The sequence below is a fragment of the Triturus cristatus genome, chromosome 7 (assembly GCF_964204655.1).
Source record: "Triturus cristatus chromosome 7, aTriCri1.1, whole genome shotgun sequence".
Classification (NCBI taxonomy): Eukaryota; Metazoa; Chordata; class Amphibia; order Caudata; family Salamandridae; genus Triturus; species Triturus cristatus.
Genome location: NC_140590.1, coordinates 304,770,569 through 305,058,926, shown reverse-complemented (window position 1 = coordinate 305,058,926; position 288,358 = coordinate 304,770,569). Strand labels below are relative to the sequence as shown.

Here is a 288,358-nt window from a genome sequence, read left to right as displayed (position 1 = left end):
ATCAGCCGGATCAGGAAGCTGCAACCCTGCAAGGAAATTCCTAATTTTCGCTAAATGAAAAATAAATGACTGAAAAAGCCAACAAAAGAAATGTTGCATTCTATCATTCAACTATATAAAGAACATTCTACGGATCATTCTATTAATTCACTTAACATTCATGTGTATAGATATTTACTTATTACTGAATGGTGCATTGTGCAGGCACCTATATATAACCTGCAGGGCACCTTTTTGATTTCGAGCGGGTTCATCTCACGATTTCATCCTTCTGAGGCTGATAAAATAGATGTCATTTGGTTAACTAATAGGAACACTTGTTGCCTACAGTGGTACCAAATGCCAAATTATGCAGTAGCAGGTTCCACATAAAAACAAGTGATTATATATCTATTTTACGATAAAAAAAGGTTTCAAAAGATGGTAAAGTTACATTGGTAGCAGGCTACAACACATAGGGAACAGAATCTACAAATGACTGAAGCACATCAGTTGAGGTTCTTTTCAAAAGGAAAACACATTGGGACACTACAAAAACACCATCATTATTCTTAACCCATTCGCTGCTAGGCCTTTTCCCCCCTGTGCTAAGACTTTTTTGGGCTATTTGGGGTAGTTCGCGCTTAGGCCCCTGTGACCTTTTGACCACATAAGGTATCCACGCCAAATTTGCGTCCTTTTCTTCCAACATCATTGGGATTCTAAAGGTGCCCAGGGTTTGTGGAATCCCCTGGAGGGGACCCAGAAATTAGCCAAAATACAGCTACATTTTGTTTTTTTGGGAAAAATGGGAAAAAAGTGCTGCAAATAAAAGCATCTGTTTTTTTCCCTGCAAATGGTATCAAAAAAGGGTTTGTGGGGCTGAAATCACCATTTTCCCAGCTTTTAGGGAATGACAGACTTTTGTCGGAAATCCAACATTTTTTACACAGTTTTGGCATTTTTCTGGGACATATCCTATTTGTACTATTTTTTGTGCTTTCAACCTATTTCCAGTTAATGGTAGAAATGGGTATGAAAGCAATAATGGATCCTGGAAATCTATACATTTTAGAAAAGTAGACAACATTCTTAATTCAGCAAGGGGTCATTTGTGTAGATCCTTCAACTTTTCTTTATAGAAACTAACAGTTAAATATAGGAAAAATTGAAAATTAGTTGAAAAAAACAGGCATTTGTGTAAACGTTTTCACCTGTAACTTCTTCTAATTATGACAGATGTTTGAGAGCAATATACCGTTACATCCACTGGACCTTCCTGGTTGTGGGGATGTATAGGATTGTAGGTTCACCAAGAACCCGACGAACCCAGAGCCAAAAACTGAGCTGCGTCTTGCAATGGATTTTTATTATGTACCGGGTATATAGCAATTATTCTGGGAAAATTTATTCATGGAAAAATCGGTATGAAAGACACCTATGTATTTCTGAAATGGGAACAAAATGTAGAGTTTAAAAACAGTAGATATTTGCACATTTCCGAAATTGGGAATACCCATACTAGCATGAGAATTATAGGTCCTTTTTCAAAATGACTTATTTTTTACACATTGTCCTTCATTTGGAAGGCAGAAATGCATCGAACGTCAGTAGGTAATAACAGTTGCTCTACAAATCTGTGGTACCCTAAGCCTCCCGATAAAAATGGTACCTCACTTGTGTGGGTAGGCCTAGTGCCCATGACAGAAAATGGCTCAAAACGCAACGTGAACACACCACATTTTCACAATGAAAAATTACCCTTTTTTTGCAAAGTGCCTAGCTGTAGTTTTTTAACCCTAGCTCTGCCGGCACCTAGGGAAAGCTAGCAAACCTATACATTTTTGAAAACTAGACACCCAGGGGAACCAGGGATGGAGTGACTAGACTGACTCTCACCAGGCTTTGTTACCCAGAATCCCTTGCAAACCTAAAAAATTGTCCAAAAAACCCACATTTTCCTCACATTTCTGTGGTGGAAAGCTCTGGAATCTGCATGGATCCACAAAATTCCACCCACCCCACTTTCCCCAAAGTCTTCCGAGAAAAATGGTACCTCACTTGTATGGGTAGGCCTAGTGCCCGCGACAGGAAACAGTGCAAAACGCAATGTGGACACACCACATTTTCACAGTGAAAAATGACTCTGTTTTTGCAAAGTGCCTAGCTGTAGTTTTTGAACGCTAGCTCTGCCAGCACCTAGGGAAACCTAGCAAACCCACACATTTTTGAAAACTAGACACCCAGGGGAATCCAGGATGGGGTGACTTGACTGGCTCTCACCAGGTTCTGCTACCCAGAATCCCTTGCAAACCTAAACAATTGTCCCCAAAAAACACATATTCATCACATTTCTGTGGTGGAAAGTTCTGGAAACTGCGTGGATCCACAAATTTCTACCCACCCCGTGTTCCCCAAAGTCTTCCGAAAAAAATGGTACCTCACTTGTGTGGGTAGGCCTAGTGACCGCGGCAGGAAACGGAGCAAAACACAACATGGACACACCACAATTTCACAGTGAAAAATGACCCTTTTTTTGCAAAGTGCCTAGCTGTAGTTTTTTAATCCTAGCTCTGCCGGAACCTAGGGAAACCTAGCAAACCTATATATTTTTTAAAACTAGACACCCAGGGAAATCCAGGATGGGGTGACTTGACTGGCTCTCACCAGGTTCTGTTACCCAGAATCCTTTGCAAACCTAAATAATTGTCAAAACTTTCACATTTTCCTCACATTTCTGTGGTGGAAAGTTCTGGAATCTGCGTGGATCCACAAAATTCCACCCAACCCACATTCCCCAAAGTCTTCCGAGAAAAATGGTACCTCACTTGTGTGGGTAGGCCTAGTGCCTGCGACAGGAAACGGCGCAAAACGCAACGTGGACACACCACATTTTCACAATGAAAAATGACCCTTTTTTTGCAAAGTGCCTAGCTGTAGTTTTTTAACCCTAGCTCTGCCGGCACTTAGGGAAACCTAGCAAACCTATACATTTTTGAAAACTAGACACCCAGGGGAATCAAGCATGGGGTGACTTGACTGGCTCTCACCAGGTTCTGTTACCCAGAATCCCTTGCAAACCTAAACAATTGTCTAATAAAACACATTTTCCTCACATTTCTGTGGTGGAAAGTTCTGGAATCTGCGTGGATTCACAAAATTCCACCCACCTTGCGTTCCCCAAAGTCTTCAGAGAAAAATGGTACCTCACTTGTGTGGGTAGGCCTAGTGCCTGCGACAGGAAACGGCGCAAAACGCAACGTGGACACACCACATTTTCACAATGAAAAATGACCCTTTTTTTGCAAAGTGCCTAGCTGTAGTTTTTGAACCCTAGCTCTGCCAGCACCTAGGGAAACCTACCATACCTATACATTTTTTAAAACTAGACACCCATGGGAATCCAGGATGGCATGTCTTGACTGGCTCCCACCAGGTTCTGTTACTCAGAATCTCTTGCAAACCTAAAAAAATGTCCAAAAAAACACATTTTCATCACATTTCTGTGGTGGAAAGTTCTGGAATCTGAGTGGATCCACAAATTTCCACCTACCCCGCATTCCCCAAAGTCTTCCGAGAAAAATGGTACCTCACTTGCGGGGGTGGGTGAAGTCCCTGTGGCAGGCAAGGGCCCAAAACCTATTGAGGCAACATCAAAATTACCTATCACAAACCAACCTGGTTTTGCAAGGGGGGTCCCAGGAGTTTTTGGCCCAGGGCTCAGCGGCCATCTAGGGAAACCTATCAAACCCACACATTTCTGGAAACTAGACACCCGGGGGAGTCCATCGAGGTATGGCTTGCATGGGTCCCCCAACATTCTCCTATCCAAAATCCCCTGCAAATCTCAAATTTCGCTGAAAAAAATAATTTTTTTCTCAAATTTCTGTGTGGGAAAGTTCTGGAATCTGCGTGGATCCACATATTTCCTCCCACCCAGCGCTCCCCCAGGTCTCCTGATAAAAATGGTACCTCACTCGCATGGGTGGTTCAAGGACCCACGACAGGCAAGGGCCAAAAACCTATTGAGGCGACATCAAAATTACCTATCACAAACCAACCTGGTTTTGCAAGGGGGGTCCCATGAGTTTTTGGCCCGTGGCTTGGCGGCCATCTAGGGAAACCTACCAAACCCACACATTTCTGGAAACTAGACACCCGGGGGAGTTCAGTGAGGTATGGCTTGCGTGGGTCCCCCAACATTCTCCTACCCAGAACCCCCTGCAAATCTCAAATTTCGCTGAAAAAATCACTTTATTCTCAAATTTCTGTGCGGGAAGGTTCTGGAATCTGCGTGGATACACAAATTTCCACCCTCCCAGCGTTTCCTCAGGTCTCCCGATAAAAATGGTACCTCATTTGTGTGGGTAGGCATAGTGGCTGCAATTGGAAATTGCCCAAATTTTACTGTAGAGACTTCAAAATGACCTATAACAAAACTACCTGGTTTTGGGGGGGGCACATCAGATTTTGGCCCCGGGCTGGGCGGCCACCTTGGGAAAGTACCAAACCCAAACATATCTGAAAACTAGACTCCCGGGAGAGTTCAATGAGGTATGGCTTGCGTGAATCCCCCAACGTTTTCCTACCCAGAATGCCATGCAAACCTCAAATTTAGCTAAAAAACCCCACATTTTCCACATATTTTTGAGTGGAATCGCCATGCCGGCACAAATGTCCTACCCCACAGCGTTTTCCCGAGTCTCCCGAGTAAAATGACACCTCACTTGTGTGGGTGGGGCAAGAGCCTGTGACCGGGATGAGCCCAAAACATAGGGAATAAGGGTATAGCACCGAGAATTCTAAGCGCTACATTTAAAAAAAAATACATTTATTGCCAATTCTGCATTGGACACCCACACAAGTGAGGTATCCTTTTACTTGGGAGACTCAGGGGAATGCTGTGGGGTAGGACATTTGTGCGGGCACGGTGATTCCACACACAAATATGTGGACAAAATTTTTATTTCAGCAAAATTTGAGGTTACTGACGGCAGAAAAACTTACATTTCTCTGGTAGGGTGGGGGCATTGCTGTGCCCATTTCGGGCAGCCCCACCCCTACGTCAATAAAAACTAACAATAAAAATCCTGGTTCCTAGAGGGCTTTCTGCCACACGGGTGGCAGATTAGGGGCTACTGCCCCCATCTGCCCCACAGGGGGGTAGAAAGACATACATTTCTCTGGGGGGGCTTTGCCAAGCTCTTTTTGGGCAGCCCCCACCCCAACGTCAATAAAAAAAAGTATCCCTGGTTTCTAATGAGCTTTCCGCCCCCCAGGGGGAGGGGGGGCAGAAAGACTTACATTTCTCTGGGGGGGTGGGGGCGTTGCCATGCCCTTTTTGGGCAGCACCCACCCCAACGTCAATAAAAAAAATAATCCCTGGTTTCTAGTAGGCTTTCCACCCCCCTGGGGGGCAAAAAGACTGACATTTCTCCGGGGGGGGGCATTGCTATGCCCTTTTTGGCCAGCCCCCACCCCAATATCCATAAAAGAAAATAATCCCTGGTGTCTAGTGGGCTTTCCGCCCCCTCGGGGAGGCAGATTGGGACCTACTGCCCCATCTACCCCCCCGGGCAGGCAGAAAGTCTGTAGCGGCCAAACAAATATGGGGGAAGCAAAGGCCCTTGCCCAAGGTACTTCTGCCACCATCTGCCCCCCAGGGGGGGCAGAAAGACTGACATTTCTCTAGGGGGGTGGGTGCATTGCCATGCCCTTTTTGGGCAGCCCCCACCCCAATGTCAATATAAAAAAAAACAATCTCTGGTTCCTAGTGGGCTTTCTTCCCCCCCCTGTAGGGGGGTGCAGAAAGACTTACATTTCTCTGGGAGGGTGGGGGCATTGCCATGCCCTTTTTGGGCAGCCCCCACCCCAACGTCAATTATAATAAATAATCCCTGGGGGGGCAGAAAGTCTATAGCGGCCAAACAAATTTATGGGGAGCAAAGGCCCTTGCCCAAGGGGCTGCTCCCTCTCCCTGGCGCTAGTGGGTGGATACCTGCTTGGGGATCACCCTCCTGGGGTGATCCCCAAACAGGGATCCACTAGGGAAGTGCCTGCGACAGGAAACGGCGCAAAACGAAACGTGGACACACCACATTTTCACAATGAAAAATGACCCTTTTTTTGCAAAGTGCCTAGCTGTAGTTTTTGAACCCTAGCTCTGCCGGCACTTAGGGAAACCTAGCAAACCTATACATTTTTGAAAACTAGACACCCAGGGGAATCAAGCATGGGGTGACTTGACTGGCTCTCACCAGGTTCTGTTACCCAGAATCCCTTGCAAACCTAAACAATTGTCTAATAAAACACATTTTCCTCACATTTCTGTGGTGGAAAGTTCTGGAATCTGCGTGGATTCACAAAATTCCACCCACCTCGCGTTCCCCAAAGTCTTCAGAGAAAAATGGTACCTCACTTGTGTGGGTAGGCCTAGTGCTCGCGACAGGAAATGGCGCAAAACGCAACCTGGACACAACACTATTTTACAGTGAAAAATGACCCTTTTTTTGTAAAGTGCCTAGCTGTAGTTTTTGAACCCTAGCTCTGCCAGCACCTAGGGAAACCTACCATACCTATACATTTTTTTAAACTAGACACCCATGGGAATCCAGGATGGCATGTCTTGACTGGCTCCCACCAGGTTCTGTTACTCAGTATCTCTTGCAAACCTAAAAAAATGTCCAAAAAAACACATTTTCATCACATTTCTGTGGTGGAAAGTTCTGGAATCTGTGTGGATCCACAAATTTCCACCTACCCCGCATTCCCCAAAGTCTTCCGAGAAAAATGGTACCTCACTTGCGGGGGTGGGTCAAGTCCCTGTGACAGGCAAGGGCCCAAAACCTATTGAGGCAACATCAAAATTACCTATCACAAACCATCCGGGTTTTGCAAGGGGGGTCCCAGGAGTTTTTGGCCCAGGGCTCAGCGGCCATCTAGGGAAACCTATCAAACCCACACATTTCTGGAAACTAGACACCCGGGGGAGTCCATCGAGGTATGGCTTGCGTGAGTCCCCCAACATTCTCCTATCCAAAATCCCCTGCAAATCTCAAATTTCGCTGAAAAAAATAAATTTTTTCTCAAATTTCTGTGTGGGAAAGTTCTGGAATCTGCGTGGATCCACAAATTTCCTCCCACCCAGCGCTCCCCCAGGTCTCCCGATAAAAATGGTACCTCACTCGCATGGGTGGTTCAAGGACCCACGACAGGCAAGGGCCCAAAACCTATTGAGGCGACATCAAAATTACCTTTCACAAACCAACCTGGTTTTGCAAGGGGGGTCCCATGAGTTTTTGGCCCGTGGCTTGGCGGCCATCCAGGGAAACCTACCAAACCCACACATTTCTGGAAACTAGACACCCGGGGGAGTTCAGTGAGGTATGGCTTGCGTGGGTCCCCCAACATTCTCCTACCCAGAACCCCCTGCAAATCTCAAATTTTGCTGAAAAAATCACTTTATTCTCAAATTTCTGTGTGGGAAAGTTCTGGAATCTGCGTGGATACACAAATTTCCACCCTCCCAGCGTTTCCCCAGGTCTCCCGATAAAAAAGGTACCTCATTTGTGTGGGTAGGCATAGTGGCTGCAAGAGGAAATGGCCCAAATTTTACTGTAGAGACTTCAAAATGACCTATAACAAAACTACCTGGTTTTGGGGGGGGGGGGGCCACATCAGATTTTGGCCCCGGGCTGGGCGGCCACCTTGGGAAAGTACCAAACCCAAACATATCTGAAAACTAGACTCCCGGGAGAGTTCAATGAGGTATGGCTTGCGTGAATCCCCCAACGTTTTCCTACCCAGAATGCCATGCAAACCTCAAATTTAGCTAAAAAAACCCACATTTTCCACATATTTTTGAGTGGAATCGCCATGCCGGCACAAATGTCCTACCCCACAGCGTTTTCCCGAGTCTCCCGAGTAAAATGACACCTCACTTGTGTGGGTGGGGCAAGAGCCTGTGACCGGGATGAGCCCAAAACATAGGGAATAAGGGTATAGCACCGAGAATTCTAAGCGCTACATTTAAAAAAAAATACATTTATTGCCAATTCTGCATTGGACACCCACACAAGTGAGGTATCCTTTTACTTGGGAGACTCAGGGGAATGCTGTGGGGTAGGACATTTGTGCGGGCACGGTGATTCCACACACAAATATGTTGACAAAATTTTTATTTCAGCAAAATTTGAGGTTACTGACGGCAGAAAAACTTACATTTCTCTGGTGGGGTGGGGGCATTGCTGTGCCCATTTTGGGCAGCCCCACCCCTACGTCAATAAAAAATAACAATAAAAATCCTGGTTCCTAGAGAGCTTTCTGCCACACGGGTGGCAGATTAGGGGCTACTGCCCCCATCTGCCCCACAGGGGGGTAGAAAGACATACATTTCTCTGGGGGGGCATTGCCAAGCTCTTTTTGGGCAGCCCCCACCCCAACGTCAATAAAAAAAAAGTATCCCTGGCTTCTAATGAGCTTTCCGCCCCCCAGGGGGAGGGGGGGCAGAAAGACTTACATTTCTCTCGGGGGGTGGGGGCGTTGCCATGCCCTTTTTGGACAGCCCCCACCCCAACGTCAATAAAAAAAATAATCCCTGGTTTCTAGTAGGCTTTCCACCCCCCTGGGGGGCAAAAAGACTGACATTTCTCCGGGGGGGCATTGCCATGCCCTTTTTGGGCAGCCCCCACCCCAATATCAATAAAAGAAAATAATCCCTGGTGTCTAGTGGGCTTTCCGCCCCCTCGGGGAGGCAGATTGGGACCTACTGCCCCATCTGCCCCCCCGGGCAGGCAGAAAGTCTGTAGCGGCCAAACAAATATAGGGGGAGCAAAGGCCCTTGCCCAAGGGGCTTCTGCCACCATCTGCCCCCCAGGGGGGGCAGAAAGACTGACATTTCTCTAGGGGGGTGGGTGCATTGCCATGCCCTTTTTGGGCAGCCCCCACCCCAATGTCAATATAAAAAAAAACAATCTCTGGTTCCTAGTGGGCTTTCTTCCCCCCCCCTGTAGGGGGGTGCAGAAAAACTTACATTTCTCTGGGAGGGTGGGGGCATTGCCATGCCCTTTTTGGGCAGCCCCCACCCCAACGTCAATTATAATAAATAATCCCTGGGGGGGCAGAAAGTCTATAGCGGCCAAACAAATTTGAGGGGAGCAAAGGCCCTTGCCCAAGGGGCTGCTCCCTCTCCCTGGCGCTAGTGGGTGGATACCTGCTTGGGGATCGCCCTCCTGGGGTGATCCCCAAACAGGGATCCACTAGGGAAGGGTACCATTGGAAAGGGGGGATTCTCCCCTTTCCAACGAAGCCTCTCCCATCTTTTTCAGTGCACGGGGGGCTGAGATAGCCCCAAAAGCACCGAAAGTTTCAGTTTTGATTTCGTTGCAATGACGATCACGCGCCATGCGCGCGATCGTCATTTCAAAGAAATTCACAAATAGGCCTGGGGAGGTTGGGGGAGCTCTGCCCCACCTCCGCAGGCAAAAAAAAAAAAAGGGAAATCCTCTGCTGTCTGCAGCAGAGGGATTTCCTGAGCATGTGCTCATGACGGAATGGTTCCGTCATGAGCACACTAGAACTTGTGCTCATGACGGAACCATTCCGTCATGAGCATGGAAAGGGTTAAATTATGCATGAAGGTGTATCCTGTCATTGTGATGATCAATTACAATCAGATAAGCATTTTGTAAAGGGGAATTATGTTTTCTTTTAATTAAGTTAAGATATATGTCTTACAGCTCATAGTGTGCACCTTGTCCTACTGGCTGGAGAGAGAGACGAGAGGCGGACTGCGCAGCTGCAGCTGCAGGAACCGCCGAAGCTGCCGCCGGAGCTAAAGGAAGCCGCGGGAATACCACCGGAGCTGAAGGAGCCACAGGAAACCATCGGAGCTGAAGGAGCCTCGGGAAACTGCCGGAGCATCGCCAGAGCAGCGCAGAGGAGAAAAAGAGACTGTGTAGAGACTGTGCAGCCGCGGGGGCCGCCAGTGTGAAGCGCTAGACACAAATCAGCGAGCACGGGAGCAGGAGAGCCATGCAGCTGTGCAGCAGAGGCAGGAAGTGGAGGTGAGTCACCACTAACCTGCAAAACCAGTCAACCTTCTAAAACTCTCCCCGCTGGCCCCGCTACTTCCCGCAAGCCCTCTCAAAATTCTACAGTAAAAGTAAAAAGTATGTAAGAGCCCGATGATGCCTGGTAAATGCCAGAGCCGCTGAATTTGTGCTAGATCCCCAATAGGAGATAAGGTGCCTGGAAGAAAGGGGGCATATACACAAAAAGCCCTGCAACCCTGTGGCCTCTCTCTTGATTTGCATCCCTCGCGCCCCCTGTCTGCAGCATTCATGGGGGGGCAGCTGCCTACAGAAAAACCTACAGCAAACCCCCAGCAGCGCCCTGACCCCCCAAACTGAGCTCACTCGGGCACTCAACAACAACAGCGTCGTCAAGTGAGTGGCATCAGCGGAGGGGGGGCAAGCTGGTGGGGGCTAGAGGAGGAGAAGGAGGGGACAGAAAGCCCCAGGGAGCAGGACTACGGCCAGGAGCAGGACAACAGCAGGACAACGGCCAGAAGCATAAGGCATAAAGACAAAAGATAAAAGGCACCCTGAGCAGGCTCAGAGCAACCATAGAGCAAATATAAAACCACAGAACTAGTACAGCAACATCGTTAACTGTCCCACCCCCAGCGGAGAAGGGAAGAACATTCGGAACTCGACAGGAACTGGACAGGAGCTTGAAGGGAGCTCGAAAATCCAACTGGAAGCAACAATAAATAAAATCGCAAGGTAAATACTCTACGTAACTGAAGCTCAAACGAAATTGCCAACCAAATCACTAACCAAAAGGGGACGGAAATCGAATAGCAATTGGTCAACTCGGCACTTGCTTTCGATATCAGCTACCTGCCCACCTGGTCAGTCATGAGGTCGGGCAGAATAAGAAGGTTGTCCAATACAAAGCCAATACCAAAACGGAATAAAAGGGAGGCTGTATTAAAAGACAGCGGTAACACAGTAACCACAAACAATGATACCATTGAAACAACCAACATCTAGGACAACAAGGATGTCAAAAACACTAACAAAAGCAACTGCAAAGACATCAGCTCCTGTCTGACCATGGCATAGAAGCTCGCAAAGACAGCAGCCTAGCAGTCACAAAAGGACCAAAAAACACAAACCAACCAAACAACATACTTAAGAGGGACAAAAGAGAAAGAATATAAGAGCTTATAAACATAGAGGGAGAGCCCTTTAGAAAAATCTCAAACTCCTACCAGCCAAAAATTTACACCAAATTTGCATTTTTAAAAGACCATAAAAAAGCAATCTACACAAAAAATGAGGACATTGAGGACTTACAAACCCCATTGCAGCCCGGGAGAATAGAATATCCATTATTCCAAACATTGAACACACCAAGAACACTAAAGGTCACAGTTGCGGACATACACATGGATTACAGTCACACGGCGTTCACCACAAGCAGGCCAAAAAGCCCAGTGGGGGATGGAGTTGTAAGAGGAATAACAGCTAAAGGGTTGTGGGGGCCAGCAGCCCAAAAGACAACCCATTAAAAAGCCAACAAGACCAGGAAACATCACCCAGGGGGTTATAAGGGTGAGGGCTAAAGAACGTGCAAGCACTCCAGAACATCAGGGATCTAACGATTGGGGGGACCAGACAATGCCCCCCCCCCAGAACAGAAATCACAAAATGGACAGGATTGAAGGACTATCACACCCCAGCCAAAAAACAGCCCTTCACTGATGCACAAGCTGGCACTTTGACAGCTTTAAACCAGCAGAGGGAATCCGACCAATCCAATTCCTCCTCGCATTTCATACAGGAGGACTCGCGCACCACAGATAGCGATAAGACCTTTCTCACGTCACAAGAACAAGAGGATTTAGTGGCTTCATACAACTTAAAACCCACCAAAAATCTTCATGCAGAGGAAGTTACCAGCGTGAACGGAGAAGGGAGCAAAGGCTTGTTAGATACATTTTGGGCAACTTTATTAAATACTATTCAACTATCCGCAACAGCACATCAATATCAATCCAATAAACTAGATATGCAGTTAACAGTCCTTCACACACAAACGGAAGTCACCTCTGGGATAGAGAGGAAACTTGGAGATCTAAATGGCCTCATCAAAAGGGGACAAGAAGCAGCACAATTCACCGGAATTGCAAGAACCGACTGCATCTGTGCCCCAATAATAGACAAGTTATCAACGTTACCAACAATGTTAGGGACCCTTCTGGCTGAATGGAAACTAAATACAACACCACACCCAACAATTAAAGTCAACGTGGGAAGCATTGCCCTGAGCGAATGAGTAAAAGAAACCGATAACGCGCAGACCAGGCTTTAAAAAAAAGAAGATAACTTATTCCTTAACCCTAGACAAACCCCTGAAAACTCCATCTTCATCAACTCAAACGAAGAAAGAGCCAGTGCAGAGGCATTTATGAATGCACAAGCCCGCTAAAAACCAAAAAGAAAGGGCAGGAATAGGAAAATAATTGCAGCGAGTAACATTGAAGAGAATCAGCCAGCGGTAACCCTGGGAAAAAAAGAGCAAACAAAGAAAACTTCAACTTCTACCCAGGTCAAGCAAACTCCCGCCCTGGATAAGAAACTGAAAACCATAAGGGATTCAAATATACTGGAAATCCCAACACCAACTGAATTACTTGAGACAACAAGTGAACAGCCTGGGCTGAAGGGGAGTAGTATGGCAACACGCATGCAACAACGGGAAAGAACTGAGTCAGAAAGTAACACACCGAGCAGAGCAAGGAGACGGACAGATAGGCTGTCAAGGCAAAAAATACAAAGCAGGAATAAGCTGGATGTAGTGCAGGCACTGGAGGAATCCACCGGAGCCAGAATTGCTATACTAAATAGTATAAATAACAACCAACTCTCTGACAGGGTCAAACATTATGAGGCACCCTCACTCCAGGAAACCCGGGTCACCATTTCAAAGGAGACAGACATTATTCCATTTGTACCAGAATATAAATCCAGAGGAAGAGTGGACACTCTTAACAGAGGAAATATATTGAGACTCGTACACTCAATTAAGGACTGGAAGACATCAACGCAACAGATTTGCTTGCAATCGAATTTCAATCTATATTTGACGAACAAAGCCCAGAAGCGACAAAGACAACATGGAAATCAAATGAGTTGGCTGACCGAATCCTGGGGGAAATTAACAAATTCTCTCAGTGGGGGATAAAGCTGGAACCAGGAAAAAGGCTAGCCTATCCTACTCCCTTTCTAGAAGAATGTAAAAAAGACCACTCGCATACAGTACCATCAATTCTAAAAGGAGCGCTTAGCCACTCTCCAGGGCCTCACGGGAACCTCTTATGCACAAAAACCTTAACAACACAACCATCTGTCCCTACCCGGGCAAACATACGGCGAACAATAACAATCGGGGCGGGCAGTGACAAGGGGTACCCGCCCTGACTTCATCACACACCATTCCAACTAACACTAGAATATGTATCTGGAATATCAATGGTCTGACGAATAAGTTGGAGGATCCGGAAATATTAAATTACTTAAGGTCATTTGACCTGATATTACTTCAAGAAACCTGGGAAGAGCACGAGATAGATCTACATGGATACAAGTCACAAATCGTCCCAGACACTAGAGGCTCAACCTTTGGTCATCGTTCAGGCGGTCTGATGACATTTGCCTCAATACTTCCAATAGGAACAACAGAAGAGATCAAGGTTAAAATTACAACCCCAAGCGTCATACAGGCAATAGCCAGAACAATCAAAATTAAAAAGGTGGACCAGCCACTTATTATAATTAATTCATATATACATCCAAAGCACAGACTTAAAGGGGCAAAGGAACTGGTCAAAGAAATGGCAAGAATCATAGAAGAGAGGGATGTGGAGAATTTGATCCTGGCAGGGGACTTCAATCTTTTCCTCTTCGGAACTGCATCAGAAGACGAACTAGCACAGCAACTCAACATAGCTTGGGGAATACCAAACCAAGCCCAAGCACTTCCAAACAAACAAACAAGGTGCTCAATTCAATTACTGAAGGATCTAGAACAGCTAAACCTGAGGGTGTTGAACGGCCGATTCAAAGAGGACACCCCGCCAGCATCAACTTATCACTCCACAACCATCTCTTCCTACCTAGATTTCATTCTGGCAACTCTTCCTTTGTTTGACATCATCGAATCGTTTAGATTGGGCGAAAATGGTCAAAGTGCCCACCTACCACAAGAAGTGACGCTAAGCATAACCAGAGGGAGCCCCATGGAAACAAGGATAAGCACTGGCACCGAGTACACCTTGGATATTTTACGGATAAGGTGTAAGCCGGACAAGAACGAAGAGCTATCCACAAGTGCGAAGAAACATATTCATCAAGATAACAACCTGATTATAAACCCAATTGAGGCTTGGGAGGAATTCACAATGGCCCTCGGGACAAGGTATGCCACAAAGCCAAAGATTTTTAAAGGGAATTCACTGGGTCCCTTATTAGGAAAGGCAAACTTACCCGAGAGAAAAAGTCTTAAACGGAAAATAAATCAAACTTTAAGACAGCTTCGTAAACAACCACAAAACGAAGCCCTGCAAAGGGGGCTACGGAACCTAGAGGCAAAGTTAAAAAAGGTGATCTGGGAAAAGAAAAGACAAGTGAAGGAAGAATTCTGGGCAAAGATAATGTACGACTCGAAATTGAAAAACAGCGCCAAGTTTTGGCAGACAATCCATAGTCTCCAACGTCCAGGTCACCACGGAATAAGCTCACATATAGCAGAGGCAGATTGGGCAAATCATCTGTAGAATCACTTTAATGACAAAAATCAAGAGGGGAATTCAAATGAAGAAAAATCATGGATCACTAAGAGGAATAAGAATGACATCAACACAGGAAAGACTAAACAAGGGACTAGTGAGGACACCAAACAGGATGAGAAACGGCATAAACAAAAGGACGATGAGGGGGTAGGAAAAACGAGCCCAAAATTACCACCAAGCAGCAAACAAAATAGTATAAATATAACAGCAGCTCGGATAAAATCACTAATATTAAAAGGCAAGTCGGAAGGAGCCCCAGGTCCAAATGGAATACCCCCAATAATGTATAAGCATTATATTGAATTCTGGAGTAACACACAGGTACCAGTTTTCAAGGGCATTCAGGAGTCAGAAACCAGCCCGGCATCTTGGAAAGGCTCGATAATAAGTCCAATTCATAAGCAGGGTGACAGGAGCAACCCTTGCAATTATCGGCTTGTCGCCCTAATTGATATAGAGGTAAAGTATTATGCGGGCCAAGTCCTGGAGGAATTAGAATCTTGGGCATCGTCAAAATGTATAATACCCGCAAATCAAACAGGGTTCTGCAGAGGACAGGGTACTACAACGAACATCATGGCGCTAACTCTGCTGACAGACGCGGCAAAAGTAGCAAAAAGCTCGCTACTTTTATGTTTTATATATTATAGCGCAGTGTTTCACCATGTGGATCAGGCCAAACTATGGCAGAAGTTGGAAAAGTAGGGGATACCAAGACCTCTTCTGAAACAGCTGATCCTATTACATACCAACACCTGGGTCAAGATCAAGCTGGGAGCTGGGACGCATCTCTCAAGGAAGATTAACACCTCCAAAGGCCTAAAACAAGGCATTCTAGCCCCCATGCTGTTCAATCTCTTCTTAGCAGACCCTCAAGGGGAGTTGTACAATACTACATCACATGCCCCACGATTGGGAAAAATCTTGCTGTCCAATCTCCTATATGCAGATGACGTGGTCTTAATAAGCCGGTCTCCAATTGGCCTCCAACACCTTCTGGACACCACTATCAAATTCTCTCAACGTAACGGATTAAGCATTAATTTAAATAAAACAAAAATGATGACAGTGAACTACAACAAGTCCAGGAAAAATACTTGGCATTTGGAAGGGTGGGACCTGGACCAGGTAGCTATAAGTACCTCGGGGTACTATTAGACAGCAGAGGCTCGTTTATACCTCAACTAGAGACCCTGCGTCGAAAGGATACCATGAGTTATCTCGCAATTAAGCCCCTGAAGAAAGTTCTACCAGACTGTACACTTAACCCTCTCCTACAAGTGATCAGAGCACGACTGCAGCCAGTGCTCACATATGGGAGCAAACCAACGCATGGAAAAGATGCGTTGGTCCTAGATAAAATAATTAGCAGCACATACAGAGCAATATTTCAGCTAGCCTTTTATCTATCACCTGCCCAAATAGGCCTCGAATTTGGCCTTCAGAAGCAAACAGTGGAAAGAAGGGGTGCTTATATAAAATGTTGGCATAAGATCAGAGGTGCAGAGCAAGGATCTCTAAATGCCCACCTCTGGACTGAGTTGTCACAACGAGAGAAATCACCTGCCAGGGAATACCTGTTAGAATCATTAGAAAGCCTCGAACTGACCGACCTTTGGGAATCATCAACAGATCATAGGAGCTTCAAAAAGGTTGTAACCAAAGTAACAAAAATGATAACCTTAACTGAAGATGAAGAAACTCTGGCCAAGAGAGCTCACGGATGGATAGTGTTGAATGACTATAAAGCACTTACACCACAAGCTTATTTGAAAAAGGGAATTAAACAGAAGATAAAAGAAAACATTTTAAAGTTGCATTTTGGCATTTTACCAATTCTCCCTCACCTGGCACCTTGGAAAAGGAGACAAGAAGAACAGACCTGTTGTCTCTGTAGAACAGGAAACAAGGATCTAATACACATTATTTGTATTTGCCCAAGTTTGGTGGACATAATGTTATATGGGTTGGCCACTCCCTATTTATAACGCTAAGTTAGCATAACCGAGTCAACTGTTAGAAAGCCAGCTTGCCGTTTCTGCTGCTTTGCACGCGACACTGTTGTTATATGTTATTCATTTTAGAAATGCTTACTCGACTTTGCCTTGCAGGATAACAGTTTATTATTTAACATTCTTAACAGTGTGCTGCGACCTTCGTCTGTACATCATGTAAAGAACAAGGCTAGAACACTAGACGGTGCAGAGTGTTGTGTTCAGATTGATCGTACCACTTTTTAGACATATCATACATGCAGCTGCCAATATCTGAAGGACAAGTGCCTTTAATATTACAGTACAGAATGTTTTAGAATTCATTCGAACAGAAGAGCTGATGCATGAGAGAGCTGATCCTTTGATGTGATTCTACTAAGCTGATCTATACGGTATGGGGTCCCCCCTGTTAGCCTATGAGACCTTCTATTAGTCTAATAATAATTTATTAGTTGCTAGAGAAAGGAGTGTGGCTGTATACCACTGTCATTATTATTATGATTGCTCCTTTTATTCTGTATGGTATTGTAACAATGCTGATGGTTTTGATCATAACCATTTGTCTGCTAGTGTTAGCAAAAGTACTGCATCTTAGGACGCGAGGTTTATAAAATAAACTCTTTAAACTTTACTGTGTCTGTATTATTCTGTTGTGGACTGATAAATAAGTACAAACTGGTATTTCGGATGCACACCACTCCTGAGAAATATCTAAGTCGCATGTTCTGGTTTGTCTATACATTGGGACCGCCTAGCTAGATCTAGGATAACGAATGGGACACTAAGCTAGTCGGATATGGGGTTCTTGGTTCTGAGGGGAGTTTCTGGTACACCACAATTCTCTGAGGTCCTGGTTTCCTGCGCATAGTTCTGTGCAAACACAGAATCCCTGCAACATGGCGCCCAACGTGGTTAAGTTCTGATACGCCTTAGTAGTACTTTTATTAGTCCACAACGCCCTCACTCTGGTTTCCGGATAACGGGAGTAACGGCTTAATCTACCTGAGTTTCGACTAGAGGTTCGTTCAAGCTTGACAATTAAAAAGATTAGTTTTTACTGAACCCAAGTGCTACTGTGAGACTTGTCGTTATTCTTTAGTGTGTCCTAATGGCGGTCAATATAGCCGCACATAGTAGGGTTCCTCTACGTCAGCACTTGCGGACGTATGGGGTGCCTGATGATGGGCTAGCTGTGGTCTTTGTGGTAGCTGCTGACGCAGCGCACCCTTATGAGTTGTTTTACTCTTGGGTGACTTTTCCAGAAGTGGATGAAGATGATACATTCCACAACTATACTGCCACACAAGTACCTGCAGCTTATGCTCCGTATAGGACACTAGAAATACCTATTTCTGCCTGGCAGCATACTATTTGGTTTAACGGCGCCCTTCCCCATACGGTAGCACCACCAAGACTTGGCCCTTTGTCAATTGCAGGGGCTGATTGGCCGGTGCTGGCCGGTTTTACACCCCATCCAAACTACATGACGGTTGGGGTGGCAGACTTACGGGTACTGCACACTGCCCTGATTACGGTCCATAGGGCTTTAGTGCAGTACGTGTCTCGCAACGTACAGGTGAGGGCACCTACTGTTGCGGGTCACACGACTGACCACCGAGCTGTGGTCATTAGTCCCGTGATGGTTAATGCGGTTGTGGGCAAGCGCCCCCAAAATAAGGATGAATTTCCTTACTGGCTTGCTGAAACGTTTGATCAACTGGAAGCCGTGTTTCCAAACACTTCTCCTGTGGATAAACACAGGATACTCACCATTCTACTTTACCGAAGGATCTGGTACCTGATATTGTTGATTGTAACAATTGGGGCACGGTCTTTGCTGCGACCTATTCGAAGTGCTATGGCACTCCGTCTATGTCTGTACTACCCTCTGTCATCAAGAAAGTTCAGGAAAATCATGGTGCAGAGGCGGCCATTGAATTGGGAATGAGGCTTGTCGACAGCTTCGATGTGGTTTCTTCCATGGTGATGGGGAACCTAAAAGGAGATGCTCTGCAGTTCCAAGTAGGCAATATGCTGGAACTTGTGGCTCCTGCCGACAAGCCCAGGGAATTTGCAAAAATTATTGCAAAAGTGTACAGAATGGTGGGACGTAGCGCTTTAGGCGTGAAACCCACTGTTAAGATTCCTGATGTAGTACAGCAGACTAAGGTGAGTTCGTCTACAAAAGACGAAAAGCCCAAGTTTCTGAAGGAAAGTTGGCGTAACAAAAAACAGGGAAAGCAGCAGCAGAAGCGTAGGTCACGTTCTGCCTCGCCAGTTCAGTCGACTACTGAACGCAAATATGATTTGCGCGATCGTTCTAATATTAAGTCACCTGACAGATTTCAGGTTTCTGAACGCTCTCCTCGTTCTTCACAGGAAACATCGGCTTCACAATCCGGTGGCGGAGATCGTGGAAGAGGAAGGGGTGCTCAAGGTCGTGAGCAGCCCCGTCAGACTGACGTAAAGGGCAAGCAGGACGACGCCGCGCGTCAAAGACCTCCATTTCAGAAAAAGAAGGTTGCTGCTTTAACTGCGAGATATGCCTCAGATGGTACGGACACTGCTTCAGAACCAGACATGGGCTCTAACGGTGTTAGACAGCGCGGCGGTAGTTACAGTAGTGCGGCAAGCACTGCGTCCGTATCTGGAGGTGACAGCAACTGATACATATGTGAGTGTTGAAACTGCTGATACTCGCGAAAAAACCCCTGAAAGGATGTTTGACATAATCCTTAAAATAGAGGGTGACATACATCGTAGAATTAGAGTAGTTTTTTGGGATAATTTGTCCTCCTCTTATGACATTCTGTTAGCGGAAGAGCATTGGCCTCCGGCTTTCATTTTAGATGCTCCTAGAGGAGAGGTGGTGATCCTCCCCTCCTTTGGGCACACAGTGCCTATGGAACATACTAACAGGTTGGCCGGGGAGTGGGCGCAGGTGCAAGCGCCTGCGTTGTATCGCAATCAAGTGGGCTGGGATAAAATATCTCCCGACCATACGATTCCGTTGCGGTCCGATCCCCAGCCTCAACCCCAATATCCCATGCGTCGCGAGGCTAGATCTCACGTCGCGACTATCCTTGAACAATTGGAATATCAGGGAGTAATTGAAACTTGTGTGTCACCTATGAATAACCCTTTATTCACTGTGACGAAGCCTGATGGGTCGTACCGCCTAGTTTTGGATTACCGGCACTTAAACTCTCACTGCCGGACGTGCGCGGTACAGAATACTCACAGTTTGGCTCTCGTCGATAGTCTTGTGAGAAAACGGTTTAAAACCACACTTGACATTTCCAATGGCTTTTACAGCCATAATCTGGCCCCTCAGAGTAGTGAGTGGGCGGCTTTTACCTCGGGCGGTAAACAAAGAAAGTTCAAAAGGCTACATATGGGCTATAAGAACAGCCCTGGGGTCTTTGCTGCTCGAGTGGTCTCGCTCCTAGAGTATATAGACCCGGATGCATACTCGTATGTCGATGACATCTATTTAACAGACGACGAGTTGCTCCCACACCTTGCTCGCGTGAATGGCATAATTACTGCGTTTGCAGACTTCGGATACAAATTCAATTTTGCGAAGTGCCACATTGCCGAGCTCACAGTGTTGTTCTTGGGGTACGAACTCAACAGTGAGGGTCGCGGCTTGGCTCCGCAATTCCTTGAGAAGTGCGCACGCCTTTGTACTCCTACAATGCTGAAAAAATTACAATCATTGCTGGGTTTTCTGAATTTCGGTCGTACCTACATTCCTGATTATGCCCAGCGTATCAAGACGCTTTATGCCTTGGTACAACCTACTTTTACAAAATCATGCTGGCTGCCAGAGCATACAGCTGCATTACAAACTTTGCAGTCTGATCTTCTTGCTTCTAAATACTTACAAACTCGTGATAACCGCACTAACATGGTCATTAGAATTGTACCAGGCGCGGTGGGTTTCACGTACTTAACGTTCAATGAGGGCGACACCGTTCCCATTGCTTACAAATCTCATCTGTACACATCAGCTGAGCTACGCTTTTCCGCTGTCGAAAAAGTACTGACAGCTGTTCAGATGGCGATCTTGAAAGAACGAGCGCTATCACAGGTAAAGCACATGCTGGTGGTAACACCGTACCCTGCCCTCGAGGCAGTCACTAAAGCTAGTGTACCAAATTCTAAGGCTTTGCATCCAAGGTGGATACAATGGGCAACTTCCTTAGCTTCACATATATCTTTGACGCGGCATTGCAGTCTCAGGAGTTCTTGGATTATGAATTAGTTCATCCGACTCCTGCGACATTGCGCCCACTTGAGGAGTACCGTTGTGTCATTTACACTGATGGGTCTGCGCAACCCGCTACTGGATCAAAGCACGCCTATTCAGCTGCCTGCGCAATTGTTGTGGGTACCTTCGTGAATGGAGAGTTCCAATCTGAAGCTGTGCATACACAGACATTGGGTGATTGTACCGCGCAGTTGGCTGAAGTACGTGCTCTGGTGCTTGCGCTGGAGTACGCTGATCTTCGAATCCCCACTCTAGTGGTGTGTGATTCGTTCTATTGTGTTCAATCTTACAATGACAATCTACATTTTTGGATTCAGAATGATTTTCATGATTCCAAAGGTAGCACAATAAAGCATAAAACGCTTTGGGTTCGAGTGGCAGCACTTAAAGAACTGCTACCACTCGTGAATGTAATTCACACTCTTGGTCACCAACGAGTTGGTGTCAATGCTGTCGGTAACAGTTTGGCTGACGAGGCAGCAAAAACAGCAGTGGCAACATATCTAGTAGCAGCAGTTATAAGATCCAAAAGTAAGATCGATGATGACATCTTGGCAGCTATTGCTGCTTCCGAAAAAGGGACGACTTTTCCGAAAGGCTTCCCTTCACGATACCATTATCGCTTAAGTCCTGATAACGTCCCGTTAGTGAGGATTAACGACGTTGGTGACAGGGTGATTCCCAACGCGGACCGTAGATGGGCTTTGATATCAGCAGCTCACGAAGGTGTTGCGTCTGCGCATGCCGGAGTGTCGGCTACTGTATCTTTGTTGCAACAACGTTACTGGTGGTACCGTTTATACAAACAAGCGTGGGCATATGTTCTTACTTGTGACATTTGCCAGAAGATTAAACCTTCCTCTGCAGCGCGTCCACCACAAACACAGTTGCATATATCTAATCAACCACTAGCGTGCATTTATTTAGATCACTGCGGTCCTTTTACCTCTGATAATGCGTACAAATACATCTTGGTTGCAGTTGATTCGTGCACACGTTTTCTGTAGGTATGGCCACAAAGGAGTGCTGATTCCAGAACTGTCATCAAGGTTTTGCGTGTCTTTGTAGGGAGTTTTGCATGTGGTACCCTTCATTCTGATCAGGGTCCTGCGTTCGCCTCAAGGGCGTACAAGGAGGCCATGAGAGATCTGGGGGTGCAAGTCAAATTTTCGTCTCCATACCGGCCTGAGGGCAACAGTGTTGTGGAGCGGATGAACCGTGACCTAAAGCAATCTTTGACAGCGAGGGTATTAGGTACAGGCCGGAACTGGCTCTCCCACTTGTATGACGTACAACGTGCACTTAATAATCTCCCTAGAAGGTCTCTGGGTGGGAGGACCCCGTACATGATGCTCTTTGGAGTAAGAATGTTTGTTCCGGACCTTGATGGTCTAGACATGGCGGCAGCAGCCGCCCCTTTTGACCTAGATGACCACTGTGCTGTATTGCAGAATCTACAAGAAGCCAGAGACACTCTAGCGAAAGGACACGTACCCTCTACATCAGAAGCTGTGCTCCAGATTCCGGTAGTCGGCTGGCTACCTCGAGTTGGTGACCTGGTCCGTGAGAAGGTGGAGAACAAGAAGGAGTTCGGCCCCTCTTATCGTGCACCGGTCCCGGTGCTTGGAGTCCTGGGTACGCGTACAGTTGTTTTACCTCCACTTCCTGGTCGCAAGGATAACAGGTACATCTCGATTGACAATGTCAAGCTACAGCGGGTGGCCGATTCTCCATAGTATGACACCTTCAGTTTCTTGCCCTTCAATGCTGAGAAACTCTGTTGTGGTGCCACCCTCTAACATCTTGCCTGAAGTTTCCATTGAGCTTGCAGATGCTGGTCCTTCTGTGCCATCAAATGCTGGTGGTCTACCTGATGATCCTGAGTATGCTTATCCAACAGAAGTACCTTTGCCTCTATCACATTCAACAACAATTGCCCAGTCACATTCTTCCTTTGAAACTGAATCATTGACTTCCACTGCCCCTTCCAAAATTTCTAAATTTTTTGCCTGGTTCAAGAGACATTTTTTGGTTGCACCTTGGACTTACATCTGGCTGGTGCTATTAAGTATTTTTTTGTTCATGTCCATTGGCTTTGTGGTAGTGTTTTTTAAATTAATAAATGGACACTACCTGAATGAACGATCTACAATTCGCTTAATTGATGGAACTTTAGCCCCCCATTATTCATCACACATCATGAAAAGGGACCAGACTTTTGTGAGCATCACCGCCTGGCCTGTACGTGATGGAATTGCGTGGGATGCTGTGAACTTTCAAATTCATGGTCCCACCGAAGTGATCAATGTGCCTACTGTTTTTCGTGTTTCTATGGGTGATGTAGTTAAACAGAACATCCGATCAGATGATTGGGATGTGCAAGCGATAGAAACACTGTTTTCTGATTTGAAATATTATGCTGCATTTGATGCTGAGGATTTGTATTTAAATACTGCAAATTACGATGAACAATTTCGCTATCAACATTATGGCACACATTTCCTACACAGGGCAAATACCTTTCGGAATTTTGTTCATTTCACTCAGTGGGAACATTGTCCTGTCCCTATGAGTGGCAGTTCTGCCACTTTAGTGAAAAAATTCACTTACTTTTCAGATTTTAGTGTGTCTGACCCTAATTCTTTTTATTTCAAAGTAGCGGTAGAAACAGCTTCTAAGGTTAGACTGACACACACCAAATTATTATATTCCAAATCCTTTATGGATGAATTGGCTATTGGAGGTTATGACCTCTGGAAAGCTACTATCGATCTTAAATCGGTTTGGGGAACTAAACCGTGGCAGGTACAGGGAACAGAAGCTTTGCATCGTGCCTGTCTTATCCCAAATCATATGTTATTCTTGAATTCAACTATTTTTCAGACCACCTGTTTTGGCTTGGCTACATCTAAAAAATTGAATTCCCCCACAATCCCGGATCTGGGTGCTTATCCTAATTGGGCGAATCACACAGATCTGTCCCTTACTATGTTGCAGTACCTCGTCTCCAACACTACCTTCAATATTTCAGCAATTAATCCTGAGGGATGGTTGGTGTGGCAGACGGGTTCAGATTCCTGTCAACGTCGGTTTCTGAATTTGACGCCAGGGTATACACAATTAAGAGTAGACCCTCGTTTTCAATCAACACACACGGTAACTACCTACTCGGTAGGTACGTTATGCCAGTCATGGTTGCAACATTCCACATTAGCTTCAGTTAAGCTTCATTTATCACGATTAAATGACAAAATAGATTTGAATGATTTTGTTAAGGGTCCTGCGAGTGGCAGGTCCAAGAGATGGGTTTATGCTATTTACAATGAAGTTTGGAAATTGTCGCAAATTGAAGCTGCTTCAAGGTTACGTGCTATTGACCAGGCCAATATGGAGAAAGTATTGGCTGTTATTGATAATAGTATTAACACCTTGTCTTCTAGAATTTATACATTAGATAATATTGTTTCATCTGTCGTAGACATTGTGCCAGATGAAGTATCTGTGTTGTATCATGGTCAAAATCAGTTGCGTTCAATTATGCAGTTTGCATGGACTTTGCAAACGTTAAAAGCAGGGAAAGTTCCCTGGGATTACATGAATACGTCATCGTTATTCCTTCCTTTTAATTTGACCGATAAACAGAAGTTTATGTCCATGAAAGACGCAACTTACGCATTGTTGCACATTGAAAAACTAGAACCATTACCTTTTTCTGTTGCTGAGTTGAATTCAGCTGTGTGGCTCGTACACGGTTTGATCACGTTGCCTTTCAGTAGGTTTAAGTTCGGTTCGTGCATGAAGCATTATGCCATAGGCAGATATGAACAGCTTGGTAATGCCTTCCTGCACGAAGTTTGGTCACTTCCTTTCACATATAGATGCGTGAGAGATGGCAAGGAAGTGTACTTGAAAGGTGAAGAATGTACTTCAGCTCCTGATCATTCTGTGGTTTGTAGACATATACAATTACATGGCGCTTGCAATATATACGCTCCTAATTTAGCTTGCGTACTAAAAGGCATTCCGGTGCCAGTTATAACGTCTTCTTTTAAGCTGCTTGCAAATGGTAGTTATTTGCTTTTAAATAGTGAAGCTTGCTGTGGGATGCTCGTGGGTATTCTGTACATAGTCACTGTTTCACAAAGGGTGGTTTGCTGTAATAACGTCCTTTTCCCACCCCCGCATGGCAGGCTCGATATATCCATCTGGCCGGCGATTCCAACCTTGAACGCAGAGTTCAACAGGATGAGTAGAATAAGAGCTCTTTTGTCTCAAAGAGAAGTTTCTTTGACTTCGTCCCATGAAACATTTCTCCTTCACATAGCAAACACACGCACTGAAGTACAAGCTCTTTTAAATACTGACCTCCCCCTACATTTTGGAACATTGATACAGACTATCTTTAATGCTTCGTCTACGACTGGCCTTGTTCATTTTTTTAAAATTGTCGGCTCAGGCCTCGTGACTTCTTTCCAAACTATTTTTGGTGTGATCCCCGCGTTTTTACATTCTATTTTTTCCAGTCTCTTCGGAGGGTTTCCCTTGCTACTGGCTCTTGGGGCCGGGATCCTCTTGTTGATCTGCGCTTTTCGTTATGGCTGCACGCATGGGGTTACAAGACAAAATGCTCCGCCTGCTACATCTTCGTAGCCAGATGCTTGATTACTATGGCACTTTACCGCTGGCGACCTTAAGCGTCAAGTATGGATTGTCATTCCGGTTTGCTTATTTTACCTGTGTACAGCCTGTTTTTCATTGCCTAGATTGTCCCTTCCAATGGGCTCTGGACTTGTGTCTGTCAAACTTGGTGTCACCTGACCCGGATTTTGATGAACTGATGTGTCTGTTACTGGATCATGAGTTTGCTTGTTCTGGAATTGGGTTCATGGCTTTGGGTGCTACACAAGGAGTCCTTGGTAACTGGAATATCGGAGAGGCGGCTATTGAATTCCTTGAACGAAGTTTTCTCGAGGAGACTGACAGTTGTCCTGTTATGGTGCTGGATGCTCCGATAATTGAGGAACACGTGTGTTCTTTCCCACTATTAAATTGGGGATGGCAGATACTTTTGCGGAACGCTCCAATGATTTCCTCTTGGAAGCTGTTGCAACTTATGGTGCATATACCTTGATGAATTGACTGTTTCATATAAGTCACGACAGGATGCATCCATTGATGTCAATTTTTTTTGTTATCGAAAAAAAAAAATGATGGTTTTTTCTATAGTACATCGTTTCTATTTTTAAACACGTTTTTTCTTTTTTTTCTCGAACTTTACACTTACCTTATATGGACTTATAGTTCATGCTCTTGGTTCTGCTCTATATCACTTGAACTCTGCGTTCTTGCTAAGTGCGCCCCTAGTGGTTAGTGATTCGATCAAGGGGGGGGTGTTATATGGGTTGGCCACTCCCTATTTACAACGCTAAGTTAGCATAACCGAGTCAACTGTTAGAAAGCCAGCTTGCCGTTTCTGCTGCTTTGCACGCGACACTGTTGTTATATGTTATTCATTTTAGAAATGCTTACTCGACTTTGCCTTGCAAGATAACAGTTTATTATTTAACATTCTTAACAGTGTGCTGCGACCTTCGTCTGTACATCATGTAAAGAACAAGGCTAGGACACTAGACGATGCAGAGTGTTGTGTTCAGATTGATCGTACCACTTTTTAGACATATCATACATGCAGCTGCCAATATCTGAAGGACAAGTGCCTTTAATATTACAGTACAGAATGTTTTAGAATTCATTCGAACAGAAGAGCTGATGCATGAGAGAGCTGATCCTTTGATGTGATTCTACTAAGCTGATCTATACGGTATGGGGTCCCCCCTGTTAGCCTATGAGACCTTCTATTAGTCTAATAATAATTTATTAGTTGCTAGAGAAAGGAGTGTGGCTGTATACCACTGTCATTATTATTCTGATTGCTCCTTTTATTCTGTATGGTATTGTAACAATGCTGATGGTTTTGATCATTACCATTTGTCTGCTAGTGTTAGCAAAAGTACTGCATCTTAGGACGCGAGGTTTATAAAATAAACTCTTTAAACTTTACCGTGTCTGTATTATTCTGTTGTGGACTGATAAATAAGTACAAACTGGTATTTCAGATGCACACCACTCCTGAGAAATATCTAAGTCGCATGTTCTGGTTTGTCTATACATTGGGACCGCCTAGCTAGATCTAGGATAACGAATGGGACACTAAGCTAGTCGGATATGGGGTTCTTGGTTCTGAGGGGAGTTTCTGGTACACCACAATTCTCTGAGGTCCTGGTTTCCTACGCATAGTTCTGTGCAAACACAGAATCCCTGCAACAATAAGGCGCGCCTTACTTTGAGTAAAATGGAACCAGAAGGGCATCAGGACCTGCAGGCAGGCTGTAAAACTGTGTTTTAACCCAGAAGAGATCCAGCTAAGCTGCCGTCTTACTAAGTACTTTGATTTAGTGGCTGGAAGATTAAAGCACCAGCAAGACGCGGAAGCAGAATAGCATGCAGCTAGCATACCTTAAAGAGCACGCCAACAGCCAACCCAAAGCAGGACTGTTTTACCCAAGTTTTGCACCTTGAAACACAAGCACTTTATTATGTCTTTTCTGTTGTTCATTTTAAAGTGACCTGAATAGGCAACCCAAAGCATAATGTGCTTCGTCCATGACTTATATGTTTGGAAGGACAGTATAGATAATGGAGCTGGAACTCTTGTCCATAGTACAACATCAACAAGCTAACCTGGAAGAGCGAATCTTAATCACTAATGTATAAAGAGAGACAAGGCTGATTTATGTATTTTAATGTTCGAATGTTTTAAATTGTGAGTTTTAATTAACTGTGCAATAAAAATTACCAGTTGTTATAAGTCCCTGGTAAAGTGACCTATACATACATAGTGTGCACCCATTATAGCCTTAACTATTGTTGAAATATATATATTAAAAAAGCGACTATGCAGAGATAAGTAGTGCACAGTACGGTGTTGTCTAGTCTGAGCATGTACGTTTCCATGTTTGTTTAGTACAGACCATAACAATATTGGCTTCCTCAATGAATAAAGCTTCTTTTATTCTGAGTTCAGTTTGTACATTTTAGGACCATTTAACCAACTGCAAACCAACTTCAGGTTAGAAAACACCCAGTATTCAAAATACTAGCACACTGTTATATCTTGGATTAAAGGGCTGATAGGAACGCAAGAAGTGTACCCACTAGAGGTTAGGCTACTAGAGGCTAGAATAGCCAAAATAACAATATTGCTGACATTTACCACCTTAATTGTCCACACACATAAAGAAACGGACAACCTCAAAGCTAGATGGAGAAAACCATAGGTCCACCAGAAAATGGATTGCGGTAGGAAGTATTTGCATACACACAAGAGTTATCAACAAGATATAGTTTTCAGCTGGGTCTAATTGAAAATTCTCCATAGAGTGTATGAGACATATTTCAGGAACTCTTATACCGAAATGTGTTTAGGCGGTTGGGGCCAAGAGGGTACATTGATCCACACATTGTGGAGTTGCTGGGTTATGGAGAATCACTTGCTTAAATGAACATAACAACATTACACAAATATATATAGGGACATTATCCCTGCGGCAGCTGTGTTGTCTGTGCACAGACGCGACACACCACTGAGATCAACATCGGTCTATCGAAACCATGGAAACAGTTTCGACATACTAACTGTAACAGTGAAAAGGTCATATACCTCATTACATGTCCGTGCCAGAAACAATATGTTGGCATGACCACAGGAAAAGTTAAACAACGCATCATGGAACATAAGAGCACCATTCGATGCAGGAAGTTATCAACGAGACTGACCAACCAATATCTGGATTGTAATCACTCTCCTGAACAAGTCTTGTGGACTATACTTGAACAACCCTTCATTCCTTCGCACGTTTCAGATGTGTCCAAATTTCTTTTTAACAAAGAGCAACGCTGGGTGTTTAAGTTACGCAGTGACCATATTGGTCTCAATGATGCCATACCTTGGACTATATTACAATAATTATTGAGCTTTTTGCTTGATTTAATAATTGTTGATGTTGAGAGACACCTGATGATTCCAACTTTGTATAGTTACACATTCCGACCTCACAAGTGCATCATTAATTAGCTCCTCTTGTTTGATGCATATATTAGGAAGTAGTGTTTTGGGACATCACACATTTGTCTGTTACCACGCACCACTCTCTTTGTCACATGTTCACTGTCCTATTTTGAACATCAAGACTAGTACAGTTGATACGAGGCAGTGTGGTATATCTTTGGGTGTTAAGTTTATCTGTTTCCTTATTATACGGTTTAGTGGTGCATTTTATGGGAGAGTAGTATTTTTGGGGTTTTTATGTACTGGTCTAATGTCCCCGGGCCAGTGTACTACATTTCCCATCTCTCCACTATTCTGAGCCACGTCACTATCCGTGGCCTCCGCTACCTTTGATGCGTTACGTCATCACGCACAGCTACGCGCTCCGGTGCTCTAGTTGTACTTAATCCCGACTTTTCTGGTCCTCCGGTTGCCGCTGTGAGCAACCAGGAAGGAAGCTCGGGGTAACGACGGAGAGGTAATGAGCTCCGTTATATATTTCTTCATATTATATTGCCATTTGAGATTCTTTGGCTTTCAACGATTGTTAGTATAATACGATCGTCTTTCGTGCTGCCATGTGTCATGGAGCCTGTCTTCCATATGATACTCAGAGATGTGCCCTACATTCAGTCGCTCTAAGTATTATTTTTGTCGAAAATCTTGTTGTTTTTAAACAGTGACAACCTCCTCCTGGATCCCTCCACGTATTGAATTATCCAACACTCTGTCTGTTATGTACATTTCTCGAGTAGCAGTAGTTCCTAGCTTGTGGGATGCTACTTACGTTTACAACATGACAAGAGCTATTCAGTGATGTCCCTTTTTTAAGGGTTGTGCCATTAGCAACAGACAGTGTCAGCACATCCGTTGTGTTGTGCATCTTCACTATGTTCATTTTCCACTATACTATATCATTTTATTTCTTTTTTCACAGAGCGTTGCCTCACGCCCTGAGTTGTTACCAGGAGCGGCAGGCGCAGTCCCGATTAAATACGGGTAAGATCTGCTAATAGTTGTTCGGCATTGACTGGACATGTGGGTTATAGACCTGTGTGATGTACACTGCCTGGTTGAGAATTGTTCTCATTTGTGTTTTGTTTCTGTCACTTTATACAGGTACTTACCTTCTTGACCGGTAGGATTCTACATTCTAGAATCTACATTGAGGTACAAGGTTGGTTGTATCGTTCTAATTGAGTTATTTATGACACTATCACACTTTAGTGATTTAGGCACTAGGTTTTAGATGCAGTAGTTTTCTGTATGGTCCTGAAGAAAGCCATGATCACTATCCTTTGATCTTCATTGGCTGAAACATGTAGACCTTTGTTTGGTTTATTATAAGCGCGCTTGCAAATTTGCTCAGACCGCGCGATTACTCTGCTTTTAATATTGACACTCGGAAATTTTCATTAAAAAGCCTCTTTTTTCACCAGTAGTCAATTTTATATCACTTTGTTATACTCTGCACTTTATGGTCTCACCTAACTTAGGCTACCTTCATCGATCTTTAGGAGATCTATTTCCTTTAGCGTAGATTAAAACATCCGCGAGCTCCTCCCTTAGAATCATCCAGGGAGTTGTAGCTCCTTAACCACACCAGGTGTGGTTAAGAGGAGATCCCATATGATGAAGCATGCCACCACGGTGGGTGATGGGATTACGTCCTCTTTATGAGGACTTTATTGTCCAGTTAGTAGTCTAACTATCATCCAGGTACTATATTCTCCACTGTATTGTTCTTTTTTCTTTGTTTTTTCTTACCCCTGGACTTCTTTGTTTATACATAATTAGTAGGGGGACTTGTTCAGGTGGGTCGTGTGTTTCCCTCGGACCCCATCGCTTACTTGTTTTTTATAAAATGAGGGCACAAGTCACCAGAGCCAACATTCTAACTCAGGCTCTCACCGAACATTTTAAAGGGAGAGACTAAGAGGGACAGAGAGGCGAGGGGGAGGAGAAGAACTAAGTGGAGAGAATCACAACACATCTCCCTCTGGGGAGGGAAGGGAACAGGAAAAGGGAAACGGCAGAGATAGAGAGAAAGAGAGGAAAGGGACCCAGAGAGAAAAACATGCAAAACTAAATACAGTATGCAGAATGCAAAATGCCTAAAGATAAATATGCATGATATAAAAACTACAATACTATGACATGAAAAATTCTATACATTCCGTAATCTTTGTGCCATGAAGGAGGATGAGCGAGTCTCACGCTCCCACAACTGAAATCTGAATCCCCACGAGTAATTGTGCACAACAGGGAACCAACTTTGTGGGACAATTGGTAATTCTTTCCATGCTCCACATTTTTCCATTTTCAAGTATGACCACATTTTCCTTGACCTCTTTGATTTTCTCAAGAGCATAGAATTTATCACATCTACTGCCTGCCCCAAAATGTTTCCTGACAAGAACCCACTGTCCCTCTTTCCAGAGCTTGTTTTTAGCTCCCCATAAAGGTCTTTGTACACCTGTTGATATCTCCTTACTTTAGCTCCCGTCTCAGCGTGGTCAATAGAAATCTCCTTGTTCTGGAAAAGCCAACTAGGAGACAATTTAGAATCAGCTTTTCTCCCTCTCAGCACTTCAAACGGGGCGAGACCTGTGGTGATATTGGGTGTGGTATGGTACGACCATAACATATCCCTTACTGAAATTTCTAGGAGTCTCCCTGAGGCCACAGCTAATTGAATAGACTCCTTAAGCATTCTATTCGCTGTTTCGACTTTGCTATTAGATTTGGGACTGCACAATGGCGTGCGAACGTGAGAGATGGACATGTCTGCTAGAAAGTTCTTCATCTCATCAGAAACAAACTGGACACCGTTATCGGTAATGATGGTCTCTGTGATACCTTCCTTTGAAAATACCTCACTTAAGAAGCTCGTGAGAGTTTTGGTGTTGACCATGTTAACGAACTTGTGGGTAATCCAATTAGAATAATAATCGATGAGGACAATAAGGTATTTTTCCTGTGGACCAATTGATCAAATGGGACCCGCAATATCAAACCCAGAACAGTGGGTACTTCCACCGGGATGAGTGGAGAACGTCTTAGACCTTTAGGGCCATATGTATCAAAAAAGAGTTTTGCGATTCTCAAATTGCGATTTTTAGCGAATCGCAATTAGAGAATCGCAAAATGCAATGTATGTAGGACTTGCAAAAAATTTTGCGAATCCTACATGTTCCTTATTTGCGAATCGCAAATTGAGATTAGCAAATAAGGAATACCTTCCTATTCATTCCTATGGACTAGGAGGCCAATAGGAATGAATGGGAAGACATTCTCAATTTGCGATTACCAATTAGAGAATCGCAAATTGAGAATGCAATTTCAAGGTTGCAAGGGTGCCAAAAGGACACCCTGTTGCACCCCTGAAATAGGCATGTGTGTACATTATGCGCACATAAATGCCCTAAGGGCATGTATGTGCAATAAATGGCACTTTGGAAAAAACAAAAAAGTGCTTTTTTTCTAGAGAATCGCAAATTACCACCAACTTGAAGTTGGTGGTAATTTGCGATTCCTTAAGGCCAAATAGCAAATTTCTGGTGCTTCCAGAATTGCATTTAATGAAATCGCAATTTGCAATTCCTTAATTGCAATCGCAAAATAGAAAATCACAAATTTTGTGATTCTCTATTTTGCGATGGCCTTTTGGGATGATACATCCCAAAAGGCTTATTCCCATTCGCAAACGGGCATATTCTGAGAATCGGCCCGTTTGTGAATGGAAAAAGGCTTGATACATATAACCCTTAGTCATGTCACTAACACTACATGCATGACAATCACGGACCTTCTCCTCCATGAGCTGATTCATGCAAGGGAACCAGTAATCTGCTCGTAACTTTGCTTTACTGATCCCTCCACCCAAATGTCCTTCCTGTGCAAGGTCTAAAATGTGGTCATGTAAGCCCTTGGGAGGAACTACTCTTCCTGCTTTAAGTAAAGGATCTCCCTCCACAGACAACTCCATCCTTACATTCCAAAATGGCTGCACCTCCTCAGGTAGGTTCTTACATTTGTCAGGCCAACCATTGATTATGTACTCCTTAACCTTTTTGAGGTCTTGATCTTGTTCCATGTAGATTCCCCATTGATCTTGCACCACGGCAGGAATACTGACTACCAAAATATCATCCTTGGGATCTGCATTACCTCCCACATTTTCAACAGTAACCCTGGATAGGAAATCTGCAGCACAGTTCTTGGACCCAGGTACATATACCATTTTGTAATTGAAGCCTTGTAAACCCACCACCCATTTGGCAATACGAGGTGTGGTATTCTCCATCTCTTTTTTTGTGAATAAAGAAAGCAAAGGCTTGTGATCAGTGCACAGAGAAAATGGTAGACCCCACACAAACTTTTTTTTATGCTTAATGGCCCAGAACGCAGCCAGTGCCTCCTTAAATAACTGGCCTCTGCCCCTGTGAGAGTTCTGGGGGCAAATGCCACAATGTTCTCCTTGTCATTTACTCTCTGTGAGAGTGTGGCTCCAATATCTAAAACAGCGAAAATTATCAGGTTTAGTGCGTAGTAAACATCCTTATTTTTTCCATTAATTTTACACACAACTTCTTCATTGACCAGTGATTTGCCTTATCCCTTCTCTTTGTTAACCCCTGAAACACTTTTCATTTCTTTTACGCATAGCGCCGTGTGTTCAATCCCTTTAGCTATGTTTACAGCTTCCGCTAAATCTGGGTTTCTGGTGAGAAGCTCCTCTTGTATCTTCTGATCATTAGTACACCTACTAACTGGTCTCTAATGAGTAAATCTGTAAGGGTGCCAAATTCACATTTTGCGGATATGCCTCTTAACACTGCAACATAGGTTGAAACACTCTCCTCCTTTTTCTGACTCTCTTATAAAATGTGTGTCTTTCTAGAACTACATTAATTTTATCTCTGAAGTGTGCCTCCAATTTCCTGAGGGTGAATTCATACACATCTACCCCAGCCTCCTCTTCATTAACCTCCTCATTACCTTCTCTACAAGTAATGTTTTCATAAACTTTCCTGTCTTGTATGCCCACGTTATGTAGTAAAATGTGCTGTTTCCTAACATTCGAAAAATTACCACCCACTATGGCTATGAGATACGACTCAAAGATGGCCACCCACCTACTCCAAGGTATATCTGGTTCACCTAAATCATTTAGAAACGGTGGGTGTTGACTCATACCAGCCGCTGCCATAGTTAAGAGGAGATAACAAAAATTGAACAAGCGCAGAGATTCCACAAATTGCCCTATGAATGTTGAAAGTGAATAATACAGTGTAGTAAAACACAGGAAAAGGGAAATAAACAGTAGAACTAACCCGTAGGTACCTGTGGAGAAAAAGATTATTTCAACCATTGATTATCTATATAAGCAGAATTACACATGAGAGCAGCATAAATATGAAACAGTGTGAGAAAACTGCACAAATAAAGTGAAAAAATAGAATAAAGAAAAATAAAACAAATAAAAAAATCAGTCAGTCAATGTATATGTTCAACAGGTACAACAGTCCTGTTTCTAATAAACTGCTACCAATCTTGGAAACGCCCTACAGGGAGAATTCCCCTTCAGAAGTAGGAGGTTCTGTGGAGACTGCTGATGCGCTGAATCCGTGAAGAGCAAACGAGGAAGGCAGGGGAGAGCAGACCAGCTCACGGCGGCATACGGAGTCCACGAATCACCACTTGTGCCCCAAAACTTCATGAAGGGAACATGAGGCAAAGAGGCTCCGATGTCCGCCGAGATCGAGAATCTGAATCTGGCCTCTCTGACCCAAGGAATTCCTTACTTGCTGACTGAGAACTGGCGGGAGATTCCGACGAAGAACTCCACTCCTTGTGAGCAGAGTGTAACTCGCCTGTCACGCTGACTGGAGAAACGGAGAGGTACAAGCAGGCACATAGCGGGTGAACACAGCAGTCCCCTGGGATGATCCTCTACAAACGGGCAACGCCACAACCACAAGCGCGCTCCGTAGGGAAACAGGAACTTGACAAGCTCTCTGAGAAAGAAGCGCCCACACAACCTAGCAGAAAACCAACTGCACGTGAGGGGGCCCTCACAAGGACATCACCTGTAAATGTAAGAAACTGGCTCTATATATACTGCACAAAAGTGAGGTACAGTGTGTAAAGAGTCCAAGAGTCTCCTGAGGTTTGGCAGAGGTTAAAGTTAGATAGAACCTTACTCTCCAAAGTGGTAGCTTGGTCGAGCAGTAAGGCAGTATCAGAGGACAGTGTAAAGCATTTGATGTACACACTCAGTCAGCAAATGGTCTCACACACTCAAGAACTGAACTCTAGGCCAATTGTTTTGTATCAAAAAATATACTGTTGTTTTATTTCTAGAACCAAGCAAGCCTGGTACAGGTAAGCATATACATACTTTGAAGTAATTGACTTGTTTGAACACAGTTCAGAATTGCAGTATAACTGGTGCTGGTTTTGATTACAGGTTTAAGAAAGCAGTTTGCAACACATTGCAGGTATAGTACATTCAATAGAATGGGCTTTTTAAGTAAAATGCAGTACATTACTTTTCAGGTTACTTTTCTAACCACAGGACTGGAACCTAGATTCAGCCCGGGACATTTCCTGAAAACAGGTGACTACATGCGTTTTGGTTAAAGGTATGATTTTTAAGGAATACTATTGTATTTCAAAAGTTGACACAGAAACTTTTTTACATAGAATCACCAATGTTATCCTATGGGAGGAAATTCACTTAGCAGGTAAGTTAGGTTATCGTTACTTTTTCTTACTCAGTGCTGGATCCTGGATTCAGCACTGGGACATTTCCTGAAAACAGTTGAGAAAATGCGTTTTGGTTAATCGGCTAATTTTTATGGAAAATTTGCAGTTTTCAAAAGTCGACAGAAGCTTTTTGAGAGAAAAAGTGTCAATGTTATCCTATGAGGAAAAATTAGTTATCAGTTTCAAGGTAAGTAATCGGTCTTTTGAGTTAGGTTTCTGGGGTTAGACTCAGGGGTCTCCCAGGGTCAGTGTTGCACTGTTGTTGGACCTTCAGCGGCACTTGGCAGCCGGGTGCAGAGTGTTGAGGCCCAATGTTATCCTATGGGGGATAGGGGGACTCCGGTTGGTGGCTGCTGGCAAGTAGGCCACAGGGTTGTGGGAGCAAAGCTCCTAGGGTTAAGCTCAGGGCACGTTGGGGACCAGGTTGGCACCAAAGGGGCACCCTCAGCGGCGCTAGGGCAGCCGGGTGCAGGGTGCAGTTTTGAGGTCGGGTGCCCTGTTGAATTTAATGGAGTTTCTCCGGGACAAAGAAACAATGCAGGCTCGGGGACGAAGATCTTCCAGAAGTGACCACCACTTCGAGGGGTTAGTTGGGATGTAGAGGGAGGGTTAGGCAGCACTGGGTTGGGCACACAAGGCCGTGGGGCGACGGGTGCAGGGGTGCCTTTGGATTTTCTTACCCGCTCTGGTTGCGGTAGGGGGTGTCTCCTGGATTGAGGCTGCAGGCGTCGTCTGGAGGCTTGAAACAGGTCAGGGGTCACCAGATCTCGGGTCAGGATCACCGGGGGGACCTCCTCGTGGTGTTTGTTCACTCAAACACAGGCCGGGTTCGGAAGGGTGCAGAGTGTGCTGGATTCGCGGTTTCTGGCTGGCACCAGAAGCTGCAGTTCAAACACGTCCGGTGTTCACGGGAGAAGCAGCTTGGAAAGTGAATGCAGGCAGGTCCTCCGGGGTTTTTGAGGTTGCTGGCCGCTGGACACACCGGGGATTCGCAGGAATAGGTTCGAGGGGAGACAGGCCTGTAGGGCTGGGGCCAAGTCAGTGGGCGTCATCCTCTTGTTAGCTCTGCACGGCTTCTCTTCCTTCTTTTTTTCTTGTGGTTGCTGGATCTGAGGAAAGAAGGTTCAGGGTGCCCCTAAATACTAACTTTAGGGGCATTACAGATAGATAAAGGGCAGGAACCAATGGGTCCCTTCCCTGGGGTGGGTACACGCCCTATTCTGCCACTCTCCAGTGGGACGGGGACAGGAGCCTGATCCTGGTTGGCTAGGTCCCCCCATCCTCAAGATGGCGGACTCGAGGTTGTGCTTCACCTTGCCTCCCCCACCTTAGGGGTGGAGTTGGCAGAGGTGGGCACACCTCTCTTCCTCACTTTGTTTTTCCCGCCGGGTCTCCCGCCCAAAGGGGGGGCAAAACCAGTGGGGACCAGTTGCTGAGTAAAGCAAGGGGTCTGGAGAGGCTCACAAAGGCCTTTGAAGCTTCTCCTTCATGAACCCTGCCCATCCTGGGGGAGGAGGCTTGGCACCTCGTCCCAGAGTGTGCGTTGTTTCAGGCCCCCGAGAGCAGCAAGCTCTTGACCCAGGGGTCCAGAAACATGTCTGGTGGTGGCAGTCTGCACAGCCACTCAGTCAGGTCATTGGTAGTTGATCCTTTTTCAGAGGGCATCTCTAAGATGCCCTCTGTAGTGCATTTTACATGAAATCCCACACTGGCATCAGTGTGGGTTTGATGTGCTGAGAAGTTTGATACTAAACTTCTCAGTCTTCAGTGCAGCCATTATGGTGCTGTGGAGTTTGTAATGACAACTTCCCAGCACCATATACTCTTAATGGCTGCACTGCACTTACAGGGCCCAGGAATTGACCTGGGTACTGTAGGGGTACAGGGCTCATGCACCTGTACCCTCACCACTGGCATAGGGCACCCAGCTAGAGGGGTGACTGATGTATGCCAGGGTAGTGATTTGTGGGCATGGCACACAGGGATGTGTGCCATGTCGTCTCTTTGTTTTGTTCTGCACCCAGACACTCAGCCTGCAAAGGCAGTGTGTGTGTGTCAGGGTATAGGGCCTATAAGGGTGGCACAATAGGTGCTGCAGTCCTTAGGGGCCTTCTCTGATCACAGTGCCCTGGGTCCCTATGGTACCATTTACCAGGGGCTTACATGTGGCCAGAGATGCCAATTGGGTTTAGACTTCAATGCAGTTTTAGGGAAGGAACACAGGCCCTGGGAACCTGATTGGCAGGAGCCCATGGCACACTCAGTCAAAGCACATCAGCAATTCAACAAAAAGTGGGGGCATACCATGCAAGAAAGAGGGCACTTTCTCACACTGTAACTTCCCAAAAGAGCAGGGAAGGATGCCACTTCAATCATATGTCCTTCGAAACAAACAACCCTCCTGGTGCACACCTTCACTTGAGCTTGAACACTGTTAGCAAACTCACCACAAAGATGAATATAGCCCAGAAGCAGTCCGTTACAGGCGCACAGCAAGTGCACAGCGAACACCTGGAATGAAGGCAATCAGGAGGCGAAGCAACTGGCAAGAGGCAGAACAACGGGGTGAAGGTGTGAAGCTGTCCCTGTCACAGCATCCCCATAGCTGCCAAGGTTTCAGATTGATATGTGTGACATTATTATAATTTCGGTGAAATTATGAGTGTTCATGGTCAAGTTTTGTTTATTGTTTAATTAATAAAAATCATTACAATCTTCAGACAGCTTTAAAATTACGAATTTTAGAACAATAAAAGAATAAATATTCTATTTTAACTAAAAAGACAACACTGATCATATTTCATCCAATATAGTATCTTATTAAGTTCATTTGCATGGTTTTAGTAATGTCCTTTCTGCCACAGCAGACTTCCTGCCTTGATCCGTTCCTTGTGCTAGACCTTAGGAGCCGTTTGTCAGTTAAATTTCTTGTAGCAGTTTTGTTACCTTGGTCATAAATTTAATTCCCCGGCATGCCAAGATGGAGGAAGTGCCTCCTAGCCAGCTTATTACTGCTTGCCGGCAAGTGCGGATCTTTAATGTGATAAAGATAGTCCGTAGATATCGTCTTCTTAAAGCTAATAAAGCTGGACATGCACATAACACATGCATCAAAGTTTCCTTCTGGTATCCACACAGTCTACAGTGGGAGCTTTCGATTTGATTTTTCCAAGAAGGCCTTAAATCCTTTGAATAGTGCATGCTCATTCGGTAAGCTACAAAAACTTTCTTTAAATGTTGACTATAATGTTAAACACTACTTTGTAGATTTTGTTTTGTAAGTTATTTAACATTTTTGCCTCCCCTCCTAGCCACATGGTTAACCCGTATGACAAAGTAGGTAAGATTTGTGAAGCCATTACTTTTAATAGGTGAGTATAATTCGGGCAGGCAATTTTTAGTTGCAATTGCATGCACGCGTAGATTAATGATTGGGCCTTCCCTTTTAGTACCAGAGAGTGCTTTTTTTTTTAATTACCTTGCCCAAAGGTCATCCCCAGATACTTGTATGAGTCCTGTTCTTCTAGGGCTGAGTCGTTGATTGACCATTTAAATTTCAGTTTCTTCCCCTCCACTAGCCAGAGCACTTTTGTTTTTTCTTTGTTCAGCTCCAAATTTTCTTATGCTAAATAAGATGATAACAAATTTATTAAGCGTTGCAGACCTAATGGAGTTTTACTTAGTAGTACTATATCATCTGCGTACTGCAGAATTGGGACTGAAACATTGCCAAGTTTCGGCGCATGACTCTCGATTTTTTCTAGGTTGCATCCAATGTCTGCTAAATATAAATTGAAAAGACTAGGGGCTAGGACACAGCCTTATTTTAGACCGTCCTGGGTTTCATTTTTTTTTGTTAGGCTGGTCCCATTCCCTTGTTTTACCTTTGCCCATGTGTTGCTATATAGACCGATTATTGCGTTTAGTAATTTATCCGGCAGCCCCCATTTTCTTAACTTTTCCCATAGTCTTGTTCTACTTACGTGGTCAAAGGCTGCTTTTATATCGACGAAACACCCGTATAGACGATGATTCTGTTTTTTGGCATTCTCCATTAGCAGTCCCAAGATGGTCAGGTTTGTGGTGGTCCCCATCCCTTGTCTAAATCCAATTTAGAAACTAGGGATTATGTTATTGGATTTTGCCCATTCTTGCAGCTCTTCCAAGAGACATGAAGCATAGAGCTTGGCTTCAACGTCTATTAAGATAAATCAATTCCCTGGGTGTTTTCGATCCCCTTTTTTGTGAATTGGGTGAATGATGTTTCCTTTCCACGAAGCGGGTATGTTTCCCTTTGTAAAAATGTGATTAAATAACACTGTTAAGTGTTCGGCCCAGAACTCCTCGTTTTGAATACTGCAGTTGGTAGGCCGTTTGGTTCAGGAGCCCCCTCTGCTTTGAGTTTTTGAATTTGCTTTTTTAAATGGGTGCGGGTAGTCAGAGTGTCTTGGTGGGAAACGTCTTTTTCGAGGTTCGCGTTTTCGTGCGTTCTTTCGGTAGCGCATATGACTTTTAAGTTGTCGTGTTCGATATTAATTAATGGACCTCGATAATTTTCGTTTCTATGTGGTTCCTTTTTTAGGTAAAGGTTCTTCACATAATCTCCCCAGGTCCTGTCCCCGATTCCAGGGTCCTGTTGCAGTACAGCGCCTGAGTTTAGTTCATTAATGATTCCCCAAAAATCTCGGGAGTTTGATTTTTTGCTTGTAAATAGCAGTTTTTCCCAGATCGATTCTTTATATAGTGCCTTCGCCATCCATAGCTTTTTTTGGTATTTTGTTCTCATGCTTCTAATGTTGTTGTTGTTTTTGTTTAATTTATTTCCCTGTGCGGCCATTCTTTGTTGGATCTTTAATGCCCTGGTTATTTTTCTCTTTTCAAGTCTTAATTCAGAGTTAAACCATGGTGCTGACTTTACATTTCCATCTCTTTTCGCCCCTGGCAGAACCGAGTGCTTTTCCTTCAGGTCCTCTAGTAAGTTTTCCCAGTTGTTTACGGGGTCGCCCGAGTTTAGTCACAAAGTTACTTGCTGTGGTCTGGATGTTCTTTGTTTCACCTCCCCTCCACTTTATTTTCCGGAGATTAAATTTTTGGGGATGTTGCAGTAGCGAGCATAATTTTTCAGCACTGGGAACTGCGATGATCATCCGTATGATTTGGGGAAAATTGTCACTTTCTATGCGCTGAACTATTGAGTATTCCTCTATAGAGTTTATTATACTGGCACTTACAATTGTAAAATCTATAGTAGATTTAACCTTTCCACTCATGTAGGTGGGTACCGGCAAAGAGTGACCTTTTTTTTTACTGTTTAGGATTGTTAGGCCCAATGATTTTAGGTTACACAGTGGAGCTTGTTTGGACCCGTTTCCTACTTTTTTCTCCCTATTGAGTCTTCCCTTGTCGGCACTCAATAGGTTACAATTGAAGTCTCCCAATATTATCAATGAGCTTAGTTTGTTGTTTTTTTGCAGGATTTTGATGAGTTTCGTTAGCATTCCCATTTTTTCGTTTTTTGCTTTTCGATCTGGGTGGATATAGATGTGTAATAATAGAAGCTGGTGCTGGGGCTTTATTGTGATTTTTGTGACATGACCCCATTTTAGCCCAACGTCCAGTTCCTCTAATTCCAAGTTAAATTTTTGCGACTCAAAAGTTGATAGGCCACCTCGTGGGTGCCCGTATTTAGACTGCCTCTCTGCTAGTATGTGATAGTCAATGAAGCCTGGAATTCTGGGGTGGGTCGAATTCCAGGTCTCTTGTAGGAGAATTATGTCATGTTCACAAAAAAATGTTTGGGTTTCGTGATCCTGCTCCGTGCTACTGAACCCGTGCACATTCCATGAGCATATTTTAATAATTGCCTGGTTTATTTCTTCCATATGTAGGTCTTGTATTTGTTCTCTAGCTGAGGCCTTTGCGACATTTCTAGGAACTCTTTTTGCTTAACACCGATGGGATCCATGCCCAGTCCTAGTTGCTATAATGGGGCCCGCTTTTGAATGTCTGGTTTTTAAAATTGCTATGAGGTCCTGGTGTTTTTCCTGGGACGATGCCCGTGCTGCGCGTAGGCACGTTTTTAACTTGGGGCTTTGTAGTAACTCCTCCTTTAGATGGACTGAGCTATTAAAGAGGGGGTAGGGATATCTAGGGCGCTTATGTTGCTTCAAGGTTATTCCCCAGCTCTCGAATGTTGCTTTATAGGCAAAGATTTTAACTGCAAGCTCCTTTGATATCCAAGTAATGACCGAATTTTCAATGTCTGGTTTGACTTTATTTTGTTGGAACTCTACTGCTTCAATATCTTGTGAGGCTATTCCATTTAATTCCGGGATTTCCTTGACTAATTTGATAACGTTTCCTCTATTTAGGATGTCCTGTCTACCCTTTGTTGCGTATTGTGGAATAAAGGTCAGTACTGGTTCGATCTCGTCCAGATCTTTTTTTTGGTTTCCTTCCTGGTCCATTTCGAGATCTTTTGTTCTAATGGTCCGAGTGTTTGTGGTTGTAAGTTTTGCCTGACCTTTGGTTGCCACGTTGCTCTTTTCCGTTAGCTTCACGTTTCCCTGTTCTGTATATTGAGTAATTTGCTTGTGTTCATGAGTAACACTCTTTAAGGTAACGCTCCTACCCCTTCCGTTTGTGGTGATCTTGAGTGACATCTGGTCTATTCCTAGATGTACGGGTTTAGGTTCCCTATTTTGCTTGCTTATTTTGTTGACCAAGGGCCCGTTGTCCATTTTTCGTGCTCTCTCTTTTATTTTCTCATGTAATAGGGCCGGGCTGACCTCTATGTTGGAAATTGTGTCTTGGAGAGCTGGTTCATTTACAAGTTCCTTGTTTCGAGAATTTTCCGCCAGTAATCTTGAAAACACTGTTTGTTTTACTGTCCTCTTGGGACTATGAGAGCCTACAGGTTGTTGTTTGCTCAGCTTCGACCCCACGAAAATTATTAATTCTAATTCATGAGAAGATTCTACCGTTATCGAATTCTCGAACGAGAAGCTCACCCTTTCCGAGTATAATGGGTCCGGTCTACTGGCGGAGACATTCGGCATGACATTATACATTTCGAGCCCTTGACTTACGTTCTTTGTGAAAATAGGGAAGAGGTGTTCAGAGGCTACGGTTTGTTTGTTTTTTTGTTTGGGCCGTGCCTTTATAGCTCTCTTCCTTTGTCTTTTTGTTAATTTGTCTTGGTGCTCCAATTGAGGGCTGGGCGGTTGTTCTTTTGTTTGTACCTCATGGCTTTCTATTACTCCTTCTTCAGACTCTTTATTTGTAGGGGGGTTGACTTTTCGGACCCCTTCGTTACTGGTACTCTGTTTTGTTCGGTGAAATGGGGCTTTTTGTGTTGCTTTGTTAGGGTTTTTGTCTGGGCTTTCCCAATTTCCCTTTGGCTCACATGAAGACTTTACTACTCCTAGGATATCTTTTAAAATATCTGTGAGGGACGTGAGTTTTTCAATTATACTCCCACATTCACAGTTGTTTTGTTTGACTTTGTTTGGGATTTGATTTGTATTTCCTATAATGTGTTTGTCTGTGTTTGTGATTTTGTCCGTGTTTCCCTTATTAACCAGTAAAGACATTATTGTGTCTGCCTTAGAGCTTATGTTTGCTATATGCGCTGAAATGATGTTTATTAGGTCTATTTGAACCTCCATTTTGTTGGATTGGTAGTTAAGTGCTCTTATTGCCTGGTCCAGTGAGCTAATTAGGGCGTTCCCCCAATGTGTTTTTAGGGTTGTGAGCTCCCTCCGTTCCCTAGAGGATCGTCCGGGTGTTCAATCCTACTTGCTGATGAGATTGAAATGGGTTCCGACTGATGGTCATTGTTTGCGTTACTACCGTCACTACTGGAATCATCAATCAAGATTCTGTGAACGCTGCTGCAGACCTCTAAATTACGCGGTGTTGATGCCACTGGCCCCGGCCTATGCTTCTTTGAAGTTGGGAGTGATGTTATGGTTTGCCCTAATTGAAGAGCCCTCTTTGTTTTTGTTTTTGTGTTAGTTGTTTCAATCGGTTTTAAGACGCTTAATTCTAGAAGGGAGTTTGCCCTGGCGTCCTCCCCTTCTTGTCTCTGAGTTGTCGGGCCGCCTTGTGCTCCAACTTCATTACTTAACTTGCCTTGATCTTTGTTACTTTTGTTGTTTATGGATCCTGATTCGACCAAAAATTTTTTAAGCGACTTCTGTCCCAATAATGTCAATAAGTGTGGTGAGGTTTTATATGTGCCCTTTGTGTCTTGTGTACTTAATGGGTTTGGGGTTTTGTTGACCGTACCCATTGTGAGTTCAGAGTTAAGTGGCCCAATTGATTTATGGACTTGGACCTGTACAATCTCCGTATTTTTTCCTTGAGGGTTGGTTTTCTCTATGTGGGCACTTGAAACGGTTGGTATGATTGTACTTTCGTGATGAAATAAGTCCTTAGGCTGGTTTTCCTGAAAAGATGTCTCTGACAGGGCTGTTGGTTTTATCTTGTCAGGCTGAATTGGGCTCGGAAGATTTAAGGCCTCCTTTGTTGGTGCAAAAATTGCAGAAACAGGTTCTTTTAAAAAAAATAATTTATTAATTTTTTGCTGCTGTTTTCCAGGGGTTGGGCCAGAATTGTCAGTTATTGGGACCAAACCTCCCAAGTCTATCCTCTCTCTTGTTCCCTGTGCCACATTCTCGCCTTTAGATAATAAAAAAGAGACCTCTTTGGGGGACCATACAGTTTTTGTGTTGTTTTTTTTCTGTTTTTTGCTTGGGACAGTTTGTCAATTCGTTCCAGATCTCATTCTGTTGTTGTTGTTGTATCTTTTTTTTTTTTTTCTAGTACCGGAACCTGTGGGCTCCTGTGGGCTCCTATAGGCTCCTATAAACGCCTATTTCTCTGTAGATGGTCTCTATAAATGGCCCTTTGTCTATAATGTGTTATGTTTCCAAGCCTTGCACTTGCACTAGCCACAGATTATTTTATTTTATTTTCCTTTCCGTGCCAAGTGCCGTCTCTTGGGTTCACCCGTTTAACGGAGACAAAAAATCGAAGTAGGCAACTTGGATAGATCTCTTCCCTTCCTTCGCCTGAGCCCTAGGTTCTGGGACGCCCAGCCGACTTGACCACCCACTGCCTGTGTGGTCCTGGCTGAAACGCTCCTCGGCCCCTGGAACACCCAAAACACCCGAGCCAAGCGAAACCCGGCTAAAGCTGCCAAAACGGGCTGCGGGCTCAGGTGATGGTGATCCCGGCACGGCCTCAAACCCCAGACCGCGAGTGTGCGGCGGTGGTGGTAACAGCGGTGGCTGGAGTACGCTGTAACCTGATAATGCAGTGCATCATGCTGGACTCCAGGCCGCTTCGTGTCCCATGTGGGACGACACTCCCAGGATGTAAGAGGCCCCAACATGGATCTGTTGTCAGCTGTCTAATATTATTATAGTCAACAGTCTCGCCATGTGCCCTTCTCCCTTTCAGGCAGGCAGCACCAGGCATCGAGCAGCCTCAGGAGAGTGAGGCTTGGGCCAACATTTAGGTCACAGCCAGGCTGTATTATTTCAAAAAGACAATAGTTTAGCAGGCTCAATCCTAATAATTAACAAGCAGCACCAGATCACACCAGCCAGCAGACTTAATGACGCTTTGGCTCGGTGATGAAAGTTAAGTAGTTGGACTCGACCAGCGGGCACCACAGTAGCTCACCCCGACTCAAATTAAACATAAGTTAAAAACAGTGAGCAGACAGTGTGTCAGCTCAGAAAAGGAATCATGTTCATGACGGCGCGGCGTGCAAATAAAAACAAGCATTTGCAATGCAATAGGTCTCGCATTCGGAAAGTTTGAGCTATTGGTATTGTAATTTTGTATTTATGGGTTGGTTTTGAAAATAGCTAAATTAATAGCTTTGTCATTTACAATTCCAATAGTTGTAACTTTCGTAAATGTGACACCTATAGCATTTGTAAGGCAATATGTGTTGTATTTACGTGACTTAGATGTATTGATATTACAAATAACAATGGCTTTTAATTTTTTAAATAATTAATACTTAAATAAAAGTTATTGTAATTTATAATGGCAATAGCTTAAACTTTTGTAAATAACGTTTGTGAAGATTATGTTTAGTGTATTTTAGTGTGACGAAAATCCAAGAACAGAAGTGAAATATTAAATTCTTTTTGTGACATTTGTAATAAAGCTTGAAACATTGAGAGAACATATTTGAACCAGTTGTTGTTGAATGGTTGCACAGATTGATGCTGTGGTGGCGCTGAGTGATGTTGTGGTGGCGACGAGTGATGCTGTGGCGTTCAGTGATGCTGTGGTAGCGCGTAGTGATGTTGTTGTGCCCCTGAGTGATGCTGTGGTGCTGCTGAGTGATGCTGTGGTGATGCGATAGATAGAGTGAGTGCGATAGATAGAGGGAGGGCGATAGATAGATAGATAGAGTGAGGGCGATAGATAGATAGAGGGCGATAGATAGCTAGACGGCGATAGATAGATAGATAGAGTGAGTGCGATAGATAGATAGATCAATAGATATATAGATAGGTAGAGTGAGGTTGATATCTAGATAGAGAGATAGAGTGAGTGTGATAGATAGATAGAGTGATGGCGATAGATAGATAGATAGATAGATAGATAGATAGATAGATAGATAGATAGATAGATAGATAGATAGATAGATAGATAGATAGATAGATAGATAGATAGATAGATAGATAGATAGATAGATAGATAGATAGATAGATAGATAGATAGATAGATAGAGTGATAGATAGATAGCTAGAGTGAGGGCAATAGATAGATAGATCGAGTGAGTGCGATAGATAGATAGTGTGAGGGCGATAGATAGATAGATTTTGTGTGATAGATAAGTATTTAGAGTGATGGTGATAGATAGATAGCTAGAGGACGATCGATAGATAGAGTGCAATAGATAGATAGCTAGAGGGCGATAGATAGATAGAGTGTTGGCGATAGATAGAGTGTGGGCGATAGATAGATAGTTAGATAGCTAGATAGATAGATAGATGTGTGGTCTGTGTGAGAGAGGGCAGTGTTTGTGGTCTGTGTGAGAGGGGGGCAGTGTGAACTTTGTTCATTTGTTATCTAAAGTTATACAATAATTCTAATTTAAGCACAAAACACCTAGCACCAATAGACATTAACCAACGAAAAAAAACCAAAATCTACTGATGCGTTTTAGAAAGTGTCTGTGGTCTGTGTGCGAGGGGCCAGTGTATGTGAAGGACCAGTTGCAGGCGACTTGCGAGGGCAGACCTCAAGACACAGAGAGGCGCAACAGAATAAAAGTGCTGTTAGTGGAGAGAGTGATCTTCATCAGAATGTAAGCAGGAAAGCAAAGAATGAAAGTCATACAAAAGCATACGTGTTTGGGTGCGTAAAGTAAAATAATGAAACACACATTCAAAAGTAAATAAATATAAGAGATGAATGCAAAGCACAGAGGCAGGAGGTCAAGTAGTAAGTCACACAGAGCCGAGATCTCGGAAAAGTTGCGAGAAAGAGAAGGCGGGGCGGAACTACACGGAAGGGGAGAGATGCGTGGGCGGAGAGGAGCCTGTGAGAATGCGCTGCGGAGATCAAAGAAAAGGTTTGCGACCATATGGAGAGTGAGGGGGTGTGCAGCCTGGTGAGCTGAATGTGTGTGGCAAAAGAGGGAGATCGCGGCGCGCGCGTGCTACAACATTTTCAGACCGCAACGTCCATGTGAACTTGGTTCATTTGTTAAATAAAGTTAAACAATAATTCTAATTTAAGCACAAAACACCTAGCACCAACAGACATTAACCGACGAAAGAAAACAAAAATCTACTGATGCAGTTTAGAAACGCTTTGATCCTGTAACGTTTTTGTTTTTGTTTTTGTTAAAATTTTGAAAAGGCACCTACTGACATCGTACGATCTAGGGGGCAGTATGTGAGGGGGAATTGTATGAGGGCACAGTGTGAGTGTGTAAGGGTGCGGGCTGTGTGTGTGTACAGGGTGTAAGGGTGCAGTGTGTGTGACCTAAAGTACTGTGAGTGGGTAATGTGTGAGAGCAGTGTATGTGGGGGCAGTGTGTCAAGGGGTCAGTGTGAGGAGGGGTCAGTGTGTGTGGTTTGTGTGAGAGGGGGCAGTGAGTGTAGTCTGTGTGAGAGGCGGGCAGTGTGTGTAGTCTGGGTCAGGGGGCAGTGTGTGTGGTCTGTGTGAGGGGGCAGTGTGTGTGGTCTGTGTGAGGGGGCACTGTGTGTAGTCTGTGTGAGGGGGCAGTGTGTGTGGTCTGTGTGGAGGGGTAAGTGTGAGTGGTCTGTGTGGAGGGGTAAGTGTGAGTGGTATGTGTGAGGGGCAGTGTTTGTGGTCTGTGTGAGAGGGGGGCAGTGTGAAGTTTGCTCATTTGTTAAATAAAGTTAAACAATAATTCTAATTTAAGCACAAAACACCTAGCAGCAATAGACATTAAGAGGGGGCAGTGAGTGTAGTCTGTGTGAGAGGCGGGCAGTGCGTGTAGTCTGTGTGAGGGGGCAGTGTATGTGGTCTGTGTGAGGGGGCAGTGTGTGTAGTCCGTGTGAGGGGGGCAGTGTGTGTGGTCTGTGTGGAGGGGTAAGTGTGAGTGGTCTGTGTGGAGGGGTAAGTGTGAGTGGTATGTGTGTGGGGGCAGTGTGTGTGGTCTGTGTGAGGGGGCATTGTGTGTGGTCTGTGTGAGAGGGGGGCAGTGTTGGTTAATGACTTGTCAGTAAACTGTATTTCTATTTTCTTTAAAGGCTGTATTAGTATTGAAAAAAATACACAATCTGACAGTAGCTCACGTAAATGACTGCAGTGCCTTGGAAGTAAACTGTATTCTTATTTATTTGAGGGTGAGGGGGTGTAGAGTGTGAGGGGGCTAATGTGTGTAGGGCAGTGTGTGAGTTGGCATTTTGTGGGGTCTAATGTGTGTAGGGTAGTGTGTAAGGTGGCAGTTTGGGGGGTCTAATGTGTGTAGGGCAGTGTGTGAGGTGGCATATTGTGTGGTCTAATGTGTGTAGGGCATTGTGTGAGGCAAAACAGAATAAAAGGATAAAAGTGCTGTTTGTAGAGAGAGTGATCTTTTGTTTGTTTTGCATGAGAATGTAAGCAGGAAACTCAGACAAAAGCATACGTGTTTGGATGCGTAAAGCAGAACACAGAGGCTGGAAACTATTGAAGACGAGGGCAGACAGCAAAACACAGAGAGGCGAGACAGGATAAAAGTGCTGTTTGTCTGTTTGCATCTGCCATCTTGACAGTCTAGCGCTCTTAATGAATCGCTACATTCCCTGTCGCCGAGACTCACGTAAACAGAACAGTTGTGGAGGGGTAAGTGTGAGTGGTATGTGTGAGGGGGGCAGTGTTTGTGGTCTGTGAGAGAGGGGGGCAGTGTGAACTTTGTACATTTGTTAAATAAAGTTAAACAATAATTCTAATTTAAGCACAAAACCCCTAGCACCCATAGACATTAACCGACGAAAAAAACCTAAATTCTACTGATGCAGTTTAGAAACGCTTTGATCCTGTAACGTTTTTAGGTCTCGCTGAGACAGCGAAAGCTGTCTCTTTGAGACATTTTGTAAGTGGGCTTTCAAAAGTGCTACCCACATGGTTTTGCTGGCCTAGGGCTTGAGTGCACGATGGCGTGCACGTGCACAGCTGCTCCTTGCATTCCCCCCTCCCTTCTCACCCAGCCCTTTGATGCTCTGCTCGATTACTTTCACTTTAGCCGCTTTGACCCTTGCATTCCCCTCTCCCTTCTCACCCAGCCCTTTGATGGTCTGCTCCATTACTTTCACTTTCGCGGCTTTGATGTTTGGATAAAATAAGGATTAAGCTACTTTGCAGGCACTGATGTTAAGCACAACGCTATGTTACACTGCGGTTACTTCACGGATTGGATACAACTTTATGTAATGGGCTAATGCTTTCGGTGAGAATATTAAGGAAGAGTGACCACGGAACTGTTCATTGCCTACATCAGATTTGGGTGCATCTGACTAAAGCAGGTGAGGTTACTTTAATATGGGGGCTGGGTTATGTTACATTTGCAAGCCACTTAAGAGTCCACTCTCTGACCCAGACAGTTCCTCTCGCCATCCTTCTGTAGTATTCTGTGCTGAAAGATAACATTTCACAAGTCTGAAAATGCACATTTGAAGCAAGATTTTAACAGGTATCTCCTATGATATAATCAATATTCATCAATCATTTACAAAGCTCAATACACAGCTACTAAACAAGCTGTAACTACTTGTTAGGATTTGATTCGTGCGGAACAGACTACAAAAAAAATACGTATTATTCTTTTGGGAAAGAAATAGAGCCATTTGGATTATACGGCCATAAACCAAATTGTCTGTCCATGCTGAAATCAAATAAGCCTTAATTATCCAACTCAAAGATGTCCTTTTATCAACTTCATTTGGGTTGACAGTCAGCATTTAAACTTACAAACTACAGGTTATACACAGATCTCCGCCATTGATGTTCAGCTCACTGAGCCCGCTATTTTAACAACTTCTTGTTCAAAGCAGAAACACTATGAATAACATTCATTGGTTGCATCTGGTGAGAAACAAACAATCCTCTGCAACAGTGCAGGGTGAGAAAATAAAGTTGAGCTCACAAAGTATGCATTACCTTCACATACCTTGAAAAAAAACACTAATAAGCGCCGACAAACTTTACATAAATGGCAACTTAATTTCCTTTTTTCATTAAAACAAATTCCACAACTAAAAAACTAGCATCAGCTACCTAGCAACACCTTCTTAAAGCTTGAAGAGGTAGGTTGTTTATATCATCGAGGGTGAGGGGGGTCCACATATATGAAAAGATATTACCTGTTGTCACATGCAAACCTATTAAGCTGCAGCAATCTGAAAACTGTGGCAGCAATTTTACTAATTTAGATCCACCGATTGAGAGGCCTCCATACCCAGAGTGAATGACAAAAGGTGACTATCGCAAGGATACATTACTCTTGCATAAAAGCTGTAACCGTATAAAATACACTAAAAGTATATGGGATAACTTATTCCTAAGAATGACTATGAAACGATCAGAGAAGCGACTAAAAACCCCTCTGCAACTCTTCAAACACTTAAATAACTTAAGCCCAGAGCTGCCGTCACAGTACCACAAGCACCAAAAACATTTCAAGGACAAGGTAAGCAAAAAACAGTCTTTGCACAAAAAATAAGCACTCCAACAATGCCTTGACACTGTGCGAAAGGTCTACTTACCTTGAATTCTAGTCAGATCACTATGTATTTTCAGATGCTGTTCCTTTAGCTATATCAAAATACACCTGCAGCAAGAACAGCTCCAGCATACTCTGTTTATGAGCACACTGAACCCGTATTTTGTAAACAGTTCTTGGACGCCCTCAAACCATTGCACAGAAAAATATCAGCACAACAGCGGGAGGGGAAAAGGAGCCTCCATAGTATCAGCCTGCTGAAAAAACAGAGTGAGAGAAAGGAGTCACCACAAGCCAGCTAAGAGAGAGACTACGCTTAATAGCCTGAACTGATCAATGTTGATCTTGGTCAAAAGGCATTGGCTGCCTGGGAAATGGAGGAAAATCCAAACAACTTATAGTCAAAATACCTAATTTACCTAGGAGGAACAGAGATAAAGAGATGAGAATACATCCTAATGGGCTCTGCAACAGGATACAAAAGGACGACCGTGGTGAGGAAAATCACACTATTGGCACCCAGTCCATTTACACCTTGCTCCAGAGAGCAACAAATCAAGATGACACCTGCAGGCAACTGCCAAAAGAAACCATCCACAGCAAGGATGCAAAATAAATCAGCATTTTGGTGAACTATAAGCTATGATAGCTATCAAAAGGGCATAATGCTCAGGAAATTTTAGTAAACAGTTGAGGTGGCCAGTCAACAGTAGCAAAATGAGCTCTACCCAATTGGAAATGCAAAGATGCCAAATGCGGGTCAAAGGTTCTTGGCCTGGCTTCACCACCTGATTACATTGTTGATAACACAGGCAAATCATTACAGCTTCCAGTGATCAAGTGGCTGGAGCTTATGAAGGTGGGAAATAAAATGCCTAATTTATTTGGTCATAATTGCCTTCCTGCTGTGAAGCCCATGACCTATCTGCTTTATTTCTTCCCACTTGACACTCTAAAGCACCATGCTAATGACACACAGTGTCAAGAAGAAATAATAACCAAATAACTACCAGAAATGGAAGCCTTCAGAAATGGGATAAATGTTTTCATTGTGCACCACAGAATACAACTGCAGTGTGCCTTCTCCATGGGCTTGGGCAACTTTGCCTGCAAATTCTAAAGCAAATGTAGCCAAAATGACAAAACAATGACCAGTTAAAACAAATCTACTGGATCAGCCGATACAAAAACACATGGCATTGAAGGAACACGCAATTAATCTGGATTAAAATTACAATGAAAACATGTCTGTAAATAGTGAACCGTAAATGATTTAATTGATTCTAAGGACAAACATTTTTGTGATAAAACACTTCAGCCAGTGTTCTTTAAAATTGTTCGGAAGCATGTCTGTTCCTCCGGCATGGAAGAAAGTGCTTGTGCCGATGGGATAAAAGAGCTGGGTCTAGTAAGATGAACTCAACGAGTCTGCATGGTAAGATACAGTTCATCTATTGTTCTTACAAGACAGCGGCACAGAGGAACCACCAAGACATTTTATAACTGCCGCTCTGCAAGTCCTTGTTTGCTCTTTTCTCATCATTGGCCGTAGAAGTGTCTTCCTCGTGTTTGGTAGAGCCGGACAGATACATAATAGGTGCAATAGCGACTCTTCTCCACTGCCACACAGGCACAGTCCGTAGTCGGCCAGGTACGTTGCCATTGTGGAATAACATCTTTCGTCAGGAAGGACCCCAGTCTCAATAGGCTCAGGTTCCGCTTATAATAGTGAACTGATCTTGCAAGTATGGTTGCGGTGTCAGCTGTTTGTAAGATGGCATCACCATCCATGTGTGTCTTTTATGGGCCAAAGAGGCTTCGTCAATTTGCAGCGATTGTTGTTTAATGGCTTCATTTGTTTAAATGTAGAATATGGCAACGACGTGTGACAGGCATCCTCTAGCTTTAGTACTGAAAGAGCTTGTTTTAAAATTTTAAATATTGACTCTCTCTGCCTGGATTGTTTTTCGACCTCATGCCAGCAGTTGATGGGCCAACGTGTTTTCTTCAGCTGCCCTCATTCTCCAGTAATATTTGGCCAGTGCTCCTTGTCTTGCCGGTATCTGGTCTTTTAAACCGTATTACAGTGGTATTTGGGCTTGAGAAATGTGACATGGAATAAGGAACAGTTTCTTAAATAGACTGGATTGGGCTGTATTTAGAGTTGTTGAGTCCTTGGTATTTGACATTTCCGAGCCGTATGAGATAAATGGCAGGAATTTAGCTGCTACAACCTTTAATAAATAATTGTTTGAACGGCTGCTTAGTTTTTTTCTGCAGAATTATTTATTTATTTTTTTTTTTTTCAAGCCTTGAACTTTATTTAGGAATTGTTAACATTTTTTTTTTTTTATTTCAAAAGTTTTTTATTGGTTGTTACAGCATAGACATATATAAAGCAAGTCCAGTAGTGTAATATGAGTCATAAATTTACGAATCAAACTTACTGTACGCTACAGTACATCATAGTAAATGACAGTACAAAAGTACAACAGTAGAGTACGTATAACATACTCACAACAATTCAGTAACAGACATTGTATTTCAACAGCATTTTACTCATTCATTAAGGACAAGTATTTACGGTGGCTAGGAGTGCAATGAAGGCAGTCGGGCAGCATGTGTTGGTGAGTCGTGGGCGGTGTGTGGGCCCATCTAAGGTGGCTTACGTGTCGTGAAGTAGTTATCAAGAGTCGACCATAGTTTTCTCGTGGCAGGTCGCCACGGTGTCTGAAGGAGTGTAATATTGTCTGCTCCACGTAAGCTAATTATCCAATTTAACCACCCTGCGTAGTTAGCCTTGCTGGTATCTTTCCAGTTGCTGAGGACTGTCTTAACTGCAGCCGAGAGGAGGAGGTCAAGTAATGCCCTATCATCTGCATCAAGGGATGGGTTCTGGGTGAAACCGAAAACTAGGTAAGGGAGCTCTTTCACCGGTGAGATGTGGAATAGCTTTGAGATCAAGTCGAATATATTCTCCCAGAAGTGCGCCACGCAGTCGCAGTCTAGGATGATGTGTGATAAGTCACCCTCCGCGCGTTTGCAATTCCAGCAAAAGGCATCTTGGGAGAGGTTGTGTGCAAATAATCGTGCAGGGGTCCAGAAGGCTTTGTGCAAGAGCCAGTATTTTGTCTGTGATAGTGTAGGGCTGATTTTGTGTCTCGTGCAGGATATCCATGCATTGGTCCAATCTGAGTCTGTGATTGGCCTAGATGAAAGGTTATTCCAGAATTGTGTGATTGGGGCAGTAAGGCCAGATTGTTGGGGACGGCTGAGTTTATAGAGAAAGGAAACCTGGTGTCCTAGTCTGTTTAGTCTGGCAAGGTATGGTGGGAGTGAGGGCGGTGTCGGGGAGAGTTTGAGTTTGGACAAAGCCGTTTTTACATTGAGGAAGTTATATAATTCAATTGGTGCAAGATCGTATTTGATTTGTAGGTCTCTGAAGGGAATAGGGTATTCCCCCGCGTACAGCTGGTGTGGGAACAGTATGCCTTTTTTGATCCATGCCTCGTTGTGCATGGGCTTACCCTTGTACAAAATGTTACGGTTGTCCCAGAGGGATTCCCAACGTGAGCCCCTGATGTTGAATTCTAGGATTCTATCAAACTTTAGGAGAGCAGATTTTGTGTTATGAAATATCGATTTAGAATGGGTCAGTTGATTCAGGTTGGATGAGAGGGCCGCGCTAGGGGAGATACCGTTAAGAATTTCCTCCTCAATTTCGAGCCATACTGGGGTGTAGTCAGGTGAGGGAGCGAGCCAGTGGGCTCCTTGTTTGGCTAGGAAAGCGGTCTCATATCTCTTAAAGTCTGGTAAATTAACCCCTCCCGCGGATTTGTCTAAGCGAAGCTTTTTTATGCTGATTCTTGCTCTTTTCCCTTTCCATAGGAAATTAGAGATGGCCATGTCTAATTTGTGATAGAAGTCTGGTGTGAGGGTTAGTGGGAGCATAGATATGAGGTAATTAACCAGAGGTGAAATCATCATCTTGATGGTTTCCACCCTACCCCACCAAGTGATGAAACGGGGGGACCACCCCTCTAGTTGCGTCTTGATTTTATTTAAAGTGATTTTTTCATTTCGATGGAGGGTCTCCATGAGGGAGTCACCAAACTCGATACCTAGGTACTTCACAAACTCTGGTTGCCAGCATAGCCCTGAGACTCCCAGCACCTCTTTGGTGGTTAAAATATTGAGTGGTTTGACCTCAGATTTATCCCGGTTAAGTTTGTATCCTGAATGGGAAGAGTAACTGTCTATGGTGGACATTAGTGCAGAGATTGAAGATTCTGGTGATTCCGTTACAATCAGGATATCGTCCGCATAGGCGGCGAGTTTGACGCACTTATCCCCGAATTCCACCCCTTTGATGTTATCATTTTTTTTTATATGTGCAATTAGGGGCTCCATTGCCAAGAGGAAAAGTGAAGGGGAGAGGGGGCATCCCTGTCTAGTCCCTTGTTCTAAGGAAAAGGCGTCCGACAATGAACCATTTATAGCAATGCGTGCGGAAGGTGACCGGTATAGGGCCATAACCAAATCCGTGAAAGTTTCTCCCAGATTAAAGGCGGACATGCAGCTCTTGAGAAAAGACCAGGAGACTCTGTCAAACGCCTTCTCTGCGTCGAGGGTAATGGCTACGGCCGGGGCTGCGAGCATTTTGGCTTTTTCAATGACGTGACAGAGGATCCTCGTATTATCGTTAGACATGCGCTGTTTCATGAAGCCTACTTGTGATGTGCTGATTAGCTTTGGAAGTTGTAGATTTAGACGTGTGGCGAGGATTTTAGCATAAATTTTGCAATCTAAGTTAATTAGGGAGATTGGCCTGTAATTTTTGGTTAGCAGAGGGTCTTTACCATCTTTAGGTATGACTATGATGGTAGCTTCACTCATGGAATTGGTAATACTTTTTGTTACACTAAAGGATTGGAATAGTTTTAGGAGAGTGGGGCTCAGGGAGTTTGTGAGTTCTTTATAGAAGCTGGCTGAGAACCCATCAGGACCCGGTGCTTTCTTACTTTTAAGCGTCTTAATGGACGCTGATATTTCCTGAAGGGTAATCGGAGAGTTCAGTGTGTCCTTATCAGTACCGTTTAGTTTAGGAAGACCCAGTGAGGTTAGGTACCTGTCACATTTTTCCGAGTCAAAGTCTAGGTTGTTTTTGTACAAGTCTTGGTAGAATGATTTGAACGTATTAAGAATGAGATTCTGCTTTGTTTGGATGACATTGTCGCTATCTTTAACTGAGGCAATGTTGAATTGCTTATTTTTATGTTTTAGATATGATGCTAAGATCTTCCCAGCTTTGTTGCCCTCACATGTTCTTAGAGCCTTAAACTTATTGATCCAGACCCCTGCCCTTCTGCTGAGTATCGAGTTGTATTCATATTTGAGTTTGGTGAGGTCGTTTAAAATATTCGAGTTTTGGAGATCTGCTATATGGGCGGATTCCAGCTTTTTGATGTTGTCTTCCAGAGTGGATAGGTCTTTGTTTAGTTTTTTGTTAGTGTGAGCTCGGATGCCTATTATTACTCCTCTCAAAGTGGCTTTGAGTGCCTCCCAAACACTCGCTATGTCTGAGTCGGGGGTGTCATTATGTTTGAGGTAATCAAGGATGACCTCCTCGATTTTTCGTTTGTTTTCTGGCTCGGAGAATATTTCGTCATTGATTCTCCATCTTTTAGGGGGGAGAATGGAACTGGAACCCACTAGTTTGGTCTGAATGCTGGAGTGGTCGGAAATCAATTTAGGGGCAATACTGGTTTCTTCGATGAGGTGGGTGAAGGGGCTATTAATGAGGATATAATCTATCCTCGAGTAGGAATTATGAGGATGCGAGTAGAAAGTGTAATCACGGCCATCAGGGTGTTGGAGTCTCCATGAGTCGTGTAAGTTGAATCTGGAACATAGGCGTTGTAAACTAGTATGTGAGCGTGTGGGGTGGTAGGCGCAATTCGAATGTCGATCGGTGATTGGGTCAAGTGGCAGGTTGAAATCGCCCCCCACAATTAGTAGTTCTCCCTGGGGAATACAATCTAGGGTCGGGGCTAGTGAATCCCAAAACTCTGGATCGTCAGTATTGGGGCCATATATATTTAAGACATGGATCTGATCTTCGTTTCTCTGAAGGTGTGTCATGATGAAACGGCCGTTATCATCGTGAGTGTGTGAAACTACGGAGATGTTGGATTTCTTAGCTATAAGTGTGAGAACCCCCCTTTTTTTGCCAACTGCTGGGGAGCAAAGGTTGTGAGATATCCAATGTTGGTTTATAAAGACAGCGTCATCCTTTGATAGTTTAGTCTCCTGCAGGAGTAGAATGTCGCCCTTGGATTTTGCCAGATAATCTAGAACTTTTCTCCTCTTGACCGGATGGTTGAGACCTTTGACATTGAGGGAAACAATGTTAAGGCCCTCCGAGATGGATGTATTACGAGTCATTGGTTACTATGGTGTCGCTCTAGTTCTGGTGTATTGTTGTTGAAGAGTACGTTAAAGGGTGGTAGGTGTGTGATGAGTATGAATGAGTAAGCTGCGTAATTGGATCTGTTCTGTCTCGCGTGTAGCGCTGTTACAATGGTGACGTTAGAGCAGACGCATTTCGGGTTTGTAGTGAACATGGTACTGGAAGCTATTGCTGTGGATAGGCTAGTAGCACAAGAGATTAGGTCACTGCATGTGTGCTGCGAGGGCCCCCATGACATATCGGAAAGCAGTCCTTTTGCTGACATATAGTTGAGAAAGAGCATTAACCTCAAATAGAAAAAGCATGCTGAAACAAACCAGATTTTTCCTCCCCCTTCCCCCCCCTTCCCCCCTCCCCCCTCCCTCCTCCCTCCCTCCCTCTGCTACCCTCCCCCCTCCCCCCTCCCTTCTCAACAGAACTTGGGAACTGCGACGGCATTGCCATCCATCTGCAGCGCAGGAAGGAGTTAGACTGATGGATGTAATGGGGAACAGGTAATTAACCATATTCGATAGCTGTAAGTAGTAAGCAGTATATAGTAGTGTTTGATACACTGATAGTTTTTGTAAACATAAAACTTAACCAACCAGTGAAGTTTAAGAACATATTCAAAAAGAGTAATGACCGTTTAGCCCCGCACACCGTGTGCATACATGCGTGTAAGACATGCGTAAACAAAAGGTATGCACAAATAGAAGACAAGATGACATGAGGGGATTTTCTGCAGATACATATATAGAAAGTCCCTGAGGAACAGCTGAGTCCCCGGTATGATCATGGTGTAGAGAGTGAAGGAACAGAGCATATGCTCCGATTTCGGATTAGAGAGCATCAAGCAAGATCCATTCTAAAACACTTGTTAAGGATATTAATAGAAGTACAGGTGACCACGGTATGAATACTGGGCGGTCTTACCTGACGGAGTCGATTCAAATCAAAGCATCAACAGAAACTGAAAACAGAAGAGACAGCAGAAAGTTCGGCTGCTCCGGGGTGAAGATTATTTCAACTAACTATTTATCATAGGAGATACTGAACAATGAGAACATTATGCACTTCAAATTAGAGGTTTGAAATTGTTCCGTTAGAGTCACCCATGACCAGAGCCCGAGTTTATATTTTCTTGCGAGTTGGTCTTCCGTTTGTTTGAAGAGCCATTGGACAAGTCCATGTTCTGCGGTGGAGAGTCACCGATGAATTGCGCCAGTGCATTGGGGTCCGTGAAGAATTTCGGTTTGCCCTGTATGGTGATCCTGAATTTCGCCGGGCCAACAAAGGAGTATTGAATGCCTTTTGATCTAAGTTTTTCTCTCAGGGCCAGGAATCCTTTCCGGACTTCGAGTGTGTCCTTTGAGTAGTCCTGGGTGAAAGTTATATTATGGCCTTCCCAGGAAATTTTGTGATTGCGTCTTGCGAATTGAAGTATAGCTTCCGTATGTTGGTACCTCAGTGGTTTGCATATCAGTGGACGCGGGCCTCTATATCCATGAGGGATGTAGCTAGGAACTCTGTGGGCTCTGTCGAGTTCAAACTCATGGTGGAAGGAAATCCCTGTTATCTTCGGAATCCAAGCTTCTAGAAAGTCCACGCAGGAATTCGCGTCTTTCTCCGCATTCTCTGGGATTCCAAAAATGCGCACGTTGCCCCTTCTGTTCCTGTCCTCTAATTCCGCCACCTGGCGTCTAAGGTGGACCGTTGATCCCTGGAGTTGCTGTATGGAAGTGGATGCAATATTGGATTTGTCTTCTAAGTCACTAATTCTCTGTTCCGCTTCATCTATGCTTTTGTGTACAGAGCTCATGTCGGCTCTAATTGCAGTAAGTTCCAGCTGCATAGAGTCTGTGTTGGATTTGGTTGATTTTGCTAGGTCGTGTACCTCTGCCAGTTTTTTCAGGATTACCTCTAGGGTACTGTTGACGTCCGCCCTCGATTTAATAGGAGAGTCTGATAATGAGGGTTCCGGTTTTACCTTTTTGTTGTTCTTCTTCTCATCCCTGTCCGACATTTTGCAGGCGGGTCGTGTGTGGAGGACGCTATTGCGACGGCCCTCCAGTTTGCGAGAAAGGACAGGGTGGTCTGAAGGATGTCAAAGCGCTGGTCGAGTTAGGTCGTCCAACAGAGATCTCAATATTGTGATCTTAAGGTTCAGAGATCTAGCAGATGGTGTCGGTGCTGGCTAGTGTTCATGTGTCACGCTCTGCTTGTGGCTGTACCACCATTTGTGGCTGCAACTCCAAAAGATAATATGACATTAGATTATGCCACCTTGGGTCTGCAGGACTGATTGAGCAAACTTCCCATTTGTTAAAAGTGCACAGAGCACTATTATTGCATCTCTTTCCCGTTTTTCGCGCCGAAAAAAGGTGGAAGATTGATCAGAGTCGCCATCTTGGGGTCAGGCACCAGTGAAGGAAGGTTCTCACTATTTTCGGCTGTATCGCCACTGAAATTGCGCTCTCGCTACCAAGGGCACCCCTCAGGAAGGCGTAGGGCAGAGGCACCGTGTCATTTGAGCATTCCGCAGGGCTTTAGCAACTGTATTAGCGCTGTTGTTGCTTGTAAGGTAGCTGGCGGGCGGCCATCTTAGGGACAGGCAGGCGGACACACGGAGTTACTGGCAAGCTTGAACCACGCCGATAAGCTCACCAATTTTAAAAACTGTGAGCATACATTGTCCGGCGCCTCCCTCAAGGCTCACCTTCTCTCCGTGTGCGCGTCTCCTAGGTCCGCCGCTTCCCGCCAGGAGACGTGCAGGCTGACCGCGCTCCGCTCCGCTCTGTGATCAGCGTCGTGGCAGCATGTCGACAAAAAGGTGCGTCCGGCCGATATCAAGAGCCGAGCTTCGCACCGAGTGTTCCTTAGAGGTTCTAAAGTCCAGCTCCGCGGTGCATTCGGGTGAAGAGGTGTTTTTCTGCCCCCGAAAATCAATGGGATCGCTCTCCTGCACGGCAGAGAACAGGCTAGGCGGCCATCACCAACGCCGTCCAAGCCACGCCCCCTTTTTCTGCAGAATTTTAAAAGCAAATAGCAGTCGTTTTGATTTTGCTTGCCCGACGTCTTGGTGTTCTGCTTGTAGTTAAGTTGGCGATCTAAATGAACCCCCCAAATATTTATATACGTCCACCTGCAATATGATGCTGGTATTTAGCCTCCAGAGAAATTTAGGGCATTTTTTGGTGGGTGCTGGAGAAGCACAGGACATTCAACTTTTTAGGTCTCGCTGAGACAGCGAAAGCTGTCTCTTTGAGACATTTTGTAAGTGGGCTTTCAAAAGTGCTACCCACATGGTTTTGCTGGCCTAGGGCTTGAGTGCACGATGGCGTGCACGTGCACAGCTGCTCCTTGCATTCCCCCCTCCCTTCTCACCCAGCCCTTTGATGCTCTACTCGATTACTTTCACTTTAGCCGCTTTGACCCTTGCATTCCCCCCTCCCTTCTCACCCAGCCCTTTGATGCTCTGCTCGATTACTTTTACTTTCGCCGCTTTGATGTTTGATCGCAAACGCGATCACTTCCGCTTGGCATAGCCTGTACTTGTTCTTGTTGTCCTCACATATGCTCTTCCCTCTATGTTTTTTTCTCTCTGGTCTCACATGTGCTATTCCCTCTGTATTTTCACTCTGCCCTCACATGTGCTTTTCCCTCTCTATTTTTCTCTCTTTCCTCACACATGCTATTCCCTCTGTATTTGTCTCTCTTCCCTCACATGTACTCTTCCCTCTGCATTTTTTTCTCTATGCTCTCACATGTGCTCTTCGCTCTGTATTTTTTTCTCTGCCCTCGCATGTGTTCTTCTCTCTATATTTTTCTCTCTGCTCTCACATGCTCTCTTCCCTCTATGTTTTTATCTCCAGTCTAACATGCGCCCTACCCTCTGTATTTTTCGCTTTGCTCTCACATGAGCTCTTCCCTCTCTATTTTTCTCTCCTCCCTCACATGGACTCTTCCCTCTGTATTTTTCTCTCTGCCCTCACGTGCTTTTCCCTCTGTATTTTTCTCTCTGCCCTCACATACTCTTCCCTGTATGTTTTCATCTCTGCCCTCAAGTGCACTCTTCCCTCTGATCACATGCATACACAACTATGCACACATACAAACACACACATGCATTTACACACACATATGAACATATACAAACACACACAGACATGCATAAACATATGCATATACATGCACACCAACACACCAACCCCACATACACATATAAACAAGCACGCACACCAACATACTCAAACACATATATATATACACACAAACATGCATACACAGACATAGGTATACACACAAACATATGTGTACACATCCATGAAGACAAATGAACACAATGACACACCCATACTTGCACACCAACACACACATGCATACACAAACATATACACATACAAACACACACACATGCATACACACACAGATATATACATATAGACACACACACTATGCACACACACAATCATCTCCCGTACTGTCTCAGGGGAAGAGTCGGTGTCAGCTGTCTCCTAGAGGGAGATCTTGCATGAGACAGTAAGACTCAGAGACATGTGGCGGTGGGGAGAGACAGACATGCCTCCCTTTAATTGTGTTGTTGCAATATGGTGACTATCTTCTGCCACTGGTGCATTCAGATAAGCGGCAGGAAGTTCGTCGGACACATGCACTGGTTTCAATTTCGGGAAAGTGGGGTGAACGTTTCACAGATCGGGAGTGTGTGTAAACACGTGTTTCTCCTTCACGGCAAGGCCAATCAGTACGTTTTGTTTAACCGTGTGGTTATGAATCCTTTAATTGCATAATTGAGCGGGTATGGATGTAAACAAAAATGTAACACTAATACCACATTTTATGTCACTCTTGTGAACAGGTTTGCTGTGAATGTATGAATGAGAATGGCGTTTTAGAATACGTTGCATGGAAAAGGGTCAACATGGTGTATACATGTGTTTTTTTTTTTTATTTTTTTTTTTTTTATTGCATGGTTAACGTCATGATATACCGGATTCGGATGCTTCATTGCAGATCAGTTGTTTGACCCGTGGTTATTTACGAGTTTGGAAAAGACTTTTGTATTGTTTCGATTCTTTTTGTCTCTGCCCTATCTCTTGGCTGCGTCCTTACTCTCTCCCATCTTCTCTCTCCACCTCTTTGCTACATGTTCTCTCGTAATGTTTTCATTTTCCCCAACTCTCCTCTTTACTCTCTCTAATTCTTTTTTTGCTCCTTTTCTGTCTCTGTCCCTTCTCTCCTCTTTCTCTCCCCACCTGTCCCTTCTCTAACCCCACTCCTCTTCCTCTGCCCGCCCCCCCATCCCTCTCTCTCGCAGTACTGCAGCATAGGCAGCACGAGGTCTCTGATGCCTTCTCAGTGTTGGCCCTGGGGGTGGAGGTGGTAAGTCAGCCCCCTAAGTGAATCCCATTATCAACAGATAGTGAACCTCTATTTACCAACAAGTACGGAGCGGTCTCGGGTGACGGCTGATGCGAACAGTGATCTGCTCTCGGCCCTGGCAGGGCCTGTGGGGTGGGGGCGTTACCTTACACTAGGAGATGAAGTAAAAGTGATATCCTCCGCTCCCCCCCACTCCACCACTGTCTCTCCTCACCCTCCACCTCTCTCTCTCCTCCACTTCTGATTCCCTTCCAACTCGGTCTCTCCTTACCCTCCACCTCGGTCTCTCCTTACCCTCCACCTCGGTCTCTCCTTACCCTCCACCTCGGTCTCTCCTCACCCTCCACCTCGGTCTCTCCTCACTCTCCACCTCGGTCTCTCCTCACCCTCCACCTCGGTCTCTCCTCACCCTCCACCTCCGTCTCTCCTCACCCTCCACCTCGGTCTCTCCTCACCCTCCACCTCCGTCTCTCCTCACCCTCCACCTCCGTCTCTCCTCACCCTCCACCTCCGTCTCTCCTCACCCTCCACCTCTGTCTCTCCTCACCCTCCAACTCTGTTTCTCCTCACCCTCCATGTGTCTCTCCTCACCCTCCACCTCACCCTCCTCACCCTCCACGTGTCTCTCCTCACCCTCCACGTCTCTCCTCACCCTCCACGTGTCTCTCCTCACCCTCCACACGTGTCTTTCCTCACCCTCCATGTGTCTCTCCTCACCCTCCACACGTCTCTCCTCACCCTCCACACGTCTCTCCTCACCCTCCACACGTGTCTCTCCTCACCCTCCACACGTCTCTCCTCACCCTCCACACGTGTCTCTCCTCACCCTCCACACGTGTCTCTCCTCACCCTCCACACGTGTCTCTGCTCACCCTCCACACGTGTCTCTGCTCACCCTCCACATGTGTCTCTGCTCACCCTCCACGTGTCTCTCCTCACCCTCCACACGTCTCTCCTCACCCTCCACATGTCTCTCCTCACCCTCCACACGTCTCTCCTCACCCTCCACACGTCTCTCTCCTCACCCTCCACCTCACCCTCCACACGTGTCTCTCCTCACCCTCCACGTGTCTCTCCTCACCCTCCACGTGTCTCTCCTCACCCTCCACGTGTCTCTCCTCACCCTCCACGTGTCTCTCCTCACCCTCCATGTCTCTCCTCACCCTCCACGTGTCTCTCCTCACGCTCCACGTGTCTCTCCTCACCCTCCACGTGTCTCTCCTCACCCTCCACACGTGTCTCAACTCACCCTCCACACGTGTCTCTCCTCACCCTCCACATGTGTCTCTCCTCACCCTTCACACGTGTCTCTCCTCACCCTCCACACGTGTCTCCTCACGTGTCTCCTCCTCACCCTCCACATGTGTCTCCTCCTCACCCTCCACAGGTGTCTCCTCCTCATGCTCCACATGTGTCTCTTCTCACCCTCCACACGTGTCTCTCCTCACCCTCCACACGTGTCTCTCCTCACCCTCCACACGTGTCTCTCCTCACCCTCCACGTGTCTCTCCTCACCCTGCATGTCTCTCCTCACCCTCCACGTGTCTCTCCTCACCCTCCACGTGTCTCTCCTCACCCTCCACACGTCTCTCCTCACCCTCCACACGTCTCTCCTCACCCTCCACGTCTCTCCTCACCCTCCACACGTGTCTCTCCTCACCCTCCACACATGTCTCTCCTCACCCGCCACACGTGTCTCCTCACGTGTCTCCTCCTCACCCTCCACATGTGTCTCCTCCTCACCCTCCACAGGTGTCTCCTCCTCATGCTCCACATGTGTCTCTCCTCACCCTCCACACGTCTCTCCTCACCCTCCACACGTGTCTCTCCTCACCCTCCACACGTGTCTCTCCTCACCCTACACGTGTCTCTCCTCACCCTACACGTGTCTCTCCTCACCCTCCACGTGTCTCTCCTCACCCTCCACGTGTCTCTGCTGCACGCCTCACACTGCTGCACGCCACACACTGCTGCACGCCTCACACTGCTGCACGCCTCACACTGCTGCACATCTCACACTGCTGCACGCCACACACTGCTGCATGCCGCTGCACACCACACACTGCTGCACGCCTCACACTGCTGCACGCCACACACTGCCACACACTGCTGCACACCGCACACTGCTGCACGCCGCACACTGCTGCACGCCACACACTGCTACACGAAACATTGCTGCACGCCACACACTGCTGCACGGCACACACTGATGCAACCGGCACACTGCTGCACACCACACACTGCTGCACACTGCTGCATTACTCACTGCTGCATGCTGCATGACAATGCTGCACGCAGCACACTGCTGCACGCCGCACACTGCTGCACGTCGCTGCACACCACAGTGCTGCATGCCTCACACTGCTACACGAAACACTGCTACACGAAACACTGCTGCACGCCGCACACTGCTGCACGCAGCACATTGCTGCATGCCGCACACTGCTGCACGCTGCTGCACGTCACAGTGCTGCATGCCTCACACTGCTACACGAAACACTGCTGCACGCCGCACACTGCTGCACGCCGCACACTGCTACATGCCGCACACTGCTGCACGCCGCACACTGCTGCACGCCGCACACTGCTGCACTCCACACACTGCTTTTATGCGAGTTTATGCTACTGACATTGTAAATGACAATGCCTTTTATTTGTTTTAAAACCAAAACATAAATAAAAGGCATTGTAATTTTACAATGCCAATAGCTCAAACTCTTATAAATGCGAGACCTATTGCATTGCAAATGCTTTTTTTTGTTGCGAAAAGTGGCTCTTTTATAGATTTAAATATACTCTAAAATACAGTAAATAAAAATAAAAAAGTTTCCAACTGCTTAGTTCCCAAATAACCCATTTACACATTAAACAATCCAATGTAAAACCCACTCAGCCTTTAAGATACCAGCAAGACATTTGTATAAATTGGACCACATAAATAAAACTGATGGCTGCCTTTGATCTCACACAAAGACATATAATCAATTCAATGAAAAATAACCTTTTTGGTGGGTTTATATTGCACTAGAAGCAGGTTGGCACATTGTTTTTAACATTACATTCAAGTATGTTTGAATGTAACAATGTTTTCGTTCACTGTCGTGGTTGTGCGTTAAAAAAATGTAATGGTCAATGCAAACATTAGGTTGTTTATGTGCTTTGAGGCATTTTTAGGTTTCGCCTGCTCAGCACTTGCCCTGTGCTTGTGAAATCTACTGTATTCAATATAAATCTTAAAAAGGGCTTACATCCCGCTCCCTTGCTTTTCATTGGTTCCTGTGATTGACACTTAGTATGCTACAGCCAATAGAAAGAGAGGAAAACTATTTCCTGTTCTTCCTCCTGTGTTTGCTCTTATCAGTGTCCCAAGGCCCAAGTACTGTTTTCATCTGCTTTTTTAATGCTTAGCCTGCACATCGCTTGTGCTGTGCTTGTTGAACTAAGACGCTAATCTGACCACAGTAATCCGTGTACAGCAGTAGTTGTGTGCCTGAGCTCCACCTCTTTCTCGATGAGTTGTAAGCTTGTATGCCGAGTTGTATAATTCATGCGACTCTGAGATGAGTGCCGGGTCTTCCTGTGTGCATGCCTTTCACACAGTTCCTTTTATTCATGCCACTTCGTTGCTTTCACTTTAGATCCATCTGGACTATTCCCCAAAATGAAATTTGCAATATTTCACTCAGAAACATTAGCCATGGCAGCACATCATGTAATAAACGGTTTACTGCCTCCTGAGAGCAGTGCTACCTGGTTATTCGTGGAGCACCACCGTGAATAAAGCTGACAGAGTGGGAGGCGCAATATAGTGAGAGAGCATTGGAGGCTCTGCTGCTGCAGCTTCACTGTAATTACTAATCTCAAGTGACTCGCTTCCTGAGTAAACTACGAAGATTTTAACTTCTGTGGCGGCTGCAGTAGTAATGCGGCATCGCTCTCACCATCACTAGCACCAGTGCAGATCTCTGCTGCTGGCCCTTCTAGCCACCCCACTGCCCACCATCTTCCTCACTGCCTCCAAGCCACTAAAGCCCTGCGTAGCCAGCCTTCGGTTAGCTAGCGATGAAGATGCTCACTTTCCTGTGCCTCATGGCTCTCCCTGGGCTTGGATCGGAATTCCCCTTCTCTTCTTTAACCAGCCTCTTTGAGTACTTTTACAATGATTTGCTTCTGAAATGTAAATGGTCATGTAGTTGCGCTCGATAGTAGTGGTAAACGGGGAATGGGCAAATGGATCTAAAAGTAAAATTGCCCAACTGGTGTAACGCCCATGTAACATGATCTATAGCGCTCGGTCTTGGCACGTCCTAAGGTTCTGTGTTCATAACATGACGTACCGCCGTTCACCCATGCCAACTGTACAACTGACACAACCTATGGCCAAGTGGGCAACATTAAACACTATATCTCGATGGGCTGAAGCGAGCGCTGCTGAGCTGTGTATACTCACTCTGGCAGGGCCCACTCAATATTTCATCTTTCCAAGTTTATTTCCTCATCTAAGGGCAGGCGTGTAGTGAAAGTATTAGTGATTGTGCTAGTGGGCTTGCTTATGACTACATTTCGAGACTGCATCTTACGGACACCCTTCTTTGTTGAGTGCCTGCCGTATGTCTAGCTGACACTGGACAATCACTGTGCACTCAACTACCGAAACATACCAAAAAAACAGATTTGTAGATAAAAGTTCCCCTTAACTATTTACTGATGTGTTCACAGTACCTGTTGGTCTCAAAAGCAAAGTGGCATGAAGAAGACCGTGATCATATGAGAAATCGCACATATATTTATTAAAGATTACTACCCACTTCCGCTTAAATTAATCCCATAGTCTCATACAATGAAGGCACTTGTTTATTTTTCCGTGCCTTACTAATGGCCGCCATCCTTGTGATTTCGGTGGAGGTCGTCAATAGGTTCTAGTGATTCTGACTCCGATCACATGACTTTTCATGTGAAAGGTAACATTCTTAAATAATAGGAGTTTGGAGTTTACAGACCCCCAAAAAAACGTCACACCGGTACGTTTGGTTAGCTTTGTGGTAATTATGCATCATGTTATAACAGCACCCCCTATGCCGTTTCGCGTATTTTCTGTGCAGCATTTAGTGATAGCGCGTTACACGTAGCCCAAATCTTTGTACTCTAATCCACTTCATTTTCGTGTACATAACTAGCCGTCTTTGAACTGTTGATATCACTGCTATTTACCTACGGTGCACCTAGCAAGATATGACTAAAGCGTACTTTAGTTGCATGACCAGCACCTTTTTTCTGCCAGCATTCATTTATTGCCTGTGACACTTCTGTCCTTGTAACCTTATTCTTTTTAGGTCGAGCCTAGCGCAGCGTGCATGCGTTGCTCTAGGATAGGGCCTCTTGGAAAATCTCCAGACTTTCTTAAAGCTCGTGCGTGTGGTTGTCACATTATATTGGCCTTCGCATGAGGCTTTCAAAAATGAAAGCACGCAAATGGCCAAAGGCGGGTGCATGTCCTGCTTTTTCTCTAAACGTTCACTCCCGTGGCGTTTGGGTCTCTGGAGCCAGCTACATTCCTGGATCATGTTACTCATAAACCCAGCGCAGCCGCTTTCACTTTCGCGACCGCACTTGTTTAGCCTGCCTAACAGGCAGCGCACAACTCGTGTAAATATGAAGGGAATGTGCTTTAAAGGACACAACCTCTGGTTCCAGTCGCACCCCTATGCTTAATTTGTAACGTTACAACTGCCGGGGCTTTTACTAGGCAGCACTTTCAGACAACATACTTTTTTTTTACCCTGCCTAACAGGCAGCACACAACTTGTATTAATGAGAAGTGAATGTGCTTTCAAGGACAAAACTTCTAACTGTACGAGCTCGGAAACCAGGTTACATTCTCAAAAGCTGCTCAATAGGGTGTGATTTTAGACAAAGACTTTAATTTCCATACACGCAGTAAAAATACAGGTGTCCTGGACTGCAGATAATAAAGTATTTCTGTTGAAGTTCCCAAATGCAAAACCTATTGGCTATGCCAATGCTTGTTGTGTATTGTGTGCCTAATTAGTAAGCTTTAGTGTCTCATGACTGTTAGTGAACCGTGTCTCTTATTAAACCTGTAAATTTCGCCATTTTTCCTCAGCACTTTTTAAGCACATTATTTAAAGTACTGCCCGCTATGCATATTAGCACATTGTAACAATGCCGTTGTCTTTATTTAGAGTTTCTACTGCGCTCCTCAGACTATGTTGAGCTTCTATCGTTTGTGTAGTCACTCTGTCCGATATGTGTATTAGTCTTACTACCTATGATGACCAATTATCTCGATGCTAGCCATGTGTTATAATTTTGCTTTTTATATTACCACCTTTTACTACACAATATATTGCCTTTCTCAATAAACAAGTATAACACTTTTACGGAGTTTCTTTATCTTGCACAACTGTTCACAAAGACAGAACATACAACAACAAAATATATTATTAATCACATAGGCGATACCTACTGCATTTGCCACTGCTTGTTGTTTATGTATGTATGTTGGAAAGTGGATTATTGGTAGGGGCAAATGTAGGTCTGCCACTGGCAATAAGGCCCCTAACACAGTATAGGACTCAGAATAGGTCTTAGAAAATTATTCCCATGCTCAACCCTTGGTAGCTTGGCTGCAAGCAGGCAGGCTTAACTTCAAAGATAGGTATGTAAAGCATTTAAAAACACCAATTCAGTAAATAATTAAGACGCAACACCTAATAAAAAGCATTGGCATAGCCAATAGGTCTCGCCTTTCGGACCTTATAAGTATTTAGCCATGCAACAGTTGATGCTGTTGCACCAAGGATATTGTGCTCGATAACTAAACACTTATAAGGTCCCAAAGGCGCGACCTATTGGCTATGCCAATGCTTGTTAATGTCTGGGGGGCAGGGGTTTCCAGGGAGCAGATATATTCTTGGTGGGCCAAGTGAGTTTTTATTGGAATGACCCAATCTAGTGAGTGACTTATCCAGTGGATGAACGTTTCGTGCAGGATTTGTAGGTCTGTACCTAGGTCAGGTCTGGAACCCCCTGAGAGTACGCTTCCATTTTTCAATGTTAGCGTGTGACCTGCTAAGGCCTCACCTAGTGATGGGTAGGGGGAGTGGCTGCTGTTCTGAGTGGTCACGAGGAAGGGTATCCAGAAATGGTCTTACCACATAAGTGAGAGTGTTCAGTCGGAAATCATTGGGAAAAAATTGAGTCAAGCAGGTGGGTTTTCTCATGTGTTGGACTGGGGACTTTTGGGGAAATTTGTAAGGCTGATGGATCGTTCAGAAGCCCAGGGGTTTGTGAGCATGCTGGGTCTTCCTGCACTGTGAAATTTGGTTTATTGATCAACTGGCAAATAAATCCAGAAGGACTTGGGCAAAATGGCTTCATGAACCAGGGGGCCTGTAGAGTAGTATGCCAGAGAAGGTATAGGTAGGGGCTAAGGAGCTGGCAAATGCCATACTTTCGCAGTCTGGGATGGGTATAGGTTTGTATAAAGATTTGAATGCATCTTTGAAAACAATGGCATCTCCCCTCCCCCCGATCCCCCCCCCCTTCTGTCTATATTTTGCCGGCATATGCGGTAGCACAAAGACAGGGCTTGAGTGGCATCTGTTCCTGATTTTGCATGGAGCCAAGTTTCCGCCAGGAAGACTGAATCATGTTTTTTTTCCCTGCAAGAAGAGTTTCAGTTTGTTATCGGGGAGGGATCTACAATTTATCATGTACATGGGCTAATTAATCATGTTCTCTCTACTAGCGGATTTTGGTAGTGGGATGTGAAGGAGTGAGATAAAGCAACTTAAACTCTTGTTCCAGTTTATTCTGAGTATCCCAGGTAACATCCATGGGACTGGGCATTCTAGACCTTGGGCAAAGAAGTCTCTAATAAGCCGGCTTCCATAGATGTTACCTGGTGATTATGCTTTGCAAGTCTTTGACAGTCAAGCTTTTTCTTCCTTTTTATTAGGTTTCGCGTGCATGCAAAACCCACAGTATTTTTTGCATTTTTTTAATGCACCTACATTTTTTCATTTTGGTTGGGTCAGACGACACCTCATATCTAGGTGGGAAACTGTTTCACACTATTTTGCATACATCTCATGATGGCTTGTTTTATAGATGGACGTTACATTGTATTTCCCTAGGTGGCTGCTTTTTTCTTTTCATGCTATTCCATATAGAGTACACGCTACCATCGAGGAAGTCAGCATAGCTGCACTTTTGGCCATTAACATACAATTCCTGTGATAAACGGACTAGTGGATTAACGCAGCACCACGTGGGTTTGCTTTATAACATTGAGCGATGGTAGACCGAGAGGACGCAGAGAATACTTCATGCGAGGGGAGCTGTAAGTTTCTTAAAAGAAACTTTAACAGTTGACCGTGAGCTCTTTCAAGAACCAAACATAAGTAACATGACACTTTTACGCTTTTTAGGTCTCGCCTGACCCAGCGCATGCGCTGGACTGGCGAGACATTTAGTAGGTGGGTTTCGAAAGTGCTACCCACATTTTTGTGCTGGTTACAAGCGTCCGTGCACGATGGCGTGCACGTGCACAGCTGCTCCCCGCATTCCCCCTCCCTTCTCGCCCAGCCATCTGCCTTTCCTGCGCCAGCCTTCAGCCCCATACCCCTCCCCCCGCTGCTGCACGCGCATCCCTAGCATGCGTCATCGCGATCACTTTCGCTTTTAGAGTGATCGCGATGAGGGATTGATAGCTCCTTCACACTGAGGCCCACTGTGTCAACCGAAGGCTAACGCTCCACTCTCCTCTGGAAAAGCACTCTTCCCCCTAACCCTCGAGTTTGCATCAGAGACATTCAATGTCCGCACTTTACAGAAGTCTCAACTCGGGATATACTACCTGTTTTTTACCATTCACTATGTATCGAGCCCTGACCCCTCCCTCTTGGAAGATCTCTTCTGACATGAGGGACCACCTAATGGATTATAGCCAGCCTCACCCTGTTCTCTGTATCTGAAACGTTCCTTCATTTGGCCAGCCACATCCCCCCCCCATTAACCATGTAACCAGACCTGTTGCTTCCTCTTCCTTAGCTGCATAAATTAGTGACCGCCGCTCCCCCAGCGCGCTTTTGTCTACATCTAACCCTAATCAGAATCCTAAATCGGTCCGCTCCCTTATCTATACTTCTATTTAACTCAATATATACATGCATTCGATATTTTTAAATGTGTTCCTTTACAAGTAACATATTCAACACTATCAGCTGTGTTCGTATTCTAAAAACCAACAAGCATTCTCTATACTTTGCTTCTTCTCAAAGATTTCCTTTTACGTTCAGGTGTTCTCTCCAGATAACTGTTATAAGGCACACCCAGTGGCTTTGCAGTGCCAGATATCTATATGCCTCTGAGAGTGTTGGCAATTCTCCGCAAGTCACATGCCACCCAAACTGCAAAGTCTCACACAAGTCTCAGAAACCATATCCCGCTCATACTCAGAATGCACTACTTCTCCCGGAGGTCTCTGTAAGTTGTCATAAACGAGAGACAAGGCAAGCACTGGAACATATTGCCGCCCGTACACCAACCCAACCCCCCTCACTCGCCTTCAGCTCTCCCCAGACAACGCCCGACCCTGCCATGTCTCCCAAGCGCCCGTAGGAATTGCCACCAATCCAGCCGGCCTCATAAGGATGAAAGGCTGAGATAAATGGAAGTCAAATCACTGGTGTGTGTGCTTCACTCTTAACACATCAGCCCAAGCTTTGCATCCCCTGGCTCCAATCCAGGACGGCGCTTTGCTGCAGTAAAATGAAGCGTCACGAACTGCACAAGGAGCACATCTGCCGGCCAGACCCCGGACACAGGCCCGCCGTCAGCCACCCCCTTTTCTGCTCAGCTGACTGCCTCCGTCCCTGTCGCTCTCCTCCTCTGCTGGTCTCTTTCCTCGGCCCTCACCACTGCCTGCCATGTCTGCCCCCACTCCCCCCCCCCAGTGGGTGCCTGCTGCTCCTTCCTTTTTTTTTGTTGCATCTTTTATATAGCGCAAACTCTACCCGAAGGTATTGGAGCGCTGTACTTGAGCACCGTATTTACATTACGTTGGTCTCTGCCCTGTGTTTCAGCCAACCCGTGGAGAGCCCAATGATTCCAACCTGGCCTGAGGAGGACCCCCAGGCAATGCACCTCTACAGATGTTCACTTGCGCCATTACCGAGGTGCTGCATTTCATCATATTCTTCGCGCCCTAGTAAATATGAGCCAATACTCTAATGCGAGATTAGCCCCCGCCTCCAAAGAAACAACATTCTCACCCAGTGTTGCTGACTGCAAAGTACATGAATATCCTTAACTAACGTGATATATTTCGAAGTCGCTCGTAGAATTTTGTCTCACTTCATGTTACGTCATTACTTCAAAGCGTTTATTGCTACGTTGATGCAGCAAAGCGATTCATATTACGACACTGCCTCAAAGTATTTCATTAAGTTCCACTCTTGCAACGCACTTCACATCATTCACTCGCTACTAAGTGCTTAATGGTACTCTGCAGCAGAGTGCTTTTTCTTAACCCTCAGTAGCACAGCACTTTGTTACTCAATTTAAAAGGGGTCAAGTCTGTGGGTATTGTACAGTGTTGGCTGTTAAGGCTCAAGTAAACGCAGGTAATAATGATAATCTCCCCACAGTCAAATCGCACTTTGAACTCAGCACTCCGTGTACAAGTTAAATCTTGTTTGTGTAGCATGCAGGATAAGTTGGTCACAGTGAGACGGTGAAGGTGATAGCATATTCTCACCTTTAATCTGTAAGTGTGCACAGTGGCCCAGCTGCACTGACATACATCAGGCAAGTGTCTTGACAGTGAGTGTAGTTTCAATCTACCCCTCACAGATGTCAACAAATTCATTACTTCTTTCATTTCCTGTGGTCAAATCCAGTGGTGATCGGCATCTACGGGGGCAAGTAAATGTGAAGTCTGCAAGCTCTTACAAGCACAACAGACCTCTCCGCTCCAGCCTCAATCCCAGGAAACCCGACGCCCAATTCTTCTGCCTGACAGGAACTGCAATGTAACACATCTCGCATTTACGCGAGTTTGTGCAATTGGCAATGTAAATGACGATGCCTTTCATTTATGTTTTGGTTTTTGAAACCTAAATAAAAGGCAATGTCATTTACAATGCCGATAATTTAAACTTCCGTAAATGCGAGACCTATTGTATTGTAAATGCTTGTTGTTTTTGTTAAAATTTTGAAAAGGCACCTACTGACATCGTACGATCTAGGGGGCAGTATGTGAGGGGGAATTGTATGAGGGCACAGTGCGAGTGTGTAAGGGTGCGGGCTGTGTGTGTGCGAGGTGTAAGGGTGCAGTGTGTGTGACCAAAAGTACAGTGAGTGGGTAATGTGTGAGAGCAGTGTATGTGGGGGCAGTGTGTCAAGGGGTCAGTGTGTGAGGAGGGGTCAGTGTGTGTAGTTTGTGTGAGAGGGGGCAGTTTGTGTAGTCTGTGTGAGAGGGGGACAGTGTGTGTCGTCTGTGTGAGGGGGGGCAGTGTGTGTGGACTGTGTGAGGGGGCAGTGTGTGTAGTCTGTGTGAGGGGGCAGTGTGTGTGGTCTGTGTGGAGGGGTAAGTGTGAGTGGTCTGTGTGGAGGGGTAAGTGTGAGTGGTATGTGTGAGGGGGGCAGTGTTTGTGGTCTGTGTGAGAGGGGGGCAGTGTGAACTTTGTTCATTTGTTAAATAAAGTTAAACAATCATTCTAATTTAAGCACAAAACCCCTAGCACCAATAGACATTAACCGACGAAAAAAAACAAAAATCTACTGATGCGTTTTAGAAACGCTTTGATCCTGTAAAGTTTGGGTTTTTGTTAAAATTTAGAAAAGGCACCTACTGGCATTGTACGAACTAGGGGGCAGTGTGTAAGAGGGCAGTGTGTGAGGGGGAATTGTATGAGGGCACAGTGTGAGTGTGTAAGGGTGCAGTGTGTGTGACCTAAAGTACTGTGAGTGGGTAATGTGTGAGAGCAGTGTATGTGGGAGCAGTGTGTCAAGGGGTCAGTGTGTGAGGAGGGGTCAGTGTGTGTGGTTTGTGTGAGAGGGGGCAGTGAGTGTAGTCTGTGTGAGAGGGGGGCAGTGTGTGTAGTCTGTGTGTGGTCTGTGTGAGGGGGCAGTGTGTGTGGTCTGTGTGAGGGGGCAGTGTGTGTAGTCTGTGTGAGGGGGCAGTGTGTGTGGTCTGTGTGGAGGGGTAAGTGTGAGTGGTCTGTGTGGAGGGGTAAGTGTGAGTGGTATGTGTGAGGGGGCAGTGTTTGTGGTCTGTGTGAGAGGGGGGCAGTGTGAAGTTTGTTCATTTGTTAAATAAAGTTAAACAGTAATTCTAATTTAAGCACAAAACACCTAGCAGCAATAGACATTAACCGACGAAAAAAAACAAAAATCTACTGATGCGTTTTAGAAACGCTTTGATCCTATAATGTTTGTGTTTTTGTTAAAATTTAGACAAGGCACCTACTGAAATCGTACAAAGTAGGGGGCAGTGTGTAAGAGGGCAGTGTGTGAGGGGGAATTGTATGAGGGCACAGTGTGAGTGTGTAAGGGTGCGGGCTGTGTGTGTGTGCAGGGTGTAAGAGTGCAGTGTGTGTGACCTAAAGTACTGTGAGTGGGTAATGTGTGAGAGCAGTGTATGGGGGGCAGCGTGTCAAGGGGTCAGTATGTGAGGAGGGGTCAGTGTGTGTGGTTTGTGTGAGAGGGGGCAGTGTGTGGAGTCTGTGTGAGAGGGGGGCAGTGCATGTAGTCTGTGTGAGGGGGACAGTGTGTGTGGTCTGTGTGAGGGGGCAGTGTGTGTGGTCTGTGTGGAGGGGTAAGTGTGAGTGGTCTGTGTGGAGGGATAAGTGTGAGTGGTATGTGTGAGGGGGCAGTGTTTGTGGTCTGTGTGAGGGGGCAGTGTGTGTGGTCTGTGTGAGGGGGCATCGTGTGTGGTCTGTGTGAGAGGGGGCAGTGTTGGTTAATGACTTGTCAGTAAACTGTATTTCTATTTTCTTTGAAGGCTGTATTAGTATTGAAAAAAAATACACAATCTGACAGTAGCTCACGTAAATGACTGCAGTGCCTTGGAAGTAAACTGTATTCTTATTTATTTGAGGGTGAGGGGGTGCAGAGTGTGAGGGGGCTAATGTGTGTAGGGCAGTGTGTGAGTTGGCATTTTGTGGGGTCTAATGTGTGTAGGGTAGTGTGTAAGGTGGCAGTTTGGGGGGTCTAATGTGTGTAGGGCAGTGTGTGAGGTGGCATTTTGTGTGGTCTAATGTGTGTAGGGCATTGTGTGAGGCAAAACAGAATAAAAGGATAAAAGTGCTGTTTGTAGAGAGAGTGATTTTTTGTTTGTTTTGCATGAGAATGTAAGCAGGAAACTCAGACAAAAGCATACGTGTTTGGATGCGTAAAGCAGAACACAGAGGCTGGAAACTATTGAAGACGAGGGCAGACAGCAAAACACAGAGAGGCGAGACAGGATAAAAGTGCTGTTTGTCTGTTTGTGGAGTGATTTTTTTTTCGCATAAGAATGTAAGAAGGAAAGGAAACAATGAACGTGTCTGGGTGCGTAAAGTTAAATTAAAAAAAAAATTCAAAGTAAATAAATATAATAGACGCATGCAAAACTCATAGGCACGAGGTCAAGTAGTGAGTCGCGCAAAGCCGAAAATCAGAAAAAGATGCGAGAAAGAAAAGGCGGAGGGGAACTACATGGAAGAGGAGAGACGCGTGGGCGGTTAAAAAAAAAAACATTCAAAGTAAATAAATATAATAGACGCATGCAAAACTCATAGGCACGAGGTCAAGTAGTCAGCCACACAAAGCCCAAAAAAAAAAAATGCGAGAAAGAGAAGGCGGGGCAGAACTACACAGAAGGGGAGAGACGCGTGGGCTGAGAGGAGCCTGTGAGAACGCACGGCGGAGATCAAAGAAAAGGTGTGCGACCATATGGAGAGTGAGGGGGTGTGCAGCCTGGTGAGCTGAATACGTGTGGCAACAGAGGGAGAGCGTGGCGCGCGCACGAAGTGTCTGGTAGAAAATGGAAGCTGTAAAGAATGCACGTGGTTGTGGCAGTTGTTGACAATGCGCGTGATTGTGTTCACATGAAGTGTACGCGATCCGCAGTTAGGTAGACTTTTCAGACTGCTTACTATAATCTCGCCTATCCATCCCTGCGGGATAGAATAGGCGAGACCTAAAAAAAGAAATTTTTTATTAGGAAGTATTTCAAACATATGACTTCTTTGCAGCGAGGGCAATTTGGTACGGGCCTGTTCGATGGCCGCCGCAACGCTTGAGGCTCAGCTGCATACTGGACTGGTGTGCTCACTGGCTCTTTGCAGCAATTATTCTGTTATCAGCCGACTCGTGGATGAAACAACTCCTGCTGCGAATGCGCTGCGACCTTTCGTCTAGCAACGGCCTACGCACTCTTCTCAGTCAGACACTGCGACCTCTCAGCGGTAACTGGAGCACAGTAGTGTGCTGTGCTCCACTGTGCCGGCTAGCCGCTGTCTGTGCTGGGGCCGTCCGAGTCCGTTAATCGCAGTGCGGCGGGGCTCAGCTTCACATTAATTTCAAAAATATTACTCCCTGTTAAAAGCATTACTGCGTGCAGCCCTGCCCTCCCTCCAACAAAATTGCAACCACCCGTTCGCACCACCGAAGCAGGACATCCGACCACGCCGATTAGTTTCTGCGCGGCCAGTGGCAGGAATTGTTACAATGTAGCTACAGCTGCTCAGCTAACCCCAATCAGCCGCTTGCTGGGAGCCGCGCGCACGCGATGGCTCGCTGCCTCTCAACCAGCGTTGAGGCGGTTTCAGTCTGTGAGTCATTAATAGCAGTCCTGCCGTTAAGATAGCCGAGTGGCAGGCCAGGCGCTATCCCTATAATGCATGACTTCGCATTTCAGTGCAGTCATGCGGACCACCACACTGAAAAGCGTTAGGCTCATGCCTGATGCGTGATACTTGGCAGGGATGCGTCCCTCGATCGTCGCCAAAATAAAGTGATGGAAGAGGCAATCAGGTAAGTCCAGTAAATACTTTATTCAAGAGTTAAAGAAATAACACATTCAGCTTGCCATGGTGAAGGCACAAGTCACCAGAGCCAACATTCTAACTCAGGCTCGCACCGAACATTCTAAAGGGAAAGACTAAGAGGGACAGAGAGGCGCTGCCGCCTCTGGCCAGTGTTCGAGCCTCGAGGTCGCGTCCACATCCTGTGATTCTTGGCAAATCACTTAATCTCCCCGTGCCTGAATGTGTAATGTGAAGCGCTCCAATACCTTCTGGTCGAGTTCGCGCTATATAAATATGCAACAAAAAAAGTGGAGACAATCACAACACCTAAGAAAACCGTTGTCAACAAACTGGGTAGTAAAAGCGCAGAAAATCTAAATACCGACTAGCCCTTCCTTGTATTTTGCATGGAGAGATCTCCCGCTATCGAGTAAGGGAGAGTAAATGATACAATCAGAGGGAGAACTTGTAGCTTAACCAGAAGTAATTGCATCTGCCATCTTGACAGTCTAGCGCTCTTAATGAATCGCTACATCCCCTGTCGCCGAGACTCACGTTACGTAAACAGAATAGTTGTGTCCTATGTCTATGTCTATAGCCAATGTCAGAGGGTGGGGCACGTCACATTGACGTGTTGCTTTCAGAGCCACAGAGAACCGTCCTCCATCTTATGCTGAGTGTTATACAGAAGTCTCTATACTTGGCAGTTCCAAGAACAATAGGAGGTTCCAGAGTTTTGTGCGCGGCCGCTCGCTGTTGTCAGGAGAGACCAGAACAGCGCGTGCCCCCGCGCGGGCGAGGAGAGGAGCCGTCCTCGGGCCTCGAGGGGAAATAACAGCAAGGGGCCGCCGCCATCTTAGACAGCACTGGGCCGGGAGAAGGGGCAGATACCAGACCTGACATGGCGACCAACTTGGGGGATCCGCGGGGCGCAGAATGGTGAGAGGGTGGTCTTTTGTGAGGGTGCGTTGTCTGTTTGCTTCTTGGTCTGTTCATTCGCACCCGTGCTGCTGGGGATCTACCACTCAGCCCGGAAGTACACGGGATGCGCAGCCTGGAAATTGGCCCATAGTATATCATGTAGATTTAATTCATGTAAATATCATTCATTTTCTGAAGTACGGTGAATTTACTATGTTCACTAGTAAAACCCCCTTGTTAGTTACGTTGAACCTGCATTTTCAACCTCAGTCAAAATCCATGTAAAACGCCCTGGCTGTCTGTCTCTCCCCCCCCCCCCCCTCCCCTCATATTTATACTATCCTGTGTCCCGAGTTATAAAGCGCCGCGAGAATCGTTTTTGGGGTCTGTCTGGAAGGGATTCTGTGGGTTGTTTTGACAACAAATGTTAACAATGGGAATGCAGCCGAGAAAGCTACATCGTATCCCCCCCCAGGACTCCGCCCAAAATGAGTGCTTGAACTCTTCGTCCTCGTAGAACGTAGACATGCGAATGGCATTCTTATTGTGTCCTACGTTATACCTCCATAAGCGCTCTCAGACGCCCTAAGAAAGACAGAAAAGATTGGTACTTAACCTAAAACAATATCACGAACATAATTGATACTCGGTTCAACAGTTTTATGCGGTTACCCGTAGTACCCCATTGGATATGGTCCACGCTTTCCGTTAAGTCATTCCGTCCCACCCTTCCTTTCCCAGTCAATACAAAGCTATTGCTCTACTTCTAATTTTGTAGAATGGCCTGGTCTTGGGCCACTACACAGAAAGGGAGTTGGAGCGAGGGGTTACCGACTTGTTCGTGGAGGCCTCCTACTTCTGGAATATAACAAGCATCAAGAGTCACAGATGAGCCTTTCGCAAGCAGTTGCTGCGACATTTGTGATTAGGACCGGTCTTTTCGTGTTTGTCCTCTCTGGGTTGCCTCGCCAGATTTTCGCTGTAATTTCTTTGCTCTTAACCTGACAAATCTTACGTTTGAGTTTGTAATGTAGTTTATAGAACAGTACAGTACCCCTTTTGTTACAGAGTATCTACAACAATAGGATTTAGACATTTGTTAAACGTGGTTCTTGTTGCAAGCGTGATATAGGCACAACAGTGACAGTCTAGTTTTTCAGTACAGCACGATCCAAAATCATTAATAGGCAAGGAAAAATAAGACATGTTTAAGTGCTTGAGATATCTAAAATGATACATAAATGTTAATCGTATGTTGCTTTTTTGTTTCCTTTTAAGTCCTAATTATGTGTCACCTCGTGTGATGTGCAGAAATTCTGCCTACTCGTCCCCCCATACCAATGTGTCTGAATTGGTGCCCCGCCGTTCCCCGCATACTAATAGCAGATTGTGAGCTGTACAGATCCCACATAGAGTTCATTTTAACATGCGTTACCATGTTACTGAGGCTGTTTTTGCAGCACAGGTAAGGCGAAGATAATTAATAGAGAGGACACTTCGAAATTATCATTTTAAGGTTCAGACCCTTCACAAAAGGCAATGGGATCATAGGAAGTGAAGCGTTCTACATCTCTTTGAAGATGAAGGTATTGGAGACTTTAAAAAAAAAAGAATCTACCTCGCATGGTAATAAAGCAAGTTCCAAAGAAGGGCGTTAACCAAATGTGCAATGTTGGATCCGAGTTTGTGAGTTGGGTTGTAAAAGGGGCCTCATGTCTTGTATAGGTAGGGCCTTCCCCCTTGAAATGCACCGCATGCGCTGTCTGCTGCAAGACATATTGTCTGCTTATAGTGGTTTTAGCTCACTCCCATTACTTATCATTGGTTGGGTTCATCACGGTCATCAGCTTGCATCGTGTTATCTTGTGTTGGCTTTATTTCTTCTTGGTGCATTTACCCCTCCCCTGGAGCATGGACGCATTACTTGTGGTGCTCTGCACTTTTTTCAGACACTTTTAAACCACGCCCTTGTTTTTAGGTCTCGCCTGAGCCATCGCATGTGCTGCTCTGGCGAGACATTTGCTAAGCAGTATTTCTAAGTGCTACCAAAGCGGCCACCAGCTTGCGGTCACACGCACAAGCGTGTGCACGCCGCGTCTCGCCGTAATTGTAAACGTATGACAAATTTGCTTTCACCGTCGTGCGGCGGGCGCTCGCGCCCGGACCACTTTAGAAGCCGGGCTTGTCTTGTGTCTATGATCGTGATCGATTTCACTTTCACGGCGGCCGCACAGCATTTCTACCCTGCTTTTTTCCCTGTATGAATCAGGCCAGAAAACACATTCCACCAAAGCCCTAAAAGATACCTTGTCCCAGGAGCACTATTGTTACCGCTGTACATTTCAAAAGCTTCCTTATCCGATTTTGCTAACACCGCCATCTGCCTTCTCCTTGCCTGCTCTTTGAACGCTCCTCCCCCGCCACGTCTTGTCGTAACTGTAAACATATGCCATATTTGCTTTCACTTACGCGCTGCGGGAACTCGCGCCCTCACCACTTTAGAAGCCAGTCTTGTCTTGTATCTATGATCGCGATCAGTTTAACTTTCACGGGCGGCCGCACAGCTTATCATCTTTGAGAGACATAATTCCTCAAAGGGGTATTGATGTCCTCTGTGCTCAATGTGAGAGCAATTTTATGTATAACTGCTATCTTAGGAGGCCATGCGTCTTTTAAAATATAACAATGACATGAAAATCTAACCTATATTACAATGTTGTCTACCGCACGCTCGGAACCCTCCTTGCAATAAAAAAAAATAGCTCGACGTTATAGAGATAAAGGTCAGAGTTTGTCACAACGCATACATCCATCCAATCCCTGAAGAGGGAAGCTGCAAACATCTGTGATGCCACTAGTATTCTTCCACCCTCACGCACATTTTCGCTTCACCCACCTACTCGCCCAATGATATAGGAAGGCTGAAAGGAGTGACATTTTCATCACTCATCCTCAATTCTGCTTACTGCGTGATACTGATTTGGAGTGGACGCTCACCGTGGACCATTCTTCATGAGACAACCAGGATCATAAATCCTTCTCTCATTTTGCCTGTGCTTTGGCTATCAACGTCAAAGACTAGCATAGCTTCTTTGCACAGATTCGTAATGCGCTGTCCACCCTCCACTCAGAGACGTTTTAAGGCATGGGCAAAGTGGGCTCTGGCCCATGGCCTCAGCCTTTCAGGGGGCCCTGACAGAGCCAGCTCTGTTCTGCAAAGGGCCTTGCCCTGATGACCTTAAATACGTTTTCAACATATTGTTGTAAAGAGCGTTTTTCTATCATTTATTTTTAATCGGTTAGAGTCTATTACAGACATTTGGCAGACAAAATGTCTTTGTTTCTTGCAACATCCATATAAAAAGTTTCTTTTAGATCAATACAAGACCTCACATATGTGAAATGGGAGGGTATCGCGGAGATTTACAGTAATATTAGTGAGCTGCTGCTGTGTTACAATACTGAAAACAAAATATCACTTTTCCTGAATATCGGAGTACGCACATTTAGGATTTGAGCAAAGAGGGCATGTAAGAGCTGAAACTGGATCATTAAAATCAAAGCTGTTCCGAACAGTGGCCCCCAAAATATATTTGGCCCGGGGCCCCTAAAATCCTTAAAACGTCCCTACCTCCTGTACAACAAGCATTGGCATAGCCAATAGGTCTCGCCTTTGGGACCTTATAAGTGTTTAGCCATGCAACAGTTGCATAACTAAACACTTATAAGGTCCCAAAAGCGAGACCTATTGGCTATGCAAAGTGGCCGTGGGGCTGCGAAAGTGAAAGCGATCACGATCAAACATCAAAGCGGCCGAAAGTGAAAGTAATCGCGGTAAAACGCGGCGCGCGCGCGCCCGCGCACATGCACTGTAGCTCTAGGCTGGCCTGGTAGCACTTTTTGGAGCCCTCTCAATAAGTCTCGCCAGACCAGCGCATGCGCTGGGTCAGGCGAGACCTAAAAAGTATAGCTTTATTTATTTCATGCGTTTGTGTTTTCCTGTTAATCCACCCCACCAGCTTCGAGGCTCCTTATCAAGTGCAGCAAGGACGCAAAGTTATGGTATCATGAAACGGCCTTCCTTGTTTAGTTGAGCACTCTTTCCCAGTAGGGGAGTGTCACACCGAGCCCCTTCTGGTTTCCTTGGGGCAAAGAACCCAACCAGGAAGTTTCTCTGTGATTCCTGACTTTAACAAAGAGTTTCAAAGAAAAAGTTGACAGTCAACGATTTCAAGCATGCGATATCGAGCAGAAAGTTTAATTTTGAAAACTCAGAATACTATAGGTAGTGTAAGTGGTGATTTAAATGGGCATGGGCTGTCCGGTACTTAGCACCTACACTACTTTTATTTCAACATTGAAATAACAGCACTTCTCAGCAGGAATGCAGTACTTTTCTTTATTTGTTCATTCATTTTTCTATGTAGTTATTTGTAGAGAGGAAACTGTCATCCACAGGCATCCTAGCACTAGAACTGCAGAGAGACACATAGGGTGGGGGACAAACTAGAGCCAGAAAGGCACACACAACTGAAAAAACAAGCATTGGCATAGCCAATAGGTCTTGCCTTTGGGACCTTATAAGTGTTTAGCCATGCAACAGTTGATGTTGTCGCACCAAGGATATTGTGCTGGATAACTTCAGCACAATATCCTTGGTGCAACAACATCAACTTTTGCATGGCTAAACACTTATAAGGTACAAGGTTTAGCCATGCAACAGGTGATGTTGTTGCACCAGGGATATTGTGCTGCAAAACTAAATACTTATAAGGTCCCAAAAGCGGGACCTATTGGCTATGCCAATGCTTGTTAATTGGCTTGTCAGTGTTTGTTATACGCTAGCTCGTGATTGGCAATTGGGCTTACTTGTTACCGCCTTGTCCTCTTTTAGTAAGACCCATTTCGACAGGCCAACGCATCTTTGTTCCCTTGACGTCCCGTGTTGTGTTGATCTGCTCTGTATGTCCTCTACGGCTTTCCATCCAGCTGCCCCTCGTCCGCCTGTACTAGGGTTGCATTTAACGCTAATATTCCTCGAGGACACCACTCGTCCCCGCTCCATCCGTTCTGTCCCGGTCTACGGCTAGCACTGCTCGGTGATTCAACACGTGTGGTTAAATCAGAGGCCCCAGAGCGGCTCTGAGATTATGTGTAAGTGCCGCGATTTCTCCTCCTCTTTCCACGGTACTTCCCTCATCACAGACGCTTTTACTGGCAGTGGTTTCACGAGCACCAGGGCCACGCACTTTCCTCACTCCATCTGTTGTGCTGGGATTTCTCCTCCCTTGTTTGGGGAGGCGCCTCCCTCTCCCCACCTGACTGACTGAAGTTGTATTTCGTCTGTTGAGCGTGTACCGCACCCCCACCCCTTTCACTGAGCCTCAGCGCTGCGCACTCTTGACGCACAGGAAGCTTTGAGTGGGAGGTTTATAAACTTCAGAGCCTCAGACCCTAGACTTCTCCGTCGAGGTGAGCCTGTCTCACGTTTTTCAAGTCCCATCGAGATTTGTCTCGTCCGTGCCTCTGAAAGTGTTGCTGGAAATTTCAATCCCTGTCAGTCAGATGGACTTGATATATTTAACACCCCGTGCCTCGATCCTGCTCCCCTTATCCGTTTAATTCCAGTGTCCGTTTGTGTTTACCATTTGTGTTTAGCGTGAACGCGGTCTGTCTTGATTTCCCCCAGCCCACCCCGTCCGCCGGTGCACCCTGCTTTCTGTTCCTGTTATGCAAATTTGAATGTGTTTCAGTACATGGTTAGCTGTCCGCTCTTATCGGAAAAGCAATGTCATTAACACCGATGATACTGTATTTATATGTAGCATTCATTTGTCCTGGATCGCCATCTTAAAGGATTTATTTAACCTGTGTTTTTGAGGCAAGTTTGACAGGCGTGACATGACCGGTTTTCAGCCCGAATGCGTCAAGATTGTTTTTCCTTTTCTTTCAAGGTCCTAAGTGGAGGCAGTCCAGGCCAGCGATCATTTGTCTAAAATGGAAGTAAAATCTTGAGGAAAAAGTAAAAAAAAAAAAAAAACGACAGTGAAAAATATCAACGTTCCAGAGATTGATGGCAAATCCAAAAAAAAGTCCATTCAACTACTGATTAAATGTAGTTTCAACATAAGTAGCACACTAAGACACCTCTCTTTAGCTGCCCATATGGAGTCCTGATATCTAGGTCAGTTCCAAGAGACCCTTTAGGGTTCTGTGCACTTTTTAAATGCAGTCAGTGAGGTCCTGTCTTCTACATCCATCTTTCTGCAGCCTCCGTGCATTCTGATGGCAAGGCCAGGGCTTTAAGTGGGATGAAACAACGGGGCGTCTCAAAGGGGCGTGGCCAATGTAATTAAGGGCGTGGCTTAAAACCACTCAAGCTAAACATCTGTGCTTAGCATAGCGTGCGGCCTGACTGGCATTTAGCTACTTCTGTCGTTGCATCCAGATATATAATACAACACTGAACATTATACCTACAAGACAGGACTAATGGCTATATCACATATACATGGGTTAAGGACCCAATCAGATGAACACATAGGTCACAAAGACACTAAAACAAACCGACACACAGACATAATCACATGCATAAACATTTAAAAACAGGTGTACAGATCCAGATTTGCAAAAACATGCAGTCACGCAATCACTGAGACACAAACCAAACACACAGGAACTTTTATACAAACGCACACAACTTTAAAAAAAAGTCAGGAGGGTGTAAAAGTGATATATCATTCACCCTCCCGACTTTTCCAAAGTTGCACAGTCACCCATCAACAACGACGTCACTGACTGTGTGTGTGCACGGGCGCAAGGTAGCGTGAGATACACTGAGGAAATTACATATCACACCTACTGCTCTTCTACTCTATCCTTCCTTATACCTCATACTGCTCTCCAAACTTTCCTACGTTCAAAACAACACTAAACTCCTCCACACTTCACTCCTTCTCCCTATTGACTCTCCCCTCACACCTTTCTTCTGCCACATAGTATTCTAATCCTCACTATACTACATTAACCCTCATGCCAGTCCTGCCTGCCACCTGGCCCCTACTGAATCGTGGTGAGTGGCTCTCCCGTTGGGGCGGCTGGCTTGGGTGTGCGATAGCTGTACCGCGGGGCCTGGGCCTATCCCTCTCATAGCTGAGACTCCTCGCCCTTTGCCTCTCTTGGTTGACCCTGCGACGAGGGTGGCGCTCCCCCATGTCTCCGCGTTTTCCTGCTGCTTCTGCCCCCACGGCCCCAACTTCCTCTTCTGCTTGTGCTGTGGGGGCCGGTACTGGCGCAGCCGTGATATTGCCCACACATCGCTGGCCCGGCCGCTGTACCAAATCGCCATCCCTGCTCCTTCGCTCCAGGGCCCGCTGGCCTGGTGGGCGCCTGCTATGGCCTGCCATCACGAGGGGTGACACCAGTGGCTTTCTCCTCGTCCTTTTCCTCAGCTTGGCCGCCTGCTTCATAAGTACCTGGACTTTTGCCATTGGACCCAGATCGTCTGCTCCACTTTCTCCCGCCGCGGCGTGCTCCACACATCCCAGGGCAGGGCTCTGCGGCCTTGTCTCAGTTGCAGGCCCTCTCCTACTGTTCGGTGTCCTTTCTCACCTGCTCATGTCCGGCCATGGGGGGAAACCGACCCTAAACGACCCAAGATCGCCTTCGATCGCGCAGGCAAACTCGCCAGGATGGCTCGTTTGCTGTTGGGGGTGACCCTGCCGCCCAAAGAGATGTGGCCCTAACATGGGAAGACGATCTGAAGACCATCGTGCCGCTCCTTCAAATGGACAAGATTCTTGAGCTATTCTGGAACAAGAATGAGGATATGGAGGCTCATTCCCGCAGGAGCAACCTCTGCATCATGGGTGTGCCCGAACCCACCAATATCTAAAAAAAATGGAGGACTTTGTGGAGCAGCTCATTCGCAAACTTTTTGGTGATGTCCTATCCTCCGTTTTCATCGATCGGGCGCACCGCTGCCTTGGCCCATGCCCTTCCCCTGGCCTGCCGGCTCGCCCCATACTTGCCAAACTCCTGAACTTCAGGAACCGGGATTCCATTCTTCGAGCGGCCAGGGAGAGGGGTGAGATTCGTCAGCAGGGCATCTCCTTGTCGTTCTACCCCGACTACACTATGGCGGTGCAGGCTGCTCGCCGGGAGTTTCTCCCGACGAAGCGGATCCTTCAAAAGCATGAAGTCTCCTATTCCCTGGTATATCCCGCCAAACTACGAGCCAGGCAGGCCGGGCTCCAAGTTGCTCCTCTTTCCGGATCCCAAAGACGCATTGACCTTCGTGAAGAAACTGGACCGGACACAACGTTCTTCTCCTGATAACTCTCAGGCCACTGCTGATGGCAACTTGAGTGATAATGACTGAACCTTATTGGTCGCCTGACACTATCACTTTCTGCACTCCCTGTTGCTCAGTTACCTTTTTGGATCCCGCCCATTTTTGAAATTTTCTCCTCCACAGGGCTCTATATACCATGACCACTCTTTGGGCTCGTTGCCACCCGATTCCCTGGTGACAATCCTTTCTGTTGTCTGCTACGACCTGTGGCTTGGCCACCCCGTCTCTCTGGCAGGGGAGTATGCTGGGCCATGCCATGCCTCCACGGGATGACTCCCTTTTTGGACATAGACTTTTCCCTTCCCAGTTGTGTGTCCCCGGGGTGGGTGGGGGTGGAATCTCAGCCTGATTGGGGGGTGGTGGGGGGTTCTTGGGATTTGTTGCCTCCCTCTGAGGGCCTATTGTTTGTATTGATGTATGCCTTTTATATCTGGGCATTTCATGCCACGTCATCCTAACCGCACAGCTTTTTATATTGCACTCCTCTCTTTCACTGCATTGTGTCCCCATAGTACATCTGCCTCCACTCGCTATTCAGGGGATTTTTGGATATTGGCACTATCTCCTCCGAATGTGGCTTTTGTTTTAATCTTGATTTTGGCGCTTTCCTGCACTTCAAATGTCATTGCATTGTGCTTCTTATGTTCCTTGTTGCATTTCTCCTCCATACTGCACAAGGTTCTTTCTGCACTTTTAACCTTCCTCGACATTCACTACTCTGACAAGGCACTATGACAGATACCACGCTCTGGACCTGGAACGCCCACGGTCTTAATGACCACGTAAGGCTCGCCTGGTCCATGCCCACCTCTCCCGGCATATGGTAGACATTTGTTTCACCTGCTACCTCCTCCAGACTCCTCTCTAGGCACTGGGGAGAAATACATTCCTTCTTCTACTCTAACTACTCCTGTGGGGTGTCTATCATGCTGCGCAGAGGGCTTCCATGGCAGACCTCCCAGGTGATCATTGACGCTGAGGGGCCTTTGGTACTAAACGGCACCCTCCAGGCCCAACCATTGACCTTGGCTGCGCTCTACGGTTCCAACAATGATGACCCGGATTGCTTTGCGTAGGTTTGGCACCACAACTCTTCCCTGGGCCCGGCTGCGCTCCTCTTGGGGGGGAGGGGGAGGGGGACTTTGACGTTATACTGTCTACCACACTAGATTGCTCCGGTCCACATACTTCCCATCCGCGCGCAGCTTCACTATTGAGCTCTATTCTCATTGATAACTCCTTATATAACGCGTGGCGCCAAACTCGCCCGGCGTGGGCACTTGTGTAACAGGCTCCCGTGGCTGCTGGTCCCGTTTGGACCACCACTCCGGACGCATTTGCTTGGCTCACCTCTGTTGAGCATATGGCGCGCACCCTCTCGGATCACGCTCCTGTTCGCCTCTGTCTGTGCCTCCCTCACTCCATACGTCACACGTTCTCTTGGCGGCTTCCCCGTAATGCACTACGGGGCTCTGTCTTCTGCGACGAGATACAAAAGATATAAAAATTATTTAGAGCATAATGAGGGCACTGTTGACTCCCCTTCCACGCTTTGGGAAGGATTTAAGGCCGTCATCCGTGGGGAATGCATTTATAAGCAGTCCGGTGTCTTCCGATCTATTTGCCCCACTCTTGATAAATTAGAGACGGATATTAAGGCTCTTGACTCCTCCCGGGACCCTAACCCTGACACGCTTGCTCAGATCCGGGGGAAGCTTACCAACTTTGCAGACGAGACCAACAGAGAGCTTGCGTTCCTGGATAGGGAGGCGACGGTGCGTCGCTTCGGTGGGGGTGACTGCCCTGGCAAGACCCTTGCCAACCTCCTCCGCTCTCCTCGCGCTATGTCCTATATTACCGCCCTCCAGGACTGAGGCCCTGACAGAACCACTTCCCCATAGGAGATCAAGGCGCGTTTCTTCGCATTTTATTCACAACTTTACACTGCCGGGACTGTGCCCCCGCGTGAGGTTCTCGATCAATATTTCAATACCCTTCAGCTCCTCCGTCTTGGTAACCCTCACCGGGAATTCCTTGATGAGCCCTTCTCCAAAGAAGAAATCCTTGCTGCTATTAATGGCATGCCTGGTGATGAGGCCTCCGGTTCGGACGGCCTGCCAGCGTCCTTTTACAAGGCCATCGCACCCCTCCTGGTCCCTCACTTAGCTGCCCTGTATAACGAATCTTTTGAGAACGGTCAGTTCCCCCCCTTCGCTCTGTGAGGCTTTACTCGCGCTACTTCTTAAACCGGACAAACCCCCGGAGCTCTGTGATGCCTATAGTCTCCTCTCATTAATTAATACGGATAACAAGATCTTTGCCAAACTCGTCGCCGGTTTCCCCTAATGTCGCTCATTGCTCGCCTGGATTCATTCCTGGCCGCGCGACCTCCCATAACCTCCGGACTATATTCTCTGCCCTACATCAAATTAACTGCAAGCTCCCGGCAGTTGCTGCCCTGCTGGACGCCACCAAAGCCTTTGACACCCTAGAGTGGCCCTTTCTCTTTTATCTCCTCCCTTGCCTGGGCTTTAGCCCGGTCTTCATACGCAAAATACAACTTCTCTACACCGTTCCCACTGCCCGCCTCCGGATTAAAGGTCAAATATCGGAGCCAATCTCTATTGCGATGGACACCAGTCAGGGGTGTCCGCTGTCACCCATGCTCTTCGCCATGGAACCCCTCGCTGCTAGACTCTGCCAGCACCACACCCAGAGATGTCTTGGCTTCGCGGCTCGCGCTCTTGCCGTTTCCATATATGCGGACGACGTTGCAAACCCTCAGGAGAATCTCAGTCCTCTTGTTCGCGAGGTGATACGGTTCAGGGGCTACTCCGGTATCCAGGTTAACTGGAATAAGTCTGTGCTTTTCCCCCCTCACTGATGCCACGGTCCCCTTTACGCCAGAGTACCCCTTTGTGTGGGCGTCGGGTCCAACAAGATACTTGGGTATCTGGCTGAATAGGGACGTAGACTAACTTTGGAGGGCTAATTTTGGCCGTGCTGTGGACTAGTTTGAGTCCAAGATTCCCCTCTGGCATAGGTTACCCTTGTCACTGACTGGTTGCATAGCCATCTCCAAGATGGTGGTGCTCCCGAAGTTTTTGTATTGATTTGTCAATATTCCCATCCCTCCCACTGCCCACTTTTTTTGCAAATTACGCTCATTGCTCATCACTCTGGGCTGGTCGACAGCCCAGAATTGCTTATAATATCCTCACTCTCCCGGTGTCGCCTGGTGGTCTTGGTGCCCCTGATTTTAAACTTTACGCTCTCAGCGCTCATGCCAGTTTTCTCCATTTCTGGCTCCACCAACTCCTTTTCAGCCGCATGTCGCAGTGGAGGCCGGCCTTGCTGCCCCATGGACGCTCACGGCTGCCTTATTCGCCCTGGCGAAACTCCCACGCACCGAGACTGGCACGGTGGAGACTCTGCGCTGGACCTGGGACGGGCTTCATAAACTCTCCGGCTCCAGCATGCTCTCCGCGAATGCCATGCACCCCCCCCCCCCCCCACCCCCCCAGTCAACCGGGATGGTCAGGCATGCAACCCGCTTGGGCTCTCTACAGTGTCGGACCTCTACCCTGGTGACACATTCTTCACCCTGGCTGTCGACCTTGGACACTCTGCTCTACTATCAATTAAGGGCTATTTGCAGGGAGCTTCATCCCTCGTTTCACCAGCCTCCTTCCTCGATCGCCACTCTTAACCTCTTTTCACATCCTTCTTCCCCTGTAAGCTGGTCACCAAGATTTATGCCCTTGCACTGGCAGCATCTCCCATTTCTACAGACCGGGTGCGGGTGGTGTGGTGTGAGGACCTGGGTGTTGAACTCTCTCAAGGGGACTGGCTTTTTTGTTGCTATCCGCCTCATCCACTTTAAGTATTTACATAGGCTTTACCGTACTCCTGCTCAGCTGCACAAGATGGGTATTATCCCCAGTGATGTCTGTGATATTCCGCTCCTGCGGCAGACTTTTCCCACCTAGCCTGGCTGTGCCCTCAATCTCCACATACTGGTGCGAGGTGTGTGCCGCTATTTCTGAGATCACATCGTCACCGGTCCAGCCTGACAGTCTGCTTTGCCATTTAGGCTTCGTGAAATTTTGCCCAGATGATGCGTGCCGCCTGACTGCGATACTTCTTGTTCTTGCGAGGAGTAGGGTCTCCATGTGCTGGGGTCGCAGGCTTGTACCTAAGGTTGACACTTGGCTTGAGGATGCTTCTCGGTGTCGGACACTCCTGTCCGAATTCTGGGACCTAATGCCGGCCAAATCCTGCCCAATTGACATATGGGGTCCACTTGTATCTTACCTCTTCAGTCGTAACTCTCAGCATCCTGCCTCCTCCCCCGCGTTCCCCACCGGCGTTCTGCCCGTGGTGGCCGCCGGTGATGGTTAGTGAGTTGCTGGCTCCCCGCTCACTCTGCCACCCTAGCTTCCCTCCCTCAATTGTTGGGCCTCTCCCCATGGCTCGCACTACAACACCCCCCCCCCCCCCCCCCCCCCACCAGTGCTGCCACCGCATTTACTTCTCTGTATTGATATCATGTGTTACGTGTCTGAGGTAACCTCTGCTGCATAATACTAAACGGGGCCTCCCCTTGTGTTTAGGGTCCCTCTGCTCATGTATAATGTATTTATGTAGTGCAATCGTGTAACCCTGCTGTGCAACTTTGTTAAGTAAAGGTTTTTGAACATTATAAAATATAAACCCTCATGCTATTCTTCTAATCGTTCTCCTTCCCAAATCTTAAACACTGTTCTTCTCCTACTTAACTATGCTTTAAACTACTACACAGCTACCAAATACAATTCTAAGAACATAAAATCACAACATATCACATTGCTTTAACTTAAAGGCGAGACCTATTGAATTGCCAATGCTTGTTCTATAAGTACACAATGAGAGTGCATGTTTTCCAGCTGTCTCTGTGTACAATTCTGCCACGCTCATATTACCATCTCTGCCCATGTGCTATTCTCCTGTCATCCTCCATGATGCATTTGCCCAAATGCGCTTCTCCCCAACACTTGGTTGCATATCCTCCCCCCTCCCCGTTGTCCAGTTCTACACTTGTCCGTTTGCTTGCCTTATACACTCTGCTCTCTCGTCAATATGCTTCTCCCTCCACAGTGATCTCTCCATTTGCTTGCCCCTCTGCTACTCCCCCCCCCCCCCCCACCTTTTCTTTTGTTTACTGGTCAACCCTGATCAATAAACACAAATAGAAAAAATTACGTTATTTTGTGGGCACTCGAATGCGTGTTGCCATAGGCATGACTGCATCATGGGCTTTTATTTTGTCTTGTTTTAGCCAGGCTTCACAGCGTTGGGGATGTTGTACAGCATGGCTAAAACCATTGGCAAACAGAATTGGTCCAAAAGGCTGGACCGCTTGGCCTTTCCAATGCTTTTCTTTCTACCAGGAGCCGATAGTTCTTATGGGATTGACCATTGTAGTCATGTTTGCTCACATTGAGGCCTTTCAGATTGACTTTGAATTCTACTTAAATAGAAAGTTGAGGTTTTATACCTCAGAAATTGAGTTCCCTCTGCTGGCTGAAAAATGGCAACATGTATGGTTAGAGATAAAAATAATTTTTGCTACCTACCAGAAGAAAGGGGCACCAAGACCACATCTCCTTCTTTGTCCAATATCAATCATATAAAAATGTGAAATTTTAATTTACATTTAAAAATGACATCACAGAGAAAATAATGGTCTAAGCTTAATAAAAACCTTACCACTCCTTCCCATGCTTAGCACAACCTTCCACCCCTCCAATAGATGGAACTCAGTTTGGTTATGCTGGCATTTCCTCAGTTTGTCGTCTTGCTTCAAACCTTGTTGCCCACTGATACTATGACTCAAATTGTAAATGGTGTTCAATCCTTCTGATCAATGTGCATAGGCCATATTGATTGCTGTTATCTTCTCCCTGATCTCTGGACAGGGTCCAAAAGTTTTGAAAGGCAGAAATGTCTACTTGATAAAAATATCATTGGGCTAATTAAAATGGGTGATATTGGCAAAATTGCTGGAATTAATATTGACCAAGCTGGTAGTCTTTTGTTGAAGAGGCATATTTACTTGAATCTGTCCCAAACAGATGTAATGTCTGTCTTGTTATCTTTCCCAGGCAAGCTTGGGTTGATATGTTTGAAGAGTTGCTTCTCTCGTCACTTTTAGACCTTTCAGCACTTTTGGTACTGTGGGACACTGAGCATTCCTGAACTGCTTGGGAAACTGAGTCAGCGTAGAAAGAACACTAGATTGGGGTTCCTCCCCGTGATCCAATTATTTTTGGCTTCTTTTTTAGGTCGCGCTTAGTAGCAGGCATGCGCTGCTCTCCGAGGTTTGTAGTATTTAGTCGGGTTGGTTAGCCATGCCCACCGCTTTCCATTTGTTCCTAATTGTGCCTTTCTTAATTCCTTTGTTCTTAATGGTAAGACCCTACTCTTTGGCCCGCCTTTGGGTGTGTAACAAAAGTAATGAAAATAAAAGGAAATGGCGGGCGGCTGCTTTCAACGTGTAAAGAAATGAGAAACAAGCAGTTGGAATGCAGTAGGCCTCAGATTTATGCGAGTTTAAGCTATTGGCAAAGTAAATGACATTATTTGTTTTTAAACCCAAAACATAAATAAAAGGCATTGTCATTTGCAATGCCAATAGGTCAGTCATGTAATTGCAAATGCTTCTTTCTTATTGAAATGATTCTCATGTTTTTCTACAGCAAAACACACAGCAATGGCCATGTTGAAGCCATACATTACTGTAATTACCAAATGGACTACTCTGAATGAATTGCTACTAAGCTCACAGTATTATACTTTGGCAATAAGTCTCCCTTGATACCTGATTTCTGACCAGAAATGTTACACCGGTGTGTAAATGATCCAACCGGCAAGAAACCTAAGCATTATGGTGAGAAACCTCTCCATAAACTCCCAAATGAATGTAGTGACGGTCATGTATCATTCATCTCATCTGCAAATTTAGTTCCTTACTCATTCGTTCATTCCAGGTATTAAATGCACTATGGGATCTGGTGCACTGATCTTGTCTAGACTGTATTATTCCCAGTTGCTCTCGGAACATTTCCTGATCCTGAGATGAGGCCTCCACTGTCATTATTATAGCTCCACAACTTGCCACAAAACACAGAGAACATAGAGTTCCAGTTTAATTCCAAATTCACGGGTCCATACGTTGTTTGTAAAGCACAATTGGTGGTCAGACTGTGTCTTTGTTTTGCCAACATATTCCAGTCTACACACAGTCTAGGGATCTGCGGCAAACACATGTCTGCACTTTCCAGAAGGTTTAATCAGCAGATTGTAGCATTTGGTATTCAGGCCATTTAAAAAATAAAAATGTGTAATGCACATGTCACCTTTTTTAGGTCGAGCCTGGTAAGCGCATATGCTGCTCTGCGAGGCATGCTGTATTGAAGTACTGCAAAGAAGCTCCGCCTATTTTACGCCCATCTTTTCAATTGGCTCCTGTTATTGTCCTTGCGAAATCATTTCTTTTCATTTGTCAATATGCTTAGTAGTCCCTCCTTGTTACCGTCATGTCTGCATTTGTAACCTCCCATAATGACTGGACTTTTAACTTGTGTTTTACCCGGTCTGCTTTATAAGTCGGTGAGCTCTATTTTTAGGTCTCGCGAGCCAAATGCTCGAAGAGACATTTTGTATGTGGGATTTTCAAAGTGCTACCCACAGTCTTTTGGCTGGCCTAAACCTTGAGTGCACGATCACATGCACAGCTGCTCCTCTGCTCATTGCATTCCCTCCTCCCTTCTCACCCAGCCCTTTGATGCTCTGCTCGCATCTCCCTCCTCCCTGGGCGTGAAGGGAGACAGAGACAGAGCCATCCTGCTTGATTAATGGTTTTTTTTTTTACTGCCAACATGTTTAAGGCCCACGCGTTTTGGCAGCACCCATGAAGTGTTTACGTCGCCATGCCCCCCCCCCCCCCCCCGCGGTGCACTGTCCTGTGACTGCTGCTAGACCCTCCGCCCGCCCGTCTCATCCGGTAATCGGGAGTCATGTTTTTCGAATGCAATTTAAACATGCACCAATATCTTGTTTTGTCTAAAACATCCTATGTTAGTTGAAAGTTATCAGTCTTTTTTTCGTCTTTGTCACTGGTGGCTGCGGTCTGGTTTAACACGGCTGTCACGTTAAAAGCGCTTCGGAATGACCTCCCTGTTGCCTGTCCCTCCCCTCCTCCTTTGACATCTTTTCACAAATCAGTTAGGTTGTTGTGGCTGCTGGGGCCCACAGGGGTTAACACCCTGGCAGCACCCGTGAAGTGTTTACGGTCGCCGCCATGCCCCCCACACCCCCCCCACCCCGCGGTGTCCTGTCCTGTGACTGGGCATGCAGCTCTTATCTGAAGGGCTTCGCCATCTCGCGCTGCCTTCCGCACACCATTCTGGGGCAGCTTTAATCCCTTTTCCTTCTACCTTCAGGGACAGGCTCACCTCCCAAGACCAACATCATTACACACAGACACAAACACACCTGGCCTCATGTGACCTAAAAAAACAAAAACATCCTTATCTTTAATTACTTAGTCAAGACATCCATTTTCGTCTATTAGATCGGATATGTCTTATTTTTGTTTTTTTCCAGTTAATGGCATACTGCTCGACTGCATCCATTGGAGGCTCAAAAAGAAACACATACATTAATATGCAGAAAGGGAGTTCTACAGAATCCAACAGGGAAAATCCCTGCACCACAGGAGTCGCGTGAGATTACTCTGGATTAAGCACTTCCTTTTTTTAGCATCATCCAACTCTTAATAACTCCTTGCCAACTATTTATGCTTAAGAACAGTATGGTTCTTAAAACGTTAAATGGGTTGTCTCTTTTTAGAACTTTGCACTTCAAGCAGTCTACGGGAATGTGCAGTGAATGCAAACCAGTTGTGTAGATGAACCTATATCCAGTTACGTGTACACATTCCATGCATGCTTTGAACAACACAATAGAGAGGTTTGCAAATGAACCATTTTATGCAATTGTGCACTCGTTGAGTAACGTTTTATACTACTCCATAACCATGGGCACCCCTTCACAATGGGTTAGTCATTTAAACGCTCGTTGCTGGCATCCTCAGTGATCCCGTTGTAAGGAACTCAAAGCCGATCACCTTTAACAGTCAGGAAACTGAGCGCTAATTTTTAGTAGTTTTATATAGCGCGAAGTCGACTTGAAGATATTGGAGCGCTTTACATGAGCACCAGTTACATTACACATGGCATATTCATTTTGTGCTAGGCACGGGGAGATTAAGTGATTTACCCAGAATCGGAGGAAGTTGAGCGTCAGTGCCGAGACTCGAACCTGGTACCTCAGCTCCAAAGTTGACAGCTCTGATGGTAATGCCAAATCCTCTCGCATTAAAAGGCATACCGGTTTCACCTGTTAATTCGCAGCTCTTAGAAATGCCAGGAGTGCAGGATGAAGCGCTTTATAAAAGAAGACATTTTATTGCAGGAGATGGAAGTCTAATGTCAAATGACTAGTAAAAGTGTAGTTTAGATGCCTTTGGCCTACACTATTCACGAACCTGTCATATGGCTGAGGTTTGAAGATCTGAGAGGACATTTGTGTAGTGCTTTGAAAGATTTATTTTCAGACTTGGTAAATAAAAAACGCAGTAATGAAATAAATGAACGGGGGGGGGGTGGAAGACGTGATGAACCCGGTGGAACTAAGAGGCACACACTTGTCTTGGAACTGCTCACTTTAAAAAAAACAAGCATTTGCAATGCAATAGGTCTCGCATTTACGCGAGTTTGAGCTATTGACATTGCAAATTACAATGCCTTTTATTTTTGATTTTTGAACATAAATAAAAGGCATTGTCATTTACATTGCCAATTGCTTAAACTCGTGTAAATGCGAGACCTATTGCATTGCAAATGCTTGTTTATTTTTTTTATGATCTTCCCCCTATTCCACCCACAGCATCGCATCAGGTCGACTGCTATTATATTATTTGTTTTTAAATTCTATCACGGTCCGCTTTAACCATAGCGGCTGCACTTATATAATTTACAGTGCAGGCCGCTTTCACTTTAGCAGCCGCACCACAGCACCTTTTAAAGTATATATTCGCTTTTGGGGGGGGGGGGGGCGCCCCATACCTGCTTTCACTTTAATATTTTCCACGCCCCTTTCTTTAGCCGCCGCTCTCTGTAACCTGCATACGGTGAGCAGCGTCTAAAGAAAGGGGCACGGCCACCATTAGAGGGGTCTCGCATTTGCTAGAGTTTGAGCTTTTGGCATTAATAATGACCATGCCTTTATGTATCTGTTGCTTTAAAAACACATAGATAAAAGGCATTGACCTTTACAATGCCAATAGCTTAAACGCGAGACCTGTCGCATTGAAAAATGCTTGTTCCTTCAGGCTCTAATGCTTAGATCAGTCACTTATTGTTTAAACTTCAAAAATAGCCTGAAGCATTTGTCTGTGGACGGCGTTTGTTCTGTCTTTGAAATGGGACTCAATTTAACCAAATGGACTGTTCCTCTGCTAGTCCACACAGCTCTGCAGCCTGGAACTGTCAACTAGTATTGATATAAGTTTGTTCCAGAAAGTATCTACTTTTGAGTCAAGTACTTGTACCTATTGGCCTCAACAGAGGCTGATGTGACTTTTCATATTGCGAACCTCCCTAGTGCTCACCCTTTGTCAGAGTAGCCAGATTAGTCCGCATTATTTATCTATTCCCCAAACATCATTATATGTAGAACAGGTTAGGGTATGTATGTGTTGTGATTATTGAAGGGAACCTGACGGAGCTCTTCGCCCCTCTTATGAGACCCAGTGCCATCTTTCTAAGGGAGTTCCTTAACCCTTCAACTAAACATCACCCATCTCTAAACCCTTAAAAACCCTCACTTAACTACACCCATGTCCACGCTCACTCTTTCACACATGTACACTCAAACCCACCGATTTACAGCATTCATGCATGCACAAATATACAAACATTCATATGGGCACCCAACATATAAAAAAAACCATACTGTGCCTCAGCGGTGGTCTTGGGCGATGAGGGAAGCCTCTGTGGTTTCTCGAGGATTGGGACCAGTGTTCCCTGTAAGGTGCGAGCCTGGGCACCCGCGCACCTTTAAGGCACCGAGCGCGCAGTGAACCGTGTGAAGCGCGCACACGTTCGCTCCGCCGCGAGCTGCAAAAAACAGCAATTTCTCTCGGTTGCCTGAGGCCTTTGTGAAAGGATTCCTGTTAATCACAGTGCCCGTCGTGCGCTGCAATTAACAGGAATACTTTTACAAATGCCCGCAGCCTCTCACTATTGAGAAAAAACATGCATCAAGTCCAAAAGCACGACGTGTGCTTTACACGTCGTGCTTTTGGACTTGCTGCATTTCTTTTCTAAATACAGCGCGGCTGGGTGCTGATTGTGGGCTATTGGGAAAATTTTTGTTAATTGCAGCGCATGACGGTGCTGCAATTAACAGGAATCCTTTCACAAAGGCCCACAATCAGCCCGCAACCGGGATCCATAAAAAATCTGCCGTAGGATCCCACACTGTGCAGCTCAGCTGTTCCTGCTGCTGTCTGATGGCCGGGGGGCTGGGGAACGTTTACAGAGGGAGTGGCAGGCCAGGACTCGGGAGGCCGGCCTGTAAACAAGAATTGGCGTGGCTCACTGTGTCAGTGAGATAGAGACAGACTCGGCACTTAAATGTTAATCTAATTTACATTAAATTAAGTGCTGCTTTGCGCGATCAGCTGCCTGCTTGTCAGTGTAGTTTTGCAGCGTGAATCTTTCTGGATTCCGCCATCTTGTGGTCGGGTCCGTAATCGTAGTATTCTTTTTTTTTTGTTGTTGTTTTTTTTGTTTTGTTCGTGGACCAGGTGGGCAGCGACGTCCCACCATTTGGTGTCCTTCGTGACGTCTGCGCGCTTCCTGCGGAAGCTCCCACCTTTGGTCGCCATCTTCAGATTCTTTTTTCCGCCGTTGGGTCTGGATCCTTACTGAAGAGTTCCAGAGTTATGGGAAGAGGAATCCAGCAAAATCGACGAAGAAACAAGTTTTCAACTACACCGGACTACAGTTCAGGTACCCGGAGCGACGAGGGAGAAGTTTTTGCTACCAAAACCTTGACGTTCAACAGAGGATGCGCTCGCAGTGGGCACCCTGAGCGCAGGGATGGACAAAACATTGTTCAAGTTTTGCACCAGTTGCCACCACAAGTATGCCCAGAAGGATCAGCATCCAGTCTGCAACCTCTGCCAGCCGCTCGACCACAGCAGCGAAGACTGCAACACCTGCTCGGGATTTACACCGAAGACCCTCAGAGTAAGGGAGAAGCAGAGAAGGGCGAACCACAACATGCAGGGCCAGGGGCCACCTCCATCGCTCCGAGACTTGGGTCTCTGCAGTGGAGAGGAGGAAAACATCGCCGAAGGACCAGAGGACTGCACAGTCGCCTAGGTCCATAAGACGACGTTGAAGGAGGTAAGGGAGTCATCGACCCCTAAAAACTCAGGCGACACTCGAAAGGGTGAAGCAAAAACCCCGAGCCACACTCGCAGAAGTGAAGCGAAGTCCTCGAAGGGAGCTCTGCCGTCGAAACACTCTACGACCGCAACAGCTACCAGGGACAGTCAACCGAGCGGATCCTTCAAAAAGGACTCCCAATCAGCGAAAGCCCTCGAAACAAAGTTCGCCGAAGGTTGCCCTCGAAAAGGACACCTCTGCGCCGAGAAAAGAAGGGCAAACTCCGCCGACGGCCACGAAGAGAAGTGCTCCAGCCCTTGACGCTCAACACGCTGCCGAGATGGAGAGGAAGAAGAGGAGGTTCGAGGCCGAAATGGCACGCATCCTTCAGCGGAAAAAGAACTTCGAGAAGATGAGCCAGTACACCATCCCACTGAAACCTGCGGTTGAAGTCGTAAGACGACGAAGACGCGGAACCGCCGAAAACCCCCGAACCAGTCAAGGATATAGGGGACGAAGACTAATATTTCGAGGGAGAAGACGACGTAGCGCTTCAATCCTACCGCTAGTCAACACTCTCAGAAGCGCAAGACATGGATTGGCAAGATCTCCACACAGAATCGCTGGAAGAAGGGGTAGACGCGTACCCCTCGAGGCCCTCGCCGCCAGACGACATGGGGGTCTACAATATGGTCGTGCAGAAGGCTGCACAGACTTATGGGGTGAAAATGGAGGAAGAGAAGCCGAAATCATGTTTCCTCCTGGAAACTCTACTGCCACAACAAACAAAGAGCCAACTCCTGTCCATGCTCACTAGTGTGCTGGTCCAAGGAAGAGAGGCCTTTAAGGAGCCTGCAACATGCAAAGCTGTGACCCCTAGGGCTGAGAAGAAATACAAACATTCTTCACAGAACCCTGCATACTTTCAAGGTTCAATGCCAGCCGACTCCATTATTGCAGCAACGGCTAGGAAGAGGGCCAATGTACCCACTAATGCCGGACCGCCTCCAGACAAGGAGAGTAGGAGGATGGATCTCACAGGGAGGAAAGTGGAGAGAAATGCGGCTATCCAATGGCGCATCGCTAACTCCCAACGCCCTGATCAACGAGCACGCTTACCAACACTGGGATGAAGTAGGACAGCTCCTAAAACATCTACCGGAACAGCACCAGCAAAGAGAAACTCGCCTGGTAGAAGAGGGGAAAAGCATGGCGAATACATGCCTAAAATCGGCATTGGATGCGGCAGAAAGATCAAGCAGGCTAATGATGATAGGAGTGACTGAGAGAAGACACGCATGGCTCAGAATTTTGGGATTCAAGCCAGAGGTGCAAAGCAACATCCTAAACACACCTTTTAATGGAGAACAAGTGACATGCCAGTCGACAAGTTGACACAGTGTAAGAAGGACAACAAAACAGCAAAGTCCATGGGAGTGTTGCAGTTCAGGTGAATGAGAAGGGGCACACCCATGAGAAGACTGGGCTGTAGGGGAGGCAACGCGCCCTCCACATCGCACCAAACGTACCAGCAAGGCTACCAAGAGAACAACCAAGGCCAGCAACAGCAGGGACAGCAGCAGCAGAACTGGCAGTACCAGCCCCGGGGACAGTCCTTTCGAGGGCGCGGAAACGGACTAGGACAAACACGGAGAGGAGGACAACAGCCCTCAACCAAGTGACTTCAGCAAAGAAAATGACCCCACCCTAGCAACACCTCGGGGTGGGCGGAAGGACATAAAGGGAAACCCCAGCCAAACGTTCAACGACCAACAGCGCCTCAAACATTCAACACTGGTAGGGGAAAATAATAAGACTTCATCCAGGAATGGAGAAAGGTCACATCGGACAAATGGATACTAAACATCATACAATACGGATACTGTATATGTTAGAAAGACAGCCTCCGAACAGAAAACCAAGAAACGGGGCACACTCAGCAAAGGAACTCTCGCTCTTGCAGCTAGAAGCACAAGAACTGCTCTGCAAAGAGGCAATAGGGGTGGTACCAAGGGAACAAAGGGGTTTACTCAACTTACTTCCTGGTGCCAAAGGTGGACGAGACACTAAGACCTATCCTAGATCTAAGGTTCCTGAACAAATTCATAAGAACACAAAGGTTCAAGATGACTTCCCTACAAGAGGTAATACCACAAATACAACAAGGAGACTTCATGGCTACTATAGATTTAAAGGACGCATACTTGCACATCCCCATCAACCACAAACACAAGCGCCTGCTGAGGTTTGTGATCAATCAAAGCCACTACCAGTTCACAGTACTGGCATTTGGCCTCAAATCTGCTCCAAGGGTGTTTACAAAAAGCCTCGCAGCTGTCGCAGCATACCTACGAAGGCAAGGGATACACGTATACCCCTATCTCGGCGACTGGCTCGTAAAGGCACGTTCATACGGACAATGCAGACTACACATTCAGCACGTCATACTAACACTGACGAGACTGGGTTTCTCAATCCATTGGGAGAAATCGTCAACCGAACCAGAACAGATCAAGATATTCTTAGGGGCAGAGATCGACACCATTCAGGCCAAAGTGTTCCCCAGCAGGAAGAGACATTGGCGATACTGAAGGAAACACGTCATTACCGCAAGGGGCAAGTTCTGACAGTGAGGACGACGAGCAGACTGATGGGAATGATGGCGTCATGCATCCACCTATTCCAAAATATTCGACTACACGAGACCATTCCAGGAATGGATCCAGCAGCAGTGGTCACAGGCCACAGGGAGTTGGGAAGATCTTGTGGTTGTCACACACGCAGTGCTTCCGGAAATAGCGTGGTGGAAAAAGGAAAACTTATCACAGGGGAAGCCATTCACACAACCAACTCCAACAGTAACCATCACAACGGACGCCTCCAATCTGGGGTGGGGCGCACACATGAACAAGCTCATGGTGAGGGGTCTATGGTCGCAGCAAGATGCGGTCAGACACATCAACTACCTGGAACTAAAGACTGTATTCTTAGCCTTAATAGCCTTTCAGAAAGAGCTGTACAGGAGCAGGGTGTTGGTCCAAACAGACAACACAACCACCATGTTCTACATCAACAAACAAGGAGGAACACAATCTGTACCAGTATCGGGTCTAGCACAGGAAATTTGGAGATAGGTCATCCCACTGAAAATAGACTTACTAGCAATACATCTCCCAGGAAAGAAAAATGTGGAAGCAGACCGGCTCAGCAGACAGACGTCTGCTTCCCACGAATGGGAGCTCAACCAGCAGGAAATAGAGAAGTGTTTCCAGAAATGGGGTACTCCACAAATAGACCTATTTGCAACACACCAGAATGCAAAATGCCAACACTTCGCATCCAGACAACCGGACCACCGGTCCCAAGGGAATGCGCTATGGATAACTTGGTCAAAGAGTTTTGCATTCGCTTTCCCCCCCCTTCCCCCCCCCCCCCCCCCGATACCACTTATACACACACACAGGGTACTCAGCAAATGCAGAATCAGCAACATGACACTGATAGCACCTCAGTGGGCCAGACAGTCCTGGTTCTCGCAGATAGTGTAAATGGCACAAGAACCAGCACACAGGTTCCCAAGAAGCAGGGACCTGTTAACTATGCAGAACAGAAGGGTGCTTCACCCAGAACCACGGGGTCTCAGCCTAGCAGCATGGCTCCTGAAGACCTAGAATTTGCGCACCTAAAACTACCAGCAAGTACAATGGCAGTACTCAAGGAGGCCTACCACAAGAAGGTGCTACATAGAAAAATGTAAGAGGTACTCCCAATGGTGCATCAAGGAGAAATTACAACGGAAGGTCGCAAGGGAATCAACAGTACTAAAGTACTTAACGCACCTGCTACAAAGCGGATTAAGCTACTCATCCCTGAGGGTGCACTTGGCTGCAGTGGTGGCCTACACAAGAGGAGAAACTGGGAAAAGTTTCTTCACCTCTCGTGGTGAAGAGATTCTTGAAAGGGGCCAAGAGAATCGCCCCCCCCAAAGAGGATGCCAGCACCAGCATGGAACCTCAATGTAGTACTAACTCAACTGATGAAGGCACCCTTTGAACCTAGTCACAAGGCTACACTGCACATGCTCACCCTAAAGACGGCCTTCTTAGTGGCGATCACGTCACTACGAAGAGTGGGTTGCAAGCGCTCACACTCCAAGAGCCCTGCTTACAAATGTACAAGGACAGGATTGTAATGAGGACGGACCCACACTTCATGCCAAAGGTGGTGTCTCGGTTCCAAATTAACCAAACAATCCAGATACCAAGTTTTTTCCAAAAACCGACCATAAAAACAGAAAGGGCTCTACACACACTAGATGCCAGAAGTGCTGTAATGCACTATATAGAGAACAACAGAATGCAGGAAAACAAAACCATTCTTTGTCTCCTTCGCAAGCAGTTTTCTGGGACGACCAGTCACCAAGAATACCATTGCACGATGGATTGCGCAGACAATTCAACACTGCCACAAGCAGGCAGGACAACAGTTACAAGGAGCAGCTCAGGCTCACTCAACAAGGAAGAATTGCTTTTCTAGCGAACACACCTATCAAGACATTTGCCAAGCGGCAACTTGGTCTTCAGTGCATATGTTCACTAAGCACTACTGTGTGGATATTCAAATGAACAAAGAAGCGCAAGTGGGACAGAAGGTCTTACAACACATATTCAGTAACCAGTGCTCATCTCCCACCCAACCACCACAATAAGGACAAACCGCTACAAAGGCTATGCACAGTATAGTGAATCCAGAAAGATTCACGCTGCAAAACGCATAGTTTCTTACGTGTCGGTGTAGTTTTGCAGCTTGAAGACTTTCTGGATTCACTAGCGAACCGACCCTCCTCCACCAGAAAGATGAGACAGGTGAATGATAAACAAGACTTTACAAAATAACAGAGAACAGGATTAACACAAGAAGAGAAAAAAGAATCTGAAGATGGCGACCAAAGGTGGGAGCTTCCGCAGGAAGCGCGCCAACGTCACGAAGGCCACCAAATGGTGGGACATCGCCGCCCACCTGGGCCATGAAAGAAAAAAAGGAGAGAATATACTACGATTCCGGACCCAACCACAAGATGGCAGAATAATGCACAGCCTACTGAATCCAGAAAGCCTTCAAGCTGCAAAACTACAGAGACGGGTAAGAAACTATACGTTTTCTCTTGTCACTGAGCACACAGGATCTGGGGGTTTGGCGCTGCAGTTATTCTCTTCCAACAGATCTCAAGTTGAGTTAAATGGTACTGCTTTGTTAAACCACGCTCCCCATGCTTGGCGGCACTCCTCGGGGCATAACCAGATCCCAAACTATTTCGTACCTACACAGCGCTGCAGTGCTGGATGACAAGGACCGTCAGGGATGAGGCTTGTCTCTACAACACCTTTGAGGACACCCAGCCTTTGTAACAATCTCTGCCTAAGTGACTGCCACGAAAACAAATGGCGCTGAAGATCTATTCATCGGTTAAATGTTCTAAAACGGAACATCTAAAATTACGATTTTTCTTTGTCTTTTTTCGTTGAATGTTTTTTTTTTTTAGCTCGGAACGCGTGGGCCCCTATAGTATTTGTTTGAAAAATGCTTGTAATGATTTTCTTGGCGGCATTTAAGAGATTCAGATTTTGTCTGTTTGTTTTTATGCACTCAAATCCCCGGACTTCTGGTGGTGCAACAGAGGACGTTGAGCACTGTAAGGTTGCGGGAACATATTCTTTCAAGTACCACCCTAGCGCACAATAACATTCGTACTGCGCCTACAACCTCGAGCGGGCAGATTCAAAGCCGAATTTCAGAAGGCATTGCTGTTGGCAGCTTCAAGTGACAGCAACACCAGATCGGTAAATCTGTAGATTTACAAATAATGCAGTGCTAACTGCTTTGGGTTTAATGTTTCAAAGTACTGTAAAAAGGCAGGTGTTGTTTTTACTTTATACATTAACAAAACAGTGACTTGAGAATATGAGTACATAGCCAGCCCTGGTAAAACCATAATGTAATGGATATATTGAGTATACTGTCTGTGGCTTGCACCTTTCACATGCAATAAATAACAGTTGTCGTTGTTCGTATTATTTTATCACATGGGTAACAAACACATAATCCCTAATAGCATATTTAATTATTGTTTGGTGCCTCTGGCATGTAGCTTCTAAGCGCTTTGTGTATCACTATCCGCATTCTCCTGTCGATCTATGCATTATGATAGCTGCAGAGTGCTCACTCTGTTGCTAAAAACTGCAAGCATGCACTCTGTCTCGGTTAGTGTTCTTCCATTTCTGTCGTTTTGCAGCAGTTTTAAGACCTTAGACTTTTCCGTTGCTCAAATGCCTGCAATTTCAGATTTGTGTTTCTCTCGTCTTTATTGCTAGCTTTTGCTTGTGAGAAAGTGTCACTCTTAGTTGTTGAAATGTCACTCATAATTCCATTGAATTTATGAAAATGTCACACATAGCAATCTGAAACCTTGGCACCTATGAAAATGCAGCAAGTCCAAAAGCATGACGTGTAAAGCACATGTCGTGCTTTTGTACTTGATGCATATCTTTTCTCAATAGAGAGAGGCAGCGGGGCTGATTGTGGGCATTTGTGAAAGTATTCCTGTTAATTGCAGCTCCTAACGGGCGCTGTGATTAACAGGAATACTTTCACAAATGCCCACAATCGGCCCGCTGCCTCTCTCTATTGAGAAAAGACACGCAACAAAGACAAGGCAAAAGATCGCTATATGCCATTCTTCAACAAAAGGTAAAGATCTTTGCAAAGCAGGGGAAGGAATTCCATTTTGTAGGGTTTAACTTCAAGAAGAATGTGCCCCACAAGCACTGTTCTGCAAGGAGGTAAGAACTCCTGGAACCGTCATCTGGTAGTAAAGGAGAGATGGCTGTGGGCACCTCATGCCCCTGGGCTCAGGGGCCACTAACTTTAAACCTTTCCCTAGCCAGGCCTTTCCAGGTCTTGCCTATAGACCGCCTTTAGCTGTTGTCGAAGACGTATTGTGGACTCTGGGATACCCAAAAAGCAAACTAAACCCCCCCCCCCATTCGATTAGTACCCCATATGTATGAGAGTGAAGCTAGTTAGGCCTGTCCTCCCTAGAAGAGGTCCTTTCATCCCTCCTATCTATTAATCTCTCCACCCTTTAAGCCACAGTTCTTCAAACTGTGGGGAGTGGATGGGTTCCCAGGGGGGCGCGAAGGCCTCTGAAAGGACATGTAAATGAAGACGCCTGGAAGTGCAGCGATGTTTACTTGCTGCATTTCCAGGCTGTCTTCATTTACTCCGAAGCCGCCAGAGGTCAGTGGGTGTGCTGCTTGGGGCTGGGCTGGGCAGTGTCTGGAGTCTTATTAAGACTCCAGCAGGCCCCGGTTTTTCACAGGTCTTTAAAGACCATTTGCACACCTTTTGGAAACTGGTTATGGAGGCTGGTTTTTTTCCTTCTTTTTCCAGTACCCCCTGGGCCCCGACTCTGCCTATTCCTCCTTACATTTGTATTTTACATATACTGCTGTAGTGTGAAAATGCATTTCATGAAAATGCATATAAAAAAGGGTTGCCAATAGAAAAAAGGCCAGCCATGTATGTTTAAAGAGCCTGCAAAGACCTTGCTTTGACACTAAATAGGGTCTTAAATAAAAAAGTATGTATTCATTTGTAATTTGACTTTCTGTCTGTTCCTTTTATTTTCAGTCATGAAACATTCAGGCAGCCCTAGAACACATTTAAAAGTACTTTATATTTGCTTTTCGAAGTATGCACAGATAAGTGCTGAAAATAGGGCTTTAGGTGACTGTTAATTTTTGTATCGTCTGCAACATCAAAATAATGAGCTGGCAACCCTAATCATAAGACTGGAAGTTTGTTGCAGGATCAGCACATTATTTATTTCCTTCACCCTCGATTCCCTGATTTAATTCCATAGTAGCAATAGTTTAACTTGTATCTGAAACCCTACGCCCATCAATAACATGCTGATTAACTTAAAGTGTCTGAGAATTCACCCTGCATTCAGACAACTCACTCCTCATTCTCACCCTGCACTCAGCGCATAGTTATGGTTTTCCCGCATTTGCCACACAATCCATCATCTGCTGTATAATTTGCAGATTGAAAAATGCAGCAACACATGTTACCTCACAGTGGAAGGCCCTTTCTAAATGTTGACTGGTCACCTTTCTGTTGCTTACTGCTATATGTGGGTGTTAATGTGGTACTTATGAGGGGCAATAAAGGGCAGGACAATGTTAACAAGTGTAAAAATAGCAAAATAGTGCAGTAATGCTATCGCAAAATATGCAGCATAATTTGCCTTTGCTTGCTGCAGAATTTAGTCAACCATGCTGCATAATTTGGTCTTCTCCTGCGCATAATTCCAATGGCCCTGTATATAGTGCTATGAGATCCCAGCCTGTGGCAGAAAGCACTGTGAATATGCAAGTCATTATTTTAAAACAGTGTTTACATACTCTAAGCTAGGCAGCGGCAACATGATGCAGTGATTGAGATAAAGCAAGTTCTTACAAAACATACTTTTTAGTAATAAGTAATCAAACTGTATCAAATGCACATTTTTGTAAGTGTCTCCACTAATCAAGATCCCAGCTGATAACTCCTTTACATTACATCTTAAAAAGAATAGATATTTGCCACCATAAAGCTTTTAAGCAGATCCACTGGAATTATTCAGCTGAAGAGGACATTATGCGGCAGGTTTGACTAAATTATGCAGCAAATAAAGGTGAATTATGCGGCACAATGCGCCACATTTTGTGGTTAGCATTACTTCATTATTTTGTCATTGTAACTCACGGTAACACTGTCAGGGGAAATATTTCACCTCATTAGTACCAGTGTAGCACCCAAATACAGCAGCAAGCAACCACAAGATTACCAGTCAATCTTTGCAAAGGGCCTTCCACTGCTCCGGAACACTTTGTCAAGCTTTAAGTAACTTTTGTTCCGTTTGAGCTAGAAACAAGTTTTTTTTGTTGAAATCTGCAGATTATGTAGCAAATGCAATACACTGATAATTATGTGGAAAACGCTGCTGCAGAAACTCATAATTCCATTCTTTCTTTTTTTAACTTTCTGCACTACCACCCGCACTTCAATTTCAGGCAGAGGCATCACAAAGTCAGTATTAACCATTCAGGGGCAGTTTTTGTGTGAAAGTGGAGTCCATGGGGTGGCCGGTAGAAGGCCAGCGGGGTTGCATTCAGATGCAGAGCCCTAATCCTCTCTACCCCTGGGGCCTCACAGTACTGGTCTAGGAGACCGAGGAAAGGAGCGAGATTCATAGATATTGTCAAAGAGAAGGCCCAGAATAGGAAGCGCTGTATGCAGACTCATTTTTATGTTTACAAATGGCCAGAGACTGCTTATTCAGCGAGATACCCCAAAGAAGGGGACAATATAAGTATTTTTTTTTTTTTTTTTTTTTTTAAGGGACATTCATTATTGAAGCTGGTACTGCTGCCAAGTGTGTAAGTGGCCACTGCTGGTTATCATAAAGGAGCAGATGCAGCAGGACTGGGGCCCAGGGATTTGGGAGGCCCACTGCATCACAAATATGACTGTCTACCTTTAAAAACAAAAAGGGGGCATCAGAGCTTATTGTCCTTTCAAGCATTAGGAGAGAGGTGATGATCCATCATGGAGGGGAAGAGGTAAAAGAGGTAAAGGAGATAGCCTGCTACCCAGGACTGCAGTTATTATTAGTGCAGCAGGTATAGTTGCATTGGCGTCAAAGGGTGTGAGAGGCTCACAACACCCCAATTATGGGGAGCAGTTTGTTTGGGATATCTGTTTTTGTTTGATGCATTTGCTGTTTTATAAGTCTCATATTTAGTGCCGTTCATAAGCTATAGAAAAAGCATTCCTGAAATCATCTCATAAGCCCCGCTCCCTGCACGCAGCCATGTCCCTCCCGCTCCCCCAATCCTTGTCATAAAGTTTTGGAGGGGGGGCCTGACCTCAAAACATTTTGCTTAGGGGGGGCTCATTTCGCCTGTCTATTCATGCTCCCATCATCTGTATTTTCATCTAATCCATCCATCCTTTACCATTCCATCCATCTATCCATCCATCCATTATTTCACCCACCTTTTATCAACCACCCATCATTTCACCCTTCCATCCAGGTTTCCGTCCATCAAACATTCATCCTTCAATCCATTCTTATGTGCACCCACCAATGCAAATATAACTTTACTCTTCCCTCTCTCAAACCTTTCACCTTTGTATCCATCCTTTTATTGACCTCCCATTCTTGTTGCGGTTTCTTCCTTTTTCATATTTCCTATATTTCATTCTTCCTTTCTGCCCTCCCTTTCTCTTTCCCTCTATTTTCCTCATTCTTTCTCCATCTGTTATGGTTTCTACCCCGCATTTAGAAAATAAATGCAGCAAGTTTTTATATAGTGTGAACTCAACCCAAAAGTATTGGAGCGCTTTACATGATTTATTATTTATTTATTTATTTTTTTGCATGGGGAGATTAATTGATTTGCCCAGAATCACAGGATGTTAAGCTGATCCGAGACGCAAAACCCATCTCCTAAGTCGACAGCTCGAGCATTAAGCCTCAACCACAAGAGCGGAAGCATTTTCAATATTTACAACTTGATGCAAAAAACTACCATTGACAAAGCCAATAGTCTTGGCTTTTTGTAGGTGTAATGTTACTTGTATTATATATCTGGATGCAATGACAGAAGCAGCAAAATATCAGTTGGGTGGCACACTATGCGATGCACATTTTTAGCTCAATTGCTTTTAAGCCACGCCCTTAATTGCATCGGTTACACCCCTTTGAAAGATCCCAGAGTTTTTTCATCCCACTCAAAGCCCTGGTCTACTCGCACGGTCAGGTTCTTGGCGCACATAGCCTTGGCTGCAGCACATAGAGACCTTACTCTTCCGCACACAGAGGAAAATAATTAGAGGGATCATTGAATGGGACTGCCACTTCCTTTCATTGGCTGATGTTATTGGGGGGGGTCCTTACTCGTCACATAGTGGAATGGGGTCTGTGCGATTGCTGACCACACCCCATACTGAGGCGAGTGTTACTGATGGTCGCTCAGCCCTAAGTAATTCAGGGATTAAAACTGAGGTGTCCGAGTCGATCAGTGACACGCCCCTTTATCATGAGGGCGAGGCTCACAGAACCCTTTGCCAGGGGGGGGTTCACACTCCTCTTCAGCCATCAAATGTCAGCTCAGGCACCTGAGCATGTACAGCAATTTGCTGCCTGACCAAACCATGAAGCGTGTCTGTCAGGCCGACCTTTGCCCAACCTCACAGACACCCTTCCTGCTCGGAAAATGGTGGCAGGCGAGGCCCCTCCGCAATCAACGATGGGCTGCTGCTGCCACCAGCCCTAAACACCATTTCTATGCCTAATCCTTACCGATCTCTGAATCCTTGAAACTCACCGCCTCTAAATACCCCCCTTCACTTTACCCACCGCCTCTGAACACCACCCATACCTGAACCCTAAAAAAAAATTTCTCTATCTAAACTCCAGATATACCTGAACCCTCAAAATCCATCACCACCCTAAACCACAACTATTCTTGAATCCTAAAACATTCTTGCCCATACACTTCACCCATCCATGACCTCCAAATCCATCCATTCCTAAACCCAACATCCTCTAGCGCTCCTGAACTCTATCCATCACTGAACCTTAAAAACCCTCACCAGCCATACACTCCACCCCTCTGTGAACCCTAACAATCGTTCAACACCCTCCACTCTGTCCCTGAATCCTAAAAACCTCTTGCCACCCCCTAAACTACACCCATTCTCCAACCCTTAAACCTGCTCCTCGCCACTTCTAACAGTGCCTGTTTCCGGTCCCTGAAAGTCCCCATCACCCCTAAATTCCACCCATCTCTGAAACCTGAAAACTCATTTCCATATCTGGATTCTCATCACTCCTAAACGTCACCGATCATTCAACCCCTCACTAGCCCCAAACTCCACTTAATTTTTGGATTATCCTTTAAAATGATATCTTTTTAATGTTTCAATTTATTTTTGATATATTTAGATTGCTTTAAAAATGATTTTCCACGATTTGGTTGCCTCCAATGCAGTTGCTCAGGATTAGCTTTTCCATTAATTCACATACACCACTTGTTGGGCATGTCGCCGTTCTCCTTTTCTTTGTAAGAAAACGGCAAAGAATTCCAGATATTGGGCTATTTCACCGAATTCAGATCACAGCCGACTGTTAGCATGTCTCTAATATGCCCTGTCATCATTGGTCTGCAGTCTTTCATAGTCTGGCAAAGTGTCAGTCCTTGGCCCTGTGGGCTATAATGTATTCCAGTTAGGCTTTCACCCAGACTATCGGCAGGTGCTTTCATAGTGCAGATTTTCTATGGATGCCTTCCACAGTACAAGAGATATAGTGCAGTTGGTTACCTTTGACGGCCTGCACAACCGATTACGATCGGGTGTGCCTCAGGCGAAAAATCATTCTGTAATTGACGAAATGCAGTTTTATTGGCAGAGCAACCACTGCACCTTGATCAACAGATATTCAGTCAGAGTACCTTTCTAGCCCTTTCAGCATAATATTAATACAACACTTCTCAATTGTTCATTGGGGATTTGGCAACTGACCTGTTCGTGCATGCAAATCTGGGACCAAGAATCTTATGGAGTCTTTTATTTATTTATTTTTTATTCATTTTGATAGCCTGTAGAAATGGACTGTCATTGATTCTGATTATCCTGCAGTCATGTTTTCTACGCAGCTGGAATTTTCTATGGATTTCCTGGTTGTTATTCACGATTCAACCACCAATGAACTAGAACATTTATCGGTTATGCTGGCATTGAATGTTTCAAGGAATGGGAGGAGACACTAGTGTTTTGTATCTCTGCCTCACAGATACAAAACTGTGAATGTCTAGCTCCTCCGCTTTACACATGAGCTAGTTTACACGACTTGGTCATTAGAACAGAGCATTCATCCTGTGCCAGCAGATCTAGAGCAGCGTGCCCAATTTCTCTCTATTCGGTCCTTGGAAAAAGTCCTACAAAATGAGCCTATCTAGGCTTTCCTGTTTTCAGTTTCTATTTTTGGTGAATTCTGGTGCGGTTTTTCCAGTTTTTTCAATACCTTAAACAGTGGTTATCAGTAGTTACACATTTTTGCACCATTAAAAACAGAAACGGTGTTTTTCCGGTGTTTATGGACTTTAAATTAAATTTTAATTATTGCTTGCTTTCTGCACTGATAGTGCATGTGTATAGGTAGTGTGTGCACAGGGTATATGAGGACCAAATACATTTTTACTGCACCAGAATGGACTACTAAGTCAATAGCATTCTTCATTAACTCTGAAGATTGTAAAGATGCTTTCAGCATACACTCTAGCTAGTGACAAGGATCTCTTACAGGGAAGCACTTCAGCTCGGGTATCGATTTTGACAGGCCATCATACAAGTTGTTCATATACATAGCTGAATTACTGCAAATACAAACCATATCACTCCAATCTTAATTGAACTTGGTAGGAACTTTTTTCAGCAGCATTCCAAGTGGCACTGTGTTCCATGTTTACCAAACGCCTGGTGTCATGTTTTCACTACTATCTCAGATGCTTGGTGACAACATTCTTTTCAGACATACCTGTCACTACATCTTGCATTTAATGTTTGAAAACTGGGGTGTTTGGCAATTCACTTGCAATCAATACTGAGTCACTGGAAAGGGGGGCAGATGTGTCAAAGGATTTCACCCATTCTCTGTGTGGGTAAATGTGATGCTACTTATTAGAAAAGATTCTAATTAAACCAGCCATTTTACCTATCAATGAAGCCAAAATTTCAAATATGATTTTGATATTTCCCTATTCTCTACAGTTTCTAAAATAACTAAATAAGACCTAAAAATGCATCTAAACCCTGCATCTTTAGACCAAAGACAACAAACCTTAAAAAAGCAGAAGGAAGAGACAGTGTTTCAGTGACATCCCTAAACAACAAAACTGAAGCAGAATAATGTTAGCCCAGTCTCTCTTGAAACTACCTTGTATAACAAAGTTACATTGTACTTGCTCCTTAAGGACGAAATAAAAATGACTCCCTCATCTTTTCCTTTCTTTGAATGGCACTTAGTTTGTGGTTGCAAAGGTGTTTTTTCGGTGTTTATATGATTACACCAGTGATGGCTATTTTCCTTTCAGTGGGGTTTTATCAGTTATTATAGGTTTAAACCTAAAACCAAATAGCCTAAGCATATCACATAGTCCTTGCGTTCAAACGTCCTTTAGTAATGAGGCTCCTAAAATCAGTCTACCAGGCTTCTCCTTTGATACTCAGATATTTATTTTGGGGGCATGCACAGAATGTTTGTTTGTAGAGTAGCCGGATCACATCAGTCCTGTCTCTCTTACTGCTTCCTCTAAAGTTAGGAATGGGTCTGTATTCTATTTTCTTAATGTGTAAGCTTTGAGAGATGCAGACATTTCAGGCTCAAGGTTGCTCTGAAGAACCACCAGCATAAGTATGATTTGTTTTCGTATTAGCCTTTACTGTAAGTGTGTGTGTGTATATATGTGTGTGCGTGTGGCTGAGGATGTTTCATGATTGTTCAGTTATTTCACTATTTGATTGCCCGTGTGCAGTTCATTTGTGATATTGTTGCAAGGTTTGCGGAGACAGAAATAGACTGATGCCCTTTTTTTTTAGCCATATTCTAGTGCCTTTTCAGCAGTTGCTAGGTATGCAAGCTATTATTCAGGCAGTAGATAATTCAGGTGAGTTTAGAACATGTTAAGAGTATCTGAACATGTCATTGCAAATCTAATCAGTGCACCTCGTGTAATTTATGATTTAAGCCAGCATATTTGGAAGCCCCTAGTTTTGCAGTAGAATCTGTATTTTTCAAATCAACGTGTGGTAGCCTAGATTCTAGAAGAAGCAGTGTAAACCCTTCACTCTGTGGTTACCTCATGAAAGATTTGCTTAGGTAAGGGATGTGTAAATATTTACAAAGGTCTGTTTGTGATTGGAGGAGTTTGACATATGATTCTTATGTTCCTTGGGATACATAGGAAATGTTATTTTGTCATCCGCTTCTTTTTTGTAAGCCTGGATATCTGTAGGATCAGACTCTCTATTATGTGCTTACTGGGAAACTCTAATCTCTGAAGGTAATAGTCAATGCCAACCCTTTAAGCACTAGATTTATGGAGACCTGAAACACTTCACTCACAAATCCAAATTGTTGATTTTCCCTGAAACTGAGTTTAAGGCCGCATGAAACCTGAAACAAGAGAGAGTTAATGGTAGTGGGGCAAGTTTGTGTGATGGTGCTAGTAAGCTGTTATTTTTTCCACATAAAGGCTTCAGCATTATAATTTGGGAAATGGTGGCTCCATGGAGAATGGGATGGATGCTCAGATGCAGGAGAATCCGGAATGGGAAAAAGCCCGCCAGGCTCTGGCAAACATCAGCAAAGCAAACTCTACTGCCGGTGTCAGTAACGAATCCACTGATGGACAGGAGAATGTACAGGTAAAGTGGAATGTTTATATTTTCAAAGGGTTGCTTTGCAGCAATGAGGTACAAGAGGGATCATTATACAGTCTCCGCGTTGAATATCAGTCATTTTCTAAACTTGTCAGAGAAACTTGCTGCAGATCTGTTGATCAAATACATCAAGGATGATGAACCGCTTTGCAGTGCACAATGCAAAATGTCTCTGGGAAACATTTGTATTTAAACGGAGATGGACATGACCACATCTTCAACAACAAAAAAGCCTTTTTTATTTCATGTAGAAGTATATTATTTTAATTTCATTATTTTTAATTTGTTGAATGACTTCTTGATGTTGAGGGCTGATGAGCTAGCTGTCTGCGGTGGTCTGGTGGGCAATTTGTTAGATTATGCTGTTCTTTAGTGGGCTTAGATCCTTGAACCAAAATATATTTATTGGTTCATGAAGTTCATAATAAATGTTAGCGGTTGTGAAACTGATAAAGTTAGTCTCCACCCAACTCCCTTTGTATTTGAAAAGTAACATGGTGTAAAGGCAGGTTTTGTAACTTAACCAGTTATCACCTCAATCGAAGACAATATTCATATGTAGCTCATGACTGCTATTCAGAAGTAGTGATACTCCTGGATTTAACTATTATCTTTGGCACTACTCCATGAAAGTATTCAACAGTGAAGGCTTTGCATTATTAAAAATATAACACTTTGAACGGATGATATATTTAAATGCATAGCTTGCCTTAGCAGTAGGAAGTGCTCTTTCCCACAACCGTACGTAAACTGTCAGCCACAGGGCATGGACGTGTACTAGTTTGCAGCATCTTTTGCAGCATAATTATATTTCAAATGTGTCACATAATCCATAGCGTGCAGCATAATCTGCAGATTCTAGATCAGATGGATCAAAAGTTACTAAAAACGTGGAGAAGGCCCATTAACTTAGGTTGACTGGTTACCTTTCTGTTGCTTATTGCTGTATTTGGGTGTTAAACTGGGACTAATGCGGTGAAATCTTTGCCCAGACAGTTTTCTCTGTTTAAAAATGACAAAATAAGTAATGCTATCGCAAAATGTGCTGCCTTACGCCGCTTTATTCTTTTGTTGATGCATAATTTACTCAAATTTGCCACATAATTTGGTCTTCTCCTGCCACACAATGCCAGTGGCTGTGGCCTAAAGGTTTTCACTGCATGGGACTGAGCCAACTTGTCCTACATGCACACCATGAATTCCACCTTTTAAAAAAATATATATATTTATGTTCACTGTGGCTGGTAGATGCTCAAATGTCATAACCTCAGTCTATGGCTATGGCTAGAGATACTACAGTTGTGTGAGGGGATGTGGGCAATTGGCTGCAGGATTAGTTCGGGTGTGACAGTGACGGTAACCACTTAATGAGAAGCTCCTGGAGCTGTTTGTGCCTTTTGCATTTGTCTGGCACCACACATTCCTCCGTGAACCTAAGTGTTTGCATTGTTTACGTTTTTAACAAACTATTTCCTAATTTAAACAAGCATTGGCATAGCCAATAGGTCTCGCCCTTGGGACATTATAAGAATTTAGCCATGCAACAGTTGCATAACTAAATACTTATAAGGTCCCAAAAGCGAGACCTATCTGCCGCGAATGTGAAAGTAATCGCGGTAAATCGCGGCGCGCGCGCCCGCGCACATGCACTGTAGGTCCAGGCTGGCCTCGTAGCACTTTTTGGAGCCCTCAATAAGTCTCGCCAGACCAGTGCATGCGCTGGGTCAGGCGAGACCTAAAAATCTACAGTTCAGCCTGTATGCTAATCCTAGCCTTTTATAGCCCATAATGACGTATTTTTTAAAGCAAACCTCAGATTTCTGTGCATCCAGCTGGGTGTTATATAATCTTGTGATGTTAGAGAACAGATTCGTTTTTTTCCCCCTTTGGATTTCTGGGTACACTTTTTTAGGTCTCGCCTGGCGTTAGCAGCGCGCTTGCGCTGCTTTCGCCATGCGAGGGCTTTTTGGAATCAATACGGATTCCGAAGCCATGTCTCAGCTCCGCCTCCAAATTAGATTGGTAACCGTTGTTTCTCGTCACTTATTATTCCAATCCGACTTTGCTGATTGTCCCGGACGGTTTGTAGCCCCTCCTGGTTGCCTCCCTGTCCTTGTTAGGCCACGCCACGCGGGATTGGATCTCTTACTGGCAGCGTGACACAGTAGGCTTATACTTGCTGCACTTTTTTTTTTTTTTAAACCATCGCATGCGTTTGTGTGGAATGGCATTGTATACTCGTACGCTACTTTTTTTTTTTTCTATTACGCTACTTTGTTGCTACCCCACCTCCTCCCTCCAGCCGTCGCCGGCTGTCTCCATTCACACGTCTGGAACGGTTGACTCGACCAGCAACCGGCACTCAGACCACCAGCGAGTTCGGCTCCCTCTTCCTTCCTGACTATCGTTCTCTCGAACTGTGAGGCTCTCCTCCCATGTCCCAAACAGCATCAAGCAGCAATCCCAACAGTGGCTTCTTTATTTAGTAGAGCGCCTTAATGCCTTTCTGCACAGAACACCCCTCCCAAACATCAACCAGAGCGATGCCGTGGCTGGTTTGACATTCTTTGTGGTGTCTTTCCAAGCGGCTTCCTCCCCCTCCCAATCAGTCATTGGGCTCCATCAGAGCAGCGGGGCCAGGTGGATGTAGAAGGCGAGTTATACTGCCGCCTTAGAGCACGGGTAACTGGTCTTTGCCTGTTTCTCGCAGCTGACCCGGCTGTGGACTTTACAGTCTAGTACCCTCCTCCCAGCTGCCCTCTGATTGCCCACTCGAACTCGCAATTGGCGTAGTTGTTCACACCGTGTTGTTACGGGTGCCGCTGTGCAGGATCACATAGCTGGGGCCCAGGAGCAGCAGCAGCCGACAGAGTAACACAGGCTCGTCTAACCCACGCACACCTCGCAGAGCAGCACTGGAGCCACATTGAGTTATGCAGGAAGAGGACCTCCCTCTCTGCATTCATACAACCCTGATTTTTTTTATTTATTTTTTTTTTATTTTTTTTTTTAGATTGCATCTTTGACTTTTTTCAGGTGAACCAGCAGCACGGGTTAAAAGCATTCCATTTCACTTTCCAAAGGGGCTTCTTTGAGGCGCGCTCACCGCGAACCAGTGCTGTGCTGAAGATAAAATGCCGCCCCTCGCTGTGCTTTTGAGCCACGCTGCAGGTACAGAGTTCATTGGGGGCGAAAAGGCTAAGGATCTGCTTTCAAACCCCTCCCCTCTTGGAAAGTGTTGGATACTCTTCACAACTCAGTGCTTTTGGAGCAGCCCCCAATTATTGTTCTTTGAGGTGCTCGATAAGTTAAAGCCATTTGCTTTGCTATACAATACCATTAGCAAAGCAAATGGCTTCAACTTAATCAAAGGCGAGACCTATTGCATTTTCAATGCTTGTTTCCCTTCCCTTTTTGATTAGTCTGAAACAATGGTGTCTGGCAGTTCAATGCAGTGTTTCATTGTAATTGGGAATATGTCAGTTTAATCTATTGCACTTCTTGCTGTTCTGATGGTAAGCAAGTGAATTTGTCTTGAATACCTGCACTTAATTTTTGGCAAGTACCTTATCTTGGGTTTCTCGGTTGCGATTGATGGTGGTGCAGACTGAATATAGTACCAGTTCAGAAGCCTTGTAATAAGCGTACACTTGCCTAAAGCCTAGAAGTCTTCCTTGTTCCGTTCTGTCTTAATTTAAGAAGATTGCTATTCAGTTATTATTGGCCTAAAGGATTGGATTTGCAGAGCGTACAGTCAGGCCAGAGGTGGTCTGGTCCTAGATACTACAAATATCGTATTGATTAGTTGCTGAGTGCTGGAACTTTCTTTTTTCGTATGTTGGAAGGCAGTCATAAGTGTCAGTCCTTATTGGCGTGGGGAAGGGTCGGCAAGGCCAGCATTCAGACTGGTAGAGGAAATGAAAAATGTTTTTAAAAAAATGTTTACAAAAAAAAATGTTCTGTGTGAAAGTCTGTCTAGTTTCTAATAGTTGTGGTGAGCCAGCACATGTAAAGGGCAGTTGCTGCAGGTTGGTGTTACATCAAGCATTCACCATTTGTCTACTGTGCAGCTGCTATTCAGACAGCTAAACATGAAGCCAAGACATCCCACAATTTTGGAGGAACCCAGACTACATACTAGTGTGATATTCTGATCGGTGTCCATGAGAGAACGTTCCTCACAAAACTAAGGCATGACACCCTGGTCATGGTGATGGGGCAGACCTTCAACCAGGGACGCTAGAAGGCAGTCTCGCAACACAGTAAATGTAACAAGCATTGGCATAGCCAATAGGTCTCGCCTGTGGGACCTTATAAGTGTTTAGCCATGCAACAGTTGCATAACTAAATACTTATAAGGTCCCAAAAGCGAGACCTATTGCCTATGCAAAGCGGCTGTGAAAGTGATCACGATCAAACATCAAAGCTGGTCAGGCGAGACCTAAAAAGGCATGTTCTTTGGACTACAGGTCTCCACTACCATTCAACGCCTATTTTAAGTTGATAGGGCAGTAGCCACCACAACTTGAAGTTGGCACACTTTGGGTATCTTAACCCTTTGAGTACAGTTGTGAACAGAAAAAAAAAGATGGAGCCCCTCCAGTGGACTTATTATTGGCACATTCATTGAAGATCACACCTGGCTAATCTCCAAAATAAAGCCAAATGGCACACACTTTCTAGGCCATGCAGAAGCGTTTAGCCGCAGTTATTTTATTTCTATCTAGCTCCTCAGTCCATTGACTACCCCGATTTTACATACTTCATAGTAGACGTCAGACAAGTCACACAGTTCCAGAATTGACAGTTGTACCCGACATGGCAACATTGTCAACATGGCTTCTGATATGAAACTATTTAAATATAAGTGGAATTGTCAAGAACTGTCGGGCAAACTTAATAACAGTAGAGGCGCTAAAAATAGTAAAACTATCCAGGAGTGCCTACTGACTCCTCTTGTATTTAGTTATGTAGGCCTCTGCATTAAGTTTTTAATTTTCATATCATCTTTTTGGTCTGAGGTTAATGGTCCATTGTTTGTCCTAGTTAAAATCCATTAGGCTGTCGCGTGCAGCTTTCTCAGCAGGATAGGTCCTATGCTCTCCATTTCACATGTGTTTTGTCTTTATGGTTTTGAAATGGCAAATGTTTTACTGCATTGCCCATGGTCAGGTATATTTTGAATTTTATATACTTTTTTTAACCTTTTTTTACTGTCAAAAATGTAATCTCACCATTTCCTTTGCCTCCTTTTTAAAGTATCCAGTTGGAGATCCGGCAACTATGCAACAGCAACAGTATTACCAGTGGTACCAACAGTATAACTACCAGTATCCATACAATTATTATTATCCCATGGTAAGTAATTCAGTCCTTTCCAGTGGCAATATGTCTGTCTTTGTTGGTGTGTCTTGATGGAGCAGTTAATGTGTTGAAAACAAGTGGGCACAAATGTGACCGTTGTGCCAACATCCACTGTCTAGATTACTCATTTGCAAAGCTGTGCTCTCATACCCTCCATTCGCCTAGTATAATACTGGTGGAAAATTTTCTCTCAAACTTGGTCCAGAGAAATTGTGAATTGGAAGCCTTGCCCATGAATATAGGCAAAACTAATGTTTGTGTTGGAAACAATGTGTACCTGTTTTTTCTTTAAGGCAACTTTATGTAGGCAGTATGTTACTTTTGGAAATCTCATCTTGAGTTTTCATCCAGAAAAGTGATTCCAAAATGTGTGTCTCTGTGTCCTTGAGATGATAATAAAGGGTGTTTCTTTGAAATTTGGGGAGATGTCTTTGTTAGAGCTTACCTTTCCTGGCTATCTTTGATTCCTCAACTAGAAGATAAGGGTTCCAAATGTAAGTTTTCATGATCCAGTCCTTTAAGTTTATATAAGTTACGAGAGTATTAACAGAAACAAAGGCTGGTAAAGTACTGACATTTTTGTGTAATGTCATGGATTCTTTTTGAGGTAGATGGTCATAGAAATTGGTGAGCAATGCCCATTTCAGAATTTTTATATAGATAGATGTATAAGGAATACGGTCTTCCAAAACAAGTTGATATCTGCATGCCCAATCAAAGTATGCTGTTTTCATACAGCGATGGTGACCCCCAGTGGCGATTAGCAGTTATTCCAACTCGCCAGGTGCAAAAACGTTGATTTGTAATTGGAGGAAGGCGAACAAATGCCTGTTGTGGTTGAGGCATTCAAGCAGTGCATACTTGGCATGGTTTGAAAGGCAAGTTATGCCTAGGACTGTTCACAGGACATAGTATTTTCAAGGCTGCAGTTTGCATTGCTGGTAATGTAGTAGATTGTGGTGTCTGCATCCACGTACATTGTATTCTGCTAAATTGGTTTAATAAGGCACTTAAATTCAATAACCTGTTACGATTGAAAAATCTTATTACTCCAGCAGCGTTGCCTCAAACACATGAGATCATTTTCCCTTCCCAAGAGAGCTGTTCTGCTTGTTCAGAAACCAATCCAAAATGTACACCCACCACAGTGGGTGAGACTCATAGGGATTGAAGAATGCATAGAAATACTTTGCTATCCCTAGGTCATCACCATGTCAAATTCAAAATGGGCTATTAAATAAAACTTGCCAGGATTTTTTAACAGTCCACTTTACTGCTTCCACAAGGACACATTGCCGTCGTAGATGGACCCAATATCGGGCATTGGCAAGGAGGAACCTTAAACTATATAGTGACACAAACAACCGCTCAGAATTTCTCTAACCCTGCTAAAGGACGTCCTAAAATTAAAACCCCTCTGCCACGCTGAGCAAGAGAGTGGATGGTAGCTGTCGTGGACGGTAGCAAGAAGAACAGTGAGGCAGGCACCCCTCTTCTTTCCAGAGGTTTGTTTCCTGTCCAGTGGAGTGGAAGGTCTGCACTACCCCTAGGAATATTGCTCCACCCCCTCTGCATTTCTGGTATGTTGTCTCGTCCAAGGGGCCTCCTCCTGCCGGAGAAGAAATCGGAAGGCATTTCCATGTGTGGGCGGGGGGTACATCTTTCAGCACAACCAACTTCCTGTGAAATTCCAGAACATCTTTTACTCCCTCGTTAAAGATACTTCTCTGGGAGAGTGGCCAAAGCATACTCTAGCTACTTTCTGGTGGACAGAAAGGATCCGCAAGAAAGAGGAGCCCCATATTAGATCCAATGTCTCGGCAGGCTCATTTGCCAAGAAAAGCTCAAGGGCATAGGTGTCTAATTCACATGTTTTTAATATATCTATTCACATACACTGAATTCACATGAAACTGGTTTATAAAGTGGTTATCCAGAAAATGTACTAGATGCTGCCTACCTGGATTTTCATTGGGCACTGTTGATCAAAGAGATATCTTTGTTGATTTGACCTTCGTGCTGCAAGCATTGTATTGGCTTTGTGTGAGCAAGTGCCTCTTCTGACATGGTTGGCCCCACTTTTTAGGTCTCGCCTAGGCAGCGCGCATGCGCTGCTCTAGGAGGGCCTTTAGCGGCGCGTGTGCTAATTGGCCGTTGCTTGCTCCCGCACGGCGGATGCATGCACTGCTCTAGGAGGGCCTTTAGCCATCGGTCTGCTCATTTTCAAGCACACACTCGTGCTTGTGGCGGCATCCACCTTGCGGGAGCGAGCAGCGGCGCGCGTGCTAATAGGCCGTGGCTCGCTCCCGCACGGCAGATGGCCCCACAATCACGAGTGTGTGCTTGAAAACAGCTGCTGCTTGTTCTAAATTGGAATTTCACATCTGCTTCTGAATTGCGAGCCTTGGATATCCGCCTTCCGTTATAGCACTCTAGAGTGTAAAAGCGTCCTTTGGCTGCTTGGAGCTGTTTGATTCTCCGCGGGCCCAGTGATACGCCGAGTTTTGTGAGGCATTACTGTGGAATAACGGGTTTCCGCTCTGAATCGCAACTCCCAAGGAGTTGTTACTAATGACAAATGATTCCCGGGCACTCAGCCGCGAAGAACAAAGATGTCAACCATGAATCTGTAAGCGAGCAGCGAAAGGACCTCTTCTGCTCAATCGTCAATTTATCTAATTTCACCTGTGAGAAGGCATAATTAACCAATTAAGAGCTCCAATCAGAAAGAGGAAAAGGCAAATGTGTCAGGCTTGGGAGGTGAAAGGTTACCAGCGCTTGATTCCAGGGCTCTCGATATAATCTGCCAGTGGCACGGAAGAGCTGTAAAAGTGATCTACATTACATCAATTAGTGCAGCTAATTTGAGTCACTTATGAGAGATTGTCCTATATGTCTTTGCATCATTTAATTTAACAGCATTATTTGTCACTGGCATTTATATTGACTTACTTTAGCTAAGAACATTCATATTCGAAAATGTTGGTGGTCTGTCCTTGGATAAAATTCTAGTGTCTGAAGTCCCCTGTCAGCTTCCTCCAATCAAGGTTTTATAATGCAACAGGGCTATTTTCTGAACAAATGTCATTGACCTGCTAAAAGAAACCAGCGCTGGCATAGCCAATAGGTCTCGCCTCTGGGACCTTATAAGTGTTTAGTTATTCAGCACAATAACCTTGGTGCAACAGCATCAAGTGTTGCATGGCTAAACACTTAAAAGGTTCCAAAGGCGAGACCTATTGGCTATGTCAATGCTTGTTTGCCTGGTACTTGGTGTGGTTTCTATTTGTAGTGCACAGGGTCCCTGCCAACCAGGTCTCCTGTACCTGTGCTTCTTCCCCAATTTTAGAAATACATATTGGTTAGCATTCTTTTTTGACTGCAGTACTTCACTTAGTTTCAAAATTGATTCTAATCATAAGCATCCTGGAATAGTTCAAAAAAAGATTTTTGACCTTCCTTTCAATAGACATTCAATTTGAGGCACTGTAGAAATACAACGAACTGACTGTAGTTTCACTGCAGTTTGAAAGAGGGAGGGCAGGGATTCCCATGCACCGTTAAAAAAAATGATATTGTTGGTATATAGCATATAAACTAACACAGTTTTGCTATTCCTAACCCCTCATATATAACCAACTTGCAGGGAAGAGACACTTCTCTAGATTTGAGCGAGTGACCTGCAGGTAATATACTAAATAAAAGCAGCAGGCTCATATCCTTCTAAGCGATTGTTTCAGACTTAAAGTATGGGGTGTTTTTCGTTTCTGTTAACAAAAACGTATTTCTGAGGCATATTTTAGTATTTAAAGTGATATTTCACCTGAGTGCGATTCAGGTAATGGTATTAATTGCATGAAAACAGTTGTCAGGTAAGATGCCTTTTCAAGAATTAATTTCACGTTTCATAGTTTTTAAAGCCTGAGAGTCTATTTTAGATTTGACAAAATGTGACGCCACAGTTCTTCTAGTTTCCACTATGAAATTTACGTGCCTAATGGTTTTACAGACAGGATTGCACTATGCGTACTTTACTTGAGAAAAACATTGCTGCCCAACAGATGATGCATGGGCTTATTCACTAGGTCTGCCATTATTATTTTAATTTGTGCAAACGCAGATCTGCACGGATTATTGGTGTTATGCCTATGCAACCGGTCTCTAAGGCGTAGTAATAGGAGGCACAAAAGGATGGGGGTTACTGAAAGCAGGGCATATATTTGTACTTTTCTGTGTTCGTACGTGTTGGTAGATTCAAGCCGAACTTGTTGGCTTTGCCAGTGCTTGTTTTTGTTTGGTCTGCTGCTCCGATCGTTACGTTTGTGGAGTGGATGTAAAGCTATTTGCATCTTGGTGTTGCGGAACTCGGAAATGTAATGCCAGGCTCTCAAGTTTTTGGTGGTATGCTGCAGCTTCCTACCCAGTGCAAGCACTATGATGATCTCCTTGAATCATGGTGTTATTTCTGTATCATGCCAAGCAGACATATTTTCATGTCGAAATAAAATGTTTTGATTTCACATTTGAGGTATGTAGTGCATTGTATCATTCACATGGATTTTAACTTTCTTTAGAATATATATCCTGGGTATGCAGCCCCAGGTCAGTACAGTTTGCCCGGGTCATACCCGCCTTCCCAGCAACCACAGCAACAACCTCCAGCACATGGACAGCACCAGGGAAGTTCCAGCCAGGTAAAATGGTTCTTCACTGTGATGACACCTTGAAATTGCTTAAAGTTTGCTATATGAGTAGCTGTGTTTCTGTTGATGTTAACCCACATTTTTAGCTCCCACCTCCTTGTTTGGGACAAGGTTCCATATTCTCGGGTATAAATACTCAAGTTGTCAACCAGGAGAGCCCCACTCTTTGAATATAGTCACATTTTGTGCTTGATATAGTAATTCCTTCTGCAGTTCCCATGCAGAGGGGGTAGTGTGTTGCTAGTACCGTGCTCTATTGGTTAAAGGGTGTTGGTATATACGCACAAAAAAGTAAACGCTTTCTTGCTGCCTATTTCCCGACCTTTATCATTCTGCTGTTCTCTTCTGTCTAAACAGGCAGTACTCTCCCATAACCTTGTATTTTGTGCTCTTCTATTTTCAACTCAAGAATACTTTATTTACACTAGCATAATGGTTGCAGTTTCAGTGCGAGGATATTTGCCAACCCTCTAACACATTTCTAAAAAAAAAAAAAAATTTGGAGTAAGCTTTTTTTCATCTTTGTTCTCTGCTCCCTTTGTATGGACACTGTTAATGGTGCATATACACTTCACTAGAGCCAGTAAGTGGATGAAGGGATTTTGTAGGAATGGGACTTTATGCAGCCGTAAGCATGGATACCATGCATTTTTCTTATGCATTCATACTTTTTCAGCCCCCTGTACCTGGAATGGAGGAGCCCATGCCCTACTCTAATATTCAGCCACAGGTAACTGCTTCTAACCAGCCCACACAGCCCTCCCAGCAACAGCATGGAAACCGCTCGAAGGCACCTACAGTTCAGCAAGGAGGAGGGTCAGGTGGGCCGCATCCTCAGAAGCAATTGCCTGCAGCCTCTTCCAACTACAACCAACACTCGTACAACGAATCGGCCAAGGCAAAAAAGGGCCAGCAGATGTGGAATCGTATGAAACGTATGTTGTCACTCTTGCATTTTCTGTCTTGCAGATGCAAAATAACAGACTTGGCTTGGGCTAGAATTACCTTTACCAGCATCGGCGTAGGTCAACTCCTTTCCAAATTCTATCCCCTGCCCGTGCTTATTGACGCAAGTAGTACACAGTAATGTGTTGGTTAGTGTATGCCTTCCTTGCTTCCCCATCTTCATTACTTACTCCCCCTCCACCCACGCTCCTCATTTCCCGACCAGCCCTGGTATCTTAATGGATTGGCATTCTTTTTCTCTGCCTTATTTCGCCTGTTTGTCATGGTCATTATTTAGTTTTGTGTTCGTTAGTTGGAAGAATTTGCTGTTCATGTAGCTCATTTACGAGTGGTTTCTGACATAAAATGCGTATTGTTATTCGTGAGCACATATGCTAAGTTCTATTAATGTCAAAACTACCATTGACCAAGGCTAATCTTTGTTTACAGAAGCTCCTGGATCTGGGGGTTTGAAGTTCAATATTCAGAAACGTCCCTTTGTCCTAGCAAGCCAGAGTTTTGGATCCTCCGAGCTTCAGGGTAATGAAACTGACCGTCAGCAGCATCAGCCACAGACAGTGCACCAGCAACAGATTCCAAACAGTGAGAAGCGGAATGATCACGGGTAAATGTTTCTCACTCCCGTACTTTCATATCTTTAGGGCTACAGAGTGCTTAAAATTTGGCTATCCACTTTTGTAATAAGATTGAAGCAACAATAGGAAATCAGAACCCAAGAATTCCGATCCTCTAAGGGCTGCAGTATTGATTTCTCCCCTCTTGTATTACAATCTAATAATTCTGTGCAAATGTATTTTCATGGTAACAGGCGACCTCTGAAAATGTGAACTTCAGCTAATAAATCATTTTGTATGTGCCATTATTTGGGCAATAGTTGGTTGAAGTGTGAGTGTATTCTAAACGTATAACGTTCATATTGGAGTCATCTGCTATGTGTGCAGATATTTTGTGCCAGAAAAGTTGCTATTCCTACGCTTTGATATTTACAGTTAAAGAAAATCCTGCATTTTGTCCCATTGCCCCATAAGTCTTCCAAATAGATGCCATCAAATGAGGTGCATATTGAGAAGTCGTGGATTTCTTAAGAGAAATGTATATATTTTTTGGTGCATTCCTTTTAAGTCCATGTGCATTTAAAACAAAACAAAAACGTTTTTCAAAGACTGCAATTGCTGTAGCTGTTCCTACGCTGTCTTTGACCTGCAATCGGTATGTTTATGAATCTCAAAATCTAGTAGTGAGACACCAGCACTGTGCCTCGGCTCTACACATCTGTGCACATTAAAATTAATTCTCCTGTTTCTTTGAGGTGTAGACTACGAAAGAATACCTAAATGTGAAACCTGTCACTTTCTAACTTTTATACCCATAGAGTATTTCCCTGGCTGTATTAACAGTTACAATTTTACAAACAGTTGTGAATATGGGACTCTCGGTCTATCAATCAAAACCCTGTCTATTTAGACTTACAAGTCCTTTAGAAAAAATATCTTTATTATAAAATATTTTACATGTTCAAATGTCTGCATAAAAACTTCTTTAATATGCGCCTATTCTTCACATACTCTAAAAAATGGGTGACCATTGTTGCTTTCCCAGTTTCTAATTCATATAAGTAATTGAAACCTCAACTGTTTTAACAGTTGTTTCTTTAAGTTTGAAATATTTTTTCCTGTCTTGTATTACAATAACCTACCATCAATAAGGGCAACAATTCAGTTGATCCCCTTATCACAGTGATTCCTTCACAACATTATTTTCCTCTTCTGCTTGATTAAAGAGGCGGAGTCCAAGCAACGTACAGTTTTTATCTTTGGGCATGGCTCAGCATATTATTCAGCAATCAAAACAAGATGATGGACCGAGTGCTGAAACATTTCAACCACTCACCCCCCTTCAAGATATATGGGTTGAGTCCATTGTTCTTTTGCTCACTATGCCATCCCAGTTTGGACCCTTTCATATGCTAATCAGTCTTGACCCTGCTCCTCATGGAAATTATCAAGCCCGCACTGCCGGGCCCTCCCTGGAGCAGAAACAGGCCTCCAAGAACATTGATTTTTGTGAGGTTTCTTTTCAGGTACTGCCTCAGATTAAAGCGTTTTCAATCTATTTTGAAGGGGAGTGTATTAAGTACCAAACAGGTAACTTAATTACTAAAAGTAGTACACAGAGAAAATATACTTTTTGCACTATGTTTTTGTAAGAAAGTGGCTCTGTATATACTGTCCCCAAATAGGTACAGTGTGCAGAGTCCACAGTCCCCAGAGGTTTGGCAGAGGCTAAAGTTAGATATAACCTTACTCTCTAAAGTGGTAGCTTGGTCGAGCAGTAAGGCAGTATCAGAGGACAGTGTAAAGCATTTGTTGTACACACTCAGTCAGCAAATGGTTTCATACACTCAAGAACTGAACTCTAGGCCAATGGTTGTATATAAAAAAATATATAGTTTTATTTTAGAACCAACAATAGGTATCAAAATATACTTTCTCAGAATGAGATGCTTTCGTTAAATACTTTCAATAGGCAATAGACTTTTGAATGCAATAGTTACAGTTGTTGCAATAGGCAACACAATTCAAACACAATTATAACATTGAGCTCAATGGGACTTTTTAAGTAAATGCAATTTCAGTTACTTTACGTATGATTTTCTTACTCCGGGTTGGATCCTGGATTCAACCCTGGTGCATTTCCTGTAAACAGTTGAAACAAATCGTTTTTGTTACACAGGCGATTTTTAGTGAATATTTGTTAGTTTCAAAAATCGACGTTAGAATTTCTAGCAAAAAACAGGCAATGTTATCCTATTGAGGAAAATCAAGTTATCGGTGTGTACGGTTGTAATTACTTTTCAGGGTCTGTGCTGGGCACCAAGATCCAGCACTGGGATCTCTCCTGATACCAGGTGAGTAATTTCGTTTTCGTTGATCGGCTGACTTTTAGTGAATTTTACAGTTTCAAAACTCGACACTTTGACTGGTTTCACTTGAAATTTCTTCTATGTTACCCTATGGAGAAAAAGGGAGTTATCGTCTTTTGGGTAAGTACTCGACTGGCAGAGTTATGGTTCTGGGCAAAGACTCCGTTCTCTCCCCGGGTCAGGTAGGTACAGTTGTTACACCCTCAGCAGTACAGGGGCAGCAGGGTGCAGAGAGAGTTAGGCCCAATGTTAGCCTATGGCGGGCAGGGGGCCTTTGGTTGGTGGCTGCTAGCAGGCAGGCCACGTGGCTGTGGGAGCTGGGCTCCTGGTCACTCACTCGGGGCAAGTGGGAAGAAAAATAGGATAGAGGTTGCACTCCCAGGGGCACTCGGGCGGCTGGGTGCAGGGTGCTTTTGAGCCGTTGGGCGCTCAATGGATTTCAATGGAGAAGCTCGAAGACTAACAAAGGCTGCAAGCTAGGGGACAAAGATTCTTCAGGTGCGACCACCACTTCGAGGGTTAAGTTGGGAAGCTGTAGGTTAGGTAGGCACCCAGGAGCTGGGCACAGGGGGCCGGTGGGTGCAGGGGTGTCTTTTTTGCGTCGGGAAATCTTACCCTCAGCTGGGCGGTTGGAGGGGTCCCTTGTTCTGAGGCTGCAGGCGTCAGGAGCGTTGAGGTAGGTCCTTGGGTGCTGGATTCTTGGTCAGTTGCCAGGGGGACGTCCTCGTGGTCTTTGTCCACTCCAGCACAGTCCAGGCTTGGTGGGTGCAGAGTGTGCAGGAGTCGCGGTTCCTGGTTGGCACCAGGGACTTGTTACTTTATTTGAGCAGAACCACTGCTCTTGGGAGTCCCAGTCTGAGTCACAAGGGAGTCGGGTCCTCCGGTTTTTGAGGTTGCTGACCACTGGAGACGCTGGGTTTTAGCAGGAGCAGGTTCGAGGTTCGACAGGCTTGTAGGGCTGGGTCTAAGTCAGTTGGTGTCTTCCTCCTTGTTAGCAGCTGCACAGCAGGTCTTATTTCTTCTTGCTTGATTCGGGATCTGAGGAAGGAAGGTTCAGGGTGCCCCTAAATACTAAATTTAAGGGTGTTACAGGTAGGTAGAGGTCAGGGACCAATGGGTCCCTTCCCTGGGGTGGGTACACCCCCTAGCCTGCCACACTCCTGTGGGAGGGGGGCAGGAGCCTAGTCCTGATTGGGTAGGGCTCCCCATCTTCAAGATGGCGAGAGCCCGGGGTCGTGCTTCACCTCTCCTTCCCCAACTGGGAGGTGGGGTTGGCAGAGGCTGGCACACCCCCTTTCCTCCCTTGGGTTTTCCCACCAGTCTTCCCGCCAGAGTGAGGGTCAGAACCGGTGGGGGCCAGTTGCTGAGTACTGCAAGTGGCCTGGGGAAGCTCACAAAGGCGGCATGCCTTTGAAGCTTCCCCTGCCCATGCTGGGGGAGGAGACCTAGCACCTCGCCCAGGATGTGCATTGTTTGCAGACCCACGAGAGCGAATTGCTCTCTACCCTGGCGTCCAGCAACATGTCTGCCGGGTGGCAGCCTCTCAGGCAGGACGCTGGTTGTTGGTTAGTTTCAGGGGGCATCTCTAAGATGCCCTCTGTCGTGCATTTTACATTAAATCCCACACTGGCATTAGTGTGGGTTTAATGTGCTGAGAAGTTTGATACCAAACTTCTCAGACTTCAGTGTACCCATCATGGTGCTGTGGAGTTCGTGATGACTACCTCCCAGCACCATATACTCTTTAATGGCAGCACTGCACTTACAGTGCCCAGGAATGGACCTGGGTACTGTAGGGGTACAGGGCTCATGCACCTATACCCTCACCACTGGTATAGTGCTCCCAGCTAGAGGGGTACTGAGGTATGCCAGGGCACTGTTTGTGGGCATGGCACACACGGTTGTTTAGTTCTGCACCAAGACACTCAGCCTGCAAAGGCTGTGTGTGTGTGTGTGTGTCAGGACACAGGGCCTCTAAGAGTGGCACAATAAGTGCTGCAGCCCTTAGGGGTCTTCTCTGGTCACATGGCCCTGGGTGCCTAGGGTACCATTTACCAAGGGCCGACAAGTGGCCAGAGATGCCAGTTGGGTTTAGGCTGGTAGGCAGTTTTAGGGAAGGAACACGGTACACCAAGTCAAAGAGCATCAGTAGTCTGGCAACAAAAGAAAAGAAAAGGGGGTTTACTGCAACAGAAACCCACTTTCTCAGTTTTACTTCCCCATTCAATTTTAGAAATGATGTTGTAAACTAAAAAGTGGAGTACTTTTTATAATGTAGATCTATAATGCCAATGGGTTATGTTTATGCTATATGCAATTGCTAAATAAAGAAATAAATAGTGGATTGCTACCATCTATCACTACCATGATAATGGGGTAAAATATTGCATAATGTGTGCCCTGCCGAGTTGAAGGCAAATTAAAGTCCCATTCACTTTCCTGATTATAGTAAATAAATCTTTATTTGAAAAGTTTTATAACTCATGAGCATGACCCGGCAGGATATCAGAGCGCTGTACAACGGAGCCGGCTCGTTAAGATAGAGCAGGAAAACATAAGAGAACTTCGCATATACAGTAGAAGCACATTGGAGACAAAAAAATAGACTCAAACATTTTACAAGCTGCAGATTGCATAGTAGATAAGGCGTGGTTGTAAGGTCAATTCAAATAGCTTGTATTGCTACAGTACTATTAAGTGAACTTGTACTTCATAAGTTCTTGCGTACGTCAGCCATTTACTCCACATATTTACAGTTATTCTTAAGTCCAGTTGTCCTGATTTCTTCACCCTGGCCGAAGCTCCTCTCCTTACTGTGAGCAGTTGCAATGCCAGTGAAGGCAGTTGGAAGCATGTAGGCAGGAACCAGTATATAGGCAGAAACCAGATTGGTGGCAGTGCTTGATGGTGAGCTGTATAAAGAGTGATTGTGACTGTTACTTGGGGATGTTGAGGACTGCCTTTATGTGGAAGTGATCAAAGTAAACTTTTAACTGATATCTTAAGTATTTCTTTAATTTAGCAGCATAAGCGTGAAATTTGATAGTCTCATTTTCATGATCTATTTTAGAGAAGTGACTGCAGCTAGAATATTTGTAACTAAAATTTTGTTCAATGGGCAGATGTGTAATTTGACTACTGTTTTCATTTGTAACAGCAGTGCATCTACAAAGACAGATGACTGGCCCCAGCCCTTAAAAGAATATGTTCAGCGCTGTTTTACAGCTTGTGAGTCTGAAGAAGACAAGGATAGGACTGAAAAACTGCTAAAGGAGGTGCTGCAGGCCAGGTTACATGATGGAACTGCCTACACTATAGACTGGAACAATGAGCCACTTCCAGGGTAAGTAGAAATTACAGGTACATTTTTCTGACCAGTTATACAGCAAGAGAGAGGGACGAAAGCAGCAAAGAGACAGGTTTTAAAATTTGTATACATACTGCATAGAGTTCTGAAACAAGACACCTAGCAAAAAACTGGGGGTTTGTTACAAAGCTCACCTGACTTATGTTGGGCCATTTGTATTGGATCACATGGCTAAGTCTGTCACAAGATTAGAGTGTGTGTGTCCATGCACCATTCTCAAAGTTTTCTTGCTCGTGTCAGCAAAAATAGTATGCCCAGACGTGGGCCCGGGACTCACTGTGCCACTGGATTCAATCCTGGCTGGTGAGGGGTGAAAGCCCAAAAGCGGTCCTAGGATGCTTGATTCCGGTCCAGGGAGTACCTTGCTTGGCAGTTCAGGCTGGACTGTTACCATGAGGCACAGGGTCAAGACTGATTTAGGTCTAAACTGGGGTGGCATGGTGAGCATAAGAATGATGGATTTAACCCACATCTCTTGATTGGGGTTGAATGTTTCAATTTGTTCTGCATTCCGTTCATCAATTGTCTTGCTTTCTCGAGTGCAGGCACAAGTCTCCTCTTTGGAGGGTGTGCAGCTATGAGTCAGAACACGATAAAAAAATAACAGGTAGAGTTGTCAGGCAACAGTGGCTGGGCGAGAGACTACACTTGTCATTGTGCGAACTGCATGGTCTCTAGCCTCCTAACTGCTTTTGCTGCATAATATAGTTGATCTTGGAGGGATGTATTGTTCTCCAGGTGCACTCCTTGGGTAATAGAAAGTGTCTCAAGTGAGTGAAACATGAAAACTTGTTGCTCTTGACCCCAACCAATATGTCCTATGCTACGGCAATTTGAATTCCACGACCCTGCTCTTCTCAAAGATGGACATAGTGGAGGTTTGCACTTTTGATTTAATGTAGCTTCAAGTCATAACAGAAGTATTTTTCTTCATCCCATCAGGCATTCTTTTGTTACGGATTATCTTAGTGGTCAAGGCTTTCTCCAATACCCAGGTGGTCAATGTTGCTTTTTACTAGTAATGCATAATAGTTTCTTGTTTTCTTACTGCATCCTGAGAGCAGTCAGAGAGTTTGAAATTCAGGCTGGATTTTCTTTTCAAACACCATTTGGGTATGACTGTCTCCCTTCTCATCTGGCTAAACTATCTATCCTAGCATTCACTGTTTAACGTTAAACAATGAGTCTTTCGTATGGAGTCGGTGAGGGAATATTTGGAATTGGAAATATATGGAATGTTGCGGATATTGAAAGAGTACAGACCGAGTGCCAAACTACTACAGTTTCCTTCATACACTTTTGACACCACTTCTCTTAATAGCAAAACAGTATGGAGCACATCCCAACATTGATCATGGGTGCAGAGATTCCTCTGCATAGCACCTCTTTTTGGCACTCCAAGGGTCGAGGTTCTGCGTGAGAAAGTGCTTCCAGGTCCCCTGTGCTGCTTCTGTATAAAAAACATATAGTGCTTCTAACCCTTGTAAGTGATACCCTGGGTACCTTAGAGCTGAAAAGGGTCCCCTGGGACCCACTCCCCCTGGGAGCATATTGCTCATGCAGTTATGCCCTCACCAGACCAGTGGTATGGTTCTGTAGTAGGGGATCTCTGTGTATAGTCATAATCTGTGAATAGTCCCACCCATGTGCGTGGACCCCGGAGTAATCGAAATAATCTCTTAAGGTGTCCTCTTCTGCAGTCCTGCATAGACACTTAAGAGAAAATCAAAGACCAATAATGCAGCCTGACATTAACAAGGCTACACTGGCCAGCACTTCATCCTGAAGTGACAAAAAGGATAGCAAAATAATTATTACATTAACACCTTTAGCTAAGTTTCACACCAAGAGAAACTACCCTTCACAAAACTCCTTTGTCATGATAGAGAGGAAGGTTGGACAGACAAGCCCCATAAGCTGCCATTATGTGTCTGGAAAAGGGATACCGTGCCTTTAAGGAACCCTCCAGAGACCCTAGGTATCCCATGATGCACAGCCAAAGGCAAGTTACTTTCAGTTCTTTTTTTACGGCCCCTGCTAGCAGGACCCTAGAGCATTGAGCTCTACCTTTATTGGCATTTCTTCAATTTTTGTAGCTTTGTTTGAAAGTTTTAGTGTTTCATTCGACGTCTGGGGCCTTTATCTTCCATTTGCTGTCCTTTTTGGCCAGTTAAGCCACTTGCTTTTTGTCAAAATGCCAGCTCTATTTGACAAGTGCCCGGAGTGTGGCAGTTAGAAGGCCAAGTCAGACTCCCAGGGTTTGCATACTCGGTCTTCCATCTTCTCATGTTCCTGACTCCTGTGTCATCTGCAAGTCATTCTCCAGGAGGACCCTGCATGACCGGGAGAAGATTAGTCTTCAAGGCCTGGAGCAGAGAAGACATCCGGATGCAGGTGGGACTTCGGGGCATGGAGGGAACTTGTCATCTTCCGCTTCCCGTGCTTCGGCCTCTGGGGCGGCTCCCCAGTCACAAGAAGGCCCAGAAACGGCACCAGTCCCGGTCGACGTCGATGGCTATGACGTCGAAAGGTATGACGACTATATGCTCCCCGTCGACCCAGGGCTCTGGGTCTAAACGACGCTCGGCGTCTAGGGGAAGGACGTCGAGACCTCTGACGAGGTCGACGTCTAGGACATCACAGATGACGTCGACACATTGGCGTCGATCTGAGTCCCGAAGGCGACACCGCTGCTCGCCGTCGAGGGAGATCTTCGCTGTCGAGGGGCAAGTCGAGGGATAGATAGATGTCGCAAAGGAAGTTGTCGTCGGCGCAAAGGAAGTTGGCGTCGGCGGCAAGGAAGTTGGCGTCGGCGGCAAGGAAGTTGGCGTCGGCGCCAATGAAGTTGGCGTCGGCGCCAATGAAGTTGTCGTCGTCGGCGCCAATGAAGTTGTCGTCGTCGGCGCCAATGAAGTTGTCGTCGTCGGCGCCAATAAAGTTGTCGTCGGCGGCGCCAAGGAAGTTGTCGTCGGCGGCGCCAAGGAAGTTGTCTAGGAGCGTGTCACATTCGGTGGTTAGTATCGCCACATCTGACAGCCCTAGGTCACGGCGGCACCGGCGTTCTCCATCTGGGGATACGGCTTCCAGGTGCCCTCTTCAAGACCTGCCCGTAAGAGAAGGAGAATAATTTGTGCCTCGGACTCTTACTACTCCAGGACCTATTCACCATCTAGGTCTCCGAAGATAGCCCAACTTGTGGTCCCTTGTCGGTCGCCTCCAAGACCTCGGATGGCGACACCTCCACCTCCACCTCCTCCACCTCCACCTCTGGCTCCACCTCAGCCACCACTGCCACCACCGCCTCAGCAGCCTGTGCCGGTGATTCCGGCTGTGCCCAGAAGGCCGAGATGTCGATCCGGATCGAGACATCATTCTCGTAGCCGGCACATCGTCACCGCAGGGAGCGGTCACGTTCCAGGTACACCAGGGACACGGATTCTTCTAGTGGTGGAAGATACTCGCCGTCCTTGTCAGACTCTCCTCCTACGAGGGTGTCACCAGTCGATGACATCGCCACGTTTCAAGACGTGCTGTTGCGAGGAGCGGATAAGCTAGGGATCACAGTGACTGTGCCTACCCCGTCCACATCGATCATATTCGAGACGCTGCAGCGAAAGCAACTCTCTCGTCCTCCTCTAGTGCCAGGTTTGGAGGAACCGGCTATGGAGCTCTTCCTTACGCCTGCCTCTGTGAAGTCTGCTCTATCGCGGCTTCAAAAGAAGTACAGGGCCCCGGACCCGGACCCCGCATTCCTGCAAACGGATCCTCCTCCGGATTCGGTTACTGTGGTGGTGGCTAGAAAGCAACACTCTACAGCTCAATCGTCCACTGTACCACCGGACAAAGAAAGCCGCAGACTGGACTCGGCGGGGAGGAAGGTCTGCAGTACAGCAGCGACCTCCATGAAGGCAGCAAGCTCAACTGCCCTCTTGGGCCGCTATGACCGCTCCTTATATGAGTCTCTCCAACAATTCATTGAGCTTCTCCCTCGGGACAAGCGTGAGGACTTCCAGGAGGTTCTTAATGAAGGCATGATGGTGTCAAACCAAATCATCAGTGTGGCTGCAGACGCTTCTCTCCTGGCTGCCCATGAATACTGCCATGGTGTGACTTTGAGGCGACACGCCTGGTTGCGGCTTACCTCCCTGAAGCCTGAGGCACAGCAGCGAATTGCTAATCTACCCTTTTCGAGTGCTACGCTCTTTGGTGCACATGCAGATGAGGAAATGGCTCGCATGAAGGCGGAAGTTGACTCTTAAGGCTGTTGGCTTGGAGAAGCCCAAGGAACAGCGTAAGACTTTCCGTCCCTACCAGCGACGCTATTCTTCCCAGCGCCAACATGGGCAGGGTTGTCAGACTGGAAAGGCTGCCTCTGGAATTGCTGCTGCTGTCCAGAGACGTCAGAGGGGCAGAGGCAACCAACAGTGCACATCAGGGAACAAGGGCCCGGCTGGGTCTAAGCCCTGAGGGATTACTCCCCCCCCCCCCCCCCCCCCCTCTCTTCTGTTACCCACTCCGGTGGGGGGGAAGCATTCAGAACTCTCTGGCAGAGTGGAGAAACATTACTCAGGACATATGGGTGCTGAATATTGTTTGCAATGGATACAGTCTACGCTTCATCAGCCCTCCTCCAGCTATTCCGCCAGTTCGCTCATAATACCTGCTGCGCGAACTCCAAGCGGAGGCAGATACCCTGTTGAGAAAAAGGGCGATAGAACCTGTTCCTACGTCTCAAAGAGAAAAGGGTCTATACTCAAGGTTCTTTCTTGTGCGGAAAAAGGACAAAAACGAGGTCAGGCCCATTCTGGATTTGCGTCAAGCAAACAAATGGATTCACAGAGAAAAGTTCCGTATGCTGTCCCTGCACTAGATTTATTCTCAGTTGCATTGAGGAGACTGGCTCTGCGCCATAGATCTGCAGGACGCCTACTTCCATGTCCCTATTGCCCACAAACATCGGAAGTTCCTGCGTTTCCTGGTCGGCACCAACCACTATCAGTATACAGTACTTCCGTTCGGCCTGAAGTCTGCTCCCGGGACTTTTTCGAAGTGCATGGCCGTCGTGGCAGCACACCTAAGAAAGAACAAGGTGTTTGTTTATCCGTACCTGGACGATTGGCTGATCAAAGCATCCACGTTCCAGGAGGCACAGCTACATTTCAGCAGGACGGCTGCTCTGTTGAACCAATTGGGCCTACACATCAACATTTCCAAATCGGTCCCGACTCCTGTTCAGTGTCTGCAGTACTTGGGAGCCTCCATAGATACTCTCAAGGCAAGCGTGTGTCCTTCGGAGGAGCGACGCTTATCGATCCTTCGGAAAGCTCAGCCTCTCATGTCCATTCCATCGCTGATGGGGAGGACGGTGTCCTCTCTGCTGGGGTCGATGGCCTCTTGTATCTGTCTCACTCCACATGCATGCCTCCACATGAGGCCGTTGCAGGAATGTCTGGAAGATCGGTGGAACCAGAGACGAGGGAGCTGGGAGGACAGGATCCATCTGTCTCAACACGCGCTACAATCCCTGAAGTGGTGGTGTTCACCGGAGAATCTACTCAAGGGGATTCCATTCCACAAAGAGATACCAACTCAGACCATAGTAACCGATGCGTCTCTCCAGGGCTGGGGAGCGCATTCGGACCATCTTCAGATCCAAGGCACGTGGTCTCAAAGAATCTACGTATCACATCAGTTTTCTGGAACTCGGAGCTGTTTATCTGGCGCTGAAAGCCTTCCACCCGTCCTTTCGGACCAATTCCCTGCTTGTACAGACTGACAACACAACAACAATGTATTACCTCAACCAGCATGGAGGCTCAAGATCGCGCACACTATCTCTGGAAGCGCAAGCGATCTGGAACTGGCTGTTGGCCAGGGGACTGACGATAACGGCGACCCATCTGCCAGGTGTGCAGAATGCTCAGGCAGACGCGCTCAGCAGGCTCGTCCAAGAGAACCATGAGTGGGTCTTAAATGACGAGGTATTAGACGTTTTCGCAAGGTGGGGCACTCCAGACATCTGTCTGCCACCGCGGAAAACAGCAAATGTCGAGACTTCGCCTCCAGGTTTTACCAACCGGGGACGCTGGGGAATGCACTGTGGATCAACTGGTCGAACCGCTTTCTTTACGCTTTTCCACCCATTCCCCTGATCCCGATAGTGTTGATCAAACTGTCCCGGTCGCGGGCCAAGATGATCCTTATTGCTCCGGAATGGCTTTGGCAGTGGTGGTTCACCGACCTACTACATCGGTCTCTCCTGTCGCCCGGACTTTCTCACGAAGTTCGGAGGGCAGATGGTGCACCCCAACCTCTCGTCTTTAAGTTTGGCAGCATGGCTCCTGAGCTAGTGCAGTATGGACATTTAAATCTTCCAGAAAGCTGCATGACGATACTGAAAGAGGCAAAGAGACCGTCTACGAGGACTTCCTACGCATACAAATGGAAGAGATTCTGCATTTGGTGTGCCTCTAAAGATGCTGATCCTACTTCCTGCAAGGAGGGTGTCATCCTTCTGTACTTACTGCATTTGGCTCAATCTGGCCTTAATTTTCATTCTATTAAGGTTCACCTCGCAGCGTTGACTGCGTATAGGAAATGCCCTTCACAAACTTACTTTTTCCAAAACCTGTCGTCAAAGATTTTCTGGAAGGATTGAGGAAGGCGTTTCCTCCCATTAGGCGTCCTTCGCCTCCGTGGGAGCTTAATGTAGTGCTGTCTAGATTGATGAAAGAGCCTTTTGAACCTATTCATAAGGTTTCATTACAGCATCTATCCTGGAAGGCGGCTTTCCTGGTAGCTATAACATCGGCTCGCAGGGTGAGTGAGATCCAGGCCCTGTGTTGCCAAGAGCCCTATACTGTATTTCATGCATCTAAGGTTGTCATGAGGACTCACCCGAAGTTTCTCCCCAAGGTGATATCTGATTTCAATGTCAATCAAACGATCACCTTGCCAACGTTTTTTCCACAGCCTTCCTCTCCGGCGGAGAGGTCCCTGCATTCACTGGATGTGAGGCGGGTATTGAAATTCTACTTGGATAAAACCAAGGGGATTCGTAGATCGGATCAGTTATTTGTTAATTATGGGTCGGTCAGGACTGGTCTTGCCACCTCCAAACAGTCCATTTCTAGGTGGATTGTGTTCTGTATCTAATTATGTTATCAGAAAGCTAATAAGACTTTAGGGGGTAAACCTAAGGCTCACTCTACCACGGGCAAAGCGGCTACGACTGCTTTGCTACGTAATGTTCCCATTGCAGACATCTGTAGGGCTACCACTTGGAAGTCCGTCCATACCTTTGCTAAGCATTACTTCTTGGACTCTGATGCCAGGGCAGATGCGCAGGTTGGGCAGGCTTCGCTGAGAAATGTATTTGCACAGTAGTGATTCTATACGTTTCTTCCACCGCTTGGTTTGGATTGTTTGGGATGGACTTGCCATTCTATTCACAGATTATGACTATACACAGAGATCCCCCCTACTACAGGAGGAGTAGTTTCTTACCTGCAAAACGAGTTCTGTAGTAGGGGTATCTCTGTTCTAATCATAAGCGACCCGCCCTCCTCCCCGGTGGATGAAACGTGGACATCCTGGATGCTACAGGCCTGGCTTTATACACCTTCAAAAAGAACTGAAAGTAACTTGCCTTTGGCTGTGCATCATGGGATACCGAGGGTCTCTGGAGGGTTCCCTTAAGGCACGGTATCCCTTTTCCAGACACATAATGGCAGCCTATGTGGATTCTGTCCAACCCTTCCTTTCTATCATGACAAAGGAGTTTTGTGAAGAGTAGTTTCTCTTGGTGTGAAATTTGGCTAATTGTGTAAATGTAATTATTATTTGGCTATCCTTTTTTTTCAATTAAGGATGAAGTGCTGGCCAGTGTAGCCTTGTTAATGTCAGGCTGCATTATTTGTCTTTGATTTTCTCTTAAGTGTCTATGCAGGACACCTGCATAGACGCCTTAAGAGACTATTTCGATTGCTCCGGGGTCCACGCACGTGGGCAGGACTAATCACAGATTATGACTATACACAGAGATCCCCTACTACAGAACCATACCACTGGTCTGGTGAGGGAATAGCTGCATCATGAGCAATATGCTCCCAGGAGGAGGGGGTCCCAGGGGAACCTTTTCAGCTCTAAGGTACCCAGGAGTTACAGGTAAGAAACTACTCCTTCCCCCTGCCTTTAGGGCTGTAAGGCCTGCTAGAGGGGTAACTTTCCTATGCCAAAGGCCTTTTTGGTGGGCATGGCACCCAGGGATGGGTGCCATGTCGATTCATCAGTTTAGTCTGCACCAGAATATGCAGTCGGTAATGGCAGTGTGTGGGTGTTCAGGTGAGTGGTCTCTGAGAGTGGCATAATACATACTGCAGCCCTCAAGAGGCCCTCTCTGGTCACAAGGCCCTTGGTACCAGGGTTACCTTTTACAAGGGACTTGTATGTAGCACAGAGGTGTGCCAATTGTGGAAACACAGGTACCGTTTTGGGAAAGAACAAAGGCTCAGGGAGCCTGATTGTCAGAGACCCAGACCTCCCTCTGTCAACTTTGCATCCGGTATCTGGCAAAAAGTTAGGGAGTAACCATGCAAAAGGGGCACTTCCCTACACTGTCTTTTAATGTTCTAGATGATGCATGGCAGAAAGGATCTATGCCTGGTATATGGCCTTCTGGGAGGCACACCCAGCCTGTGTAAGGGTTCCTTTCTGTTGTTTCTCTCACACATGAGACACTTCACAAAGTGAAGACTTGTTGAAAACTCACAAGAAAGAATGACTATTCCTTTAAAAAGAAAAGGCTTGAAAAGCACTTGTGCTCTAAAAGATGTTGAGTGCGGGTGACAAAAATGTAATTCGGCATGCTAGGAACCTCTGGCAGCTGACTTGTTTAAAGGAGCAGTGTCTGTGTACTACATATTTAACCATATTCCCTTCTGCTCTCCAATTTTTCTTTAAAAAAAACAAACAGATTTGTAAAAGGTTTAATCTATTACTTAGCTTTCCCTAGTGCCATTTTTACATTTAAATCATGTTATTGAATACACATAGGATCAGGGCATTCCCAACACATAACACCAAACATTTGCATCTACATGAAAAGCAACGAAAAGTTTCTTACCTGTCGGTGTAGTTTTGCAGTTTGAAGATCTTTCTGGATTCACTATGCTGTGCATTATTCCGCGATCTTGTGGTTGGGTCCGGATTCGTAGTCTTTTTTTTTTTTTTTTTTTTTTTTGTAGCCCAGGTGGGCGTCGACGTCCACCATTTGGTGCACCTCCCGTGACGTCGTCGTGCTTCCTGCGGAAGTCCCACCTTCGTGGCGCCATCTTCGGGTTCTTTTTTCCCTCTTTTTTTTTTTTTTTTTTTTTTACCCTAGGCGATTGATTAATCTTTTTGTCCATATTTCTGTACGTCTCCACCTATTTGATCCTATCCATTTCACCCCCTCTTCCTCCAGCCTCATCTTCCTGGCGGAGGTGGGTGGGTTCGCTAGTGAATCCAGAAAGATCTTCAAACTGCAAAACTACACCGACAGGTAAGAAACTTTTCGTTTTGCAGCGTGAATCTTTCTGGATTCACTATGCTGTGCATAGACTTTGTAGCGGTTTTCCTATTTTTGTGGTGGCTGGGTGGAAGATGATCGCTGGTCGTTGAAAATGTGTTGTAGCACCTTCTGTCCGACCTGTGCTTCCTTATTCATTTGAATGTCCACGCAGTAGTGCTTTGTGAACGTGTGCACAGATGCCCAAGTTGCTGCGAGACAAATGTCTTGGATGGGCGTGTTTGCCAGGAAGGCAACTGTGGCCCCCTTCTTCCTTGTGGAGTGAGCTTGTGGCCCCTCCGTTAGCTCCTGTCCAGCCTGTTTGTGACAGAATTGAATAGTGAGGGCAATCCACCTAGCGATGGTGCCCTTGGTCACTGGTCTACCCATGAAGCTAGTAGCAAAGGACACAAACAGCTGCTTCGACTTCCTGAGTTCCTTGGTTCTCTCAATGTAGTGCATCACCGCTCTTCTGGCATCGAGGGTGTGCAGGGCCTTTTCTGCGTTTGTAGTCGGGTTTTGGAAGAAACTTGGTATCTGGATACTCTGATTCATGTGGAACGCCGACACTACCTTGGGCATGAAGTGTGGGTCCGTCCTCAGGACTACCCTGTCCTTGTGAATTTGAATGTAGGGCTCCTGTAGCGTTAGTGCTTGAAGCTCGCTCACCCTGCGTAGTGAGGTTATGGCCACTAGAAAGGCAGTTTTCATCGTCAACATTTGTAGATTGGCCTTGTGAATGGGTTCAAACGGCGCCTTCATGAGCTCCGTCAGAACCACGTTTAAATTCCATGCCGGCGGCGGCAACCTTTTCGGGGGTGCCATTCTTTTGGCTCCCTCCATGAATCTCTTCACCACCTGCGAGCTGAAGAAACTTCCACCCTTCTCACCTCTGGTGTAGGCAACGATCGCTGCTAGGTGCACCCTTAGGGAGCTCGAGCAGAGGTTACTCTTTAGAAGGTGTGTGAGGTACCTCAGCACAGTTGAGTCTCTTGTCATTCTGTTGTGCAGGCCCTTCTTCCTGCACCACACCGTGAATCTCTTCCACTTTGCGCTGTAGCACTTTCTTGTAGTAGGTTTCCTTGCCTCCCGTAGCACTCGCATAGTGCTCTGAGGTAACCTTAGGTGTGCGAACTCTAGGTCTTCAGGAGCCATGCTGCTAGGTTGAGGGTCTCTGGCTCTGGGTGCAGGACCTCCCCGTTTTGCATTGAGAGCAGGTCTTTTCTCCTCTCGAACCTGTACGGATTGCCTTGCGCCATTTCTTGAATCTGTGAGAACCATGTCTGCCTCGCCCACTGTGGGGCCACCAGGATCAGAGTCATGTTGCTGGTTCTGCACTTGTCGAGCACTCTGTGCAACAGGGGTATCGGTGGAAAGGCGTAGGCAAATGTCCTCCACCAGCTTATCCATAGGGCATTTCCCTTGGATTGCTGATCTGGTAGCCTGGACGCGAAGCTTTGGCATTTTGCATTGTGGCGTGTTGCAAATAGGTCTATTGTGGGAGTCCCCCATCTCCGGAAGATTTTCTCCGTTTCCTGGCCATTGAGCTCCCACTCGTGCGATGCTGACGTTTGCCTGCTCAGCCAGTCTGCCTCCACATTGTCCTTCCCCGGTAGGTGAATTGCCAGTAGATCTATCTTGAGAGGTATGGCCCATCTCCAAATCTCCTGAGCTAGGGATGAGAGGGGAAACGACTGTGTCCCCCCTTGTTTGTTGATGTAGAACATCGCCGTGGTGTTGTCTGTCTGTACCAACACCCTCTGGCCGCACAGGTGTCTCTGGAATGCCTTCAGGGCTAGCAGTATCGTTTTCAACTCGAGGTAGTTGATGTGGCGGACCGCGTCTGCCGGAGCCCATAGACCCCTCACTCTGAGGTTGTCCATGTGCGCTCCCCATCCCATCTGCGATGCGTCCGTGGTAATGGTCACTGTTGGGCTTGGTGGTGTCAGGCTTCTCCCTGTTATGTTGTCTCTGTTCCACCAAGTTATCTCCTCCTGCACTGCGTGCGTAACAACCACTAGATCCTCCCAACTTCCGTTTGCTTGTGACCATTGCTGTTGCAGCCATTCCTGGAATGGTCTCATGTGCAGGCGTACATTCGGCACCAGCTGGATACAGGACGCCATCATCCCCATCATCTTGCTCACCGCCCTCACTGTCAGAGCTCGCCCCTTCTGGTAGAGCTGCGTCTCCTTCAGTAGGGCATCTGTCCTCCTGTCGCTGGGCACTACTGTACTGTTGAGGGAGTTGATCTTTGCCCCCAGGAAAATCTTTACCTGTTCCGGTTCCAGCGATGATTTTCCCCAGTGGATGGAAAATCCCAGATTTGTGAGGGTGTCTGTTACGCGTTTTGCGTGCCTCTCGCACTTCTCGCGTGAGTTTGCCTTCACCAGCCAGTCGTCCAAGTATGGGTATACGTGTATGCCCTGCTTTCGTAGGTGTGCCGCTACCGCCGACAGGCATTTTGTAAAGACCCTTGGCGCTGATTTTAATCCGAAGGCCAGGGTTGTGAACTGGTAGTGTTCCTGTTCGATGTTGAATCTTAGAAGGCCCTTGTGCCTTCTGTTTATTGGGATGTGAAGGTAGGCATCCTTGAGGTCCACGGTGACCATGAAGTCCCCTTCTCTTATCTGTGGCAGTACCTCCTGCAGTGAAGTCATTTTGAACCTTTGCGTTCTTATGAACTTGTTTAGGTAACGGAGGTCCAGTATGGGCCTGAGGTCTCCGTCTACCTTCGGAACCACGAAGTAGTTTGAGTAGACCCCTTTGTTGCGCTCCCCGAGCGGCACTGCCTCTATGGCTTCCTTTTGCAGGAGTTTCCGCGTTTCTTCTCTGAGTATTGCCAGTTCTTGGGCAGATCTGTCTTCCCTTCGGTTTCCTGTTTGGAGGTCTTTTTTCCAAGTCTACGCAGTATCCGTACTGCACGATGTTCCGTATCCACTTGTCTGTGGTTATACGCCGCCACTCCTGAAGGTAGAACCTCAGCCTTCCGCCTACTGGTGACGTATGCTCGTAGGCTCTTGAATCTTCTCTTCCCCCTGATGACACTTTTTTGCGCCTCACCCTTGGGGACCTGACGAGGGTAGGCGTCTTCTTGCGTGCTGAGTCACTTCGAGGAGGGCTAATCGCCCCCTCTCCTCCTTTGGCCGCGTCCGTTCCCTCTCCCGCGAAAGGACTGGCCCCGAGGTTGATATTGCCAGCTTTGCTTCTGCTGACCTTGACCGTGACCTTCGCCCTGCTGACCTTGTTGGAACGCCTGGTGCGATGTCCCTTGTTGGCTTGCACCCCTACCGTAGGGTCTCCTCGAGGGATTACCTCGTCTCATTCCCCTCAGCTGTAGGGCCCCCATGGACCTCGCTGTCTCGTTTTCCTTCTTGAGCTGTGTGAGCTTTTCGTCCACCGTTGCTCCGAACAGTGTCTCTCCGTTGAAGGGGGTGCCAAGGATGTTGTTCTGCACTTCCGGTTTGAATCCCGAGATTCTTAGCCATGCATGCCTCCTCTCTGTGACCCCTATGGCCATGAGTCTTGCTGAAGTCACTGCCCCATCCAACGCCGTCTTTATACAGGAGTTGGCGATGTTCTTTCCTTCATCCACCAGGTGGGAGGCTCTCTGGCGGTATTCTTCGGGGAGGTGCTTTACTAGCTCCCCCATCTCATCCCAGTGTTGGTATTGGTGTCTATTGAGGAGTGCATTCGAATTCGCCATGCGCCAGTGCATTGCGGCGTTCCTCTCGACCTTTCTGCCTGTGAGGTCGATCCTCCTGCTCTCTTTATCCGGAGGTGGGCCCGAAGTTGCTGGAACGTTGGCCCTTCTCCTGGCCGTGGAGGCTATGATGGAGTCTGCGGTGACGCTACCCTTGATGTAAGGTGGGTCCAGGGAGGAGTGCTTATATTTCTTCTCTGTCCTGGGTGTGATCGACCGGCAGGTGGCAGGCTCCTTGAAGGCTTCTCTCCCCTGGTTCATCACGCTTTGTAGCATGGGGAGGAACTGACTCCTAGTCTGGATGGGGAGCAGTGTTTCGACGAGAAAATCGGCTTTCGGCCTCTCCTCGTCGAGTTTGACGCCGAAGGCCAGTGCTGCGCTCTTCACCACCATATTGTATACCCCGATGTCGTCGGGTGGCGAAGGCCTCGAGGGGTACGTGTCCACGGGCTCTTCCGGGTTTTCGGTGTCGAGATCGTGCCATTCGACGTCGTTGCTGGTAGATGCCGCCGATTCGAAGAACGACTGTTGGTCTTCTTCCTCGGCTTCTTCCTCATAATAGGGCTCCTCTTCTTCTTCGAGATCCCTTGTCAGCCCTTCGGCGTCGAACTCCTCTTCGACCTCGACGACGTCCGCCGATGAAACGGTTGGAATCTTGAATTCCTTCATCCTGGCGTCGAACTCCTTCTTCCTTTGAAGGATGTTCTCCATTTCGGCCTCGAGCCGCCTCTTCTTCTTTTTCTCCATTTCGGAGATGCTTTCGGCGTCGACCGCGGGTCTTTTCGATGAAACTTGCGTCGACGTCGAACGTTCTTTTTGCGTCGATCGGCCCGTTTCATGGGATGATTTCGACGACCCTTGCCTTTCGGCGTCTTTCTGCACCAGGGAGTCCTTTTGTAAGGATCCGCTGGGCCTTTTGTCCGAAGTTCCCCCTTTGGACGTCGAAGTTTTCGGCGCCGGGGCTCCCTTCGTGGACCTTGACTCGGTTTTCTTCGAGTCCCCCTCGTGTTTTCGAGGTGTTTTTTGATTTGCGCTCGACGATTCTCTTACCTCGTCTTCTTTTTTCTTGTCGGTCTCTACGACCGTGAAGTTTTCGGCTGTCTCGGCGACGTTGTCCTCGTCGTCCGTGTCGAGGCCCAGCTCGTAGAGTGTCGGGGGTTTCCCTTTGCCATCCATGTTGGCGTTGGCTCTTCTCTGCCTCTCTCTCACCCTGAGTGTCTTCGGCGCGAAGGCTGAGCAGGCGTTGCAGTCGATACTCTGGTGATCCACCGGTAGGCAGAGGTTGCAGACCGGATGCTGGTCTTTCTGCGCGAACTTGTGGTGGCAGTTTGGGCAGAACTTGAATGGCGTCTTGTCCAATTCGCTCAGGGTCTCTGAGCGTGCATTCTCCAAGGCTGTCGAAGAAAAGGCTCGCTGGTCCTCTTTCTTCGCGCTCCTGATGAAATCTGTTCTATTCCTGATGTCTTCTCTTGATTCTATCGATGAAACTCGCTTTTCTTCCTTCTTCCTCCGAGTGAATTTCTGGAGCTTCCCGATGTCGATCCAGACCCAACGGCGGAAAAAAGAATCTGAAGATGGCGCCACGAAGTTGGGACTTCCGCAGGAAGCACGACGACGTCACGGGAGGTGCACCAAATGGTGGACGTCGACGCCCACCTGGGCTACAAAAAAAAAAAAAAAAAAAAAAGACTACGAATCCGGACCCAACCACAAGATCGCGGAATAATGCACAGCATAGTGAATCCAGAAAGATTCACGCTGCAAAACCTATGTTGTCCCCCTTAGCGACCTGTGTGAAGTTTCAATTGAAAAGTTATTGACAAATATTTTAACAGCTTAGTGGTGCCCTAGACTATAAAAAAAAAAAAAAAAAGTTATGCCCACAAAAGCTGCTTTAGAGGAAAGCAAAAGAAGTCAAAATGGGAGTGTTAAGACAGCATCGGAGAACGTGGGAGGGTAGGAGGGGTGGCAGTGTGAAAGCAGACCGCAACATGGAACTTCAAATACTTATTACATCTTATGTGAGTGGACACAGCATGTTGCCATCCTCTTAGTTTGGCCCAAAAATGCTACATGGGAATTCTGTACAGCAGATTACAATTACTTAGCTCATAAGCTTCCATCCCCCATGTCCATTCTGACATATGTCTTTTTGAACTCTTCCAAAAATGCCTGCACTGCCTCCGTTTCCATTCCATTTTCAGCCACCCCTGTACCACAGACACCCAATGGCAACTATTTCTGTCTCACCACTTCCACCTCTTTCCTCCTTGCTTTAGTTTTCAAACTGAGGTCCAAAAAGGATCAGTTAACATTAGAAATAAGATTAACAAATCTGGATCTCTGAGGACGTTTTGAAACAGCTCCATAATCTGTTTCAGAATGTATCTGTCTCCCATTCTATCCCTGTTACAGATACAGTGAGGCTAGGTCTGGCGATGGACTAATATATGTTGAGGAAGGGTTGTTGTGATGCTGACACCAGAAGGTATATCCTGAAAAAGGAGTCTGGTCACCGGTCTTTTAAAACTACGGTCGCATGCAGTTGTTGGTAAATCTGCCCTATCATCAGTCAAGCAACAGCATAACTACGACCATGCATGCACACGTGTCATCTGGCCCAGAAGAAGAGGAATGCAGGATATTCTGCTCAACTATACAGGAAAGCAAATGGAATACTATACCAAACCTGTGGTGGTTCGCATTGGCACCCAGGACTGCACATGAAACATTGGTAAAGCATTGTCCAACCTGGTTTTCAGGATTATCTCAAGGCTTCAAAGGGATTAAACCATACTCAATGCCTGATCTAAGGCATTTAGACTCCACGCAGGCCACCCGTCTTCATGCCGCTCCACCCTTATTAAAGGGCTGAAGAAATATGATCACATAACCCTTCACTCCGATGGACCTCGGATGGTTTCCCTTGCTAGTCTACAGCATCTAAACCAACTTCATCTATTACAAAGTCCTCCAGGCTGGCCCCCCTGCCTATCTTACCTCATAGCCTCACCATCTCCGGTGGTACTTGGCACACCTTCAGCAAATACTCCATTAGATTGGAGCCGGGGGGTGGGGGGGGGGGGGGGGGGGGTCGGGGTCAGTGCTCGAAGAGCCAGGTCTTGAGCTGCCTTCTGAAGGAGAGGTGGTCAGGTATGGCGCGAAGGTGGCTGGGCAGAGAGTTTCAGGTCTTCGCTGCTAGAAAAGAGAAGGATCTTCCTCCGGCGGTGGCTTTGCGGATGCGGGGTACGGCTGCCAGGGCCTGTCTGGTGGAGCGCAGAGTGCGCGGGGGAGTGTAGAAGGAGACGCGTTAGTTGATGAGTTTGGGTCCGAAGTTGTGAAGGGCTTTGTGTGCGTGGGTGAGTAGTCGGAAGGTGATCCGCTTGTTGACGGGTAGCCAATGGAGTTTTTTCAGGTGTCCGGAGATGTGGTGGTGCGGAGGGATGTCCAGGATGAGTCTTGCGGCAGCGTTCTGGATCCGTTGGAGTTTCCTCTGCAGCTTGGTGGTGATGCCGGCGTACAGGGGGTTCCCGTAGCCCAAGCGGCTGGTGACGAGGGCGTGGGTGACGGTCTTCCTGGTGTCGGTGGGGATCCAGCGGAAGATCTTGCGGAGCATGCGGAGGGTGTTGAAACATGCCGAGGTCACAGAGTTCTCCTGTCTGGTCATGGTGAGGGAAGAGTCCAGGATGAAGCCGAGGTTGCGCGCGTGGTCGGTGGGTTGGGGAGTGCTGCCTAGGGCGGGGGGCCACCAGGAGTCATCCCATGCGGTGAGGCCGAGGATGAGGACCTCCTTTTTGTCTGTGTTCAGTTTCAGACGGCTGTCTGTCATCCAGTTCGCCACTTCCTTCATGTAGTCTGGTCCTAGCTGATGTGGGGTTGTTAGTGAGGGATAAGATGAGCTGGGTGTCGTCGGCGTATGATATAAGGTCGAGTCCTTGTTTGCGTGCGATGTTCGCCAGGGGGGTCATGTAGACGTTGAAGAGAGTGGGGCTGAGGGAGGATCCTTGAGGTACGCCGCAGATGATCTCCGTGGCTGTGGATCTGAAGGGGGGAAGGCGGACTCTGAGTCCTTCCGGAGAGGAAGGATACGATCCATTCCAGGGCCTTGCTTCTGATGCCGGCGTTGCTGAGGCGGCGTATCAGGGTGCGGTGGCAGACCGTGTCGAAGGCTGCAGAGAGGTCCAGGAGTATGAGGGCCACGGTCTCTCCCTTGTCGGTCAGGGCTCTGATGTCGTCCGTTGCTGCGATCAGGGCGGTTTCGGTGCTGTGGTTGGCCCTGAAACCGAACTGTGTGGGGTCGAGGGAGTCGTTGGTTTCCAGGGCGTTGGTGAGTTGAGCGTTGACGATTTTCTCAATCACTTTGGCGGGGAACGGTAGGAGAGAGATGGGCCGGAAGTTTTTGAGTTCGGTGGGGTCTGCTGTAGGTTTCTTTAAGAGGGCGTTGAGCTCTGCGTGTTTCCAGCTCTCCGGGAAGGTGGCGGCGGTGAGGGAGGCGTTGATGACGTCTCGGATGTGCGGTGCGATGATGTCGGCCTTGTTGTAGATGTGATGCGGGCAGGGGTCCGATGGGGATCCGGAGTGGATCGAGTTCATTATGCGGGTGGTCTCCTCGGTGGTGGTAGGGTTCCAGGTGAGGATGGTGGTGGTGTCGGTGGCGGGTTCCGGAGGGGGGCTTGTGTCGGCGGTCGGGAAGCTGTTGTATATGTCGGTGATCTTGTGGTGGAAGAAGGTTGCGAGGGAGTCGCAGAGGTCCTGTGAGGGAGGGATGGAGTTGTTTTCTGCTTCCGGGTTGGAGAGCTCTTTGACGATGCCAAATAGTTCCTTGCTGTTGTGGGCGTTGTTGTCAAGTTTGTTCCGGTAGGCTGTTTTTCGTGCGGCGCGGAGATGTTGGTGGTGTTGGCGGGTGGCGTCCTTGAGAGCTGACATGTTCTCTTCGGTCTGGTTAAGGCGCCACGTCTTCTCGCGGGCGCGGCATTCTTTCTTGGAGTTCTTGAGGTCGGGGGTGGACCAGGAGTTTTTCTTGTGGTTGTTGGTGCTGGCTTGAGTCTTCAGGGGGGCCAGGAGGTTGGTGCAGTCGGAGATCCAGTTTGTGAGGTTGTTGGCGGCTACGTTGGGGTCGGTGGTGCTGGTGGGTTAGAGGGTTGATGCGAGCTGTTCCGTGGTGATACGATTCCAGTGTCTTCTTGGTGGTTGCTGGGTGTGGTGGGGCACGGTGGTCTTCTTGAAGATGAAGTGGACGCAGCTGTGGTCCGACCAGGTGAGTTCAGTGGTGTGGCTGAAGGTGATGTGTTTGCTGGAGGAGAAGATGGGGTCGAGCGTGTGTCCGGCGTCGTGGGTGGGGGTGTTGACTAGCTGATTCAGTCCCAGGTTGGCGAGGTTGTCCAGTAAGGCGGTGGTGGTGTTGCCGGTGAGGTTCTCCAGGTGAAAGTTGAGGTCTCCTAGGAGGATGTAGTCGGTGGATGAGAGTACGTGAGGGTTGACGAAGTCTGCGATGTCTTCGCTGAACTTGGTGCGAGGTCCTGGTGGTCTGTACATGAGGGTGCCTCTGAGGGTGGTTTTGGGGTCGCTGTGGATCATTAAGTGGAGGTGTTCGGCGTCGGGGAGTGAGGTGTCGGTCGAGATGCGGATGGAGTTTTTGAGTGCGATGGCGATGGCGATGCCTCCTCCGATGCGGTTGGTGCGGTCTTTCCGGATGATTTTGTAGCCGTCTGGGATGGCTATGGTGATGTCGGGTGCCGAGGAGGGGTTCATCCAGGTCTCGGTGAGGAAGGCGATGTCCGGGTTCGTAGAGTTGATGAGGTTCCACAGTTCGATGGCGTGCCTGTGGATGGATCGGGTGTTGACCAGGATGCAGTGGAGGTTGTTTCCGGGGGAGTAGTTCTTGGCGGGAGCGGAGTGGGTTCGGAGGTAGATGAAGCGGCAGTTGCTGCAGGTGAAGGGTCCGTGGGTGCGTTTCGGGGTGGCGCAGTAGCAGCCCGGCGTGCGGCCGGGGTTGAGGTTGGCGAGGAAGGCGGAGTCGTAGGTCAGGCGGGGGGCGCGGGGGCCAGAGGTTCGGGTGCTGGGCGCGGTCCAGGCGCGGACGGGCGCAGGCGGGCTTGCCTTAGGCGCGCCTTCGGCGCGGCGCGTCCGCTGCGCGGCCTCGCAGCTGCCGCCATATAAGGGGTAGCCGGGGACGGCTGGGAGGCGGGAGGAGGGCGGGTAGGGGGGAAAAAGAGCCGGAAAAGCGGCGAAGGGCCTCGGGGAGGCGAGGAGGCCCGAAAAAGCGGAAAAGTACCTAGAAGGGGTACAAAAGCCGGAAAAGCGAGAAAAAACGACAAAAAGCGGCGGAAGGACGGGGGGGGGGGGGCACGTGGGGCAGCAGGCACTCGGGGATACAAAAAGCAAGGGGAGCCCGATCACAACGGGGAAAGCAGGCACTCAGGGATACAGAAGGCAAGGGGAGCGCGATCACACGGGGAAAGCAGGCACTCTGGGATACAAAAAAGCAAAAGGGGACGCGATCATACACAGGGGAAAAAGGCAGACACTCTGGGGGACAGTCGGCACAACAACAGAGCAGAAGGCAGGCACAGAGGATCTGGTGGCGCCTCGAGGGCAGGGGAGCGACCTACCCTGGGGTCAAAGGTCCCACTGTGCAACTAAAGGTGGTCTCCAACCACTCCTCACTGGCAAAGTCTCTGGACATAAAGCTGCACTGCTGCCATCTGGGTTGTTGTCCACATTCAGCAGCGAGATCAGACTGCCCCATTTTTTTAATTTTTAGTTCATCAATCGGGTGGCATAAGTCCCCTCCCTTTCTATTCCATTCCCTGAGGAGTAAAACTGGCCACTAAAAGAACCCCGAAGACAGCTACAGAATCCAGGAAACCGAAGCAAATGAAAAGCAGCCGTTCCATGTGTCTCCATCCTCCACTTTCATCCACTCGTGAGGTTTTCAGATTTGTTTGGTCTTTTGATTTATTTTAAAAAACTAAGCAAAATCGGATTTAGACAAAATAGCCTTCAGATAGGTTTGACGATAATGCAATTTCTAAAGCACATAGCTACCTCATTTGAGGTGTCCCAGTTCTAGGCACAGGTGTACACCTGCCTCAGATGCAGTTATCAAACTCTCCTACATCCTGAACTAAAAAATCAGGTTTTAAGTTTTTTTCCTGAACAGATCTTTCGACTGGGCCTGACTAACTGCTATAGGCAAAGCATTCCAAAATCTAGAGCCCAGTAGTCAAACGAGTTCCAGTCCAAATGTATTTTTGTGATTCAGGCACTAATTGCCAGCATCTCCCCTGCTGACCTACAATTCCTCTGTGGTACATATGGTTGCAAATATTGCGGGCCTTTGTTATTTAGGGCTTTGTAACAGTAGTACAGGGCTTTAAATAAGGATCTGTCTTACTGGGAGCCAATGAAGCTTCTTCAAAGCATTCTCCATTGACGCACGATTTGGCAGATTCAGTACGAGGCGGGCTACAGCTTTCTGCACTTTTTGTATTCTGTTGATCCCTATGCTGTCTCACTCCAAGAATAGAGGACATTACAGTAGTCCAGCCTTCACACTATTGGTGCCTAAGCTATTGCCTTTCTTGCTGCATCAGGCACGAAGCACAGTATGTTCGAGGCATATGAGCTGCAGATCTCACACTTGCATTAGATCGCCATCTGGTGTTGGGTTCAGATGCTTGCACTTTGTTGTTGTCTTGGAAGAAGTCTTTGTAGTCACGAGGTAGGTGACTCTTCCCTTGGACGATATTACGCATGGGCATCGACTCCATCCTAAGATTGTTTTTTTCCGCCATTGGGTTCGGATGCAACTTTTGCACTCCGGTTCGAAATCTTAATTTCAAACTTTTTCGCCGCGCAAAACTTCCAGAAACTCTTCGGATTCACATCGAACATTTTCATCTTCGACGTGCCTTTCATCGGCTCGATTCTGGTAGTCGGCGAGGGCCGCTGGGTCTATCCACGCCGTAAGGCCTACGGCTCATGGAAAGGACGCCATTCAAGAAATTGCCCCCAGTGTGGAGCAAAGTTCCCGCACAGTGACCATCACAAAGTCTGCAACCTGTGCTTATCACCTGAACACGACGAGTTCAGCTGTCCAGCCTGTGCGTTCTTTCGATCGAAGAAGACTATTCAAGATCGATGGGCTCAACGTCTCATCATGGCGCAGAGATCAGCTCTTCGAAGGCCCGGATGTCCCTGAAGAAGATTCCGAAGATCTCAAAATTGTGTCGGAGGCAGACGACCCCATCACTCCTGGTCAACGAGTGACTACTGCCCCTGCCCCAACCCTACCACCAAAACCGAAGGCACTGGTCAAGGCTTCGCCTGTTGGCCCCAGTCGCGATCGAAAACACACTTCAGAAGCCCCGCCTCTGGGCCCGGCTCCGAAGGAAAAAAAGACCAGCCTTCCGGTAGCTCGGGACCGAGCAAACCACATGTAATCGTCCCGCCGGCGCCTACGGAACCGAAGCCAAAGTAACACTCCGCTCCGAAATCGGTTCCGACGCCTTCCACCTCCAAAGACAAATCGGCCCCGAAAACCTCTAGTTCCGTGGATAAGCCGGCTTCGAACACTTACAAGCCTAAAGATCCAGCTTAGGCTCTGAAACCAAGATCCTCGGAACCGAAAGACAAGCCTAAGGACTCTACCACGCCTCCTAAGGCCAAAGACCATAAAACTCACCAGCAGATCCACTCGGAACCGAAAAAATCGGCACCGAAGACGGTTCCCGAGGAAAAGGAACTTTTTCATCCAGATCCTGTCGATCCTAGACAGAAAGATTTATATTAACCCTGAAACAGGACATGTCACAGCTGTGCCATGTAAGAAGAGGAAGTTACACACAGCACCTGCCCCTCCAGTGCCTGTGAAGGACTCTGCTACATCACCTATGCCTTCATCTCCTCTACTTCCTTCTAACCCACCTCCTCTCCCTAAATCTATTACACCACCTCTGCTTGTAACTTCTCCACCACATACACCACCTCCAGATGATGATGGTGATGACCTAGGGTTGGGGGACCCGTTCACAGATCTAGACAATCCACCACAAAATGATTAGGAGTACCCTGTCCCAACAGATCTACCAGACCTCCCAAGCCCCCAGCCATACCCCTCAAAACCATCTCCCCCAGATGATGATCTTGGTTTTGGACAATTACTTAATAGGGCTGCCGTTTACCACAGCTTCACAACGCACTCAGACACAGCAGAGGAGGACTTCCTTTTCGAACCGTCCCAAAAGACATTGCAAATATTGGCAATGAGCAAGGGAGTCATTATGCATGCCCCTGAAGTGTTGAAAGATCCTGTATGTGCCAGAATTCTTAACCCTAGAATCGATCTGAAAAAATATATATATATAGACCTGCCCCTGAAGACCCTGCTTACATTAGCGGACAGCTGCCTTTGGATTCTCTAGTAGTGTCCAACGCTAAAAAGCGCGCCAACTCACAAACCTCTGGGGATGCGCCACCCCCAGATAAAGAATCCAAATTACTGGACGCTTCTGGCAAAAGGGTAGCTGCGCAGGCAGCCAATCACTGGCGCATAGCCAACACGCAAGCACTGTTGGCTAGATATAATAGGGCCCGCTATGACCAACTGGAAACCCGTATTACAACATTTGCCTGACCAATATAAAACCCAAGCAAATGATCTCATACAAGAGGGCAAGTTAATTTCAAACGCGTCAATTAAATGCGCACTTGATGCTGCAGACACTGCCTCTAGATCCATCAATACCAGTGTACTCCTTAGACACCATGCGTAGCTGCGCATTTCAGGCTTTAAGCAGGAGGTCCAGACAACCATCCTCATCCAGCCATTCAACCAAGAACAACTTTTTGGCCCGGCTGTAGACACTGCACTCGAAAAAATGAAGAAAGACACAGACTAAGTCCTTGGAAGCATTACAGTCTCCACAAACATGTGGCTCCTTTCGTCACTCCTTCTATAGAGGAGCCTCCAAAAACAGTGGAGCAGACACCTCATCTTTGTTTAAAACAACTACACAGACATCCCCCAGTAGAGAATATTTTAGAGGTGGATACAGAGGGAATAACAATAAAGGAAGAGGCCGAGGTAATAACACTCGCACCTCCCCCTCTACAAAACAGTGACTTCCTTCCGCTTCACCCAGACCGTTCCACTCCAGTTGGGGGAAGATTATCACAGTTCCTACCTGTCTGGAATTCCATCACAACAGACGAGTGGGTAAGACAGATTATCCAGTATGGTTACTGCCTGGAACTTTCAGCTCCCCCCCGCCCCCCACACATACCACCCAAGCAGCATCCAATGTCCACAGAGCATCTTGCGCTCCTAAAACAAGAGGTTCTCTCACTGCTTCAAAAGCACGCAGTAGAACCTGGTCCCTTACAACATCAAGGTTTACTCGCTGTACTTTCTAATCCCCCAAAAAGGACGGGACGAGGTGCACCGACACTTGGCTGAGCAGCGTTTCAGATACTTTAATGAGACAGCACGAAGGTAAGAGGCAGTCAATCCCAACGTTTCTGCTCTTGTCGAGCCTTGATCACAGGAGGCAATCTCATTTTGAAAACAACCCACTTGATTTACCCTTTTAACTCTGTGGGCTGTATTTTCACTAAGAGCACGCACAGGGAAAATCTTCAGTTTCAAAGGTGAATAGCGCAGTCCTTTCTTGTTTGCGAATGACCATAATGCTCAACCACTTGTTATATTTTATCCATTCCCTGAGCGCTAGAGCCAAGTCCACCAACTAACACGGTTCGTAATTTCAGTCTTCACTCACTGTATAAACACGTTGCTCCAGCCAGCAGAACCGGAAACATTCCTTCTGCTCCCAACTTGCCACACACAGTGATAAACGTTCAAAGGGGGCAAGCAGGTCAGGCTCCAAACAATAAATCCAGCCACAGTGCCCCACAACACAAGCCTGAATCTTGAAGGGCGGCCAGTGCAATCCAGCGTAGGGCTTCTGGATACAAATCCCAACAATACCTCCTTCCAACTACAAAAAAGGTGCACGGACACTTGGCTGAGCAACGTTTCAAATACTTTAATGGTGAGACAGCACGAAGGTAATAGGCAGTCAATCCCAACGTTTCTGCTCTTGTTGAGCCTTGATCACGGGAGGCAATCTCATTTTGAAAACAACCCACGTGATTTACCCTTTTAACTCTGTGGGCCGTATACAGTGAGTGAAGACTGAATTTACGAACTGTGTTAGTTGGTGGACTTGGCTCTAGCGCTCAGGGAATGGATAAAATATAAGAAGTGGTTGTGCATTATGGTCATTCGCAAACAAGAAAGGACTGCGCTATTCACCTTTAAAACTGAAGATTTTCCCTGTGCGTGCTCTTAGTGAAAATACGGCCCACAGAGTTAAAAGGGTAAATCACATGGGTTGTTTGCAAAATGAGATTGCCTCCCATGATCAAGGCTCGACAAGAGCAGAAACGTTGGGATTGACTGCCTCTTACCTTCGTGCTGTCTCACCATTAAAGTATTTGAAACGCTGCTCAGCCAAGTGTCGGTGCACTGGCCGCCCTTCTTACTTCCACATTCCCATACATCCTGCTCACAAGAAGTATCTAAGGTTTGTAGTGGACGGACAACACTATCAGTTCAAAGTCCTTACCTTCGGAGTCACCACCGCACCCAGGGTATTCACAAAATGTCTTGCCGTAGTAGCAGCACACCTGAGAAGACAACACATCCATGTCTTCCCATGTCTGGACGATTGTCTAATAAAAGCCAAGTCCTTCAACCAATGTGTTCAACACACACTCACCAAACCATCCAAACAATACACAACTTGGGGTTCACGGTCAACTACACCAAGTCGCATCTCCAGCCCTCTCATATACACCAATATCTGGGGGCCACAATAAACACCTCCACAGCTCTAGCATATCCCAGGATAGCCAGCATACAAACTCATCACAAAATTTCAAGCCCAACACACTCTCCCAGCTACTCATAGCCATGATGGCATCTTGCATTTTTATTGTACCTTATGCAAGACTTCAAATGCGACCCTTACAGGAATGTCCAGCACATCAGTGGAATCAGGCTCAAGGACAACTTACAGATCTGGTGTTGGTAGACAGCCGCACACATCGCTCTCTGCAGTGGTGGAACACAAACTTGTCCAAAGGGCGGCCGTTCCTCGAACTTAGTCCACAGATAGTACTCATGACAGACGCATCACTCACAGGATGCGGAGCCCATCTCCTCAGACATACAACCCAAGGCAAGTGGACCACTCAACAAAAACTGCTCCACATCAATCACCTGGAACTACTAGCAATATTTCCAGCTTTAAAAACATTCCAAGTACATGTACAAAACAAAGTTGTCCTGATCCGGACGGACAACATGACAGCCATGTACTACATAGAAAAACAAGGAGGCACACACTCTCTGCAGCTGTCCCAGCTCGCACAGAACATTTGGAGATGGGCCATCCCACAAAATATATATCTGCTTGCTGAACACCTTCCAGGAGTTCACAATCAGATCGCGGATCTGTTAAGTCGACAGACACAACAGATTCATGAATGGGAACTACATCCCCAAGTTCTTCTACCATTTTTCGACATGTGGGACTAATCAGACACAGATCTGTTCTCCACACACGAAAACCCAAAATGCCCAACCTTCGCCGCCAGGTTACCACACCCATTGTCCAAGGGCAATGCAATATGGATGAACTGGTCAAGCAGATTTGTGTACGCTTTTCCACCACTCTTACTGATTCCACTAGTGGTACGCAAGCTCCAACAACAGTCTCTCAAACTAATCTTAGTTGCTCCCACATGGGCACGCCAACAGTGGTTCACAACACTGTTGGAACTCTCATTAGTTCCGCACCAAAAACTACGCCTGTCCCCATCCCTGCTAACGCAGAACCATGGAGAGATCAGACATCCAGATCCAGGTCAACTGGATCTGGCTCCTGAACTCCTAGAGTTCGGTTACCTTAACCTACCACCCTACTGTATGAACACCATTAACTCATTAACCGCTCAGCTATCTACCGTAGTCCTAGCACAGCACCGTGATATCCTCCCCGGATGAATGTTGCGCTTTACAAATAAAAATACAAATTAAAGAAGCCAGATGCCCTTCTACTAGAGCTTGCTATGCTGCAAAATGGAAAAGATTTGTCATTTACTGCACCAACAACCATATTGATCCACTGGATGCCTCCATCCAGAATATAATTTGCTACCTACTGCACTTGCAAAGATGTAACCTAGCATATTCATCCATAGGTTTACATCTTGCAGCACTTGCTACTTATCTGCAAAACAGACAGCACTTGTCACTTTTTAGAGTCCCTGCAATTAAGGCCTTCATGGAGGGCCTCAAAAGAATAATTCCTCTTAGGTTACCACCCTCTCCAGTGTTGAATCTAAATATTGTCTTACTAGGCTCATGGGACCCCCATTTGAACCTTTACATAAATGCGAACTGCAGTTCCTCACATGGAAAGTGGCTTTCCTTATTGCCATCACCTCTCTTAGAGTGAGATCCAGGCTTTAACCATACAAGATCCATTCTTACAATTGTATCGTAACAAGGTGGTTCTCAGGACAAACCCAAAATTCCTTCCTAAAGTCATCTCTCCTTTTCCTCTTAACCAATCAGCGGAGTTACCAGTGTTTTTTTCCAAACCCAGACTCCGTAGTGAAGAGGGCTCTACACACCCTAGATGTAAAAAGAGCCCTGCTCTATTACATTGACGGAACCAAATCATTTCGCAAAACAAAACTGTTTGTAGCTTTCTCCCCACCTCATAAGGGTAATCCCATCTCCAAGGCTGGGATTGCAAGGTGGATCGTTAAATGTATCTATGCTACCAAAAAGCGAAATGCACATTAACAATTCTCCCTAGGGCGCATTCCACACGTAAACTAGGGACTTCTATGGCATTCGTAGGGAACATTCCCCTAGAAGACATTTGTGAGGCAGCAGCATGGTCTACAACGCACACCTTCACTAAACACTATTGTGTTGACGTGCAAGCCTAGCAGCAAGCTTCTGTGAGCCAAGCTGTTATTAATACACTGCCAAACTACTGCAACCGATACAGGTGACCACCGCTAGGGGGGATACTGCTGTATAGTCCATGCAAGTGTGAGATCTGCAGCTCGTATGCCTCGAACGGAAAATGCTACTTACCAGTATGCATCTGTTCTTGGCATGTAAGAGCACCAGATCCTCACACGCCCATCCACCTCCCCGGGACCTGTAGCTGTTCCAGTTCTATCTTACTTAGACATACACACATGGACATCTTTTTCTTTCTACTAACTCCATCATGGCGAAAAACAATCTAAGGATGGAGTTGATGCCCATGCGCACTGCGTCCAAGGGAGGAGTCACCTATCTCGTGACTACAAAGACTTCTTCCAAGACAACAACAAAGTGCAAGCATTCGAGCCCAACACCAGATGGCGATCTAATGCAAGTGTGAGGATCTGCAGCTCTACATGCCAAAAACAGATGCATACTGGTAAGTAGCATTTTCTTTTCCACTGCGTTTTAAGCAGTCTGACGCATTTTCCTGACACCGCAGTAATTTGGTTGTTGAAAGACAGTTTTTTGTCTACCCAAATGCCAAGTTTCTTGACCTTGAGATTCGAGTCGGGTACTGGACCCAGCTGCTTCAGCTACCATGCAGTTGACCAGAGGTTTGCATGGCTGCCAGAGGTCAAAGCCTCTGTCTTTCCAGCGTTGAGCTTAAGACATTATCTTAGTACATCCTTTTGATGTAAAGTTCAAAAGAAGTGCCCCCACTTGTTGTTATAAGGTCTATGTAAACACCGGAGAAAGTGTGTGACACTGGAGTCTGCAGACAACCCACTAAGTCATATAAGCACTTTTCAGGTGCCGAATAGAACCTCTGTTCCATCTGTGTTGTGCATAGTCTGAGACGATTTAAGGCATAGGCAAAGTGGGCTCTGACCGAGAGCCCCAGCCTTTCAGGGGGCCCTGATACAGCCAGCTGTGTTCTGCTGGGAGTCTTCCCCTGATTACCTTGAATAATTCTTGAACAGATTGTTGTCAGTACCATTTTCCTTTAATTTAGTTTCAATGTAATACCATCTATTAGACATTTTGCAAAGAATTGTTTGCTTTTCAACACTATGCAATATTGAGTAAAAACATTTTTTAGATTTAAACGACCTCACATATGAGAAATGGGTGGGAGTTATAAAGATTTGCAATATTAGTGAGCTGCTGTATAGTCTAATATTAACACCTCACTATCCTTGAATATTTGATGTAGACACGTTTAGAATTTGGACCGGTGTGTCTGTGCACTGTCCATGACCTGGCCAAAGACCGCATAAAAGGGCTGAAATTGGATCATGAATCCAAAGCTGGCCTGAAGAGGGCCCCCCAAAATCCTTAAGATGTCCCTGTGCATAGTAAAGTAAATTGTGCTTTAAAAGTTGTTCAACTCCTTCATACTTACTCGTTTTAGATGTGCTAAGGAAGAAGCAAAAGAAAGCCCTAAGAAGAAGCGGTGGGAGCCACCATCTGTGCAGACACAGAGGGGTACAAACCTTTCACCTCGAGGCACAATAACAGTCACCCAGTCTCAGCGAAGCATCGCTTCGAGCACGGGAGGTGGAGCCCTACGCGGCCGTGGCGGCAGCTTTCCCACCAAGTTCGGCAACCGAAATGTCTTCATGAAGGAATCCAGCTCGTCTTCAAGCACTGGGTCCAGATCCCGGTCACGATCACGCTCTGCTTCGAGGTCGCCACATCGCCGCTACAAACGAAGGTAATTCAAAATGTCCCATGAGCCAGAGAACTTGAAGGGCCTATTTTGGTTCTAGACTAGCATGGCTGCATAGCTTTTAACTGTGCTTTGTTGTAAACAGTTAGGTAATGGACATTTTTCGAAAGGATTGCTCGTCTTTTAATAGCCTAAATTAATCACCCACTGTCTACCCTTCCTGTTTCCCATGGCTAAATGCATGTGTAGAAAGAATAGACCCTATTTTCATACACGTTTGGTGTAAAGGATGTATTTACTGATAATCCTCTGCATCATCCTAAACAATGTGTTTTGGAGGTGGACACTCATGAAATGCATATTATTCTGTGTTTATACAGGTTACTGTAATTCTATGTAACTAGTCATCTTGTGTTCTATTTGCAGCAATTCTCATTCAGACTCTGAGAGTGGCTCGATTTCTGGCAGCGAAGTTAGGACCAGTGGCCAGCGAAGCACCCGTAAAACCCGTGACTCAGGGGCACACATGGACCGTGGGCATGGGAGAATTCAAAGGGGGAAAAGGTATAATGCCATTCTAAGACAATTCTTCTGTAGGTCATGTGTGAATGAGAGCTTGAACACCTGAAAGAATGTAGTCTTGTTGAGTTTGTCTGTAAATGATCACATTTAGCGATGTAGTCCTCAGCTCTGAAAAACGTCAGTATAGTGGGTGTGGAAAGTTTTCCTGTTTATAACACGCTAGAACTATTGTCTTTGTTTATTAGGTACGATCAGCAAGTGGTGACCAAGCAGCGCAGCCGAAAGAAAACTATTTCTCTAGACTATGAAGAGCCAGAAAGAGATTTCAAAAAGCAGAAGCGAGCTGCCCGCTTCCAGCACACGCACTCCAAAAAGCTACGGGTAGAGCCACTTGTCTTGCAGATAAACAGCGCGGAACCCAGTAATTCAGATTCGTTGGACTGGAATGAACTCAAAATAAGTGGCACTTGCCAAGACATTACAAAACACTACCTGCGTCTGACTTGTGCCCCCGATCCATCAACAGTCCGCAGCGTACCGGTGAGTTACCAGCCCTCTCTCCATATCCGTTTATCCGCCAATCTTTCCAGCTTCAGCGCCTGATGTAAATACTAGTGGTTTGTGTGCAATTCTTATTTTAGACTGAGGAACGGGACGGGATTCTATGTCAGTTAGGGCTCTGCCGCCAGAAATGCTTTTTCAGTTGTATCTTTGTTTTGCTTATGTGCTACTGTGATCTATTTTCTGGTATTGGCTGAGAAGCTCCCATATATCAATTGGAGACACTTGATGTCAACTCTGTACCTTCCTTGATACCTTCTTCTATTCCTTTGTTGCTCTGCTTCATATGAAGCACAGTTGCAATCACGTTTCTTCTTTTCATGCTTTGGTTAACTTTGAATTGTTTTTCTCTGTGTCTTTGACCACAATTGATTCTTTCCATGCCTGCCAAGGGGTAGGGGGAGGTTTCTCATTATATTTCTAACTTTTCTCAGAGAAACCTGCAAATAAGTTATTTAATGATTTAAAGGACATAACTGCTGGTTATGTCAACTGTCTTGCAGCTGACCCGTATCTAGTGGAATCAAGATAGTTAATGTTGTTAGAAACCTGAAACCATGAATAGCAAGGGAAATTTAATTTCTAATGCTTCTCTTCTGAGTTGTTCTTTATACATATACTGTAGATATCGAACTCCTTGCTCTTCTGAAGACTTAACTTGCTTTGCTGTCCATCCATAGATTCTGAAGAAGTCACTAGTCATGGTAAAATCCCACTGGAAAGAAAAACAAGACTATGCCTTCGCCTGTGAGCAGATGAAGTCCATCCGGCAGGACCTAACAGTATGTTTATTTTTGGTTTTATTGGTATGGCAGGGCTTGGATCGATTCAAGTCTTTAATTCGGGTCTCAGCCATTCCCACACACAATGTGATTCTAGTTTGATTTGTTCAGCTGACTAATTGATTTCCATGGACTAGTAGCACGCCGCTCATGTGTGTAATGGAGTGCTAAGAAATAGACAATAGCAACTGAAATGAAAAGCGAAAACGCGTTGTAAAAGTTATAATGGGGCCACTTTGTTAATGGCTGTGGAAAGCTTAAGGTGCATAACCAGGGCAGAAACTGATGTAATGTCACTCCATCTTCCAGCCAAATGATCATTGCTAGTGATCTGGCTGCATACCAATGTTTGGAAATCAATTTTGAGGTTGAAAGTACTCCTACCTCCTAGTTCTCTCAATTCCATTCTTTAATTACCATGGCCACAATAATGGGACCTCAACCTCATTATATAACCAGTGCAGAGTTTTATGCGCTGATGGATGAATGGAGTAGCTCCCCCTTTACTTTACCAGGAAACAGGCCGTGTGTGAATGTTCACCAGTTCCCATTTTTCAGCTGTCTTTGACTAGCTCTTTGGTGCTTAGGGTCAAAATTCTTTATTTTCTTCTTGGTTTTCTTATTTTATTCCTTTGCTCCTTTCACTCTACATCTGTGACTTGCAACATGTTTATTTTTTTATATTTTAGCAGGTATCCAACATTCCCCCTGCATGTCTTGATTTGGGAATAGACCACCTACCATTTAATGGCTTGCTCTGTGACCACCTACCATTTAATGGCTTGCTCTGTGTGGCCATGCAGGAACAATCTGATAAATGACATGAAGTGTATGCAGAGCAAGGGAAACCCCGTATGAACATTTTCAGCTTCATTTCGAAGTGCAAGAGTTTGCAAAGGTTTTGTTCCATCACATTTAGTGTCCGCGAAGAAGCAACCAAGACACCATGTCAGAGGGGCACTCTCTTACACGTTTGAAGGGGCTCTCTTTTGACTAATGCATTAGGTAACATTTTGTTAGGTGAAAGCATCTGGGTAGCACATCTAGCTGTTTTCCGCACCCAGCTCAACCACAATGGGAGGGAAATGCATTGTAGGTAAAATACATGTAAATGACTCGGGAGGCTTCTTTCACTTTCTACATAACCGGTATAATCCCGAACGTTTTTTTGTAGCTCACTTGTTTTTGTTATATGAATGACATTGATGCCTAGACAATACTCCAGGTTTGCTTTGCATTGTTAGCAAACAATAGGGTCTCTTTCTCTAGGATACTGGTTCCAAAGCATTACTTTAAACTAACCATCTATGTTACTAAGGATTCATCTGAATCAAAGTAGATACCCCTAAATATAGTCTAAACCTTCTGCATAAAAAACGTCTGTCTCAAGACCCACTACCCAAACATGATGCACATTCACGAATCCTTTGTAACTTTCTTGACGGCTAGCTGGCCGGCCATTTTGGACCACTAGGGGTCAGTTGAGGGCCCAACAATTCCCTTAAGTCTTAACGCCAGTGGGAAAGTAGACCACTGTCTTTCCCACAGTTGAATTACTCGTGCAGGGCCTGGTATTTTTAGGATATTTTTTTGTGATACGTTTTCATTGGCTAGGCACGCGCATGTACCAGGTGAACACCTAACAAAAAAGCTTGTCACAGTGTCAATGGGTTGACCACAGCTTCGTTTAGCAACATCTTGGAACCTTAAGATCTAGATTGTTTGTTCACACTTTTCCAGGTTCGTGATAATCTTCTCAAACCAGTGGCACAGACACTATTCTGGGACAGCTGGCAAAGGAGGGTAGGTAAAGGTACACTGAGGGTCAGGAAGAGGACTGTCTTCTCAGTCAGCCGGGCCTTTGCGCTCATCCCTCTCCACATGAGTGCTGTCTAGCATGTTGGCTGGTTCTGTCCGTGGGTCAAGCAGCAGTTCTGCATATTTTTAGATTTAGGCCTAGCCTGTAAGTTGATTGGCTGTCACAAGTATTCATGAAGAGCTAGAAGAGACCAACACCTATCCTCCTCTTGTGGCCAAAGACAGATTGCCAGACCACCTCAAAGAGTATGCTCTTCTAAAGTCCAAAGACTTCTTCCGTCCCAAGGGAAAACTTAACCCTCCGTTGCTGCTCCGATTTCCAGAGCTTTAGGTCCGGAATCCACACTGAAACCAGATTGGGTAGATTTAGATGGGAGATGGCTATATTCCAAGATGGGAAAGACCAGGGCAATGGCTATGATTCTGCTGCTTACCCTGCAACTGTCACTTTTTGGTGTTTTACTCCTGCCTTCTCACTTCGCATCTGCTTGGGGAATAAATGGCACTTGATAAACTGCTGCAGCGTGACTGGAGCAAAGGCTTTACTGCAGGACATATTATTTCAGGGCCCTCTGTGTGAAAGTCTGTTCTTTGCTGGCTCCTTCCCCTGTTGCATGCTGAGCCTCTTACAGTGAAACAGACTCCTTGACTGTTTGCAGCATATGCTTGACTTCTCTGAGGCCAGAAGTGCCAGGGGAGGGCACGCTTCGTAAGACTTTAGTTAAGCAGGCCGTTTTTTCTTAACTTTATGCAGAAGCAGTAGTTCTAGTTTGATTTATTGAATTCCTGAACTCCGTTTAAATGTGTGTAGAAATGATTGCTTGTAGATTGTTAAAGTATTTTAGAGATGTTCTTGTCCAAAAAATCAGATTTTGAGAAAGGTAGGGAACTGCAAGGCTCCAATAAGCCCACAATTATATAATGGCCTCGAAAGAAAACTAGCATGGGCAAAGCAAATGGGTCTCTCCACGGATGACCAAGTGCCTAGCTACGCCACTGCTTGTAGCCATGCTGAATAGCGTCACGGCTGAAAGGTACGTAAAATGTGTTATGGCCCTGCCTGCGCTGTATAAAGCAAATAGTGTGGGGAAATTCAGTTTTCAGACACTAGAGCAGTGGTCTTCAAACTTTGTTATATATGACCAAACTTGATCAAAATATTTTGGAGTTACGCCCCCAAAAACCATTGAAGGGATTGATCGAGACTAGACAGCAGTAGATTTATAGTTAGTGAAACTTTTGAAACGGAGGTAAAAGGGGGTGGGAGACAAGCATTCATGTTTGTTGAGACCCTAGCCTGTGCAGTTAACTTGGCAGCAAATTGTTTGCTATTGGGATGTTGATTGAGCACTTAAAGCATGTGTGCTGTGAGCGTATCATCTTGGCAACAAAGCAACAATGGCAAGCAGTAAGTGAAAATAGTAGTAGGGCTTTAAATGGAAATAGCAGTTTTCAAAGCCTTCCAAAATCTAAAATGATCTTAATTTGCTTAAGTAAAAAGGGGCTTTGGCTTGCCCTCACCTAGAAAGAGATGTTCCAGAGTTTTATGGTAAAAACCAAATTTAACACTTCAGCAACTTGGAGTTTGCATTTACTCAATCGAAAATGCAAGTAAACTATTTTTTATGTATGTACAATTAATAGTTTGGACAGATTCCCTTGGAAACTAAAGTCATAGTTCTGAGATCAAGGTGAAATATAATGACCTCAATTCTAATACGATGAATATTTGGCAATTTTATAGAGTAAAACTGGCTTGTAGCATTGCATGGACCTTCCATGAGTGTGCAATGGCAATTAAACAATGTATACAGTGACCCAACGTGAATGGCAGACCCATTCATGGAGGACTGACTTCAAATTTACGCAGTGCTTTACGTGGAAATATACAAGTGCAGGTACCCTATACCAGAATCCCTGCCTGCTTTTGTGAAATGCTGGTACTTTCCAGTCAAAAGTATTGCACCTGTGTAAAGTGCTGGTACTGTCCATTTCAAATTAAAGTGCCAGCACTCTGTACCAGCCCACTTGAAGAGCATAGCTGCCAAGTTTCACAGGTTCATGCGTGATGTGGTGCTTCAGTCCAGGGTTTGAGATCTCGCCTATGCAGCGCTTGTGCTGTCTCTTTGAGACATGGTATATTTAGGATAAGGGCATGAAGCTCCGCCACTTTCCACCCATCCTTTTAATTGGCTCCTGTCCCTGTCCTATGTAAATATTGGTTTATTCATTGGTCCATATGCTTAGTAGTCACTGCTTAGTTCCGCCTTTTCTCTTCTTGTAATCTCCCATTAGAACATCCCTTGTTACATGTGGTGTTCTCTTCCAGGGGATCCTCATCAATAGTCATAAGCACATGAATATTCCCGCCCATGCGCGGGACCCTGGAAACATATAAAACATATATGTAGATATAGATATAGATATATATATATATATATATATATATATATATATATATATATATATATATATATATATATATATATATATATATATATATATATATATATATAAAACACACAAATGCAGCCTTCCTTATACCACACAACGCTGAGCAATGTTGTAAGAATTTCCCTTACATATAAATACAATTTCAATAAAGCAGGGAGAAAAACACATTTGAAAACTGCTTTAATGCACAGCAGAAATCATAATCCTGCAAAGAGGAATGAAAAACATTGCCAGCACATAGGCTGCATTGCAGAAACATCGGTGTAGAAAGCTGAAAAGCTAACCCACCGAAACACACAGAATAAACTAGCACCGTGCCTTTAAGGCAGCCATGACCCCTAGCTTCTCATCATGCCTCAGGGGTGACAGGTCAGTTGTTCTTTCCGGCTCTTTCTGTCAGGACCCTGGTAACTTCAGCTGTTTTTTTCTAATTTCTGTCAGAAATTACTTATTAATTTTGGTCAAAAACATTTTTCTTCGTCTTTTTGTTGTTGGAAGTACTTCCCTACTATTTTTGAGAGAGTTGAGCATAATTTTCCAGTCAAAAATGCCCTCTCTTTGACTCTTGCCCTTCCTGTGGCAAGAAGGCTAAAAAAGACTCCTACCCTGTCTGTATTCTGTGCCTTCCTTCTGTTAATGCTGTTAAACCACGTCGAAGGATTTCTCCATCGATTTGTACTTCGTTGGGGTCTCCTGCACGCTCAACGTCTAAGTCGAAGTCTGTTGGCTCCAGGTGTTCGACGTCACATCATACAACGTCTAAGCACACGGAGAGGTCGACGTCGGGGAATATTACGCTCTAAGGATTCACCAGTGATGGTGACTCAGTCTGTCGGCGTCGAGACACTCCATCAACGTCGCATCGTTCATCAAGACACCGATCACGCTCCAGAAGTAAGAGAGTCCTCTCATTCTATTAGGAGCTCCCCCCAGACGCTCTTGACGTCACACAGCTCTTCTGCTCATTCACCTGAGCATCCAAGAACCTCTCCAAGAGGCTCAACAAAGAGACCGCGGTCTCCTTCAATCCACCTTTCGCCCAGATGGCTTCAACCTCTCCATCACTGGCATAAAAGAACCCTCTGGTCATGCCCTGCGGCCTACGGACTATTCCAGTCCACTGCACAGATCCCCGTTACGTCTAGTGCAGGAGGTGGACAGGCCCCCCCACTACTCGGACCAGAGAACACAGATCTCCTGAGCATAGGTCAACTCATGCTCATCACAAGAGACGAACACCATCTTGGTCCTAGTCTTCGACACGCTCATCCAAAAGGGACTACACTCCTACCCTTACGGATAGCCCTCCTTCTAGAGTGTCACCCATCGATGTTAACACCTTTCACGATGTCCTTGCTAGAGGAGCACAAAAGCTGGGCATAGCCATGTCCGCTCCTCAGACCACTAGTTCCATCTTTTTCGTAACTCTCAATCAGAGATCTGCGGCTAGGCAATTGCTTCCTCAAGTCACTGGTATCATTGAACCGGTAATGTACATCTTTCTCACTATGCTCGTTTGATAGACTGGTCCGGGACGTATGCATACACTTTTCCGCTCCTTCCTCTCATCCCGAAGGTGGTGACCCAGCTCATCCGATCCATGACGATGATCCTCATTTTTTTAAAGGAACAGTGGTCCCATGCAAGTGATTAAAAAAAGTTATCACAATTTCTACAATGAGAGATTGGAATACAAAGGAGCAATCAATGCAAATTTATGAAAGAAAATTATGTTCGAGGCATATGAGCTGCAGATTGTACACTTAGCATAGGTCGCCATCTGGTGTTGGGCCCGGATGTTTGCAGTTTGTTTTTCTTCTTGGACAGTCTTTGGAAGTCACGAGTTTGGTGACTCCTCCTTCGGTCCGTACTGCGCATGGGCTTCGGCTCCATCCTCAGATTGTTTTTTTCCGCCATCGGGCTCGGATGTGATACTTCGTGCTCCGGCTTCGAACTTCTACGGTTCCAGCCTCGACGGAAAATCCTCGATTCTTCGAGTTCCTTCATCATCGTCATCTCTCGAAGCGGCACTTTTCTCCATCCCGTACATCGACACCGGCCTTCGGGCCCTCCGCGACTCCGGTCCCGGCCGATGGAAAGGACTCTGTTCAAAAAGTGCCCAAAATGTGGGTCTAAATTTCCCCACACCGACCTCCATCAGGTGTGTAACCTTTGCCTCTCTCCGGAACACGAGGCTAGAGACTGCCCCGCCTGCAAGTCTTTTCGATCGAAGAAGACCATCCGAGATCGAAGAGCTCGACGCACCATGGCGCACTCATCCTCGGCAGCTCCACCGGACATCTTCGGAGACGACGCCGAAGCTTCGGGGCAAACACACACCGAGCAGGAGGAAGACGTCGTCAGCGCTTCCGAGGCCGACGACTCCGACGTGGAGGACGTTACACCAGCGCAGCGGGCCGTGAGTACTATGCCCCCTCCCACCCCCGCGCCGAAAACCAAAGAGACTCAGGTTACTCCCTCGCCTGCCGGCCTGGGCAAAACCAAAACCAAAACTTCGATCACCCCACCTTCGGGCCCGGTGTCGAAGCACCCAAAGTCTCATGGCAACTCGGGATCGAGCCAGCCAACACCCGGTGCCGAAAAACAGCATCCGGCACCGAAGACTGCAAAATCCAGCTCGACTCCGAAACCACCGGTGCCGAAGCCTGGACACTCGGTGCCGACCAAACACAAACACAAATCTGTCGGCACCGACGCTCCGGCGCCGAAACATCATTCGACGCCGAAACACCCGGAGACCTCAAAAAAGCATGGCGCACACAGACCATCGAAACCCCCGGTTCCGAAATCACCGGTGCCGACAGACGAATCGACACCGTTGGCTCTGTTTACACCAGACCCTTTACAAAAGACTTTGTCCAAAGATCCAAAGACTGGGCTTTTGACTTTAACTACCAAGAAAAGACGCCTTGATGCTCCGGCTCCTCCTCCTCCACCCAAAAGGAAGGACTCTGCTACTTCTCCCCTCAGAGTGCCCTCCCCACCACCGCCTCCCCTACCCACTCCACCTCCTCCACCGCCTCCACCTCACAGGTCTCCGCCACCTTTACCTCACTACGATCCGGCCCCATCCCCAGATCCGGATGATGGGGATCCGGACAATTACCCGGCGGACGCCCCAATGGATCCCACTCCACCAGGGACCCCAGATCCATGGGAGGATTACAATAACCCTGATATACCCAATGTACCTCAGGACGACCTATACCCATCAAGGCCGTCTCCTCCAGAGGACTCCTTAGGGTTTCATCATTTAGTGCAGAGAGCAGCACACTACCATGGGGTGGACATGCACAGTGAACCAGTAGAAGAAGACTTCCTACTGGATACATTTGATATACAAGACAAATCTACTTCCATTTTACCCATGCTTAAGGGTGTCACCAAGCACGCTACAGAGGTGTTCAAAGACCCTGTCAGAGCCAGAGTACTGAACCCTAGAATAGAGAAGAAGTACAAGGCGGCACCCACAGACCCTGCTTACATCAAGGGCCCTGCTCCCCTAGATTCCCTAGTTGTCTCCACAGCTAGAAAGCGGGCTAACTCCCAATCCTCAGGAGATGCCCCACCGCCAGACAAAGAATCTAAACTTCTGGACGCGTCTGGTAAACGCACCGCCTCCCAAGCTGCAAACATGTGGCGCATTGCAAACACACAAGCACTGCTTGCGCGATATGATAGAGCACACTATGACGAACTAGAGGCTCTTATGCAGCACCTTCCAGAAAAATACAAGCACAAGGCTCATGACCTCATACAGGAGGGTAAACTAATCACAAACACCTCCATTAAGTGTGCCCTCGATGCAGCCGACACTGCTTCTAGGGCCATAAATACCAGTGTCCTGCTTCGTCGCCACGCCTGGCTCAGGATCTCAGGGTTCAAACCTGAAGTCCAGGCATCCATACTCAATCACCCCTTTGACCAGGAAACACTCTTTGGGCCAAAGGTAGACGAAGCGCTCGAAAAGATGAAGAAAGACACAGACACAGCAAAGTCTATGGGGGCACTCCAAACACAAGCCTCCAAACGTTCCTTTCGACGCTCGTCCTTTCGTGGCACAGGTAGAGGCTCCTCCACCGATAACGCCTCTTCCTCCTACAAGTCCCCTCCTCAAAATACCTTTTCAAAGGGCAATCAGAGAGGTGGTTACAGGGGTAACAACAATAAGGGCAGGGGCAAAACCAACAACACCCGTTCCGCCACCCCCCCCCCGCACAATGACTCCCCTCCGCTCCCCCCAGACCATTCCACTCCGGTCGGGGGCAGACTACAAAACTTTATCCACGTATGGGAGTCCATAACATCGGACAAATGGGTGACCCAAATCATTCGGTCAGGGTACTGTCTAGAGCTAACATCTACCCCACCCAATATCCCACCAAGGCACCGTCCAATGTCTCAAGAACATTCCACACTGCTCAAACAAGAGGTACTCTCACTCCTGCAAAAACACGCTATAGAGCAGGTCCCCGTCAATCAACGAAATCTAGGGGTCTACTCTCTATATTTCTTAATACCAAAGAGAGACGAGACCCTCAGACCCATTCTGGACCTCCGGCCTCTAAATGCCTACATACACTCAGACCATTTTCACATGGTCACTCTACAACAAGTCCTCCCACTCCTCTGCCAGGGAGACTTTCTCACAACCTTGGACCTGAAAGACGCATACTTTCACATTCCAATACACCCCTCTCACAGGAAATACCTCAGGTTCGTGGTGGACGGGCAACATTACCAATTCACGGTTCTCCCCTTCGGGGTCACCACCGCACCACGGGTGTTTACCAAATGCCTAGCAGTAGTAGCAGCACACCTCAGACGTCAACATATTCACGTCTTCCCTTACCTAGACGACTGGCTGATAAAAGCCGCGTCCTACGACCAATGTGTGCAGCATACAAACAGCACCATCCAACTGCTCCACCAGCTAGGCTTCACGGTGAACTACCAAAAGTCCCACCTCATACCATCTCACACAAAGCAATACCTCGGGGCCACTATAGACACCTCCAAGGGTATTGCCTATCCAAACTCAGCCAGAATCACAAGCATTCAAGCCTTACGCAAAACATTCCTTCCTCAGCACTCTCTTCCAGCAAGAGTGTTTATGAAGCTCATAGGAATGATGGCGTCTTGCATTTTCATAGTGCCCCATGCAAGACTCCACATGCGTCCACTTCAAGAGTGCCTAGCACAACAGTGGAACCAGGCCCAGGGTCAGCTGACGGATCTGGTGTTGGTGGACGGCCGCACACATCACTCTCTGCAGTGGTGGAACACCACAAACCTTTCCAAAGGGCGGCCGTTCCTGGACCCGGTTCCTCAAGTGACTCTAACAGCGGACGCATCGCTCTCCGGCTGGGGAGCGCACCTTCTACACCTCACCATGCAAGGTCTATGGACGCCACAGCAAAAATCGCTCCACATCAACCATCTGGAGCTCTTGGCGATCTTTCTAGCCCTAAAATCTTTCCAAAAACAGATTTCGGGCAAAGCAGTCCTCATCCGCACAGACAATATGACTGCAATGTATTATATCCAAAAACAGGGGGGGGGACACTCTCCCCAGCTCTCCCGCTTAGCCCAGAGCATATGGAGATGGGCAATTCCTCAAAACATCTTTCTCCTGGCACAGCACGTTCCAGGCGTACAAAACACCATGGCAGATCTGCTCAGCAGACAAACGCAACAACTACACGAATGGGAACTGCATCCACAAGTTCTTCACCCATTCTTCCAACAGTGGGGGCATCCTCAGATAGACCTCTTCGCCACCCACGAAAACAAAAAATGCCCAAGCTTCGCCGCCAGATACCCACACCCATTGTCCAAGGGCAATGCGATATGGATGAACTGGTCAGGCAGATTTGCATACGCCTTTCCACCTCTCCCACTAATTCCATTAGTGGTCAGGAAGCTACAACAGCACTCCCTCACACTCATTCTGGTAGCTCCGACGTGGGCCAGGCAGCCGTGGTACACCACGCTACTACAACTGTCAGTGGTACCACATCAAAAACTGCATCTATCCCCATGCCTCCTAACCCAGAACCATGGAGAAATCAGGCACCCGGACCCAGCTCAGCTCAACCTGGCGATCTGGCTCCTGAAATCCTAGAATTCGGATACCTTAACCTTCCCCCTGATTGTATGAACATCATCATGGAAGCCAGACGTCCTACCACTAGAGCATGCTATGCCGCAAAGTGGAAAAGATTTGTAATTTACTGCCGTAACAATACAATCAACCCTCTAGATGCATCCATACAGCACATCATATGCTATCTGCTCCATCTTCACAGGTGTAACCTGGCATATTCATCCATACGCCTACACCTAGCAGCGATCGCTGCTTATCTACAAAACAGGCAACATTTATCACTCTTCAGAGTGCCCGCTATTAAAGCCTTCATGGAAGGCCTTAAACGAGTAATTCCTCCCAGGGCACCACCTTCCCCTGTATGGAATCTAAATTTAGTTCTTACACGACTAATGGGTCCGCCCTTCGAACCAATGCACAAATGTGAGCTACAGTTTCTCACCTGGAAAACAGCTTTCCTTGTAGCTATCACTTCCCTTAGAAGGGTCGGTGAAATACAAGCGTTCACCATACAGGAACCCTACATACAAATGCATCACAGCAAGGTCATACTTCGCACAAATCCGAAGTTTCTGCCCAAAGTAATTTCCCCCTTCCACCTCAATCAATCAGTGGAATTACCTGTCTTCTTCTCGCAACCCCAATCTGTTGCAGAAAGGGCCTTACACACACTTGATGTAAAAAGGGCGTTACTATACTACATACAAAGAACGCAACCCTTCAGGAAGACTAAACAATTGTTCGTTCCCTTCTCTCCACCACATAAAGGCAACCCCATTTCAAAATCAGGGATAACTAGGTGGATTGTAAAATGCATACAAATTTGCTATCAAAAGGCAAAGAGAACATTATCTGTTCCCCCTAAAGCCCACTCTACAAGAAAGTTAGGGGCTTCTATGGCTTTTCTAGGGAATATACCCTTAGATGACATCTGCAAGGCAGCCACATGGTCTACACCGCACACCTTCACAAAACACTACTGTGTAGATGTGCATTCCAAGCAGCAAGCTAGGGTGGGCCAGGCTGTACTAAAGACACTTTTTCAAACAGCTGCAACGGATACCGGTGGTCGCCGCTAAGGTTGGGTACTGCTATATAATCTATGCTAAGTGTACAATCTGCAGCTCATATGCCTCGAACGGAATATGCTACTTACCAGTATGCATCTGTTCTTGGCATGTAGAGCTGCAGAGTTGTACACGCCCACCCGCCTCCCCGGCTACCTGTATCCGTTCCAGTACATCTTATTTAGATACAACACATGGGTTTCTCACTGTTATTACTACGCTCCATCATTTCCCTGTTGGCGAAAAACAATCTGAGGATGGAGCCGAAGCCCATGCGCAGTACGGACCGAAGGAGGAGTCACCAAACTCGTGACTTCCAAAGACTGTCCAAGAAGAAAAACAAACTGCAAACATCCGGGCCCAACACCAGATGGCGACCTATGCTAAGTGTACAACTCTGCAGCTCTACATGCCAAGAACAGATGCATACTGGTAAGTAGCATATTCCTTATGATGAAAATTCGAAAAATATAATGAACAAAACAATAAGTGAACTAGCAGTGAGGAGGTTAAAGGGCAGACGGCCGATTTCCTTAACCCAGGCTGGTGACTTAAAAAGTGACTTTTTGGTAAACGGTGAAAATAAATAAGTCAGATCAACATCTCCTACTCAAACAGCAAATATATAGTAAAGAATTGAGTTTAGAGACGACGGTCGACGACGTTTCGATCCCCCATACGGATAGTGGGATCTCTTCAGGACAAGGCAATGGTAGGGGTGCCTGGGAAGTAGCCTGGGTAGGTGGGAAAATAAAGGGGAAGGAGAGGAAGGGAGGTGGGGTGGGGGTTTGGGTTAAAATTAGTTGCTGAATAAGGAGGGAAATAGAGGAGGATGGATAGAGGAGAGAGGGATAGAAATATCAGGGAGGATTGTATAAAGGTAGGGGAATAGAACGAAATGTTAGAGGGAAATGGCGTCTGTAGAAGGCCTGATAAAAATGAGAGAATAGATCAGAAGTGCCTGTAAACGCGGAAAAAATGAGGGAGGGGTAAAGAAGGGTGATTAAATTGGAGAAGGGATATAGTGTGAGGATAATTGGAAAAGTGAGCACCGGACTGGCCTCGTCAATGGTGGTATCTGGACCTGTTGCAGCTCTCGATCTGTCCGCATCAGAGACTCCCGTGCAGGCCAGACCTTCTGACCAAAATTGGAGGGAACATTCTGCACCCCAGCCTTCCCTTCGCTGAGCTTAGCAGCATGGCTCCTGAGATCCTGCAGTACGGTTATTTGAACCTCCCTCAAGACTGCATGGACATTTTGAGGGAGTCGGAGAGACCATCCACAAGAGCCTCTTACTCTTTTAAATGGAAAAGGTTTTACTTGTGGTGTATGCGTAATGGTTGGAGTCCAGTTAGCGGGCAAGAAGAGGTAATATTGCCGTATCTGCTCTACTTGGCCAAATCTGGTTTGAAATGCACGTCCATAAAAGTGCATTTGGCGGCCATCACAGTATATAGAAAATCACCCAACCAACCGTCTTTCTTTCAACTTCAGGTGGTCAAAGGCTTCCTTCAGGGGTTGAAGGTTTATCCCCCGTCTGACCTCCTTCTCTGCCTTGGGAGTTGAATTTAGTTTTGTCAAAATTGATGAATCCTCCTTTCGAACCCATTCATAAGGCCACATTACAACACCTTACATGGAAAGTAGCTTTTCTGGTGGCTATTACATCAGCACTTAGAGTGAGTGAAATCCAAGCACTCTGTTCTAAGGTGCTGTGTACGGTTTTCCATCACAATAGGGTGGTTTTGAGAACTCACCCTTCCTTCCTACCCAAAGTAGCATCTGACTTCCATGTGTCAATCAGACAATTTCTTTACCCTCTCTTTCCAAATCCTCCTACACCAGCAGAAAGGTCTCTTAACTCAGACCTCAAGAGGGTTCTCAAATTCTATTTGGAGGGAACAAAATCCATCAGAAAGGCTGACCAATTGTTTGTAAACTGCGGCTCTGTTAGAACAGGCTTTCTAGCCTCCAAAAGATCCATTTCAAGGTGGATAGTGTATTGTATTAAATTGGCTTACCAAATAGCGAACAAGTTCCTGTTAGCCTCCCCTAAAGCTCACTCTACTAGGGGCAAGGCTGCTACAATAGCTTTCTTACACAATGTACCGATGGCCGAGATTTGTTAGGCTGCAACTTGGCAATCGGTCCATAGGTTTACCAGGCATTACTGTCTGGATTCTGACTCCAGAGCAAATACCCAAGTAGGCCAGGCCTCCTTGATGAATCTGTTCCAATGCTAGCTTGATTGGAGTCTTTGTAATGTTTTTTTTTCTTACAATGTATCTTTATTGTACTCTGGTTACTTGCCCGCAGGATGAAGGGATGGGCTTGCTATTCTATTCATGTGCTTTTGACTGTTGATGATGGTCCCCTGGAAGAGAAGGATAAGTTACTTACCTGTAATCCTAGTTCTCTTCCATGGGTATCCTCATCAAAGTCATAAGCAACCCACCCTCCTCCCCGGGCAAGTGATCAAGATACATGTCATCTTTGTGCCATGGCCTTTGGGTCTCTGCAAAGAACTGACTTAACTGTCACCCCTGAGGCATGATGGGAAGCTAGGGGTCATGGCTGCCTTAAAGGCACGGTGCCAGTTTATTGTGTGTTTGTGGGTTAGCTTTTCAGGTTTCTACACTGATGTTTCTGCAATGCAGCCTATGTGCTGGCAATGTTTCTTCATTCCTTTTTACAGGGTTATGATCTCTGCTGTGCATTAAAGCAGTTTTCAAATGTGTTTCTTTCTCCCTGCTTTATTGAAATTGTATTTATATGCAAGGAAAATTCTTGCAACATTGCTCAGCGTTACGTGGTATAAGGAAGGCTGCATTGTGTGTTTGTAATGTATGGTTTCCACATAGGTTTCCAGGGTCCCGCGCATGGGCGGGAATATTCATGTGCTTATGACTTTGATGAGGATACCCCTGGAAGATAACTAGGATTACAGGTAAGTAACTTATCCTTACTCAGCAGGCTTTAATTACAGCCTCCGGGAACTATTTTCTTAAATAGGTTTGTCCTGTCTGCAACACTGGCAGGACACACTCTCCCTCAACACATTTAAAAAAAAAAATTCTTTATCCAGCGCGTAATGCCTCGGCAAGAATTATGGCGGCCGCGCTTTTCTTTTGTTATATGCTGGATGAACGCGACCGCGTGCCTTCTGTGTATTTTTTTTACAATATTGAACCAGCGCTTTATCTTTAAACATCTTAAGCAAAAGCACGCGGGTGCTGGAAGTGCATTAAAAGTAATCAAATTGGGGGTGCGGGGGGTGCAATTTCTTTTCTATTTGTTTACTTTTGAAGCAATCGGCTTAAGATGTTAAAAACCAAAGCTTGGGTGCCGCCTTTGTAACTAAAGTAAATACATTTTTTTTAAAATGCGGCCATCCTTTTTTCCTGTTTGTTTACTTTCACTACAATCGCGGCATCCACGCTTTAGCTTTCAACATCTTAAGCCAAAACATGGGTGCTCTGATCGCTTCAAAAGGAAAGAAATCGGAAAAAACTTTTTTCTATTTCTTTACTTTTCAATCGCGGTACCCCACGCTCTAGCATTCAACATCCTAAACTAAAGAACTGGTGCCGCGATTGCTTAAGGCCTTGCATTTGGGAAAACCTGCAAGCAGTGTTTACGCACCGCTTGCAAGTTTTGTAAATACATAAATAAAAGGCATTCATTTATAATGCCTATCTCAAACTCACCTAAATGCGAGAACTATTGCACTGCAAATGCTTATTTCTTTATGATTCGGAGTCCCATTTTATAATGAACTTAACAAGACTGCAAGTTCAGAATTCAAAGTAAAAACCTGGACTAGAGCAGCACTTCGAGAATAGACCTGGGGAACTTGGTAGGGCTGCTGACTTCACATTGTTATGCTTGTTTCTTCTTTCACTACAACTAATACTAAAAGAGGAAATGCATGCATTGGCAGCTGGAAAAAACACCAAATAAGCAGTACATTAATACAGAGGTGGGTAAAAATGTTTTACTTAATAAAAATATCAGTACTTGATGGCAAAACTTAGCTACATGGCTCAATAATTGTGCATTTTAATTAACTATGGAGGGTGGCACATATCGTGATGAAATGCAAATTCCAAAATTTAGTCTTTTTGTTAGTAGAAACAGAAGTCTGCGGAGTACTTAAATAAAAAAATTAACTTGGTAGGGCTGCTGACTTCACATTGTTATGCTCGTTTCTTCTTTCACTACAACTAATACTAAAAGAGGAAATGCATGCATTGGCAGCTGGAAAAAACACCAAATAAGCAGTACATTAATACAGAGGTGGGTAAAAATGTTTTACTTAATAAAAATATCAGTACTTGATGGCAAAACTTAGCTACATGGCTCAATAATAGTGCATTTTAATTAACTATGGAGGGTGGCACATATCATGATGAAATGCAAATTCCAAAATGTAGTCTTTTTGTTAGTAGAAACAGAAGTCTGCGGAGTACTTAAATAAAAAAATTAATTGCATAGTGTTTACTGCTGAACTGATCAATCTCCCTATACACCCTTGCCTCCTTTCTGAGCTCCCAGTGTTACTGCAGTAGGCTTTACGTCGTAATAGAGCATTTGCAGCCTAACTGCCTTTAATAAGAAGACAAAATACAAAACGAAGAGCATAGATTACAAAATACTTTTTGAAAACTGAGTAAACGTATGGGACTCAAGAATCACTGGTGGTGTGTGGGGCGGCACCCCCTTCTAAAGACTTCACACACCTCTTCTTTCCCCCCTGCCCACCCAGGGGTGCGCCCTTCAGTTTGAAGGCCACTGCATTAGAGATACCCACCAGACAGTAAAACAAAGCTCGAATTTAAATGCATAATGACACTTCATGCACGTAGTAAGATCTATATATATATTTTTTTTTTAACATAGATCGATCTAGTTAAACCAGCGATGGTCCTATTACTTTTGTTGCCTATGGTAAAATCCAGCTGTTTAAGAGAGCACACAGGGGGGAAAAATGGGAGCAGTTCAAATTGAAGCTCGGGTGGGAGGAGACTGAGCTTGTAAAAATACGAGCACTCTTGTGAAGTGCTCCAACACAAATTAAAGTTGCTACTGATGCAGGAGCAGTAGATATACAGAAGTACTTGGTCCATGCTCTGGGGAGGGCTAAATAGAAGAGGAAGCATGAAGCATGCATGCCACAGACAAAATGATACTAGTCCAACGAAGCGAGAATATGGTAAGCCTATGGGCCGGCTGAAGTCCACAGAATAAACACCACACAGCTTCGAGACCGCACATGCTCTGTCTAGCCAAGACCTAAAAATGGAGAAAAATTGTAATGAAATGAGGAATAAAATATGTTTTGGGGGTTGAAGTTTGGCTTGAGATAGAGGATTCAAAATGGATATTCCCATATTATTTGCAAGCACAGTACACTAGTAATAAAACCTGAAAAGGTTATCCCAGCTTCCAGTGAGTATGAAACGAGCCAAAATCTCTTTAGGAGAATTGGGTGATATGTGAAGACATTATAGTTGATAGTGGGAAATATCAAACTCTGGGCTAACGGATGATCTGCATGATTGTTGATACTAGTTTAGATAAATATTTAAAAAGCTTGCCTTCACCGATACACTCTAGGAGTCACGAGTGAGCACTGGTGAATGGCTTACTGGTGTTCAAATTATTTGTGAAGAATGAAAATTTCCTAGCTATCGTAAAGGAAGTTTCAATTCTATTAAGGACTCGTTGGCGAGGATTATGCTTTACTTTCTCCACTTTATTAACAAGCAGCCATTTTAAAGAAACTGGTAAACATTCCCATAAACCATAGGGAATGGAATAGATTTTTAACAGTAGGGTATGCAGTCCATGTACAGAGTGTCCGTGGGAATCCACCAATCACAGGGCTTCCAACACCTCATAGTCCTCTGTCAGCCTCTACTCCCTCTTTCGATGCTCTTGCGCAGCCAACTCGAACACCTCAGAAATCCTGCTGGACGAAATCCCCTGCAGGTAGTAAGAAAAACAATAATAAGGCAACTGCCGTGGCTAAGGTTTAGCCCCCTGTAGGGGGAAAGACCAAAGGCAAAACTTACACAACTGTAACCGGAATAAAAGCCAAGTAGAACACACTTTACTTACCCTGATACGAGGGTGGGCAGTTACACATCGGTGTACCCTGGGTGGGATAATCTTCGCCTCCGAGTCTTTAATAGAATTGAAACTTTCCATTACGATAGCTAGGAAATTTTTCATTTTAGGTCAGGACCGGAGGCGAGGATTATGCTTATTAAAAGCTTACTCACCACCAAGTGAGCCATATCAATCACCGGTTTAAAGTAAAACCGTTTGAAGGTGGAGTCTGAAGACCAATCTGCAGCATTCAGAATGTCCTCCAGGCGAGCTCCTAGGGTAAATGCTTTAGAGGCCATGGCACCCCTAGCTGAATGGGCACCAAAAACCCGAAGGTCAATGCCCACTTCCTGCATCACCCAACGGACCCAGCGGGCAATCGTTGGAGAGGAAACAGCCTTGTGAGACTTTTTAAGGGCGATAAGCATCTGTCGTTCACCCGGAAGACTAAGTTCCTCCGACATCTCCTCATACGCCTTTAGGCAAGACACTACGCAGAGCTTAGGAGACTCCGGGAAGGCAGGGTAGGAAATAGTTTTCGTGCCCGTTTTTAGTCCGCCGATGAAGTGAACCCAGACACCTCCTGCGCCCGGATGTCAGACACTCGCCTGCATGAGACTAGGCAGAGGAGCATGGCTAACTTCGCCGAAAGCTCCTTGCGGGAAAGGAATGTATTCGGCTGCCAGGACAGGAACAGGTTTAAGACCTGATTTACGTCCCAACGGACAGAGTATCTCGGCTCCAGAGGTAAGGACAGGCAAATGCCTCGCAATAACCTACACACCAAAGGAAGCTCACCCACTGGGGAGCCGTCCACCAAGGCATGCCCTGCCGAAATCGCAGAACGGAAGGTATTGATCGAGCAATAAGCCAAACCGTCCTCTGCCAGGCCAGCCCAAAAATTTTAAACGGCAGTCACATCTGCTTCCACGGGATCGAAACCCTGTCGCAAACAACAACGATACCACCTCCTCCAAGTGGATCGGTAGCGCTTAGCTGTACTCTCAGCCCAGGCCTTGGACATGAACTTCTCAGCTGCTCCCGAAAGGCCCGGGACCTTCCAACATCCCCGGTAATCCTCCATGCCATCCGGGCCAGCGAGCCCTGCAGAATGAGCGGGTGAGGATACTTGTCCGGATTGAGCAGGAGGGCTGGAAAGCGGGGGAGTGGGATTGGAGAATCCCAAGAAAGTTCCAGGAGAACTGGAAACCACACTTGCGACCTCCACAATGGGGTGCCCAGCACCAAGGTTGCCCCTTGCCGGCGAACCTGGGCTGAGACTCTCGTTATCATGGCGAACGGGGGAAAGGCGTAGCCTGCCTCTTCCAGCTAATCCTGCAGAAACGCATCTGTCCTCTCTGCCAAGGGGTGCGGTCTCCAGCTGAAGAAGCGAGGAAGCTGATGATCCAGGCGGGAGGCAAACAGATCCACTGAGAAGGGGCCCCAGACCCGCTGAAGATCCGTGAACACCCCTGGATGGAGCTTCCAAAGGCTCGCATTGTGGAGGTGACGAGAGTGAAAGTCTGCTACCTGATTGTTCCATCCAGGAAGATACTCCGCCGTGAGAGAAACCGGACGATCCAGGCAGTATAATGCCAAAGATGCGCTGCTAGGTCCGATAGGGTCTTCGATCTCCTACCGCCAAGATGGTTTTATGTAGCGGACTGCCGATACGTTGTCCATTTTGAGAAGGACACATGATCGTGTCGAGTCCAGCACTGGATTGCGAAAGAGCCTGCTAAGAGCTCCAGACAGTTTATGTGGTATTGTTGTTCTCGAGGAGACCACACACCGCCCGTGGTGAATTCTTCACACCTCGCGCCCCAGCCGGACCTGCTGGCGTCTGATTCGATAACCATATCTGGGATGGACCCAAAGATCGCTGTCCCGTTCCAAGCCTCCATGTTGGCAAGCCACCATTGGAGCTCTTCCCTGGCATCCTTGGACAGCGGAACCTTTTGCGAATAAGAAAGGCCATGGCGAAGATGCATTGCCTTGAGGCGCTGGAGGGCCCTGTAATGTAAGGGGCCCCGGAAGATGGCCTGGATGGACACCGAGAGTAGGCCGACAATGCGCACCAGTTGCCTGAGGGCGGTGCGTGACTAGGTCAGGGTCCTCCGAATCTCATGACGGATTTTCGGCAACTTGCGAGAGGGAAGGCTGAGGGAGGATGCAACAGAGTCTATTAGGAACCCCAAAAAGATGACCTGAGCAGACACCAAGGTGGACTTGGATTCGTTGATCACAAAGCCCAACCCTTGCAGGAGGTTCACCGCCGATTGGAGCTGAGCTGCCAACATCCTGGGGCACTGCGCCATCAGGAGAATATCGTCGAGGTAGACTATGAGGCGTACTCCCGACGACGTTCCATGACCGGCCGAAGGACCTTGGTGAAACACCAAGGGGCTGACGACAGGTCGAACGGAAGAGTGGCGAACTCAAAGATCTTGTCCTTCCAGAAAAACTGGATAAAAATGCCTGTGAGGCAGAAATGTAGGAATCGCCAAGTAGGCGTCCTTGAGGTAGAGACGTGCCATCCAGTCGTCGGGGCGAAGAATATCGCGGAGAATATGGATCCCTTCCATCTTGAAGTGGCGATATACAAGCCACTTGTTGAACTCCCGAAGGTTGATTACGGGACGTTGACCTCCATCTGGCTTGTCCACCAGAAAGATGTTGCTGACAAACCCTCTGGGATGAGGGGAAGACTCCACGATCGCCTCCTTCTCTAAGAGGGAGCGCACCTCTAAATCGACCAAAGCAGTGTCCGCTGACGAAAAACAGCGCCCGTGGTCAGACTGGTTGCCCGGGATCCCCTTTGAATTCGATGCGAAAACCTTGCACCGTCTGCAGGACCCAGGCATCCCCCATGATGGAAGTCAAAGCCTGGAAAACACGCGCCAGACGGCCCCACACACTTAGACGGGAAGAAGGGAGAACACTCACCAGAAGAGTTGGAGGCACTGCCGCCTCGACCTTTGCCACGCCTACCTCTTGTTGGGTAGAAGTTCCCAAATCTCGCCTGGCCTTGGTAACGGCCTTGGTTAGAGCCTTGTCCCCTGCCCCGACCTCGTCCGGCCCCGTGGAAAACCAGAGGGTCAAACACACTTTTGATCGAAGACTGGGCTTTGTCTAATGATGTAAAGGTGTTTACAAATTGCCCCAGTTCTTTGATGAACGGTTCCCCAAATAAGCCCCCCTGGGCAACTGGGCCTGCTTCCGAATCGGTAGGTCCCCAAGCTTGGTCTATCTTAATGAGAAGAGACCTCTACCGCTCCGTAGACAGGGCGCAGTTGGCGTTCCCGAGGAAAACCACCACCCTCTGCGCCCAAGAAAAGAGATGATCAGGGGAAATAAGGGAACCGGAGGCTTTATCCTCTTCGGCCATGTCCAAAATTTTGGTGGCAGGGCCCAGAGCATCCAACAGCTTGTCTTGGCAAGCCCGCCAAGACCTGTCTATACCCTTTTTGGGATCCTTCACAAATTTCTGTAAGAAGGTGGCCATGCGGGCATTTATATCCGGGGTGGCTGCCACCTTCCCCTCCAGGGACGGGCGAGGACACTCCGCCCGGAGGCAATTACAAACCCCCGGTTCCAACGGCCGCTGGATACGGCTGGCCACATATTGGGCTACCTTGAGTGAAGGGGCCCAGTTTGAAGACCGAGGGTGCAGGATGTCATCGGGGTTCAACACATCAAGCACAGAGGTCAGAGTCACCAGAGTCCGGGGATGGGCGAGAAGGGCGCCAGGGGCGAGAGGGACCAGCGTCATCGTCCACGTCACCTTGATAATCCGCGTTGCCCTGGTCCATCCGCGTTGCCCTGGTCCATCCGCGTCGCCCTGGTCCATCCGCGTTGCCCTAGTCATCCGCGTCACCCTGGTCATCCGCCTCCTGGACAGGAGGTGGGGGTCCAACAGGTGCTGCTGGAACAGTGCCTGAGGATGCTTGCGAGCTAGCCAGGAATGCCTGCTTAAGGCGACTGAATGCATCAGCGGCGACGCCAGCGTCTCGAAGTCTCTTAGAAGGTGGGGGCTGAGCATCAGATACAGCATCACCTGGTGCAGAGTTTGGCGCAAATTGCGCAGCTTTGGCTAAAAGCGCACAGGCCTTATCAATTTTTCGAGTCAGGCGATCCTCTAATGACGCCATAGCTTCTGCCACCGCAGTGTGGATGGAGCTGTCCACAGCGTCATAAAAAGAATCATCCCAAGGCGCAGGGCATTAAGGGGCTCCTCCTCCCACTGGTCATCCTGGTAAGTCTCCTGAAAAGCATCCATGACTTCCAGGCAGAAAAACAACCTTCAAAAGGAAAGTGGGCAAATAGACCTGCAGATCAGATATGGGGGGCTGGGTGTCAGCCTACACTTTGGGCAAGCGGGGCTTGCGTGACAAAAAGGGCTAATGCCCAGGACCCAACAGCCCAGGTGCAAGAAATATAAATGGGCGATCTGCCTACCAAATAAAAACGCGCCCTAGGAACTTTCACAGTCCCACTTTACAGACTCCACAAGAACGTACAGTAAATTGCCTAATACTGACCCCTTACACCAAAGTTTCTGCCTAATGGCAGCTTATAGACCCAACACAGGCGTAAGATAAGGGGTGTGCACAGTGAAAGAGAAAAAACGCTGCCTAACGGCAGATAACAGACCCAGGCAGGCGTGAGGCAGATCAAGGCTCCACCGCGGCGCTACTCAACGGCTGTGAAATGTGCGGAATGCCGATAGAGCTCACGCCGCGGAAGAGGGCACACAAACTCGCCCTAGCGGCCGGAGGAGCGGACCGCGAGCCAGCACCAACAACGGCCGTTAGGGAGAAGACGCTCCCATGGCTATAAACAAACCGGCCCGAGCAGCGGGCGCGTTTGTCACACAAAAACCTGTGAGGAAACAGAATCTCTAGGCGAATAAACTCTTCAAAGGCGCTCGCAGCGGTAAAATAAAGAGAACCGTTAGTGAGTGCCTGTGAACATCGTCACTGAAAACGACACAAAAGGCAACATAAGCCCAAGAATACCGCCTTACAGGTTGCTAACAGCAAGTGAAAAGTATGAGGCCGTAAGCCAACAATAGAATCAAAGGCAAATATGACCACATATTTTCATAGAAAAAAGGAAGGCACTTATCTGGCTGCAAGCAGCGAAGAAAGAGGGGGAGTAGAGGCTGACAGAGGACTATGAGGTGTTGGAAGCCCTGTAATTGGTGGATTCCCACGGACACTCTGTACATGGACTGCATGCTCTACCATTAAAACTCTATTCCATTCCCTATGGTTTATGGGAATGTTTGTTTACCAGTTTCTTTAAAATGGCTGCTTGTTAATAAAGTGGAGAAAGTAAAGCATAATCCTCGCCTCCGGTCCTGACAGAATTTGCAAAAGAATGGAGTATTAATCAAATCACCATTGACTAAGAACCTGTTTTCTCTCATATTATGTCTTAACTAAATGATGCTGCCTATGGAAGATAACATTCAAAACATTGTCTTGAGATATATTGTGCCTGTAGCCAAAATCCAGACACGTGGACTATAGTCCGGGAAGCGAGGGGTAAAAAAGTTGTCTGGTTCCAATTCTCAAATCATACTCTCGATAAGGAAAACCATCCTCGACGAACCCTAGTACAGACGTAGGGAAAGTTAGATCTTTTAATAACAGAGTTGTTCATAGAGGTTCTTAAGCATGGAATAAAGTAATTTATTATGGGTCTGCTTATTGAAGAATCATTAGCAATTGTTAGTGATTATTCGGGTGATACATTAGATTTCTGAACGTATGGTGATTATATGCTGACCAGTGGAAGAATTCCAGATAGGAGTGAAGATCGTTCCTAATGGTGGGGCAGAATGTAACTGGTAGCAGCCTGTTAATTAGTATAATTATAATACCCTTTAATGGAGAATTTATATTGGATAATGTGTGTAGTGCTGGAGGCAAACGCCTGCAAAGATTAGGGTTAATAAGCCTTCTGTATTGTTTGCTTGCAGGTTCAGGGTATTCGAACAGAGTTCACGGTTGAAGTGTACGAAACGCATGCACGCATAGCACTTGAAAAGGTAAGTGTGCCACAGATCCCTTCACCAGTAAGAATTGGCAATGACAATAGGTGTGGCTTATAAGTGTCTCTTCTGTCACTGGCTTTAGTGTGTCAGTATGTCATATATGCGCCCTGCACTCCTAATTGCACATTCACTCACTCGACCACAATAACGCAAAAACCCAGCTGGTAACCATATGCTTGCAATAATAAATACAATTAAACATAGCAGTGAATGCCCATCTTGCATTGGTATTTTACATAGTATATCGTTGGTTTAATGTTCAGTCATGGCTACAGTATTTAGAACCACACGTTGGATATCTTGGAATGGTAAAACAATGATACACTATGGACAATAAAATTCAATGTTTGTCCCCTGGTTTAGAGGCAATGACTGCGTGCGATGTGCACACTGCAGATGAAATGAGCAATTAGCCCACTCCGGTGTAGTAAGTTCTAACAAAAATTTAAATGAGAAGGAAGGAATACAAAAGAGAACATTGAAAACTAGAGGACGAGCCCTTTAGTCCTGGCACTGAGGTGCACTCCTTTTCAGACGGGTATACATGTGATCAGAAAAATGCAGTCATAGGGCAAGTGGGCTGACTCCATTCTCCCATCAATTCACAAAGGGGCAATAGTTCCTTCACAACACCAGGCCAAGGGCACTTACACTCTTTACTTCCTCGTTCCCAAAAAGGATGGCTCCTTTGTGCCAATCCTGGTCCTCATGCCCCTCCGTAAATAGATTCCGTCAGAGCATTTAACACTGCAGGTGCAACCACATGACCTCGCCGCAAAGATACCTACTTTCATATACCGATCCACTTTACTCACCGATGGTGCCTTTGCTTTGTGGTAAGTAGACCCCACTACCAATTCTAAATACTACTTTTCGAGGTTACCACTTCTCCAAAGTTGTTCACAAAGTGCTGGCCACTCTTCTACACTCATATCTTCCCTGTACCTCCACGATTCCTTGATTAGGAAGCAGGAAGCCTAGCCCACTCTCTGGGTGCAATCTCCCTGCTACAGAAGTTTGGAGTTAACCATTAATGCCAACAAGTGCCACCTTCAGCACCTATTGATTCAGCCCTCCCTAAACTGTCACCAGGAAAGCCTACCCCCAACCAACAGTGTTAGCATTTCAGCAGCTGCTGCACCTTTTTCAGCCTAGTCGTCGGCTTACAATCAGAACTGTGATTCGCCTTCTAGGAATGATGACCTCCTGCATTGCTATTGCAAACCATACTGGGCGCAACAATCCCTTTCAGCAGTGGTTACAAGCAGGGGCTCACTGGGTAGGTTTAGTGCTGGTAAAGGCCAGTTCTCATAGCTATCTTCAGTGGTGGAACAGCAACAATTTCCATGGAAACTCTGCAGAGGACCAAAGCCTTAAAGAGGGTTAGAGTGATCCACAATTTGGGCCCAAGATGTGTAACTAAACGGCTTCACGGGCTCCCTAGATTGATGCTAGGCATCACTACTATATTCTGGTTGCCAGAACTTAAGGATCTGTAAGGCTGAAACAGATTTCTTAGGCACTGAGGGCCTGTCTACATCATGAATTTATACATTTAACCAGGCGCTTTAAACTTGATGTGCTTCTCAGTAATGAGCCCGTGAAGTGCAAAGCTGGACAGAAACAGAAGCATGCTTGGAAATATGACAAAGAAGGTGGACCGCCATGTTGTGCATAATATCTGTTCTCTTCAGAGAACAATTGGACGCACCAAAATAAAGCACATTGCCATAATCCAGGCGAGTAATGATGAGTGCCTACACAATAATCCTTTGTGTGTGTGTGAAGGACCCAGAGGAACTTCCTCCATCTGAGAAGGCAAAAGCAGCCAGCTGATATCCTGTTTGATAGTCCATCATGAGCTTGTTGTCTAGCCTGGTGCCAAGATCTTAAACTGCCTGCTTTTGTATAGAAGGTGGCCTTCGCTCCTCTTGCCACCTTTGGAGACCCCAAAGATTAGGTTGGTTGACTACGACCTCAGTTTTACCTACGTTGAGTTTAAGCTGTTTTTCCCCATCCATTGAGCAACTGCGGTAAGAGAAGGCTTAAGTTTGGATGGAGCAATCTGGTGCTGGGCAGGCCTTTCTTCGATCCCATTCTGCAGGGTGACAATTATCATGGCTGCCTCTGTCGCAGTCTGAGTGCATCTCAATAACGAATCAGGGAATATGTCCTCTCAAGAGGGGGAGCCGCATTAACTTCCTTGATCTGCTAGCTGTACATCTAGCTCTCAAAGCCGCCTTTCAGGTAATTTTGGCAAGGTAGATCAAAACAGACGACATGCCACCATGTGTTATCTCCAGAAACTAACCAGCACACACTTTCGTTGTCTGAACTAGTGCAGGATTTCTAGCACTGGACACCCACCAACTCTTGCACATACTGGCAATGCATCAGATAGTATTGGAAAATGACTTTGTGAACTTGCTCAGCAGGACACCTCAACAAGCCTGCAAGGGAGAACTGCGCTCCATTCATACACAGCACTGTGGCACCTCACAAATTAACCTGTTCACAGCCCCAGAAACTTAAAATGCCCAGACTTTGACTCTAAGTACCCAGTGTCCAAATGTAATGCACTATAGATGGGCTAAGGTTCTTTGCCTATGCATCTTCTCTTCTCCCACTCCTTACATGGTGAGGAAGATGAGGCAAACATCACTCTCACTCATCCTGGTTGTCCCCATTGGGCCAGTCAGCCATAGATCTTTATGCTCCTCAAGATGTCCATCAGCCTCCACAAAAAGCTCCTTGTAACGCTGGACATTCTCACGAGAGCCATGGCAACATCAGTCACACAGACACCAAACCGCTCAACCTAGCAATCGGGCACTTGAGGTCTTAGGGTGAGGCTACCTTGGTCTCTCACAGGAATGTATCACTGTCCTGCACAAAGCATGCAGGCATACCACACAGGCCTGCTATGCTGTGACGTTTTGGCCACTATAGGCATTTATGAGCAGCTAAACCCTCTTACCCATTTGCAGCCTCTTGCATCTGCAGAAATCAAGCCTTACCTGCACTTTATACAATTATTCCTAGCAATTGCGGCCTACATGCAAAGCGGGGAAATGTTTTCCTTGTTTAGGGTTTCAGTAGTCCCCGCATTTTTTGGAGGCTCTCATGTGGGGTCATGTCTCCCAGAGCACCGTACTGGTCTGTTGCGGAACTTAAACATAGTGCTCACCAGACTCCTGGGTCCATTCTTTGAACCATTATTCCCTTGCTGTTTACACTTCCTTTTGTCGAAAGTTGCTTTCTTAGTACCCATAACTTCTTGAGACGCATCAGTGAGCTGGAAGCGCTTAATACAAGAGACTTACATTCAGGTTCACAGGGATAGCAGTGTTCTTTAAACTAGCCCCAAGTTTCCCCCAAAGTGGTATCACCTTTCCACCTCAGTCTGACCATAGAACTTCCAGCAGCTTTTCTGCATCCAGACTCCATAGCGATGAAAGCCCTTCACACTGAAATGGACACTTGTTATATTGACAGGATCTGGCCCTTTCGCATGTCTGGCCACCTCTTTGAAACCTCATAAAGGTCCAATCACTAAGGCTTACATAGCCACTTGAGAATATCCAAATTTGCTATCTCAAAACTAAAAGACCCCCACCTGCTGCCTCCCAGGGTGCACTCTACCCCCAAGTAAGGCGCAACCATGTCTATCTTGGGTAACATCCTTTTTGCTGACGAATGTAAAGCAACCACCTAATCAGCTCCACACTCTAACCAAACACCATTGTGTGGACATCCTAGCCTGCCAGTAAGCTGTGCTTTGTTTTAGTCATCTGTATCGTCCACATGTTAGCCTCCGCTTATAGAAGGTACTGCTTTTCAGCCTACACGTTACTAGTGGAGAATGTTGATTTCCAATTAAGCATTTGTCGTGTGTAGTGCTACAGATTTCACATGCACCCACTCTCATCCACGGAAACCTGCATTTGCTGCAGGCCTCTTGGTATTACATGGTCTGTACTGCACCATACACACAATTACATTCCCGAAAGTTAGAAATTGCTGTCAATGTCTCGAGTGTCAGGGGTTTTAAAAGGATTCTGCTTTCTAACAAAAAAATGTTCGAACATAAGCGGTTGTACCGTAGTATACCTCTGATGCAAGAAAATAACTCAAATTGTTGCCTGAGCTGACTAGTTGTATGGCATGATTCAAGTATTACTGGTGGTTAGAAATGTAAAATGAAATTCTAATCAATTTTAAGGTCATTTGTGCAAAAACTATTCTCAATTTCCTTAAAATAAACATAAAATGCTGCTTGGAGAAGGGTTTTCGATGTCTTTACTGGTGACAGGGATTTTCCGAAATTTATTCATCTGAGTTGAAAACTTGTAGTTTTGGTGATTGATACCAAAGGCAAGTTGAGCCTCAAATCAGTACTTGTTTTCCATACTTAAAAGATTATATTTAGATGTTTTTCTCATCTAGGAGATTCATCACTGGTGTGATAGCTTTTGCTGGTTGATTCCACAGGGTTGAAAGTAATTCGAAATTTCTTTGCTTTGTACGTTGAGGCTTAAAATGAGATTAGTGGCAGCTTTTCCAGTATTGGCCTAAATATGTCTGAGATTTAAGTAATTTACAGACCTTCAATAGAAATGTGTTGCATTGTATAGTTATTCACCCCTGTGTCCTCAACGTCTTTGCTTTGTGGGGTAGTCTGGTGGGATAGGGTAAGCGGATATTTGTAGCATGTGTTGGCCGTAGATGCATATGCTTAGCATAATCCAGCCGTCTAGTGTTGGGCTTGGACGATTATAAGTTGTTTTCTTTTCAGAAGTTTTGAGTCATGAGGTATAGTGACGACTCCTATAGTCTGTATTTGTAGCAAAGTGGCTCTGTATATACTGTTCCCAAATAGGTACAGTGTGTACAGAGTCCCCAGAGGTTTGGCAGAGGCTAAAGTTAGATATAACCTTACTCTCTAAAGTGGTAGCTTGGTCGAGCAGTAAGGCCGTATCACAGGACAGTGTAAAGCATTTGTTGTACACACTCAGTCAGCAAATGGTCTCACACACTAAAGAACTGAACTCTAGGCCAATGGTTTGTATAAAAAATATATGGTTTTTTGCAGCGTGAATCTTTCTGGATTCACTATGCTGTGCATTATTCCGCGATCTTGTGGTTGGGTCCGGACTCGTAGTCTTTTCTTTGTTTTTTTTTTTTTTTTTTGTAGCCCAGGTGGGCGGCGACGAACCACCATGGTGCACCTCCCGTGACGTCGTCGTGCTTCCTGCGGAAGTCCCACCTTTGGGGTGCCATCTTCAGATTCTTTTTTCCGCCGTTGGGTCTGGATCGTCATCGGGAAGCTCCAGAATTACAGTCGAAGGAAGAAGAAAGAAAAGCGAGTTTTGTCGATAAATACTAGAGAATATCACAGGAAAGGAAGAGATTTCATCAGGAGCGCGAAGAAAGGAGGTTCAGCGCCCTTTTTCTTCGACCTTGGAGAATGCGCACTCAGAGGCCCTGAGCGCAATGGACAAGACGCCATTCAAGTTCTGCCCAAACTGCCACCACAAGTTCGCGCAGAAGGACCAGCATCCGGTCTGCAACCTCTGCCTACCGGTTGAACACCAGAGTAAGGACTGCAACGCCTGCTCAGCCTTCGCGCCGAAGACGCTCAGGGTGAGAGATCGGCAGAGAAGAGCCAACGCCAGCATGGATGGCAAGGGTAAGGCCCCGTCGCTCTACGATCTGGGCCTCTCCACGGACGACTAGGACAACGTCGCCGAGACAGCCGAAAACTTCACGGTCGTAGAGACAAGAGAATCGTCGAGCGCAAAACAAAGTACCTCAAACACGAGGGTGACTCGAGAAAATCAGAGTCTAAGTCCACGAAGGGAGCCCCGGCGCCGAAAACTTCGACGACCAAAGGGGGAACCATGGACAAGAGGCAGAGCGGATCCTTAGAAAAGGACTCCCTGGTGCCGAAAGACGCCGAAAAGCAAGGGTCGTTGAAGACAACCCAGGAAACTGGCCGATCGACGCTGAAAGAACGGTCGACGTCGACGCAAGTTTTCATCGAAAAGACCCGCGGTCGATGCCGAAAGCATCTCCGAGATGGAGAAAAAGAAGAGGCGGCTCGAGGCCGAAATGGAGAACATCCTTCAAAGGAAGAAGGAGTTCGACGCCAAGATGAAGGAATTCAAGATTCCAACGGTTTCATCGGCGGACGTCGTCGAGGTCGAGGACGAATTCGACACCGAAGGCCTAACAAGGGATCTCGAAGAGGAAGACGAGACCTATTATGACGGAGAAGCCGAGGAAGAAGACCAACAGTCGTTCTACGACTCGGCGCCATCTACCAGCCACGACATCGAATGGCAGGATCTCGACACCGAAAACCCGGAGGAGCCCGTGGACACGTACCCTTCGAGGCCTTCGCCACCCGACGACACCGGGGTGTACAATATGGTGGTCCGGAGCGCAGCGACAGCCTTCGGCGTCAAACTCGACGAGGAGAAGCCGAAAGCCGACTTTCTCCTCGAGACCCTGCTCCCCATCCAGACAAGGAGCCAGTTCCTCCCCATGCTACAAAGTGTGATGAATCGGGGGAGAGAAGCCTTCAAGGAACCAGCGACCTGCCGGTCGATCACGCCCAGGACAGAGAAGAAATATAAGCACTCTTCCCTGGACCCCCCTTACATCAAGGGTAGCGTGACCGCCGACTCCATCATAGCTTCCACGGACAGGAGAAGGGCCAACGTACCAGCAACTTCGGGCCCACCACCTGATAAGGAGAGACCTCACAGGAAGAAAGGTCAAGAGGAATGCCGCAATGCACTGGCGCATGGCGAATTCCAATGCACTCCTCAATAGACACCAGTACTGGGACGAGATGGGGGAGCTAGTAAAGCACCCCCCCGAAGAATACCGCCAGAGAGCCTCACACCTGATAGACTAAGGCAAGAACATCGCCAACTCCTGTATAAAGACGGCGTTGGACGGGGCAGAGACTTCAGCAAGACTCATGGCCATAGGGGTCACCGAGAGAAGGCATGCATGGCTAAGAATCTCGGGATTCAAACCGGAGGTGCAGAACAACATCCTTGGCACCCCCTTCAACGGAGAGACACTGTTCGGAGCAACAGTGGACGAGAAGCTCACCCAGCTGAAAAAAGAAAACGAAACGGCGAGGTCCATGGGGACCCTACAGCTGAGGGGAATGAGGCGAGGCAATCCCTCGAGGAGACCCTACGGTAGGGGAGGAAGCCAGCAAGGGCCGTCGCACCAGACGTTCCAGCAGGGTCAGCAGGGTGAAAGTCATGGACAAGGTCAACAGAAGCAAAACTGGCAGTACCAACCTCGGGGCCAGTCCTTTCGCGGGAGAGGGAACGGACGTGGCCAAAGGAGGAGAGGGGGCGAACAGCCCTCCTCAAAGTGACTCAGCACGCAAGAGGATGCCTACCCTTGTCATGCCCCCAAGGGTGAGGCGCAAAAAAGTAACATCAGGGGGAAGAGAATATTCAAAAGCCTACGAGCATACAACACCAGTAGGCGGAAGACTGAGGTTCTACCTTCAGGAGTGGCGGCGTATAACCACAGACCAGTGGATACGGAACATCATGCAGTACGGATACTGCGTAGATTTGGAGAAAAGACCTCCAAACAGGAAACCAAAGGGAAGACAGATCGGCCCAAGAACTGGCACCACTAAGAGAGGAAACACGGAAACTTCTAGAAAAGAGCCATAGAGGCGGTGCCGTTCAGAGAACGCAACCAAGGGGTCTACTCAAACTACTTTGTGGTCCCGAAAGTAGACGGAAACCTCAGACCCATCCTGGACCTGCGTTACCTAAACAAGTTCATCAGAACGCAGAAGTTCAAAATGACTTCGCTGCAAGAGGTACTGCCCCAAATAAGAGACGGGGACTTCATGGTCACCGTGGACCTCAAGGATGCCTACCTGCACATCCCAATAAACAGAAGACACAAGGGCCTTCTAAGATTCAACATCGAGCAGGATCACTACCAGTTCACAACCCTGGCCTTCGGATTAAAATCGGCACCAAGGGTCTTTACAAAATGCCTGTCGGCGGTCGCGGCCCACCTACAAAGACGGGGAATCCATGTCTACCCCTACTTAGACTGGCTGGTCAAGGCAAACTCACGCGAGAAGTGCGGGAGGCACGCAAAACGCGTAACAGACACCCTCCCGAATCTAGGGTTCTCGATCCACTGGGGGAAGTCATCGCTGGAACAGGTGAATATTGATGATGGGGATGATGGCGTCGTGTATCCAGCTGGTGCCGAATGTATGCCTGCACATGAGACCATTCCAGGAACGGCTACAACAGCAATGGTCACAAGCAAACGGAAGTTGGGAGGATCTAGTGGTTGTTACGCACGCAGTGCAGGAAGAGATAACTTGGTGGAACAGAGACATGACAGCAGGGAGAAGCCTGACACCACCAATCCCAACGGTGACCATTACCACGGACGCATCCCAAAAGGGATGGGGAGCGCACATGGACAACCTCAGAGTGAGAGGTCTGTGGCTCCAGCAGATGCGGTGCGCCATATCAACTACCTCGAGTTGAAAACAATCCTGCTAGCCCTGAAGGCATTCCAGAGGCACCTGTACAACCAGAGGGTGTTGGTTCAAACGGACAACACCACGGCAATGTTCTACATCAACAAACAAGGGGGGACACAGTCGTTCCCTCTCTCCTCTCTAGCTCAGGAGATTTGGAGATGAGCCATACCTCTCAGGATAGATCTACTGGCAATTCACCTACCGGGGAAGGACAATGTGGAGGCAGACTGGCTAAGCAGGCAGACCTCTGCATCGCACGAGTGGGAGCTCAATGGCCAGGAAACGGAGAAACTCTTCCGGAGATGGGGGACTCCCACAATAGACCTATTTGCAACACGCCACAATGCAAAATGCCAAAGCTTCGCGTCCAGGCAACCAGATCAGCAATCCCAGGGAAATGCCCTATGGATAAGCTGGTCGAGGACATTTGCCTACGCCTTTCCACCGATACCCCTGTTGCACAGAGTGCTCGACAAGTGCAGAACCAGCAACATGACTCTGATCCTAGTGGCTCCGCAGTGGGCGAGGCAGACATGGTTCTCACAAATTCAAGAAATGGCACAAGGCAATCCACACAGGTTCGAGAGGAGGAAGGACCTGCTCTCAATGCAAAACGGAGAGGTCCTGCACCCAGAGCCAGAGACCCTCAACCTGGCGGCATGGCTCCTGAAGACCTAGAGTTCGCACACCTAAGATTGCCTCCGAGCACTATGCGAGTGCTACGGGAGGCAAGGAAACAAACTACACGGAAATGCTACCGCGCAAAATGGAAGAGATTCACTGTGTGGTGCAGGAAAAAGGGCCTGCAAAACAGAATGACAAGAGACTCAACAGTACTGAGGTACCTCACACACCTTCTAAAGAGTAACCTCTGCTCGAGCTCCCTAAGGGTACACCTAGCGGCAATCGTGGCCTACACCAGAGGTGAAAAGGGTGGAAGTTTCTTCACCTCGCAGGTGGTGAGGAGATTCATGGAAGGAGCCAAAAGGATGGCCCCCCCCCGAAAAGGTTGCCGCCGCCGGCATGGAATCTGAACGTGGTTCTGACGTGGCTCATGAAGGCACCGTTTGAACCCATTCACAAGGCCACACTGCAGATGTTGACGATGAAAACGGCCTTTCTGGTGGCCATAACTTCACTACGCAGGGTGAGCGAGCTTCAAGCACTAACACTACAGGAACCCTACATTCAGATTCACAAGGACAGAATAGTCCTGAGAACAGACCCACACTTAATGCCCAAGGTGGTGTCGGCGTTCCACATTAATCAGTGTATTCAGATACCAAGTTTCTTCCAAAACCCGACTTCTAACGCAGAAAAGGCCCTGCACACCCTCGACGCAAGAAGAGCGGTGATGCACTACATTGAGAGAACCAAAGAACTCAGGAAGTCGAAGCAGCTGTTTGTGTCCTTTGCTACTAGCTTCATGGGTAGGCCAGTAACTAAGGGCACCATCGCCAGGTGGATTACCCTCACTATTCAATTCTGCCACAAACAGGCTGGTCAGGAGCTAGCGGAGGGGCCTCAGGCTCACTCCACAAGGAAGAAAGGGGCCACCGTGGCCTTCCTGGCGAACACGCCCATCCAGGACATATGCCTCGCGGCAACTTTGGCATCTGTGCACACGTTCACGAAACACTACTGCGTGGACATTCAGATGAACAAGGAAGCACAGGTTGGACAGAAGGTGCTTCAGCACATTTTCAACGACCAACGCTCATCTACCACCCAGCTGCCACAAAATTAGGAAAACCGCTACAAAGTCTATGCACAGCATAGTGAATCCAGAAAGATTCACGCTGCAAAACGAATAGTTTCTTACCTGTCGGTGTAGTTTTGCAGCTTGAAGATCTTTCTGGATTCACTAGCGAACCCGCCCACCTCCGCCAGGAAGATGAGGCTGGAGGAAGAGGGGGTAAAATGGAAAAGTTCGAAAGAAATGAAAACGTACAGAAAAATGGACAAGAAGGATTAATCAATCGCCTAGGGTTTAATAAAAAAAAAAAGAAAGGAAAAAATAACCCGAAGATGGCGCCCCAAAGGTGGGACTTCCGCAGGAAGCACGACGACGTCACGGGAGGTGCACCATGGTGGTTCGTCGCCGCCCACCTGGGCTACAAAAAAAAAAACAAAGAAAAGACTACGAGTCCGGACCCAACCACAAGATCGCGGAATAATGCACAGCATAGTGAATCCAGAAAGATCTTCAAGCTGCAAAACTACACCGACAGGTAAACTATTCGTTATTTTAGAACCAACAGTAGGTATCAAAATATACTTCCTCGGAATGAGATGCTTTAGTTAAATACTTTGCAATCGGCAATTGACTTTTGCAGGTAATAGTTAGTTTGTTGCAATAGGCAACCCAATTTCAAACACAATAATACATTGAGCTCAAAGGGAATATTACGTTTTTACCAAAGGTAGTCCCAGCTTTTCATAGAAACCAAACAATTGAGTTATTTGTTTTGGCCTAAACTGGATTCAGTAGCAGAAAGAGCTCTTCACACATAATGTTATAAGTGCACTAATGTGCTACATATAACTAAACCTTTTTGCAAAACACAACAACTTTGTTGCATTTGCAAACCCACAGCAACGATCTCTCCTGTCCAAAGCAGGAATAGCTAGATGGATAGTGCAGTGTATTCAAACTTGCTATCTCAAAGCAAAGAGAGGACTAACTAACTCCTAGCGCTCACTTTACACGCAAAAAGGAGCCTTAATGCCTTTTTTAGGGAGCATCCCAATGAAGCATATTTGTAGGGCAGCTATGTGGAATAACCCACATACATTCACAAAACACTATTGTGTTGTCTTAGCTAATCAATAAGCTAAAGTGAATCAAGCTCTATTACGAGCACTTTCATTAATCTACCTCAACCAGTAGCTAAGCACCACATAGGAGGAGTACTGCGTGACATGCAATGCAAAGCATATGTATCTACGGCCAACCCATGCTATGAATGGAATATGTTACCCTGTAAGCATCTATTCGTAGCATGTAGTGCTGTAGATTCATATACACCTCCCCGGCAGCTTTCGGTTGAAGTATGTAGGTACTTAGTAAACCTTTCTACTTGGTTAGAGCGTTCACTTGCAGCTTCTGTCACTATACTACTCCTATTCTAATGCTTACCCAATGAGCTAAAAACAATCTTAACACTGGAACTGATAAACTTGTGCAATACAGACTGACTATAAGAGGAGTCACTATACTTTGTGACTCGAAGAACCTCTTTGAAGAAAAACTACTTGTAATCATCTAAGCCCAACACTTGATGGCAGGAGTATGCTAACCATATGCAGCTACAGCTCTACATGCTATGAATAGATGCTTATTGGGTTAGTAACATATTCGTACCAGGCAGTCCCTGGGCCAGTAATACCATTTTACTCTTAATTGGATAGTCGTGTTATGTTCTACGGGTATTTCACTCCACAGTAGTGAAGTTGAGCAGTCAAGGCTTACCATAGGAGGTGACAGAGGATATAAACTTAGTTTGTGTCCTGCTGTTATCCAGCATAGAAGGTGCCCATGCACTTAACGTCAAAGAAGCAGTAGAATTCTTAATAACGAACAGTGTACCTGGATATCACCTTTAGGTCTACCTGATCTGTTGGCTTTGCAAGTGCTTTTAGTAATAGTTTTACACCTGAATTTTGAAGACTCCTTGATAGAATCCAATTCCTCCATGAGCAGGTCTGCGTGTGTTATTGAGTTCCTGGTTTATATGAAGCAAAACAGTGGCTGCTTAAATTGTATATTGGGATAATTAGTTGTCTTCTAATTATTATTTTCTCCCTACAGGGAGACCATGAAGAATTCAACCAGTGCCAAGCACAGCTTAAGTCTTTATATTCGGAGAGCCTTGCTGGCAATGTTGGAGAGTTCACTGCCTACAGGATCCTTTACTATATCTTCACAAAAAATTCTGGAGGTAAGGAAAGTGCAGGATTCTCCATGCATTTCATATGGATGAGAGGTTTGGATGGCACTAATATAGTATGTTTTTATGTTTTGTTTCCCACAGATATTACAACGGAGCTGGCGTATCTCACAAAGGCTTTGAAGGCGGAGCCCTGCGTAGCTCACTCTCTGGCCCTGCGAAATGCATGGGCCCTCTCCAACTACCATCGGTTTTTCCGCCTTTACCGCACAGCGCCTCGCATGTCTGCCTACCTCATCGACAAGTTCGTCGATAGGGAGAGGAAGATTGCCCTCAAGGCCATGATTAAAACGTATGTGGAGGCAGAGCTACTTTTTAACCAACTTGAGCCTTCTTTTTACAGCACTTCTCGGTACCAAAGGGAAACTAAAAATGTACTTTGTTTTGCAACGCCATTCCCTCAGCAGACGTCCCTTTAGGGACAGTTGCTTCTGTACAAACGTGCCAGATCAGTTTGAGACATGCTCTTGACCTGTGCCTCTCAAGTCGAGAATCACGTTCTCCCTGAGCAGAAATCACATATTTGCAAGTGTTCATTGGCTTTTGTGCGTGCAGTTTGTGCATCTTATAGCACTCTGAAGAGGGAGTGCTTCTCCAGCCTTGTCGATTCACATGCAGAAATGTGATTCTTTGAGGTACACTAGTGAGCTAACGTTACAGGTGATTTTTTTTCATTTCGATTTGTCAGCGCAGTTTTTGAAATTGTAAGAAAATATAAAACGTTTCATATTGTAAATACATTGGGATGCTCACAGGTGCAGTTAAACAGTAAATCCTTCCACCATTACAGACATGTTTAGTGGTATTGTGACTTGTACAATAACTCAGGCCATGGAATACAAGATGACATTACCTGGGCAGCCCTCTCCAGTGTTCACCTCCTGTGTCACTGTCCATTGCTCTATTTCTAAATTACTATTGGTGCATGGACTTTTATGGTTCTGTTCTCCTTGGTTTTAGTGCTGGCTTTCACTTGCTGTTTTGAGTCTACGTTTCAGATCTTGAGGATGAGTTTTTATACACAGACCCATACATTAGTAATTTAGTGTGTTTGAGAAATGGTACGTACTACACAGGTGAATAACTTTCTTCTGATTACCAAAAATAGATAAAAGACATGAGGATTAATGTTCCTTGAAATGTTGTGAACTTTGACAGTTGAAAGATGCATGTGGCCTCTGTCTTACCTCTGCAAGCACTGCTGTGTCCGTCTTCGTTAAAATTAACCCAGTTGTGATTAAATGGCAGCTACTGTAGCAGGACATAAAGTGTAGCCTGCTGCAATGCGTGCTGAGAGCATCTCCTCGCCTTTTTCCGCTAATATCCCCAGCCGAATTTCACAGCCAATTCGCGCACATCCCTTTGGTACCGAAAAGTCACTTCAATGTAGTAACTTAGCTCTTACAGGTAAGTAAAACTGGTTTCTTCGGTGGAGGATAACTCTGAATATTTGTGGTGGGATGCAGTAGTTTGTATTTTCTTTCAGACTGGACTAGAGTCCTCTTTAACGTTCTGATCATTTACCCTGCTCATTGCGACATGTTTTTTGGAAGCAGAGGTTTGTAATGCTGTTTCTGGGCTCCACATTCTCCTCCAACTTTGGTAGCACTGTACGCAATATAAAATCTATTTGGATAGGCTTTATTCTTCGTGTATATGAAGTCCTCCTGAAAGACTGTTAGATAACGTGCCATAGCAGTGAAGAGCACAGAAAAAGCCGTATTTGGCCATCAAACTCAAGTCATTTAAATTACAAGTGAGCAGTCGTCTTGGTGATTTGCACAGAAGTACAGGGTCCCCCAAACTGGTGTTTAATTCTAAGATTCCCTTCTGACCCATATGAGAAAGCAATTGAAGCTGTCCAGGCTCCAGCCTGAGAGGCTTGTCAAGAGACAAGTCTCCTCCACTTGAAGTATCTCACTTTATTGTTTTCTGCTAGTGTTTGTCTGTCTTTTAAGTGTAGCGAATTTGGTGCTTTCCTTACTCCAAATTCTTCTGTATTATTTGGTTCACCTGCTTTTTGCTTGCTACTTAAAATTAAGTGGCATGGCTTGTGCCATGTATTTCAGGCCTGCCACTATTTAGACATTGCTCTCATTCCATACATCGAGAGAACCCTTCAAGAAAAAAACAATACATAGGTAGATTATATGGGGCTTAGAATGTGAAAGAATCGCTTGGTCCTCTATTCGTTGGGAAGTGAAGACGTTTTTAGCTATTATGCGATGTAAACATTTTAGTGAATGCTGTAGTTTACAAATCTTAACAGAAATCTATCATTTCAACATTTTACTTGGATCAAAACCTTTTTGAAAGAATGATTGCTCCCTTTCGAATGCTTTAGTCCCAGTAAAGAGACAACCAAAGCCTCCATAGTTAAATGTCGCCTGAAGCACTGAAAGCTACTTTTTCTTAAGGGCATTCCTCCTTCAGTGGAGTTCCTTGGCCCAAGTTCTTCAAATGCATTTCTAAGCATGTTTTGCAGCGTGAATCTTTCTGGATTCACTATGCTGTGCATTATTCCGCGATCTGGTGGTTGGGTCCGGATTCGTAGTCTTTCTTATGGTTTTTTTTGTGTGTTTTTTGTATCTCAGGTGGGCGTCGACGTCTCACCATTTGGTGCACCTCTCGTGACGTCGTCGTGCTTCCTGCGGAAGTCCCACCTTTGGGGCGCCATCTTCAGATTCTTTTTTCCGCCGTTGGGTCTGGATCGTCATCGAGAAGCTCCAGAGTTTTAGACGAAGGAAGAAGGAAAATACGCGAGTTTCATCGAAGGAGAACCTTTAGAAGACTACAGAGAGAAAGGTATTACAGCCGGGACGACGAAGGAGGGGATCCTCGCAATTCTTCGACGCACAGAGGAAAATGCGCACTCAGAGGCTCTGAGCGCAATGGACAAGACACCATTTAAGTTCTGCCCTAACTGCCACCACAAGTTCGCGTAGAAGGACCAACATCCGGTCTGCAACCTTTGCCTGCCGTTCGACCACGAGAGCAAGGACTGCAACGCCTGTTCCGCCTTCGCGCCGAAGACTCTCCGGGTGAGAGAACGTCAGAGGAGAGCCAACTTCAGCATGGAAGGCAATGGTAAGGCCCCGTCGCTGTACGATCTGGGCCTATCCACCGACGAAGACAATCGCCGAGGGACCTGATGTCTTCACGGTCGCAGAGACCGATGAGAAAACGCCTGACGAGGTAAGAGACCCATCGAGTACAAAACCACCGAAAGGCCCCGAAAATCGGATGGTGACTCTCGAAAAAATGAGTCAAAGTCCTCGAAGGAAACAGTCGCTGAATATTTCGACGTCCGTCAGTGGTTCAAAGGACAAAAGGCCGAGCGGATCCTTCGAGAAGGACTCCCAGGTGCCGAAGACTGCCGAGAGGCAGAGTTCGTCGAAACAGACCCACGAGGTGGGACGTTCGGCGACGAAAGACAAGGCTGCGTCGGCGCAAGCTCCGTCGAAGAGACCTGCGGTCGACGCCGAGCACATCTCAAGCCTGGAGAAGAAAAAGAGAAGGCTCGAGGCCGAGATAGAGAGCATCCTTCAGAGGAAGGAGTTCGACGAACAAATGAAACAATTCAAAATCCCAATGGTCCCGTCGACGGATGTCGTGGAGATCGAGGAAGAAGGGGATTTTGACGCCGAAGAGCAGTCGAGGTCCTGAAGAGGAGGAGGAAGGCACCTACTATGAGGAAGGTGATGATGAGGATCAGCAGTCATTCTACGGCTCGGCGCCGCTGACGAGTCAGGACATCGACACCGAAAACCCCGAACAGCCCGTGGACTCGTATCCTTCGAGGCCTTCGCCGCCTGACGACATCGGGGCATACAACATGGTCGTCAAGAGTGCTGCAGCAGCCTTTGGTGTGAAATTGGACGAGGAGAAGCCGAAAGCAGACTTTCTACTCAACTCTGCTCCCCATCCAGACGAGGAGCCAGTTCCTCCCCATGCTCCAAAGCGTGATGAACCAAGGGAAGGAGGCGTTTAAGGACCCGGGAACATGCCGGTCCATCACACCCAGAACGCAAAAGAAGTACAAGCACTCCTCGCAGGATCCTCCTTACATCAAGGGATCGGTCACTGCAGATTCCATCATTGCTTCCACGGCCAGGAAAAGAGCCAATGTGCTGGCGACCTCGGGGCCACCTTCTGATAAGGAGAGCAGAAGGATGGACCTCACTGGAAGGAAGGTAGAAAAACGCCGCAATGCACTGGAGCATGGCAAACTCAAACGTGCTACTGAACAGACACCAGTACCAGCACTGGGATGAGATGGGGGGAACTAGTCCAGCATCTCCCAGAAGAGTACAGTCAAAGAGCTTCCCATCTAGTGGAGGAAGGGAAGAATATCGCCAACTCATGCATCAAGACGGGGCGGAAACTTCGAGCAGACTGATGGCCATAGGGGATCACTGAAAGGAGGCAGGCTTGGCTCAGAATTTCTGGATTCAAGCAGGAAGTCCAGAATAACATACTGAACACCCCTTTCAACGGTGAAACGCTGTTCGGGGAAACTGTGGACGAGAAGCTCACCGAGCTGAAAAAGGAAAATGAGACCGCAAGATCCATCGGAGCCATGCAATTCAGAGGAATGCGAAGAGGCACCCCAAATCGGAGACCCTACGGAAGGGGAGGAAGCTAGCAGGGTACGTCGCACCAGACATTCCAGCACGGGCAGCAGGGTGACAGTCACAGCCAGCAGGGACAGCAGAAGCAGAACTGGCAGTACCAGCCTCGAGGCCAGTCCTTTCGTGGGAGAGGAAACGGACGTGGCCAAAGGAGGAGAGGGGGAGACCAACCCTCATCTAAGTGACTACACACACAAAATGGACGCTCACCCACAGCATACCCCGAAGGGTGAAGCGCAATGTAAGCACACCAAGGGGGTTACACAAAACAAGCGCCTACGAGCATGCAACACCGGTAGGCGGAAGACTGGATTGCACTAACAACACAATTCTGCCACAAACAAGCAGGGCAGGAACTATCGGATGGGCCACGAGCCCACTCCACAAGGAAGAAGGGGGCAACTATTGCCTTTCTGGCAAATACGCCCATTCAAGACATATGCCTGGCGGCAACATGGGCTTCAGTGCACACGTTCACTAATCACTATTGCGTGGACATTCAGATGAACAAGGAAGCACAAGTAGGACAGAAGGTGCTTCAACACATATTCAACAGCCAACACTCATCTACCACCCAGCCGCCACAAAGATAACAAACCGCTACAAAGTCTATGCACAGCATAGTGAATCCAGAAAGATTCACGCTGCAAAACGAATAGTTTCTTACCTGTCGGTGTAGTTTTGCAGCTTGAAGATCTTTCTGGATTCACTAGCGAACCCACCCACCTCCGCCAGGAAGATGAGGATGGAGATAGAGGTGGAAGGACAAAGAAGATCAGAATAATTGGAATAGTAAAGAGAATTGGAAAAGGAAAATTAAGACCACGCCTAGGGTTAAAAAAAAAAAAAACCCCAAGATGGCGCCCCAAAGGTGGGACTTCCGCAGGAAGCATGACCACGTCACGAGAGGTGCACCAAATGGTGGGACGTCGACGCCCACCTGGGCTACAAAAAAAAAAGACTACGAATCCGGACCCAACCACCAGATCGCGGAATAATGCACAGCATAGTGAATCCAGAAAGATCTTCAAGCTGCAAAACTACACCGACAGGTAAGAAACTATTCGTTCTCTCCGTGGCTTATACCCAGTGGGAACAAGCCGTTGAAGAATATTTTTGTCTATACTGTCCACAGGCTGTCATTCTGTGTTGTCTATGCGACTCATGCTTGGAAATCTTACCATGTAGTGGACTAAAGGACCAGGGGCATGTGTTGCATCTCTTTCAGCCCCGAAGCCCACTCTACATGGGCTCAGTCAAGTCCTGGTCACAGTGTCAAAGTGGTACAGTCTACGTCTTTCAGAATTGGAGATAAGATTTCCCTGCTCTTACAATACGGTTAGATTTAGGTTGCCAGGTGGGAAGCAGTATTGAAGCATGAAACATTAGCGACTTCTTGGGGAGAGGCGATCCTGGGTGGATTCTATTCTAGTCTGAGAAGAGTGGGGATGCTAATTAGCAGTGTGCAGAAGCCTGCATTTGTGATGTCTTAACATTTTCAGTGTTTCTTACAAGATGCAGACAGAGAAGCTGTATTCCTATGTAGTCAAGTCCCATCCGTAGTCCTGCTAGCCTGTGTTTTTCTTTGGTGGAAATCTGTGAAAGTATCCTAAAAACGTATTGCTTTCAGCTTTAGAGCAAAGGCCAGTGTCAAACCAGAAAGTATTAAATCTTGTAAGTACTGTGGAATGCCTGCCAGAAGTAGCTGTTGTGTGTCTGTGGAAAGAGCAGATTCTTCATAATCTGAATACAGAATCATTTATACAGTGCACATGGTTACAATTAAGTTACAATTAAGGCTTGAGGCAGTGACTGATAAGCAGAGACTGTCTTAAGCGGTTGCTTCCTTTAATTGTGGCCATTACATTTGATTCTCAAGTTTTTTTTGTTGATTTACAGATCGGAGACTTTGAGTTGCAGCCACAGTTGTTTTGGATGTTTAACGATTCCAGTGTAACTTGACAATTAAGTAGATGTTTTGCAATACTGTGTGATCGCTTGTGCTTGATGTTGTTCTGTGAGATGTTATTTATTTTCCCATGTGGTAGGCTTTTTTATTTATTGTTACTTTTTTGTGACCAGACAGATTTAGTTTTTAGGTGGTCTCTGGGTTTTGTGTGGGCTTCAGAAGTAGCGATTTTAATTGAAGAGGTCTATGTTTAGGTTGGCTAATAGTACTATCAGGAAATTAGTAGCTTTCCAGCTAGTTTTCCTCCATCTTTGTGAAAGACTGGTTTGTTGCTCAAAGTTAACTTTTCAGACGTCACCAGGCTTCCTCTAGCTGACAGCAATTTAAAAATAGCTTGCCTCACTGTTAGAATCCAGATGGTTCTGGACATTCTTCAGGAGTCTGCCACATATGGGGTTTTATGGCAAGGGAGACCCAGAGTCAAGGGGATGAAACCTATTTCCTCGTTTTCTGAATTCGGTTAGTTATCCCGTCTGAGATTACTCTCCGATTCACACCTTCAAAATAATCCTTTGTACGATGAAGATAATTCAGTTGAATCAAGAACTAAAGTCTGAAAATTATTCGTTAGCAGGTAAGTTCCCTTTCCTGAGCTTTGATCTTAATTGTTTCCTTTTAACTGGTGGAAGGCAGCCATAATCTGATTCAAGCACAAAACTTTTTTCTTTGTCCGTTTTTTTTTTTGTAAAAGTCTGCAACTTTATTTGAAAAATCTATGCTATTGTGAAAATTTCTTTGGCATTCAGTGATCCACTTCAGAATCTAAAAATGTTGGTTCATTACTGTTTCCCCTCCCCCCCCCCCCCCCCCCCCAATATATTAACGCATACATAGGGTCACTGCCTCCCTTTTGAGTGCCAGAATATATACTGAGATAGGGCTTTCCGAACAGTTAGTCATTATTCACAAGAAAGCATTTGATATATTCATATCAATACTATTAATCACTAATTAGCTGCCGAATGGTGCAGCTTGTTCCTCTGGTCTTCTTCCTTTCCAGCTGGCTGGTAATGTTTGTATAATTGGCAAGAATCACACAGTGGCAGCATATGTATGAACGTCACCTATGGACGTCACCCTCCATTCTATCCTATTGTCACCAACTGACCCATCTTAAATTAATCCTTAAGTTCAAACTCCTTTTTAAGAGTGTTCACTGAGGCACTTTCTGTAGTGGCCTTGCCTTTTCATCTGCATTCAGTTTTCTGACCTCAGTATGCTCCTAGTTCTTTTGGCTTTCTCATGTGCAAGCTCTCCAGGTTCAGTAGGAGAGGTCGATTCTGATCTCTCTTCCATTGCTGAGATTGACACTGGTTTCTCAACAACTAACTTAAGCACTCCGTCTTCTCTGATGCAAACCATATTATCAAATGTGCAGCCAAGAAAACGCAGTTGTCAGTATAACATGGTTATATTGCGCCAACTACTACATTTCGGTCTACTAGTGCTGTAAAATATCACAATTGCCCAATTTATGAGGCTGAACCTCAGATCAACTGACTTCACTTGACCACCTTTCCAGCTTCATAAAGATCTTGAAGACAACAGATGCAGCACTTTGGGGAATCCTAGCTGTTTTCTGCAAACAGTACAGACACGAGCCATATCTACTGACTGATTAGACCATGGGTCGTTTGCTCTTAAAGAAGTGGCCACTGTGAAAGCACTTTGAGGTTCTCCTTTTATATCCTACAATTCAAGACTCTGCTTTGCATCTTTTAATTTTCAAACTATTTGAATTTGTCATCTTGTGACATTGATTTTTTTATTTCATTTTTTTACTTCGAATACAGCCTTGGTAGGTGCGGTTATATCCGGAAGGACTGTTGTGCTTCAGGCTTTCTCCTTCTGGATCCACTATTATCCAGAAGGACAAAGTTGTACTGAAAACAACCCCCTTTTCAATACTAAAGGTTTTAATGAGATTTCATCTGAATTGAAAATCTTCTATTTATTTATTGGTTCATGAAGACATGTAAGCAGGTTCTCAACCAGTTGATCGGAATCCATACCACACAATCTCATAGCAGTAACAGTAATTTTGGGTTCTGATTCACACTCCTTTCACACGTCTGCAAATATGCTGGATTCCATTTGGCAAACAAATGAGAACTGGGTTGTTTAAGTTGGTGACTCGTATGTAGGGCAAGTGACCAAAGAGCTGACGTTTTGAGTAGGTCTTCAAAAATAAAATTAAAAATATCTTTATATGATGCAGCCATTCACAGCCAGCTGCAAATGATCGACGGCTAGAAAAGTGCTGTAATTGACGAGCGTTTTTGAAGTGCTGTATGGATGGATGCATGTTAATTACAAAGTGACCATTTTTGCACTGAATAGTTTTTGTTCTCGACTTCAGTTCCTGTCAGCGCTGGATCTTTGAAATAGAGTGGTATAGCGGAAGTGGGGAGGGGTGTACCCTGTGCTTCCAAAAAAGTAAACACTCAAAGGAGGCAGCCAGCGAATCGTTATGGGATACATTACTTAAACTTATTGTTGCCCTTTCTTTGACTGTTGGGTGTGCTGTACCCATTTGCGGTTTTGCTCTCATAAATTGTGCGCGTACATGTTTGCTTGCTGTTGGGTTCCAGAAAAGTTCAGTGTAAGTACTTATAGAATGTTTTACTTAGCAAAGGATGTTCTCTTCTGTTCTAACTTTGTTTTTGCTGGTTTTCCATTGCTGTTTTTTTATCTTTAGTTTTCGCCCTGTGCTCCCGATTTCCTACGTTCAGTCAGAGCTGGCCTTGGAGAGCGAGGAAGAGTGCCAGGCTTTCCTGGCACCTCTGTCCCTTATTTACGCAGGGAACGACATCAGCAAGATCGATTGCAAGCAGAGCTTGGTGGTCTTGCCAAACTTCTAATCCTAGCAACTGCAATAATAAGTCTTAATCCTAAAGTGAAAAGGTGCTATGTTGCCACCTTGCACACTCCTAAATGTGTGCGAGCTCAGGGTGTTGGTCCCCTCGGTGCCATCATGTGCCTCTGAAGGCTGAAGAGAGGGGACTGGGTTGTGCCAGGTATCCAAAGACAGATGGTGAAGACGTCGCAACTCTGAAAGAATGAAAATGTGAGCGCTTCGATGCCAGCTAACCTCTTGGAAGTCCAACCGGCCTGTGGAGTGATTGTTCTACCAGTAGCCCGTAATCTGCCACTTGCGCCTTGGAGTATGGAGTCAGTTCCCTCTCCCTGTCTATGTAGTCTTTTGTGGTTTTCTTTTCTAGTTTCTTTGTGTTTCTCCTTTTCGCCCATGAAACATCAGCCTGCAGAATGATTTTCTGCATTATTGAGGCTTTGAGCCTGGTCTGCTCAGGAAAGAAGATAATCTGCTCTTAGTAAAATATTTAGAGTCTTGTGCAGATCTCCGTAAGCTTTCAGAGTAGGAATACCCCAGGTGTGGGCAAATGAAGTGCTGTAATGTCATTTGCTAGATAGTCACAGAACTAGGTTTCATCGGGTACAGGTGCTTGTTTTCTTTTTCTTCTCCATTTGAAACTGGCAAGGCTGAACCTCTTCTAGCTTGCCGCTGCTGCTATTTCAAAGGAGAAAGGCTTGGATTCCAGAGGATGGAGGGTTGTTAAATGGTTAACCTTGCACAGTAATTTTGCCCTTTTGCCTTGAAGGGCATTTCTTTTTGTACATAATGTATATAGAAAGTCTATACAGCAGGCTGTAAATAGGTGTACATAGGGAGATTTTTTTTTAAAGCCATTTTTTTTACCATTTTGTATTCTGATATGGACTCATTGTTGAAGTATAACTGTTGTCAACCCATTATGGTTTGAAACTAACAATATCTCAGTCTCTTTTCTCTCCCTCTCTCTCTGCGACGAGTTTCTGCCCTGATGCCCCATGAGATACAAAAATGGGGGTTTGGAATGGAAGGCAGAAGCTGTACTTGAAGTTCCACTTCAGAATACGTTGAGAGAAGAGAAGGAATCCAAAAGCAAATGGCCACTGAAAGACTTTGGTTCACAACTGAATGAGACTGTTTGCGGCTGTAGCTGTACCACCAGGAGGCCAAACCATTGCGTGCTGGAGACATGGGAAGCTTCGGAGAAGACTCGGTTCAAGGTCGTGTCTGGAGTCTAAATTCACTGGAGTGCACTTCGGGAGAAGATAGAAGTTCTTGGAAAGTCTTGTTCCTTTTTCCTTTGTTAATTTTCTACATCAGTTTTGGTTTTTCATCACTGCAGGAAGCTTGCTTGCTCGGTTTTCTTTACAGGTAAATGAACTAAAGGCTGGCTTGGGAGTCTCTACCATGCCTTCACGTTTTGCGTCCATTTTGTGTTCCTCTATTCCATCCCTATGCTGCTTTTATTTTTACCTGCTCCACCTTACCCTTTACTTCGTTTGGATGTGTATTACATAAAATGTGCAATTTGGAGCAGCTTTGGTTAAATGCTCTTTTCTTTGCAGATGTTTATTTTTGGTTACTTAACTCCATGAGTTACAATAAAATTAAAATATTATGAGGAACTTCAAATGTTCTGTTGAGATCGTGGAGAAGATGTGTTTGTTTGGAGCCACTTTATTTTAGGATCTTTATAAATATTCATAAACATTCTCGCCCTACATGAAGGATCCTGCAATACTTTTAAAACTGAACATAAAATTCTAAATAAATTAAAAAAATAACTGATTTTGTAACCTTATCATTTTCTTTATTTTTTTTCGTTGACTGCAAAAGTAAAAAATGTAATTGTTTTAGATGACATAATTTCATGTCCTTATTTTTTGCTTCCTTTATGAGAAAATTGAAGCAAATGTTTTCAGAGACATGCAGCTATGTATTGAGGAAGAAAGTATACTGTCCGTTAATGCAGTCCAAGGAATCTCAACATGTTACCTTGCTACACTCATTTTGCCCGTCCGTTGGTTTTCATTGAACACAGGGTTCTGTTTATCGCATTAACATTTGTGACATTTTTCAGCATTCCATAAAATAGCTGTCCCTGGTAACTGGGTATTTAAATGATTTTCGATTGGTTAGTTTTGGTATTCAACGGTGCTTTTAATGGTAAGAATTCCATCCACCACAGAGCATGGCATATACCAAGCTAATAGTCACATCAGTGGTCCAGCGAACAGTGCAGTTCATGGCAAACTGTCTATAGAACAGTAGAAGCCTCGTAACCCAGTAGTTGGATGACTTGTACACCACTCATCACTCCAGTAGATCATGAGAGATTGGTGTCAAAAATGGATGGCCTAGCGCAGTATGGAAAATACTGAATAACTGTCAGAGAACCTGCTCTTCCCATGAGAACTATGCTGCCAGAGGGCTACAAGTGGCCAAAGTCCCATGGGGCTAATTGTCCAGAGGTTTACACCAAAGGGCTACCATTCTGTTTTTACCTGACCTTCACGCCACTTCCATATTAACATATATTGGACCAATTTGTGAGGTGCCCTAACTAAGATAGATTTTGTCTTCTTGTGCGTACATTGGATGAAAGCCAAACTTGCTAGATAGTAATAGACTAAGTCTCACCACCAAAAGACCCTTTGGATCTTAAACAGTGGAGGCTACAGACCCTCTTTGAGGTAGACCCTTCTAACTGCAGGCTCCTCACCTTTTGAATAACCCTAGGTACCCAAATGGGCCCAGATTTCTTCCCACCTCCAAGCAATTGTTCCAGTTGATGGCACATTCGAACTCTGGCAGTCTCACACCACCCGCAGAACTGACAGTGTTGTGCTGCATATCAGTGCTGCTTATGTGAGCTACCCTCAAACCATTCTTCACCCTTTGGCACAGACCTGGACCTCTGCAGTAAAATGTCAACTGATCTGACCCAACAAAACTTCTACATCATGCCAAGGGATTGTCTCCCCCACAAAAGCTGTGCCTTGACTGCGGGAAGCCGATGTCGGTCACAGATACTCACATTTCCTTTTGTCTAGGTTCCAGTTATTAAAAGAAGGCATGCGACAAATGCTTCCTGATGCACCTAAATGGGATCACAGATGGGAAGCGAAACTTGCATAACCTCGAAATCAGATTGCACTCAATGCAACAGACCCAATCCTGCTTTGAGTCGTAGGGGCATGGCCACTAAGTCACAGGGCTGAACCCATGTCAGTTCTGTTCCTGCTCTTAATTTTTAGGTAAGTTGAAGTCTAGGTTGATCTAATGCTGGTTCCAACTTCAGCAGCACACTGCATTTCCGATGCCCATTGCTAATGGGGCACTCACTACTCTCTCTTGGGATCTTGCTATGTGTTAACGAAGGATGACCCCCCAGTCTCTTCTTTGTGGCCACTGCTACCAGAGGCTGGGAGACACTGTTGCCCCCTGATAAAGATGCAGTTCAAGGTCTTCAAAATGTTCCATATGACTATAACTATGCTGCCAACGTACCAATCATACTGAAACTGGAGTGTACCGGAGTTGCCTAAACGCATCTTGAAACGTTCTCCGCCAGGACACCTCAATGAATAAAGTACATCTTTAGCATTTGTTGTAGATTAAGGGGCATCAACCATCTTCCCCTAAAACCTCGGTTTTCATCCCGGATAGCCATTGAACCATTGACCACATGAGACTGAGAATTAATTTGGGTCCTGGAGTACACCACTAGGGTTCGGCCTGGAATGCTGTCACAGTTTTGTGTAGATAGCCATCAAGTCTGCAACTTTTGCCTACCTAAGGACTATGCCCAAGAGGGCTGTGACACCTACACTGTTTGAGCCAAAGTCACATGAAGAGAGATTGCGTAAAGGCAAGAATCCTAGGCAATCTACCTGGAGATGGAAGACTAAGAATTAAGCGAAAGACTCTGAAGGCCTGGAGGGAACGCAAGATGACCGGGAATGGAGCTGAAAGAGTCCGGTTCTGAGCATAGCAAGTCGTCTTCATACAATATAGGAAAGGTACTCCCTGGAGTTAATTTGTAGGTCTGGGAGAAGGGGGGAAAAAAACAATATAGACTGCAAAAGCACTCCCACTCCACCTGTATCTATTTAACAATGGCTACAAAAGCTCACTGGGCTTCCCTTTGCTGTGTTGATACAGTCAATATAACCGTTTTATTCATTCTTTCTTGTTTATTACATTCATTTTTCAAAAGGTAAAAAGGTTTTTTAAATATATGAAATATTTCTTTTGTCTTTTATGTACAATGTTTTATGTGATTCAACATTTTATATTAATATACATTATAAACTTGATTTATACAAAACCCCATACTGTGATCCACCTCACGTCCCACCTGTCTCATCGCACCACAGCCTTTCATACCGTACTCACACATACACATCTCACATGCATCCCAAACCCACCTTCGAAGGGCATACACAACTCCAATCAGGGAAAGAACCCTTCATTTAGTGTCCATGGTTATGTTGCCAGCTGGGGATCCATTAGGTCGACGTACGTTTCGGTGGGTAAAAATTATTTGCATTCACCTTCTTCAGGACCTCTCCTTAGAAGTTTAATTTAAACTGGTGGGTAATGGGGAATCTGTAAACAAAGGGAATAATTTAAGAAAAGACTCACATAAGGTACTTTGTTTTAAATTTAAAATGGAGAGAGCTACTCCTAATTGGAAAAAGAGAGACATTGGAAGATAGAAAATACAATTCCTTCACCATGCCACCCAGTACGATGGGGAAATTTTGAAGGAGAGATTACTTAGTTAAAAAAAGAATAGAAAAGGAGAAAACCAGGAAAAAACACCTCACTGTTAGTTAAGGGGTTTGAATAAAAATGTAGTTGATGTACAACATGCCAAAAAGAGGTATTTACACCTTCAATCCCTCCTTCTCATGATGAGATGTGGGGACCTCATGCTAAGTCCAAGGTGTCTAGATAACGAATATGCATCACTGACCCAGAACAGTTGAACTGTATTCATGATCCCAAATGTGGGTCGGTACGTTATTGAAAAGGACCCTTTCCAACCAGGATAGAACTTTGTCGTCCCGTCAGTGGCGATCTGGTTATCTGTCACCGCAACTGTAAGGAAGTCATAATATATGTTTATATTTATTACTCTGTACCCTCTCGACTTATCTTATTGTTATTGCCTTTACTACGTTCGGGTAAGTGATGTATCATTACCTTTGAGTTTTTTGGATGACAAGTAGGGTCTAGTAACACGAAAGATGTCGGGTTCCAGAGGTTTTAGTTTGTTATGCCACACTCCAACATGGCAGAGTCTTTACTACTTTCAGTATCTGCTAATGGGTAGTTTTAAAATAAATATCAAAGGAGAGAAAAATTATATGAGAAAGTATGATGCATGGTTGGGAATACCTTTACGCTGATAAACTGATGTTCTACTTTAATAAAATGTCTCCAATACACGATAGTCGTTTTTGGGGAAGATTTAGTCAACAGTCCTACCTGCTTGGGTCCTGCTTATATTCGTATTCGATGCCCTTCTAGTGCAAATGTGACCGATGTGGTAAACTTGAAAGTGCCCTCTCAAAAGGTCAATTCAAAACGGCCCTTATACCCGGCATAGGCATCTTATTTGCCCCTCGATATGCAAGACTTTGATGCCTTTCTTAGCACAAATGTGACCGTAATGGTGAAACTTAATACCCTCTCAAAAGACCAATTCAAAACGACCGGTATTCCCGGAACAGGTGCGCCTTATTTACTCCTTTATATATATATATATATATATATATATATATATAGATAGATAGATAGATAGATAGATAGATAGATAGATAGATAGATAGATAGATAGATAGATAGATAGATAGATAGATAGATAGATAGATAGATAGATAGATAGATAGATAGATAGATAGATAGATAGATAGATAGATAGATAGATAGATAGATAGATAGATAGATAGATAGATAGATAGATAGATAGATAGATAGATAGATAGATAGATAGATATAGATAGATAGATAGATAGATAGATAGATAGATAGATAGATAGATAGATATAGATAGATAGATAGATATAGATAGATAGATATAGATAGATAGATAGATATAGATAGATAGATAGATATAGATAGATAGATATAGATAGATAGATAGATATAGATAGATAGATATAGATAGATAGATAGATATAGATAGATAGATATAGATAGATATAGATAGATAGATAGATATAGATAGATAGATAGATAGATAGATAGATAGATAGATACATATAGATATATATATATAGATATATATATATATATAGATATATATATAGATATATATATATATACATATATATATATTACCGGTCGCCAGTAGGTAGTTATAGTTAGGACCCCTTTTCCATAGGAAATCCGCAACATTCTATTTTGAATAACTTTGGCGCCGGTCGATGAATCCTCGCGAATTTCTCAAAATAGGTGGGGCGCTACGCTACGCTCCTACCCTGAAAGTCTCGGGGGGGGGGATTCGTCAAGCGGGGGCTGAGATAAAAGGGGGGTCCCAAAACGCGTTTTTCCCATGCATTTTTCCATAGGACCTTTAGACAGAGCTACAGCCCGAACGGCTGAACAGAATTACTAGAAACTTGGCAGAGAGGTAGTCCCTATGTCAAGGAAGTGCCTTTTGTAGGTTTGGTGTAAATCTGTTCAGTAGATTCTGAGAAAATAGCCTTTAAATCAATATATATATCTGAGCCCGCTTACGGTACGCTTACCGTACGCTTACCGTACGCGTACGGTGGCGTGCGCGAGCGCGATTCTGATTGGCTCTTAGATCTTAGTAAACATTCGAATCGGCCGAAACCAGGAAGCGGCGTCCGCCATTTTGTCTCTCGCACTGAGTGTTATTTATCAAACATGATGCCCAAAAACATGTTACGGGGCTGTTTTGACAACTCCCTCCCACATAGTCATGTTGAGGGAGTCCCCAAACATCCCCCAAGAGCAAAAACGGTTTTATTTTTTTTTCGGCAATTTCGCCGAGTACGCTTACCGTACGCTTACCGTAAGCGTACGGTAAAAAATGGAAATAAAAAAAACACTATCCACACTTACCCCACCCCCTGTGCTTTTGGTGGCCGTAGGCCACCAAATGTACAGGGCTTATTACATCAGTAAAAAAACTATATTTTGGCAACATGAAATTATAAAATCGAAATAAAAAAAACACTATCCACATTGACCCCACCCCCTGTGCTTTTGGTGGCCGAAGGCCACCAAATGTACAGGGCTTATTAAAGTTGATAAAAACCGTGCACGGAACGCACTGCGTTAAGTGGGCGCGCACGCCTCGAATGGCGTAAAGTAACTTAGCATTTAAAAAACCGTACAAATTCACTGAAAAAACCATAGGTTTCACACACGTTATAGTTAGGAATTAGCATTTAAAAAACCTTGCAAATTCACTGAAAAAACCATAGGTTTCACACATGCTATAGTTAGCGGAAATTTTAATGATAAAAAACCAATGAAATTGCCCCGTTATAGTTAGTGCTGGCAACTATAACTCACGCGACCGCAATCTTCTGCTGATGACATATGTGTCTTTATAAAAAAAAATATTTGTAATATATGTATAGCTAAAAATATATGGAAGAAGACATGGGCAAATAAGTGTCTAAATACAGTATTAGCATCAGCAGAGGATTGCGGTCGCGTGAGTTATAGTTGCCAGCACTAACTATAACGGGGCAATTTCATTGGTTTTTTATCATTAAAATTTCCGCTAACTATAGCATGTGTGAAACCTATGGTTTTTTCAGTGAATTTGCAAGGTTTTTTAAATGCTAATTCCTAACTATAACGTGTGTGAAACCTATGGTTTTTTCAGTGAATATATATATATATATATATATATATATATATATACACAAAGCAGTATGTGTAAGAAAGTGGGTTTCTGTTGCAGTAACCCCCCCCCCCCCCCACCCCCTTTTTTTTTTTTGGCATAATAGCTGATGCACTTTTCCTTGTTGTGCCCTGGGCTCCTGCCAATCAGGTGCCCAGGGCCTGTGTTCCTTCCTTAAAAACTGCCTAACTGCCAAAACCCAAATGGGCAAACCCTGGCCACATGTCAGCCCCTGGTAAATGGTACCCTAGGTACCCAGGGCCTTGTGACCAGGGAAGGCCTCTAAGGGCTGCAGCCCTCATTGTGCCACCCTTAGAGGCCCTGTACCCTAACACACATACACTGCTCTTGCAGGCTGAGTGTCTGGATACAAGACAAAACAGTCGACATGGCACACATCCCTGTGTGCCATGCCCACAACCTACACTGCCCTGGCATACATCATCCACCCCTCTAGCTGGGTGCTCTATGCCAGTGGTGTGGGCACAGAGGCAGGAGCCCTGTGCCCCTACAGTACCCAGGTCCATTCCTGGGTCCTGTAAGTGCGGTGCTGCCAGCTTAGAGTATATGGTGCTGGGAGCTAGTCAAACACGAACTCCACAGCACCATAATGGCAACACTGAAGACTGAGAAGTTTGGTATCAAACTGCTCAGCACATTAAATCCACACTGATGCCAGTGTGGGATTTAATGTACCAAGCACCACAGAGGGCATCTTAGAGAGGCCCTCTGAAACCTAAACCTACAATCCACGTCTGTTCTGAGGCTGCCACACAGCAGACCTGTTGCTGGACCCCTGGGTAGGAGAGCCCCTGCTCTCTTGGGCGGGGTGCTAAATCTCCTCCCCCGGGATGGGCAGGGGGAAGCTTCAAAGGCATGCCGCCTCTGTGAGCTTCCCCAGGCCACTGCAACCCCCCCCCCCCTCTGGCGGGAAGCTTGGCCGGAAACCCCGAATAAGGACCGGGGATGTGCCAGCCTGCCAACCCCACCCCTCAGGTGGGGGAGGCGAGGTGAAGCACATCTCCGGGCTCTCGCCATCTTCAATATGGGAAGCCCTGCCCAATCAGGACTAGGTTCCTGCCCCCTCCCACAGGAGAGAGGCAGGATAGGGGGTGTACCCACCCCAGGACAGGGACCCATTGGCCCCTGCCCCTACCTGTAACGCCCCTAAATCTAGTATTTAGGGGCACCCTGAACCTTCCTTCCCCAGATTCCAAAATACAAAGAAGAGCAAGAAGAAAGAAGACCTGCCCTGCAGCTGCTAAGAAGACTAAGACACTAACTGCTTTGGCCCCAGCCCTACCGGCCTGTCGACCCTCGAATCTGCTCCTGCTCCAACCCGGCATCTCTTGTGGCCAGCAACCTCACAAACCCCGGAGGACCTGGCTACCTTTTGGCTCTAAGCCCCTGGGACTCCCATGAGTAGAGGCTCTATTCAAAACCTTCTTCTAATCCCTGGCAGCAGCCCGGAACCGCGAACCCAGCACACTCTGCACCAGCCAAGCCTTGCCAGGGCCAGAGTGAACAAAGACCATGAGGATGACCCCACGGCGACTGTGACCCCGAGTCCGGCACCCAAGGACCTCCCTCGACACTCCTGAAGAAGCCTGCAGCCTCAGAACAAGGTGGCCCCCCCTACCGCGATTAACAGAGGCTAAGATTTCCCGACACCAAAAGGCACCCCTTTGCCCAATCCCGGGGTACCTACCTATCCTCCAGCTACCCAACTTACCTCTCGAAGTGGTGGTGGCACCTGAAGAATCCTCGTCCCCGAGCTTGCAGTCTTTTTCTAAACCAGACATTTCCCATTGCAATCAATTGAGCGCCCGAAGGCTCAAAAGCACCCTGCACCCAGCCGCCCGAGTGGCCCTGGCAGTGCAACCTCTACACCTACCTACTTCCCCACTTGCCCTGAGTAAGTGACCAGGAGCCCAGCTCCCACAGCCGCGTGGCTTGCTAGTCAGCAGCCACCAACCAATGCCCCCCCTATCCCTCATAGGATAACATTGGGCCGAACTCTCTGCACCCGGCCGTCCTAGAGACACTGAGGGTGAACCAACTGTACCTACCTGACCCTGGGGGACCCCTGAGTCTATGCCCAGAACCTCAACTCTGCAAGTCGAGTACTTACCTTTAAACCGATAACTCTATTTTCTTCATAGGGTAACATTGACTGGCTTTTTCCTGAAATTTCTGCCAAGTGTGGACTTTTCAAATCTTAAAATATTCACCAAAAATCAGCCGAGTAACGAAAACTAAAATACTCACCTGCTCTTAGGTGAGCTCCCAGTGCTGGATCTTGGTGCCCAGCACTGACTCTGAAAAATACTTACAACTGTACTTACCAGTAACCCAATTTTCTCCCATAGGAAATCATTGACTGTTTTTCTGTGAAATTTCTTTTAAGTGTCAATTTCTGCAATCTTTATTCTTTATAAATCGTGTAATATCTGAAAACGTAATTACTTACCTGTTTTGGATAAAGGTCCCAGTACTGAGTCTAGGTACCCAGTACTGGATTACAAAAGTAACGAGACTATACCTGTAACTTGAATTTTCTGCCATAGGGAATCATTGACTGTTTTCTATGAAATATTTTCTGTCAACTTTTAAAATAGCAAAATATTGTCTAAAAATCATCACAGTAATTAAGTCGACTTTTATTACTTGATTCCCAGTCCAAAAGTAATCCTAAAAGTAATCTGTGGCAAATAACATGAAACTTCCATTGAACTATTGTGTTTAAAATAGTGTTGCCTATTGCAACCACTTGTAACTGTTTACAAAAGTCAATTGCATATTGCAAAAGTATTTATATAAAGCATTTCATTCTGAGAAAGTATATTTTAATTCCAATTGTTGGTTCTAAAATAAAACAAGCATATATTTTTTATATATAAACCATTGGCCTAGAGTTCAGTTATTGAGTGTGAGACCATTTGCTGACTGAGTGTGTACAACAAATGCTTTACACTGTCCTCTGATACTGCCTTACTGCTCGACCAAGCTACCACTTTAGAGAGTAAGGTTATATCTAACTTTAGCCTCTGCCAAGCCTCTGGGGACTGTGGATTCTGTACACCCTGTACCTATTTGGGAACAGTATATACAGAGCCACTTTCTCACAGTATGGCTTGCATTTGAGAAAAAAACAAAATACTAAACCGAGTCCCTTTTAATCCCCCATAAGAGATGCCTTTAGCCTTTACACACTTGCTTACCTCTGTGTAGATACATATGCTTCCCGCCAACGTTTTGGATCGTTCCCGTCCTGCTATGCAAACGGATGCTGAGACGTGGAGGCAAAGCCGTTAGAAATATGTGGCGTACACCGTCCACATAATCTAAATTGGATTGTTATGTTTGAGTGGTGCCATCTTTGAATGGCTACTTACTTGATTTTTTTCGTAGGGTTTCCAATTATAGTGATCGTTATAGTGGCACTATACTTGTTTAAATTATATTTACCTGCTTGACGGCATGTGTTCGTTACGCTAAAAACCTAATACGTAATCTTCTAATTTGAAAAGGAGTAGTCCATATGCTTAGGTTAGAAAGTATTCATAATGATTATAAAATGAGCGTACACAAGTCATGAAGGTATGCTTATCAATAAAAATTCTACAGCATAGTCTGGTGATCAAAAAGGTTTGTGTTTTGAAAGGAAATGACTACATTCATTGCTAGAAGGCTATTTATAAAGATCGTGGGGTAGGTGTGCAAAAGATACAATGCTTATCGTGTGCCATTTTAAGATGGTTCCTGATATCTACTAGTACTTGTGTACATGGCCGGATTGTAAAAATTAGTGTTCGAGGCATGTGGGCTGCTGAATTCATATCTGTGCATAGATCGCCGCCTAGTGTTGGGTCCGGATGTTTGCACGTTGTTGTCCTGGAAGAGTCTTCGAAGTATCCTTGGATAGGTGACTCCTCCCCTGGACTACAGTGCGCATGGGCATCCTCTCCATCCTCAGATTGTTTTTTTCCGCCATTGGGTTCGGATGTGCTATCTTAGCTCAAGTTAGGAAAAAATTTTTGTCGAGGCCTTTAGTTCGCGTCGGTACTGTTTATCGATCGGTTTTCGATACTCTCTGTTAGTTTACTAACTTCCAGCACCGACTTTGTTCGCATTTACCTGTCCATCAACTACTTCGACGATGGAATCGAGGACGCCATTCAAAAGGTGTCCGGTATGTAATGCGAAGTACCCACACATCGACGTCCATCCGGTGTGCAACAAATGCCTTTCGCCGGACCACGACGAGTCGACATGTATGGCCTGTGCCCGGTTCCGTTCAAAGAAGACTCTGCGGAATCGTCGAGCGGCGAGGCTCGAAGCGCAGCACGCGGCACCGGCCCCAGCTGACATCTTCGACGACGCGGACGACGTCGAAGAAGTAGAAGTCTTACCCTCCAGTCCCGTTTCCGACCAAGAACCCGGATCGGACGAGGCCGACGAGTCACTCTTCCACAGAGGTGAAGACGACACCGAGGTAGGAGACGACGAGGAGGCCTTAGGGGCCGAAGAGAGTAGCTCCGATGATGAACAAGGCCTACCTGTTCAAACCGAGAATTCACCAGTGCCACAGACTATGGCTCCGGTCGAGGGATCGCCTTCGGGCCTTACCCGAGACCTATCACGCAGTCCTTCGGCCCCGCCCTCGGGCCCGGCCTCGGACGTTCAGCGGCAGCCATTACCGCTTAAGCCAGCTGGTTTCCCTTCCACGAAACCGAAACCGAAAGCTGCTCAGGTTCCTACGAAACCGAAACTGAAAGTGGCGCTAGTCGGATCGAGGCCTTCAACACCTTCGACGCCGGCGCACCGTGTCGGCACCGACCGCACCAAGGGGGACTTCGGTGCCGAACTCGAGACGGGCGACATGGGAGTCGACAAACGGAAGAAGGCCATCGGCGCCGAAAAACCTGCTCGGTTACCGGCGTCGACGCCACCGACACCGAGGGCCGTCCCGCCTGCTACGCCTCGCAGCACCCCCTCGACGACACCGAAACCTCACGTGTCGAAGACGTCGACGGTGATCTCCGCACCTCGGCTCGATGCACCACGGGCGCAGAAGATATCTGCAGCCGCCTCGACGACCCTGGCGGGGGCCACGACCTCTAAGGCGCCCCGAGTACGGCCTGGCGCAATGCCAGGCTGCAAAACCAAGGCTGCCCTCCAGGACCAGTCGGGTTCGATCGATCCAGCGGTTTCGTCGGTGCCGACCAGCATTACCTTCGGCTTGCCTCCATCCACAATCCCGAAGGCGTTTCAACTCAGGACACAGGCCACCAAAACTGCGGTTACGCCTGTCGAGCCGTCACCGTCACGCGTCATCGACGCCGACACTGGCAGGATGATTCTCCACGACCGAAGGATAACTTCGGAACCGCCATTGGAACCTTTCAGGATCCCGCTAAAGAGGAAGCTGCCTGTGGACACAGAACCTCTCCTGTATGAACCCTTTCATTCACCCTACCAGGATCCACACCGGGCCTCCCCCACACGCTCCGACACGGATGCATTGGAGGACTACATGGGTGAACAAGTCCCCTACCATGTGGACACGGACCCTGATGACCAGCAGGACCCTGACCAAACTTGGGGCGACCCTGCAGACCCCAGTGCACCTCTTGATGCACAGGACCCACAACTATATGGGGCAAAAACGTCACCCACAGAGGATACTGCGGCGTTCAACGCTCTGATTGAACGGGCGGCGAACAACCATGATGTACAGCTTCACTCTGATATCATCGAAGATGACTTTCTAATGGACACCTTTGCATCCTCAGAAAGACATGTAAAGACTCTGCCAATGTTGAAGGGGGTCCTTAAGCCAGCCACTGACATTTTCAGGGAACCCACCAGGGCACGAGTGATAAACCCCAGGATCGATAAGAAATACAGATCAGCACCTGGGGATCCTACTTACATCAGAGGACAATTACCACTCGACTCCATCGTTGTGGCGAATGCCCGCAAGAGGGCACACTCGCAGACAACGGGTGACGCTCCTCCCCCGGACAAGGAGTCCAAGGTGCTGGAGACCTCCGGCAAGCGAGTTGCCGCACAAGCTGCAAGCATATGGCGCATAGCTAACACTCAAGCGCTCCTCGCTCGCTACGATAGGGCGCACTATGACACAATGGAGCAACTCCTTCAACACCTCCCTGACCCCTACAAAGAAGGTGCAGAAATCCTTATCAGAGAGGGACAGCTACTCACAAATGCTGCCATCAAATGTGCACTAGACGCTGCTGACACGGCTGCCAGGGCCATCAACACTAGCGTCATCCTACGACGTCACGCCTGGCTACGTATCTCAGGATTCAAGCCTGAGGTACAAAACAATATCCTTAATCAGCCTGTCAACCCCGACTTTTTGTTCGGGCCTGAGGTTGACGCCACCCTCGAGAAGATAAAAAAGGACACGGACACTGCAAAGTCCATGGGCGCCCTACAAACTCAGTCCTTTCGGAGCGGCTCCTTTCGTCGCCCCGGAAACAAGGGAGCAGGCAGAGGACAGGGGTCACAACAAACATATAACAAGGGTAATACGCAGACCACCTACGATAAGAACACCCGAGGTGGCTATCGTGGCTCCAGTACCAAGGGCAGAGGACGTGGCTACGGCAACACCAGGTCCTCCCCCAAGAACAAGCAGTGACGCCCTCTCCCTTCCTCCCGACCACATAACACCTGTCGGGGGAAGGCTACAACGGTTCCTGTCCACGTGGAACTCCATCACCACGGACAGGTGGGTCAAAGATATTATAAAATACGGTTACTGTCTGGAGTTAACTTCCACTCCACCCACAATACCACCAAGAAACCGTCCTATGTCTTCAGAGCACTTGACGCTCTTACAGCAAGAGGTAGAAAGTATGCTTCTAAAAGACGCTATCGAGGTCGTACCCGTCCACGAGCGGGGCACGGGGGTTTACTCCCTCTACTTCTTAATTCCAAAAAAGGACGGGTCGCTCAGGCCTATATTAGACCTGAGACCCCTGAACCAGTACATTCTTTCGGAGCACTTTCACATGCTCACTCTACAGCAAGTCCTTCCGCTTCTCCAGCAGGGAGACTTCCTAGCATCACTGGACCTCAAGGATGCGTATTTTCACATACCCATCCACCCCTCACACAAAAAATACCTCAGGTTCACTGTTCAGGGGCAGCACTATCAGTTCAAAGTCCTTCCCTTCGGCGTGACAACAGCGCCCAGGGTTTTCACAAAGTGCCTAGCTACGGTGGCGGCACATTTACGGAGACAGCACATACACGTCTACCCCTACCTAGACGACTGGCTCGTTCAAGCGAGATCGGCCCAGCAATGTGCAAGCCACGTGTCCCGTACCATTCACCTTCTTCACAGTCTGGGATTCTCACTAAATTACCCAAAGTCTCATCTCCAGCCCGCACACGTACAACAGTACCTAGGTGCGACTATCGACACTCTGGCGGCCACAGCTCAGCCAAATTTAGTGAGGATCAACGGCATACAAGCGCTGATCTCCAAGTTCAGACCCAACCACTCGCTTCCAGCGCGAGTGTTTATGCAGTTGATAGGCATGATGGCCTCCTGCATCTTCATAGTCCCGCACGCGAGATTACATATGCGCCCACTTCAGGAGTGCCTAGCACGTCAGTGGAATCAGGCTCAAGGACAGTTGAAAGACCTAGTGTTGGTGAGCGGTCGGGCATACAACTCTCTGCATTGGTGGAATCCACAAAACCTTTGCAAGGGCCGACCGTTCCAAGAGCCTGTTCCACAAATAGTACTGACAGCGGACGCGTCTCTCCAGGGATGGGGAGCTCATGTACTCCACTACACAGTGCAGGGACTATGGACGACACAACAGAAGAAGATGCACATCAACCTTCTGGAACTGATGGCAATCTTCCTGGCCATGAAGGCTTTCAAAGTACATCTGTGCAACAAGGTCGTGTTGATCCGGACGGACAACATGACCGCAATGTACTACATACAGAAGCAGGGAGGGACACACTCTCCACAGTTGTCTCATCTGGCTCAGAGCATGTGGAAGTGGGCCATTCAGAGGAACATGTTCCTCATGGCGGAACACCTCCCCGGCAAGGACAACCAGATGGCGGATCTGCTCAGCAGACACAGCCACCAGATGCACGAGTGGGAGTTACACCCATCGGTACTCCAACCGTACTTCCAGCAGTGGGGTCACCCAGAAATAGACCTATTCGCGACAAGCGAAAACGCAAAATGCCAAAGCTTCGCCGCCAGATTCCCACACCCGCAGTCGCAGGGCAATGCGATATGGATGAACTGGTCCGGCAAATTTGCGTACGCTTTTCCACCAGCACCGTTGATACCGCTGGTGGCTCGCAAACTCCGACAACACTCCCTGACACTCGTCCTAGTTGCTCCCACGTGGGCACGCCAGCCGTGGTACACCACCTTCCTCGAACTTTCCGTGGTACCGCATCAAAGGCTGCGGATCAAACCCGCGCATTTGACGCAGAACCATGGAGAGGTTCAGCACCCAGATCCGCAACAGCTGAACCTGGCGATCTGGCTCCTGAAGTCCTAGAGTTTGGCTATCTCAATCTGCCACCTGACTGTATGGACATCATCAAGGAGGCCAGGAGACCCACTACAAGAGCTTGCTATGCAGCCAAATGGAAACGGTTCGTCATTTATTGCGGTAATAATGACATTAACCCGCTGGACGCATCCATCCACAACATCATATGTTACCTCTTACACCTATACCGATGCAATCTGGCGTACACCTCTATACGGGTCCATTTGACCGCAATATCAGCCTATCTGCAAACCAGGCAGCACCTCTCTCTCTTCAGAGTGCCTGCCATCAAAGCATTCTTGGAAGGACTCAAACGAGTCATTCCACCTAGTCACCCACCGGCTCCAATGTGGAACCTCAACTTGGTCCTCACACGCCTGATGGGTCCACCCTTTGAACCTCTACACTCATGCGAGATTCAATTCCTTACCTGGAAAGTAGCCTTCCTGGTAGCGATCACTTCCCTAAGAAGAGTTAGTGAACTCCAGGCACTAACCGTTCAAGAGCCATTTATTCAGGTTCACGCCAACAGGGTCGTACTACGTACCAACCCCAAATTCATGCCCAAGGTAATATCGCAGTTCCACATGAACCAGACTATTGAACTGCCCGTTTTCTTCCAAAACCCACAAACTGTTGCAGAGAGGGCATTACATACACTAGATGTACGGAGGGCCCTCATGTACTACATCGACAGGACTAAACCCTTCAGGAAGACAAAACAACTGTTCGTTGCCTTTGCCCCACACCACAAAGGCAACGCCATCTCCAAAGCAGGGATAGCCAGATGGATAGTTAAGTGTATTCAAATCTGTTATCAAAAGGCAAAACGCACATTAACTATTCCACCACGAGCCCACTCAACACGCAAGTTGGGGGCTTCCATGGCCTTCCTAGGAAACATTCCCCTGCATGATATATGCAGAGCAGCCACATGGTCCACTACACACACATTTACAAAACACTATTGCGTAGATGTGCAGTCAAAACAGCAGGCAGCTGTAGGACAGGCTGTTCTCAAAACACTTTTTCAGACCGCTGCAGCTGGCACGGGTAGCCGCCGCCAATAGAGGGCACTGCTATGTATTCTATGCACAGATATGAATTCAGCAGCCCACATGCCTCGAACTGAATATGCTACTTACCAGTATGCATCTGTTCTTGGCATGTAGGGCTGCTGACATTCATATCGCCCTCCCTCCTCCCCGGCGCCTGTCGCAGCTGCAGCTCTCAGAATTATTGCAAGCATGGTCATCACTTTCTGTATCTACTCCATCACTGCCACAATGGCGAAAAACAATCTGAGGATGGAGAGGATGCCCATGCGCACTGTAGTCCAGGGGAGGAGTCACCTATCCAAGGATACTTCGAAGACTCTTCCAGGACAACAACGTGCAAACATCCGGACCCAACACTAGGCGGCGATCTATGCACAGATATGAATGTCAGCAGCCCTACATGCCAAGAACAGATGCATACTGGTAAGTAGCATATTCAATACCCTAACATGCTATATCCCAAATGTCCAAAAAGGTTTAAATTAAACTCCTAAGAAGTCCTGAAGAAGGTGGATGCAAATAATTTTTACCCACCGAAACGTACGTCGACCTAATGGATCCCCAGCTGGCAACATAACCATGGACACTAAATGAAGGGCTCTTTCCATAACTGGGGTTGTGTATTCCCTTCCAAGCTGGGTTTGGCGTGCATATGTACGAGTACTGTATGAAAGGCTGTGATGTGAGACAGGTGTGATGTGGGGTGGATCACAATATGGGGTTTTGTATAAATCATGTTTATAATGTATATTAATATAAAATGTTGAATCGCATATAAAACATTGTACATAAAAGACAAATATTTCATATTTAAAAAACCTTTTTAAAAAAAAATAAACAAGAATGTATATGAATAAAACATTGGGGAGAGGAGTTGGCCTAATGGCTAGGGCCATCGACCTCGAATCTGGGGAACTGGGTTTGAGTCTCGGCAATGACGTTGAACATCCTGTGAACCTGGGCAAATCACTTAATCTCCCATGCCTAACAAAACAAAAAAAAAAAAAGGAACGTGTCATCATGTAACGCAACTGGTGCTATGTAAAGCGCTCTGATACCTTCGGGTCAAGTTCGCGCTATATAAAACGAAGTAAAAAAAAAAAAATTGTTGTATTTACTGTATCAACACAGCAAAGGGCAGCCCAGTGAGCTTGTAGCCATTGTTAAATAGATACAGGTCGAGTGGGAGTGTTTTTGCAGTCTATATTGTAGCAAGTCTGCTTCAACATAGATAAAACTATGACTGTGGAGGACAAGCACAAGCCCAAAGATCCCCTAGGATCCAAAGTAAAGGATACTGCAGGAGGAAACTCTTGGCACTGGCATAGATGCTGAAGTGTGAGCAGGTGGAAGGTGTGCAGGAGGATGAGTCAGACCCAAATCGTAACCTTCCGGGCATAAAGGAATAGCTTCAGTGGTCAAAGACTAACTGAGCGCTCAAGGTTGAAAATGTCTCAAGACCAAAATGTAGGCTCTACTCTGAGAAAATGAGTTTGACTCCTTGAAAGGATACAGAAACCTTGGTGAGAAAAAAAGCTTGAGGAGCAAGAACTGGAGCCACCTGTAACAACAAAGCCGGTAAAGGGAGAGTGGATCTTTTGAGGAATACTTCAAGGAGAAGACTTTCCAACAAGTATTGTTAAAGGGCGACAGATCAAAGGAGGGATAGTAAGATATTGACAGATTTCAGAGGATGCTATCAACACCTACCCTTCAAGGCCCTCACCGCTAAATGTTTGTGTACAACGCGGTGGTTAAAAAGGCTACAGACACCTATGCCATCAAGCTGGAAGTTCAAACGGAATCTTGTTTCCTGCTGGAAACATGTTGCAAAGGCAAAGCAGTCAGTTCCTGCCAATGCTACCAATTGTGTTGGACCAGGGAAGAGATGCCAGCCAACGCAAAGGCAGTTGCCCCAAATGTTGAAAGAAAATATTCATTCCTACCCCAAGACCCCACATACATCAGGGTTACTGTTGGCGCTGACTCCATCATGGTGTTGCCAGCACAGAAAAGGGCAAACACCTAGCAACCAACAGAGTGACTATCACTCAACAAAGGGAGCAAGCAGATGGAAATGGACTGAAAAATGGAACGCTCAGTTGCGGCCCAGTAGAAGATTATAAATTCCAACATCCTCATGAATAGGCCACCAGCAGTGAAAGGAGATGGGAAGCCTGCTACTGCACCTTCCAAAGCAATTTCAGAAAAAGAGAACCATCGTCCACGAATGGAAAAGCATCAGCCGCACCTACCCAAAATCGTCCTGGATGCGCAGACTGCCAGCAGTCAGCTTGGCACAGGAATCGCACTTGGGAGATATGCCGTGCTATATGTAACTGGTTACAAACAATAGGTGCAGACTACAGTGGTGAACATGCTCTTTCCAGGAAAGTCTTTTTGGTCCAGCAGTGGACAAGTCTCCTCAAAGGATGAAAAAATACAACACAACTGCAAAGTCTATGGGGTGGGAGAAAAGGACTACTATTTAGAAGGGGTGGGGGGGACCTCAAGGAAGAGCATTCCTCAAGACGAGGGTGGGTAACATCTGGCAATGCCTTGTGTCCATTGCAAGTCAGCAGCCCCAGCACAGCAACACAGTGGCAGTACAACAGTAAGCAAAGGCAGCCCTTTCAAGGAAGGGTGTGTGAAAGTAGACGGCAAGTGACTCTGGTGTGTACACCCTCATAAAAAACAATAGAGGACAGAGTCTGGACATTCCTCAGGAAATGGCACATTACATCCGACAAAAGGATACTCGACCTCATCCAACACAGATATTGTATAGAACTCATAAAACTGTTGCCCTATATCAACCCAAAGACCAGAATTAACAGCAGTGAGGATCTAAGACGGGAGTTAGGGGATTTGTTTGGGAAAAGAGCAATATAAAAAGTTCCAGTAAAACAAAGGGAGAAGTAATATACTCAATCTACTTTTTGGTACCGAATCCAGACCGGTCACTGTGACCCAACTTGGAACTTGAGGTCCGCAACAGATGTATCAAATCTCACAAGTTATCAAAGCCCTGTGAAAAAGCAATAACATGACAACAATTGACCTCATAGATGCCTCTTTATAGGTGCTAATGAATGATGGACACAATAAGTAACTGAGATTTGTGGTGGATAAAGTACACTACCAGTTTTCCATGCTCTGTCAAATTGTCTACAAGGTAAGTATAACTATAAAATGTAGATTTTTTTTTCCACTTTAACATTCATAATAAAATCCAAGTATGACTTGCTGCATAGTAAAGGAGTCAATGGCGCTTTTAATTCATCTTATGGTTTGTTGCCAGCTCGATCAGATAACGAGCAATAAAAGTGCCTTTAATTTTTTAGGTCGAGCCTAGCGCGTATGCCCTCTGAGGCTTGGTGTATCTGGTATGTGGGGGTGAAGAACCACCTCCCATCTTTCCTATTGGCTTCTGCCCTTCTGCAATGCCTCCTTTTGTTTGGTGGCTATTGTATTGTAATTGTATTTATATAGCGCTTACTGCCCCTGATGAGGTGTTGAAGCGCTTTTTTGGCGAGTAGCACGCTGCTCCGGGACCCATAAAGGATTAGTGTTGAATTAGTATAGAGTAATATCAAAGTAATTAAAGTGGTGGATAGGTTAGTCAGTTATTTGGATTCGGGAGGATAGAAGAGGAAAAAAGGGGTGTTAAAGCGCCTTTTTTTTTTCTTTTTTTTGGGGGGGGGGGGGCAATAGCACGCTACTCCGGAATCCCATAATGGATTAGTGTTGAATTAGTATGGTGAAATATGAAAGTAATTTGAGTGGTGGATAATAGTTATTTGGAGTGAAAAGGATAGCAGAGGGATAGAAGGGATTGAAAGGTTTGCATTCATATAGCGCTTGTTATCCCTAATGGGGTGTTGAAGTGTTTTTCTACTACTCTGGAACCCATAAAGGATTATTTTTGAAAATAAGTATAGTGAGATATGAAGTAATTTGAGTGGTGGATATGTTGTTCAGTTATTTGGATAGAGAAGGGTAGCGGCAGGATAGAAGAGGGAAAGAGTTTTGTATTTATATAGCGCTTGCTACCCCTGATGGGGTTTGAAGCGCTTTTTTTGATGAGTAGCACGCTACTCTGGAACTCTTAAGGATTAGTGTTGAATTAGTTTAGTGAAATATGAAAGTAATTTTAGTGGTGGATATGTTAGCCAGTTATTTGGATTGAAAAGGGTTGGAGAGGGGTAGAAAAGGGAAAAGGTTTGCATAGTGCTTGTAACATTGATGGGGTGTTGAAGCACTTTATTGCCGAGTAGCACGCTACTCTGGAACCCATAAAGGATTAGTGGTGAATTAGTCTAGTGGAATATAAAACTTGAGAAATGAACATGTTAGTCTGTTATTTTGACTGAAAAGGACAGAGGTGGGATAGGAGCGTGAAGGATTTTGATTTTTTTTTTTTTTTGGGGGGGAAGGTCATAGCAGTAGGAGGAGGCTTTTGGATGAGTAAAAAGGGGTTGTGGAGGGGAAGAGTCGGAGGGAAGAGTTTAGAAAGGTTTGTTTTGGGGATCGCTATAGTGAAGGTGTCAGATGATGCAAGGAGGGGTAGAGTAAGGGAGTCTAGAAAGGGTTATTTTGGGGATCATAGTAGTGGTAAGGGGTTTGGGAGAAAGGAGAGAGTGGGTGTAGAGGATGTATTGATAGATGTATAGGGTGAGAAATAGGGTAGTGCATTGGAAAGAGTAGTAGAAAGCAGTTTGAGATGAGTCAAAGTTGGGATAGAATATATATTGAGAGAAGTATAGGGTGAGAAATAGGGTAGTGCATTGTATATTCTGAATTAGAAAGTGATAAATATATAGATCCATAAGTACATTGAAAGTATATACATGCATAAAGGAGGTAGGTATATGTAGATTAAAGATATTGATAGAGGTACAGTATGAGACATAGGGTAGTGCATTGGATATGCTTTTCAGGCGGAAAGTAACAAACACACAGATCCAAGTACATGGAAGGTACATAGATGCACAATGGAAGAAGTACATGTAGACCAAAGATGCAATAGATAAACTCCGGTTTTCAAGTGTTATTACTTAAATGTTTTTTTTTTAAACCGAATTATTCTACATGTTTATACAAAGCAATACACAAAGATAGGTACATACCTATAGTAAAAATAAATGATTATATACAGAGGGATATGCTGAAATTTCGGTTTGTGTATGGTGCTTATGTGGGGAAGAGCCAATTCTTGAGTAGTTTTTTGAAGATAAGGTGGCTGTCTGTGGATCTTATGTTGGGGGTAAAGATATCCATAGTTTGGCTGCTTGAACCGAGAAGTATGTGCCACCCATGGTTTTTTTCTTCTATCTTGGGATTTTAGGCAAGGTGTCCCTTTAGAGCGGAGGTTCCTTTGTAGAATGTGTTTGGTGATTTTATTTCTGATGAAGAGCGGTCCCATTCCATGTATTGCTTTGTGGGTGATACAAAGCAGCTTGAAAGTGGATCTTCTGGCAACTAGTAACCAATGCAGGGCTTTCAAGGCAGGTGAGATGTGTTCTCGCGGTTTGATATGCAAGAGTAGTCTGGAAGCCGAGTTCTGAATCAGTTGTCTTTTCATGGTCATTAAAGGTGATCTGTGGTAGAGGCTATTGGTGTAATCAAGTTTGGACAGAACAAGGGAGATGGTTGCTTGGACCTAGTGTGGAAATCCCAAGTGAGGGAAAATTCGTCACAGCGTTTTTATAGTGACAAAGCTTGATCTTGCTAGTTTGTCCACTGTCCCAGGATGCTTGTTTATGGTCCGGGGAAGAGATGGCTTGGCAGTTCGGGCTGGACTGTTCCCATGAGGCACAGAGTCAGACTGATTTGCATATGGCCATGTCTGAACTGGGGTGGCGGAGTGAGCTAAAGAATGATGGATTAAACTCCGCTCAGTTGACTGGGGGTGAGTGCTTGTATTGTCAACGCTCCGTCCATCATCCCCTTTGGTTTTGCTTAGTTTGTCCACTTGGGCATTCATCGATAGCTTGGAGTCCATGGTCATTCCGAGATTTCTTACTTCTTTCGAAACTTTAGGTGGTGATCCCAGTTCATCAGGCCAAACGGCAAGCGGGTCATAATGTTTCTAATCGCCACACGTGAGTATTTCAGTTTTGGAAGCATTACATTTGAGATGGCTCCAAGTCATCCACTGATCCACCGCTCTGACACAACTGAAAATTGGGGAGTTTCCAATGTCTTTAGGGCATTCCAGTTGAAGGAGTATTTGTGTCATCTGCATAGTCATAGCACGTGAGGTAAAATTGATTGATCAGTACCGGTAAGGACTTCATGTAGATGTTGAAAAGCATGGGCGAGATGATAGAGCCTTGAGGGTCCCCTGCTTTTGTGGAGTATGATTTGGATGAGAAAGTTGGGGTATGGATGACATTAGTTCTGTTACGAAGGTAGGAAGCGATCCAGTCTAGAGCGTCCCATCTATGCCGGCTTCATTGAGTCTTTGTTTCAGAGTGTCATGCTCAACCGTGTCAAAGGCAGCCGAGAGGTCCAAGAGGAGTAGCGCAGCAACCCTGTTGCGGTCTGTGTTCTTCAGGTCATCCCAGATGGCAAGGAGGGCAGATTCTGTGCCTCTTCCCGGAGGAAACCTGTTTGGAATTCTGAAAGTATGTCATTCTCTTCAATGATTTGTGACCATTCAGGGCAACACAGCCCCACACAATGCCACCCCACATAGCGTCACCCGATGCAGCGCCACTCCACTGCACGCCACACCATTCCGCGCAATGCCACTCCAAGCACTGGCACTCCAAGCATTGGCATTCACAACAGCCCAACTCTATGCAGTGCCTCTCTACGTAGCCCTACTCAAAGCACTGACACTCAACGCAACGCCACTCCATGCATCTCTGTTCCAAGCAATAACACTCAAGGTAACGCCACTCAGTACAATGTCACTTCATACACCACCACCCAACTTCACGCAAAGCAAATGAACTCCATACAACTGCACTTCACCCAACCCACTCCACTGTATGCAATGGCGCTCCACGCAGCGTCGTTCCACTCCGCTGCACTCCACCTTACTGCACACCACACTTCTTGCAATGCTACTCTACACAGTGCCACAACCTGCAACGCCACTCCAAGTACTGACACAGCAGTGCCACTTGCGTAGCGACACTCCACGCAACTCCGCTCCAGGCAGCGCCACTCCACACAAGTGCATGTTGTACACCACTCCATGCAATGCCACTCTACACAGTGCCACTACACGCATTGCCTCTCCAAACACTGGTACTCATGGCAGGGACACTACGCAGCCCCACTCCGCACAGTGCCACTCTGCGTATCCCACTCCAAGCACTGACACGCAACGCCACTCCAAGCACCGCTACTCCAAGCAATAACTCAAAGCAACACCATTCAGTACAATGTCACTCCATACACCGCCACACCACCCCGCTCTACTCAATGCCACTCCATTTTATGCAACTCCATGCAACGCAAATTCACTCTATGCAACTGTACTCCATACAACTGCATTTCACTCTACCCAACCCACTCCATGCAATGTCACTCCAAGCAGTGACACTCAGGGCAACACCACTCAGCACCTCTTCACACAACTCCACGCAACATCTCTCCATGCAAAACGGCTCCACCCAACACCACTCAACACAAAGCCACTCCACACAATTGCATGTCACTCCACGCAATGCCGCTCTACACAGTACCACGCAACACAATGCAACACCAATTCAAGCACTGGCACTCATGGCGGTGCCACTGTATGTACGCAACTGTACGTCATACAAGTGCACTTCACTCTACCAACCCACTCCACTCTATGCAGCTCCACTTCAAGAAATGACACTCAAGGTAACACCACTCTATGCAATGCCACTCCTCTCCACACAACCCCACTCCTTGCAACGCCACTCTACACAGCGCCACTCCACTGCATGCAATGCCAGATCACGCATCACCAGTGTACCCTATGTAATGCCTCTGCATGAAACCCCACTCAACACCGCTGCACTCCATACAACCGCACGCTGCATGCCACGCCATACAATGCCACTGTACACAGCTCCACTCCAAGCAGTGGCACTTATGGCAATGCCTCTCTACACAGTACCAAACCACCAACGCCCCTCTGCTCCATGCAACGCCACTCTTTATAGCGCCACTCCACACAATTCCTCCCCACACCGCTGCAGTCCACTCAACTGCACACTGCATCCAACTACACGCAACACGACACTACACAGCGTTACTCAACGCAACCCCACTGCAAACACGGACACTCCACGCACCTGCACTCCACACAGCAACACTCTGCTCCACGTAACACCAATCTACACAGCACCACTCAATGCAACCCCATTTAAAGCACGGGTATTCCATGCAACGGCACTCCACGCACTGGCACTCCACACAGTAACACTCTGCTCCACACAACGCCACTCTACACAGCGCCACTCAATGCAACCCCACTCCAAGTACGGACACTTCACGCAACAGCACTCTGCTCCATGCAACACCACGCTACACAGCACCACTCCGCTCCACACAACACCTCCACTCCGCGCCTCTGCATGCCACTATACAATGCCACTTCATTCAATGCCACTCTTCCACAAACATGATAGATCTACCTACATATTCCTTAAGTCCACTCTCACTTTACTCTAGCCACTCATACTTTAACTACCCCTATCTCTTAATGCCATAATTCTTTACCAATAAACAACCTACTACATAATTAAATTACACAAATACAGTCCACACCACACGAATACACTACTAACAAATTTAAAAAAACATATTTCCACTGCCAACACATACAATATACTAAAAAACAAAACACATAAGTACAAAACATTACTATTTACAACATCTGAAAGAAACACGTTAGATTCCTCACCTTAGAATATCCCCAGGCGTCAGACAGGATCCGGAAGAATTTTCGTCAGCAATACCCCTTGCGTGTCGCTAGGCGTCGTCTGCGGCTCCGCGTCCGTCGTTGGCGTCGTGCGCCGGAATGACGTCGTCGGAGTACTTAGACGCCGCCCTCGCGCGCTGACGTCAGTTCTTCTTCTTTTTTCCGCGCCAGTAAGCGCAGATCCGGGAGAGCTACCCCTTTAGTCACTTTTTGACTAACTTTTTTTCGATCCTTTTTGATCTTGTCTCGACTCTGGTGCCGGTGGGATGCCTGGTTTTAAAGCCTGTGCTGACTGCAACCGCTTGATGTCGGTTACGGACCATCACCGCCGGTGCCTTTACTGCTTGGGCCTCGACCACGACGCGGCGTCGTGTGCGGACTGCAAGGCCCTGACCTCGAAGGCTAGACGGGAGCGGTCCCGTAAGTTTCTCGAGCTTCGCCACTCGGCTCCGCGCCCCTCTCGATCCCGGTCCAGGAGGAGGTCCAAGGATCGGTCGCGGAGCCGCAGCCGACGTCATCATCTATCGTCTGGCTCCAAGTCTTCGGGTAAGTCGAAGCACTCCAAGAAGTCCAAGAGGCGACACCGCTCTTCGGACTCCCCTCGCTGGTCGCGCGACTCGGCCGAGGGTCAGGGTGGTTCCACCCCCGCGTCTCCAGCGGTGCCGCAGGCGCCGCGCAAGTCCCCATACCCGCCGGTCCCTGGGACTGACGCGACGCCGGCTGAAGTCAGTGCCTTCCTCTCGGCCATGAGGAACCTGGCTCCGCCGTCGACGCCCGCTGGCGCGCCTTCGGGTCCGGCGGACCCGACTGGGCAACCTTGCCTGCCAGCGGCTCCGGCCCCGGCGCCGTCGACGGCTCCGGCCTCGACGCCGCAAGCGCCCGAGGGACCCGTTCCCGAGTCCCTGCCGACACCGGTCGACCTCATCACGCCTCCTCCGCCGGCGTCGACACCGGTTCCACCCCTGACGCCGGCTCCGCTCGGCGTCGAGCCCCGTTTCAGCCCCGGTCTGGGCCCGGCGCCGTTACGGCGTCTATGGACGCCGCGTTCGGCACCGCTGGAGACACATTTTGTCTATCGCCCGGCTCCGATCCTTCCTCGTGCATACCAGGAATCGGATGATGGGGGCGAATGGGAGGGATCCGAGGATCCTATGGCCGCTCAGGCTCAACTGTCACAGGACTGGGCAGATTAACTGGGGGAGGTCAGTGGTCTGGATACCTCTCCAGACACTGGATTCATCTCTCCTCCGACTGTGGCTTCGGAGGAGGGTGCTGCTTTCTCTGTGGTGCTGCGCAAGGCGGCCGCAGCCCTTGGGCTCGAGCTACCTGCCGTGGCTGTGAGGACTAACGTCCTCACTGAGGTGCTTCAGTCTGCAGCAAGCTCCACTGAGCCTCTGCTGCCATTCAATGAGGCCCTCACTGACGTTCTGCAGTGCACCTGGTCCAAGCCCTCCACAGTCCCTCCTGTGGACAGGAACGTCGCCAGGCGCCACCGTCCTGCTCCGGGGGACCCCAGTTTTCTGTCCCAACACCCTACCCCCGAGAGCCTGGTTATCCAGGCCTCTACCTCCCAATCCTCCTTCCCGACCGCTCCGCCGGACCGGGATTCCAAGAGACTGGAACAGTTCGGCAAAAAGCTGTTCTCCTCCCTTAGTTTGGGCCTGCGGTCTTTGAACACCGCCTGTCTCTTGGACCGTTATTCCCACTCTCTGTGGGATACGGTGGAGGACGTGCTGCCCCTGTGTCCGGAGGAGGTCCAGACACGACTTACCCAGGCTCTGGCCGATGGGAGGGATGCCGCACGACATGCTATCAGATGTGGGCTTGACACTACGGACTCGCTGGGTAGGGCGATTTCTACCTCGGTGGCGCTTAGACGTAACGCCTGGCTGCGGTCCACGTCCTTTTCGGGCGATGTCCAGAGCACCCTCATGGACATGCCCTTTGATGGCACTCGCCTATTCGGCGAGAAAGCGGACAGTGCGCTGAATCGCTTTAAGGACTCCCGGGCTACGGCCAAGTCCTTGGGTCTCTCGGCCCCGCGGTCGCAAACTTCCGCCTTTCGCGGCCAAGGAAGGGGTGCCTCCTCACGTACGCCTAGCCACCAGCCGCAGAACCAACCTGCGCGTGGTTGCGGACGTGGTTTCCGCCGAGGCGGTTCTGGAGGACGACGCAGTCAGCCCACATCCACCCCGGCAGCATCCGCCTCAAAGCCTTCCTAGTCCGAGCTTTCAGGCCCATTCCACGCCAGTGTGCGGCAGAGTTCGCCATCACCTGCTCCACTGGCGGTCCATCACATCGGACGGGTGGGTGCTGCAAATCGTCCGAAGGGGCTACTCCCTCCCCTTCGAGACGACCCCTCCAGCCATGCCACCGCAGCACCACCGTATCTCGGGGGATCATTTGAATCTTCTCCACGAGGAAGTTTCGTCCCTCTTGGCCAAGGGGGCCGTCGAGCGCGTTCCGAGCCCAGAAGTAGCTCGTGGTTGTTATTCCCACTACCTACGCCCTATCTTGGACCTCCGGAACGTCAATGCCTTCCTCCGGAAGGAAAGGTTCAAGATGTTAACTTTGGCTCAGGTTCTAGCTGCCCTAGACCCTGGAGACTGGATGGTAGCGTTGGACTTGCAGGACGCATATTTCCACATCCCTGTCCTGCCGGCCCACCGGCGTTACCTGCGGTTCACGGTGGGCCAAGAGCACTTTCAGTTTACCGTGCTCCCCTTCGGCCTCACCTTTGCCCCTCGGGTGTTCACGAAAGTGATGGCGGTGGTCGCAGCTCATCTGCGCAGAGCAGGGGTTCCAGTCTTCCCCTATCTCGACGACTGGTTGTTGAAGGTGGGCTCGCCCCAGACAGTCGTCTCCCACCTCCAGACTATGGCGGATCTCCTGCATTTGCTGGGATTTTCCATCAACGTGCCGAAGTCACACCTGAGTCCCTCTCAGAAGCTCCTCTTCATCGGTGCGGTTCTCGATTCGGCGCAGTTTCGGGTCTATCCGCCGGAACAGCGGGTCCGGGATATTCAGGTCCTGATTCCCATCTTTCGGCCTCTATCCTGTGTTTCGGTCAGGCTAGTGTTACGGCTGTGGAGAAGTGTGGCTCAATGATTAGAGCGGCAGACCCTGATGCAGAGGTCTAGCCCGGGACCAGGGTTCAATTCCCTGCCTCGGCGGGTCTTGGGCTCAAAAATTCCACGGACCTGATAATTCTCGCCTCGGTGCCTATTCCAATCAATGAGTCCCACTGTGCAACTCTGGGCAATAGCTTGCTTAATCTCCACAACGGCCCCCACAACGCTAAGGATGCCTGGCCTCCACCTTGGGGGTGCCCAGGAGTGGACGCCTCACAGGGAAAGCCAGGATGGGTTCCACAGCGGTATTCGTACAAGCGCCTTGAGACCCTTGCGGGTGAGTAGTGCGCTATACAAGTATCAAATTTACATTTACATTTACTTCTGGGGCTGATGGCCTCCTACATCCTACTAGTGCATCACGACAGGCGGCGCATGCGGGCTCTGCAGTGGGACCTGAAGTTTCAGTGGGCCCAGCATCACGGCAACCTGTCCGACCATGTCTTGATCTCGGAGGGCACTGCACAGCAGTTGCAGTGGTGGCTCATGGACCGCGATTGGGTCATGGGCAAGTGCCTCTCCCTTCCCCAACCGGAGCATGTCGTAGTGACGGATGCGTCCCTCCTGGGATGGGGTGGCCATATGGGAGAGGCGGAGATCAGAGGCCTCTGGTCTCCGGCGGAGTCTCGTCTCCACATCAACCTGTTGGAGTTGAGAGCGATCCGACTTGCACTGAAAGCCTTCCTTCCCTCTGTCAGGGGAAGTGTCGTGCAGGTGTTCACGGACAACACCACCGCCATGTGGTATTGCAACAAACAGGGCGGGGTGGGGTCGTGGACCCTTTGTCAGGAGGCTCTGGGCCTCTGGACGTGGCTGGAACACCAGGGCGTCACCCTAGTGGTTCAACATCTGGCGGGCTCTCTGAACGCCAGAGCAGACGAACTCAGCCGCCGGTGCATGATGGATCACGAATGGCGTCTGAACTCCGAAGTGGCGCAAGGTCTCTTTCAGCAGTGGGGAGAGCCTTGGTTAGATCTATTCGCCACCGAAGAGAACGCGCAATGTCAACAGTTCTGCGCGTTGGAATTTCCAAGGCGGCACTCGCTCGGTGACGCTTTTCGTCACGAGTGGAGTTGCGGTCTGTTGTACGCCTTTCCGCCTATACCACTTCTGCCCAGAGTGCTGAAGAAGATCAGGCACGACCGGGCCCAAGTCATCTTGGTGGCTCCGGATTGGGCACGAAGGTACTGGTATCCCGAGCTACTCATTATGTTGACCGATCCTCCGATACGTCTGCCCCTTCGGGAGGATCTTCTGTCGCAGCAGCAGGGGACGGTCCTCCACCCGAACCTGTCCAGCCTCCACCTCCATGCGTGGAGATTGAGCGGCGGCAGTTGATGCCATTTGACTTGCCTCCTGAAGTCTGTGATATCATTCTGGCAGCCAGGCGTCCCTCCACAAAGACGGTATACGCCTGCCGGTGGAACAAATTTGTGGCATGGTGCACAGCAAAGGCTGTGGATCCCCTTTCCGCCCCTCTTTCTGAGGTTCTACTGTTTCTTCTTTCTTTGGCCCGGCAGGGCTCTGCCCTGGGCACCCTGAAAGGTTATCTTGCTGACATCTCTGCCTTCTTGCGGCTTCCTGATCAGCCTTCTCTTTTCAAGTCCCCTGTAGTTACACGCTTTCTAAAGGGCATTACTCACACGTTCCCTCCTGTCCCTTTTGTAATGCCTCAGTGGGACTTGAATCTTGTTCTCACATTTCTAATGTGCGCTCCCTTTGAGCCTCTTCATAACTGTCCTCTTCGTCTGCTGACGCTTAAGACTGCATTTCTGGTAGCCATCACCTTGGCTAGACGGGTGAGTGAGCTCCAGGCTTTATCTTCAAAGCCTCCTTTTCTCTCTGTTCATCCGGACAAGGTTGTCCTTCAGCCTCGTCCCTCCTTTCTTCCGAAAGTGGTGACTCCATTTCATCTTGGGCAGTCTGTCACCTTGCCCACCTTCTTTCCGCCTCCGCATCCTTCCAAAGAGGAAGAAAGGCTCCGCCGTCTGGACCCAAAACGTGCGCTCTCCTTTTATCTGGACCGCACAAAGCAGTTCCGGGTGGACGACCAACTTTTCGTTGGATACGTGGGTGCTAAGAAGGGGAAAGCTGTGCACAAAAGGACCATCTGTCGGTGGGTCGTTTTGTGCATCAAAATTTGTTACTCCTTGGCAAAAAAGGACCATCCTGTTGGGCTGCGCGCCCATTCTACTCGGGCCACGGCGGCGGCTACTGCTTTGGGACGGGGTGTCCCTTTGCAGGACATCTGTCAGGCGGCAACGTGGGCTTCGCTACACATGTTTGCCAGGCATTATTGCCTTGACAGCCAAGTCCGGAGGGATGGCTTCTTTGGCCGTTCTGTCCTCCAGGACTTTCTGGTGTGATCTTGGTTCGCAGACCCACCACCGGGGATGGTATTGCTTGGGTATCTATTCTAAGGTGAGGAATCTAACTAACGTGTTTCTTTCAGATGAACAAGTTACTTACCTTCGGTAACGATGTATCTGTAAGAAACGTTAGTTAGATTCCTCACCGACTCACCCATCCTCCCCGTTCTGCGAACTGACATCTAGGGTTAAGGTTATCCTTTTCAGGCCCCTAGATTTTATTTTTGGCACCAGTGTCGGTCTTTGCATGGCTCTGCGTTCCTGGCGCGGAAAGCTATGTACAAGAACTGACGTCAGCGCGCGAGGGCGGCGTCTAAGTACTCCGACGTCATTCCGGCGCACGACGCCGACGACGGACGCGGAGCCGCAGACGACGCCTAGCGACGCGCAAGGGGTATTGCTGACACAAAATCTTCCGGATCCAGTCTGACGCCTGGGGATATTCTAAGGTGAGGAATCTAACTAACTAATGTTTCTTACAGATACATCGTTAACGAAGGTAAGTAACTTGTTCGTCAACAGCTCTAACTCAAAAAAATGCTTGACGCATTGAAAATGCTTGACATTACAGGCAATGTCTTTTTAACCATGATGTTAAACCTGTGGCGTTCTGTTAGTGGTGCATAGAAGTGATCTTATCAGTACTTTTAAAGTATTACATTTAAAGAATGTTTTCATGCCCCAAGTGACGTTCAATAGAATAGTTAATTTCATTACTAATAGCTAAGGCTTCAAAATACGGTAGGCCTAGCTCTAGGCTTAGCCTACTTTATGGTGTAGTGTTCCTTATATTGAGTAGTTTTGTAGTACAAAACATGCATATTATTTCAGCTTTGCCTCTTGGCTTCGACTAACACATTGTTCCTTTACATCGGAGCCGGCACTAGTATAGGCTACAGTTAGGGTAGAACCAATGGCACAAATGCTTTGTTTTTGTGCAAATCTTTTTTTTTTTCTCTCCAGTAATATTAACAGCTTTGGTGCACAAATGAGTTGGATGAGGGCTCCAGCTTCAATTGCAGTTCATTATTACCCCAGGTACATGTGATTTACCATATTTTGGATTTTATTCAGGCCTAACTGCCAGACAAATTTTGGCTTAAGATGATCTTGGTTTTGATGATGTTGATCTGCTGATGTAAAGGCCTGTGGTCCAACTCAATTTTTTAAGTGGGCCCCAAATCAATTTTAGGTAATGGAATTCGCCATCTTCTCGATTTTAGGTAATGGGAGTCTCCATTTTCTTTAATTTATGCAGAATAACTGTGATGTATGCCATTGACGCAGATGTTTTCTGCCCTTATCTTTCCAAGTACTTTTAACCCCTTCGATGCGTGTGACGGAGCGGTTACGTCATGCGCATCGGTCGCGCTGTGCGGATGACGGAACCGCTCCGTCACGGCCCCGCCCGCGCACGAACCCTTCAGCACAGCGCGGTAATCCGCGCCGTGCTGAAGGGGGTTATAGTGTCAAGTCATTTGGATAATGACATAGATAAACTCCTCACAGCAGTCTGGGAAAAGTGTCTACTTATCACTATGTCATGGTAAAATGAGAACAAATAGACGTATAACCAAAATAGTATAGCCTGAATTGATGTCCTTTCACCTTATATGTTCATAAGGAAACTTCTGGAAAGTGCACCTTGATGCACATAATCTGTCAGACATTCCTAAACTTATGTCAGAAATGTCAATCTCTGATAAGAATTATTATCTAAGTGCTGCCACTTTATCACTTGTCAGAAGAGGTCCTTCACTCAGATTAACTCACAAGATTCTGCCAGAGCCTGTCTCACCTACTGCCAGCACAATTTGAAGATGCTACATCTTGCCTTATGCTGATAAAGCAGAGTTCCGGAGGAAGACCACTACCCCAGCGCATTTGCTTTTCACAGAAACACTGCCTTCATGCCTCTGGTGATTACAGCTCTTGCTATCGGCAAGGTATGCAGTGTATCTGATAGACTTCTAGCTGCAGGTTCCTTACCTGAGAATTATCCCCAGGTGTCAGACTGGGTCTGGAATTATTTTGTCAGCAGTACCCTTGCATGCTGGTATGTGGTGGCCTCCTGCTCCACGTGGTGTTGTCCACACTGAAAGTGACGTGTGCGGTTCCTATATATGCGCCACCCCAGAAGCTGAGGTCAGTTTATTTTCTTTCTGCGCCTGTCAGCGCAGACCGAGGAAGAGATATCCCCTGTTTTTTTTCTTTTGACTATCCCTTTTTCTACTTTTTGTTGATATTTGTTTTGAGACCTTGTCTACTGCTGTCAGGATGTCCACTAATAAATTTGGGTTTAAACCATGTGGTGCCTGTGATTGACAGATGGTTGGGAACAGACCTGCAATTGGTGTTCCTCTGGTGCTTGGAGCGCGACCACGATGCCAGACTTGTCGACTACCTCGCCATGCACCTGAAGTTCTTTAGGGAACGGTCCGTCAAGCTCCACAATGCTCAAGGTCTCCGTCGAGAGGACAGTACTGAGATCATTTGTGCAACCATTCCATGTGTTTCTCGGGAAAATCGGGTCAGTCCCAGCAGCAGAGGAAGCCGCCACTTCAGTCGAAGTCATCTGATGAGATGAGGGAGCATTGGCATTCAAGGCCTAACTGTAGTGAAACCTGTACCTGGGCTGTCTCCGCACCTCAGTTTCAGGAGCCGGAGCGACCCCTGCCCAGTTACAAGTATTCTGTGAGCCTTTTCCCCCTGTAGTACCTTCGGGCCGCGTGGAGTCATGAGGGGCCCCTGCTGGTCTTCCGCTGAGGGTTGCCCCAGGTGCAATACAGGTCCCTTGAACCTGCTGATGGCTCTGGAGCAGCACTGGTCCAGCCACATCGACCTTCCCCTGTTGCCCGCTCCAGTGCGGAGTCACCACAGCGGAGCCATTCCCTACTCCTAACGCAGTCAGACGGGCGTCATACGACTCTGGAGCCAATGGGGGCAGATCCCCTCACGTCGGAGGCAGTGCTTTATTCTTTCTAAAGGCCTGGATTGGGTGATGAAGGGAGGGGCCAGTAGACCCTTATGGTTACCAATTAGATTATTCCTAGTACAACTGGTATGAGTATCTGGCAAATGCCAGTGTATTGGACGCCTCCCCAAACACTAGCTTGGTCTCTTACCCTACCGTGGCTATGGAGGAGGGTGCTTCATTCGCAGTGATGGTCTGAAGGGCGGTTGAGGTCCTAGACTTTACACTATCCCCAGTGGCAATCCAGACTAATGTCTTGACAGAGGTGCTTCAGCTGCAAGTTCCCCTACTGACACATTATTCACATTCAATGAAGCTGTACTTTCTTCCTACTCTGGGCTGGAGCCACGCCTAGCACAGGCGCTCCTGTGTATAGGACAATTGCTTGCTGCTATTGGCCCACACCAGGGGACCCCAGTTTCCTCACCCAGCACCCCACCCTTGAGAGCTTGGTGGTCTGGGCTTCCACCTCCAATGTTAAACCCGGCACATTCCCTACCGCTTCCCCTGATAGGGAATCCAAAAGGATGGATACCTTTGGGAAGAGGATGTTCTTTTACACCAGCCTGGCATGGCGATCAGTGAATAAAGTGTGCCTCATGGGCTGATACTTCCATAATATCTGGAAGTCGGCTGCACAACTGCTACCCATGCTCTTGGAGGAAGCCCGAGCTATTCTCATTCAAGCAATTGCTTATGAGAGTGATTCAGCAGAATTCACTGTGCGATGTGAGCTGGGCTCCACCGACTCGCTGGGCAGACTGATTTCATAGTCGGTGACCCTTAGACACCACACCTGGTTGAGAACTACTGGCTTCTTGAGCTCATTGACAGGCCCTTTGATGGCAGACTCCGCTCTAAAGCACTTAAAGGACAGCAGAGGTATGGTCTGTTCCTTGGGCCTTTTCATGGCCCCTTGCCAACTTCAGTCTGCCTTCCACCCCTTTTGTGATGCTTCCACCCTGGTATTTACATGCCGAGCCACCCCTGCCAGCAAACCACACAATCTTTTTGACATCACAGTTTCCGCAGACCACTTGGGCAAGGCAGCCAGAGGTCAAGCCAGTCCACCCTCCGCACCTGCCTCAGAAGACACAGCCCTCTGACCATTATGGGCATCCAGGGGGGAGTTGGCTACACCATCGCCTGCACCACTGGAGGTCTGGCATCAGACCTTTTGGGTTTTGCAGCTCTTCCGTAGGGTCTACTCCCTCCCCTTTGTGACCCTGCTCCCACACCCATGCATGCCACCTATTTACGACAAGCTGATGGAGGACCACCTCTCCTTGCTCTGTCAGGAGATGTTCACTGTCGTAGCTAAGGGAGCTATAGAGAAGGTGACTGCATTAGATGTAGGTCGTGGTTGCTATTCCTGCTACTTTCTGGTGACCAAGATGGACGGAGGCTTTCATTCTATTCTAGATCTGCACCTTCTCAATCTCTTTCCGAAAATGGAGGAATTCAAAATGCTCACGCTTGTCCTGTCTTTGACTCCGAAGATTGGATGGTATTGCTTATTTTCACATCCTGATCCTGCCTGCCCACAGGTGGTACCTGCAGTTCAGGGTAGGCCAAGAGTTTGCTTTTGCCTTTGGTCTCAGCTCGACTTGTGGGTGATGGCAGTGGTTACAGCTCATCTGTGGAGTTCAGGAATTCCAGTCTTTTCCAACCTTGACGATTGGCTGTTGAAAGCCAGCTTCCCCCATGCAGTCCTCTCCCAGCTTCAGCACTCGCTGGGGTTAAATATCAATGTGCCAAAGTCCCACCTGACTCCTTCTCAGTACGCTCCCTTTCATCGGAGCTGTTCTGGACACAGTGAAGTTTCCTGCCTTTCCTCCGGAGCAGCGAGTCCAGGATATTTGTGCTATTATACTGACGTTTCAGCCTCATGGCCTCTTGCATCCTGCTTGTGACACATGCCTGTTGGTATACAAGGGCTCTGCAGTGGGCCTGAAGTTCCAATGGCCACGGCATCAGGAGAATCTCTCCGACTTGGTCCAGATCTCTGTGGAAACTGAAAAACAAAGTGGTTGCTAATGAGCAGTGTGAGACCGGCCTCGTGGCGTGGGCCCTCCCGACCAGCAAGCTACCCTGCAACCGCACCGATCCTCGATGTCACAGACTTCCGGCCCCCATGGCCCAACATCTCGAGGGCCGGCCAGATCCCCAACACGCATGCCCGGCCGAGGGAGAGCGAAACCCCCCAAACCAGACCGAGAGGCGCCGACCCTGTCACACCTCTGGTCTCTTCCCCGAGGGAGGTTTCGATCGACCACCAGGCCCCCGGTGAGCGGGCGCCTCGCCTGCTGGGTGTCTGGAGTCCCTCCCGGACCCACCTGAACAGATCAAAGGGCCGAGCGGCAGGAAATCCCGACACACCGCCCCCAGGCACCAGACCCCTCTCCACGAGGACTCCGGACTTCAAAGAGGACGGGGAGTATAACAAGGGGTGCTGAAGGGACGGGAGGCAGAGAAGACGTGGACTGACGAGAGCCTGCTGACCTGGTCGCGGCTCGATCGCTCCCTGAACCGAAGAACTCTGAACCATCGGAGCCCTGCTGACGCTGTCGCGGCTCCCCGAACTCTGAACCATCTGAGCCCTGCTGACGCTGTCGCGGCTCCCCGAACTCTGAGCCCTGCTGACGCTGTCGCGGCTCCCTGAACTCTGAACCATCTGAGCCCTGCTGACGCTGTCGCGGCTCCCCGAACTACGAACCTCCGGTGCCTGCTGAGTGACTCGCGGCCCGCTCCTCCAAGAGAATTGGCAGAGATTGCCGAGAGAAGCAACATCCCCTCAGCTCGGATTGAGAGCTGTGCGCCGGATACTCCGCAGAGACGCTGATTCAAAGACTGTCCCGCTACCCCTTAACCCTCATCACGAGATCGCTGCCGCTTGTGGCACTAATTCTGCACCTGCCTTCCGAATCATAAAGATCCCTGACAACGATAAAGTCTATTGTCTTGCAAAGAATTACTGTGTGGTGTCCCTCTATCCGAAGAGAGTAAGTGCAGAGTGTGCGATCCTAGGTACGAGACCCTTCCAGGAATGGCCTCCCCGCTCTTGCTCGGCCTAGCTCTGGGAAAGGTGGGCCTCCGGGTGGTCAGGAACGTATTCCGCAGCCTCCCCGGGGAACGCCCTCCAACATTTGGTGGCAGGCGATGGGATCCGAGCCAACACCTAGAGATCGTGCAGTAGATGGCTAGCGCACTACCAAGAAGAAATGGAAGGAGAAACCTCCCTAGGTGCCGCAGGCACCAACCCGAGCACGACATTCCGAGAGGACCAGTTGGAATCTTATACGCACCGAGAACTGAAACAATTTTGCAAAGACCTTGGAATCGCTACCACCGGACTAAGCACAAAAGAGGACTTCCAGGGAGCATTAAAAACCTGGGTTGAGGCGGGAACTCCCCGGACACTAACAGAAAGAGAGCCTCCTAACGAACCACGAAGCACCCCGGGGAGGAACGGCGCACCCAAGGGGGTCCTATCCCCAGAGGAACTAGCGGACCGAGAAAGAGGTCGCAACCACGAACTAGAACTAGCAAAATTAAAAATCGAAGGAGAGCTAAAACTGGCCGAAAAGAAGCTGGCGGTAGAACAGTTACGCCTACAAGGAGAACTCGAGGAAAAGAAACGACAAAGAGAACACGAAGAAAGAAAACTCCAACTGGAGCACGAACGTAGCCTGAAAGAGATCGAGCTCAAGGCTAAGAATGCGGAGGCCAGACCCTCGGAAACCCAACCCCTCGCCTCCACCGTGGAACTAAAGGTCCACATCCCCAAAGATGTGGTGAAGGAATACTATAAGAACGACGACATCCAGCAATGGTTCAAAGCCTACGAAGTTGCCATGACCTCCCACCGAGTCCCGCAGAAAGACTGGGGGGCTGGGCTGTGGGGCCGGTTCCCGGCGAGGGGAGAGATACCCTGCTGGACCTGCCCTCCACGGTGATGAACTCCTACAGTCACATGAAAGAGGCCCTAGTAGCCAGATATGGGCTCACTCCTGAAATGTACCGGCAACGGTTTAGAGACTGCAAGAAGATACCCGGTACCACCTGGGTGGAGTACGTGAACTTTTACAGCCGGGCCTTGGACGGGTGGATCAAGGGCAGCAAGGTCTCCACCTTTGAGGAGCTGTTCGACCTAATCGCATGGGAACACTTGTCCGCTAATTGCTTTGTAGAGCTGCGCCAGCACCTCCTGGACAGCAAACTCACAGACCCTCAAACTGGCCATCGAGGCTGACCGGTGGGTAAACACCCGGGCCTCCCGGGGTCCCGTGGGAGACTACGGTCGCCACAGTCAGGGACCCCCCCGCCAGAGGGGCGAAGGGAATCCAGGCCGGCCAAGGGAACTCCCGGGGGGATCCCCGCTCAGCCCCCCCCCCCAGAGGACAACCTCCGCCCTTTCCAGCTCCACCTCCGGCCAGCACCGGCCCACCGGGGAGGCCGGGGCCCCGAGTGAGGATCACCTGTTTCCGCTGCCAACAGACCGGACACTATGCCAGCGACCCTCAATGTCCCATGTACCAGCGAACCGCCACAACAACCCCGCCGGCTCGACAAATGGCCTCCGTAGCCCTGGGGGAAGAGATGGAAGACTCCGAAGAATGGGAACCAGCCGCCATGGCCTTGGTCTCCCTAGGGGACCGGGAGATGGTCCCCGGAACGTCCCTGCCCGCCAACACGAAGAAGTACCGACAGCAGGTGACGGTCAATGGTCACCGCGTCGAGAGCCTCCGGGACACGGGGGCGAGTGTCACGGCGGTTCATTGTCACCTGGTCTCCGAAGATCAGATCCTGCCCGGCGCCTTTTGGCCCGTCATATCATCAGACAATTCCGAGAGCCTCTGCCGGATGGCCCTAGTTCCCTTCGAATGGGGGGGAGTCACCGGCAAGTTAAAAGTGGCGGTCCGAACCTCCCAGCCCGTGGACTGCCTCCTGGGCAACGACCTTGAGAATTCCCCGTGGGGACAAGTGGAACGAAGCGCCCATCTCGAAATGATGGGCCTACCCGAATGGGTATGCGCCACCACGCGCTCGATGACTCTGAGTGCCTTCCTCCGAGGGGGGGGAGGCCATGCCGCGGAGCACCGCCACCATCCCTGAGGTCCAGGATGCGCCACCCGAGGCCAACGACCCCCTTCCGGACGAAGCGACCGTTCCCGACGAGGGGTCCGTGCCTTCCGACCCCGAACCCCTAACCGAGCTCGGGGACCTGCCGGAAATGGCCCAGTGGCACTGCGAAGGAGGCCCCTCCCGAGAAGAATTCTGCCAAGAACAATCCACCTGCCCTTCCCTCATTGGACCCCGACAACAGGCCGAGGCCCAAGCAGCAGGCGACCGGACCGGCACCCACTGGGTATACTGGGAAAACGGCCTCCTGTACAGCGAACAGAAGTCGGCCGAGTTGGGATCGGCCCGAGTACTGGTGGTACCCCGGCGCTTCCGAAGTCTCCTCCTGGGCCTGGCCCATGATGTACCCCTGGCCGGACACTTAGGCCAAGATAAGACCTACCAGCGACTCGTCACCCACTTCTATTGGCCCAAGATGCGAGCGAATGTGGAGGCCCACTGCAAGTCCTGCCTCACGTGCCAGGCCAGCGGAAAGAGTGGGGGGAAGCGCAAGGCTCCGCTACAACCCTTCCCCGTCGTCAGTACTCCTTTTGAGCGGGTAGGAATCGACATCGTGGGACCGCTGGACCCCAAGACCGCCCAGGGCCACCGGTTCATCCTCGTGGACCATGCCACCCGCTACCCCGAAGCCATCACCCTCCGCACCGTGACGGCCCCCGTGGTAGGCCGGGCCTTGATGGGGATCTTCTCCCGCGTGGGGTTCCCCCGCGAAGTCGTGAGTGATCGGGGTACGAACTTTATCTCCAGATACATGAGGTCCCTTGGGCAGCAGTGCGGAGTATCGTACAAGTTCACCACCCCGTACCACCCCCAAGGGAATGGCCTAGTTGAGCGCCTTAACAGGACACTGAAAGGAATGATCATGGGCCTCGAAGAACCTCTACGCCGGAGATGGGACGTCCTCCTCCCATGCCTCCTGTTCGCCTACCGGGAGGTTCCACAAAAATCCCTGGGGTTCAGCCCATTCGAACTGCTATATGGACACCCCGTCCGGGGACCCCTGAGCCTGGTCAAGGAGGGTTGGGAAACGACTCTCCGGGGGACCCCTCCGGATGTGTTCCGATACATCTTGGCGCTCCGCAACCAGACCCGGAAATTCCGAGAACTCGCAGAGGCGAACCTCGAGGCTAGCCAGGAAGAGATGAAGCGCTGGTATGACCAGAATGCTACGCTGGTCGAGTTTCAGCCAGGCCAACAAGTCTGGGTCATGGCCCCGGTGAAACCCTGCGCCCTCCAAGATAAATGGACTGGACCCTTCAAGGTGGTCGAGCGGAAGAGCCAAGTCACCTATCTCGTCGATGTGCAGTCCCCGCGAAACCCCCTCCGGGTTCTCCACGTGAACCGCCTCAAACCCCACTTTGTAAGGACAGAGTTGAATTTACTCCTGGCCACCGACGATGGGGCCGAAGAAGACACCAAGCCCCTTCCAGACCCCCTGGGGGCGAAAGAGACCGATGGCTCCGTGGAGGGGGTGAGACTATCAACCGCCCTCACAGCCCAACAGTCCGACTGCCGCCAGCTACTAAGGCAGTTCGCGGACCTCTTCTCCCTAACCCCTGGGGTCACCAACTGGTGTGTCCACGACGTGAACACCGGCGACAGCCTGCCAGTGAGACACCGGGCCTACCGGGTCCCTGATCGGGTCCGAACCTGCATCCAGACAGAGGTAGGGAAGATGCTGGCCCTCGGGGTGATTGAACCCTCCGACAGCCCCTGGGCCAGCCCGGTAGTCCTGGTTCCGAAAGCGGCTGCCTCGGGTATCGCCCCAGAGCTGAGGTTTTGCGTGGACTACCGAGGACTCCATGCGGTCACCCGAGCGGACGCTCACCCTATCCCCCGCGCAGACGAGCTCATTGACCGCCTCGGGGCTGCTCGCTACCTCAGCACCTTCGACCTAACTTGTGGATACTGGCAGATTGCCCTCACCGAGGGAGCCAAGGAGCGCTCCGCCTTCTCCACCCCGGATGGGCACTACCGCTTTAGGGTGATGCCGTTTGGAATGAAGAATGCCCCGGCCACCTTCCAGCGGCTGGTGAACAGGGTCCTGTCCGGACTAGACGGGTTCAGCGCAGCATACCTCGACGATATAGCGGTATTCAGCTCCCAATGGACCGAGCACCTCCAGCACCTCCGACAAGTCCTGCTGGCTCTGCGCCGGGCCGGCCTCACCATCAAAGCCAGCAAATGTCAAATTGGGCACGGCTCCGTAACCTATCTGGGGCACCAGGTGGGAAGCGGACAGGTCGCCCCCCTCCAGCCAAAGATCGATGCCATCTTGTCCTGGGAACCCCCCACGACCCAAACGGAATTCCGGGCCTTCCTGGGCCTCACCGGTTACTACCGGAGGTTTATTAAGAACTATGGCAGCATCGCAGGCCCCCTCACAGAGCTAACCTCCAAAAGACACCCCAAGAAAGTACAATGGACTCCCCTGCCCCCCCCCCACCCCCCCACCCCCTTCCAGAAAGCGTTCGACGCCCTAAAAGCCGCTATGTGTACGGCTCCGGTGCTTAAAGCCCCCGACTACGCCCAGGAGTTTGTGGTCCAGACGGACGCCTCGGAACACGGCATCGGGGCAGTCCTCTCACAGTTCGATGACAAAGGCATAGATCAGCCCATAGCCTTCATCAGCCGAAGGTTGCTGCCCCGAGAACAGCGGTGGAGCACAATTGAAAGAGAGACCTTCGCAGTAGTCTGGGCCCTCAAAAAGCTACGGCCCTACCTGTTCGGAACACACTTCCGAGTACAAACAGATCACCGACCCTTGCGGTGGTTGATGCAGATGCGAGGAGAAAACCCCAAGCTGCTACGCTGGTCCATCTCCCTCCAGGGGATGTATTTCACTGTGGAACATCTCCCCGGGACGGACCACGCCAACGCGGACGGCCTGTCCTGATTCTTCCGCTTCAGCGAGGAGAACCCCCAAGTGGATGGGTAGTTCTCCCCGCCTTTCAGCTGGGGGGGTGGGGGGGGCACGTGTGAGACCGGCCTCGTGGCGTGGGCCCTCCCGACCAGCAAGCTACCCTGCAACCGCACCGATCCTTGATGTCACAGACTTCCGGCCCCCATGGCCCAACATCTCTAGGGCCGGCCAGATCCCCAACACGCATGCCCGGCCGAGGGAGAGCGAAACCCCCCAAACCAGACCGAGAGGCGCCGACCCTGTCACACCTCTGGTCTCTTCCCCGAGGGAGGTTTCGATTGACCACCAGGCCCCCGGTGAGCGGGCGCCTCGCCTGCTGGGTGTCTGAAGTCCCTCCCGGACCCACCTGAACAGATCAAAGGGCCGAGCGACAGGAAATCCCGACACACCGCCCCCAGGCACCAGACCCCTCTCCGCGAGGACTCCGGACTTCAAAGAGGAGGGGGGAGTATAACAAGGGGTGCTGAAGGGACGGGAGGCAGAGAAGACCTGGACTGACGAGAGCCTGCTGACCTGGTCGCGGCTCGATCGCTCCCCGAACCGAAGAACTCTGAACCATCTGAGCCCTGCTGACGCTGTCGCGGCTCCCCGAACTCTGAACCATCTGAGCCCTGCTGACGCTGTCGCGGCTCCCCGAACTCTGAACCTTCTGAGCCCTGCTGACGCTGTCGCAGCTCCCCGAACTCTGAACCATCTGAGCCCTGCTGACGCCGTCGCGGCTCCCCGAACTACGAACCTCCGGTGCCTGCTGAGTGACTCGCGGCCCGCTCCTCCAAGAGAATCGGCAGAGATTGCCGAGAGAAGCAACATCCCCTCAGCTCGAGGATTGAGAGCTGTGCGCCGGATACTCCGCAGAGACGCTGATTCAAAGACTGTCCCGCTACCCCTTACCCCTCATCACGAGATCGCTGCCGCTTGTGGCACTAATTCTGCACCTGCCTTCCGGATCATAAAGATCCCTGACAACTAACGATAAAGTCTATTGTCTTGCAAAGAATTACTGTGTGGTGTCCCTCTATCCGAAGAGAGTAAGCGCAGCGTGTGCGATCCTAGGTTTGAGACCCTTCCAGGAAGGGCCTCCCCGCTCTTGCTCGTCCTAGCTCTGGGAAAGGTGGGCCTCCGGGTGGTCAGGAACGTATTCCGCAGCCTCCCCGGGGAACGCCCTCCAACAAGCAGCGAGTGGGTCAGTGGCAGAACCCTCTCACTTCCCCCAACCGAAGGTGAAGTTGGTGACAAATGCATCACTTTTGGGCTGGAGCAGCCATCTGGGCGAGGTGGAGATCAGAGCACTATGGTTTACAGCAGGATGAGGACTCCACATCTGTCATGACCCCATTAGCAACGCCACATAGAGTAGACATTATGGCCTAAAGCGAGCGTCATTTAATATAAAAAACCCACCCCTGACCCGTGCATCCTGCACACCGATGTATTTGATAAGTGTAAAGGTACTTGATATGTATTATTTGGAATTAACGCTGTATTGGGCAAAGCTCAATAATGTGATGTGGGCAACATTCAATAATGTGATGAGAAACGTTGTTCAGTATGTTTTGTTTTATCATATTTGACTTTCACGCAATGCATATTTCGATATTGGTATACGTCCTAGGCTTATTGGCAAAGAGATCCTTCTGCTAGCATAGTGACAGACAAAATGACATCCAGACACAAGGCGCGCGCTTGGAAACGTGCGCGATGCGTCAGTAGCAGCATTCGGGTGTGGCAAGGGTATAAATGGCCACACCCAACTACGCTAAGACGCTTTGCCTTCCTTCGCGCATCAGGAGCGCTTGCTCGAGAATTCCTGCAGTGCTTGCCTAAGGATTACCGCGGCGCGCTTCACATCGGGAGCTGAGAATTCATTTCGCTTTCAGGAGGATTCAACTGAGGCACAAACGGGCAACACTGGAGACTGCAAAATAAACAAGAGCTAAGTGAACATTTTTCTCCTTCTCAGAATCTCGGCGCCCATCGCAAGCAAGCGGCAAATACAAGTTGAGAATACTTACCTGACTTTGTTTTGAAGGCAATCTTTAGAACTCGGAACCTGAAAGAGAAAAGACAGTTTATGTGAACATAAGATTATTGTATTTTATGTTTTTTTTGGGACAAAACATTATCGTCAACTCATTTAAATAAGCGGTTAGGCTTTAGATCAGTCAATATTGTTTAGAGTGTATATTCTTATTATTCCTTATTACATTCAGGTAGTGAAGATAAGAAAGACGACGATTATCAAGGAGTAAGTGAAAAGTAGAGTAAATACGCAAAAGATTTCTAGGCCATATAAATTAGAAGGAAAAATCAGTAACTTATTTACCTTTTGACTTTCATGTAGGTAAACACGATACTTCTTCATCAAGAACTTCTCCTTTGACCAAGAGACGACAATCTCCACTTCACTACGACAACACGGACGCGACGCCAATTCTTTCTAGATTGCAGGTAGGGATTCGTGAAAGTCGAATACATAATAATTGTACTAAAGAGTGGTATAGAAAAAACTATAGACAGGAAAAGTTTCACTAAAACCCGCTTTCCTTGTTGCCTCGCAGGTCGACAACCAGGAACAGCTAGCGTCCCCGATCCGGCCCTCCTCCCTAAATTCTAACTAATCAGCCTTAGTGTCTATAAATACATCACAGGGATTTAGATAGAGTAACGGGAAGTTGGTCCATAACGTCTCTGCGAAATCAACCACAAGCAACAAACAGGTAAGATTGCTTGTAAACTGACAGAAGGCAAAGCCCACGAATACAATTTCGCCCAGGCATTATGGATCAAACAACCCCAGTATCTTTGCAGGATATCGCAGCCCTTTTAGCTGACATTAAGACAGAAAATGCAGCGCTTCGAAGAGATAGCACTGCCTTACAAACTAGCATTCAGAATCCGAATGTTTCAAGTGCGAACACTTGGAGCTCCCCAACATCACAAAAACCAATATTAAAACCACCTACGTTTCAGCCAGGATTTCAGAATTTGCATAGTGGTTCTACCACTACTCCAACTCAAATTCAAGTGGTGACTCCTGTTCCAGTTCCTTTGGCTCCATCAGAACGGTTTTACGGAGACCGTAGTAAATTCACTATCTTTTTAAATCAATGTAACTTACATTTTATAGCCAAACCTATGGCCTTTCCCGATGACTCCTCTAAAATTGCATTTATTTTATCATATTTAGGAGGGGATGCAGCTCTTTGGTCTGTACCAATAGTAGAGCGAAATGACCCTATTTTATATGATCTCAGAAGATTTAAAGATACAATCAAAAAACTATTTGCCAAACGTGTTCGTACAATCTGCAGATCATGAACTCTTACACTTAAAACAGGGCTCTTCTGATTTGCTACATTATATTTCTCAATTCAATAGATTAGTGATTGAGGCGGAATGGCCGGAGGAAAAAAGAGTTTCTCTTTTTTATAAAGGTTTGAGATACGAATTAAAAGAAATGATCACACAGATTTTGGATCATCCAGACGATATTGAAGAATTCATTGGTCTTGTAGTAAAACTGAATCGTAGGTTATCAGAACGCAGAGGAGAAAAAGGGAAGTCTGATCATAAAGTATTTTCCTTTAAAGAAAAGACTGGTTTAAAATTATAGCCAACACCTAAGTTAGATTTTGGAAAGCCTATGCAGATAGCTTCAATTAAAGGGCCTCTCTCGAAAGAAAAAGAAAAAAGAAGGAAGTTAAATCAATGTCTTTATTGTGGAAAAGCAGGACACTTTGTAAAAGAATGTCCAACTCGTCCCAATAAATTAAACAAGAAAACCAATGATTCAGGCGTAATACAGCAGTCGGAAAACTAATGTGCTCGACAAAACAAGAGGTCAGTTTGTCGGGTGAGTTAACTAGTTTGGCCTCCATGACACCTGAAATAACCTTCCAACATCTCAGTATAAAAATTACCTTACAATCTCAGTCCTTAGAAGGGAAAATCTGGTCCGTTGATGCTTTAATTGACTCTGGAGCTACAGGTAACTTTATAGATACATGTTTCTTACAGGATTTAGGATTACTAAAAGAACCAAAACTTCATCCTGAAGTTGTTAGAGCAGTTGATGGTAATTGTCCTCAGGGTTGATACACTTCCACACCGAAAAGTTGACTATGACATGCTCAACTATGCATACAGAGACTATCACCTTTGACATCATAGATGCTCCACAGTTTTGACTAATTCTAGGAATTCCTTGGCTTGTTAAGCACAACCCTAAGATCGATTGGGTACAAAAGACGGTTTTATTCAATACTGAATTTTGCCATTCTACATGTTTACAACATCAGGTATCTGAACTTTTAGTTCAAGGATTTGATTTCCCAAAGGATTCTAACAGTGTGTTGTTGTTGGAAGGAGTTCCAGTGGAATATTCCAATCTCGTCTATGTATTCGACAAAACAAAGGCAAATATACTGGCCCTGAACAGGGATTTTGATTGTCAAATAGATTTAATGCCTGGAGCTACTTTACCAAGTAGCAGAATATATGCTCTTACAGAGAAAGAAAATGCACATTTAAGAGAATACCTTGATGAATATTTGGCCAATGGGTTTATTCGACATTCCAAATCACCTGTATCCTCCCCTTTATTTTTCATTCTAAAGAAAGGGGGAGAGTTGCGCGTGTGTATAGACTATTGCGCCTTAAATAATGTAACTATTAAAAATAGATACCCTCTTCCACTCATTCCCACTTTACTGGATCAACTGAAGGATGCTACCATATATACCAAATTGGATCTCCGTGGAGCATACCATTCAGTTAGAGTTCGCGAGGGCGATGAGTGGAAGACGGCCTTTCGTACAAAATTTGGTTTATATGAATATCAAGTCATGCCCATTGGTCTGTGCAATGCTCCAGCGGCATTTCAGTTTTTTATTAATGAGGTGTTGAGAGACTTCATAGATGTTTGTTGCGTAGTTTACATCGATGATATCCTAATTTATTCAAAAAACACTATCTAACATGTAAAACAAGTAAGGGCAATTCTTCAACAGCTTCTAAACTCTCTATTCATAAAATTGGAAAAAAGTATTTTTCACACTATCAAAGTAGAATTTTTAGGTTATGTCCTTAGTCCTGAAGGAATTAAAATGGATCCAAAAAAGATCCAAGCAGTCCTTAATTGGTCTAGCCCATCTACTGTAAAACAAATTCAAAGTTTTTTGTTTTTTGCCAATTTTTATAGGCGGTTCATTAATAATTTTTCCCAGGTTATAACGCCTATTACTCGTCTTTTACGAAAAAATATAAAATTTGAATGGACAAAAGAAGCAGAAACGGCCTTTCAGCTTCTGAAAACAAAATTCACTTCAGCTCCTATTCTCATGCATCCTGATCCTTCCATTCCCTTTATAGTAGAAGCGGATGCTTCACAGTTTGCAATTGGAGGAATTTTATCTCAATGACATAAAGATACTGGCCAAATGCAACCAATAGCATATTATTCACGACAACTAACTCCACCTGAACAAAATGATGCCATTGCAGATAGTTATTAGCTATCAAAGCTGTATTTGAAGAATGGCGCCATTACTTGGTAGGTGCTAAACATCCTGTAACAATTTATACAGACCATCGGAATTTACAGAGTTTGCGCTCTATTAAGGCTCTTACCCCACGACAACTGCGGTGGACACTCTTTTTCAATGACTATAATTTTGTTATCACTTACCGTCCAGGAAAAGAAAACCAAAAAGCAGACGCTTTGTCTCGGATAGGACTCTCTGAAGAATCATGTTTTACACCAGATGTTGCACGTCCTATATTATCAGAACATTGTTTTCAAATAGGGGTTATTTACTCCGATGTTATTAAAGATATTAAGAAAGAATTACAAGGAAAACAAATACAGGACTAGCACAAAAAGTATCCTTTATTACAATGTAAGGATGAGATGTTATTTATGAATGAACACATTTTTGTACCTACTATAGCAATAGGATCACAAGTGATAGTTGCATCATGATACTACCATGTCAGCTCATCCTAGTATAGCCAAAACATACCATTCCATTAAAAGGAAGTTTTGGTGGCCTTCTATGTTATTGGATGTGCAAAAATATATTGAAACGTGTGTAGTTTGTATTCAGAGCAAATCACAACATCAAGCCCCGAGTGGTCTCCTGTGTCCACTCCCAATACCACTTTAACCTTGGCACATGGTCTCACTCGATTTTATAGTTGAACTTCCTAAAACAAGAAACGGATTTACCACTATTTTAACTGTAGTCGATCACTTTTCTCCCATGGCTCATTTTGTCCCTTTTAAAAAGGTACCTACGGCAAAAGAATTAACTCCGATATTCTCAGAAGAGGTAATTCGTTTACATGGAATTCCCTCAGTGGTTATTTCTGATAGAGGTCCCCAATTCATTTCTCATTTCTGGCAGCATTTAGGAAAAACTTTACACATGGATGTACGTACCCCCTCTAGTGATCACCCTCAAACTGATGGTCTTACTGAGAGAATTAATCGGACTATTGAACAATTTTTACGATGCACTTTACAAGATGATGAATTAGAGTGGTCAGAACTGTTATGGGTGTTGGAGTTTGCTTATAATAACATGGACAACTCCTCTACAACTCTATCCCCATTTTTTAGTACATATGGTTTTCATCCTAAAAACATTCCTGGACCAATTAGTTCTCCTTTCATCATACCCTCAATTGATGAACATTTAAAAAGATTGAATGACATTCATACACAAGCGCAATTTCACCTAGCACAAGCTAAAGAAACTCAAAAACATATGTCTGACTCACATCGATCTATGCAACCTGAATACTCGGTAGGCGATAAGGTGTGGTTATCCACAAAACACCTAAAAATTAAAACTTGCAAAAAATTCTGTCCTCGTTTCATCGGACCATTTGTTATAGAAAGAAAGATAAATCCAGTTAGTGTAAAATTGGTTCTTCCTCCCGAATATCGATGTCATCCAGTTTTCCATATTTCATTGATAAAAAGTTTTAACCCTATGACTCGATTAAAATATACTCCCTCTGCAATAAACGTTGATGGTTCTCCAGAGTTTGAGGTACAGAAAATTGTAGATTCAAAGAGAATTCATGGAAAATGGTTTTATTTAGTACATTGGAAGGGTTACGGTCCAGAGGAACGCTCTTGGGAACCTCTTGCCAATTTGCAAAATGCTCCACGGTTAGTTAAACAGTTCCATTCCAGATATTCAGAGAAACCTAAACCTGTTCCCCCCCCCCCCCTGTTGTAGGAGGGGTTTTAAGGGGGGGGAGTACTGTCATGACCCCATTAGCAACGCCACATAGCGTAGACATTATGGCCTAAAGCGAGCGTCATTTAATAGAAAAAACCCACCCCTGACCTGTGCATCCTGCACACCAATGTATGTATGTTTGATAAGAGTGAAGGTACTTGATATGTATTATTTGGAATTAACTCTGTATTGGGCAAAGTTCAATAATGTGATGTGGGCAACATTCAATAATGTGATGTGAAACGTTGTTCAGTACGTTTTGTTGCTCATATTTGACTTTCACGCAATGTATATTTCGATATTGGTATACGTCCTAGGCTTATTGGCAAAGAGATCCTTCTGCTAGCATAGTGACAGACAAAATGACATCCAGACGCAAGGCGCGCGTTTGGAAACGTGCGCGATGCATCAGTAGCAGCATTCGGGTGTGGCAAGGCTATAAATAGCCACACCCAACCACGCAAAGACGCTTTGCCTTTCTTCGCGCATCAGGATCGCTTGCTCGAGAATTCCTACAGCGCTTTCCTAAGGATTACTGCGGCGCGCTTTACATCGGGAGCTGAGGATTCGTTTCGCTTTCAGGAGGATTCAACTGAGGCACAAACCGGCAGCATGGAGAGTGCAAAATAAACAAGAGCTAAGTGAACATTTTTCTCCTTCTCAGAATCACGGCGCCCATCGCAAGCAAGCGGCAAATACAAGTTGAGAATTCTTACCTGACTTTGTTTTGAAGGCGAACTTTAGAACTCGGAACCTGAAAGAGAAAAGACAGTTCATGTGAACATAAGATTATTGTATGTTTTTTTTGGGACAAAACTTTATTCTCAACTCATTTAAATAAGCGGTTAGGCTTTAGCTCAATCAATATTGTTTAGAGTGTATATTCTTATTATTCCTTATTACATTCAGGTAGTGAAGATAAGAAAGACGACGATTATCAAGGAGTAAGTGAAAAGTAGAGTAAATACGCAAAAGATTTCTAGGCCACATAAATTAGAAGGAAAGATCAGTAACTTATTTACCTTTTGACTTTCATGTAGGTGAACACGATACTTCTTCATCAACTTCTCCTTCGACCACGAGACGACAATCTCCACTTCACTACGACAACACGGACGCGACGCCAATTCTTTCTAGATCGCAGGTAGGGATTCGTGAAAGTCGAATACATAATAATTGTACTAATTAAGAGTGGTATAGAAAAAACTATAGACAGGAAGACTTTCACCAAAATCCGCTTTCCTTGTTGCATCGCAGGTCGACAACCAGGAACAGCTAGCGTCACCGATTCGGCCCTCCTCCCTAAATTCTAACTAATCAGCCTTAGTGTCTATAAATACATCACAGGGATTTAGTTGGAGTAATGGGAAGTTGGTCCATAACGTCTCTGCGAAATAAACCACAAGCAACAAACGGGTAAGATTGCTTGTAACCTGACAACATCAACCTGTTGGGGCTCTGAGCGATCCAGCTGGCATTGAAGCCCTTTCTTATTTCAATCCTTGGAAGGCTGATGCAGGTGTTTAGACAACACCACAGCCATGTGGTATTGCAACAAATGGCAGGTTTGGCTGTGGACCCTTTGTCAAGAGTGCCGCTGTGCCTCTCACAAGGCCGGGTCACCCCCTTGCTCCCACCGCCTCCTGCTCCAGCCTACGCCAGCCAGCCTCCTTGCCGCCGCCACCGTCGCCCCCCCCAGCCCCCCGAGCGGCCCAGCCACAGCTGAGCCGCCCGCTCGCCACTTTTCCCGCCACGGGCCCCCTGCGGCCCCGCCCACCACCGGCCCATTGGCCGCCCCGCTCGCCCAGCCCAGCTGACCCGCCCTCCCGTCCCCCTTCTTAAGGGGACAGCCAGGTGCACTCGGGAGTGACCGCTGTGCCTCTCACAAGGCCGGGTCACCCCCTTGCTCCCACTGCCTCCTGCTCCTGCCTACGCCAGCCAGCCTCCTTGCCGCTGCCACCGTCTCCCCCCGAGTGGCCCAGCCACAGCTGAGCCACCCGCTCGCCACTTTTCCCGCAGCGGGCCCCCTGCGGCCCCGCCCACCACCGGCCCATTGGCCGCCCCGCTCGCCCAGCTGACCCGCCCTCCCATCCCCCTTCTTATGACGCCCCCAGAGCGACCGCGCAGCGGACGCGCGCAGCGGGAGCACCGATTGAGCGCCGAAGGTGCGCCAAAGGTAAGCCCGTCCGCGCCTGGCCCGCACCCAGCGCTAGGACCCCTGGTCCCCGCAGACCCCAGCCCACCCGCCGGACGTAAGACGCCGCCACCCTCAACGCACTCAACGCCGGCCGAAGCCCAGGATGCTACCGAGCCACCCCGAGACGCACCCACGGACCCTTCTGCTGCAACTCCTGCAAGTTCACCTGCATCCGGACCTGCACTACTCCAGCACCAACCAAGACCAAGACGAGCAACAGCAGCAGCCACCTGAAATGCATCCTGCTCAACACCCGCTCCGTCCACAGACACGAGCTCTGGAACCTGCTCGACACCACAGCCCCAGACATCGCCTTCCTCACGGAAACCTGGATGAACGCCTCCTCAACGCCCGACATTGCCATCGCCATCCCAGACGGCTACAAGATCATCCGAAGGGACCGCATCAACCACACCGGAGGAGGCATCGCCATCATCCACAGGAACACCATCCGCATCACCACCAACACCGACGACACCCTCGCACCCGCCGAGCACCTGCACTTCCAGGTCCACATCAACCCCAAGACCACCCTCAGAGGCACCCTCATCTACAGACCCCCGGGACCACGCACACAATTCAGCGAAGACATCGCCGACTTCATCAGCCCGCACGCCCGCCCCTCCGCTGACTACATCCTCCTCGGGGACCTCAACTTCCACCTGGAGAACAACAACGACCGCAACACCACCACCCTGCTGGACAACCTCGCCAACCTCGGACTCAAGCAGCTGGTCACCACCCCCACCCACTACGCCGGACACACACTCGACCCCGTCTTCTCATCCAGCAAGGACATCGCCTTCAGCCACGCCACCGGACTCCACTGGACGGACCACAGCTGCGTCCACTTCAGCTTCAGAAGGACCACGATCCACCACCACCAGCAACAGGTTGCACGCAGAAGCTGGAACAAGATCACAGCCGACCAGCTCGCGACCGCCCTGAGCAAGAACCCACCCACCAGCGCAACGAACCCCAGCCAAGTGGCCACCAAACTCACGAAGTGGATCAGCGACTGCGCAGACAACCTCGCCCCTCTGAAGACCCCGACCAGCAGACCCGGTAGCAAGAAAGCCCCATGGTTCACCGACGAACTCAAGAGCTCCAAGAAGAACTGCCGAGCCCTCGAGAGAACCTGGCGCAGAGACCCAACACCGGACAACATGACTGCCCTCAAGCTCGCCACCCGAAAACACCACCAACTCATCCACGCCACCAAGAAAACCGCATTCAAGGAACGACTGGACAACAACGCACACAACAGCAAGGAACTCTTCAACATCGTCAAAGAGCTCTCCAACCCCAACGCCGGTAACAACGACATCACCCCTTCACAAGACCTCTGCAACTCCCTCGCCTCCTACTTCCACAACAAGATTGCGGACATACACAACAGCTTCAGCACTCAACCGACGCACGCCACGACCGAACCACCGCCCCCCACCACCACCCTCCGCGCCTGGACCCCGATCAGCACCGAAGACACCATCCGCACGATGAACTCCATCCACTCCGGATCTCCTACCGACCCCTGCCCTCACCACGTCTTCAACAAGGCCGACGCTGTCATCGCACCCCACCTGCGGGACATCATCAACACTTCCTTCGACACCGCTACCTTCCCGGAGAGCTGGAAGCATGCTGAACTCCGCGCTCTACTAAAGAAGCCATCAGCTGACCCCACCGACCTCAAGAACTACCGCCCCATCTCGCTGCTCCCGTTTCCTGCAAAAGTCATCGAGAAGACCGTCAACTAGCATCTGGCCGCCTTCCTCGAGACCAACGGATCCCTCGACCTCTCGCAGTCTGGCTTCCGGGCCAACCACAGCACCGAGACCGCCCTGATCGCAGCCACCGATGACATCCGAGCTCTGCTTGACAACGGAGAAACAGCGGCCCTCATCCTCCTAGACCTCTCCGCGGCCTTCGACACTGTCTGCCACCATACACTAGTGCAGCAACTCAGCAACGTCGGAATCCAGGAGAAGGCACTGGAGTGGATCATCTCCTTCCTCGCCAGAAGGACACTGAGTTCGCCTCCCCCCGTTCAGATCTGAAGCCACCGAAGTCATCTGCGGCGTTCCTCAAGGCTCCTCGCTCAGTCCAACCCTCTTCAACGTGTACATGAGCCCCCTCGTAGACATCACACGCCAGCACAACCTCAACATCATCTCCTACGCCGACGACACCCAGCTGATTCTCTCCCTCACCAACGACCCCGCCACCGCCAGAGCCAACCTCCACGAAGGGATGAAAGAGGTAGCCGAATGGATGAAGAACAGCCGCCTGAAACTGAACTCGGACAAGACGGAAGTCCTCATCCTGGGATCCTCACCCTCCGCCTGGGACGACTCCTGGTGGCCCCCCGCCCTAGGTAGCGCACCCGAACCAACAGACCACGCACGCAACCTGGGCTTCATCCTGGACTCCACCCTCTCCATGACCAGACAAGTCAACGCCGTCTCCTCGTCGTGCTTCAACATCCTGCGCATGCTACGAAAGATCTTCCGGTGGATCCCCACTGAGACCAGGAAGACGGTCACCCAGGCCCTCGTCACCAGCCGTCTGGACTACGGCAACTCCCTCTACGCCGGAACCACCGCCAAACTCCAGAAAAGACTTCAGCGGATCCAGAACGCCTCAGCACGACTCATCCTGGACATCCCCCGTCGCAGCCACATCTCCGGACACCTGAGAGACCTGCACTGGCTCCCGGTCACCAAGAGAATCACCTTCCGTCTCCTCACCCACGCACACAAAGCCCTACACAACCAAGGCCCAGGATACCTCAACAGCCGCCTCAACTTCTACGCTCCCAAACGCCAGCTTCGATCGACCGGCCACGCTCTCGCCACCGTCCCCCACATCCGAAGAGCCACCACAGGGGGACGGTCCTTCTCCTTCCTCGCCGCCAGGACGTGGAACTCCCTCCCGACCCACCTCCGCCTGACCCAGGACCACCTCACCTTCAGGAAGCAACTCAAGACCTGGCTGTTCGAGCAGTAGCGGACCCCCCTCCCCTAGCGCCTTGAGACCCTCTGGGTGAGTAGTGCGCTATATAAATGCTTGATTGATTGATTGAAGAGGCACTGCACCTCTGGACATGACTGGAACGACATGGCATATACCTGGACGTTCAACACCTGGCGGGCACTCTGAACACCAGTGCGGACAAACTCAGCTGTCAATGATTAGTGGTTCACCAATGGCCTCTCCATCTGTAGGTGGTGCAAGACCTTTCCAAGAATGGGGAGAGTCTTGGTTGGATTTCTTCACCTCAGTCGGGAGCGCGCAATGTCAGCAGTTTTGCATGTTAGAGTTTCTGAGGCTACTCTTGTTCAAACTTATTTTGTCTTGAGTGGAGCTCCGATCTCCAGTATGCCTTTCTGCCAATTTCACTCTTGCCCAGAGTTCTCAAAAAGATCAGGAATGGCAGGTCCTAAGTCACTCTTGTGGCTCTAGATTGGGCACGGAGAGTCTGGTATCTTGCACTGTTGAGCACAAGCACCGGGTCCTCGGATCTGTCTGTCTCTTTGGGAGGATCTGCTGTCACAACAACAGGGCAGGGTTCTGCACCTGAACCCAAAAACACTTTGCCTTCAACGCGTGGAGATTGAGCAGCTACAGTTGACAACTTTCAACCTGCTCGAAGTCTGCTATGGTGTCTTGGCAGCCAGGCATACCTCAACCAAGACAGTATACCCATGCCTATGGATCAAGGTTGTGCCATGGGGTACAGATAAACAATATGACCCCCGTATCTGCACCCCTTACCCTTGCTCTTTTGGTTATTCTTACCCTAACCCAGCAGGGGTCTGCTTTGGGCACCATGAAAGGTCATTTGTCTGACATATCGGCATTTATGCGGTTGCCAGATCAGCCATCCCTTTTCAAATCCTCTATTGTAAAGAGGTTTCTCAAAGGTGTTCAAAATATCTTTTCACCAGTTCCTTTGATTATGCCTCAGTGGGACCTCAACTTAGTTCTCACATTTTTTATGTGTGCTCCTTTCGAACTGCTACACAATTTCCCTCTCAGACTTCTTACCATAAAAACAGCCTTCATAGTGGCAATAACATATGCACTGAGGTTCAGTGAGCTACAGGCACTGTCATCACAGCCTCCGTACGTTACCATATACCCAGATTAACTGGTTCTTTGCACTAGCGCATCCTTCCTACCAAAGGTGGTAACTCACTTTTATGTAGGCCAGTTCATCACTTTGCCTACCTTTTACGCTCCGGCGGTCCACCCCGCTAAAGAAGAGGAGAGACTCCATCATCTGGACTCAGAAATAGCATTGTCGTTCTATCTGGCCCACACAAAAGTGTTCCAGGTGGATGATCAACGCTTTCTGTTGTATGTCAGACCCAGAAATGGAAAAGCAATGCAGAAATGGACCATCTCACAATGGACAGTGCTCTGTTAAACATTTGCTACCCATTGGTCAAAAAGCAACGACCTGAAGGTTTGCAAACTCGTTCTGGTAGAACTAAGGTTGTGACCACTGCATATCTCTCGGAGTACCTGTACTGGATATCTGTCCATCATCAACATGGGCTTCCCTGCACATGTTTGCGAAGACTAACCACCTGGACACTCTGGTACAGCAAGACTGGCATTTTGCCTGTTCTGGTCCTGTAGGATTTTGTAGCCTAATCTGTGTCGCTGCCCCACCTCTGGGGAGGTATTGCTTGAGTATTTATTCTAAGGTAAGGAATCTGCAGCTAAACGTCTATCAGATGAACAAGTTACTTACCTTCAGTAACTACCTATTTGGTAGATGATCTAGCCTCAGATTACTTACTGACCCGCCCATGCTCCCCACTCTGCAAACGGATTTCGAAGTAAAGGGTTGCTTCCCTTTTAAGGGTCCTAGTTTTATGCAACATGTTGTTCGTGACTGCATGCTTCTGCTGTAGGATCACTCAACGCAAAGCTGAACGATGACACCTACCGGCGTGCAGGAGTATTGTTCACAAAACATTTCTATATTCAGTCTGAGACCTAGGGATAATTCTAAGGTAAGGAATCTGCAGTTAAATAGTCTCTACTAGATAAGGCATTAAAGGTAAGTAACTTGTTCATCTCTTCTCCCTAAGAAACTCTAAATCGCAAGTTACTCTACTTTCTATGCTCTAACTGTAGCGCATAGAAGTAGCTTATACGGTGTTAGGTTTTTAAATTACATTTTAAATATGTTAGAAGTGTTCATTTTATTCTTGGTACTATGTGCCTTCTTGTTGTTTTTATATCCTGTGTAGTTTTAGATGTGCTAAGAAACATGTTCACCCTGTTGTAATAAATGTCTTTAGTTAACTGTCTATTTTGTTTTGTGCCGTGTGTGTGATATTGTGAATAACGAAATAGGATTGTTTCTGTTACCATAGTGCGCCTGATCCCCTGCCGGTTTTAGTAATGCAAAAGCAATAACTGTACTCCAACAAGGTATTGGGTGGGGTTCTGTGGAGCTACACTATCCTACCTTTCACAATCCAATATGATGGCGACATATAGCCACAGATTCCTTACCTTTGAACTTCCAGGCATCAGGCTGGATCTGGAAGATTTTTCTTAGCAGTACTCCTGCGTGCCGGTAGGTGGCGTCGGCCGACTTTGCGTGACGTCGTCGTGACGTCCACCTCGTCTATATAACCACTACTTCGGTGCGGACATCAGTTCTTTTCTTTCCGCACCAGCCATCGCAGATCCGTCGGAAGAGTGCTACCCCTGGTTGTTTTTGACAGACTTTTTTGACTTTTTGTCGACTCCTTTTGGTTTATAGGATGTCTAGTAAGAAGACCTCGGTTCAAACCGTGCGGTGCCTGTCACCACGCCGTGTCAGTCACGGACCCTCACTTGGTGTCTGGAGCGTGACCACGACACTAAGTCATGCTCCGATTGCTGGGCCATGGCTCCGAAGGCTTTGAGGGAGCAGTACCTAAAGCTGATCACTATTTTAAAGAAACAAGAGCGACCAATACATCCTTGTGGGCTGGGTTAGCAGAACTTTTACTGAACCTGTAACAATTTTACTGAACCTGTAACAATGAATGTTATCAAATGGTTCTAACCATGTAATGACAGGGAGAATCATGGGTTAACGGTAGAAACCCGAAGCTATTCACTCAATGCAAACTGTTCACTCAATGCAGTCCCGGGACGAATAATGCGTCGCCTTCTTGGACCTCTCAGTGGAAGGTCCAAGAAGGCGACGCATTATTCGTCCCGGGACTGCATTGAGTGAACAGTTTGCATTGAGTGAATAGCTTCGGGTTTCTACCGTTAACCCATGATTCTCCCTGTCATTACATGGTTAGAACCATTTGATAACATTCATTGTTACAGGTTCAGTAAAATTGTCGTTCCTGTGTACTGGCTCCCCAGCATTTAACCGGAATTTACCCACACTTCCAGGATACAACATGAATTAGAGACCTTGTGCTGTACTGTGCCCAGAAACGCTGTCCTGAAGAGACCCCGTACCGAGAGGGTCGAAATGTCGTGGACACTAAACAAAAGAGAGAGCCTGAATTATTCATTATCCTTTGTGTATTGCTCTCCTTTTTGATGTTTACCAATAACCTGTTTTCCCTTCTTTTTCACGTGTCCCGTAGTACTCACCAAGATACGTTATGGTCAATTCACTGGGACTCACAAATCACTTTTAATGTGCAATTAATGCAAAGTTCTCAATTGCTTTATGGATAAGGAAATACATCTGTGGTACACACAGTAACTGTAGAATAAATTTCACTTCGGCTGAAGTAAGCACTATCTTGACTTATTTTTGTGACAGTCTTTTTTACATATAACCTTAGGTAAAGTGTACCGTGACCCAACTTGGAGGTAAGTAATTGATATATTTTTTTATTTAGATTAAATCAGAGCACACTAGCTTAGTTTGCATATCTTGTATTGTCTGGATAAATGAGTTCCTTGTGAACATTGTTTCTTCTGGCTACAGTTGATCACGGCACAGTGTCCAGCAACATGGAGCTCGCCTCGTCGAGGACCCGCTCCAACTGGGTCGGCTCCACATTTCCCTGCCTTCCCGGGTCTGGGAGTGGCCCCGTCCAGCTTAAGGAGTTTTAGACGCCATGTGTGCCATATTTGGGTGGCCTGACCCGGCCAGCATGCCTTTGGGCTCACAGGCTCAGATGATGGAGGAGTCCATGTGTGTTCCGCGCTACGGCCTCCAACTGGATCCATTCCCGGGTCCGGACCGTCTCTGGTCACACCTCCACAGCAACCTTCCCCGGCACCGTTTCCATCCCTTAGGGCATCGGTGTTGCCTCCCCAATCCTCCTTCCTGATGAGATGGAGCTGGTCCGGCATCCTCCGATGCCAAGACCGGCGCTGCGCTGACTGAGCCGTACAGCCCCATGCTGTTCAACCTGCCCTATTCTGAAGGGTTATGGATGGATGAGGAGGAATGGGAGGGGGAGCAGGAACCCTTAGAAATCCCAAAACCACAAGATGTGGACTGGTATGAGCAACTGGGTGAGGCAGTGGTCTGGATACCTCCCCAGATTCTGGCATGCTGTCTCCACCTAATCTGGCTACAGAGGAGGAGGTATCATTTGCTATGGTAGTGCAGAGGATTGCGGTCTTGGACCTGCAGCTCCCTATTGTGGCAGTCAAGACTAACGTCTAGGCAGAGGTCCTGCAGCTTGGTGTATCCAGCTCGGAACCCTTGCTGCCTTTCAATGAGGCCTTAACAGATGTCCTTCTGGGCACTTGGTCCAAGCCCAAAACGGGCTCATGTGAATAAGACAGTTGCCTATTGCCATTGCCCTGCACCAGGCGACCCAGTTTTCTTAACCGCCAACCCCACTACACAAAGCTTGGTGGTTCAAGCTTCCACTTCCCGTGGTGCGCTCCCTTACACACCCCTGTACAGGGAATGCAAGAGACTGGAAAACTTTGGAGAGAAAAACATGTCTTTCGCATTGCGGTCGGTAAACACTGCATGCCTTTTGGGCCGTTATTCCCATTCAATATGGGACACGGTTGCGCAGGTGCTGCCCAGGGTCTCAGAGGAGGACCAGATCCTACTCTCACAAGCCATTTCAGACAGGACATATGCATCGAAGTTCGCCATCCAATGTGGCTTGGACACGTTTTTCACGATAGTGGTCGTACGTCACCACGCCTGGCTGAGGACATCTGGTTTTTCGGGGGATGTCCAAGCTAACCTTTTGGATATGCCTTTTGATGGCTCCCGTCTCAAAGAGAAAGCAGATGCCGCCTTTGAGTGTTTCAAGGACTTGTGTGCTACGGCCAAGCCTTTGGGCCTCACCACAACGTCCCAGCCTGTGTCTGCTCTTAGCTCCTTTCATGGCTGCGGAAGGAGCTACCAACCGCGCCAACCCTATTCCAGCCAGAGGGCCCGCAAACTCAGCAACCTGTGGATCGGGAGGCCAGAAGTTGAGCCAAGCCACGAGCCCCTCCTCCACTGCAAAACCTTCCTAGTCCGATCCTCGAGAATCATTCACAACCAGTCGGTGGTAGAATACGCCATCATCTCCACCACTGGCGAAACATCACCTCGGACGGGTGGGTGTTTCAAATTTGCCTGGTGGTTCAACATCTGGCTGGTTCTCTGAACCCCAGCGCAGACAAACTCATCTGTAGGTGCCTTGTGGATCATGAATGGCATCTCCATCCGAAGGTGGCGCAAGGCCTCTTTCAGCGGTGGGGAGAGACTTGGTTAAATCTGATTACCTCCACAGAGAACCTGCTCAGCAACGCTTTTGGTCACGGGTGGAGCTCAGGCCTCCTTTATGGCTTTTTTGCCCATACCACTCCTTTCCAGTGTGCTCAAAAAGATCAGGAGCGACTGGGCACAAGTTATTCTTGTGGCTCTGGATTGGGCACGGAGAGTTCGCTATCACGAGCTTCTGGATATGAGCATCGATCCTCTGATCAGGCTGCTCCTTTTGGGAGGATCTCATGTTGCAACTGCAGGGGAGGGTCCTCCATCTGAACATGTCCCCTTCTGCCAGAAACCAGTCCTAGGAAGCATGTTTCCGGTCCAGGGAAGGCATGGCTTGGCAGTTGGGCTGGACTGTTCCCATGAGGCACAGGCTCAGACTGATTTGCATATGGCCATGTCTGAACTGGGGTGGCAGAGTGGGCTAAAGAACGGTGATGGATCAAACCCAGATCTGTTGACTGGGTGTGAGTGTTTGATTGGTTCTGATCCTCCGTCCATCACCACCCCCTTTTGTACCACTTTGTTCGCCATAAGTTGGCAGGGTATGCTCAGACGTGAGTCCCTTGCTCACTTTGCCACTGGATTCAAGCAAGCCTGGCTGAAGACGGCTGAAATGCCAGAAACCGGTCCTAGGAAGCTTGTTTCCGGTCCAGGGAAGGCATGGCTTGGCAGTTGGGCTGGACTGTTCCCATGAGGCACAGGGTCAGACTGATTTGCATATGGCCATGTCTGAACTGGGGTGGCAGAGTGGGCTAAAGAACGGTGATGGATCAAACCCAGATCTGTTGACTGGGTGTGAGTGTTTGATTGTTTCTGATGCTCCTTCCATCACCACCCCCTTTTGCACCACCCCCTTTTGTACCCCTCTCCACCTCCCTGCGTGGAGATTGAGCGGCGGCAGTTGACCGCTTTTGACCTTTCTTCCCAAGTCTGTGAGGTTATTCTGGCAGCAAGGTGCCCCTCCACAAAATCGGTATACGCCTGCAGATGGAACAATTTTTTAAAATATTGTACAGAACGGTCTATTGACCCCTTATCTGCCTACCTTGCGGACATCCTCCTGTTTATCCTTTCTTGGCCCAGCAGGGCTCTGCTTTGTGCACTTTGAAGGGCTATGTTTTGGCCTGCTCTGCTTTTCTTCAGCCACCAGTCTGGTGCAGAGATTTTTGAAGGGGTTAACCCACTTGTTTCCCCCTTCTCCTTTTCCCATGCCACAATAAGACCATAATTTGGTCCTTACTTTCTTGATGTGCGCTCAGTTTGAGCCGATACACAACTGTCCTCTACGGTTGCTCAAAATAGCTTATCTGATAGAAACTGTTAGTTGTAGATTCCTTACCTTAGAATTTTCCCCAGGTGTCAGTCTGGATCCGGACACCTTTTTTAAGCAATACCCCTGAACGTCAGGGTGGTGAGCGAACTACAGGCACGGTCATCACAGCCTCCTTACCTGGCAGTTTGCCCAGACAAAGTGGTACTGTGAACTAGGGAATCATTTTTGCCCAGGTTATAACTCCCTTTCATCTGGGACAGTCTGTTACTCTGCCCACTGCATCCTTCGAAGGAAGAGGAGCGTCTCCACGGCATGGACACAAAAAGAGCGTTATCGTCCTATCTTGATCACACAAAAGAGTTCTGGGTCAATGGCCAACTCTTTATAAGATATGTGCGAGCAAAGAAGAACATGCTGTCCAAAAGATGACCATATCACGTTGGGTTATCCTCTACATCTACATATGATGTGCCTTGGCAAAAAAGCAGCCTCCGAAGGCCTTAGGGCACATTCTACCACGGTGAAAGCAGCCACCACAGCCTATGGTGTTCCTATTTCTGACATCTGCCAAGTGGCCACGTGGACTTCTCTGCACACTTTTGCCAGACACTATTGCCTGAATTCTCCGGTTCACAGGGAGAGCCCGTTTGGCCACTTTGTCTTACAGGATTTCCTGGTTTAAAGCTTTTCTGCAGGCCCACCTCCGGGAAAGGTATTGCTTGGGTATCTGTTTAAAGGTAAGTAATCTGCAGCTAGAAGTCTTCATCAGATGGACAATTTACTTATCTTTGGTAACGTCTTATCTGGTAGAGACATGATCTAGCTGCAGATTCCTTACTGACCCACCCATCCTCCCCACACTACAGAATTGTCTTTTAGTGTTAGGGCTGTTCCCCTTTAAGGCCATAGTCACTCTCTTTTAACACACCATGGTCAGTCACTTTATGGCTCTGTGCTTCTGGCTTGGTAAGTTGTGAAAAGTATGGACGTCAGTGTAGGGGTACTGCTATAAAGAAATTTCTGGATCCTGCCTGACGCCTGGAAGTTCAAAGGTAAGGAATCTGCGGCTAGATCATGTCTGAACCAGATAAGGCATTACCATAGGTAAGGAACTTGTCCTTCAGAGCTGGTACATTGAACCAAGTTCTCCCATGGGTGGGAAAGCAAACCTTATAGAACCACATCAGACTTGTAGTTTATGCACTAACATGGGACTCTGCAGTCACTCAGCACCTGAAAGCTCTACGTGTCCCTTATGAAGGTGTGGGGGAGAGTTACTTTTGTAATAGCTGCACACACAGCATTTGCCTTTGAGACCTTTTACACATGACTGGCGTATGAACCTATTGATGCTTCCTAAGGGCAGTGTCATGCTTTTACAGCAGCAGACCCACTGGCACGTTGCAGGGCTTACCAAGATGTTGAAATCCCTTCAACTTATCAGTGTAGGAAAGTACCCCTTTTTAGGTCTTGCTGAGCCCAGCACATGCGCTACCTAGGAGAGACATTTTGTATGTGAGTTTTCAAAGCGCTGCTGGCTGGCCTAGCGCTTGCGTTCACGTGACTGTGCACGCGCGCTAGCCTTCAGCACTTTGAAAACTCGTGCGTCATCGCGATCACTTTCGCTTTCAGAGCGATCGCGATGACGCACGCGCGCGCACAACTCCCGCTTCTCCCCCTCCCCCACCATATATCGCGTCTCCGGCCGCTCACGCGCGGCCAACGCTTTTTCTCCCTCCAACCTTGCTCCCTTCTCGCTGCGACCTCACCAGAGACAAGGTACCACCCACTCGCGCGTCTTTTACCCCTCCTCTGGCCACAACTATTGCTTAGGGCCTCACCTCCAGCCTTCCTTTAACACCCTTTTTATCGTAACCCATAACCAACACACACCTCCTTGTCGGTCCTTAGCTATTAAAGAAAAGAGCGCCCTTCCATCGTCAACATTATGCTAACACACATACTTACTGCCTATGTCATCCATAACGTCACGGGCCCCCATTCCAATACCAGTAATTTCAAGATGACAACACAGGCCACAAAAAACGCAAACCAAAATGTCCCAGATAGCCAACAATTCATGCATATCGCGAAAAAGCTATTACCAGTAAGCGTTGCATAGCATGAAGTTATCCGAGTGGACGATGCAGAACTGGTGGCGGGAAAAGGGGGCAACGATCTACGCATCCCTACCGACTCTGTTACTGACACCTTCAAAGCAATGAGCATTTGTGGACAACCTTGAATTGATATTGAGAACGTTCGCGTTCTCCTGGAAATGGCCAGTGACATTCTTTTGCATTATTTGCCCTCTGGAATTCCAAATGCTCATACCTGTAGACTAATATGTTGCCACTGGCCACAGTAACAACATTTCTAAGCAACCAACCAATACGGCAGCCTCTAACAGCACCCCGGGTCTCCTTGCAATGCCTCCCATCCCGAGCATCGCTTTCTCCGAGCCCACCAGCGGGACTTGGAGCAGCCCCCATTTAATCCGACTACTTTTGGGATGGGAGGGGGAGTGTACCAACTCTTCCCGTTGCCCCCCCCCTTCCCCACACCACCAAAACACATGTATTCCGCGCTCCCTGCCAGGGTGCAGATGGGTGTCAAGGGTGGGTGCGATTCTGGCACAGAAGAGCACGTAGCCTGTCCCAGACGAGCACAGACAATGCATCATTTTGGTAAATAGTAATGTCATATTATGAACGTAGACAACGTGTCATGGGGCAGAAATTAACAACTTTTTGTCACGCATGCCCTGCTGGTAGTAGGTGTCAAGGAAAGGATTCCAGATTACCTCTAAACTCCCACCGCTTCTGTTCAGATTAAGGATCATTGTGTGACTATTTTATGGTAAAATGTTACCCGAGCGCCTGTTGGAAATAATGTATTAAAATATGCTTTAAAAAAAGATAACTGAACTTAACCTCAGTGTTCGAAATATTTAAAAATTCACAGTGCCGGTGTGGCCCCATGTCTGGTGCAACAAAATAAGTTACTCCTGGTATTTTAGTAAACCGCTTATTGCATGTTGTGTTTAGATTTGTAAATATGGACTCAAAAATCCCAGCATGCATCGTGCTTTTGGTTGGACTGGCTAAATGTGGCACTCAGTTGCTGGTTGCGCCACTCCCCCTCTCATCCCGTTCATACTCTACTCTGATTAGGTCTCGCTAGCGAAGGCTGTGCTTGCGCAGTCTCGCTCGCGAGATTTAATGTTTTAGGAGTGGGGCTTTAACCCACCCCTTTTTTTCCCTCTTCTCCATTGGCTGGCCTCTTAAATGCTGGTCAGCCATTGGAGAAGAGCTTTGTCGCTCCAAACAAGCCCCGTCTTTTTGCGATTCGGGGGTGTGTTTTTTCGATTATTTCTCTCCTCTGGAATGTAAACATTGCAGCCAATGGCAAGAGGAGAGAAAGGAAAACACACCCCGAATCCCAAAACGCCGCTGCGTTTCTCCGAGGCATTTCTGCTTCACCTCTGAGAAATGCGGTGGTGTTCATGGTGTCCTCTCTCCCTTCATGCGTCGGGACATGCACTTAAAATGAATTCAAGCGTCGGGACAGCGGGACAGTTCGGGGAAATGCGGTATTTCTCGTCACTCTATCTATTCGGGTTAAACGCGGTTGCTGTGATGTAGTATCCCTGTGTGAAACTAGTTAGGCCTTCCCTGCCCCGCCCACCCCAATGTCTTCATTGCTCCCACTCACTCACTCACTCTCTCATGAAAGACCCGGTATGCATTCCATGCCGGGCGGGCGCGCGTACTGTATGCAAATACAAGAGACGTCATTGGCCGCTTTCTTGACCTGAGAGTGCAGTGCATTTCTGACGATGTTATGATGTAAGTCTTAGGTTGTGTGCTCCAATAATCCCTAGTTAAAAGGTTACTACGGCGTGCTGGTGTCTTTTCTCCCGCACAACAGACTGGCGGTACAACGTATACCTTTGACGGACTCCAACCAAACTGAGAAAAAAACAGCAAAACCGAGAGACGCGGGAGGCCGTAGAGGCATATTTGAGGTGCAAACCTCTGCCGAGCTGCAGGCCTCGCGCATAGCAGAGGCCACTGCAGATCTTATCGGAGGAGCTGGAGACATTGCGTATTATAGGAAAACCCTCACATGGAAGTCTTCACCCAGTACTCCAACACAATACTTGAGCATTCCTGAAAGCTGAACATGATACGGAAGTACCCACATCATGGGTATTCGCTAACATTTCCCAGGGAGCTACAAAGTTTGGCCTGGGGTGTGACGGAGAGCGTAGAGCCTTATTGATGCGAGCAGGGAGGCAGGTAGGAAGAGGGTTGGGGGTGTAAGGCAGGGCCGGCTTTAGGGCGGTGCGACCGGTGCCACCGCACCGGGTGCTGGTTTCCTGGGGGCGCCGTGTTTGAAAGTTTATTAAGCTTTTGAAGCACCTGCTGCAGCGTTTCTTTCTGCCGGCAAATACCAGGCCTCACATAAATGTCAAGAAAACTTGTGTGATTAATTATCTTCCTGGAGAGAGATCACTGTTTTGTAAAGTTGAGGTTTTGACTTCGGTGAAGTTAGTGCACAGGGTTAATATGCCTGCTGCAAAGAACGTGTACCAAGTAGATTACAGAGTGTGTATGATGTAAACAAATCAGCAGGTTACTGCTTTCAAAAGAGGCATCCTTTTGTTACTTGCAATTTATAACTTAAAGTCCTAATATAGAATAGTGAGCTATTAACTTTCATCCTGCATACACACTGCAAAGTATACATTAGAACATTGATTAATGTTGCAAAAAGGGTTAATTTGGCTAGAAATCGATTCTTATTATTAAAGAAAACTCCCAACTATGCTGTTTCTTTTTGGACTCTGAGTTTGTGCTTCTCCACACCAAGCACTCTTAAACTATACTGCCTACCGGTATGGATGACCTGTGACTCCTACACTTTCAGACCTGCTCTTGGCTCCCTCGGTGCTCGTGTGTGTGTGTGTGTGTGTGTGTGTGTGTGTGTGTGTGTGTGTGTGGCCCTGTGGGTGGCTCTATTTGTGTGTGGGTGGCTCTATGTGAGTGGCACTCTGTGGGTGGCTCTGTGTGTGTGGGTGGCTCTATGTGAGTGGCAGTGTGTGGGTGGCTCTATGTGTGTGGGTGGCTCTATTTGTGTGTGTGGGTGCAAATGCAATAGGTCTCGCATTTGAGAGTGATTAAGCTATTGACATTGTAAATAACAATGCCGTTTCTTTAAATGTTTTAAAAACAAAAACAAACAAAACTAATGTCATGAGCAATGCCAATAGCTCTAACTTTAACAGTGCCGAGACCGTTGCATTGTAAATGCTTGTTTTATCCCTCCTGGGTTCCGCCCAAACTGTATGAACTGTGCTTGCTGTACAGCGCTCCAACTCCCCTGCGGCATGTTCAGCGCTATTTAAAAAGAACTCTCTAAATAAGTGAAAGCAATTATCAAATATGTAAAATAAAGCATGTACAGCCACAGCATTCTCCATGTTGCCCCTTGAGGGGAAGTACACAGCTTGCCATTGCCTGTCTCTGCAACGCGTGCTTTAAACACCGGAAATGAACATGTGCCTTTCATTCAGAGCATACATACAGTGCCTGTCTTCTTTCCTTTATGTAAAGTGCACGCACTCGTGTAATGGCCCTTTGCATAAACTACACATTGCCATTCTTTGCTTGGCTCGGCAGTGCACCAAACAGAATATACTCGGCGCTCTCTTGGCCTCTTCTAAGCTGCTGCCTTCACAATATAGTGTGGCCTCATGGCCTGAGCGGTCCACCTCGGAGTTGGGGAACCAGGTTCCAGTCTGGGCAATTCACTTCATCTCCCGGTGCTAACACAATTAATGTGCCCGTCTGTAACGCAACTGATGCTCATGTAAAGAGCTCTGATTCCTTCGGGTCTAGTTCAGCGCTATATATAAAAAAATAAAAATAGCACTTTAGGCCCCCAAAGCCAGATATTACAGGCAGAAGAGGTGGTTTTCACGAACGCCGCATATCAAGAATAGGATTGGCTCTGTTGGTTCTGTATTTTTTCTACCACTAGTTCTTATATAAATAATACAGCCGCTTGAGTTGAAGCAGTTGTATTTGTTCTTGTAAACTATATTTATATAGCGCTTGCTACTCGTAACGAGTTATTGAAGCGCTTTGCAGCGAGCAACATAACAAATTCCCATTTTACACTCCTGGGCAGGTCGTGTAACTAGATACGAATATGGTCTACTTGGGTGCACGTTTCTTGCACACAAACACACAATATGCACGACAGCGGTAGCAGCAGTTCAGGCCCCCTGAAACAGAAAGCGCACAGCCGTCCAGGATTTGCTCACTACGCTACAGCATATGCAGCTGTTGTGTGAGAGAGAGAGAGAGAGACAGACAGACAGACACACACCCACCCAGGATGTAGCTACTATAGGTGCAGCGACACCATGACAGGGGGGCCATTGACTGTGTGTGTGAGATACTCGACTCACTCTCTACTCACTCTCTACTCACTCTCTACTCACTCTCTACTCACTCTCTACTCACTCTCTACTCACTCTCTACTCACTACTACTCACTCTCTACTCACTCTCTACTCACTCTACTACCCACTCTACTACCCACTCTACTACCCACTCTACTACCCACTCTACTACCCACTCTACTACCCACTCTACTACCCACTCTACTACCCACTCTACTACCCACTCTACTACCCACTCTACTACCCACTCTACTACCCACTCTACTACCCACTCTACTACCCACTCTACTACCCACTCTACTACCCACTCTACTACTCACTCTACTACTCACTCTACTACTCACTCTACTACTCACTCTACTACTCACTCTACTACTCACTCTACTACTCACTCTACTACTCACCCTACTATTCACTCTACTCACTCTCTACTACTCACTCTGTACTCTCTACTACTCACTCTGTACTCTCTACTACTCACTCTGTACTCTCTACTACTCACTCTCTACCTCTCTACGCTCTATCTCTCGCGCTACCTCTCGCTCTACCTCTCTCTCTGCCTCTCTCTACTACTCTCTACGAGCACACATATGCACAGATATATATATAGGTTTATATATGCATTTATATATATGAATGTGTATGTATAGGCGTGGATCAATAACGGACACTGCCTCACGAGGCCCATCTGGGGGCTTGCATCGCTTAAGGACAGTAAGAGGTGCCATTATTCAAACCACATCTCCCACAATGCTTCGTGTCATGGGACCGGCCCATTTGAGGGCGTATTTTGGCATTTAATGGGAGGTGGTGGGAAGCACTCACCTGAACATCCAGCCTCTGAAGAAGAAGGACTTATCCCTTCGAAACGCGTCAGGCAATGAAGGATGAAAGGCTGTTACCTGTATCGTGAGGGAGTCGATGTTTCTACCTATTAAAGGCCTGGTGTCGATGCTGGCTCAGAGTGCAACTCATTCCTGAAGGGTAACTTTGAGCGTGTATTTTTTGCGGCAGCCCAGCCGTAGAGTTTGCACCACCCCGAGATGCTGAGGGGGCCGCAGGTTCAAGATACACGGAACTAATTGCGGAGAGCCGGCAAGGATCAATAACGGACACTGCCTCACGAGGCCCATCTGGGGGCTTGCATCGCTTAAGGACAGTAAGAGGTGCCATTATTCAAACCACATCTCCCACAATGCTTCGTGTCATGGGACCGGCCCATTTGAGGGCGTATTTTGGCATTTAATGGGAGGTGGTGGGAAGCACTCACCTGAACATCCAGCCTCTGAAGAAGAAGGACTTATCCCTTCGAAACGCGTCAGGCAATGAAGGATGAAAGGCTGTTACCTGTATCGTGAGGGAGACGATGTTTCTACCTATTAAAGGCCTGGTGTCGATGCTGGCTCAGAGTGCAACTCATTCCTGAAGGGTAACTTTGAGCGTGTATATACATACATATATAAACATATATATAATCTGCACATCTATATAAATACAAATATAAATGCATGCATACATATACGCGTACATATGCATGTTATGTACATGAACGTTTGAAAGACACTAATAAAAGCAAAGCTAAAAAGCCACCTAATTACAAACAGAATTGCTTTAACTTAAACGAGGGCGAGACCTATTGCATTTTCAATGCTTGTTGTAGAATGACAGTTGCAACTTTGTAACTCTGCTTCAGCACACATTAAAGTTTAATGAAATAGTTCAGTGGAAAGAACAGAAACTTGGCGAGTCCATAGGAAGAGATTTCGTCCTATGGAAGAACATTTTCCAGGGCAAGAATATAAATGAAAAAAAAACTAATGCAATTACCTGTATAACTTTGCTACAACATATGCGCACTGTGCGCGGCCCAAGTGCAAAAGTTGACAGGTGTCCTCCAGATGAACTGTGAACATCATAGTTTTCCCTAGTTGTGATATATGAAACATGAAGAAGATAATGCAAATTGTAGGCCCACTCACATTTTTCAGAATGGTGGCCTTTCTGTGTAACTAGTCTTTTGGACACTGGGGCCTACTTACAAAGGCATGTTGGAGTTTGCGGAGTGGTACTTCTGTAGTACTCATTTACGTAGTCATACACGCTGTTGTAAATTGGCCTTAAAATATCTGAATGGGAATAAAATAGAGCTATTCAGGAAATTGTCATGTACAATTAGTACAAATAGAAAGGACCATGCTTTATTTGCAATTTTATTACTGGCCTTTTACCATGCCAAGCATGTCCAAACCACAAAAATGCATCATGTATGCTTTTATACTTAATTATGCATATGAAAAGCAAGAAGAGCAACATAGACACTGTAATGTAGACCGATGTGCTAATTGTTAATTACAGGCGCAAAAACACCTTTGTACAAATAATGTAATAACAGGGAATCATGTGAGTTTTGCTCACAGTTTTACATTGGTGGTAAGAAAAGGACAGTAACATGCACAAGCATTACTCACACACATTTTGTTTGGTTTCTTGTAGCATTTTTACGGTTTAGCACTGACATTTGAGCTCTCATCCTGACTGAGTGCAATTTTCACTGATCTAACTTGTGCTAGTGCTAAATCGAAGCAAGTGCAATCGATTCCCTTATAGCCATGAGGCTCATTCTAAAAGTAGAGGTGGACTGGTAGAGAAAGTAGACCCTGGCATCAAAATAAAAGTGCCCCCGCTAGTGAATTAGATAGCTAAACAAGCATTTGCAATGCAATAGGTCTCGCATTTACGCGAGTTTGAGCTAATGACATTGCAAATAACAATGCCTTTTTTGTGGTTTTGTTTTAAAAACATAAATAAAAGGCATTGTTATATACAATGCCAATAGCTGAAACTCTCGTAACTGCGAGACCTATTGCATTGCAAATGCTTGTTTCACATTGTGTTATATCTTTTTCCCCAAAACTGTGCAATTGTTCCCCCAATTGGGATTACCTTTAGCATCCCCCTGTAAATCGTAAAGTTAATGGTACCTCTGGTACCTAAGGCAAGGAGGCTGAAGAGGGTACCTAATGGCTACAGCATGTATTGTGCCACCCTAAAGGACTCCTTACCACCCTCATGAAAACTGCCATTGCAGGCTGCATGACATGGTGCAGAGAAAAGTGAAGACACAACATGGCACACCCCCTGTGTGCCATGCCTGCGGACACTGCCTGCAGTATTAGTAAGTCACCCCTACAGCAGACGTTGCAGCCCTAAGGCAGGGTTCACTATACTACAGGTGTAGTCATTGGCTACTACCTGTCCCTCCCCTTAATAACCCTCGATTTAGTTTTTAGGAGGCACCCCTGATGCCAGGAACTCCGATTCAACAGATCCCGAAAAAGAGGACAAGAAAGAGCTGCGAGAAAATGAGAACTGAAGCCTTACTGTGGACTTTTGGCGCCAAACCCTGCCTCGACAATCATAACTGGTCCTGCTGCTGAGCATCTGCCAAGAACCCTGGTAGACTTCCAGCCCTTCATAAATTGCCAGGAATTTCCCTTGGAGTAGAGAAGCTTCTTCCCTGCATTCACTGCCACCGAAGAAGCAGAGTACTGTTTACCGTGTTTTCTGCTCCCCGTCCAGCTCAATGCATCAGCTCCCCACCCACCCCGGAAGAGATACCTGTGCTCCTGAAAATCTAAGCTGTCCCGCCACCAAGTGAGAGGACACCAGGACTGACTGCAGCTGCACAGCACCAAGACCCATGGTACCGGACCCCTTGCAGCAACCAAGCCCTGTTAATTCCAGTCGGGACTCTAACAACACTGAGACTAAGCAGCCGTCGAGGGGTGCCTGCACCGCAGAGACCCACTTCCAGAGTGGCCCAGCTGTCCTGATTCCTGCACACTCAACCGGTGAGACCGATAGGTCCCATGACGCACAAAGGCCAATCGACCTATCCACTCTGCACCCGAGCGCCCCAGCCTCGGTACTGACGAACCAGCTGTGGCCCCTTGTTCTGTTCCCAATAACCTTGTGACCCGAGCTCCCGGACTTGTCCCCAAGTCCCCCTGTGCAGCCTGTTTCTCAGTGGCCCCCCTTTCTTTATACCAGTGTAGTGCACAAAGCTACCAAGTCGATTAGCACCTCTGCACCTGGACACACCATGGCAGGTAACTAGTAACTGCTGGTGGTACTATGGACCCTAGCCCCCTATGACTCTAAGTCCCAAAGGAGACCCCCAGAAAACAACCATAAATAACCGTATGCAACCTATTCCTTTTCTCTCATAGGGAAGCCTTGCTGTGTAAAGGCACATTCATGTAAACTGTTTACCTGTGAAATTCAATATTTAAAAAAGTACTTACTTGATTCTTGTCATTAAAAATATGACATTTTTCTAAATTGGTCTTGGCTTTATTCTTTAGTGTTTCTCATTTATTGCCTCTGTGAGTACAACAAATGCTTAACACTACCCCCGGATAACCCTAGACTGCTCGCCCACACTACCACAAAAGAGAACATTTAGTGTTATCATTTTTGCCCCTGTAAACCAATAAGGTTTGCCTGAACTCTTTACACAGTGTACCTCGTTTCGATCCTCTATGTTAAAAGCCAGCTTCATACAACCAGGAACACAGGGACTGGTATGATGGTCAATTGCCACACACACACAGAGAAAGGTCTGTTTGAGGCCTCTAAGCAGTGAAGGAGCTATACTACATTGGCTACGATCTGTCATTCCCCTTAACGCCCCTAGATTGAGTATTTAGGAGGCACCCCTGATGCTAGAAACTCAGATTCAACAGATCTTGGCTGGTTATACGCGCGTTCCTTGCCCCAACAATCGAACACTCGCTGAGGTGGTTGGGGTGTTATACTATACAGTTGCCTTATACAGGAGTCTCGTACAGTTCCTACCAGGTACTTTGAGCTCCAGACCTGCTCTCACAGCAGGTTCAGCCACACCTACACAAGTACAGATCATTAGTCCAGACTGTTAATGCTATCATGGGAAAAGCACCCACGAAGCATGACAAAGTGGTCTTCTGAATTGCTCACAAGTCTAATGAGTTTGAGGCATCGTACCTGTACACTATGCCCCAAGGCGATCCTAAAATACGAGCTATGTGTCTTTCTCTTGGGATGGTGCCACCTGCAGAGGAGTGTAACACATAGGGAAACCTCTTTGTATGCTTTTATAGTGGCACGCATGGCAGGCCTTCATTGGAAGCTCTCCTTGATGTATTTAAGCAGGTACAGAAGAAGCACAGAGCTGCACCAGCTCTGGACTAAGGAATGAAGTTAATGGGGAACTTTTCAAAAGACTCTTCTATCATCCTAGGCAATATTAAGGGAGAAACATTTGTTCTGGCCATATGCCAGAGACTGGAAGCGGCTCCAGTTCAGAAACGGAAACTTCCCAAAATAATTGTGGAAGTTTATACCTCTGCAGGGTGTGATATCTTGGGTAAACCGCCCATTAAACCACATTTGAAGCCTAAAAATGACACTGAGGGTTCCGTTAAAGAGAAATCTGCACAGGAAGGGATGTAGAAACAGTGAAACAAAAAAAAAAGATAGACTGGATTCCACACGTCTCAGGAATCTGGTAGGGGTGGTTACAGTTTAAGGGATTGAAAAAAAAAAAAAAAAAAATCTGAATGGTATCTGTATTCTCAGAGCTGCTGTTCATGTTTTTGTCAGGACACTGTCAGGGCAGAGAGAGGGAGTCGATCTGAGTACCAAAAAAGGAGGACTACATTAAGAAAGGTGAAGCAGGACGTGAGACGGATGTGTAAAGAGGGAAGAGAAAGGGTTGGACTCTAAAACTGCATTGAAGAAGAAGGTAGTAGGACTTTCTAAGACAAATGCCGATACAGTTACAAGTCCTTTCGCGAAACAGAACTTGGGTGAGAGTGCTTCTAGACAGCCCTGCAAAAATCATGGTAGCGCATCAGATGCTTCAGAGTTTTCTGGATGAAATCCAACTGATAAATTCATACAAATCAAAACTCCAGATAAATATTGAAATTCTCCTGATAGGGTTTATAATCTAATCATACACATTGAAGGGGATATACCACATATCATTAAAGGAGTCTTATGATGATCATGACGTCATTCTATCTGAAAGAGACTGGCCTCTAGCCTATATTTAGGCAGCGCCTGGCTGGAGAAAAAAAGTATTAAGTGTATCTGTCTTTCCCATGTTACCTGAAGGCGTCCGGGAAATTTTACACCAGTGAATGGGCTGTAAGACAGGCTGCATTCGTATACAGAAAAAATTGGGCAGGAAAAATATTCAAATCCACATGTTATCACTTATGCAGTAAGCCTCAAGCACAGACACAATACCTTTCAAAGCCGGAAGCAAAACAGGATGTAAAACCAATATAGGATCAATTGCAATATCAGGGCTTGACTTCATTGAACATACAGGATGGAAGGCCCAGTATTAAGGCAAATTGACAGGTTTTCACCGGGACAGTGCCTGCTAAAACCGTCCAAACGAAAACCCTGGACCATTTGTTGGCCGTAGACTAGGGGCAGAAACATGTTGATGTCATAGGACCATTACATCCTAACCCATCCTTGATATACATTTTATTTCGTGCCCATCCAAACTACCAATAAAGGGACACCTTGGTCTGAATGAGGCATGTTTATCTCTTTAGTTTCCACTGTTCACCAAAATATCTAAAGTGCTCCCTGAAATACGGTTGAGCCCATCCTGGCTTGTAGGACCCAGGATGAGACTTGATGACGATCCATGCCACTAATAGTGGGTGAGGATCTTAATATAAAAAGAAAAAGATGTATTTTTCTTCTGTAACAGGTAGTGTTCCATGAGAAACACATCCTTTACTAGGCAAGAGATACCCAGCCTTTTATTTGGTTTACATAATAGCACCTAATGAACATGCCCCCTTTCCCTGTTGCCAAACCAGACTGCACCTATAGGAGAGTTTTAGACTAAATCTAAATTTACATACACAAACGTACGCATTGCAAAATGCACATAGCACAGGCCTACTGACTAATCCTGGTGTGGGAACAATACAAACACACCCTCGATATTTCCAATGGGTTCTTCAACCAAAATATAGCGCCTGTAAGTGAGTATATAACCACCTTTAGTTTTGATGGAATGCAGTTCTCATTTCAGAGCTTGCCTATAGGCTATAAGAACAGTTCTGGCTTGTTCTCGGCGTGTAATATGGAGATCCTTCAGAAATGTATTATCTTCCAACCTTCTGATACACTACAAAAGTTGTAATCCATACTGGGATTTCTTAACTTTGGATGTCCTTACTTGCTTCACTGCTGACTGAGTAAAGCCCTAGCATAGCCTGATTTCTCCATTTTCAGCCTAAAATAAAAATGGATAAGTGCAGGCCGATCTCTAGTTTCTCTACGTACAGACATGCTCGAGAATAAATATTGACAAACTAGGGACAATAAGACCAACCTAGTTATTGGAGTCCTACCCAGTCACAATGGATATACCTACATGACCTACAATAAGGGACAAACCGTTCCAATTGCTTACAAGTTTCCCTTGTATTCTTTAGCCGAAGCATGCTGCACGCATCCTTGTAGCTGTGCAGGCAACTATCTTGAAGGAGCAGAGGCGTAGCTAGAGCTTGTGGCACCCGGGGCTATCCCTCAGATTGCCGCCCCGGGGGTGGGGGGGGGGGGAGAGGGGGCTTGCTAGTGAGAAAGGACGGCAAGCACTTGAAAGAGGCCCGAGAGACACGTAGTATCGCCGCTAATAGTTACCTCGATCATGCAAGTTACATGCACATACATGACACGGTCCAAGGCTACACAGCTGAATACACCGGTGACTGGCAGTACAAAAGAGAACACACAGACTGCATGATCTATCTGGGAACACAGAAAAACCGCATGTGACATCCATCAGAGAGCTGCTTGAACAATTACCTGGTAATCCCCTCAGCACAATGCAAAAATGCACATACATGACACTGTTCAGGGATCCATCATCTACAGCTGACATTAAATGACCATTCATCATGGTCCCCCCATTAAAGCATTGGACTTTGTGATCTGCATGGTACATGTTCTTTGCAGCAGGCATATTAACCCTCTGTGCTACCTTTCCAGGAGTCAACCCTTCCACTAGACAAAACTGGGATCTTTCTCTAGGAAGAACATTAATCACCGAAGTTATCATGATATTTTTATTGTTTCTGAAAAGTGCTGGAGGCCAGGAAGGTGGCAGCAAGTTTTTTTAAAAACCATAATATACTTGCAAACACTACGCACCCACACGAAATAGGTACCCAGTGTGGTCATACCGTTTGCACCGCCCTAACCTGCTCAAGGTTCATGTGACCTCAGTGACCGAGTCACAGTGACTGGATCACTGTTGCTCTAGGGTGTGCTGCTTCGTAGACCTGTCCACAAGACTGGAGATGAACTTCAGTATGGATTGTGGTGGACAGGCCTTCAAGGTTAACTCACATTTGACACCACTAGGGTACACCTGCTTGTGCTAAGACATCAAGCCTTCTAAGGTCTAGTGGGGCCTTGTAAGGTCTAGCATGGGAATATGCTCCCTCAGTAGAGTGGTCTGGTGGACTGGTCATGAAGGCTGAACCCAGTTCCCAAATTCAACAGCTCTGGCCATGGTGCCACATCCTTTCCCCCACTGAACTCTATACTGCCCCACTGAGAGAAACTCGCACTGCCTTCAGCTACAACCTAATTGTGCCCGCTATAAGCACTTGGATGTGGCTCAATTCAAATTATGCACTTGATAAGAGTAATATGCTGCCTAAAAAAAGAAGTAAAAGCAAACACTCATAGTGAATGCAAGATTAAGTAAAGCATGTGAAATGTAAGCAGAAACAACATGGTTACCTTAACGATCTCTCACTCACTATTCAGAAATCAGCGAGTGGTTTTACCTGAAAAGTTAAGGCCATGACTAGAGGGCCCTGAAGGGAACTGTTTCAATGTCCATTGCTTATATCCTTAATAAACGTAAGCAGTATGGTTTAAAAAGCCCACATCCATAAACAGAGCCATGGTACACATTTTGTTTTCCAATCCATCCATCAACCAGGTATTGCAGTACCTCCAGGAATGGTGTACTTCCCCCCACCTGGGGACAACAATTCTGTTCAAAGGAAGACGAGAAAACAAAAGTAGCGCTTCACTGCAAAGTCTGTAAAGTGAGGCTGATGTGAATAAAACCAATCTGGCCACTTTGCAACCACTCTGTCTTGCTTTATTTAGTTATGTATTTATTTTTCATATTTAAAACCTTCTATTTCTCTCTATCCCGCTGCACTTTGGAATAGAAAAATGTCAGAAAAAGGGCATTTCCCGCAAGAGTGTTTTTATTTTTTGGATCCATTTCACAGGGAAGCAACTAAATGAAAGAAGGAAAGAGGTTATGAACCGTTTCTTCAAGTTACGGTTTTCAGTAAGTGAGGAGCAAGACAGAAAGAGAGGGAATACTAGGAAGAGAGGGGGGGACAGCTGCCAGCACAAACAAGCATTTACAATGCAACGGTCTCGGCATTGTTAAAGTTAGAGCTATTGACATTATTTTTGTTTGTTTTTGTTTTTAAAACATTAAAAGAAACGGCATTGTTATTTACAATGTCAATAGCTTAATCATTCTCAAATGCGAGACCTATTGCATTTGCACCCACACACAGCCACGCACACAAATAGAGCCACCCACACACAGAGCCACCCACAGAGTCTACTCACATAGAGCAACCCACACACAAATAGAGCCACCCACAGAACCACCTACACACACGCAGCCCGACACGGGAGCCGAGAGCAGGGGGAGAGGACGCCCTGAACACCACCGCCTTTCTTCCTTACTGCAGACGTGGCAGCTGAGGTCACGCTCTCTGACTAAGGCTAAAAGCTTAGTGGAAGAGGAGGAGGTATTTGCCCAGTAGAGCAACAGAGAAATTCAGTTTTGTCTCCATTGAATGTGGGCACACACAGGGATGACTACATTTTTTGGTGCCTGGAGGGTAGGGCATGTTGTATTCTGCCAGGCCTTACTTTTCAGGTATTAGTGCCCAGGGAGAGTTCATCTCAAACTTATAAAGTGGACACTGGAAACTACATAGCCCAGAATGCAAATGGCTGAAAAGCTATAAGTGGCTGAAGGTGTCACACAAGGTGCAGGGATACCTGTTAACTGTGCCCTTACAGGTGTGTCCAGTCCAGTGTACGGAAAAAAACGACATAGGTCTCTGGCAAGTGGTTGCCCAAGTCCATTAAGGTCATTTCAGACAGTTTACAGTCAGTCTTTCATGTGAAACCCTAATGCATTCTGGGGGTTGTAGTCTTATCATGCTTCCAC

The 288,358-nt window shown here is 46.9% G+C and overlaps 1 protein-coding gene across 4 annotated transcripts; it reads left to right on the top strand.

The window, feature by feature from the left end:
- Positions 1-78,683: 78,683 nt before the first annotated feature.
- On the top strand, positions 78,684-210,967 carry LENG8 (leukocyte receptor cluster member 8). 4 transcript variants are annotated; one of them, XR_014966447.1, is made up of 15 exons: positions 78,684-79,014; positions 115,215-115,386; positions 120,661-120,759; positions 125,340-125,459; positions 126,145-126,403; positions 126,864-127,038; positions 132,515-132,700; positions 161,463-161,765; positions 162,147-162,284; positions 162,488-162,782; positions 163,484-163,585; positions 187,150-187,218; positions 199,590-199,719; positions 199,813-202,214; positions 205,047-205,169. XR_014966447.1 is itself a non-coding variant. In XM_085616345.1 (15 exons), exons 1-15 carry the CDS (start codon positions 78,977-78,979, stop codon positions 209,187-209,189), a joined length of 2,457 nt encoding a protein of 818 aa, XP_085472471.1. In that variant the 5' UTR covers positions 78,684-78,976; the 3' UTR covers positions 209,190-210,967. The 4 variants fall into 4 exon arrangements, 2 of the variants coding, with proteins under 2 accessions (XP_085472471.1, XP_085472472.1); XR_014966446.1 differs by having other exon boundaries at positions 199,813-202,240; positions 205,073-205,169; XM_085616345.1 differs by lacking the exon at positions 205,047-205,169 and adding an exon at positions 209,027-210,967 and having other exon boundaries at positions 199,813-200,020.
- The last annotated feature ends 77,391 nt before the right edge of the window (positions 210,968-288,358 follow it).

Coding starts and splice junctions, on each gene's coding strand:
- LENG8 (XM_085616345.1), top strand. CDS start 78,977: ATGGCGACCAACTTGGGGGATCCGCGGGGCGCAGAATG. Junction 125,460..126,144: donor ACCAGGGAAGTTCCAGCCAG/GTAAAATGGTTC, acceptor ATACTTTTTCAG/CCCCCTGTACCTGGAATGGA. Junction 162,285..162,487: donor AGAATTCAAAGGGGGAAAAG/GTATAATGCCAT, acceptor TTTGTTTATTAG/GTACGATCAGCAAGTGGTGA.